General features: G+C 41.5%; 2 protein-coding genes across 5 annotated transcripts; both read left to right on the top strand.

Annotated features, from left to right (window-relative positions):
- Nucleotides 1–35,541: 35,541 nt before the first annotated feature.
- Nucleotides 35,542–242,304, top strand: fndc3a (fibronectin type III domain containing 3A). 4 transcript variants are annotated; one of them, XM_078559450.1, is made up of 25 exons: nt 35,542–35,674; nt 86,320–86,395; nt 128,502–128,578; nt 135,030–135,246; nt 142,010–142,186; nt 147,085–147,143; nt 153,713–153,861; nt 156,588–156,647; nt 160,993–161,131; nt 161,924–161,977; nt 171,923–172,047; nt 176,433–176,607; nt 177,476–177,562; nt 186,528–186,666; nt 197,435–197,503; nt 198,326–198,450; nt 206,725–206,830; nt 210,820–210,995; nt 213,668–213,781; nt 214,417–214,566; nt 216,552–216,835; nt 218,453–218,665; nt 221,829–221,995; nt 222,799–222,926; nt 239,503–242,304. In XM_078559450.1, the coding sequence occupies exons 1-25, from the start codon at nt 35,582–35,584 to the stop codon at nt 239,815–239,817; spliced, it is 3,474 nt and encodes a 1,157-aa protein (XP_078415576.1). In that variant the 5' UTR covers nt 35,542–35,581; the 3' UTR covers nt 239,818–242,304. The 4 variants fall into 4 exon arrangements, with proteins under 4 accessions (XP_078415576.1, XP_078415575.1, XP_078415578.1 ...); XM_078559449.1 differs by having other exon boundaries at nt 142,010–142,273; XM_078559452.1 differs by lacking the exons at nt 35,542–35,674; nt 86,320–86,395 and adding an exon at nt 121,806–121,882 and having other exon boundaries at nt 142,010–142,273.
- A 25,226-nt stretch (nt 242,305–267,530) lies between these two features.
- Nucleotides 267,531–272,761, top strand: LOC144692044 (motilin receptor-like). The gene is made up of 2 exons (XM_078560602.1): nt 267,531–268,275; nt 271,080–272,761. Exons 1-2 carry the CDS (start codon nt 267,531–267,533, stop codon nt 271,388–271,390), a joined length of 1,056 nt encoding a protein of 351 aa, XP_078416728.1. The 3' UTR covers nt 271,391–272,761.
- Nucleotides 272,762–276,391: the final 3,630 nt, after the last annotated feature.

Below are 276,391 nucleotides of genomic sequence, written 5' to 3'. Positions count from 1 at the left end.
CTGAATCTAGGCTCTTGGGGGCGGCGGGGGGGGGCTTTAACTGGGTGGAACATATATGGAGGCTTAGACACACTTGAAACAGCAAATCGGGAAGTGAGCTAAAGACAATACCAAGCCAGATGTACTTGATGTACTGCGGTATTAGTGAAACTACCGTATACCTGTATTTTTACTTTTACACAGCGAGTTACTTGGAATGCACTGCCTGGGAAGGTGGTGAAAGCGGATTCAATAGTAACTTTCAAAAGGGAATTAGATAAATAGTTGAAGGGGAAACATGTCAGGCCTGTGGGGAAGGAGCAAGGGATTGGCACTAGAGAACCAGCATAGGCACGATGCACCACATCCATCATAGGATTCTATGTGAACTGTGTGTTTAGTGTTATAATGCTCATTTTGTATGCGTGACTTATGTAAACACCATGAATCAAGTTCAGCACTTCCGTTTCATTTTAAGAGTGAAAAGCATAGAACAGAGGTTTTCGTTTGTATGAGCAGTGTAATTATTATTCAGGTTACGCAACTCACTAGTTTGTAAACACTGAGTTAGTGCCACGTAGAAACTCTCAAATGCTTTGATCTCTGCCAGTGTGGACTTCGGTTTCGCTTTCCTCTGCTTTCAAACTGAATACAAAACCACACAGTAAAGCAATTTAATTTGCCAATTTTTGGAATATGTTTTTTTGATTTGTCAACATGTGGTCCATATTTCAGTTGTTTGACATTGTTCCCTTTTCCATCGAACACTTAAATCAAGCAAATTGTGTCGAAACTTACCATTGTTAAGAATTTTGCTAGGATCCAGGGGTTTGGTAAATGGCCAACCACAGAATTATAAGCGCACTCCAGTTAAAGCAGGTAATATTTACCCAGTCATGGTTGGCTTCCCTTGAATGCTACACATAAAGATTTGGAAAATACTGTAATTCTCCACCTGTCCTTTCATCGATGTCACTGAAGAGCTTAAATTGTCAGCTTGGCTCAGTTGATTAATTCTCACCTCAAAGTCACAGAGCTGTAGGTTGAAGTTCTGCTGATGGACTTGAGCAGATAATTCAGGCTAACGCTTTTGTGCAGTATCATTGACCAAGTTTCTTCCTTTTGGGTGCAAGGGTAACCAAAACTGCATCTGCCCATTCAGGTAGATGGAAATTGTTCATTAATTTGCTGTTGTAGCACCTTGCTGTATTATGTAATGTACTTGCATATAAAAGCATCGCAACTACATAAAAAATAATTCATTAATTGTGAATCTCTTTTGGATGTCCTGAGGACAAAATGAAGTGCTATATAAACACTAATTTGTTTCTTTACATATTGGCTCCTCGGCTCATCCTCCCCGTCTTTCATCATTTTGAAATTTATCCTCTCAATCTATTTAATTGTTATTGAAATATGCTACTTGTGATGTAGCCTGGTGTGCATTCGATGAAGGATGCATATTTTTCCTGTTCTTTTGTTATTTCTCTTAGGGGCTCAATTGCCACACACCATAAGTTAATTTTCACTCTTGGGGAGCAGTATGTTTATATGTTCAATTCTCAGTGGTGGAAACAAATTCAGTTGTCGCTCTCACCTCTGAGGCGGGAGGTTGTGAGTTCAAGCAACTCATAGACTTGAGCACATAATCTAGGTTGATACTTCAGTGCAGTGCAGAAGGAGTGCTGCACTGGTAGAGCTGCCATTTTTCAGGTGAGATATTATACCAAGGCCTTGTTTGCGCTCTCGGGACGTAAAAGATCCCATGGCACTATTTGACGAAGAATAGGAGCATTCTCCCAATGTCCTCGCCAATATTCACCCTTCAACCAACATTGCTAGAACAGAACTAGCCATATATTTCATTGCTGTTGTGGAACCTTGGGATGCCCAAATTGACTACTGCTTTTCCCACATTATAACAGTGCCTACACTTTGAAGAATTTCATTGGCTGTGAAGCATTTTGGGATATCTTAAGGTCATGAAAGGTATAATATAAACGCAAGTTTTTTAACTTGTTGCCTCACATTGATAGGAAATCTAATAGCTTGGTAATTCTTGCTGTGTTCTGTACCTATGTATTTCCAGCCATTTATTGTTTATTGTAAAACTTTAAAATAAAGATTTTAAAAACTTATCATGATGAAAATTGATGTGATACTGTCATAGCTTCTCTCTTCTGATTAAAAATGTTTTTTTTCAAGAAAGGAAATTTACACAAGCTATTAATGAAATATCTCTTGGTGACAGTGTTCTCACATCCTCTTTTGTTTTATAAGAAGCTGTGATATATATGTGGTTTTCGAAATAGTTATTTTTCAATATTTCTAAAATTGTGTTTTTCCCTAAGGTTCTCAGCCTGCAGATAAAACTTTTTTAAATTGTTGGTTTACATTCTTGCTGGCTATGTTTCACAGTACTTTTTAAGACCCCATTTACCTTATTCTTAACCTAATTTAAATTTAAACATTGTTTGTGTGTATATGCAGTGCTTCACTCTATTTTGCATCACAAGACTTTTCCAGATCAAAGTTGTTAATACTCCTGTGAAATGCCTTGTGGTGATTTACTTATTTTAAATGGCGCTATATAAATGCAAGTTGTTGTTTTTACTTAATGTCTCAAAGAAGCTGGAAGTGATGAAAATATGTGATCAAATTTGAGATTTTACACAGGATCTGTACTGCAAATCTCAAGGTCTATGTAAGAGTTGAGGAAGGGCTCAGGAACTCGCTCTGTTGAAAGGGAATTGAGACGATGTTGAACCTTGTCTCCCATTTTATTCAATATGGTTATCAATTATGTGTTGTGTGGTATTGAGAAAAGCAGATTTGGATCTTCTTTCAAAACATGATATTTAGTTGTTGTCAGACTTATTTGGTGCTCATCTTGATTGGTGGTTAACCTGTGGGAAATAGAGTTGGATGCTGCTAAATGTGGTGTCGAGGCTTTACGTTGGGTGGGTTGAGGGGATGTCATTAGGGTCAGTTTTAAAACTTAGATGGCTGAAAAAGTTTGGAATCAAGTCAACTATCTGTAAATTAATTTGTTTCATTATTTAATAAATTCACCCAGGAGTTTGCAACTTAAGGGTCTGATGTGTTGCTCTTCTGCTCAAAGGTAGGAGAGCATCCCTGCGGCAGCAGAGGATAAATTTCAGTAGCTAAGAATATTTGGTACACTGGGTTTGCTGTACCTCATGCCAAGCTCATTACCAAAAGGTCACCCAAGTCTCTGCTTCAGCACATCGCTGCAGATATTTCTCAGCAGCATTCTAGGTCCAAGTATCTCCAGCTACTTCATCCCTAACTGACCCTGACCTTTCCTCCATCTTAAAATCAGAAGCGGGGATATTTGCTGATGATTTTAGTGTTCAGTTCCATTTGCTGTTTCCCAGATAATGAAGTAGACAATGCCCATATACAGCAAGATCAGGACATCATCCAGGCTTCAGCTGGTAAATGAAACATTTAATGCTGTACAAGCTCAAGGTAATGACCATCAACAAGTGAGATCCAAATCACCTCCCAGTGGCATTCATTGCCATTGCCATTGCTGAGTTTGCACCATCAACATCCTGGAGGTCAGCATCGACAGACATTCAGCTGGAGCAATCACATAAATGTTTTGGCAGCTGGATCAGGTCAGATACTGTTTGTTCTCTGGCTTACTTACTAGTGCTCCAAAGCCCCCCAACCACCTACAAGGCATAAGTCAGAATTATGGTAGGATTAAGAACCAGAGAGCACAGATTTAAGGTAATTGGCAAAATAAGCAATGGCAACATGAGGAAAAACTTTTATATGAAGTGAGTGGCTTAGATCTTGAATGCACTGCCTGAAGGTGGTGGAAGCAGGGTCAGTTGAGGCTTTCGAAAGGGAATTGGATCATTATCTGAAAAGGAAAAATTGGCACTGCCACGAGGCAAAGGCAGGGGAGTGACACCAGGTGAATTTCCCCTTCAGAGGGCAGCACAGACACATGGGCAAAATGGCCTCCTGTGCTTTAACCGTTCTATGATGGAATGCTGTCCTCTTGCCTGCATGTGTGCAGTTGTAATTACACTCTTAAGCTCAACATTACTCATAACAAATAACCTGCTTGATTGCCACCTCATCCACTACCTTAAACTTCCACCATGAGGGAATCATGATTGCAGTGTGTACTACAGAATGCGCCGCAGCAGGTTACCAAGGCTTTGGCAGCACCTGCTAAACTTGCAACCTCCAACATCTAGAAGGTCAAGGGCAGCAGATGCATAGGAACATGTCGCACACCGTCCCTGTGATGCAAGTCGCCAGCAGTATCGTCACTGGGAGATGCAATCCATTTACAAATCCGCTTAACTGTGATCGAAAAGAAGTGACATGAAGGTAGAAAGTCATATATTTCAAAAAAGAAACATGTAATTAGCATCTGATTGAATTGTGAAGCATTCATTGAACTAAGGTTGAAGCTAAATGAGAAGAGCTTGATTGTCATGTTTATACATCTTCTGATTGAATTATTGAATCACTTAATTGAATTATCACCTTTTGTCCAATGAATTTTAATCAATGTCCTCTGTGTTATTCTCCTGTGACTATATTGTGTAAATTATTGTACCCCAATGTAGAATGAACGAGGATTTAAATAAAATAGCCTAAGAGAAACTTAAAAGCAGTTCTAGTGTGTGAGAGATCTTGCAGCCTTTGTGGTTTGATTCCAGTAATCTGTAGAATATTTTTAGCTGTGAAGATAATAGCCCTCATATTTACAAGGAGTGTGTGGATGAGGCTGAAAATGACCAAAAGAGCTGGCAAGGCCGGATTCACTGAGAGACCCTACTGAACTTAACTGAATTTAAATAGGTAATATGTGTCCTGCTTCTCCATGGCGGGCCACTCTGATTCCTCGCTATAAAATATAAGTATTAAAGTTAGACTTCTATGATAGGGTAATTTTCTTTTTTGTTTTATTGTCATTCACTTATTGTAATTTTTTAAAATGAAAACAATGTACTGAAATAAGTTTCAGTAAGGACAATGAATTGAAATTGGAAATGGCAGGTTGGGATCGGGTTAACACGTTTCCCTTTTTAATCGAGGGGGGTGGTGGTGGTAAATGGTGATGTTTATCATCAAGGTTAATGTTTTACAGAAAAATAGTTTTTCTAAAATCACTCCGAGTTGATCTATTTCCCATTTAAAATCCATTGTACTATTTTACATACGGTGCTAATTTACAGCATGATTATCCACACATACTATTTGTTTTAAGAATATTCTGCATCCAGTTCTGAGAACAGTGATTCTGGGTAGAAAGTTTCTTTCTTTCTCCTGCATAGGCCTTTAAGTACCTTGCAAGCATGCAATTCTGACTGAATTTGCAGACTTTTGTTCTTCCCTTTGCTGAACTCATGACTGATATTGAATTACATTTTCATGACTTAATGGCAGCTCCTGCTCCTATTCAATACCTCACCCAAGCAGCTATTTCTAGCCTAAAAGTTGAATGTCAACATGACACTTGATTGTTGTAGCAATGTCTGATCCAGTTTCTATCTACCATGCACAGGGATAACAAGAAATCTGGTACTGCTTCTCTTTCTCTCCGTCCCTCTCCCCCTACACCACCCCCCCACTGCCCAGCCCCCGCCTCACGTAATGTCCACATGTGCATGGATATATATTCAATTTCCCTTTTCTGGAAAAAAGAAAAACCTTCCCCTCTTTTGCTTCACATCCCATATATTACACACACTTCTTTTCAGAATGAGCAAACACTTGACCTATTCCCAGTGTGCCTCTTTCAGATGCAAAAAAGAAGTGCGAGAGACTTGGACAGACTTTGCCTTTCATTGGTTTTCATTTTTCTTTCTTCATATTGATAATCAGCACATAGAGCTGAAAGCTTGTTCTACCACTCAGCACCCCAATGCAGAATCATAGAAACTTACAGCACAGAAGGTCATTCACCCTTTCATGTCCATGCTGGCTCTTTGAAAGAGTGGTGTTGCTTAGCCTCTCATCCCTGCTTTTTGTCTATAACCCTTGTAAGTTCCTTGTCCTCAAGTACCTGGCCAGCTGCCTTTTACTTTTCAAAAGTATGTCATTTGCAGTATACTATTCCATATTAGCCCTTCCAAAGTTTATCACTTCAAACATCTTTGCAAGAACTCCATCTGCCAACTTTCGGTCCATTTCGCCACCTTGCTTATAACCCTGAAGCCTATAACTATCCTTATCACTATCTACTTTTTAAAAATTCATTTACGGGATGTGGTGTTGCTGCCTAGGCCAACATTTATTGCCCATCCCTAATCGCCCTTGAGAAGGTAGTGGTGAGCTGCTGCCTTGAGTGGCTGCAGCCCCTGTGGTGTAGGTACACCCACTGTGCTGTTAGGGAGGGAGTGCCAGGATTTTGACCCAGCAACAGTGAAGGAATGGCGACATATTCCCAAATCAAGATGGTGAGTGGTTTGGAGGGGCACTTCCAGGTGGTGGTGTTCCCATGTATCTGCTGCCCTTGTCCTTCTAGATGGTAGCGGTCATAGGTTTGGAAGGTGCTGTTGAAGGAGCGTTGGTGAGTTTCTGCAGTACATCTTGCAGATGGTATACACTGCTGCCACTGTTCGTTGGTGGTGGAGGGAGTGAATGTTTGTGGATGGGGTGGCAAACAAATGGGCTGCTTTGTCCTGGATGGTGTCAAGTTTCTTGAGTGTTGTTGGAGCTACATTCGTCCAGGCAAGTGGAGAGCATTCCATCACACTCCTGATCTGTGCTTTGTAGATGGTAGACAGACTTTGGGGAGTCAGGAGGTGAGTTACTCACTGTAGGATTCCTAGCCTCTGACCTGCTGTTGTAGTCACACTATATGGCTCGTCCAGTTCAGTTTCTGGTCAATGGAACCCCATCAGGATGTTGATAGTGGGGAATTCGTCAGTGGTAATGCCATTGAATGTCAAGGGGTGATGGTTAGACTCTCTCTTGTTGGAGATGGTCATTGCCTGGCACTAATATGGCGCAAATGTTACTTGCTACTTGTCAGCCCAAGCCTGTCCAGGTTTTGGTGCATTTGGAGATGGACTGCTTCAGTACATGAGGAGTCGTGAATGGTGCTGAACATTGTGCAATCATCAGTAAACATCCCCACTTCTGGCCCTATGATGGAAAGGTCATTGAAGCAGCTGAATATGTTGGGCCTAGTACGCTACCCTGAGGAGCTCCTGCAGTGATGTTCTGGAGCTAAGATGATTGACCTCCAACAACCACAACCATCTTCCTTTGTGCTAGGTATCACTCCAACCTGCAGACAGTTTTTCCCTGATTCCCATTGACTCCAATTTTGCTAGGGCTCCTTGATGCTCAGTCAAATGCTGCCTTGATGTTAAGTGCAGTCACTTACCTCACCTCTGGAGTTCAGCTCTTTTGTCCCTGTTTGAACCAAGGCTGTAATGAGGTCAGAAGCTGAGTGACCCTGGCAGAACCCAAACTGAGAGAAAGTGAACATCTTAGTGCTGAGTAAGTACTGCTTGTTAGCACTGTTAATGGCCTCTTCCATCACTTTATTGATGATGGAGAGTAGACTGATGGGGTGGTAATTGACCAGGTTGGATTTAACCTGCTTTTTGTATGCAGGACATACCGGGGCAATTTTCCACATTGCTGGGTAGATGCTAGTGTTGTAGCTGTACTGGAACAGCTTGGCTAGGGGTGCGGCAAGTTCTGGATCATAAGTCTTCAGTACTATTGCTAGAATATTGTCAGGACCCATAGCCTTTGCAGTATCTGGTGCCTTCAGCCTTTTCCTAATATCACGTGGAGTGAAGACTGGCATCTGTGATGCTGGGGACCTCCGGAGGAGGCTGAGATGGATTATCCACTCGGCACTTCAGGCTGAAGATTGTTGTGAATGCTTCAGTCTTCGCTTTTACACTGATGTGCTGGGTTCCTCCATCATTGAGGATGGGGATATTTGTGGAGCTGCCGCCTCCAGTGAGTTGTTTAATTGTCCACCACCATTCATGACTCGACCATAGAGCTTAGATCTGATCCGTTGGTTGTGGAATCCCTTAGCTTTGTCTTATCACTTGCTGCTTATGCTGTTTGGCACGCAAGTAGTCCTGTGTTGTCATTTCACCAGGTTGACACCTCATTTTTAGGTATGCCTGGTGCTGCTTCTGGCAAATTGCTTCCAATTTTGGCACAAGTCCTCAAATTTTAGTAAGGAGGACTTCGCAGTGTTGACAGGGCTGGGTTTGCTATTATCGTTTCCGGTGCCTAGGTCAACGGCAGGTGGTTCATCCGGTTTAATTCCTCTTTTTTGACTTTTTAGCGGTTTGATACAACTGAGTCAACCGCATCACTGCAGATCTGGAGTCACACGTAGGCTAGACCAGGCGAGGACAGCAAATTTCCCTTCCTAAGGGACACTAATGAACCAGATGTGTGTTTACGACAATCAACAATGGTTTCGTGGTCATCATTAGACTTTTATTAGATTTTAATTGAATTCAAATTCCACCATCTGCCGTGGTGGGATTCAAACCCCGGTCCCCAGCATATTACCCTAGGTCTCTGGATTACTAGTCCAGTGACAATGCCACATGCTACTGCCTTCCCCCCTACTTTGCGAAGTTTTGTATCTTCTGCAAACTTTATTATACTGCTCCCTACTTCTGATGAGTCATTCGTAAAAATTGAAAAGAGAAATGGACCTAAAACTGACCTTGGGGAACACTACTGCATTCTGAAAAAACATAGGAACAGAAGTAAGCCTTCTGGAAGTAAGCTCCTTGAGCCTGCTTCGGCATTCAATGCGATCATGGTTGATCATCACTTCAATGTCTTTTTCCCCACACTATCCCCATATCCCTTTATGTCATTGGCATTTGGAAAGCTGTCAATCTCTGCTTTTAAATATACTCGACTGGGGTAGAGAATTCCAAAGATTCACAACCCTCTGATTAAAAAAAAAATTCTCGTCATCTCGGTCGTAAGTGGTTTCCCCTCCTTATTTTGAAATTCTGTCCCCTGGCTCTGGACTCCTGAACTAGGGGAAACATCTTACCTGCATCCCTGTCAATTCCTTTAAGTATTTTGTAGGTCTTAATGAGATCGACTCTCATTCTTTGAAACTCTAAGAGATTACAGGCCCGGTTTCCACAATCTCTCTTCATTGGTCAGTTCCGCCATCCCAGGAACAAGTCTGGTGAACCTTGGTTGCTCCCTCTTTGGCAATACATTTGAGGCAGGACTTTGCTACTCCTGTACTCAAAACCTCTTGCGATAAAGGCTAACAAACCATTAGCCTTCCTAATTGCTTGCTGCACCTGCATGTTAGCCTTCAGTGACTTGTTGACAACACCCAGGTCTCTTTGTACAGCTACATTTTCTAATCTCCTGTCATTTAAATACTCTGCACATCTGTTCCTCCTACCAAAGTGGATAACCTTACATTTTCCCACATTCCATCTGTCATGATCTTGCCTACTCACCAAGTTTGTCTAAATCCTCTTGAAGCCATTTTGCATCTTTCTTACAACACACATTCCTGCCACCTTTGCATCATCCGCAAACTTGGAAATATTACATTTGGTCCCCACATCCAAATCATGATATATATTGTGAACAGCTGGGGCCCAAGCACTGATCCTTGTGGTACCCCAATGGTCATAATGCGAGAAAGACCCGTTTATTCCTACTGTTTCCTGCCTGCTAACTAATCCTTAATCAATGCCAGTATGTTACCTGCTATCCAATGTGCTTTAATTTTGCTAACCAACTGCCAGTGAAGGACTTTATCAAAAGCCTTCTGAAAATCCAAGTACACTACATCCATCGACTCTCTTATCAATTCTGTTAGTAACCTCCATATCCTTACTGCCACTTTCCCCTTAATTCAATGGGCTTCCACCTTCTTAAGCTTTACTGCATTACCTTGATTAACCTTCTCCGTTACCTCAACGAAGAATTTAACTAAGTTGGTCAGACGTAATTGTTTCAATAAATCTACACTGGTTCTCCTTAATTAACCCATGTCTTTCCAAATAAAAGTTTTTGTCCCTAATGATGGTTCCCAATAATTTCCCTGCCACAGATGCTAAGCTGACTGGCCTATAATTTACTAGTTTATCTCCCTCCTTTCTTGAATAGTGAATTAGCAACTCTTCAGTCCTCTAGCACTATTCCTGTATATAATGAAGATTTTAAAAATGTGAACAATGCCTCTGATATTTCTATTTCTAATATATGTCACTATGCAGTTTTGCCTTAAGTTCTATGAAATTAGTGTTAAATTTCCAATTTACTAAAAGATGTTTGCAGTACAGTAGGGCTATAATGCATGCAATACAGTTATGTGAAAGCAGAAATCAAATGATGGGCTCTGCTTTGATGCAACTGATTGAAGCTGGAGTTTGTAGATTGCACTGAAGATGGTTCCAAGTTGAATGAGGTACTTGGTGAATTGAATAAATTATATATTTTGCTGCTTATGCCAGATTGAGTTTTATTTTAATTTTACATCGAATATCCTATTTGTAACATTTCAGTACATGTGGGGTTAGTGCTGTGGGCTGCTTAAAATAAAAACACGTCTTTCAATTTTAAACTTGCATTGAGGATAACAATATTTTTATTGTTAATTTAACAATTAATTCTTAATGTACAAATAGATATAAAGTGAGTACAGAATATTATGCAGCTGTTACTTTATCCAGTAAAGCTGTAATGATGCTCCAGCTGCTTCTGACTAATATAATCACATCCTTGGTTTAGCTAACAACCTGACTTGTTTCACTTGTCCACAAACGTTCCAGCTTCAAGTCTGTTCTACAGTCCTGTCCATAGTAAGTATGGGAATCATTTTCAACGGTGATAGAGATTGTCAGACTTTAACCTAGTTGTTATGACTTGATTCAGAGCTTTAATTCCTAAACCTTGAATCTAACTTTAAGCCAACTAAATTAGAAAGCGAGGTTTAGGCACTTGAGTTATGAGACTGGCAAACAAGAGTTCATTCAGCAGCTAGACAAGTAACCTTTGTGCAAGCCTTCAGCCATTGCAAGTTGAAGAGGTTGCCACCTAAATCGAATGTGTACTCCTGTGTCAAGATTTTTGAATGTGTACTGGAGCATGGCTGCAAAGTATATGGCAAACTGCTGGAGCCAATGCAAAAGCTTGCTTGGTGCCACTGGTGACTGGAAAGGCATCCAATGACGTACCACTTTGCATCACTCTAGCCATCATGAAATGAGCGAATTACACTGATTATCTTTTCAGGACAGATATACTTGTATAGAGTCTTCCACAGGTCTTCACAGTTTGCTGTATCAAAAGCCTTGGTCAGGCCAATGAACACCATTTTATTCTTTATTCTATTCACGGGACTATTCTTGAATTTGACGTGCTACAAAAATCATCCACTGTTCCCCCTCCTGCACGGAAGCCACACTGATTCTGGGTACACAGAGCCAATGAGGTGGGTAATAATCTGATTAAGAGTAACCATTGCAAGAATAGCAGTAATATCTCACGATTATTGTCATGAATGGACTTTTTCCCTTTCCATTCATAGAGATGAGTTATGGAGGCATCCTTGTAGTCTTAGGGCACAATGCCCTGATTTCAGATTAGGCAGAAGAAACTAGTGACTAGTGAATCATGTGAGTCCCTCCATTCTTGAGGCAGGATGCCATCAGCTCCCTGCAACTTGTCCATAGAATATGGCTTTATGGCCTCTCTGACTTGCGTTTGCGAAGAATCGACAGCAAGCTCTTCCAGAGTGTGGTGCTGTGGAAGTCACTCAATGGTATTGTACACTAGGGATTGATGGTTTGGGAGATTACCAAAATGCTCTGCCCAACAAGAGCAACAACAACATGCCTATTTGTTAGGAGCTGATTGCCACCTGCTGAGAGGATGGGTGTTAACCATTGCTTTTGGGGTCATAGGCTGATCACAGACCTTCATGTAGAGCCTTCAGGTAATTTTTTTATCAGCAGCTGCTTTAATCTCGTCAGCTTTGTTATTCCACCATCGGTTCTTCATCTCTTAGTTTGGCCTGCGGCATGTGTTTTGCACGGTGGTATCTGGCATCCATTGCTGGGTATTTCTTGTCAGATATATAAGGTCTATGAATGTTGTGCACTTCATCTAGAAGCTTGCCTGAGTTTTGGTGGTTGTTGTCATCAAACCAGTCTTGGTGCTGATGTTTAACAAATCCTAGAACCTCGGATGCCGTGCTGTAAGTAACATCCTTTAACTTTTCAAAGAATCTCCATTGACAACATTGTCCTCCGGGATATCAACAATTCCTGTGGCTAGTTTGTGTACGCAAGCATAAATCAGCCTTTCGCATCAGTTTAGTATTAAAGAACATATAATCCAGTCTGAGAGACAGTAGAAGTTATCGTATGTTTCTGTGAAGCCCTGGTTAGACTGCATTTGGAGTACTGCATTCACTTGCTAATTCTCACCAGCTATTTCTCCTAGGTTTTAAAATCTGTTTATGTTTTATGTTTCCCTGACAGTTTGTGCAGAGTTCAGTTCTGGGCACTGCATCTCAGGAAGGAAATGTCCTTGGGAGTGCAGCACAGATTCACTAGAATGATACTGGGGGTAAAAGGGATAAACAGGTTGTTTAGACTAGGCTTGTGTTCCCCTTGCGTATGGAAATTAAGGACTGATGAAATTGAGCTGTATGAGATGGTTAAAGGATTTTACAGGATAGAGAGGGAAAATTCGAGCTAGGCCATTCAGGTGTGATGTTAGGAAGGACGACTTCACACAGTAGGCAGTGGAAACCTGGAAGACCCTCCTGCAAAACTTTGAGGCTAGATCAATTGAAAATTTCAAACTGAGATCAATAGATTTTTTTTATCTAAGGGTATTAATGGTTACAGAACCAAGGTGGGAAAATGGGGTTATAATATATTATTAGCCATGATTGATTGAATGTTGGGACAGGCTCTCGAGGCTGAATGCTTTACCGTCATACTCCAGAAAGCTGGTTGGTGATGGATGAAACTGGGGCCAATCTCTATACACTTTTGTAAGCATTTATTTAGAGTTACATATTACAAGCGTGCATCTTCTAACCCAGCAGCCATAGTTTTGTTCTGTGTTTACTTATAGGCATACAAGTGAATTCCCAGTTAATGCCCACTACCTAAACACAATTAACGTAAAACTAACATCTACTCCTGTTCCTATGTTTCTGGTAGCACTTGCTTTTCACTTCCTTTTTCTATGCATCTCTGTAGGAGCAAAGGCTAACAAAAGACTCTATGGGTCTCACATATCATGGAAAAAGCTTTTCATAAAGTTTTTGTTACCTCTAGACTTGATTACTACAACACACTCCTGACTAGCCTCCCCCACTCTCCATAAACTTGAGGTCATCCAAAACTCTGCAAGTTTCCTAACTGGCACCAAACCCCATTCATCCAAGCTGACCTATGTTGGCTCCCAATTAAGCAACACCTTGATTTCACAACCCTCATGTCTCCTGTTTTCAAATTCCTCCATAGCCTTCCTCCCTATCTCTTTAATCTTCCCAGCTCCACAACCCTCGAATCTTCTTAGCCCCACAACCCTCTAAGATACTGGTGCTGCTCTAATCCTAACCTTTTGAGCATCCCCAATTTTAATTACTTCACCATTGGTGGCTGTGCCTTCTGCTTCCCAGGTCCTACACTCCAGATTTCCCTCCCTAAACCTCTTTGTCTCTCTACCTCAGTTTTCCTCATTTAAGATGCTCCTTAAAATTTACCTTGTTGATTTTTGTCATCTAGTCTAATATCTCTGTAGTTTGTATCAAATTTTGTTTTAGAATGCTGCTGTGAAGCACCTTGAATGTTTTATGTGCCATATAAATACAAGTTGTTGTTGCAAAGGATACATAGTTCAAGTTATTTAAAGTACTGCAGGGAGTACAATGCTTTTCAATTTATTATTTTGAAAAGGATGGTGAATAACCTCATTTTATAATTTAGCTAAATCTGTTTATTTTGATTTTTCTTCTGTTGATCTTGCTTCATAAAATTTATATTGCGTCTTATCAGAGTGGAATTATGTGGGAGAATGAGCTACTATTTCCAACGATTGATGATGGAAAAAGAGTGCATTATTCATCCTGCAATCTCCTGTCTGTGAATATTTGGTGCATAAGACCATACTTCAGTTGCTAGGAAGTCTGGGCTTGCCTATGGAAGCAGATTTTTGCAATGAGACATGAAGAAAAAATATCTGGAGCAGGCAATAATTTTAACAAGTTGGATAAGGAAAATACTTTCTCTGTTACCCTTTCTGCCAGGTTTATTTAGAGGTTAACCATAACTCAGGATGCATTGGGAGTTTCACCAATCCAACTTTGTCATTTAACAAGATTGCTTTATTATTTGGGAGTATCTTCTCAAAGGATTAATCTGAGAAACCATTCAGAATTTACTGAATTGAGAGGTGTTTGTTTAGGTGAATTTGTTCCATGCCATGAGGACATTCCACTTTTCAAAACTTTTTAACTAACTGAATTCCACGTCTCATACAATTTTGTGTGGAGAATTAGCCAGGTGTTACAGCCAAAGGTGATGTAAATTTCCAATGCTCTAAAGGAGAGCAGTGGTATTTAGTTTGTTCATTTTGTTACAAACAGGAGAGAAACAAATTGAAGTTCTTTATCCTCTCCCCATCTGTCCATAAGCAGAGGTGTTTTTGAATTATTTTTAAAGTAGGCTGTGGTGTGTTTCTGCAAACCCTCAGTTCGTGTGGTCTAATTTTCTAGGTAACATGCAGCAAACTCTCTTTATGATTAACTCAGGTTCACATTGAAGCCCAGGGTGTGGGTGGATGGGATGGGGGGATCGTTCGCATGCGCGCACTACACACCGCACACATATACAGTAAGGGGAGATAGAAGGGGAGGTAAAAGAACCACGGAAATTAATATTAGTTCACGTGATTTCCAGAGTCTGAGAAGTCAAAGTCCAGAGGGTGTTTCCTTTGTGACAGAGTTCAGTCCAGATGAGTTCCTGGTTGGACACAGCAACATGAAACCCTTGAAACAAATGACAATGCAACACAATGGGATTTCTGTGCTTAGACTGCTTGGCAGGTCAGAGACTTTTTAAATCAAACAGGCTTTGAGGAGCTGAGACATGGTGACCAGCTGCTTGGTCAGCTGGGGGTCCTGCTGTATGTCTGTTCGATTAGTTGGTAATTCAGCAGATGAGGGTTTCTTAGTTCTCAAAGGAATGCAGAGATTTCAAAGTGGTCACTTGTCATACAACCTTCTTCACAATGATTTCAGAAGGGATGTTTATCTAGTATCTGGGACTAGCTTTGTTTTCAGGACTGTTAATGTCTCAACCATTAGCTTTTGAAAGAGTTACCATCCATGTTGAGGATCTTGTGTCGGAAAGCCATTATCTGAGCAGACCCTCTGATTCCGCTAGAGGGGTAAGCTTATAGACATTTACAGCAGAGGGGGAGGCCATTTGGCCCATCGTGTCTGTGCTGGTCAACAAAGATCTGACTACACTAATCCCAATATCCAGCACTTGGCCCATAGCCCTGGAGGCTATGGCAACACAAGTGAATATCTAAATACTTCTTAAATGTTATGAGAGTTTCTGACTCAACCACTCATTCAGGCAGTGAGTTCCAGACTCCCACGATCCTCTGGGTGAAAAAAATTCTCCTCCACTCCTCTCCTAGCCTTCTACCTCTTACCTTAAATATATGTCCCCTGTTTATTGACCCCTCCACTAATTGAAAAAGTGCCTCTCTATCTGCCCTATTTATGCCCCTCATAATCTTATACATCTCTATCAGGTCCTCTCTCAGCCTTCGCTGCTTCAAGGCAAACAACCCCAGCCTATCCAATCTTTCCTCATAGCTCAGACCCTCTAGCCCAGGCAGCATCCTGGTAAAATTCCTATGCGCCCTCTCCAGTGCACTCACATCCTTCCTATAATGTGGTGACCAGAATTGCATATAGTACTCCAGTTGTGGCCTAACCAACATTTCATACAGTTCCAGCATAATTTTCCTGCTCTTATATTCTATGCCACGTCTAATAAGGGCAAGGATCCTACATGCCTTCTTAACCACCTTATCTACCTGCCCTGCTACCTTCAGGGATCTATGGATATGCACACCAAGGTCCCTCTGATCTTCAGTACTTTCCAGGGTCTTACCATTAATAATGTAACTCCTTGCCTTGTTAGCCCTCCCCAAGTGCATTACCTCTCACTTTTTTCCAGGTTGAATTCCATTTGCCACTGCTCTGTCCACCTGACCAGTCCATTGAAATCCTCCTGCAGTTTATGGCTATCCTCCTCACTGTTTACCACCCTACCAATTTTCGTGTCATCCGCAAGCTTCTTGATCATACCCCCACGTTTATAAGTCCAAATCATTTATTTACACTACACACAGTAAGGGTCCCAGCACCGAGCCCTGCGGAACCCCACTGGAACAGACTTCCAGTCACAGAAACATCCCTCTACCATCACCCTCTGCTTCCTGCCTCTCAGCCAATTTTGGATCCAACGTGACACTTTGCCCTGGATCCCATGGGCTCTTACTTTCTTGACCAGTCTGCCATGAGGGACCTTATCAAAAGCCTTGCTAAAGTCCATGTAGACCTCAACAACACTCCTGGTTACCTCCTCAAAAAAAATTGATCAAATTTATCAAACACAACCTTCCCTTAAAAAATCCATGCTGACTAACCCTGATTAATCCATGTCTCTCCCAAGTGCAGATATATTCTGATCCTCAGAATTCTTTCTAGTAACTTCCCCACCACTGACGTTAGACTGACTGGCCTGTAATTTCCTGGTCTATCCCTTCCTCCCTTTTTTAATAATGTTAGCAGTCCTCTAGCACCTCACCTGTGGCCAGAGAGGATTTGAAAATTACTGCCAGGGCCCTGATATCTCTTCCCTTGCCTCCCTTAACAGCCTGGGATACATCTCATCCAGGCCTGCAGATTTATCCACTTTTAAGACTGCTAAGCCCGCTAATATCTTCTCTGTCTCTGTTGCTGTGGGAGGGGGCTGAGGCGTAGGGGGTGATGGAGGAGTGGACCAGGGTGTCCTCAACCTCCTTCCATGGCCTTCCCATGCAACCGCAGAAGGTGCAACACTTGCCCCTTTACTTCCCCCCTCCTAACCAACCAAGGGCCCAAACACTCCTTTCAAGTGAAACAGCACTTCACTTGCACTTCCCTCAATTTAGTCTACTGCATTCGCTGCTCCCAATGCGGTCTCCTCTACATTGGAGAGACCAAATGCAGACTGGGTGACCACTTTGCGGAACACCTTCGGTCTGTCCGCAAGCATGACCCAGACCTCCCTGTCGCTTGCCATTTCAACACACTGCCCTGCTCTCATGCCCACTTGTCCGTCCTTGGCCTGCTGCAATGTTCCAGTGAAGCTCAACACAAACTGGAGGAACAGCACCTCATCTTCCGACTAGGCACCTTACAGCCTTCTGGACTTAATATTGAGTTCAACAATTTCAGATCATGAACTCTCTCCTCCATCCCCACCCCCTTTCCGATCCCCCTTTTTCCAATAATTTATATATTTTTTTTATACAACTATATTTTTTCTCTTCCCTCCTATTTTTAAATTTATTTCGATCTATTGTTTCATCTCCACCTTTTAGCCCATTTCGATCCCTTCCCCCCACCCCACCTGCACTAGGGCCATCTGCCACTAGCTTGCTTCCCTTAATGTCCCTATTAGCACATCCTTTCGATAATATCACCACCATCAACACCCTTTTGTCTATGACATCTTTGGCAGTCTCTTCTTGGCCTCCACCTATCACTGGCCGCCAATCGAGCTCTCCTGTACCACCCCCCTTCTACCAGCTTATATTTCATCTCATTTCTATGTCTTAGTTCTGATGAAGGGTCATACGGACTCGAAACGTCAACTGTATCCCTCTCTGCAGATGCTGTCAGACCTGCTGAGTTTTTCCAGGTATTTTTGTTTTTGTTTAAGATAATTGAGGTTACTGTGCTTTGAAAACTAAGTTTATGAAAAACTGTGGATAATGAAGGCCAGCCTGATGACTAAGAGAGGTAAAGCTTTTAGGAATAAAGTAGCCTCTGCTTAAAGTTGCCTGCTGCTGAAGATACTAAGAGCCAGTTTATAAAACAAAAACTTAGAAGGCAAAAGATTCCAATCGAAAAGCTGAATATTGTTGATGCTGGAAATCTGAAATAAAAACACAAAAAGCTGCTGGCATGGATAATTTTAAGGTGTTACCTTTTGCTGCCTGTGATCATTTATATGTGTGTGTGTATTTCTTATCCTTGGAGTGAATGAGTCAATTTTAAATAATGCAGCAGCAAACCTTTCGTATTTTTTAGAAATAAAAGATTAGTTTGTTTTTCGCACCTTTGCCCTGGAGGTTCTAAAGGAAACTATGTCTCACTCACACTCTCTCTCTCTGACTCACTCGCACAAAAAAAAACTAGGTACAGATGAAGATAAAACAATACTTATAAAAATGGAAGAGATCTCGATCTCTGTTTCAATACAGGCCTGTTAGTTTGTAGTTGTGTGTTATGTTGTCTGGAGCGAAGGCTTTGAAATTGTAGAGATGTCTCAGCAGTTGCGATGTTGCTGTAGTTGATCTGCAGGAGGTTGTTTTTCTCAGGTAAGCTTGAAGATGGAACCGGGTAGGGAGGAGAGAGGAAGTTCTTTATTTCTCTTCGAGGGAACTGCGATGTGGCCCTTTTTTAGCTTCGTTGATAATGACAGTTCAATGGCTGTGCTTTTTGGCCTCTCACTCCGTGTGTGATGAAGTTCAATAATGGAGTTCTGACTGCTTGTAATAGTTCGCTATGTTTTAACAGGAGTAAAGATGGCCACAGTATCAAGTGATGCTAACAAATGCAAAGTCATCTTCCAAATAAGGTATTATAATCATTTTAATTACAGTCTGAATCCTCCTCCCACATGGTGTGGTTGGTTTTCACACCTTAAAGTTTTTTTTTTCCAGTCAGTATCTTTGTGTGGAAAGGGAAATCATCAAAGTCAAAGGCGTCTAGTTACATTTGTTGAGCACTCATTGAATTCCAAATGTCTTTCCTGTCTGAGAATGCATCCTTTTGTCTCCTCGTGCGATAAAAGCGAATGACTCAAATCCACAAGAGATCATGTGACCTCAGAGTCCATTTTGAATTGGTCCATTTTAAAAAATGTAACCTTTAAAAAACAGTTTTCATGATTTATAATACAGTCATGACACACTGCCATGACACTGGAAATATTCAGGTCAGGCAGCAACCTGTGGAGAGGGAAACAGAGTTAATGTTTCAGGTTGATGACCTTTCATCAGAACTGGGAAAAGTTAGAGATGTAATAGGTTTTGAGCAAATGGTGGGTGTGACAAGGACAAGGAAGGTCTTTGACAGGGTGGAGGAGAGGAGAGATTGAATGACAGAAGAGTTAATCTTATAGGGCCAAAGGGAACGGTGACGGGGCAAGAAAAGAAACAAAATATGTGCCTTGTGCAGGTATAAGACCATAGGACCTAGGAGCAGAAGTAGGCCATTCGGCCCATTGAATCCACTCCGCCATTCAATGAGATCATGGCTGATCTGATAATCCTCAACTCCACTTTCCTGTCTTTTTCCCATAACCCTTGATTCCCTTACTGATTAAAAATCTGTCTATCTCAGCCTTGAATATACTTAATGACCCAGCCTCTACAGCCCTCTGCGGTAAAGAATTCCACAGATTGACTACCCCCTGAGAGAAGAAATTTCTCCTCATCTCTGTTTTAAATGGGCAACCCCTTACTCAGATTATGCCCTCAGGTCCTAAACTCTCCCACAAGAGGAAACAACCTCTCAGCATCTACCCTGTCAAGCCCCCCTAGAATCTTATATGTTTCAATAAGGTCGCCTCTCATTCTTCTAAACTCTAATAAGTACAGGCCCACCCTACTCAACCTATCTTCATAGGAAAATCCCTCCATACCCAGGATCAACCGAGTGAACCTTCTCTGGACTGCATCTAATGCCAGTATATTTCCCCTTAGATAGGGGGACCAAAATTGTTCACAGTATTCTAGGTGTGGTCTAACTAGTGCCTTGTATAGTTTTAGCAAAACTTCCCTATTTTTATACTCCATTCCCTTGAAATAAAGGCCAACATTCCATTTGCCTTCCCTATTAGCTGTTGAACTTGTATGTTAGCTTTTTGGGATTCATGCACAAGGACTCCCAAATACCTCTGTCCGCAGCCTTCTGCAGTCTTTCTCCATTTAAATAATATTCAGCTCCTCTATTCTTCCTGCCAAAGTGCATATCCTCACATTTTCCCACACTATATTTCATCTGCCAAGTTTTTTCCCACTCACTTAACCTGTCTGTATCTCTCTGTAGATTCCTTGTGTCATCCTCATCACTTGCCTTCCCACCTATTTTTGTGTCATCTGCAAACTTGGCGATTGTACATTCACTTCCTTCATCTAAGTCATTAATATATATTGTAAATAATTGAGGCCCCAGCACTGATCCCTGTGGCACTCCACCAGTTTCAGGTTGCCATCCTGAAAATGCCCCCCTTATCCCAACTCTCTGTCTTCTATTAGTTAGCCAATCCTCTATCCATATTAATATGCTACCCTCAACACCATGGGCTCTTATCTTATTAAGTAGCCTTATGTGCAGTACTTTATCGAACCCCTTTTGGAAATCCAAATATATTACATCTACCGGTTCCCCTTTATCCATCCTGCTTGTTACCTCCTCAAAGAATTCTAATAAATTTGTTAGGTATGATTTTCCCTTCATGAAGACATGCTGACTTTGCTTGATTAGATTATGTATTTCTAAATGCTCTGCTATTACATGCTTTATAATAGACTCCAACATTTTCCCAATGACAGACGTTAAGCTAACTGGCCTATAGTTACCTGTTTTTTGTCTCCCTCCCTTTTTGAATAAGGGTGTTATGTTGGCCATGGTCGTTCTCCATTACTCTGGGATTTTTCCAAAATCTAAGGATTCTTGGAAGATTACTACCAGTGCATCCACTATCTCTGTAGCTATTCCTTGTAATATCCTAGGATGAAACCCATCACGTCCAGGGAACTTATCGGCCTTTAGCCCCATTAGTTTCCCTAGTACTTTTTCCTCTAGTGATAGCTAATTTCTTTATTTCCTCTCCCACCCCTCGATTATTTAGTATTTTTGGAATGCAATTACTATCTTCTACTGTGAAGACTGAAGCAAAGTATTTATTCAACTCCTCTGCCATTTCCTGATTCCCCATTATTATTTCCCCAGCCTCATTCTCTATGGGGCCTATATTCACTTTGGCCTCTCTTTCCTTTTTATATATTTAAAGAAGCTCTTACTGTCTGTTTTTATATTACTTGCCAGTTTATCATCAAAGTTTATTTTCTCCCTCTATTATTTTTTAGTCATCTTTTGTTGGTTTTTAAAACTTTCCCAATCACCTGGTTTACCACTAATCTTTGCCACATTGTATGTTTTTTCTTTCAATTTGATACTGTCCTTAACTTCCTTGGTTAACCATGGTTGGTTTATCCCCTTACTTGAATCCTTCTTCCTCACTGTGATATATCTTTGTTGAGAGTCATGAACTATTTTCTTAAACGTCTGCCATTGTTCATCAACCATATTTTCTGCTAAACTGCTTGCCCAGTCCGCTCTAGCCAACTCTGCCCTCATTCCATTGTAATTACCCTTATTTAAGTTTAGCAGAGTTGCTTCTGATCCAAATTTCTCACTCTCAAACTGAATGCTAAATTCTACCATATTATGGTCACTGTTTCTTAGGGCATCCTTTAATCTGAGATCATTTATTAAACCTGCCTCATTACACATTACCAGGTCCAAAATATCCTGATCCCTGGTTAGATTCACAAGATATTGTTCTAAGAAACTGCTCCGAATACATTCTATGAATTCTTGCTCATGTCTACCTCTGTCAATTTGATCTTCCCAATCTACATGAAAATTAAAGTAATCCATGATTAATGTACTGCCTTTTTTACATGCCCTCATTATCTCCTGATTTATTCTCTGTCCTACAGTATAGCTACTATAAGGGGCCCTATAGACTACTCCCACCAGTGTCGTGTTCCCCTTGTTATTTCTTACCTCCACCCGTATGGATTCTACATCTTCCGATCTAAGATTCTTTCTTGTTATCATGCTTTTTCCATCTCGTACTAACGGAGCTACCCTAACACCCTTTCCTTCCTGCCTGTCCTTTTGAAAAGTCACATGAATATTTAGTTCCCAGCTTTGATCTCTTTGTAACCACGTATCTGTAATGGCTATAAGGTCATACCCGTTAACCTCTATTTGTGCTGTTAATTAATTTATTTTGTTCCAAATACTACGTGCATTTAAGTAAAGAGCCATTAATTTTGCCTTTTTACCATTTTTTTCCCCCTTTTGACCCTATTTGCTGCTTTTTTTTTAATGTTTGTACACTGTCCTTTCCTGTCACACTCTGGGTATCATGACCGAGATAGCTGCCCTGCAAGGCTGCCATGTACTTTTGCTTTATAAGCCTGCATATCCTCTTGCCAGAAACCCCCATCCCATTAGTTTAAAACGCTCTCTATAGTCCTAGCTATTCGATTCACCAGGACACTAGTCCCAGCACGGTTCAAGTGAAGCCCATCCCACCAGAATAGCTCCCTTCTACCCCAGTACTGGTGCCCGTGCCCCATGAACTGAAACCCATTCCTCCCACACCAATCTCTGAGCCACACATTTAACTCCTTGACTTTATTTACCCTATGCCAGTTTGCCATTGGCTCAGGTAGCAATCCTGAGATTATTACCTTGGAAGTTCTCCTTTTTAATTTAGCTCCTAACTGTTCAAATTCTTTCAGCAGAACCTCCTTTCTGTCCAATCGATGTCATTGGTACCAACATGGATGACAACAACAGGATCCCTCCCCTCCCACTCCAAGTTCCTCTTCAGCCCTGAGGGGATGTCCTTAACTCTGGCACCAGACAGGCAACACAGCCTTCGGGACTTATACTTAGGGTTGCAGAGAACAGTATCTATCCCCGTAATTATACTGTCCCCTACCAGTACTACGTTCCCATTTCCTCCCCCCATTTGAATGACTCCCTGTACCATGGTGCCATGGTCAGTTCGCTCATCCTCCCTGCAGTCCCCGCTCTCATCTACACAGCTTGCAAGAACCTTGTAACTGTTGGACAGTTGCAGGGGCTGAGGCTCCTTGAATGATGCCCCCTGGGTCCCCAAACCTACTTCACCTGCAGTCACACCCCCCGCTGTCCCTGATCACAGACTAAATCTGAATGACCTAATCTGAGGGGTGCAACCGCGTCCTGGAGCAAAGTGTCTAAGTAACTTTCCCCCTCCCTGATGTGGCGCAATGTCTGCAGCTTGGACTCCAGCCCGTTAACTCAGATCTGAAGTTCCTCGAGCTGCAAACACTTGATGCAGATTTTTTTTTTTGGCAAAAATATACTTTATTCACAAAATATCTTCAAAATACATTTCAAACCATTTCAAAATTACCATCACAAAAATACAATCAGGTTCAACTTTTACAACATGTATCACGAAATGCAATAATACAATAAATGAATGTTACAATCATTTGCAGACATTCATTTTGAGCTGTACAGCCCAAGGGGATTTAAACAGTTCCCAGTCCCTCGGTACACTGTGGCAAAAAGGTCTTAGGCAGCAACCCTTCCACATTGCGCCTTTGCGGCAGCTGCCCCAAGCTTTAGTGCGTCCCTCAGCACGTAGTCCTGGACTTTGGAATGTGCCAGTCTGCAACACTCGGTCGGGGTTTTTGCGCGTTCACTGTGGATCACCTTGGTGTCCAGCAGAACCCACATGCTGCAGCAGTAACACATCACCCATCCTGCCATCGCTATCATATTTTATTCAATTTATTAATTAATTACTCTAGCATCCCCACTCTTTACACTTTATTATAATTATATTTTATACACACCAGTATCAATCTTATACTTAAGCTATTTTTAAGAAAAAGAGAAAAAAAACTAGAGATCTAAACACAAACTAAAGACCTTACTTTACTTTAAAGACTAGAAATACTCACCAATCAGCTGCTCTCCGCGCCCTTTTCCCTTTCACGCTCTTTAGTAGTCTCACACTCTTCTCTCACTCGCTCACTGTTAAAGGCCCCACTCCTCTCGCACTATCTCCCTGTAAATGGCCCCACTGTTTCTCTCACACTCTCTCACTGTAAGTGGCCCCGCTGTTTCTCTCTCACTCTCTCACTGTAAATGGCCCCACTGTTTCTCTCACACTCTCTCACTGTAAGTGGCCCCGCTGTTTCTCTCTCACTCTCTCACTGTAAATGGCCTCGCTGTTTCTCTCTCACTGTAAGTGACCTTGCTGTCCGAAAGCAAAAATAAGAGAAAGACCAAAACATGTAAAGTAAAGATGATAAAATGGAGGGAGGGTGGGGGGAGGGGGGTGTTGGTGGCGGTGTATGGGGGGTGGGGATCGCAGTTCATGGTCTGAAATTATTCAACTCTAGAGTAAGGAAAGCTGTAAAGTGCCTAATCAAAGGGTGGGGTGCTGTTCTCAAGCTTGCATTGATCTTTTCTATAGAACAGTGCAGCAGGCCAAGGACAGATGTCAGCATAAGAGTTAAGTGGAGAATTAAAATGACAGACCACCTGAAGTTCAGAGTCATGCTTGCGGACTGAATGAAGGTGTTCTGCAATGCGGTCACCCAATTTGCGTTTGGTCTCCCCAATGACTCGATGGGCCGAAGGGCCTCTTCTGCACTGTGAGATTCTGTGAATGTAGAGGAGACCACATTGTGAGCAGCAAATACAGTAGGCTGAATTAAAAGAAGTACGCATAAATAGCTTCACCCAGGAGTGTTTGGGACAGTGAGTAGAGAGGAGGTAAAAGGGTTGGTGTTAGATCTCCTGCGTTTGCATGAAAAGGTGCCATGGGAAGGGGATGGGTGTTGGGAGCGATTGAGAAGTGGACCAGGATATCAAAGTGGAACAGTCCCCTGGAATGCTGAAAGGGGAGGGGAAGATATGTTCAGTAGCATCACAGTGGAGGTGGCACAAACGGCAGGAAATGATCTGTTAAATATGGAGTCTGGTGGGGTGGAGAGTGAAGACAAGGGGAAACCCTATCGTGGTTCTGGGAGTTAGGGGAAGGGATGAGAGCAGAAGTGCAAGAAATGTGGCGGACACTGTCGAGAGCCCTGTCAACCACAGTGGGAGGAATCCTTGGTCGAGAAGTTTATCCCTAACTTTTCCCAGTTCTGATGAAAGGTCATCCACCTGAAATGTTAACTTTCTTCACAGGTGCTGCCTGATCTGCTGAGTATTTCCAGCATTTTTTGTTTTTATTACAAAAGACACCAAGTTAGATGGGGCAAAGGATCTGAAGAGGACAGCTTAGAAATTGGACAAAATGTTTGTGCGTACTACAGTGGTAACACACACACACACACACACACATTCGTGCATGAATAGTATTGAAATAGCTAAGGATCAAGTTGAGTCCTGTGAATCTTAGTAGACCCAATGGTAAAAACTGCAAAGCAGCAACCAGCAAAGACAATACAGTATTTAACTACATAGCCAAAACAGTATTTTCTAAGTCGGAGGAAGTTTTGTTTGAGCTGTAAAGTGATTATTTTTAAAATAAGTTATATGTCTTGTTTTTTAGATCTGTAGGAAGTTCCAGAAGGAAGACTGAGAAAGACTTGGGTCACTAAATTATGATGGTTATAGGATAGATGTAGAGATGATGTTTCCACTTGGGCTGGCTAAAATTATGACCATAAAATAGTCATTAATAAATCCTACGAAGAATTAAGAAGAAATTTCTTGACTAACAATGATAAGAACATGGAACTCGCAATTGGAGTATGTAGCATGGAATGATTGAGACAGATAGCATAGATGCATTTAAGCAGAAGCGAGAAGTACATGAGGGAGAAAACAGAAGGATATATATTTGAGGTGTGAAGATGTAAGATGGGAGGAAGCTCATGGAGTTTAAAAACTGGCATAGCCTTGTAGAACTGAATGGTCTGTTTTGAGGAGGAAACTAGGGTAGATAAAGGAGTGTCTATGGAGGTTTATATGTATTTATATAAGGGTACAGAGGTATGGAAGGCATTCATCTTTTAACAAAAATGAGAGCACGTGCAGTTAGAGGCAACTTACTGACTTGGATCGGGAATTGGCTCGGAGGTAGCGATTGGAGAACAGGAACAATAAGTGTACTCAAATTTGCAGGATTTGCTTTGTGGTATTCCCCCCAGGGATCTGTGCGAGGGCCACAACTTTTCATTCTGTTTATGAATGACTTGGAAGAAGGAAGAGAGAGCTGTATATCTAAGCTTGCTGGCACAGAAAGTATTGTGGGTGGGAGCAAAAGATTGAAATAGATTAAATGAGAAGGCAAAAACTGTGGTAGAAGGGCTTCACTGTGGGCGAATGTAGGATTATCCACTTTGGACCTAAGAAAGATAAATCAAAATATTTTCCTAATGGCAAGAACCTAGGAGCTATAGCTGAGAAGAGATTTAGAGGTCAAAGTACAGGAATTGCCAATAGTTGATATAAGTTACAAAAAAGTAATTTAAAATACTATTAGAATATTTTATATCTTACGTTATAGCCAAACAGAGCTCTGGTTAGACTGACTGGACTTAATGCCTCCCATTGCAGCAGGAACCATGGCGGTCGGGCCCACTTTGATGGGGGCATCTCTGTACTCTGACTGGTGGGCGAGACCCTGTCGGCCAGACAGAATCCTGGCCCTCATCTGGACTGTTGCATTCAGTTCTTAGCACTATACCTCAGGAGGGCTTTATTCACTTTGGAGAGGGTGCAGCTCAAATACACCAGAATGTTACTGGGGCTAAAAGGGTTAAGGACTAGTTGCATATACTAGGCTTGTATTTCCTTGAAATAAAAAGATTAAGGATTTAATTGAGATGCTTAAGATGATCAAAGGAGTTGATGGGGTAGATGGAGGGAAACTTTTTCCTATGGTGGAAGAATCCCAAGCAACATCAGATGTGATGCCAGAAAGTACTACTTCACACAATGCACCTGGAACACTCTTCACCCAAAAAGCTGTTGAGGCTAGGTTAATTAAAAATTTCAGAACTGAGGTTAATAGATTTTGATGGTATTAAGTTAATGGTATTAAGCAGAACCAAGACAGGTAGATGGAGTTGAGATACAGACGAACCAAGATATACTTGAATGGTGTTACAGGCTTGAGGGGCTGAATGATCTGTCCTTGTTCCTGTACTGTAAATTATATGTAATTCACTCCCCACTTTACAGCAAACTGCATGTAAGAGAGTAGTGGGTGACTAACCCACTCCCATGTCCCTATCAATGTTGCTGTGTAACTGTCCTCTTGCAAATGTGTTAAGCAGCAAGAAATTACTTGACGTTGTATTTTGAGAGAGGAAGCACCTGCTGCTCAAATTAGTTTTTAAATAATGTCTTCTGTACTTACAAGAAGGTTTTTTTAAATTATATTGAAAGGTTACTCCTCATAGGGATTAAAGATCAACTGAGCAAAATTGAGCTTGGGTTCTTTGTGTAAATTTTTTTTAAATCCTGGACTCTAATGGAAGCTTTAATTTGTCTTCCAAAATAATATTGCATTAGTTTTATATTGTTTTTCATATTTAAATATATTACTGTGTGTCATTGAATCTGTTTAACTGGGGGGTTGTACTGTTTTTAGAATAGTTTAATACACCTGATAATTAATCTGGTTCTTGAAAGGTTGCAAAATGATTGGAAAGCTGTTCTTGCATGTACAAAATTATACCTTTGAATTTTGGAAGCATCAAAAAATTTTCCTGTGCTTTTTATTTGACTAACCAGTGAACCTAAAAAAGCATTGCTCAAAGCTTGTGAAATTTAAGCTTAAAAGTTCTAAGCTTTGGGGGAAAAATGGAATACTTTGGATGTTTCAGGGCCACATTTAAGATTAATTTAATTTAAAACTAAATAGAAGCAATTGACTGGTTTTGGGAAGTTGGTGGTGGAGGTTAAGGAGGGCAGTGTGAATGAAGGAAGAAGCTCAGCAAGTCAGTCAGTAAGTTAGCAAGTATGCAGCTACCCAAAATGTAAAACTTTGTTTACACACACTTTCATTTTCATCTATTTTTTGTTAAATAGGAATGTAATTGATGCATGATTTTTATGAATTTTGAGGGAAGGATTAACCTTTATTTGCGTTATTCAAAGGTCTAGTTATCAACCCTTAAAACATTTTGATATAGGTAGGGTCACTTTTACTTTGTAAAGAAAAGATTTAAATATAAATACAAAGTACTGGAAGCGTCTTGTGTGATAAAATGCACTCTGCAGTTGTCACTTGGGAATTTACTCTCGGAAACATGGCAGATAATTTTCTGCTGGACCATTGATGTCAGTTGGAAATGTAACGAAAGAACTTCGAAACCTACAGAAACCCAGCATTCACTGGACTCTTGATCCATTGCTAATACTTTTTCAGCTTGTGTTGTACTGTAATTTAATTGTGTATTTCTTAGCTTGCTTCAGTATGACATTTATTAATCTTTTACAAACGCTCATAGTGTTGTTTAAGTTACTAAATTTATCCTGAAGTAATAATGGGTTTGAATTCTAGTGTGGTTGATATTTCAACTACATGTTTGAGTTATGGTTGTCAGCCGCACTTGAAAGGCATCTGTGGTTTAGTCTTCAGAAATCAGAGAGTGAGAGAAATAGATATTGGTACATTTCCTTTTGAGGTATAGGCTGAAGTCATGGAAGAATTTATTTCCTAATTTGGAGACTGTTATTGGTTTTAAGACATTCAAGGCCAGCAGATACATGGGAACACCACCACCTGGGAGTTTCCCTCCAAGCCACTCACCACCCTGACTTGGAAATACATCACCGTTCCTTCACTGTTGCTGGGTCAAAATCCTGGAACTCCCTCCCTAACAGCACTGTGGGTGTACCTACACCACAGGGACTGCAGCCATTCAAGAAGGCAGCTCATCACCACCTTCTCAAGGGCAATTAGGGATGGGCAATAAATGCTGGCCTAGGCAGTGACACCCACATCCCTTAAATGAATTTTGAAAAACCTTCAATTATTGGAGGGTTGGCATTTGTACTAATTAAATAATCTATCTGTACGATTTGACAGAATAATTTGACTCCCTGCAAAGTTTTGGGGTATTTTCAGATATTTCCCAGAGAAATGAGATCCTGAGCATTGCTAGAAACAGGAGCCAATGTATGGTAAATCACACGGGGATTTGGGGATTTTTTGGCTGCTGGTAGTAACAATAATGCGTCCATCAATTGTGTTGCCAACTAAATGCATGATAAAATATCTCAGGTTTTATATTGCTAAGATATGCTGATCAATCTGGCCAAATTTTTAATGAAGGCTGCACACAAGTAGAATACTAGCTTTTGCAAATTAATAATGTGCATGGTGGGGGGTGGAAAGCTGAACGCTGTGTTTTGCGCTCACGGTACTGGGAGAGCAGAAGGCTGTTACTGATAAAGAATTCCACCACCACCTCCCCATTCCCTCACCCCAGCCATATTTTTTGGTGTAGTTACACTGCTTGTAACCTACAAGAACAACAAAAATGTTTCAATGCCTATTTTTTTAACATTGGCTGCATTACTTTGAAGTGTGGCATCATAAGGCAAAAAAGTAACCTTGATGGTTCTCAAATTTGCGGCTCACATGGCATACCAACGAAGCTAATATTTTAACTGCAAAACATTACATCCACAATTCAACCACTGGGCACTAGTATGGTTTATGCTATGAAACTGCACTGAGAAATGTTTGATGAGGACAAACATTGCTGAACTTTGCATTGGCATACAATTCTCGCTGGATAACCCATTCTTCATAGAAGAAGCTAAAAGCAAAATCAGTTTCAAACTGCTTCCAACACTATACATCAGTCCTGCAATCGAAGGAAGCAACTGCATTTGACACAGTCGAGAATCTGACACAGACACAGTTGGCCATCTCTAAATTGGTGATAGTTCTGTTGGTACAAATTTTGAATTCATTGATAGTGTTGGTAAGGAAGTCCTGATGCGTCAATTGCGGACTGACGGTAATAGTTGATATAGCTGTGAAAGTGGATTTTTTTCTGTGAGGAAGAGGCTCAAGCAAATAGATTTAGTATGCAGACAAAGGTAGAGGAATCAGTCCCTACCATGGCCATGATATGACTGCTGACAGAATAGCTGAGAACTAATGGGGCTTTTCTTTGTGCTAAATAGCATTGACAGTTATGTTGTTGAGTGCACTGTTGAGCAAGCAAACTCCATCACAGAATATTTTGTAAAATAACTTAAGTTCAACTGCACAGCTTGGCAGTGTTCAAGCTTCAATCATGTGCATTTCAAAAACCACTTGATATTTTTTGCTGTTGATTAATGTCCCTGTAATGTTTTGGTGTGCTGTGTCCTTAAAATTGGCTCATTCAAAATATTCTGGGTGAAATATGACTGAATTAAGAGTAGATTGTACATGCATTAGAAAAGACTTAGAAAAGAGTGACCAGGTTAATCCCAAGTCATCAGTGCTATCTGTTTCAACCACTCCCATGTGACAACAAAATGTGCAAAGAAATTGCTCCTAAATTCTTTATTTGATCAGGCAAGTGATGCAATTTGACTCATTTAGCTAATTGTTTCATAGAAGTTTACAATCCCCATCTTAGAATCAAGCTGCCTCTTAAATTGCTTCAGAATTATGTCTCCATTAACTCAAAGAGCATTTCAAGTGAAAAGTCATCAAATGGATTCTCATGAGGAAAGGTTGGATAGACTGGGCTTGTTTCCACTGGTGTTTAGAAAACTGAGGAGTGATTTGATTGAAGTATACAAGATCCTGAATGGCCTTGACAAGGTGGACATCAAAAGGATGTTTCCTCTTGTGGGTGAGTCCAGAACTAGGGGGCACTGAATTAAAATTAGGAGTCAGCCTTTTAGGACAGAGATGGGAATGTGGAAATTGAAACACAAGATCAGCCATGATCGAGGGGCCGAATGGTCTACTCCTGTTCCTATTTCTTATGTTTCAATGATCTGAAACGTTAACTCTGTTTTTCTCACCACACATGCTGCTTGACCTATTTCCAGCATTTTCTGTTTTCATTTCAGGTTTCCAGCATCCTCAGTATTTTGCGTTTTTAAAATTTATTCTTTCAATGGGATGTGGGTATTGCTGGCTAGGTCACCATTTATTGTCCATCATTATTTGCCCTTGAGAAAGTGGTGGTGAGCTGCCTTCTTGAACCACTGCAGTCCATGTGGTGTAGATACACCCAACAGTGCTGTTAGGAAGGGAGTTCCAGGATGTCATATGTAAAATTGGTCAACTTGCATTGCCCTTCTGAATCAAGACCATTTATGTAGAATTTAAGTTTAAGGGGGGGACATATTAACATTAGAAAAGTGTGACATAGATAATATATGCATACATAGGTGAGTGTAAGCATCAGTGGTATAACTTAATCTCATTCAAGTGTTAAATGCATCGGAGGAATTAAGGAACTGTGTAAATAGCTAAAGAAATGCCTGAGTAAAAGGAGAGAGTTGAGAGAAAGAGAGAGAAAACTCTGGAAATCAGATACAAAATGAAATAACTTTAAAAATGAGGATACAGCTGAAGTTACTGTACTCATTATTTAGATAGCTGCAGGATGCTGAGAAAAAAGGCAATACATTGTTCACAAAACTTACATAAGTGACAGAACCCAGGGCATTCGCATGGTTGTAAAGAGAGGGCCAAAACAGAAGTATGGTAAGTGGAGTGGACTTGGTCATGGACCATTTTGACAATTGCTGAAGGGACTTTAAGGAAACCACCTACAGAAGATATATCAGGCAGAGAAAAGGCTGGAATCTTTGCAGGAAACGGGATGGGAAGAAGCATCTCCTGGTAGTGTGGGAATCAGTGGGCTTGCACTGGATATCTATGGGAGGAGATGGTGACAAATCCAGGAAGCGATGGGTGGAGCTAGAAACGTACACAAGTTGTCCATCCAGTGGCTGGGCTCCAATAGGAACACATTTTATCTGGTCAAGAAAAGCTGTTCAAGATAAAAAACAAATGTAAGCACATTTAGGAGGTTGGTGGTAAAAGGGGACTGATTGGCCCTTTGTTCAAAAGCATCAAGATGAGAAGTTAACTTCTGGAACAGGAACTGAAGCAATAGGTGAATGTCCAGCACATGGAATATATGTAGCAGACTTATTGTTCTCTAGAAGTTTTTGCTGCATGCTGTTATGCCTTCCTGCCATGTTGGCTGCATTGCCGTATGACTGTCCTCTGTACTTGCTGCACTTGCTCTCAATCATCAGTAAAGTAATGGAAGGGGTCATCAACAGTGCTATCAAGGGCTCTTGCTTAGCAATAACCTGCTCACTGATGCCCAGTTCGGGTTCCGCTAGGGCCACTTAGCTCCTGACCTCATTACAGCCTTGGTTTAAACATGGACAAAAAACTGAACTCCCGAGGTGAGAGTGAATGCCCTTGACATCAAGGCTGCATTTGACCGAGAATGGCATCAAGGAGCCCTAGCAAAACTGGAATCATTGGGAATCAGGGGGAAAACTCTCCGCTGGTTGGAGTTATACCTAGCACAAAGGAAGATGGTTTTGGTTGTTGGAGGTCAATCACCTCAGCTCCAGGACATCACTGCAGGAATTCCTCGGGGAAGTGTCCTCGGCCCAACCATCTTCAGCTGCTTCATCAATGACCTTCCTTCCATCATAAGTTCAAAAGTGGGGATGTTCGCTGATGTTTGCACAATGTTCAGCACCATTCGCGACTCCTCAGATACTGAAGCAGTCCATGTCCAAATGCAGCAAGACCTGGACAATATCCAGGCTTGGACTGAACAAGTGTAAAGTAACATTTGCACCACACAAGTGCCAGGCAATGATCATCTCCAACAAGAGAGAATCTAACCATTGCCCCTTGACATTCAATTGTATTACCATCACTGAATCCCCACTATCAACATCCTGGGGGTTATCATTGACCAGAAGCTGAACTGGACTAGCGATATAAATACTGTGGCTTCAGGAACAGGTCAGAGGCTAGAAATCCTGCGATGAGTAACTCACCACCTGACTCCCCAAAGCCTGTCCACCATCTACAAGGCACAAGCCAGGAGTGTGATGGAATACTCCCAACTTGCCAAGAAGCTGGACACCATCCAGAACAAAGCAGCCTACTTGATTGGCACCCCATCCACAAACATTCACTCCCTCCACCACCGAAGCACTGTAGCAGCAGTGTGTACCATCTACAAGATGCACTGCAGGAATTCACCAAGGCTCCTACCCAACCACTGCCATCTAAAAGGACAAGGACAGCAGATAGATGGAAACACCACCACCTGGAAGTTCCCCTCCAAGTCACTCAGCATCCTGACTTGGAAATATATCGTCGCTCCTTCGCTGTTGCTGGGTCAAAACCCTGGAACTCTCTTCCTAACAGCACTGTGGGTATACCTACACCACATGGACTGTAGCAGTCCAAAAAGGCAGCTCACCACCACCTTCTCAAGGGCAGCCAGGGATGGATAATAAATGCTGGCCCAGTGAGCAAAGCCCACATCCTGTGAATGAATTAAAAAAAATCAACTTTGCAGTTATTGCTAAAATAATCCAGCACCATATTGGCCATACTTTCACCACTATGGTTTCTAATTCAAGGAAAGTTAGAAAGCGCTCAATGGGAAAACCATCATCCGGTGACACATAACATACAATAACAGTTAGTTGATCAGCATGTGAAAGATCTGGTGTAGAGCCAACAGACAAACTGAAGTATCCTGCATTTATCAAGTCACCCAAAATAGATCCTCTTAGCTTTTCAGCCATAAGCTGGGTGAGTTCATCACATATTGTTTTAGACAAGTATGAAGGCTTCCCAGATCCACTGCTTCCATAATGTTTTATATGTTTGGCAGGAAATGGATTAAACTTAGCAAAGAGTTCAAGCCAAGAAAGTTCTCATTATATGGCGAGCCAAACTTTTCATTGCCTCCCCTTAAAGCTAACCCACGTCCTGCTAATGTACACACAACTGCAATGACACGTTCATGTACATGTACCCAGTACGGTTGCTCCTTTTTTTAACTGTTCCTTCAGATGTGAATCCAAGGTTAACCCACATTGCCTTGTCAGATATGTAGACAAAGCATTTCTATGATCCCCCAAGTTCTCATGATTTTGAATTCCAACAGGGTTTCGCCAGTCATTAAACCCACCAGTGCTGTCAATGATGTTGAGAAGAGTTTGCAGACAAGACAGTAAACAAAACCAGTTGTTGGGAGAGTATACTAGCCACTCTTGATTGTATTTTTCACCATTAACTTTTGTTGAATAAACTAGACCTCTGAACAATAATTAATCTGGTTTTTGAATGCCTGCTTCAATTTCTCAAATGGGCCGTTCCAATGTTGACACTCTGAGGATCCCTTCTGTGTCTAGGATGAAATATCATCCTCAGTCAAGGCACCCCAGAGACCAAGATCATTGGACTTTGTGTATCTATTTCCTTTAGCTGGAATTTCAGGCTCAGTGACATTCTCAGGTGTAGTAGTCACATTCACATCTGTATCATTTAACTTAGTAGAAGTGGATGCTTGTGGTTGTTGTGGGCCTGGCTAACTCTCTTGAGTATGAGGTCCCTCCTTTTTTACAGTTAAATAACTGTCAACTTTCGGCAATTGTTTTACTCGCCTTTCAAGCTGCTGCTTTTTTCTCTTCTGATGTCCACTTTCAAAAGTTTTTTTCATTTATAGGTCTCTCTATAATAATGAGGTAATTAAATCTTAGTCAAATTATTTGAACTCAATCCCTTATGTTCACAAGTAAAGAAGAAGTAAAAAATACAATACATATATTTCAATAATATACATATTTACCTGGTGTCAAGGAAAGAAGGGAGATCCTTGTGCCACTTGGACCAGGTACAACTGATGCCACTGCCCAAATTTTTCTGATGATAACTGTATCATGGATTATGACTGCAGCACATGTGTTTTTCACACTTTATTAGCTTTTAAAATCTTTTAAAGGGAGACATTTTAAAATAAAAAACACTTTTACATTGTTGGCTTGAAAAGCCATATAAGGCACTTTTATTTAGTGATCGAAGCATCTAAATGGATCATGTGATTGTCGAAGGTCAGGGGAAAGGGCAGCACCACGGTTATGAATTATAGTTATTTCTGCACAGATTTATAACTCAATATGACAAATAATTGTGTAGCCATATAAGTATATTTTTTATCATATATATAACCAAATGCCCATTTTAGAGAATCGTTTTTCCCAAAACACTGAACGAGGTGGGTGTGGGATAATGTCTTAGGACATTTTAATGAATTAAATGTAAAACAGCCAACAGGAACCACTTTTGTTGTATGAACATATGGGTTTAAATACTGAAATATTGTATTCAAATTACAGTTGCATATTCACTTAAACTGCTTTTTTTTCAAATCAGGAGTTGGAAAAGGAAGCCATTGTGCGTGTGTACTTCTGATAATGGCAGATAAACCACCATCACTTGATGCACCCTCACTTCTCAATGTGGATTTGTCTCTTCTGCCTCCCCTGGTGAATGGGGATGGAACACAGGTAAGCAATGCAAACAATCATTCTAAAGTAGTTTGAGACCCTTTAACTATGTAATAATTTTGCAGTAAGCATTGGACTTCTTCATCTCTGCATTCATTTTTTTAGTCCTACTGATAAAGTTTTGAATTTGGTTTCTGAGGACTTTTTAAAGTAATTTACGTTGCAATACTGAAGAGCAGAAACTAATTCAAAATCACTTACCTGACACTTTTGCTATATTTGCATATGGAGAAGCTGCCAATTTCAGAATCACAGTGTTGTGACTAATTCAAAAGCAAAATACTGCAGATGTTGGAAATAGGAAACGAAAGCAAAGAATGCTGGAAATATTGCACGCTTGACAGCTTTCCATCTTGTGCGACAATGGTTTGTGCCATGATGGTCAACTGTGTTAAATATCTCCTGATGTGGCTCAGGAGCCCCACTCTGGCATGGCAGACTCTGCTGCATTTGCTGCAGAGGAAGACAGTGGACTGAGAAGGTGCGTGATTTACTGGCCTCTGTTTTCTCCGAGCTCTCTTCTTGGCCAACTGAGCTTTTCATTTCTGGTCGCCTCTTCCAATGCCCCTCCAAACAGTCAAACACTGTGTCCCTGTTGTCAGTGTTAGTGTCTCCCCTCTTCTTATCTCTCTTCAGGTCCTTTTAGCAGAGATATAGACACCTAGCAAGTTGTGACCCAATGGCCAGTTCACCATACAGTAGGCCTTTGGGTATATGGCTGTCATCCACCTGATGAACGTGGCTGAGCCAGTGTAGGTATCATTGGCTCAGCATTGAGTGTATTCTGAATTAGTTTGCTCCAGGACCTCTGGTGACCTTGTCCTGCCGAGAGATGCCAAGGATATATCTGAAACAGCAAAGGTGGAAATGGTTCAGCCTTTTCTCCTGCATAGTATTTATTGTCCAGGTCTCACTACTGTGGAGGAATGCACTGAAGATGTAGGCTTGGTAGGCCTGCAATTTGCTGTTTTCAGTCAAGTTACTGTTGTTCCACATTCTCTTACTCAGCTTGGACATAATTGTAGCTTTTGGTAATGCATGTGTTGATTTCAGCATCAAGTGACAGATTGCTGGTGATTGTGGAGCCTAGATATGTAAAGCTATCAACAACCTCCAGCATCACATTGTCAATGCTGATACATGGTGGTACGGCAATGTTCTGGACCGTGACATTTGCCTTCCTGATGCTGATGGTCAAACCAAACTCTTTACAGGCATGAGTCCATTTGCCGTTGAAGGTGTTCCTTGGTATGGAATGCTAGTGCGGCATTGTCAGCATAGAGCAACTCTATGATGAGGACTTGGCACACTTTTATCTTGGATCTCACGTAGGCTAAACAGGTTTCCATCAGTTCTTGTATGTAAGTAGACATCCTCAAATACTCAGCAGGTCAAGCAGTATCTGTGGAGATGGAATCAGAGTTAATGTTTCAGGTCAATTAGCTTTCACCTGATGGATTCCCACCATTCTCTGTTTATTATTTCTTTGATCTAAATTGATTTATCACATCTATTCATCCATAAAATTAAAGTTGTGCATCTAATGCACAATGGCTGCTTGGAAAATGTGCCCCTAGCACTGGACTAAGAATTATATCACACTTACATTTGATTGGATGAAATAATCATTATTTGTTAACTTTAAGCTAACTTAAGTTAGCTATAGATAGGAAAACCCATCAAACATGAGCTGGTAGACAACTAGGGAAATTAAAATCAAACAGCTCATTTTATTTTGTGTTGTCAATCAGGAAGAAACCACAGCAACAAAACCGCTCTCAATTTTTTCTAATTTCATTCAGCTGCCATATTTCTTTGACTACCCAACAACTAATAAACTATCTATCTTGTCTGTTTGTCATCTTTGTGTTCCTGTTTCTCTCAATATTTCTCAGATTCTATCATATTCATTGCCTTTCATTTTTCTGCTTTTCTATTCATTTTCTCGCCTGTATATCATGTTCAATTATCTTCATGTACTTTGTTTTTTTCGTTTTGGATGGTGACTGACATGGCATAATGGGAATAGAGATGATGAGTGGTGGAATCCACAATTTTTAGTGGTGGTTAATATATGGGTTGCAATGATTAATCACACCTTCACGTCCCTTGGGGAGGTCAATAGCTATTGCTTTACTCTTACGTTCTTCTTTACTGAAGTCTTTGATGCACAGTTACTGTTGTCCTCAACCTCAATCCCTGTCTGTTGTCATCTTTCTTTGTTCTTGTGCCCTGCACTGTGCTAGATTCTTTCATTTACACCTTAGCAGCCATGTCTGCTGCAATGGAGGAATGGTTGCTTAAGGAGAATTTTACAGCGCTGAACAGAGAAGATATCCTGAAGTGGTCAAGGACAATCTATTTGGTTAGAGTTATGACACAATAGAGATATCATTATACTGCTGGGCCACCAATTAATGGGAAATATATAAAGGAGCGAATTTGCAGGAAAATTACAGAAATGTATAAGATCCAGAGTAGTGATAATGGGGGGGACTTCAATTTTCCTAACATAGACAGATGCCAGTATAAAATTTTCTTGACCATGATGCTTCTAGTCCAATGAGGAAGGAGACATTGCTTGTTATGTTTGGGGAATGAGGTAGATCAAAACTCAATATGGGAACATATAGTGAGCAGTGATCATAGTATCATAAGGTTTAGATAAGCTATGGAAAAGGACAAGGAGCAATGTTGAGTAAAAATACTTAATTGGCGGAGAGCCAATTTTATTGGGGTGAAAACGAGCTGCCCCTGGTAAGTTAGAATGAAAGATTAGCTGAAAAAACTATAATGGAACAATGGATTGTTTTTAAGGAGAAGTTGGTTCGGGTACAGTCTAGGTGCGTTCCTATGAGAGGGAAAGGTAAGGCAAACTAGGTCTAAGTTTCCTGAATGATGAAAGAGATAAAGAACAAAATGAAGCAGAAAAAAAAGATGAGTATGACGGATGTCGGGTTGATGATGCAAGTTAGAATCAGGCCGAACATGGAAAGTTCAGTGGGCAAGTGAAAAGAAGGAAATAAGAGAGGCAAGGAAAGAATACAAGAAGAGACTGGTAGCTAACATAAAAGGGAATCTAAAAGTCCTCTATAGGCATAGAAATAGTAAAACAGTTGTAAGAGGAGGGGTGAGGCCAATTAGGGACCAAAAAGGAAACCTACACATGAAAGCCAAGGGCATGGCTGAGATATTAAATGAGTACTTTGCATCTGTCTTTGAAGATGCTGCTGGAGTCATAGTGGAAGAAGATGTGGCTGAGACATTGGATGAGCTAAAAATTGATAAAGGAGAGATAACGGAAAGGCTGGTTTAACGTAAAATTAATATGTCATTAGAACCAGAATAGGTTGAATTCAGGATGCTGAGGGAAGTTAGGCTGCATAATTTCCCAATCCCCCTTAGATACAAGGTTGGTACCAAAAGACGGGAGATTTATAATTGTTAGAGTCTTGTTCTAAAAAGGGTGCAGGGATTAACCCAGAAACCGTTTAATCCTTAGAGATGGGAAAGCTTTTAGAAATGATAATCTGGGACAGAATTAACAGTCACTTGGACAAGTATGGATTAATTAAGGAAAGTCAACATGGACTTGTTAAAGGCAAATTGTGCTTAACTTGATTGAATTGTTTTGATGAGGTAACAAATAGGGTTGATGAGGATATTGCCACTGATGTAGTCTATATGAATTTCCAAAAGGCGTTTAGTGAAGTGCCTCATAATAGGCTTGCCAGCAAAGCTGAGGCTCATGTAGTAAGTGGGATGGTGGTAACATGAATGCAAAGTTAGCTGAGTGACAGGAAACGCTGTTGTTTTCTGGATTGGAGGAAGATGTACAGTGGGATTTTCCAGGGGTCGACACTAGGACCTCAGGGTCATGCAGGCAACAATTTGCGGATGACACAAAACTAGGAAGTTTTGTGAACTGTGAGGAGGATAGTACTAGATGTCAAGAGGGCATAGACAGGCTGGTGGAATGGGTGGAAACGTGGCAGATGAAATTTAATACAGAGCAGTGAAGTGAAATATTTTGGGAGGAAAAACAAGGGGAGGCAATACAAAATAATAGGTACAATTCTAAAGGGGTTCAGGATGGCGAGATAGAAGTATATGTACACAAATTGTTGAAGGTGGCAGGAAGGTTGAGAAAGCGGTTAAAAAGGCATACGAGATCCTGGGCTTTATAAATAGAGGCATACATTACAAAAACAAAGAAGTTATGATGAACATTTTATAAAACACTGGTTTGGTCTCAACTGGAGTATTGTGTCCAGTTCTGGATGCAGCACTTTGGGAATGATGTGAAAACTGTAGAGTGGGTGCAGTGAAAAGTTATGAGAGTGGTTCCAGGGATGAGGGACTTCAGTTACATGGGTAGATTGGAGTAGCTTGGGCAGTAGTTCTCTTTAGTGAAGAGATTTGATAGGGGTACTCAAAATCATGAGGGGGTAGACAGGAAATAAATTGCTCCCATTGACAGAAGGTCAAGGCTACAACAACCTATTGCGCCTTTAACATATTGAAACCTTCCAAGCCTCTGCTCGGATATTTCAAAACAAAGCATGACACCAAGCTACATAAGGAAATATTAGGTCAGATGACCAAAAACTTGGCCAAACAAGTAGGTTTTAAGGAGTGTTCTAAAGGAGGAAAATGAGTTAGAGAGGCGAAGAGGTGTAGGGAGGGAACTCCATAGCTTGGTGCCTAGGCAAGTGAAGGCACGGCCACCAATGGAGGACCAATTATAATTAGGAATGCACAAGAGGTCAGAATTAGAGGAGCACAGATATCTCGGAGCGCTGTGGGGCTGGACATGATTCCAGAGATAGGGAGGGGCAAGGTGATGGAGTGAATTGGAAATGACGATAAGAACTTTAAAGTCAAGACATTACTTGACTGGGAGCTAATGTAAGTCAGCAGGCACAGGGGTGATAGGAGAATGGAACTTGTTGCATTGAAGCAGGCAGCTGAGTTTTGGATGACCGCCAGTTTACGGAGAATAGAATGTGGGTTACCAGCCAGGAGTGCATTGGAATAGTCGAATCTAGACATGACAAAGCTAAGAATCAGGGTTTCAGCAGCAGATGAACTGAGACAGGTACAAAACAAAAACAGAATTACCTGGAAAAACTCAGCAGGTCTGGCAGCATCGGTGGAGAAGAAATCAGTTGATGTTTCGAGTCCTCACGACCCTTTGTTGGGCGATGTTATTGAGGTGGAAATAGGCAGTCTTAGTCATGGCACGAATATGAGGTTGGAAGTTCATCTCAGGATCAAACATGACACCAAGGTTGCAAACAAACTGGCTTAATCTCAGACTGTTGCCAGGGAGAGGGATGGAGCCGGTAGCTAGGGAACGGAGTTTGAAGTGGAGACCAAAAACAATGGCTTCAGTCTTCCCAACATTTAATTGGAGGAAATTTCTCCTCATCCAGTACTGATTGTCAGATAAGCAGTCTGATAATTTAGCAACAGTGGAGGAGTCGAGAGAAGTAGTGGTGAGGTAGAGCTGGGTATTGCCATAAATGTGAAAACTAACGCTGTGCCTTCACATGATGTCGCCAAGGGCAGCATGTTGATGAGAAATAGGAGGGGGCTATTCTTTGGTAGACACCAGAGTTAATGGTATGGGAGCAGGAAAAGAAACCATTGCAATTGATTCTCTGGCTACAATAAGGTATATGAGAATAGAGTAACGTGAGAGCAGTCCGACCTAGCTGGAAGAATGTGAAAGATGTTGGAGGAGGATGCTGTGGTCAACCATCTCAAAGGCTACAGGTAGGCAAAGAGAGAAGGTTCACATTAGTGACACCATGTTCAAGGACTTTGAAGAGGAAAGGGAGATTGGAGATGGTATGATAGCTTGCAAGGATGGCGGGGTCAAGGATTTTTTTTTTTGAAGAGAAGGATGATGATGGCAGATTGAAAGGAGAGAGAGGTAACACCTAAAGAGAGAGAATTGTTTACAATATTGGCTAATGTGGGTATCAGGAGGGGACATTGGGTGATCAGTTTAGTGGGAATAGAACCAAGAGAGCAAGAGATAGGTCTCAAATACAAGATGAGTTCAAAGAGGGCATGAGGGGTGATAGGAAAGAAACTAGAGAAAGATGAGAGTTCAGGGCGGGGGGAGTAGTAAAGGAAGTTTAGCCAGGTGGGCTAGTGAAAGAGAAGGACATGGCAGAGGCAGCTGATCAGATTGTCTCAATCTTAGTGACAAAGAAGTCCATGAGCTCCTTGCACTTGTTAATGCAGGCATAGGCTGAGGGAGCAGGAAAGAGAGGGGCTTAAGAAGATGGTTTGCAATAGAGAGAAGTAGCCAGGGTTATCTTTGGATTAATGAGCAGTTTTAGCAGACGAGAGCAGGACTCAACAGTGTTTCAAGCGGTCAAGGCAGTTCTCATGGTGGATGGCTTAACCAGTTGTCTGTCATATCCTTTAAAGTCTTGAGTGCCTTGGACTTAAGGGAGCAGAGATGAGGCCCATACCTGGGGAATGGCTAGGGCGAAAGAAAGTAATAATTTTATTGGGGATTGGGGCATCAAATTTGGGAGGCTTCTTTAAGGGGAGAAGGTTTCATCACCCTTGAGTCAGGTTTCCATTAAGGCTGTGATGTTGATGCAATCATCCACAATAAGTTCATGGATGCCAAGAGCCTTTAAGGTGATTAGCAAAAGCAACATTAGGAAAACATTTTTTACGCAGCAACTAGTTAAGATCTGGAATAAGAGAGCAGTGGATGCAGATTCAATCCTGGATTTCAAAGGAGAATCAATCACTTGAAGAGAAAAAAAATTGCAAGGCTATAGGGGAAGGGTCAGGGAAGTGGAACTAACTAAATTGTTCCTGCAGAGAACCAACACTGACTTGATGGGCTGAATAGCCTTCTCTACTGTAATCATTATTTGACTATGTGCTCAAAATCCTGCCAATAGTTTTGATACACATAAGTTTCTGCTCAATTCAAACAAGCGTCTCAGGTATTTTGTTCAAATGTGATTGATTAGCATTTCTCTTTTGAGTTTAAGGGGCACAAGCTAAATTTGTTTAGTCTTAGTCATGTTGTTGTGAAGTATTTCTTAGTATGTCTTGTATCATCTGATCAGTTAAAAAAAAATTGGACTGTTAGTATTAACTCTACATGGAAGCTAATGCTATGTTTAGTGTAACAGACAAGTTTTTTTCTGAGGGGGGACAGCTGGTCCTGTAACTGTTGTATATCTAAATGAATCATTACTTACCGTTTAATAAACCTGACAAGCAGTTTGTCAGCGAGGATATGATCAGTAAGTTGAATTACCAGTGATTCTTCGGTCACTGGTCTCATTACAAATTACCTCAGCATTGGGCTGGTGATGGGCACAAAGGCTTGCCTATGGGAAGGGTTTGAGACACTGAACCAGGGAAAATCATCCGGAGTAAAACCCATCCCGGGTAACAATGTCAGCAAGCAAAAGGAGGGATCGAATAGCACTTACATAGCAGACAATTCAACTTTAAATGTAAAAAATTTGAATAGTAAGAAAGAACAGTAGTTAATCATATCTACAAGGAAAGCAAGCTAGAATTAGCTCATCTAGTAACTGAGGTGAAAGCAAAAGAACTTGCGTATCAGCTAGAAGTGCTGAAACTGGAGGCAGAAAAGGACCACCACATAATCAAAGTTGATAAGCAATTCTTGAAAAGATTTGAGGAACTGCACTGATATGCTCTTAAACTGGCAGAGAAAAGTTGTATCAACAGCAATTCCAGTAAGTAAAATTCTACGAAAACAGGTTGATCTAGCCCATAAAGCTGCATGGAGTAATTTTACTAAATTCAATTGATAAATTTTAAATGGGACTGCATGGATGGGTTCACAAGAGCTTTTGACTACCAAACTGCCAAAAGTGAAGCAAGAAGTTTGGGCTGAAAGATTTCTACACTCATTTAATAGCAAAGCTCTCACTTTGTTTTCTCATGGATCCAATGAAATGATAAAAACTGCTTGCCTTCGGTTTTTGCCTGCATGTTTCAGGTGTTAAGTTGTGGAAATTTCTGTATAGTACCTGCATATGAATCCTAGAGCTTGAACGTTTTTGGAAATTGTGGCTAGACAGAAGAATGTAATTCTGTTATTAAATAAATAGATCCATTTCTGGTAACCAAACCAAATATTTGAAGGCTATGCCTGCTTAATTGGGAGTACAAGATCCTGATGGAATTAGGCAAAAAAAGCTGATTATTTTCTGATCTTAAGGAGTGTCAGATTCAGGAATATTTTGTATCAGTTGGACCTGAACCACTATGCCGGCTTCTGGTTTTGTTCTTTTTGCCCAAGTCTATGGAAGAGCTTGCTGCAATCCATGATGGGCTCCTGCAACCCTGTATTGAGTTGTCACAAGACTTTTGATTGAGCTCTGCTCAATTATCCATTGAGACACTTGCTGGTCTTTATATCCTTGCTCAGACAAGTTATGACAAGTCCCTTCTTCAGGGTGCTGAAGTCAAAGCTGGGGGCAGGAAACCTTCCGATGCACAATATCTTTCAAATGGCCATAAGTGTTTTGTTTTAATCAGCCTTTGTCAGATTAAGTTTGTGCGCACAATACTATTATGGCACATCATGCTGATTGAGAGGCAATGTAAAGAACATTGTTCAGGGAACTTGTCTTCCACAGTCAATTATGAACAATTTGGAAACAGTTGTCAGGGCAGCCTTCCTAAAAGGGTTATATTCCATGGTTCACTTGGATGAGGGTTTCCCAGAATCTGTAATGCCTAGGCTGTTCAAACTTCTCTCTGGGAAGAATTCAAGGCCATACTGGAGAGCATATAAAAAGCACTAGCAAAGTATTAGCTGCTCATGCCCAGCTTGTATCTGACTAAGATTCATGAGGTCTTAAACCAGAAGAGACATAAAAACAGAATTTAAAAAAAGCTAGCTTCGATATGTTGGAAATTCCACTCTGACTCCTGAGCCAGAATCATAAAATCATCCAGCTTCCTTTTGAACGATTGCAGAGAATTCCTGCTGACTGGACAATCCAGCAACTTGTTCCAACAGCCAGTGCCCTTGCATTAATAGCATTTCTTCACACACTTAACCAGTGTTACTGTGTCGACATCAGTTCAAAATTTGACTATGTGGAGATTTTCCTTCCTTTATTGGTGGGCTTGCCTTCAATTGTCTAAGTCTTAAGCTTGGAATTCTTTTCATAAATCAATCTCCCTCCTCCACATGGGGGATGGGGTTAATGTTAAGTTGCTGGTTAGTTTGAGTATGGTTGGTGCAATGACTCAGGCCCTAGGGCTGATTTGATATGTGCGTAGGAGACTGTGATCACTATTTTTAAAGCCATGGTTTCCCCAGAGCCAATCAACTATGGCTATACCACTATTCTTCTTGGATGATGTATATCATTCAAGGAACGAAAAGAACACCATCAGGCAGGTAATTTGTTACTCTTCCCTGATGTATTTTGGGTCCTAAGCAGACATGCTGTACAAAAATAAATTGAGCTGTTATTTTTAAGATTGTATGAACCTATAAATACGTTCTTGAATTTGCATTTTGCATGTGAACAACACATAAGATCCTGATTTGTATCTTGTGATGCTGTAGAAAATAAATGATGAGCAGCAGTCAATTATTACACACACTTATTTTAAAAGCTGAGATTTCTTGGGATTAAACTGTAGGTAGCAAAAGATTTTGCTTAAATTCTAGTTAAATATTTTGACCAGATTAGGCAGATTCTTGTTTGCAAAAACCCAAATATCACGATTCCTGCTGGTCATGGAAAACCTGGAAAAGTCATGGAAATTTCAAAAAAAAGGCCCAAGTTACTGAAAAGTCGTAGAAATTTATAAATACGGGGGTGAGGTTTTTCTGACTTTGGGTGGAATTCCAACCTTTTCCAATGTTTTTCCGACATCTCCTTCCCGCCTCTAAAATAATTTGCTTTGCTTCGCATGTCAGGAATCCAGTACAAGCTTTGTTTTCCTCCTGACCATTGCCACAGCTAATTGGCTGTTCTGGAGACTGCCAGAACAACAGCGGCCATTGGCCGAGTAGTACACACCAGTTTCCCCAGTCCCTCCTTTCTTGCTTACGTCATGCGAGGAGGGGTGTGTTTGTTGGTGTCAGTTGCAGATTTTTGTTGTTGTAGAGGTGGGGGACTTTGCGGGCACTTTCTTCAGAGCTAGTAAACAAGGTAGGACTACAGGAACAAGCACTGGGTGGAGGAGACGACATCTAAAATGATGCTGTATTTCTGTGGTTGAGATCTATTTGCTCTGATCTTTCACATGAGACCCATTGAAAATTTCTTCTTCAACTTGGTTAAGACGTGGAATTTTATTTTACTACAGTTGCAGGAACCCTGAAAGATGGTAACCCTTCTTTAAGCTCCTTTCTCCCTTCATTTCCAGAAGCAATACTTGTACTATAAGTGAAGAAAGCCCATCAATGCCTCCCTCAATTGACTCGTCTTCATGGATGAGCTCAAACTGTGCATGTTGTCCAACCAGTGTATGGAGACATTATAGCTGAGCCGAATATTGTCCTGCCTGATAGCTCCATGTTTGCACTTTCCAGCATGTCAGCTGATCAGAAGTAGCCACCACAGAGGACACAAACCAGTTATAAGGTTCCCTCTATTATCCAGATTAAGATCAAGTAAGCCAGCGTGTCAGTTTCTGAGCTGGAACTTTTTGCTTTGTACAGATCAGTAGCATCATATGGTGTATTCGATACATAGATAGAAGATTGGCTAGCTAACAAGAAACAGAGTATGCATAAATAGATTATTTTCTGGTTGGCAAAATATAACGAGTGGTGTGTCACAGGGATTGGTGCTGGGGCCTCAACTTTTTACCATTGTGAATAAATTACTTGGATGAAGGGATCGAAGGTATGGTTGCTAAATTTGCTGATGACACAAAGTTAGGTAGGAAAGAAAGTTGTGATGAAGACATAGGAAGCCCCAAAGGGATATATGTAGGTTAAGTGAGTGGGAAAGGTCTTACATTTTCCCACATTATGCTCCATTTGAAAGATTGTCCATTTTGGCAAGAAGAATAAAAAAAGCATATCATCTAAGTGATGAGAGATTGCAGAGGGATCTAGGTTTCCTAGTACATGAATCCTAAAAGATTAGTATGTAGGTACAGCAAGTAATTAGGAAACATACATACCAATTAGGAAAGCTGATAGAATGTTATAATTTATTGTATGGGGAATTGAATATAAAAGTAGGCAGGCTATGCTTCAATTATAAAGGGCATCGGTGAGACCACATCGGAGTACTTTGTACAGTCTCCTTATTTAAGGAAGGATGTAACTGCTATTATGACATAGCAGTTGGTAAAGGCTGAGTTGTTTAAATCTCAGAGGGAAACTTGATAACTGTCATAACCTATATTTTCAATTGGTATGTTTGAGATGCAGCTCTGAATTCAGGAATAAAACCACCAAGCCTCAAGAGGTTTTTTATATAAAACTAAATTATACATTTATTAATTTAACAATTAATTAAACACATACACATGTCTACAAATTACTACCATAATAACTTTTAAACAAATCCCCAAATTAATCACTCCCAGGTAAATCTTCACCAAGGCAACGATAACTCATAGACTTTAAACAGACACCAGGCAAAGCATATTTGACCTTACGAATTCAAAACGTGGCCCCTTGCAATTTGGTTCTTTTGCAGACAGTTGTAGGCTAACAGGCTGGTTAGATCTTAAATGCCTCTGACCTGCGTGCACACAGCTTTCTGTTTATACCTGGTTTCCTCTTTGAATGTAAATTTTCCATTGTATTATTAGTTTTTTAAATGTTATCCCTCCTAACAATACTCCTTTCATTCCACCAATTTTATTAGTAATATAAACACATTGCTTGGCATCTCCCAGCTAGGTGCAAGATTTTACTCCCACTCTTGAATGCTTTATTCAACAAATGCAAATGTACACTATACCTTTTCCTCCTTACTGTTTACCCAATTAACATCTCAAACTACTATACATCAAAGCACCCAGACTAGCTGGTTTTAATCCAATTAAGGCACAGACATAGACACAGATCCTACTACAAGTCCAATTTAAAAAGAATTTCTAATAGCATTATAGACATTAATATCTCTTCATCCACATCCCCCTTCATATCGAAAAATGAACCATCATCACACACACAAGCCCTTGGTATCAACATAAATCATTCCAGTTCAGTGCCCAGGTTTTTAAAATGTCCAACTTCCCCTTTAAGCTTCAAACTCTTGTTAACACATCTGCGAACAGATTTTCTCTACCAGCAACATGTATAATCCGTAGATTAAATGGTTGTATTAATAGACTCCGCCTGAAAAGTCTTCCACTTTTATCTCAAAATTTGTCCAAAAACTTCAAAGGATTGTGGTCTGCATAAACAATTGTTTCTAATGAATTGTTGGCAACATAAATTTCAAAACGCTGCAACGCTAACACCAAACCGAAGGTCTCCTTTTTGATCGTTGAATGTATTCTCTGTTGTACATTCAGCTTCTGTGAAAAATACCCTATCGGTTTTTCAATTCCAGTGTCGTCATCTTATAACAGTATGGCCCCAATGCCTATATTGCTCACATCAATGGCCAACTTAAATTGCTTGGCATATATTGGGTACTGCCAAAATTGGTGTCGTAGTTAATATAGTTTTCAAACTATCAAATGATTTCTGACACTCCAGTGCCCATTGAAACTTCTTGTTCTTTTTTAATAGTTCAGTCAGTGGAGCAACTATTATTTGGTACAAATTTCTGGGAAAACCCACTCATGCCCAGAAATCTCAAAATTTCTCGTTTTGTTGTAGGCACTGGGAAATCCATGATAACCTTGACTTTCACATCTCTTGGAGCCACCTTACCATGCCCAATGGTATGGCCTAGATATGTAACTTATGTTTTTGCAAATTTGCTTTTAGCCAAGTTCATCACCAAATTAGCTTCTTGTAGTTGAGGAAATAATTTTTCCAGATGCTGTAAATGCTCCTCCTATGCCTGACTAAAAAGTATCAGATCATCAATATAAACAGCACAATTGCTTAGACCTGCAATTGCTTTGTCAGTCTTTGAAATGTCACAGGTGCATTCTTATACCAAATGGCATGATTTTAAACTGACACAGTCCATTTGGCATCACAAAAGCCATTATCTTCTTTGCTCTTTTCGATAACGGTACCTGCCAATATCCTTCTACAAGTCAATCTTTGCAATAAATTTTGATTGTCCCACTATCAATGCAATCTTCCAACCATGGTATAGGATAGGAATCTGCTTTTGTCACCACATTCACCTTTTGATAGTTCACACACAGTCTTTGTATTCCATCCGGTCTCAGTACCAGTGTAATAAGCAAACTCCAGTTACTGCAACTAGACTCAATGATACCATTTTTAAGCATGAAACCAATTTCTTTTTGTACTTGTGGTAACTTTGCCAGATTTAATCTATAAGGATGTTGCCTTATTGAAGATGAAACCTGCACAGAGACACATCATGTATAGCTAAATCTGTCTTTCCCCACTTATTCCCACAAATAGGTTTGTGTGACTACAATAGCTTTTCTAAATCACTTTGACACTTGTTTGGAAGGTAACTCAATATTTTATTTAAATTTTCAAGTACCCCCTCATTATCCAATTTGATTAGAGGAAAATAAATGTCAGAGTCCTGCACTTCTACCTCTTTCTCATCATCCACCATCACTAATACCTCTTTTTATTCCTCTTCCATGTCAAAGTACTTTTTAAGTATATTTACATGATACACCCTCTGCTTCTTTCTTCTATGTGGAGTATTTATTAAATAATTTACTTCACTCAATTTCTTTTCAACCCTGTAAGGTCCACTGAACCATGCATTTAATGAATCACCTAGTACTGGTAACAAAACTAGCACTTTTTCTCCAGAAATAAAACTGCGAGCTTTAGCTTTCTTATCTGCCTTCACTTTATCACTTGCTGTCACATCTTTAAATGTTCCCTAGCCAACTTACATGCTCTGTTTAATCTTTCCCTGAAATTTGATATGTAACCAGGAGAATCGTTTCTGAATTTTGACCCACCAATTTCTCATGAATCAATTTCAGTGGTCCCCTTACCTCACAACTATACACTCGTTCAAAGGGCTAAAACCAGTCGATGCATTAGGAGCATCTCGAATAGCAAATAACAAGAATGGAATGCCACAGCCCAATCCTTTGGATAATCCTGGAAATACGCTCTCATCATAGTTTTTAAAGTTTGATGCCATCTTTCCAAAGCCCCTTGTGACTCTGGATGATAAGCTGTTGACTTAAACTGTTTTATCCCAAAATTGTTCATTACTTCCTTAAACAGCTGTGACATGAAATTTGAACCCTGATCTGATTGTATTTCCTTAGGTAAACCATATCTTATTAAAAAAATTTAGTTAACTCCTCCACAATCTTCTTAGTTGTAATATTTCTTAAAGGTATCGCTTCAGGAAACCTGGTAGACACATCCATTATTGTCAGTAAGTACTGATTTCCACTTTTAGTCTTAGTCTTAGGGAGGGGTCCTATACAATCAATCATGACCCTGGTAAAAGGTTCCTCAAATGCTGGTATTGGGATTAAAGGCACCAGATTAATAACTGCTTGTGGTTTCCCTGTTACCTGACATGTGTGACATGTTCTAAGAATTTGAGTACATCCCTATGCAATCCTGGCCAAAAAAAAACCTCTATCTTTTCCTGTTTTCCTAATTCCTAAATGTCCCCCCATAGGAATTTCATGCGCTATCCCCAGAATTTCATTTCTAAACCCTAATGGGATAACAATCTGATGCACCTCGCTCCAACTTTCATTTGCTGAAACATGATCCGGCCTCCATTTTCTCATTAAAATATCTCCCTTAAGATAATAACATACTGGAATACATTTTGCTTCTGTTTTTGAGTAAGCTTTCTGATATGTGTTTTAATTGCAAATCATTTTTCTGTAGCTCCAATAACCTCCTTAAGTTAAACATTTCAGCTGAATTGTCCTGTAGTCTTTCCTCCTGAACAATGTTATCAAACACAGTGCCAGTTAATTGGATTTCGACACCACCTTCTTGCCTTTGAATTATCTGCCCTTCTTGTTTCAATCTGTGTGCCTGTGACCTTATTACCACACAATCTGGGAACAATCCAGGATGCTCTCCCTGTAACACCTCTGTTGAAAACACTTCTCCAGGCTGCTCAACTACCATAGGCATCACCCAAATCTGTGACCCAGCTATATCATTGCCCAAAATATATTGAACCCCTGCAATGGACAATTTTTCCACCACCTGAACAATAACTTCACCTGGTTTCCATTTGCTCTTTAAAATTATCTTCCATCTGGGGATAAGTTTAGCATCTCCATGAACCCCACTAGGATTGATTAACATCTTTACCTACTCCACCCTGTACACATGGAAAGACTTTCCCTTCACACACAAAGTCTTTAAGCATTTCTGCAACTTGCTCCTTAGAATTCTCTTAGGTAAACTGTGAACACATTCCCACTTCTTTACCTATCACTGATTTTTCCTGTTTTATCTGTTTTATCTATGCACTGCTTTTTCTTGTGCCTGAACCTCAGAACCCACAGTACTTTTACTTCCAGAACTTTTCTGCACCCCAATAGTTTCAACAGATTTTCCCAGTAAATTTCAACACACTGACTTCGTATGCCCCACTTTATTACAATGAAAACACCTCAATTTTCAAATGTCACTTTTACCCTCAGCACCTTCCTTTTTATTCTGAGAAAAAACTTTCTGGGAATTTCCAGCCACACCTCCTCTTCCCTGACTACTTACCTTCCTTCCACCTTCCCACTTTCTATCCTTTTCCGATTTTAAAGGGTGATGAGAAAAAGGTTTAACTCTATTAACTAACTCATAATCATCAGCTATCTCTGTTGCTTGTCTTACCATTTGAACCCTCTTCCTCCACATGAGTTCTCACTGCCGGAGGAATTGAATCATTAAATTCTTCCAAAAGAATTACCTCTCTAAGATATGTTGTCTCCATTTTTAATGCCCGTATCCATCAGTCAAAATTACTTTGTTTTAGTCTCTAAAATTCAATATAAGTTTGCCCAGGCTGTTTTCTCATATTCCTAAATTTCTGCTTGCTTCAGGAATCAACTCATATGCACTCAAAATAGCCTTTTTCACCGCATCTTAATTCACTGATACCTCTTCAGATAGTGAAGCCCATTCTCTTTCCTTTGCTTCGAATTCAAGTTTTTTCAGTTCCTTTGCTTGTTCAAGTTCAAGCATCTTCATTTGTAACTGAAGCCTCACTAGCTCATTTAAAAGGGAGCAAGCAGAAAGGGAGAAGAAAGAACGGAAACTGGAACTGGAATTTCAGGCAAGGGAGAGAAAGAGAACATCTTTAAAGGCTGGAAGTTAAAAAAGAGATCTCAGCTCTCAGCCTCACTACCTCCTGCTGTGATTCACTAGTGTCAGGTATCACTTCCAACTGTAGCTGCTGTGCTATATCTTTAATTATATCTGATTTCCTAGCCCCTGCAGGTAACCCCAGTTGTAATTTATCCGCCAACTCTGTTAACTTACTCTTGGTTATTTTTTGTAATCCAATCAGAGTTATATCTTCCATTCCCAGACAAGTCTTAGCAATTGCCAAAACCATCTTGCAGTCTCACCACAAAAAAATCTCACCAACTCCTGAATCCAAAGTGCTTCTCGTACTTGTAACCTTAAGGTTTACCTATTCCAAACCAATCCAGGAATTAAAAATATTATCCCAGACGAGCCCCCAATTGTTATGGCACAGTTGGTAAAGGCTGAGTTGTTTAAATCCCAGAGGGAAACTTGAACAACTGTCTTAACCTATATTGTCAATTGGTATGTTTGAGATGCAGCTCTGAATTCAGGAATAAAACCACCAAGTCTCAAAAGGCTTTTTATATAAAACTAAATTAAACATGTATTAATTTAACAATTAATTAAACACACACACATGTCTACAAATTACTTTTAAACAAATCCCCAAATTATTCACTCCCAGCTAAATCTTCACCAAGGCAACAATAACCCATAGATTTTAAGTAGACACCAGGCAAAGCACATTTGACCGTGCAAATTCAAAATGAGGTCCCTTGCAATTTGGTTTCGTTGCAGACAGTTGTAGGCTTACAGGCTGGTTAGATCTTCAATGCCTCTGATCCGCACACACAAAACTCCTTTCTGTTTATACCTAGCTTCCCCTTTGAATGTAAATTTTCCATTGTATTACTAGTTTTTTTTTAATTTTACCTCTCCTAACAATCCTTTCACCCCACCAATTTTATTATTAATATAAACACATTGCTTGTTGTCTCCCAACTAGGTGCAAGATTTTACTCCCACTCTTGAATACTTTATTCAACAAATGCAAATTGACACTTTACCTTTTCCTCCTTACTGTTTACCCAATTAACATCTTAAACTACAATACATCAAAGCACCCAGACTAGTTGTCTTTAATAAAAACAAAAAGCTAAAAGCTACTGCGGATGCTGGAAATCCAAAACAAAAACAGAATTACCTGGAAAAACTCAGCAGGTCTGGCAGCATCGGTGGAGAAGAAATCAGTTAACGTTTCGAGCCTTCACGGCCCTTCGGCAGAACTGAAGCATAGTTAGGAGAAAGGAGAAATATAAGCTGGTTTAAGGTGGGGGGGGTGCGTGGGGGGGGAAGAGAGAAGTTGAGGGTGTGGTGATTGTGGAGATAAGCAAGCAGTGATAGGAGCAGATAATCAAAAGATGTCACAGACAAAAGGATCAAAGAGGTGTTGAAGGTGGTGATATTTGCCTAAGAAAAGTGCTAATTAAGAATGGAAGACAGGATACTCAAAGTACAGCTCTAGTGGGGGTGGGGTGGAAAAGACTAACAAGGTTTTAGTTTTAGATTTAAAAATAATGGAAATAGGTGGGGAAAGAAGAATCTATATAAATTATTGAAAAAAAAAAGGGGGGGGGAGAAACGGGGTGGGGATGGGGGGAGGGGGAGTTTAAGATCTAAAGTTGTTGAATTCAATATTCAGCCCGGAAGGCTGTAAAGTGCCTAGTCGGAAGATGAGGTGCTGTTCCTCCAGTTTGCGTTAGGCTTCACTGGAACAATGCAGCAAGCCAAGGACAGACATGCGGGCAAGAGAACAGGGTGGAGTGTTAAAATGGCAAGCGACAGGGAGGTTTGGGTCTTTCTTGCGGACAGACCGCAGGTGTTCTGCAAAACGGTCGCCCAGTTTACGTTTGGTCTCTCCAATGTAGAGGAGACCGCATTGGGAGCAACAAATGCAGTAGACTAAGTTAGGGGAAATGCAAGTGAAATGCTGCTTCACTTGAAAGGAGTGTTTGGGCCCTTGGACGGTGAGGAGAGAGGAAGTGAAGGGGCAGGTGTTGCATCTTCTGCGTGGGCATGGGGAGGTTGAGGAGTAGGGGGTGATGGAGGAGTGGACCAGGGTGTCCCGGTGTCTTTAATCCAGTTAAGACACACACACACACACACACAGACACAAACCCTACTACAAGTCCAATTTAAAAAGAATTTCCAATAATATTATAGACATTACAATAACATTATATCTTCATGACAATGCATTGGCAGTAATTCAGAGAAGGTTTACTAGACTAATACCTGGAATGGGCGGGTTATCTTATGAGGAAAGCTTGGACAGGCTAGGCTTGTATCTGCTGGAGTTTAGAAGAGTAAGAGGCGACTTGATTGAAACATATAAGATCCTGAGGGGTCTTGACAGGGCGGATGTGGAAAGGATGTTTCTTCTTGTGGGAGAATTTAGAACTAGGGGTCACAGTTTAAAAATAAGGGGTCACCTATTTAAGACAAAAGATAAGGAGAAATTTTTCTCTGACGGTTGAGAGTCTTTGGAACTCTCTTCCTCAAAAGGCGGTGGAAGCAGAGTCTTTGAATATTTTTAAGACAGAGGTAGATAGATTCTTGATGAGCAAGGAAGGGAAAGGTTTTCGGAGGTAGGTGGGAATGTGGAGTTTGATGCTGAGAAGCCATCAAATAAATCAAACATGCTGGGAATTCTGAAGTTGGAGTAGAACAAAATCAGCATCAGAGATCACAAAAACAGATTGAACATAATTTATTTTTTATCAGCTCATCAAGCCTAGAGGGATGGACGCCATCCACCTGTGTAAGCAGTATCTGAAGTGACGTTAGGAAGCTTCTCAGAACTGTAAGATTGTCAAAGGTCGATAACAAATGCTCACTAATTATGGAAAAAATCTGCCTTTAAAAAAACTCAAAGCTTCCAGAATTAAGAAGGGTAACATTTGTGTGCACGTATTGGAAGGGCATGGGGTGTGTTGAAAGGGGAGGGAGAAATTAAAAACAAAAATGGGAGTGGGGGTGGGGGGGGGGGGGAGGCAAAAGTCTTTTCTTAAAATAGGGAAACAACATGGGAGAGCAGGTCACAAGAGAGTTGCCTAGAGAGGTGCGATGCAGATCCCAACCCTCTATTCGCAACTCATCTTGCAAAGACTAGCCCATAAAAGTTGTTTACTAAAATAAGAATGTAGTCAGGGTCATTGACCAGCCTGGGTACTGTGTTGTAGAAACAAACTCATACTCAGAGACATTTAATTTCACAGAGCTGGAGGAAGTATGAATTTTCTTTTCTGCTGGGCTATGCTTCAAAGTCATTTGATCCAGACCTAGTTAAAATATCTGGTGCCCCAGATCTGGAATATGGCATCAAATTGAAAGCAGAAGGAAAGCAATAAAATTACAAAAATTAATTGAGAGTTTTAGCCTGAAAAGCATGGAAATGTTCACCTTCTACGCTTACACATCAGGAATAGTCACTTATGGAAGACACTAGTAGACTGTTGCCAACTGTAATACTGCACATTGTAATGCTGTCAGGAAGGAAGGAGAAGAAAACCCCAACACATAATGGTAATGAAATAGGATTAGCACGTGCCTTAACCTTCTCCAGGATCAATGTCCAAAATCTCAGATACAGGAAAGACTGACCACACCTTAGCCCCTCTGAATAATGATGAAAATCCTGGGCAGATAAGGATTAATAATCAAACTTTCTTGTATCTTGGAACAATAGGCTTTTCAATATAAGAAAGATGAGCTTCGGGATGCCAGCAGATAAAGCACAACGTGTCATCACCTTTTGATGTCTGCGTATTACCCAAAAGAAATGCTTGTGCACTTAAATAAGGAACTGGGAAGATATCAACCATGGGTGATTAAAATATAACTTTAGTGGCTAGTGTAATAAATGTAGGCAGAGGAATCTATTAACTATAGAAAGATAATAAGATTAATAAAGCCTACTCTTCAAAGGATTTGAGAACAGTTAAGTCAGGAAAATATGTTTGAGTAGCATTGAGGTAAGCTACTACAGCTGTTTATGCAGATAGACTGTCTTCAAAGGATTCAGAAACAGACCTGTCAAAAGATCATATGTGACATGTACCTTTTGATGTAGGCAAAAATTTGGTGTATAAAGGAGCATGGCTTTTATCAGTTCTTTAGAGGACTCCAATTATAAGAATTGGAAACCGAGAAACCACTCTAAGTATAGTTAAGCGAAACACCTGTGCTATAAATCAATAAAATCTTTTCCATATAGTCCACCATCAAGTGTCTTGAGAAACTTGTTGAAAACCATAGAAGGTAGGAGCTTGACTAATTCTTGAATGTTAACAAATAACACTGTGGATCTTAAGGTAACATCAGTGAGGGTGAAATAGAATATAATAGGTACTGTATAAAATTAAACACTCTTGGAAAATGCTGAGTGGTTTCCATTCCTCATCAGAAATTTGAACTGTGTGGGCGTTATCCCACCTCTCAAGGAGATCAGATCACCTGCCCTTTCTGTCTCAAAAAGTATGTGAGAAAATCACCCAAGGTCAACACCTAGGACCTGATGAGCTTAGGTAAGGGTATCAATAGATATGGAGGTAAATAGATTGATGTGATAAAATTGGTCAGCTGTGATCTAATCGAGTAGTGGAGCATGCTCGAGGGACTGAATGGCCTAATTCTGTTAAGATTCTAGAAAATGGCAGATCTGAAGATCTTTTAGAACAACAATTACCCTATTTGAAAGTGTACTTATGGCACCACTAAAAGTTGTATAAGTCCAATGTCTTGGCAGCTACCTATGCCTTTGTTGAAAACGAGGTTCAATTAATAGCAGACTGAACATGAGTTTTAAAATGTTGTTGGCATAAACTGTAACATTGTTTTTTGTTTAACATTTGCCGATAAGTAAATAATGTATGCACTTAATTCATTCAATGCTGTTGGCATCTGTCACAGCAATGTTTTTATCATATATTTTCTGTTAATTTGCCATGATTTAATAATTGGGAAATAAAGATCTACCTGCAATGACTCGGTACAGACAACTTCTCTTTAGCAGTATCTTGGTGCTACTAATAAAGTAGGGCCTTTGTCAGTAGGAGTCAGAATTTAAACTAGAATACAGCTGTCTCCCACTCTTATTGCTGTCCATAGGCCTGGGAGCACGCCTTCACTAATTTGCCCTTTAGTGTAATCCAAACAGAATTGAAACTTCCCATGCACCTACATCCTCATACCAGCATTCATTTTAGAGATCATAACTTCATTTTCCATCCAACTTGACTCCCGCCTCCATAATTGAAATTTGGGGTCTGAATATTTTGCTGTATGAAATATGTTCTCTCTCAGAAGTCCTCGTTTCACGTTAGATTACGTCTATGACATGAGAAGACTTGCTTATTTTTCTTTCAGTCAAGAAAGCTGATGATTAGACAAGATTGACCATTAAATAACTTGCATTTGATATAAAAGCAAAAATTCCTGGAAAAACTCAGCAGGCCTGACAGCATCTGTGGAGAGAAAGACAGAGCTAACGTTTCGAGTCTTCAGGTCATATAGACTCGAAACATTAACCCTGTCTTTCTCACCAGAGATGCTGCCAGGCCTGCTGAGTTTTTCCAGCAATTTTTGTTTTTGTTTCAGATTTCCAGCATCCAGCACAAAAGCAAAGTATTTTGCTTTAATCTTTGTATTTGATATAGCTATAGTGACCAAGTTCTATGTAGGGATAAAAAGAAAAATTAAGTAATGGAAAATATGGAGTAAAAACAGAAAATGTTGGAATTACATCAGTTTCGCCAGCAGATAAAAAGATAGACTAATCTTTCAGGTTGTATCCCTAAACCAGAGGGGAGGGTAAAAACAGGTAAAAGTCAAGAGTTCTGAGTTGCTTTTTACAATACGGCAGCTAATTAGTTTAACAGCTAGTAACCTGAGTTAAAAATAAACTGGAAAGCAGTTTAAAAATGGTGAATGAAATGTCTTCTGATATCAGAAAGAATAAAGGCAGGTTAGTGTTTTAGGTAGAAACTCTGCATCAGGACAAGTATGGACATGTGGAAGTTTATTTGTACAACCAACCAAAACGGAAAAGTGAGAACGATCAAGGAGGTCAAAAGTAACTAAACAGTTGGAAAGAAGCAGAAAGTGTTACATCGTATGTTATCTTCACCAGGCTGTAAAAATGCACTTGAAAGACAAGAGAGAAGTAAAACAATTTGTTTACTTTTATTTGTTGCTACACCTGTTAGCGATTGAATGCTGGTTATGTGGATGTCGAAAGAGGGGGGCATTCTTCTACCAAGGTGGCTGGCTGACTCTTAACTCCTGCCCTGATGTGGTCTTGCAAGTCACTCGTTATCCGGGGTGGGCAATAAGTTCCAGCCTTGCCAGCCACATCCCAGGAATGAATAAACAGGTTGGTGGGAAAGCTGCAGCTGAAAACAAATATCATACCACATGTGGCAACGAGCGCAGCAGGGAAAGCATGTCTTAAACTGCAAAGGAGATGAGTGAGAGGAAGGTTCCATGTTTTTCTACTAGAAACGCTGGCATCCATGAAGGAAGGCTAAACTGATTCCCCCATCTCTGTGATGTCTAATTTCTGTAGGCCTGGGGTAACAGATCAGGAAAGTAAGAGCATGAGGAGAAGTGTGTAAAGTTTCTATCTCACACTAGAATTTGAAAACTGGAATACTTTACTGGGTTCCAGATTGGGCTCTTAAAATCAGAATAATTTTTTAAAAACCCTCTATAGCAAATGACTCATGGGGAGAACATTGATGTTTTCCGTCTGATTTGTAGGACTGGTGTGTAACAGGGCAGTGGCCATCACTGAGGCACCAATATAGGACCAATTTTCTGTCTTAATCTGTAAGGAAGATTCAACAGTGAGAATTGTAGAAAGGACAGGCAGCTCTTAGGTACACAAAAGAGTCTGTTGAATTTTGTATATACAATAGAAGATAATGTACTGAACATAATGTACTATCCAAAACCTGCTTGTGATTGAATCTAACAATGAGCTCTACTGGTGAGTTACAAACTTAAGGTATTTTGTAGACATGACTGTAACTGAGTTGAGTGCAATTTCATAACTTGAACATATAATGCTGACTGACCTGAGAGATTTTTCAGCTATTCAAAAGTCCAGCCAGCAGACAATATTAAATCACCAGGTCCAATTTTACAGTAAACCCTGCCGTTGCCTGTTAAATTTGAACAATTCAGTCAGTCTTCCTCTGTTTTAATATTTTTTAGGAAAATACATATTGTGATGAACAATGTATAATTTTTAAGTCGAATTTTTATACATATGTATTTTTGTATTAAGGAAGATAGAGTGGTTCCTGTTTCACTTAAGGTTTTAATGAGCCTTGGTACCTAGAAGCCTGGGTGGACTTGTGACTGAAAGGTCAGTTTTTTGGGTTTGTGTATATATGTATATTTATATACACATTTTTAATGAGGTTTTACAACCCCTGAAGTTAGAGAGCGGTTAAAAATGGGTTAGAAGTTTAAGTGACACTCAGGTGACACTGAGGCAAAAAGACAGGAGCTGAGAGGCAATTCAGTCAGAGAGGGAAGACAGGAATTTTAAGCTCTCTGATAAGAAATACTACAAGGCTTCTGGGAGACTGAGTTCAGGGAACTCATGTTTGCTCTGCAGTTGAAGCAAAAGTGAATTTAGAGTATGGTTTTTGGGTGTCTCGGGGAGAGATGTCAGTTGGGTGAAAAGCATCAAGTGAATGCTCAGAAATTCACCAGAAAAATACTGTTGCAACTGTGCCAGCCCAAGCAAGAAGCCTTAGTGTCAAGATAGTGGTAAATCTTCATGGGTTTTGTGCCTATGGGGATACTGCTGTGGTAAAGGAATATTGGGAAATTGAATCATCGTCTTGTGTTTGTATTGAGATCTTTCCAACTTTTTTGTCTGGTGTAATATTGTTCATTTTTTTTGTTTTAAAAGGTATTTTATTCTTTGTGTTGAAACTTCATTAGCAGGCTCCTGTGAATTTGTTCAGTAGCTTCCTCCATGGTTTCTAAAAAGAAAGTTAGGATCTATCAAGCCAGGTTTCACTCTGGGATCAGACTTGTCTAGTATTAATATCAGCTAGGATCGTAACAATATGGTGTCAATATGGTGTGAGAACAATACCAAGCATAATTGAAATGAAATAGGGCCTGTGAATTGTGGAATTCAGTCTTCAGTCAAGTGCAAATGTAGTATCAGAGCATAAACTGCTGTCCAGCAGTCAATAAAAACTGATTGATTACCATGATTTTGTAAGATGAAGCTAACTGATTAAATAAGCCATTGGGACCTTCTTGTTACGATGGTCTACGTATGCACAGTGGCTATTGTAATCTGGACCAGGAGATCCTTTCTATAAATTGTTGGTCTACAACCATCAGCTAACTGTTATCAAAAGATAACACTTTGATCAATTTGTGTGCTTGATGCATTTCATCCTAGTTAAGTCTGGAAAGTTTACACAATTTCAAGCAAAATAGAGTTTAGTAATTCAGCTAATCAAAATTTGTGTAGCAGTGGTCCAAACTAGATTTTTAATGTAATGTGTTAGTTTGAGATCACTGGAGTTAATCTAATTCATTAATTAATTAACTGATTTGATAAAATCAGATTTATAGAAGTAATATTTCTGCACCATCTAAAAAAATTGTGAATTGTGAAAAGGCAATTATAACAGTTTGTATGGCACAGAAATTCAACAGCTAATTTGGTTTTGGTACTGCCGTTTCAAATTTAACCACCAGCATTAAGAATATGTTGATTGCCACTCATTACACAACGTCAGTCACAAAGAACAGAAGTAATCTAGCAGCAGATGCTACATGCATTTGTTGATTTGGTTGCTATGGTGATGTGATATATTCATGTGCAACAGGAAGCTGTTTGTACATGGACTAATTTTGATAGGAAGTGAGGCTTGTGGTAAGTATTGATGAACGTAGTGATAATTGGTTCTACCTTTAGCATCCTGCCTCGACATATCATATAATGTGAAAACATAGCTGTGGCACTGATGAAAGGAATTAGATGCAGCCAAGTACTGGATTTTAGGTTAGGACTTTCTGATCGTGGAATACAGGCCTGATACTATAATGTCAGTGAAATTGCTTAATGTTTAGTGAGTGGAACAGATTGGAGCATCTGGCGGACTGATTGTTGAACCTTCTAGCAGCCTGAGGGACTGTAGTAACGCTAGTTGAATGAAAAAGATGCGGGCAACAGTAAGTGAGGCTTATAATGTTTAATCAAATTTGCCACAATAGTAATTTAGACCTTACTTTGAACTGCAGACCAATGTCCTGTCAATGAATGCTTTGTTTTAATCATACATTGGTGCTCCTCAATATTTTGCATTCACGCCATCCATGTTCTATGTTGGTGAAGTTTGCATTATGAACCAGCCTAGACACGTGCTTATGGCTTTAATTGTTTCCTGATCAATGTTGTAGCTGACATTTCTAGTGCAACTTTACTTGTGACAAATGCAATAAGCTTTTTTGTCCTGTTAACTCAGGTAATCTCATTCTCGTGAAGCTATAAACTCTGATTAACATTAATACCAGAGACCATGTCTTTTAAATAATTTAGCCTTTGAAAACCTGTGTTTCAAAAGTAACTGCTTTATTTCCATTTAGTGCTCAGAGAATTGGACTTGGATAATTGTAATTTTTCTGTCATGCTCCTCTTTTAAATCTTTGGTTATACGCAGAAACATAGTGTAGTACAGTTGGCACATTTAACACAACTATTTAATAGGATTGTGTTTAATTTTCAATATTTTGAATACGATTTAGTCTGCAGATTATTGTTCAAAATCCTTATTAAGCTGTATATAAAATTGATTAGTGTAGAATGTGAAAATTAAAAAGGACATAACTTTTTGCAATCAGAGGAAAGTTGTATTGTTTCCTTCATTCTATCTTTTTTTAATTGTAATCTCTTATTCAAAATTTTCATTGTATCATTTCCAGGCATTAAAGTATGTAATAGAAAACATTTGCCTTTTCGAAATCCAAAGTATATAAAGAATTAATAGGACACGAAAAGTTGGTTGATGTTCAGGTTTGCTGCAGTGTAATTTAGCTTTAAAATTTGTTTTGTTGAATATATGGAAAATTATTTCGGTTTGCCATATATATTGTCCTAATTGAGACCTAAACGATCAGCAAAGGCGCACTATAACTTCAAAATGTATATTACAGCCCACAACTTCCAATTTCTGGGGCGCCATACCCGGGGGGGGGGGAGGGTGGGGAGGGGGGACAGTGGTAGCCCAAAGATGCGTTGTAGGACCCCCCCGCCACCCCCTTCCCAAAAGTCCCTACATAAGGACTGCACGGCAGTTGTCCAGGAAGTTCAAGCTTCCATTGGGCAATTACGCTGCACTGGGAACTACCCAATACTCCAATTTAAATCGCAGTCCTCAGATGGTTCTGAATGTCTTGCAGGAGTAGTTACCCAGGAAAAGTTGGAATTAAAACCACTTCTAATGCCTGGGTAACTAGTACTGACCCCTTCTCCCTACCCCCCGACTAACCCCCCCCTGACCCCACCCCCGTTGCCAACCACCACCATCACCCACTGATAATCCCCCCCACTGGCCACTCGACATCCCTGCACTGACCACCCAATTTCCCTCCATTGACCACCCAACCACCTCCCCCCCACCCCCAACCCCACCAGACTACAGTGCCAACCATCCCAACTGCCCTCACCAACCATCCCCACCTACAGATCACCGCCCCCTACCCCCACTGACCACCTGATTTCAAACCCCTCCGCCACTGACCAGCTGGTAACCCCCCCCCCACTGACTGCCCAAACACCCCCTCTGACCACCCAACCCGCCCCCTCCAACCAGCCCTCCAATCCATCTTCTCCCCTCCGCCCACCCACCCTTCCACATGCCCCGTCCTCCCCACATTCTGCCTACTTACCCTACATACTTCTCTATGTGGCTGGACTTCAAACCTACCTGCTTTACGGCAGCTGGTGCCATAAAAAAGGGCGTGTGTCTTCCTTTCTCCCAACTCTCCTGCATTCGACTGAAGGTCTCAGGAACTCGCTGCACTTCATATTTCTCACCTGGTGCAAACTATTTGTGCATAGTGGTATCAGAAAGCTTAGGATTGTCCACACAATTTAACTCTTCTGTCCCTTGCTGTAAAGCTAATGTCGCAACTTCTCAGAGCATACATTGAGTGTGGCTTCTCAGAGCATACATTGAGTGTGGCTTCTCAGAGCATATATTGAGTGTGAATTTGATTTGCAAGTCCAAAACTTTCAACATACTTGAACAAAAATAAAATGCCCTTGGCAACCCCACATTCTTCAATAGACCATAAACAGTTTACCCTAGTGTAGGTCCACTTATTTAATCTCCTGAGGGACAGATCTGCAAAATTATTTTTGTCTCCAAAGAGTAATCAACAAACTAAATAATAACTATCCAATTGGCAGTATTCCAAATGCATTCATAGGATCCGAGCGTCGATGGCAAGGCCAGCATTTATTGTCCATTCTTAATTGCCCTTTAGAAAATAGTGGTGAGCTGATTTCTCGAACTGCTGCAGTCCATGTGGTGTAGATACGCTGAGAATGCTGTAAGGGAGGGCGTTCCAGGATTTTGACCCAGTGACATTGCAGGAATGGCAATACAATTCCAAGTCAGGATGGTGTGTGGTTTTCCCAGACATCATCTACCCTTGTTCTTCTAGGTGGTAGCAGTCACAGGTTTGGAAGGAGCAGGGCCAGAGAGAGAAATCATGGGCCTGGTGCTTCTTCTGTTTCCAGGCACCTTGTCCTCCTCCCCACCCCACCCCTTGACCTTCGACAGATTCCATCAAGCACCCTCGTGATGCAGTTTGGATCCTATAGAATAGCACAACACAGAAAGAGGCCATTCAGCCTATTGAGTCTGTGCCAGTTCTTTCAAAGAGAAATCCAGTCAGCCTTACCATAGCCCCTCCACACTCCCGATAATTTTTTTCTCCAAGTATTTATCTAATTTCCTTTTGCACACTAATTTAAATCTGTAACCACCACAATGTTAGGGAGGAAGTGCATTCTAAATCCTAACCATTCTTTGTGTAAAAGTTTTTCCTCATGTCACCTCTGGTTCTTTTTTCAGTTAACTTAAATGAAGTTAAATCTGGGTCATCTGATTATTGATCCTTTAGCCATTGGAAACTGTTTTTATTTAATCTATCTAAACCCTTCATAATTTTATACACCTCCAACAAAACCCCTCAGGCTTCTTGACTTTAAAGGAGAACAATCCTGGAACCATTCTAGTGAATACCTTCTGGAACTTCTACAAAGCCTTCACATCCTTCTGATGCCCAGAATTAGGAACCTTAGTCACAGTGAGGTCAAACTGTTTTATAGAAGTTCAGCAAAACTTGTTGGCTCTTGCTTTTTTTACTCCATAGCTATATTTATAAAGCCCATCAAAAGTGCAGGTTTCAGCATGATACACTTTACAACCACAGCTTTGTCAGAACATAACACACAATTTGGTCATTCATATTATGCAATCAGCTCTGCTTGTTTAAACCTGGCTCTATGCAATGTCCGGACAGCAACATCCAACAGACCCAAACCTTACAAGCACCACAAGCAACAATCGCATATACAAGTGAGAATACCTTGAACTAACAATGATATATTTGATTGACACATGACTCCGGGTTTTACTTCCAAGTTTAAAAATGGCAAAACCTTCCAATGAATTAGCAGCAACCAATTCACCTGCAATGATGTGCTATTTACAAATGCCCAGCATGGAACATATAATAGGAGAGTGAAGTATACCAGGGGTGCTGAAAATCTGGAAATACTCAACAAGCCAGGTAGCATCTGTTGAAAGAGAAACAGTCAACACTTCAGGTCCATGATCTGCACTATTTCTGACAAAAGGTCACTGACTTCTATTTCTCTCAGCACAGCTGCTGCTGGACATTCTGAACATTTCCAATACTTTGTTTCTACTGGAGCAAAAATAATCAAACTAACCCTTTTGCCATCCCTCCAAAAAGCAATTAGCCTTCTTGTGAGTCTCTCGTTCACCTTCAGCAAGAAACCCAGCAGTAGCTACCTGAGACCTGGTTTGACACAGCATTAAACATGAAATCTTTTTTTAAAAATTAAGGTAGAAGAAAAGATAAACAATTTGCTGAGCAAAAGGAATAAATTGGTAATTTAAAAAAATAGTGACAATAAAAATGACCATTTAAAAAGTGCCAAGCAGCAGGGCTAACTCATAAAACATGTTTTGTCTTTTCACTTAAGAAGCAGAGCTGGGGAGAGACAGAGACAGAATGCTCTGAAGAGTCATATGAACTCGAAACATTCACTCTGTCTTTCTCGCCACAGATGCTGTCAGACCTCCTGAGTTTTTCCAGCATTTTTTGTTTTTGTTTCAGATTTCCAGCATCTGCAATATTTTGCCTTTGGGGAGAGACAGACTAGATCCCAAGTCCTGGCCACCAGCGAAGGTGGAGGGGACTGGGACAGTGCGAAGGAGTTGGGTTTAAAACTGACCTTCTGTTATCCCCTGGTGCCGCACCCTCCGAGCTGGCCTTGGTAGAATTAATACGAAGGTGGGTCAGAAGTGGGTTGCCTTTCAACTTGGGTTTTCCTCCTCCCATGGGCTTAGTAAGTAATTGCCAGCCAAGGCCATTTCCGGGTCCTGACTCCGCTCAAGTCACTGGTGACTTGGAAATTTTATTCTACCTGAACTGCAACGTTAAGTTACAAGCTTTGAGAAAAATGTGGCTGATCTTCCTACTCTCTCCTGTGGTTTTTTGTTTCCCAATCTCAAGACATCTGCTTTCCCACTTTTTCCAGTTTTTTGTCAACATGTCAGCCATCAGCATTTTACAGCCTTAGTGTTATTATTATAATACAATATAATAAAAAAACCTTGCACTTCCAGAACTAAGCTAAATCTTTATAAATAACTTTTAATTGATGAAGCAATCCTTTCATTTCAATTTCTTCCTATTGGAGCCTAATTAATCGACACTTTTTGGAAATTGAAGCTAATTTTTCTCCCTTACAGCAGTTTTAAACTGATCCATTCTTTTTAACTGTGCTCCCCCAACAAATTGGACTAAAATGGGGTCTTGTGCTTTTCTTAGGTAGCGGAGGGATGGCAAGAGAAGGGGTGGGGTGGTCACTATTTGTGATCTACCTACACCCATGCAGATTGAGATGGAGGCCATGCAATTTTAATGTACCCCCTTTATCTGCATCATTATAGACTTGATCCAAGGCAGTTCCAGCACTGCATCCTCCTCATTTGAGCTGTGGGCTCTGCACACAGCAGGGGGGCTGGCCAAGGCCCAAGAGAGGGGTGTGCATTGGCACTGGTGTACCTGTTGGGTAAATCTCCCTAGAGTCAACCATTTCGGATGCTGTGTCCAGGAGCTCTGTCCAATTAGGGATAGTGACTGGGTTTCAGAGTCTGGATGCGTATCCAATGTGGCCTGTGGATATGGCCACCTGTGCAGAGTGACCTTGCTGCTGGTAAAGCTAAGCTGCAAGTTGAGCCTGGGGCCCCAAGTGGCACGGCCCCTGGTGTTTTGCACCTTGTGCACTCGACTTCTCCTGAAGGAGCTGTGGTGAGTTGCTGAATTGCATCTTGTAGATGGTACATACTGCTGTCACTATGTGCCAGTGTGGAGGGAGTGAATGTTTACCCACCTTAAACAAGCAAGCAGACTGGATGGTGTTGGATTTCGAGTGTTGTTGGAGCTGCATTCATCCAGGCAAGGGGAGAGTATGCCATCAAACTCCTGACCTGTGCCTTGCAGATGCTGGAATAGGGAGTCAGAAAGCGAGTTACTCACCATGTAATTCTCAGCCACTGAGTTGCTCTTGTCACCACAGTATTTGTATGGTTGGTTTAGTTAAGTTTCTGGTTAGTGGTAACTCCCAGAATATTGATGTGTTCAATATTTGTTTTGAACAAATCGTTCCATGAACTCAGCAGTACAAGAATCATTGTGTTAGTGCATAAAGTCTGGAACAGAAAATGCCATTTGTCCCTCAAACTTGCTCCTGAGTCATACAAAGTCAATATATAATTAATTACTCTGTCATGGATTTCACTTGCACACCACCCATTGAACCTAAACTTTAAGGGATGCTACTTCCTTTATGTACCTCCCCTGAAAAAGTCCCCTTTGAAGGTATTAGTTGATGTCAGATCATTACCTGTTCTAGGAATGTACTTTATATGTCTATTATTCTGCAGGCAAAAGCTTTTTCTAATCTCAAACTGAGTTTTATACTTGTATCTTCTACTGGCAAGTTAAGAAAGGTGATTACTTAAATCTTCTATATTTCTTCTACTATTTTAGCGACCACTGTGATCTGCTTTCAGTCTTTTCTTCCCATCAGCAAAATTTATTTTAGTTGTTTGAGTCGTTCGTCATAACTTAGTTCCCTCACATACGAAACCATTCTGCCCCCTCTTCTCCAAGCTCTCTCCCTAACGCCAATAGAAATTCAGAATAAGACCATTAATACATATTACCATTACTATACATATTACCATTTCTTTATCCTCAATTAAGTCCATCTGCTGTATTTCGCTAATTTATTTAATTGGCCCAGCGTGCGCTCTCTCCTTTCTACTTGTTAGCATGTTTAATAATACAGTGAACACTCTGTTGCATATTGTTCTCAAATATTGTGAACAACAGTGATCTGAGACATGGTCCATCTGGAACATCACTGGATACATTTTCTATTGATGAGCGCCATTTTCCTACCATCACTAGACCATTGTTCAATCCATGTGGGCAGTTTATCCACAAGCCTTAATCTTTCCATTTGTTTCAAGTAAAGAACTTTGTTGAATGCCTTATGAAAATTCAGAACACTACATTTACTTTTATGAAACCCACTCAATAGCTTGGTGATATTCTCAAAGGTTTCTAGCAGGTATTACATACGAACATATGAACTAGGAACAGGAGTAGGCTACTCGGCCCCTCGAGTCTGCTCCACCATTCAAAAAGATCATGGCTGATCTGATTGTAACCTTCTACCTACCCCTGATAAACCACTTGTTTATCAAGAATCTATCTACCTCTGCCTTAAAAACATTCAAAGACTCTGCTTCTACTGCCTTTTGAGGAAGGGAGTTCCAAAGACTTACTGCTCTCTGAGAAAAAACATTTCCTCTGTCTTAAATGGGCCACTGCTTATTTTTAAACAGTAGCCCCTAGTTCTAGATCCTCCCACAAGAGGAAACATCCTCTGCATATCCACCTGTCAAGACCCTTCAGGATTTTATATGTTTAAATCAAGTTGCCTCTTATTCTTAGAAGAATAAGTTTAGAAACTCCAGCAGGTACAAGCCTAGCCTGTCCAACCTTTCCTCATTAGATAAACCGCCCATTCCTGGTATTAATCTAGTAAACCTTCTCTGAACCGATTCTAATGCATTAACATCCTTCCTTAAATAAGGAGACCAATACTGTACACAGTATTCCAGATGTGGTCTCACCTGTGTCCTGAAGCATAACCTCCTTACTTTTATTTCCAATTCCCCTCACAATAAACAATAACATTCTATTAGCTTCCCAATTACTTGCTGCACCCGCATACTAACCTTTTGTGATTCATGCACGAAGACGCCCAGATCCCTCTGAATCTCTGCAACCTCTCACCATTTAGATAATAAGCTTTTTTATTCTTCCTGCCGAAATGGACAACTTCACAGTTGCCCACATTATGCTATATTTGCCAGATCTTTTACTTAACCTATCTATGTCCGCTTGTGGGCCTCCTTATGCCCTCTTCACAACTTAGGTGTTTCAAAGCGTGGCCTAATCAGCAACCATACTTGCTCTTTAAATGTTACTTTTAGGATCCTGTATGGTGTCCTTTTTCTACGTGGATGTTTGATGAGTTGACCATAATTATCAGGTTTATATGTCATCCTTTTTTTGAACATTGAACTGCAATTGCTTTCTTCCGGTCTTCATGTGTTACACCAGGATTTATGGAGCACTGGAAAATGACAGTCAAAGCAGTGTTTACCATGAAAGGCATTTTTGTTTGCCTTTTATGTGACTCATTGTTGTCGGTTTCCCCTCGTCATCGAAGATGGCTGTTTTTTGCGTGCACAGAGCCATCTGTTGTGTGTTCTAAAGTGGCTGTGGAGCCCAATTGCAGACTTGCTTGGCTTTCCACAGTGAGGGCAAGGATAAATTATCTGACTTTTGTTGGGACTTCCAGTCTTTCTAGCTTGCCTTTTGTCCTTAGCTGTTTGCTTTGCTGTTGAAGGAAACACCACTAGTTGAGATTGTTCCCCAGGTATTTCTTGTGCATTTTTCTTCCAGTCCATGGTGGAAATGCCACATTTCCTGACGTTCACCTTCAAGGAGTCCTTGAACCTTAATCTCTGGCTATCACGCAGGCTTGTCTGAGTTTAAGTTGTGAATACGTGACCACTGTTATGACTAATGCAATTGGTAAAACTGAGTTATTTAAAAGTTCCAGAGGGAAACTTTAAACAACCATCATAACCTATAATTTTAAGTGGTATGTTTGAGATACGACTCTAAATTCAGGAATCAGACCACCAGTTCTCGAGGTTGTTTACATTAAACTAAATGAAACATTTTATTAATTTACACAGGTTAAAATATATATACACATGGCTACAAATTACTACTATCATAACTTGTAGCAAACTCCCAAACTAATCTGCATTAAGGCAACAGCAACCCATAGACTTAACCAAACACCAGGCAAAGCATTTTCACCTCATGAATTCAAAATGAGGTTCTTTTCACTTTGGTTCCTGTGGAGACAGTTGGAAGCTTACAGCTACCTTTGATCTCATAATGCTTCTGACCTACAAGCATTGCTGAAGTTATACCTAGCAGCGCTCATTGAATGTAAATTTTCATTGTATCACCAGCCTCTTCTAACAATAAAACCCCTTTCATAGTACCAATTTTATTAGTAATATAAACATATTGCTTGGTATCTGCTAGATAGGTGTCAGTTTTCACCCCGCTTCTTGAATGTTCTATTCAAAAAATGCAAATACACTCTATCTCTCTTACATATCAAAACTAGTACACAACAAAACACCCAGACTGATGATCAAATTAAGACACACCCACAGACTAAACCTCTAATTTAAAAGTAAAATATTTTTCAATAATATATACATTAATAGCTTCATGACAACTGCCTTTGGGATTTTATCGTCAGTCATACATACTACATGTCCACTCCATGTGAGCTGGCCCTGATGCTGAGTGCTTCAACTCCAGACATTTTCTGCTTTTTGAAGTACCTTTGGGCATATTGCACTGTCATTTGATGCCAATGATGTTCCAAATGCATCTCGTGGAATCTGCCCAACTGCTTAATATGTCTGAATAGGTAGTCCAGGCTCACAGGTATATAAGGAGAGTAGGTATTGCCACACCTTTGTGCACAGCAAGTTTTGTTGTAAGTTTGATAATTCGTTTCTTCTCTTGCATAAACGGGCAAGTGCCAAGCTTGCTCTGGCAATTCTATTTTCCAGCTCGCTGTAAATCGAGGCATTTCTAGAGATTGAACTTTTGAGATAAGTGATGTTATCTACAGCCTTTCGGGTTGTGTCATTGATAGTTATAGTAGGTGGGGCGTAGTTAGAATTTGGTGGTGGTTGGTGGAGTATCTCTGTCTTCCTTAAGCTGATGGTTATCCCATAGTTGTCAACTGCTTTTGAGAAACAGTCCATGATCCTTTGAAGGCCATGCTTATGGTGTGACATAAGGGCACAGCCATCAGCAGACAGCAATTCCTGTATCGTCATCTCTGATGCCTTAGTTGAGGATTTCAATCAGCTGAGGTTGAAGAGAGTGCCATCTGTTCTGAATTGGATGTATATTCCATCAATCTTTCCATCAAATGTCCCAGAAAGCATGGCAACAAAGAGTATACTGAAGAGCGCAACCCTGCTTTAAACCACTTGTTATGTTAAATGGGTCAGTGCATTTACCACAGTCAGTGAGGGAGGTGTCAGCTGTGGCTCAGTTCATAGCACCCTCGCCTTTGAATCAGAGGGTTGTGGGTTCATGTCCCACTCCTGGAAACCAAGAACTGTGATTGTACTCAAAAAGAGTCACAATCTGTGACTGTTGATAACTCGAAAGAGTATCAAACCTGCGCTGACTCGAAAAGAGTTACCACAGTCAGTGACTCTGACCATTATGCCACCATAAAACTGCTGTATCGGATTTGCAGCTTTATCAGGGCATCCAAGACTAGCTAAGACTTTCTACAAGGCATCTCTATTTACTGTGTCAAAGGCCAATTATGTTACTAATATAAGGTTAAATTCACTTCACCAATAGTTGATTCTTAGAGTTGTAACAAACTTTGAGACTATTTTAAACTATTTTTTTACATACTGAGATATGGATGTCTGGAAATTTTAATCTGGCAGCCTAAATAGAATAAAGGGAAATGTGATTGCTGTCATATAACACATTAGTCTTGAGACAATGGGAAGCCATTTTTCTGTTCTGGAAAACCAGTTGAGAAAAGTAGTATTGAAGCCAATCTTTGCTCAGTCTTACATTTATTTACAGAGTGAGACATGACAAGCTTTCACCTCCTAACTCAGTTTCAGTAGGTGTCTTTTTAAATGTGCTCACGTAAAACTCCAATTAATGCCTCCACCAGCATATTATTAAATGCAATTGATATACAATTAACAGTCATTTATCACATTATAGAGTAACTATGGGTTATAATAATTATGAAGCTCATGAAAGCTCAAGGAATAGAGTCTCATCTTTCAATTTGGCACTGCTTAGCCTTCTGGACTTGACATTGAATTCAACAAATTCAGATCATAACTACCACTCCCTTTGATTTTGGGTGGCTGCTATTGGGAATGATTCTGAAACTGTAATTTACACCCCCTCTCAAGCCATCTTTTATTTCCTTATTTGTCTCCTTTTGCATTGCACCATGAACCTTTTTTGTCACTGATTCCTCTTGCCTTCCACCTTTATCACAGACCTTCTCTTTTGTTGTTTCTTTTCCTCCTGTTTTTACATGTCTCTGTACTCAAAACCTTTTAAATCTCTAACTTTTTCCAGTTCTGATGAAAGGCCATAAACCTGAAAAGTTGACTCTGTTCCTTTTTCTACAGATGCTGCCTGACCTGCTGAGTTTGTTCTGTTTTTATTTCACAGTTTCAACATCTATTGTATTTTGGTTTTTATGAGTTATAATGGTTTTCATTCAGTGCAGCAAGGGAGTTGAGGCAGGGGGTGGTGTTTGGTGATGGTCTTAACGAAACAAGGAATGTTGTTGCATATATTCCCACACCATTATTTTTTTCTCTTGCAGCTTATAGGCATCTTTGCTTCTTCCTGTGCCATATAGCCTCTCACCTCCTGGACTATTCCATGCTCAGACTACTCTAGACTGACTTCTCCATAGATAGAGAAAAAGGTTGAGCTTTTTTAAAGGGCGGGACTTCCTCATTCAAAGCTGCCTCTGCAAGCTGCTCCTTGACACTAATAGATGAGGAAGGGGATGGATCTCAGTCTTTCTAGTCAGCCAGAAGAGGGACGCTGTACAACACAGGCTGAGGCGTAAATAAATGCACATTGCCTGCAAGAGAGACAGGTAAAGATCAGGTATTTTAGGAACTCCTAACTTAAGTAAGTTTAACCCATAATAGAAGGTCAAGGTTGCAAATTTTTATTTTATGATGTGGGGTGCAATTGATTGAATCTCATTGTGAAGATTATTCCAATCATTCATATGTCATGGAAATTAAACCAGTTTGTCGGTTTATAATTGATTCAAAGTGATGATCAGAACATTAAAACAGATGGCAATGCATGCAAGGTTGCACTGTCAAGTACGCACAATGGAGAGTCTTGGTGTTATTGTCCCAGGTCACGTTATTATTTTACTAGATTTTGGTCAGTTGAGGTATTCTCCATATTATAGGAATCGCAAAGATCACTTATGGAAGTGATTGGTGATGCTGAATCCAGAAGAATGTCTGTTGTAGTTCCATAAATTTATACCCCTTGATAATTGGGCAAAGCTCTGACCAATTTCCTTTTGTTATTCAAACAGCCGGATAACAGTTTCTGAAAATAAATTGTGCCTTTTACCAACTGAAACTTTGCTTATTGCCATCTGTTCTGAAGTAGAATAGTTAGGCCTACCAGTTACTGAAGAGAGCATAGAAAGCACTATGCCTTTTGCCAATCTGGAAGACAGAAAATATTACAATGGTTGATGATTTTGTATTGGTTAAAAAATATTGACCAATTTATTTATAACTAAAATGATTGACGCAACCATAAAAAAGTTACAGTGCCACACAATTAATAACTTACAAATGTATAAAGCTGGGATAATTGTAGGAATCCTTTCTTTTTTTTATGGTGCCCCAGTAAATTCTTGAAAAGACAGTCTCTAGTGTAAGAGTGCAAGAAACTTGCATGTAGGATTCAATACATTTTCAGAAGTGTTCTTTGCAAAGTTGTTCGGAACTGCTGAGCACAAGATGATCCTTGACCATAAGGGCACTTTCCCTTTTGAAATCTCAAGCAGTTTCCTTTGAAGAGGATAATGCAATCAGAACCTTAATAGGCTGCTGTGCAATGGGATGAAGAGAATGTACATGTGGCCAATGTTATAATGCTAGTGGCTGAACAAGCAAAACTCTACATCCATACTATATTGCAATTAGTGGACATCGGCGATCATTAATGGTGTGTTTTAAAGCATTTCACAGATGGGATAAATTGACAACATTTGCAAAATGCAGCTTGGTTCACTGGCTGTTACAGAAGCTCAATAGGCATTTTGAGTTATCTAGATCCCTGTCTGCTAAAGGGATCTCCATAGCAGGAAAGATGGGGAGAGTGATAAATTAGAACCGTCCTTTCAGAATCTAAGATTTTAGTTTACAACAAGAAGTGGAGCAACTAAAAGTAAATCAGAAGGCAGCAAGCCAGGTTGTTATTTAAATAAGTATCAGGTTAGAAATAAAATAACAAACATTTCAAACTAGTGAGGCCCAAACTGGCTATGATTGTAGAGGGATCTATCCATAAGCTGCAAAGAACTAGAGAGATGAAAGATCTGTTTTGACATTCCAACAAGAAACTTTTACAGGATATATATTCTGCCTTGTGCCTACCTTTCTTTGAACACCAGCTTTGCCTCTTTCCTGTCTGTGCTTCTTGCCTCACCTTGTTGTTCTTCCCCATGTCATTTTCACCTACAGGGAACATATTTTTGGGATTGTGGTTGCTCCAGCTGGAGCTACAAAGTGGTGTTATACCACTTCTGAATGTAAAGGTTTGGGCCTTTAGCATGAAGGATTGGTTCCCTTATGTGACTGACCAGTGTCTTGATGTGAGAGTTTGACTTCCTTTTCCATGGGTTCTCAGTCCTCCCTCAACAGAAGAGGTGGCACATGTCATGCATGGTTACCGGTAACTGTGATGTTACTGCTCTTCTGTATATATTAGGCAACTCAATCAATGTGCATAACCAGATCATTACCATTACCAATATTCTTTAATACTGAGGCAACATATTGACATAAGTCTGCAAACCAGCTGGGTGTCACCCTCTGGCTTCACCTACTTCGTCCTTTATAGCCTCAAAATAGATAAAGGCTTGGAATTGTGAATAATACTGTGATTATTAAATGTCATATTCTCCTGCAACAATCACACAAATATTCAAATTTGGATTGTGTAATGACATTACAAACATAGTGAACAAACTCTCTGGCATCATATATGATGCAATATTACATTGCAGATTTGCCTGTCCTTTGCTTATATTTTGGATTCCTGGTCTATCCCTGGCCTAGATTCTCTCACTATATCTGCCCCAGAGTCCCACTTCCCAACTTATCTGAGAGCCCCAACTCATGCGTGGCCTTCCCATTACCATGGTCCTTGGCTTACGTCACATTCTGCTTCTTGCTGCAGCATTGATTCCTCCACTGAAATTCTGCACCGCTTCTGAGCTTTGTAAGTGCACAAGTGTTGGCTCCTGGCATTGACCTGATTCTGAGCTAAAGATTATTTTCGCTCCAGGCCTGTGACTCTCAATTAAATGATGCTGAATGGATCTGATTTATCATTTCAACATTTGTGCCTTTAAAGAGGGTGTTGAAAATATTTGATTGTACTTTTGTAGTTTGTTTTATTCTTTCACCATATGTGGGCATCATTAGCTAGGTTGGCATTTATTGCCCATCCCCAATTGCCCTAGAGAAGATGGTGGAGAGCTGCTGCCTTGAACTACTGCAGTCCAAGTAGTGTAGTTATGCCCAAAGTGCTGTTAGGAAAGGGGTTCCAAGGTTTTAACTCAACAACGGTGAAGGAACAGCGATTATAGTTGCAAGTCAGGATGGTGTGTGTGGCTTGGAGGGGAACTTGAAGGTGGTGGTGTTCCCATGCATCTGTTGCCCTTGTCCTCCTAGGTGGTAGAGGTCATGGATTTGGAAAGTGCTGTCAAAGGAGCTTTATTTGTGCTAGGTATGACAACAGCAAGTGGAGAATTCTTCCTACCTCCCCCACCCCCCCAACTCCCATTAATTTCAGTTTACTAGGGCTCCTTGACACTCACTCAAATGCTGCCTTGATGTGAAGGACATTCACTCTCAACCTCACCTCTTGGGTTCAGCTCTTTTGTCCAATTTGGATCAAGGCTGGAATGAGGTCAGGAGCTGAGTGGCCCTGGCAGAACCCTAACTAAGTATCAGCGAGCAAGTTATTGTTGTGTAAGTACTGCTTGATGGCACTGTCAACCCCTTCCATCACTTTGCTTATGATTGAGAGTAGACTGATGGGGCGGTAATTGATAGGGTTGGATTTGTCCTGCTCTTTGTGGACAGGACATACTTGGGCCCATAGCCTTTGTTATCACGTGGAGTGAACTGAGTTGGCTGAAGACGGTATTTGTGATGCTGGAAACCTTAGGAGGTGGCTGATATAGATCATCCTCCTCCAGTTAGTTGTTTAAATGTCCACAACCATTCACGACATGATCTGCCAGCACTGCAGAGCATAGATTTGATTTGTTGATTGTGGGATCATCTAACTCTGTCTATCACTTGCTACTTCCGCTGTTTGGTACACTAGTGGCCCTGTGTTGTAGCTTCATCAGGTTGATACCCAATTTTTAGGTATGCCTGGTGCTGCTCCTGGCATGCCCCCCTGCACTCTTCATTGAACCAGGGTTGATCCCCTGTCCTGCTGATGGTAACAGTAGATTGGGGGATATGATGGGTCATATTACAGGTTATGGTTGAATACATTTCTGTTGCTGCTGATGGCCCACAGTGCCTCATGGATGCCCATTTTTTAATTGCTAGATCTGTTCAAAATCTATCCCAGTTAGCACAGTGGTAGTGCCACGCAACATGTTTCATGTTGAATGATCGTAAACACCAGCCATCCAAATCCCTGTATATTTTCACAATGTTTGCAATAACATACCAACTTCATATTCAATTCTAAATATATTTTCAAACTGAGAAACTGATTCGATACATTTGCAATATTGTAATCATTTGATTTAAGATACGGTGCTCTGCAAGAATCCAAACTATTTAGATATTTGAACATAATGGGAATGATTTTTCTGCTCTACAGTTTCACTGCATTGATTAGACCCATACTCCATTGACAGAAAATGAGATAGCCAACCCTTGTAATAGGGAGAAAGGAAAGCTGAACAAAGAAAGTGTAAAAGTTGTCTGGAGAAAAATATGTAGAGGGGAAGTGTGTCAAGACGTAGAGACAGAGTAGACGATGTACAGCAAAAAGAACAAGCAGAAGAGAGACTTTCAAAAACAGGAATAAGTCAGAAGCAAGCATTCATATAACTCAGGAGGAAAGATGTGAAACAGAGAGTGGAAGACAACATAAAAATAAAGAAATAAATAATTAATGTTAAACACTGTGAAAGAGCCAGTTTAATTTGGAGTGAGGAAAGAGGCGTGTGCATTTTTTTAAAAAAGAGGATTTAGATAATTTTAAAATGTCTTATTTTACTGCAGATGTATTATTTTATCTCTCTCTCTCTCCTGAAACCTCAGTAGATAATAAACCATCGTTTATAGATCAAAACTAGTATGATTCTTTATCAGTGAGATAACTATTTGCTTAAATGTAAGGCATGACCAAGAGAGATGTTATGTTGACTGGCAGCTCTGTCTGCATCATCCTGGAAACTATGACCAACTCAGTTGTCAGACTGGTGCTCTAATATTATAAGACCATTGGAACCTCTCCAGCCCATCTCTTGATTCAATTATATGTGGCTGATCTATTTCTTCACTCCATTTCCCTTGATACCTCTATCCAACAAAATCTAGTGATCCCCATCTTCCAACTTTTGATTGACACAGTATCCACACCTTTTTTCGGGATAACATACAAACATACGCATTAGGAGCCAGAGTAGGCCGCCATTCAAAATAAGATCGCGGCTGATCTGATTGTAACCCCAACTCCACATTCCCGCCTATCCCTGATAACCTTTCACCCCCTTCCTTATCAAGAATCTATCTACCACTGCCTTAAAAATATTCAAAGACTGCTTCTGCTGCCTTTTGAGGAAGATTGCTCCAAAGACTCACGGTCCTCAAAACTTTTCCCTTCATCTCTGTCTGAAATGGTTGACCTCTTATTTTTAAACTGTGACTCCCAAGTTCTAGATTCTTTCCACATCCACCCTGTCGAGACCCTTCAAGATCTTATATGTTTGAATCAAGTCGCCTCTTATTCTTCTATCTCCAGTGGATAAAGCTTGGCCTATGCAACCTTTCCTCATAAGACAAGGCCGCCTATTCCAGGTATTAGTCTAAACCTTCACTGAACTGCTTCCAACCGTTGGGTTCGATGTAATATGAAAAGAAATCCAGAACTTTATTCTTTTGCCATTTTTAAAAAAAATTGACTTTCTGTTGAACCAAAAAAAGCTATTACAAGTCACATGACCACAGGGTTGGCCCTTTTGTCTTGGAGCTCCCACCAGGACTTCCAAGAACAAAAGAATTCTTCACTCAGTTTATGGAATCTCACAGCTCATTGTACAGACCCCTTGTAATCAACGAAAGCAGAGGAAGTGCAGATGAACTGGCTTCCCCAACTGAACAATCATAAAAGAGAGAGGTCAAAACCCAATTTACTGGAAGAGATGCTAATAACCATTTTGCCCTCTCTCCTAAGAAGGAACAATGGAATTCTGGCCAGAAGCACACAAACTTATTGTTAAGCTGCAAATGAACCATTAATGTGACATGTCACATGACCCAAGCCTCTGGCCTTTTTGGACAGTTTTAACATTACATCTTTAGCCTCACAGTCTACTATTTAACAGCCAGCTAGTGAATCACCAAGAAGCAGCCCTCCAGACAGAACAGCAGCCTGCGCCTCGAGTCTCTCTCTGCTGGAAGGTTTCCAACCATCACCTGCAGAACCGACCCAGTCTCTGTGTACCAACTTCATCTTGCGATATTAGCACCAACTGTAAAGCGAAGTCTACAACTCTGGTCTTCAGCCAGCTGAACTCTGGAAATCACATGAACTAATATTTATTTCTGTGGTTCTTGTACTGTTACTATCCATTGTTGTAAAACTCCATTTTCTATCTCCCTTTTACTGTGTGCTTGTACTTGTGTGAGTGCGTGTGGTGGAGTGGGAAGTTGCGAATACTCCTCCGGTTTTTGAATGTGGAATAAACTAACCTTCAGAGTTAATTATAATGTGGGTTTTCTGCAGGTTATTAGTAAATTGGATCTCACAAACCGAGTGTTTGGGAAAACACGCCACTTTAAAAATAATTCAAAAAACCTTCTGCTTACGGACAGGCGGTGAGTAGAATTAAGTACAGTTTGTCTGTCTCTCTCCTGTCCGTAACACAATGCATTTATATCCTTTCTTAAATAAGGAGACAAATACTGTACATAGTACTCCAGGTGTGGTTTCAGCAATGCCCTGTATAACTGAAGCATAACCTCTCTACTTTTGTATTCAGTTTCCCTCACAATAAATGTTAACATTCTATTAGCTTTCCTAATTAGTTGCTGTACCTGCAAACTAACCTTTCGCGATTCATACGCTAGGATACCCAGATCCCTCTGCATCTCAGAGCTCTGCAATCTCTCACCAATTTAGATAATATGCTGCTTTTTCATTTTTCCTGCCAAAATGGACAATTTTCACATTTTCCCACATTATACTGCATTTGCCAAATCTTTGCCCACTCGTATCCAATTTTTATCCTTTCGTAGCCTCCTTATGTCCTCTTCACAACTTACTTTCCTACCTACCTTTGTGGCATCAATAAATTTAGCAACTATACCTTTGGTCCATTCATCCAAGTAATTTATATAAATTGTGAAAAGCTGAGACTCCAGCACTGATCCCTGTGGCGGACTGCTCGTTACATCTTGCCAACCAGAAAAATCCAATTATGCCTACTCTGTTTCTTGTTAGCTAGCCAATCTTCTATCCATGCCAATATGTTACCCCCTACACCATGAGCCTTTATTTTCCACAACAACCTTTGATGTGGCACCTTATCAAATGCTTTCTGGAACTCTAAGTACAGTACATCCACCGGTTCCCCTTTGTCCACAGCATGTTACTTCTTCAAAGGATCCCATTAAATTGGTTAAAATAGTCATTTGTACAGGTAGTAGAGAACTTGAGTATTGCTGAAATAAGACATTTTGTCAAAGCTTTTCACCTTGTACTCGTCAGGACAGTCGCAAGAATACCAATGTTAGAGGAAGCAACAACTTCATACTGTATGAGAAGTGAGTGCTGACTGGTTGGCAAGCGGACTCTGATTGGTAGAGGCATTGCCATGGAGAATGCACGAGTTAATGGTGACTGACAGTTAACTGCCAAGGTAGATCTACATCCGAAATTTAACCATCAGTATTTTTTTATTGGCCAGGATTTTCCCTGGCAGGGGGGCAAGGCCCGCTCGCTGACACGTAAAATAACGCGCGGTGACGTCAGGCGGAACTCCCGACGTCACCGCGCCCCATTTAAATTTTCAGGTAGGCGGGGGCTCAGCAAAATCAGCTGTGTGCCCGCCAACCTGTCAATGACCAATTGAGGCCATTGACGGAGTCATTTAAGTAATTAACGGACCTACCCATCCAACCTTAAGGTTGACGGGCAGGCCAGGAGCCCTGGTGGGCATTAGAAAAAGCATGAAACCTCATCCACGGGCAAGATGAGGTTTCATGTAGGTTTTAAAAGATTTAATTAAAAGTTTTTAAAAGTTATGGGCATGTCCCAACTCGTGACAGTGTCAGGGAATTTTTTTTTCTATTTTTAATATTTTTTAATGTACAACCGATCTCTGAGGCAGCACTTTGCCTCAGGGAGATGAGTGCGCTCTTTCGTGCGCATGCTCTCGGCTGAAGAACTCCCCCCCCCGCCCGCACAGGGAATGCACAGCGCTTCTGAGCAGACATCACGCTGGGCGGGCCTTAATTGGCCTGCCCACGTAAAATGGCAGCGCGCCCCCAATCGGGGGCGCTGATCAGAGGCGCGCCTCTGCTCGCCCACTCTTCAACTTTGAACCCGACGGGGGGAAAATTCTGCCCATTGTTTCATGGGATGTGGACATCGCTGGAAAGACCAGGGTTTGTTGCCTATTCCCAACTACCCTTGATAAGGTGTTGTTGAGCAGCCTTCGAGAACCGGTAAAGACCATCTAGCGCTGGTACATTCCAGTCCTGCTGGAAAAGAAGTTCCACGCTTTTGATCCTGTGACAAAGAAGGAACAGCAATATAGTTCCAAGTCAGGATGGCGTTTGGCTTGGAGAGGAACTTGAAGGTGGTTGTATTCCTATGCACCTTCATCCCTTGTCTTTCTAGGCGATAGAGGTCACAGGTTGGAGGGTGCTGTCAAAGGAGCATTGGTGAGTTGCTGCAGTGTATCTTGTATATAGTACACACTGCTGCCTCTGTCCATTAGTGGTGGAGGGAGTGAATGTCTAATTTGGTGGCTGGGGTGCCAGTCAAGCGGGCTGCTTTGCCCTGGATGGTGTCAAGCTTCTTCGGTGTTGTTGGAGCTGCTCTTGTCCAGCTAAGTGGGGAGTATTCCATCCCACTCCTGACTTGTGCCTTGTAGATAGTGGACCGGCTTTGAGGGGTTGGATGAATTATTCAACACACTATTTCCAGCTTGTGGAGCCCAACAGGGCTCTGTGCTGGGGTCTCAACTTTTTACAAGGTATATCAATGACTTAGATGAGGGGAGTGAAGTTATCATAGCTAAATTTGCTGGTGACACAAAGATAGGTAGGAAAGTATGTTGTGAAGAGGACATAACGTTGCAGACAGACATAGACAGATTGAGTGAGTGGGCAAAAATCTGGCAGATGGAGTATAATGTAGGCAAATGTGAAGTTGTTCATTTTGGCAGGAAGAATCAAAAAAGCAGAGTATTACTAGAACGGCTGCAGAATTCTGAGGTGCAGAGAGATCTAGGTGTTCTAGTGCATGTAATTAAGAAGGCTAATGGAATGCTATCCTTTATTACAAGAGGAATTTAACATAAAAGAAAGGATGTTATGCTTCAGGTATGTGGTGAGACCACATCTTGAATATTGTTTGCCGTTTTGGTTGTCTTATTTAAGGAAGGATGTAAATGTGTTGGAGACGGTTCAGCGGGGATTTACTAGATTGATACCTGGAGTGAGCGGGTTCTCTTATGAGGAAAGGTTAGACAGACTGGGCTTGTTTCCACTGGAGTTTAGAAGAGTGAGGGGTGATTTGATCGAAGTGTATAAGATTCTAAATGGCATTGACAAGGTGGACCTGGAAAGAATGTTTGCTGTTGTGGGTGAGTCCAGAACTAGGGGGCACTGTTTTAAAATTAGGGGTTGTCCTTTTAGGACAGGGATGAGGAGAAGTTTTTTCTGAGGGTTGTGCGACTTTGGAACCCTCTACCTCTGAAGGTGGTGGAGGCGGGGTAATTGAATATTTTTAAGACAGAGGTCGATAGATCCTTATTAGGCAAGAGAATCAAAGGTTATCGGAGGTAGATGAGAATGTAGAATTGGCAACACAAATTATTGAATGGTGGAGTAGGCTCAAAGGGCCAAATGGCCTACTTCTGCTCCTAATTCATATGTTCGTGTCTCTCTGACCTTCATCTTCCAGTTCACAAGAGCCAACCCCTCTCCAAATTCACAGAGACACTATAGCTCTCCTTGATTATATCTGTTGATATGAAGAAATTACTGAGCTACTTTCCTCACTACTCATAGCAATTTTAAGTAAAGAAAAAGCTCAATAAGCTGAAAAAATAACAGTTGCCTCTTTCATTTTTCTATCGATTCAAAATTCCTTAGCTCTTTCTATTTTGAGCTTGTCAACGTGAAAGAAATTATCCTTGTCTTATCTTGAACCTTCTCCGCCAATTCAACTTTTCTCCAATCAAGTGACTAAAATACAAGCTACAGTATAAAAACTAACAGATGCCTTTCTCACGTATGATAGTGTGTAGTAGTTATGGTACCTAACCTGGAGGATGAGAGTTCAAATATCACAGTAGTAAATTTCAAATTGAGTTCAGTAATTCTGGTAATTTGTGGACTAGCATGTTACCTTGACAATGGCTGGGGTGATTTTTTTTTCTTCTTCCATATTTATGGTAACTTTTTAAAAATATATACTATATATAGATTTTTTTTCTACTGGCACACATCTGCCCATTACCTTGATATTGGTCCACATAGAAAAATTTGTTTCGCACATGGATGGAAAAAATTAGAGGAGACAATGCCTTTGACAGAGCAGCACTCTCTCAGTACTGCACTGGAGTGTCAATCTCGAGTTCTGTGTGCAAGCCCTGGATTGGGACTTTGAGCCATAGTTGTCTTTAGTTCTCCTGTGCTGACGGCCTTATTTTATAACAGAGCTGGGTCAACCTCATAAGCACCATGATACCATCTGTATTTCCTGGATGTCTTATCATTGTTGTGGCTGAGGTGAAAATAGAACCTCGGTCTGGGTTGGCATAATGAAATGTCAAATATATTTTGTTTCCATTTCTGAGCTGAGTTTGAACTACAGTTATTGTTGTGATAATTTAGATTAAATTAAAGGCACAAATATGAGACAACAAATGAACAGCAGTAGGCCATTCTGCCCCTCAGGCCTATTCCACTATTCAATCCTTACCTAATCAAAATTTGTTGATTTTAGTCTTGGAAATTTCAATTGTCTCAGCAACCCATAGGCTTTAGAAAGATGGGTGGTGGGGAGGGAGGAAAAGATATTTCCACTACTTTTGTGTGAAAAGTGCTTCCTGCTTTCAGTTCCAAATAGCTTAGCTCTAATTTTAAGATTGTGATCCATTATTCTGTCCCACCAGAGAAAATAGTTTCCTGTATCTATCCTACTGAAACCTATAATCATTTCAAATACTGTGTTTAGAACACTTCTCAACTGTTTAAACTTGAGAGAGACTTTGCTTATATTTCCCTCAAGTGCTGGAAATACTCAGGTCTGGCAGCAATTGTGGAGAAAGCAACAGAGTTTTGAGTTGAATATGACTCCCCTTCAGAACTGATAAAGTTCTAAGGTTCTGAAGAAGAGTCAAAGAACAAAGAAAAGTACAGCACAGGAACAGGCCCTTCGGCCCTCCAAGCCTGCGCCAATCATATTGCCCGTCAGCTAAAACATTTTGCACTTCCGGGGTCCGTGTCCCTCTATTCCCATCCTATTCATGTATTTGTCAAGCTGCCTCTTAAACACCACTATCGTACCTGCTTCCACCACCTCCTCTGGCAGCGAATTCCAGACACTCACTACCCTCTGCATAAAAAATTTGCCCCGCACATCTCCTCTATAGTTTTCTCCTCTCACCTTAAATCTATGTCCCCTAGTAATTGACTCTTCCACCCTGGGAAAAAGCTTCTGACTATCTACTCTGTCCATGCCACTCATAATTTTGTAAACTTATATCAAGTCGCCCCTCAATCTCCGTCGCTCTAGTGAGAACAATCCGAGTTTCTCCAACCTCTCTTCATAGCAAATAACCTCCAGACCAGGCAGCATCCTGGTAAACCTCCTCTGCACCCTCTCCAACGCCTCCATATCCTTCTGGTAATGTGGCGACCAGAATTGCACACAATATTCCAAGTGTGGCCTAACCAAGGTTCTATACAGCTGCAGCATGACTTCCCAGCTTTTATACTCAATACCCCTGCCAATGAAGGCAAGCATGCCATATGCCTTCCTGACTACCTTATCCACCTGCGTTGCCACTTTCAGTGACCTGTGGACCTGTACACCCAGATCCCTCTGCCTGTCAATGCACTTAAGGGTTCTGCCATTTACTGTATAATTCCTGCCTGTATTAGACCTTCCAAAATGCATTACCTCGCATTTGTCCGGATTAAACTCCATCTGCCATTTCTCTGCCCAAGTCTCCAACTGATCTATATCCCGTTGTATCCTTTGACAATCCTCTTCACTATCTGCAACTCCTCCAACCTTAGTGTTGTCTGCAAACTTACTAATTAACCCAGTTACATTTTCCTCCAAATCATTTATGTATACTACAAACAGCAAAGGTCCCAACACTGATCCCTGCAGAACTCCACTGGTCATAGCTCTCCATTCAGAAAAGCACCCTTCCACTGCTACCCTCTGTCTTCTATGACCAAGCCAATTCTGTATCCATCTTGCCAGCTCACCTCTGATCCCGTGCGACTTCACCTTCTGTACCAGTCTGCCATGAGGGACCTTGTCAAAGGCCTTACTGAAATCCATGTATATAACATCCACTGCCCTTCCATCATCGATCATCTTTGTCACTTCCTCAAAAAACTCGATCAAGTTAGTGAGACATGACCTCCCCTTCACAAAACCATTTGACTCAAAACATTAACTCTGTCTTTCTCTCCACGGTTGCTGCCAGACCTGCTGAGTATCCCCAGCAAAACTTCTTGTTTTCATTTCAGATTTCCAATATCTGCAGTATTTTGCTTTTATTATCTTGAAATCCTTTATTGTGCATGTATCTTGTTTGCTAAACAAGTCTACTCCTCACCCACAAAACATTAAACTGCTGGACATTGTACTAAATAGGATTGGTGAGCTGCAGGCACAAGTTGCTACATGGGACAATGTATAGTTGCAATAGCGGAGACATGGCTCAGAAGGGGCAGATTGGAACATAACATTCCCAGTTACAAGAAATTCAGTAAAGATAGGAAAAGATAAAGATGAGGGTGAAAGTATAGATCAAATATACTATTATAGTACTGGAGAGGGATGATGTGGAAGAGGGGCCAAAGACAAAATCTAGTTAGAATTAAAGAATAGTAGAGGATCTAATTGCTGCTGGATGAATACTATGGGCTGTCAAATAATGGAAAGGAGACAGAGGAGCAGATTTTGCAAGCAACTTACAGAAGGATGCAAGAGCTATAGATCAGTCATAATGGGGGTGGGGGGTCTTCAATTATCTCGATCGAGACTAGGATAGTAATCATTTAAAGGACAAAGAGGGAAAGGAATTTCTGAAATGTGTATGAGAGAACTTTCTTGATAAGTGTGTTTCCAGCCCACTGAGAAAGGAAGTAGTGCTGGATCTAGTTCTGGGGAATGTAGAGAGGGTAAGTGGAACATGTTTCAGTGGGAGAGCATTTGAGGAACAGTGACGATATCATCAGATTTAAGTAATTATGGAAAAGGGCAACAGTCCAATCAAGTGTAAAAATATTTAACTGTGTTAACGTCAGAGAGTTGAAAATGGATCTGGCTCAGGCGGATTGCAATCAAAAGTTGGTGACAAAACAGTCATTCAACAATAACGAGCCTTCCAAGAGAAGATGGACTCGGGTACAAAGTGAACATGTTCCCATGAAGGGAGAAAGGAATGGCATTCAAAGCTTAGAGCTCTTTGGATTACCTAATGATTCGAGATTAAAATGAAACAGAAAAGGACACATAATAATTGTAATGCTCGTAATATAATACAAAACCCAGCTTAACATAGAAGTACTTTGAGAAATGTTGCTGTGTTAAGGAACTAAATAAATGTGAGGTGCTTTTCTTGTATTTCATCTCAATAATTCAAAGTTTAAAAAATGTAAAGTTAAAACATTTTAGTTGACAAAATTGAATGCATATTTTAATATCTTAATGTATATAATTATAGGTTATTTTGGTTCAAGTCAACCCAGGTGAGACATTTACTATAAGAAGAGAGGATGGGCAGCTTCAGTGCATTACAGGTAAGCTACTGCCAATAAATTGTCAATATTTAGTAGTCCAGAATGAATCTGAAGCTTCTAATAGAATGTGGCGGCTTAGTCTCTCTCGCTCTCTCTCAAAATGTATTTGGTAAAGGGGTGACCTATATGTGTAAATTGCTCAGAGAATGCACTGAGTCATGGTAAATGAATGATTGAGAGAGTTTTGCGGCACCTACATAGACTTCTGTGAGGCAAGTCCACTCTTCCCTTGGCATAAATTATTGCTTTGAGTTTTCTTAAAGACTCTTGTAGTTGTCTAACTTTGTACCGGTGTCTGAAAGGTGTATATTCATTCAATTGTGGATTTCCTCTGCAGCTTGCCAAGCTGGCCTTTCAAGCTACTGCTTTTTAACACAGTATAGTCCAAAATCATAGAGACCAATTAACTTAATTTAATAAGGAGTCAACATAGAGTCTCTCATAATTATGGAAAAATGTGGGTTGGCAGCCAGTTTCCTATAAGGTTATGTCAGAAGAGCATCGGAAGAATTGCTGGGACTTAAATAGACCTCCATGATTTTGCAGAGACTGCAAGATCTGTTACAGTTCCAGATCGGCATTCTGTATTGTTTCAAAAAGTCTGTATAGATTACCAGTAGCAAGACTTTTCCCAGAAATTGATCTTTCTTTTAGACAATGCCATAGCCTGATAGCCTGTTCCCTTTTAGTTGACCAGGTGTGGATCAAATAAATAATAAAACAAATTAAACATTTGGGATTTGCATCAGTCTATAGACCATTATTGTAAGGAACTCAAGTTGAATAAAGTTAATCCTTTTAAAGTAGAGAATGAAAGGTCATAAAATGATCAAATGGAAAACTGAAATAGTTAATAGGTTAGGCGAACAGGAAAAGGCAAACCACAGGTAGCAGCTGTAGGGATCCAAATAATGGGCCCGAATCTTCCGTGGTGTGGCATTCAGAGTTGGATTGCCGCTCCACTCCTATTTACTTACCTGGAAATGCAGCTGCTCCTTTCTTGCCCAATCTTCCGATTCAGGCAAGGTGAGAGCAGTGTAGTGCAATGGGTTCCAAGGCCTTCCCTCGAGGGCAGCTGAGTCGGAGGTAAGGAAGACATGCCACCTTTTATGGCACTGGCTGCTGTAAAGCAGGTAGGTTTAAAGGTCCAGCCACTTTGAGAAGCCAGGGAGTAAAGGTAAGTGGGCTGGATTGGGGCTGGACGTTAGGGTGGGTCAGTTGATTGGCCAGGGTGAGAGCGGAGAGGGCCCAAGATGGTTATTTAGGGTTGGAGAAGGTAGTTGCGGGGAGGGTTGTAGTCAGGGGGTGGGGAGGGCAGCCAGAGTGTCCCTGGGTGGGTGGGCACATTAGTGTAGCGTTTTGGGGGTTGTCACAGGGAGTGGGGGGTTGGTGGGGATGGGTGTCAGCACTATAGTTACCCAGAAGTTAGAAGTGCTTTTAATTCTTTTAGCTTTTTCTTGGTAACTGTAAGACAGCCAGAGCCATACAAAGTTTGCTATTTGTCTCGTAGTTCCGGATGGTTCCCATTGCAGGGCAATTGCCCAACAGAAGTTTGAGCTTCCCAGGCAATTGTATGCAATCCTTACCTGAGCACTTTTCAGGGGGCGGGGGGCACGTCCCCTAGTATATCTGTGGGGTTAGCCCCCAGGCATGATGCCCCAGAACTTGGAAGTTATGAGCCATGGTTTTTCCAGATTTTTTTCCAGTAAACGAGAATATTAAAAATTGCATTGGTCCTCTTAGGAGAAAGTTGGTTTAAATATTATTGAGTTCGAGAAATAAAACAATGTTGAATTAATTCCTTCCATCAACCTTAACTAAAAGATAGCTGTGGGTTAAGTCCATTTCCTAATTTTTCCCAAAATATTTGACCGATATAGGGGTTACTGATATGAAAGAACAGAAGCAATTAAATGTTCACAGGGCTTCTGGGCCACATAACATAAACAATCAAATCGTCAATGAAGTGAAGGTATTCAGATGATTAACATTTATAGAAGCTCCATAAATAACGGGATTATACTTGAGGATAGTGTCACAAGACTATGCACCTTTACTTTTGAAAATATGATTTTTCAACTTTCAACTGACTGGAAATTTTGCAATTTGAACTGAGGCAGAGCAAACTACTTAAAAATGCAAAGCCACATTCCAAGGTGAGAAACAAACAAATCAGCCTCAGGGGAGCATGAAGAGACATTTCCTATAATCCAGACACCCACCGAAACTTGTAACTGTCTAAGGAAGAGACATTAAAAATTCAAAGTACTGGATATTGAAACAATTGCTGCCACAGATAGACACAACCAAAACCTCTTGGAAATACACAATAAGTGAAGTATTTCAAGGCAAGGCTGCCCAGCCACTGGAGCAAGATTGCAAGTGATACAGACAGTGTCAAGAAAGTCTTCAGCATAGGAAATGGGCTAAAGGCTGCTCTCTCCCCCTCTTTCTCTTTTGGAACAAGTGCATTGCCTGGTTCAAGAAGCCAACTCTACCAGAAACCTACCAGCGAACCAAGATCTCATAATAATTACATCACCAGCTACATCTGACCGTATCCAAAAAACCAGCTAACCCAAATCAGCCACAGTGTTTAAAATCTCAAGAACCTCAAGAACCTACAAAGGACACTTAACCGTATATTCTTTTACTTTTTTTATTATTGGACTCTTACTCCCCTTATTTCTGGTGTGTGTGTGAGTGTGTGGTTTATAAATTTGCTCTCCCTTTGACTCAAGAAAGCCTCATTTGATTGGCTGCCTATTACTCCCAGCTTAAATAGTTAAAAACATTCTGATTCGGAAAAGGCATATCCTTGTGAAAAAAGAAACTTATAACTCTGTTGTGACCAACTAAGGAGGTTAAATAGAGGGGAACCAGTTCACCCCTTCTCACTTAGTCGTAACAGTAGAAAGGTATGAAATGCTATCCTGATATTCAAAAAAGCAGTGAAGCATGAATCCGGAAATAAAGATCAAACTGACATCTGTAGTGTGAAAAATTTGAGCACATCTTGTAGAATGTTATTGGTGTTCATTTAAAAACAGAGGTCATAGAGTGGTCAGCATTGTTTTAAAAGCAGTGGGATATGGGAATTTTTTGAAAAAGTTAGCAGATATAATGATTTTTTGAAGGCTTTGGATCAATTCTCCACATTTTAGAGAAGGCTAAAGCTCATAGAATAAATGAGAAATAAATAACAAGGGTAGTTTGATTGAAACTCAGTTGTCAGTAGAATGTGCTGGGTGAAGTTTAAAATGTTGACGATGAATGGTAGCATAATATGAAATTTGTGGCTGATATTAGAAGTTTTTTTGAGATATTGGCAATATTCATAAGGATTTGAACCATTTAAGCTGATAGCTAAGGGATGTTAGATGGATTTCAATGCAGTGACATGCGAACAGACTATATGAAACAGTATTCAATCACTCATGGTATTTCCCAAGGGGAGTTGAGATCAAGTATAGTATTCAAGTAAAGCTGGATTTTAGAGGGTGTGGAATTAATAGACCAAGGTGGTGGAACTGGGAGGTGAGAGGAGAAAGAGGTGGAAAGGGGGATTGCGAGAGACAGACTGGAGAGGGCAAAAAAGAACATAGGAGTGGGACCAAAGCAGTTAAGGGAGGATGGGGACTTGCAAATTTTTAGTAGGGAAATGAAGAAAACTGTAAACAGCTAGTAGTTCCAGTGCAGATATTCGATACGAGCTGTTTGTATTGCTGTCTAACCACTGTGCTTAATTGCTGCTGCTGCTGCAGCTGTACTGAGTCACTAGGTAGTTTAAAGTTACTGAAAGGAGCAAGACACCTTCACCAGCTGCCCAAAGCCATTTCACTGTGAGAAGACAGAAAATAATTTCTTGCCATCTGTTTGGGCTATTTTAAACCCAGATTCCAGAAGTAAGGGCAATCCCTAATCCACTGCACCACACAGGCCCCCCTCAATTTAGAGATTTTTAATGTAAGTTCCCATGTTCCAACAGGGCATCTCTAAGTTCCTACCAACTGAGAAGAGCAATAATCCTATTTATATTCACCTTGTCTGTACTCTGGCTTATCCTCTTGTGTAGATTTTCTCATTTTCTCTCACTCGCACACACTTTTAAGTTATTTCTGGAAAGAAATCAAGAACATTTTAAGATTACATCAGCCTCCACTTCAAAAATACTCAGTGGGATATAATCAATGTTTGATGTCTTCGCCAATTTCTCAATGTCTTGAAAGAAATTAAAACCATTTTAGCAATACAGTTCAGTTCTGTCTCAGCAAGTCAGTGATGCCTAGATCAAAAAAAAACTGCATGTGGTTTACATGACTTGCAGATGATTACTCAGCCTCAAAGACTTCCACAGACATAAAGAGTAGCGTGTGACTACTTGTATTCGAAGCAGACTTGGTGAACTAGTGAGGTGCAGCTCAAACAACTGTGATATTGGTATATATGGATAAGTAATAGCATCTCCTGTTGATTCGGGTGCTGTCTTTTAGGACCTTGGGAATAACTGGATTCCTCCAGCGTTGTTAAGGTTTGATTTGCATGCTATAAGCCTTGCATAATCAGCCTTTAGTTTTGGGTGAAAGATATGTTTTTCTTTATAGCCTGCTGATTAAAATGATGCATCAATTATACATCAAAGAAAAAATGACAAGGCTCTGATCAGCCTGAAAAGTAGTTGAATACTGACTATGTTTGCTTAATAGAAATAAACCATGTGACCTTAATAGGATGCAGATTCACTTTAGCAGTAGAATAATACATTATTAGTGAACCTCCCATGGCTTTCACATTGGGAAGTAAGGACAAAGCAAAATGTCCCTGTTTGTGAAGCTCCATCTAGTGGTAGAAGTGTATGTGAGAGAGACAATATCACAAATTTAATTCATTATTGAAAATTTAAGTCCGTGGTCTTCTTGGGTTGTATTTGTGCATATTAAGAGAAATTAGGGGAAAGATAACAGGCACTATAAGATGTGTATAAAAGCTCATTACAAAAGGGAATAGTGCCAGAGGACTGGCAGACAGATAATGTTAGTCCTGTTTTTAAAAAGGGAGATAGAATAAGTCCAGGGAACTGTGTCAGTGGTAGGAAATATTATGGATCTGTCTACAAATATAATACAAAAACATCTAGAAAATGAAAATATGAGAGCAGACAGCACAGCTTTCAAAAGAGGTTATGCTTGACCATCCTTATTGAATTATTTGAAAAAGTAATAGGAAGATAAGGGTAATGCAGTAAATGTGTAATATATTTGGATTTTCGAAACAGTCGACTCCTGGTTAATGTGAAAAGCAGAAGATGGTATGTGGAATCGGGACAAGTAGCAGAAAGGATAACAAGCTGGATATAAAACACAAAACAGGGGAAGGGTTAAGGGTAGTTACTCAGGCTGACAAAAAGTGGGAAGTGGTGTTCCACAAGGATTGATACTGGGACCACTGTTCACTATTTACATAAATGATTTGGGCTCTGGGATCAAAAGAACAATTTCAAGATATGCTGATGACATCAAGTTGATGGGTACAGTCCAACACACTTATTAAGTTGGTCTTTTCAAAGCTGGAGATAACGTTCTTCCTATTTCTATTTCACAGACTCTAGATCTTTTAGATAGTAAGCTAACCATTTATTAGATGGTACCATTGTTAAAAGGGGCATCATTTTTGATCTTGCTTTCCGAAGAGACCCTTCCAAAATATTGTGATTAGATGAGTATGTTTTATCCTGACCTTATTGTTATATTCTCAGGAAGTTACTTTCCTACATTGTTTAGGGGTACATTGTGCCAAAAGATGTATTTTAGTCTAAGATGCTCAAACACCAACAACTATCAGCAATTTATGATGTATTTTGACATCTATTAATGAGTCCCTGCTGGCAGCCTTCTGTTTCGTAAGATGATGGTCTTTACCTTGCTCCTCCACTCTGTGCTAAATATCACCTGGTGTTGTTCAGTTGGCCCACTCTAGCATTGCAGTCTCTGTCACACTTGCCACAGGTGAAGGCAGTGGGCTGAGAAGGTGCAGGATTCGCTAGCCTTTGTTTCCTTAGGGCCCTCTTCTCAGCCAGCTGACCTTTCCCTTTGTCCTTGCCTCTCCTGATACCATTATAATAACCTAGACTTTGGTATACAGGGCATAATTTCAAAGTGTGCAGATGACACAAAGCTTGGAAATGTAGTAAATGATGAAGATAGTAACAGACTTCAAGAGGATATAGATAAAATGGTAACATGGACATATACATGGAGATGAATGCAGAAGTATTTTGATAGGAAGAAAGAGGAGAGCCGATAATATCTAAATGTTATAATTTTAAAGGGGGTGCATGCGTATATTTGAAGGTGGCAGGGCAAATTGTAATGGCTGTTTCTAAGAGAAAAGCATATGGGGTCATTGGCTTTATTGATAGGAGAATAGAGTACAAAAGCAAGGAAGTTATACTGAACCTTTGTAAAACATTGGCTAGGCCTCAACTGGAGTATTATGTTTAGTTCTGGGCACCACACTTTAGGAAGGATGTCAGGTGCTTAGAGAGGTGCAAAAGAGATTCACTAGAATGGTACCGGAGGTAAGGGACTTTAGTTATGTGAAAGGACTAGAGAAACTAGGGTTGTTCTCAGAGCAGAGAAGGTTAAAAGATGTTTTGATAGAGGTGTTCAAAATCATGAATGGTTTTGATAGAATAGTTAAGGAGAAACCATTAGCAGTGGTAGAAGGGTCACTAACCAGAAAATGTAGGTTTGAGATGATTGACAAAAGAACCAGAGGTGACATGAAACTCTTTTTTTTATGCAATGAGTTACGATGATCTAGAATGCACAACTGAAAGAGTGCAGAAGAAGACTCAATGGTAACATTCAAGAGAGAATTTGGATAAATACTTGAAGGGAAGAAATTTACAGAGCTATTAGGAAAGTGCAGGAGGGTGGGATTAATTGAATAGCTTCACCAAAGAGACGCCAACACAATGAGCCAAATTGCTGCCTTCTGTGCTGTATGAATCTATAATGAGAAATAAGATTTCTTTGTCTCCTATATTACGATATTTGTCTAAAACGCGCACACTCATATTTAATGTTGAATAATGCGTTTAAAACTTTGCTGCCAGTGGGTGTGGTGAAAGTGAAGCTAAGTGACTTAGAAATTTTGTGATTAAACTCCCAGCTCAGAAGATTTTCCCAAATTAGGAAGATTTTATAACTTGTATTTTTTTAAAGTTGTTTTCTTAATTTATGAGCTGCATAATGAAGGTGTTCAAGAATCAAGAATGCTCTGCTTTATTTGGAATCTTCCTTTTTAGGGAGTTGAAATTTTCAGATTAAAATTTCTACAAAACATGAGTAAAAAGCAACACAATATAGTTTTATTAACAAGGTTTCATGTAAAATTGAATTTTTGAATTGGTTTTTATTGGTATTGTAGATAGTGAAAAATGCTGATTATTAGAATCTATTAGAGCTAGGTGGAGGGACTTTAGAATTGGTTACCAGACAGGAAACAGAGAGTAGGAATAAATGGGCCTTTTGGGAGTGGCAGGCGATGACTAGTGGGGTACAGCAGGGATCAGTGCTTGGGCCCCAGCTATTCACAATAAATATCAATGATTTGGATGAGGGAACCAAATGTAATATTTCCCTGATGACACTTGGTGGGAATGTGGGTGATAAAGAGGGTGTTAAGAGGCTTCAAGGCGACTTAGGCAGGTTGAGTGAGTGGGAAAATACATGGCAGATACAGTATAACGTGGATAAGTGTGAAGTTATCCACTTCGGTAGGAAAAACAGAATAGCAGAATATTATTTAAATGGTGATAAATTGGGAAATGTTGATGTACAAAGGGACCTGGATGTCCTTGTACAGCTCACTGAAAGCAAGCATGCAGATGTAGCAAGCAGTTGAAAAGGCAAATGGTATGCTGGCCTTCACTGCAAGAGGATTGAGTACATGAGCAAGGATGTCTTACTGCAGCTATACATGACCTTGGTGAGACCACGCCTAGAGCATTGTGTGCAGTTTTGGTCTCCTTACCTAAGAAAGGATATACTTGCTATAGAGAGAGTGCATAGAAGGTTCACCAGACTTATTCCTGGGGTGGCAGGACTGTCGTATGAGGAGAGATTGGGCTGTCTAAGTCTGTATTCACTGGAGTTTAGAAGAATGAGAGGGGATCTCATTGAAATATAGAAAATTCTGACAGTGATGGACAGTTTGGATGCAAGGATGATATTTCCTCTGGCTGGGAGGGCGGTCTAGAACAAGGGGTCACAGTTTCAGGATATGGGGTAGGCCATTTAGGACTGAGATGAGGAGAAACTTCTTCACTCAAGGGTGGTGAACTTGTGGAATTCTCTACCACAGAGGGCTGTGGAGGCCAAGTCACTGAATATATTTAAGAAGGAAATAGATTTCTGTACTCTAACGGTGTCAAGGGATATGGGGAGAGCACGGGAGCATTGCATTGAGATAGAGGATCAGCCATGATCATAATGAACGGTAGAGCAAGCTCGAAGAACCAAATGACCTACCCCTGCTCCTGTTTCCTATGTTTCTATGTTTATTAGAGGTCTATCACTCCTAGCTTATTTCACACGGAGCAAGGATGAGTCACCGAAAGTATTGTTATAGTCCCAGATCATTCAGCATGTGTACCTTTGAGCATTACTTGATTTAGGAAGATAGGATATTTCCTGAGAGAACAACCTTTATCAAATAAATTTGTGAATGAATGAATCACAAGTATGCCAAAAAAATTTTGAGTTTAGAATATTTGTATTTTTTAGAAACAGTAGTATTCTCTACAGAGAAATGAAAAGGAAAAACTGATTTGCAAATCAAACCAACCAAGCATTTCTACTTTGTTGACTTGGACTTTTATTGATAGTTAAATCACAAATGGTAATTAGTTAACGGCTAACTTAATTATTTTTTCCGCCTCCCCCAATCTCGTTTGAGATCACTTATTGACTAATATTCTTGCAGCTGTGTGTATCTATATATTCATTATAAATATTTCGAAGATCTCTAGTTCTTTGTTTATGGTAAATTTGACGCATTTTTGTGGAACTGTATAAATTCCCTTACCTTTTGGACTGAATGTGTATGACCTTTGAGATACAAGAGAAAAGTTCAAATCTGTTGTAGACTCTTTTGTCAAAATGAATTTCATGTACTGATAGAAATTAGGTGAAAATGCCTGTTACTAATAAATGATAAACTGAAGTAATTATTGCTCACCTAATAGTGCCTTCATAATCTAGAGTCCAGTGAAATTATGGCCTCTAAATTCGGTTGCTTAACACCCATATTTTCTGCGTTATGTGTGCCATTTTGAGTAGACCGTTAGTCTGGCGCTGGGAGCATGTACTGGAAGAATGCAAAGTAGGCAGATCGTGACATCAGCCAGTGTGACACTGATTTGACTCTAGCAGTGCCATGTTCAAGCTGAATGCTCCAGCTGATGCCCTTTCTTAACCTAGCACAGCTGAACATACATTCAGCAACAGGACGGATTCTCCTCCAGCGCTATTTAAAGGGATCATCAAGTACTTTCAGGTTAGGTGCTGATTGATTTCTACTGGCTGCTGCTAAGTAAGTAGAAGTGTTTGGTGGCTTGTACTGCTGCTTAAAGTTGAAGTCCACAGGGCATGGTGTGGCATGTGAAGATGACCTTGGTTCTCACTTCAAGGGTTCTGCTCAGTTACCCCCAGCCATGGGTGTTGTAGTTTCAATCCTTGGCTTGCAGCATGACAGAGAATAAAGAAAGGCAATACAGAGGAGGACAAACTGTTTGAAGAGGAGGGAAGGGAGAGGGCTTTCAGTAGGAGGCCGTGTCCACACAAGGTTTTAAAGAGCAATTCTCGTATCTCGACCTCAGCGTGGAACAGTGTGGGTGTCTCACAAAGGAGGTGCTCACTGAAATTTCCACCTGTTGCAGGCAGACCTGCAGCCTCAGAGCAGAGTGAGAATGACAATGTCAATACTTGTAAAGGTGATCATAGCTGCCAACTTCTTCAAATAGGATTCCTCCCAGAATGGAGCAAGTGACATCTCCAGCATCTATTTGCCATCCACTATTGTATAAGATAGGTCACTGGCACTCTATATGCAAAGAGAGAGGAATATATTGCATTCTTTTGGCAGAGAAGCAGGGGGAGTGAGCAGCAGCTTCACCAGGATAGTACGTTTGCCCACACTCAAGGTGCCATTGACAGTGCACACATTACTTTGTGGGCACATGAAATTCTAGGTATACCACAGGCCTTGTCAGCCTGAACATCATCAGTCCACTGTGGATGAAGCATCTCACTCTTCCTGCACCAAGGTCTCCAGTGCTGGGTTGGAGAACTTTGGAGCATGCTCTCTGCCCTGTTGTGCCATTTTCAGCGTCCTTTCTGCTCAGACACTCTTCTCCAAATATTTCCAGCACCTACTGCGGCTAGTATTGCAGGCTACCTTTAAGTGATGCTAGCTTTTCATGATTCTGCTCGCTTTGCTCATTCATTAAACCGCTCAGTGGCCTGCTTAGTGCTAGCTGCATGCAACACTTGCAATGAGTAAGCAGCATGAAGTTTGTGGGCTACCTGCATTGGAATCAACGGAAACCAGTTAACCACGCATTGGGAGGCCCGTGCCTGCTTTCGGGCCTTATTAAATTTTACGGCCTAAAACTCTTTGGAAAATAAGTACTGTGCATCCAGGAATGAAAAATTGAGTGATCACTTTGGGCTGTTTAGTAGACACTTACTGCAGTGAGGCTCTGGGTGAGATCCTTCTCTGGTTAATGATGGCTCCCACTTTTAAAATTAGTATCAAATCCAAATGAACAGTAGCCATATTTGCCTACTTGAGCCATTCTCAATGTTGTTGGACTTTCAGGAGTATTCAGGATATTCTTCAAACATGGTAAAAGTCATATTCAGTGGAAGGCTTCACTCTCTATAATGATGTCTAAGATTAGTTCCAGGTGCAAAGACATTGCAGGCCTATCAGGAAGGATACCTTCAGCTTCAGGTTAAATTGAGAATTGTGTATAGACAGAGCATTCTTTGGTGTTTTCCATCTGTCCTCCTATCTATTCTATCACTCTGGTACCATAGTACCTGATACCATAGTATCCTATCATCTATTCTACTATCCCCATGTCGCCTCCTTCAGTGCTGGTCACAAACTTAATCTCATTAGGACTAATGATGACCCAACACTAGTTTTGAGTGAGTTATTGACCCAGCAAAACTTATGTTAACACTTGGATGGTTTCTCATCCAAACTGTTTGAAGTAGGCACCTTGGGTTTGGCTCAATCTTTAACAGTAGTTACCTTGAATAGAAAGCAAGATAAAAGGCTCTTGACATCAAATTCCTCCAGCAAAACTGCTCTTGGCAAGAGAGAAAATCCCACCCCCCCCCCCCCCTCTCCTTTTGAGTGTTTCCAAGACTTAGTGTTAAACTATCACTGAATATGTTTGAAAGCATGTAGCTGCTGTAGTATCCACCCTGTGGCTTAGAACATTGATCAGTCTCTAGCTCTGACAGAAACCAGAGGTGCTTCAATGTTTTCAGAAGCAGTTGCCATGGTAGTGTTGGCTGACTCATCTAGGCCAATGGACTTTACCCCTAAGCTAAGATGAAGCTGAAGTCATGCTATTAAAATAGACAAAGGACCTGATCCAAATAAGTTTCATAATGAGTCTTAAAGTGTATAACAAAATTAAAGAAGCTTTAACTAACATATTTGTAAGTTCACTAAATTCAGGAGAAATTCTTGCAGATTGAAAAATGACTAACAATTAACATATTTTAAAAAGGGCCCAGGAGACATGTCTGAAAACTATAGACCTGTATTTAAGTTTCACAACTGCTGTAGGAAAATCCTTCAATTTTGAAATCTAGTAGCTGAAAATGTGAAAGAACATGCACTTAAATAGTACTTTTCATCCCAAAGTTTTTCACAGCCAGTCAATCACTTCTGAAGTATAGTCTCTTTCACATAACAAGTGTGGCAACCAAAATGCACATAGCAAGATCCCAACAACTGCAATAAAATAAACAACTATCTGTTTTTAATGGTGTTGGTTGAGGGCTAAATATTGACTAGAACATGAGGGAATTCCCCTGCTCTTTTTTGAATAGTCATATGGGGTTGTTACATCCACTTCAAAAGACACATGGAAGCTTGGTTTAGTGTTTCATGCAGAAGATGGTGCCTCCAACAGTCCAGCACTCCCTCAATACTGCAGTGTAATGTCAGCCTAAATTATGTACTGTTGCCCAGGAGTGAGGCTGAAACGCCCACAGCCTTGTAACTCAGATGAGAGTATTACTATTGAGCCAAGCTGACACTTAGAAAAGCATTATTTGCTAAAGGGCCAATGACCTTAAAGTAAAATTAACATGGCTTTGGGAGAGGGAAGTTCTGTTTAACTTATCTGGACATTTCAAAGACATTGCTGATGTGAAGGATATCATTAGTTTTGAGAAGGTATGGGGTGGACAAAGATATGATCCCAGATGTCAATTTTTTTGTGAGGCAGGGCTAAAGAAGCTAGCTTTGTTTTCTTGGAAAAGAAGTGATCTTGAAGAGCACTAATTGAACTTTTCAAATTTAAGTAAATTGACAAACGTAAAGATAAATTGTGCACTGAAGTGAAGAATTGGAGTATCAGAACACACGTTAAAAATTGAAAGTTGTAAGATAGCCTTGGGACTGGCTAGGGTGGGGAGATGGTGGTGGAGTGGTAACGTCATTGGACATCATTAGTAATCCAGATGCCTAGGCTAGTCCTCTGGGGGCAGAGGTTCAAATTCCACTATGGCAGCTGGTAGAATTTGAATTCAATTAATAAATCTGGAATTGAAAAGCTAGCCTCAATAATGGTAACCATGAAATTATCATCAATTGTTGTAAAAACCCATCTGGTTCACTAATGTCCTTAAGGGATGGAAACCTGCCATCCTTACCTGGTCTGGCCTACTTGCAACTCCAGACCCACAGCAATGTGGTTAACTCTTAACTGCCCTCTGAAAAGACATGCAAGTCACTCAGTTCAAGAGCAATTAGGGATGGGCAACAAATACTGGCCTTGCCAGTGACACCCAAATTCTATGAAAGAATAAATTTAAACAAGTACAATGTCATTCTCTTATTTTTAAACTGTCATATTTTTACATAGAAGATGGAAGAGGAATGGGGAGTTATACACCCTCCAGCTGCTCCCTACAGGATTGGGAAATTGGATTCCTTATAACTTTGAGCGAAAGAAAAGCATTTTGTGCTCAGGGCATTTTGTGAATATAGACAGCCTTACAAGTGTGCTCGCGAAGTCTTAAAAACAAAACGCATTAATGTTGCAAAAGCCGATACTTGCCCTACACTCTGGGGTAAGGTTTAGGCCTTGAACTAGAACAATGACTTGAAACTAAAGATGTGTTTACACACAGAACTCGAAGAGATTTTTCATTGCTTCAGGAGAGAAGGGACTCTCTGTAAACCAAGCTAAAGCTACACTAGAAGTTTTCAAGAAGCACAAACAAGCTTGAGAAACTTTACTGGGATGGAACTTTAGGCAGATTAAGCTTCCAAATTTAAAGCAATCTTTTTTTTGGATTAAGGGAAATGTCCCAGGAACCACGTATTCCAGCCATAATGGAAGTCAAAGGACAAGAAAGACAATGGCCCTATTCCTTTCAGGTTTTTCTACCCCAGCAATGGCCTACCTCACTGCTGCTGCAGTGCTACTAGAAACTCCAATAGCTTTTCTACTCGAAACTCCTTCTAGGTATGACATCTCAGTTTTTGTACAAATGAAATATTACGTTGTTGGCTGCTTTTTTAAAGGACTTCTTTAAAGAGATGGTGTGAAAAAATTGGCAGATAAAGAAAGCCTTGGGCACGATCTGCAAGCAAACTGTCGAGAGACAAAGATAATGGGGTGCTAAGTTTAGTATGAGTGGTCATTGATACTGTTCAGGTTTTTGTTCAGATGCTGCAGATACAAACCAGCTGCAACTGGTTTCAACCTCTGAGAGAAATCAATTCCAGTGTGCTTACTAACCACTGACCGGTTTATGATTTAATGTACTTTACCCCTCCCTGGATGTAGAGTTCATCATTGACTCCACCTCTCTCAGCCCCTGCAGAGTTGACTGTAGTTGGTTGCCTCATCAAAATCTACTTATTTCACCTTCCATAAGCAATCATGTGGTGAAGCCTTGCCATTGCCCAAGGCACAGTTCTTTAATTTTGCTTAAAGGCTATCCATTGCTTCAAACTTTGGTATTCGCTACCAATAAGCCCACCAGTAACTTTCTCTGGGTAGTCATGTTTGCTATTCAGCATTATCCCAGCCGCTGTGCTCCTGTGTTCTCCACTTTCTTCCAGTCTGTCACTCCATTTTTGTTTCCACTCTGATCCCCTAGGTGGGTCTCACGTTATCTGCTCTCTTTGCAGAATGTCCATTCTCAGTTAAGGCTCTCATCATCCATGAAATCATTAATGAGTGCACCGATATCTTGAATCTAACCAAAAATTGGCTCTTCAGTGGTAATTCCACCTCCCTCACCGAAGCTGATCTATAACAGCCACTTGCATTTATGTAGCACCTTTAATGTAACTAAATATCCCAAGGTGCTTTACAGGAGCATTATAGAACAAAATTTGACACAGAACTTCATAAGATGACCAAGTTTGCAGGAGTGTTTTGGAATAGACAAGTCTGGAGGTAACAAAGGTATCGATGAGGGTTTTCACAGCAAGATAAGCTGTGGCTGTGACAGAATCAGGTGATGTCATGGAGCTGGAAACAGGCATTCTTAGTGATAGCATAGATATGTGCTCAGAAGCTCATCTCTGAATCAAATATAACACCAAGATTCAGCCAGGTGGAGGGATGGAGTTTGTAATGTATGTATTATATTACACAAGGAATATCTCACCGTGGCCTGTCACCTAACGCATACAGGGCCTTCACCATTGTTGAGCATCCATTGCTGACTTTGCAGTCATGCTGAGCCCCATATTCCAGTGCTTATTTTCTCCTTTTCTCCTACTTCACTACTGATAACATGCCTTTCTGCCAGCATTTCCTTGTGCTTCTAAATCTCTCACTTTGTTACTTCTATCCCATCTTCATAAGCCATTAAAACATAACCTCTTCAACCACACCTTTGATTTCCTCGAATTTCTCTTCTATTTCTGGTTCACAGTCCTGGTAAAGAGCCTTGGTTCATCCAAATATGTTGACCTGCAGGTTGGCACAAATTTTAAATCTCTGTCCTCTGGAGAACTCTTTGAAAAGAAAGAACTTGCATTTATTTAGCACCATTCACATCCTCAGGATGTCCCAAAGTGCTTTACAGTTAATAAAGTACTTTAGATATGTAGTCAATTGTTGTAATGTAGGAAACATGACAGCCAGTTTGCACACAGCAAGCTTCCGCAAATAGGACTGTCATAATGACCAGATAATCTGTTTTTAGAGGTATTGGCTGAGGAATAAATATTGGCCAGGACACCATGGAGAACTCCCCTGCTCATTTTTAAAATAATGTCATAGGATTTTTTTACGTTTACCTGAAAGGCAAGTGTGGCTCAATGCTCAACCAAAAGCTGCATCTCTAATAGTGCAGCACTCCCTCAGTGCTGCACTGAAGTGTCATTCTAGATTTTGTGCTCGAGCCTCGAATAGAGCTTGAAGGTCCAACTTTCTGACTCAGAGTCAAGAGTGCTACTGCTAAAACCTTAAATCAAATCTCCTATGACAGAGCTTGACCCGGTTAGATATGCTAGAAAACCACATGTTGACTTTTGAAGGTTTCTTGATGTTGACATCCTTATGAACAACAAACCAAGGATTCACTTTGTAAAGTAAAGCTCAGTAGAACCCTTTGAGCAAAAATGGAGGTTCTTTTCTTGCCAGAAGACTTGTCTGCAGTGCATTCTCATGCTTCTATATCTGCGAGCTCTCAGTACAGCAAAATGCCCTGTTCTTCATTTCCTCAATCCCCAACCCTGCCCCAAATTGATACTAGTCTGTTGTCATGTTAATTAGACACTAGAATGTTTTCATAAAATTAAATTGGTTATCAAATCTAATTTTCACAATGTTTTAGGAATATATTTAAGGAAACTACATGCCAGTTGGTTGTAGCAATAAATATTTCCTCCAGCATTGATGAAAACATGAATAAAGTGGCATTTCAGATAGATGCGAACAAGTGTTTAGCAATAACAGAAGTGCGATGAAATAACCTGCCTATTAATATGCCAACATAGCATTATAAATTAGAGATTTTAACATTTATTCCTCTGTCAAAGCTTTTGGAAGACGTCATCACAACAGCTTCTGAATACAAGAAATGTTTACACTTGTCCAGGCATTCAACATATTTTTGAAACCTTAGTCTGAATAAAGCAATGTTGAATTTTTGTTCTTTGTCCTATAAAGGGATATTTTTGTGCAAAACCTTTCAATAACCTGGATCCCATTTGAATGAAAAATATACTTAATCTATATTCTTATGCTTAGGGCCACTTGCCCCTACCATCACAGGGTTTGACATTTTAACTCCTTTAATGCCCAAGCGTTATGCAAAATATATAAATTATAATTCACATATATAACTTAAACAATGCCTTAATAGTAATACTCACCATTAATGTGATGGAAGAGGTCGTTTGTTCGAGCATAGGTGCACAATATTCAGAGTGATGTGTGATAGTTTGAGTCGTAAGTTGTTGTCTACACAAACTTACTGATACTTTGATTTCATCTCACTTATTGATGAAAATTCACTTTCACACTAGTAAGCTGTAGCAAACATTGCCAAAACCTTGACAGTCCTGCCTGACAATTTGGACCCCAAACTCAAGCAATTGCTTTTGTTGGAATCCAATCTTGAGTCTGCCATCGGTTGAGAAGTCAGGGTAGTTTTCTTGTTATCTTGATCTTTTATTGACAAGGGTTGTGATATGGTCAAACCACACCTGGAGTACTTGTTCAGTTCTGGGCACTACACCCTAGCAAGGATATATTTATCTTTGGAGATAAATTACAAGGATAGATTACACAAACTAAGATTGTATTCCCTGAAATTTAGAAGGTTATGGGGTGATTTAATCGAAATTCTCAAAATATTAAGGGCAATAGATTGCTCTCCCTGTCTCTCTGATTATGCTTGGCAAGGTTCTGCAGATGGCTGACCAGGAAACTGTCCTGCTCTTACTGCCTGTCATAGGCGTATCTACCAGAAGAATTTACAGATTGATAATCACCCTGTTTGGCCGTGTTATGAAATGCCTTCCATATAGCCATCAAGTCCTGAAGTGGGACTTGAAATAGTAACTTTTGGCCCAGAAGTAGGAATGCTATTCCTGTGCCATAAGACCTCCTACAGTCTATGACTAAGATGAGCATGGTCGAAAAATTGGAGTAGAACCTTTCTGGAACGAAATTAGGTAACAGTTCTACATACAAAGGGTGATAGGTTTCTCTATTTACAGCCATTACCACAGCCTTTGCCTTTTGTTCCATGATATCTTTGTCATTTAACTCCGCTGCTCCCTACCTAGCCCAGACCTTTCCTTTTGTTCTTCCTGCCCCTCCTCCTTTCAATGGCATAAAACCCATCATATTTCTATCTTTGGTATGAGGAAACCATATTCAATTTGAAACCTTAACTGTTTCTCACTCCACAGCTGTTGCCAAACCTGTTAAGTGTTTCCAGCACTTTCTTGTTTTTATTTCAAATTTTCAGCATCCACAGTATTTTGCTTTTATATAAGGGTGGTGGAAGTTTGGAACTGTTTTCTGTAAGCAACAATTGATGCTAGATTAATTGTTAATTCAAGGAGCATAGGGACAGGAGTCGGCCATTTAGCCCCTTGAAACTGTCCCACCAATCAGAGATGAATATTGAAACTGAAATTGACTTTCCTTAACCAAAGGTATTAAGGGCAAGGTATGGGGCGAAGGCAGGTATGTGAAGTTAGGTCACAGATCAATCACAATCTCATTGAATAGCAGAACATGCTTGATGGACTAAGAAACTTGTGTTCCTATGTTTCTGAAGGCATTGTAGAAAAAATTGTAAAGGATTAGTAGGACATAATTTGTGGCTCAGTGGGTACAGAATGATCTCTCCCACCAGTTTCATTTAAATCTAGGATGACAGACCCATTAGTTTAACCTGAAGTAATTAACCAATGCTGCATCCATTGTGGAGATACTCAAACTCAATACTGGGTACACAGGGAAAAGGTGCAATTAAGAAGTATTATCCAATTTCACCCAGAATAGTGCAAACCCACAATTATTCTGCTGAATCCTAATTCAACTCTCATAGTCTTGATCATATTCTGAATAATTTATGTCCTGAAAGAATTGTTTTGAATTGTTATGATTTGAACAACCAAAAGAACATTCAAATTTCCAGTATTCTAAAAGATATAGTGCAAACTTCCATAAATGACAGCCATTTTTGAATGGAAATAGTGAATAATGTTATCTTAGTGTGTACTTGGTTGGTAAGCCTTTCATCCTTGTTCCTAACTTTTTTTTAAGTCTGGAATGTACAGTCATACTCTATTGATGCTTTGTGCCTATTTAGGAAACCAATATCAACCAATTTGAGTAATTGCTTTATTTCCCAACTCGGAGCATGAACCTGGCTATGTTTAATATTCTCTGCAATTAGTGCCACATAAACTTGGTAGTTGAGTCCAAAGACTGTGGGCCCAAGCCCCACTTCTGGATTTAGCATGTAATCTAGTTCTGAGGGAGTGCTACATTGTTGGACTTTCCATTCTGCAAATGAGATTAAACTGTGTTCCTGTCTACCTGTTTATATGAAAATAAAAACAAATCACATGGCTCTATTTGGAGATGACCAGGGAGTTCTCCTCATCTCCTGATCAACATTTCTCGCTCAGCTAACATACCAAAAAAAATTAGATGGTTAATCGTTATTTGTGGCGTTCACCAGAGGTTGGTATTGGGATCCTTGTTTTTTTCTGATATATTTTAATGATCTATACCTTGGTGTACAAAGAACAATTTCAAAATTTGCGGACGATACAAAACTTGGAAGCATTTTACACTGTCTTCCTCACAGTTTGCAAACTTCAGAAGGACGTAGATAAGTTGGTGGAATGGGCAAATAAGTGGCAGATGAAGTTGAATGCAGAGAAATGAGGTGATACGTTTTGGAAGGAAGAACATGAAGAGACAGTATAAATAGAGGGTACAACTCATAACAGGGTGCAGGAGCAGAGGGACCTGGGTGTATATGTGCAAAGATCATTGAAGGTGGCAGGACAGGTTGAGAGAGCAGTTAATAAAGCATACAATATCCTAGGCTTTATTAATAGGGGCCTAGAGTACAAGAGCAAGGAGGTTATGGTGAACTTATATAAGACACTAGTTAGACATCAGCTGGAGTATTGCGTCCAGTTCTGGGCGCCATGTTTTAGGAAGGATCTCAAGGCATTGGAAAGAGAGCAGAAATGGTTTGCGAGAATGGTACTGGGGATGAGGATCTTCAGTTATGAAGTAAGAGTGGAGAAGTTGGAACTCTTTTCCCTGGAGAAAAGGTTGAGAGGAGATTTGATAGAGGTATTCAGAATCATGATGGGTCTGGACAGAGTAAATAGAGAGAAATTGTTCCCAACCATGAAAGGATCGAGGACCAGAAGGCACAAATTTAAAGTAATTGGCAGAAGAAGCAAAAGCGAAATAAGAAAAAACTTTTTCACGCAGCAAGTGGTTAGGGTCTGGAATACATTGCCTGAGTGTGGTGGAGGCAGCTTCAATCGAGGCATTCAAGAAGAAATTAGATGATTATTTGAAAAGAAATAATCTGCAAGGCTACGGGGAGAACGCAGGAGAATGGTACTAGGTGAAATGCTCATTCGGAGAGCCAGTGCAGACGTGATGGGTCAAATGGCCTCCTTTTACGCTGTAACAATTCTATGATTCTGTGAAATCCTGAGTTTATTCCCCCGTTTTGTTCCTTCGTCATGTCATTATGTAACTTTGTTATTTTAATACCAAGCTGTAGACTTAGTGGTAGCAATCTTCCCTCTGAATCAGAAAGTTCTGGTTCTAGTCAAAGCCCAAGACCTGAGTACATATTCTAGTCTGACACTTCTGAGGTAGTGCCACTATGCCAAGAGGTGCTGTCTTTTGGATGAGACATTAAACAGGTCTTTTGTCTGCCCTCTCAGGTGGGTATAAGAGATTCCACAGCACTGTCCAAAATAACAGGCAAGATCTCCTGGTGTTTTGGCAACCACTTATTCCTGTGTAAGACTTAACCTTCAGACAACTTTTAAAATTACATTTGGTCATTTATTTCATTGCTGTTTGTGAAAGCATGCTGTGCTGTCCTACATTACAATAGTGACTACACTTCAAAAGTGCTTTGTTTGTTGTAAAGTGCTTTGGGGTGTTCTGAGGTTGTGAAAGGTGCTATATTAATGCAAGACTGGTTTTCAATGAAGAAATTACTGCTTGTGATGTTATGTGTACACTTGAGTTCCTCCTTCCGTTGTAACCCCTATAATATAAAAGCAGTGCAGTGCTTTAGGAAATAGGATTATGATTTATGACATTTACTGAGCAGCTTAGGTGATGAGAAATAAATAACAGTATAATCAGAGTGTAAGCTTCATTGGAGGTGATCAAATTCTGTGTAATTACTAGTTTAGCATAGATATCTTTAGGAAGCCTGGAGAAAGCTAAAACTTAGTACATCTTCATTAGACATAGATGTAATTTATGTTACTGAAGATTCAAATTATAATGTAAACCTTTTCAACCTTTGCACATTGTAACTATGAATTGCATGTGTTTCAAATATCTTTGTGTAATAATATTTTCGTTGATACAAGAATGGTTTGGTTTAATTAAGAGACTGATTAAACCTGTTCACTGAGTGCTATTTAGAAAACGTCTTTGTTTTCTGAAGGAAGTGCTTGATATCCAGTTGGTTTTTATATATCTTTTTTAAAGATGATAAAATGTCACAAATTCAACTTGAGAAGATCTTTATATGTATGAGAATGCTAGATGGAAGCAAGTGTTTTACTACTGAAGATAAAATAAGTTCTGAATAAGCGTATTGCAAAATGACCCCATATGCTTATGTTCTGAAGAAGAGTCAGATTGGACTCAAAACGTTAACTCTGTTTCTCTCCCCACAGACGCTGGCAGACCTTCTGAGTTTTTCCAGCATCTTCTGTTTTTATTGCTTATATGGGCCTACCACTTAACTGTTCACTGCAATAATAGGGTTCGAAGAACTCTCGCTAAGGTTATTTTGCAAAAATATTCTGAATGCTTTCCATTTTTCAATTAACCTTAAATTGAGATTTGGGAAGAGATTTGAAAAAAGCTTGTAAGGACTAGGCTGAACAAGATAATTGGAGCATAATGACAATGACCCAAGAGCTCTGTATAGTATACCACACCATTGCTTTGTGTTCTCCGCATACTTCTCAACAGCTCCATTGTCTAATGAGGATAATCACATGAGCTTTGTCATCAAAGGGGACAGGTGTATTAACTATAAATATGTGGGGCAAAAACGACAAAAATTTCCCTCCCTGGCATGGCCAGGTGCATCGTGATGCCAAAGAGGTGCCACCTGAGTTGGTAACATTTAGTACTAACCCAGTAAACATCAGTATATAGGACAATTTGAATGCCATTCTCTGGGAATTATAATGGAGCTACTTAGTTCACTGCCAATTGTGTGTAGAAAAGAAAGATGTGCATTTAAATAACATCTTACCCTGCAGTACTTTGCATACAGTCTTTCACTTTGAAATGCAATAATTGTTTAAAAATTTGAAAATGTGACAACCACTTTGTGCACAGCAAAACCCCATCAATATCTGTGAGGTGAATGAGTAATTTAGTTTTTTTCCTGTCATCGTTGGTTGAGGGAGTAATGTTGACCAGGACATTGAAAAGATCTCACAGTTCCTCTACCTATGGTATCATGGAATCTTTAATACCTGCAATAATCAATAAAAATGGCAAACGGGACTTGGCTTAATATTTCAAACAAAGGATAGCATCTCTGACAACAACAACAACTTGTATTTGTGTAGTACATGTAACAAAGTAAAATGTCCCAAGGTGACAGGAAGATTTTAATGCAAAATTTTACACCAAGCTACAGATGACAAAAAGCTTGAGGTAGATTTTGAGCATCTTAAAGGCGGAGAGAGAGGGAGAGGTTTAGGGCAAGAATACCAAGGCTTTTTGGCAATACCAAATTACAGAGAGGTGTAAACATCATACAGTAGTTATAATGGGGGATTTTAATTACCCATATATAGACTGGGATAGTGGTAGTGTAAGGGGCAGTGAGGGACAAGCGTTCCTAGATTGTGTTCAGGAGAATTTTCTACAGCAGTACGTGTCCAGTCCAACAAGAAAGGATGCACTGCTAGACCTGGTTCTTGGGAATGAGGTGGGCCATGTAGATCAAGTGACAGCAGGGAACATTTAGGGGACAGTGATCATTGTATCTTAAGGTTTAGGAAGATGGTGGAAAATGACATTGGTCAACCCAGAGTAAGAATAATCAACAAGCAGAGAGCAGACTTCAATGGGGCAAGAACAGAGCTGGACTGGTTAGACTGGAGCCAGAGGTTGGCGGGAAAAACAGCTGAACAATGGACTACCTTCAAAGAGGAGATGGTTTGGGCAGTCAAGGTATGTTCCCTGAAAAGGGAAGAGCAGGACAAACAAATCCAGAGCTCCCTAGATGACAAAGGAGATAGAAATGAAGTTAAAGAAGAAAATGTGCTTACGACAGGTGTCAGGTAGCAAATACAGTTGAGAACCAAGCTGAATGCAGAAGGCTCAGAAGGGATGTGAGAGAGCAAATACGAGAAGCAAAGAGAGGTTATGAAAAAGACTGGCAGCTAACAGAAAAGGAAATCCCAAAGTAATCTATAAGCACAACAATAGTAAAAGGGTGATAAAAGGAGGATAGGGCCTATTAGGGACCAAAAAGGGCATTTACACATAGAGGCAAGAGGCATGACTGAGGTGTTAAATAAATACTTTGCATCTGTCTTTACCTATAAGGCAGATGCTACCCAGGCCATGATGACAGAGGAGGAAACTCAGTCACTAGAAGGGTTTAAAATTGATGAGGTGGTATTGGTTAAGCAGTCGGCACTTAAAGTTGATATGGCACTGGCACCAAATGAGATGCATCCAAGAATATTGAAAGAAGTGAGAGTGGAAATTGCAGAGGCACTGGCAATAATCTTTTGAGGTTCCCTGGATTTGGAGGAGGTGCCGGAGGAGTGGAGAATTGCAATCATTACGTCCTTGTTCAAAAAAGATTGTAAAGATCTGCCTTGCAATTACAGACCAGTCAGTTTAACTTAAGTGGTGGGGAAATTTCTAGAAACAATTATTCGGGATGGAATTAATTATCACATGGAAAAATGTGGATTGATTCGGAAGAGTCAGCTTGGATTTGTTAAAGGAAAATCATGTGTAGCTAACTTGCTGGAGTTTTTTGAAGTGTTAGCAGAGATGGTCGATGAGGGCAAGGCCAATGATGTGGTGTATATGGACTTCCAAAAGGCGTTCGATACAGTGCCATACAACAGACTTGTGAGAAAAGTTATAGGTCATGAAATAAAAGGGACATTAGCAACAAAATTGGCTGAGGAATAGGAAATAGAGTAATGGGTATTTTTCAAGCTGGAAGAAAGTTTCTAGTGGAGTTCCCAGGGGTCAGTACTGGGGACCCTTGCTTTTCCTGATATGTATAAATGATCTAGATCTTGGTGTGCAGGGGACAATTTCAAAGTTTGTGGACGACACAAAACTTGGGAGAATTGTAAACTGTGAGGAGGACAGTGTAGAACTTCAGAAGGACATTGACACATTGGTGGAGTGGGCAGATAGGTGGCAGATGAAGTTCAATGCAGAGAAGTGTGAGGCGATACACTTCGGTACAAAGAGCATGGAGAGACAGTATAAAATAAAGGATACTATTCTAAAGGGTTTGCAGGAGCAGAGGGACCTGGGTGTATATGTATGCAAGTCATTAAAGATGGCAGGACAGGTAGAGAGAGCTGTTACTAAAGCATACAGTATTCTAGGCTTCATTAATAGGGGCATAGAGTAAAAGAGCAGGGAAGTTATGATGAACTTATATAAGACACTGGTTAGACCTCAGCTGGAGTATTGTGCACAGTTCTGGGTGCCACACTATAGGAAGGATGTGAACGCATTGGAGAGAGTGCGGAAGAGGTTTACGAGAATGGTTCCAGGGATGAGACACTTCAGTTATGAGGAAAGATTGGAGAAGTTGGGACTGTTTTCCTTGGAGAGGAGAAGGCTAAGAGGAGACTTGATAGAAGTTTTCAAAATCATGAAGGGTCTCGACAGAGTAGATAGGGAGAAACTGTTCCCGCTCATAAACGGATCAAAAACCAGAAGGCATAATTTTAAAGTGTTTTGCAAAAGAAGCAAATGTGAGGTGAGAAAACAGAGAGAAGTTAGGGCTTGGAATGCACTGCCTGGAAGTGTGGTGGAGACAGGTTCAGTTGAGGCATTCAAGAGGGCATTGGATGATTATTTAAATAGAAACAATGTGCAGGGTTACGGGGAAAAGGGAGGAGATTGGCACTAAGTTAAAATGCTCTGAGAGCCAGTGCAGACATGATGGGCCGAACGGCCTCCTAAACCATAAAGATTCTGTGATTTTGTGCTTAGGGCCTAGCCAGCTGAAGGCAGAGCCAACAATGGTGATGCAATTAAAATCGGGGATGCTCAAGGGACCAATATTAGGTGAGTGCAGATATGTGGGGTGGAGGAGATTACAGAAATATGGAGGGGTGTGGCCATTCAAGGATGAGAATGTTGAAAAAGTTGCTTGACTGAGAGCCAATGTCGGTCAGCAAGAACAGGGGGTATGAGTGGCCAAGACTTGGTGCAAGTAAGGACATTGGAAACAAAGTTTTCAATAAGCTCAAGTTTATGGAGATAGGGTGTGGGATGCCAGCCAGGAGTGCATTGGAATAGTCAAGTCTAGAGGTAACAAAGATGTGGGTGAGGGTTTCAGTAGCAAATGAACTGAGGCAGGAGTGGATCTTTTCTGATCTCGCCCCTTCAGGCGTAAACCTTGCTGGGTTGGCCGGTTTTCTTGGGCAGCAGCACAGCCTGGATATTGGGCAGGACCCCACCCTGGGCTATAGTGACTCCTCTCAGCAGCTTGTTGAGCTCCTCGTTGTTGCAGATGGCGAGCTGCAGGTGGCAGGGAATGATGCAGGTTATCTTGTTGTCCCGAGCTCGAGGATCTCAGCTGTCAAGTACTCGAGGATGGCAGCCAGGTAGACGGGGGCTCCAGCCCCAACACGCTTGGCATAGTGACCCTTGCGCAACAGCCAGTGGATACAGCCAATGGGGAACTGGAGACTGGCTCTGGAGGAGCGAGTCTTGGCCTTGGTGAGCCCTATGCCTCCAGTTTTACCACAACAAGATATCTCTTCCCTAGAACAACCTTCTCCGACCGACATCCAGAGCAGAGGCGGACAATGTTACGGAGGTGGAAATAGGCAGTCTTAATGATGGCGCAGAAAAGTAGACGGAAACTCATCCCGGAGCCATATATAGTAGCTAGGTTATTAAAAGTTATTTGAGGGGACCGAAGAAAATAATTTCGGTCTTACAAGGATTTAATTGGAGGAAATTACTGCTCATCCAGTACTGGATGTCAGATAAGCAAGTTGATAATTTAGCGATAGTAAGTCAGTCAAGAGAAGTGTTGGCAAGTTAGAGTTGGATGATGTCAGCACATCTGTGAAAACTGACAATGCAGCACTCTGAGCACTGCACTGGGATTGTCAGTTTATGTTTCCAAACCTTAAAGCTCGGGTTTACAGCCTCTTAGATGCCATCAACTGAGGCAAGTGACACTAATTGATCAGCAACTAATTTCTTTTTACACATTATGCTTCCAATTACTTGTTTCTTTTAAAGCCTGAACAAGGCCAAAAATGTAATATTTCTAACTTGATTATTTCTGAGAGTGTTGATCCTTGGCACTCAAGTTCATGGCTGGAAATGCTCCTGCGATGCTTGCAGTAAACTTATGCTTTTGAGTAGAAATTCACACTAATGCATTGTGATTAATTCACTTGTCGTGTTTTTCCCAACCCTTTAAGGTAAGTGGTTGATGAAAGGTAAAGTAGATTGTACCAAAATAAAGGGTGCAACGTTTTTAAAGGCCTGGAGTGACTCTGGAGCCCCACTCTGGCATGGCAATCTCTGCCGCATTTGCTGCAGAGGAATACAATGGGCTGATAAGATGCATGATTCGCTGACCCCTAATTTCTCTGAGCCCTCTTCTCAGTTAACTGAGCTTTTCGTTTCTGCTCGCCTCTTCCAACGTCCTTCCAAACAGTGTCCAGAGGTCACAGCTGTCAGCAACTGTCTCCCAGTTGTCAGCATCAATGGCCATCATCTTCATAGCTCACTTGCAGATGTTCTTGTAACAGAGGTATGGACTCCCAGAAGGTCATGACCCAGTGGCCATCATCCATCCAACGAATGTGGTCAAAGCTACGCTGACATCATTGGCTTAGCAATGAATGTATGCTGATGGAATTAGCACACTCCAGGACCTCTAAGTTGGTGACCTTGTCCTGCCAAGAGATGCCGAGGATACGTCTTGAGACAGAGAAGGAGGAAACTGATTATCTTTTTCTCCTGCTTAGAATATGTTGTCCAGGTCTCACCAATGTAGAGGAGTACACTGAGGATGCAGGTTCAGTAGACTCATATTTTGGTGTTCTCTGTCAGGTTGCTGTTGTTCCACACTCTCTAACTCAGCTTTGATGTAACGGCTGCAGCTTTTGCTGTGTTGATTTCAACATCAATTTTCTCCAGCAGCTTAAATAGACCGCCTCTGCTCACATCGTCGAACGCCTGTGTGGGATTGATTAAGACAATATATGTAGTGGTCGCCATTATTCACAGCACTTCTCTTACAGCTGACAGACTAAGAACTTCATGTCAGTCGTAGATTTTTGAGTTCTGAACCACACTTGGATTAGGGGCATATGCGTTCAGCCACGATCTGCATTCTGACAAGGACAATACGGGCAAATACTTTTCCCACTATTCTCAGCAGGGAGATGTCTTGATAGTTGTTGCAATGGCTGCAGTTACCCTTGTTCTTGTGCAGGGTCATAATCTTTGCGACATATCCTGGGCACTGCCCCCTCCCTCCAGCAGCGACATAGAAATTCATGCAGATGTTGCTGGAGTGTGCCGTTTATATTGACGATCTAATCGTTTTCAGTCAGACGTGGGAGGAGCATTTACAGCATCTGGAAGAATGATTTACTCAACTACAAGAATCTAATTTGGTGATGAAGTTGGCTAAAAGTGAATTTGCAAAAGCGCAAGATATGTATCTAGGCTATGCCATTGGACGTGGTAAGGTGGCTCCAAGAGATGCGAAAGTCAAGGCTATTGTGGATTTCCCAGTGCCTACAACAAAACGAGAGTTTTGAGATTTCTGTGCATGATTAGGTTTTACTGGAAATTTGTACCAAATTGTAGCCAAGTGCTTGCTCCACTGACTGAACTATTAAAAAAGAACTAGAAGTTTCAATGGACACTGGAGTGTCAGAAGTTACTCAATAGTTTGAAAACTGTATTAACTACCTCACCAGTGTTGGCAGTACCCAATTATGCTAAACAATTCAAATTGGCCATTGACACAAGCGACATAGGCATTGGGGCTGTACTGTTACAAGATGACGACACTGGAATTGAATAACTGATCGGATATTTTTCACGGAAGCTGAATGTACAACAGAGAAGATATTCAACAATTGAAAAAGAGACTTTGAGTTTGGTGTTAGCATTGCAGCATTTTGAAATTTATGTTGCAAACAATCAGAAATAATTGTTTATATAGACAATAATCCTTTGAAGTTTTTTGAACACATTTTGAGACAAAAGTGCAAGCCTTTTCAGATGGAGTCTATTATTACAACCATTTAATCTACAGATTACACATATTTCTGGAAGAGAAAATCTGTTCACGGATACATTATCAAGAGTTTGAAGCTTAAAGGAAAATTGGACATTTTTAAAACCCTGGATACTGAACTGGGGTGATTTCTGTTGATACCAAGGGCTTGTGTATACATATTGCTGTGTTAATGCATTCATCTGGTAATGTAATAATTATTGCAGATAGTGTGAGATGGGTTATTAAAATGAAGCCGTCTTTTAGAATTATGACGGTTCATTTTTCGATAGGGAGGGGGATGTCATGAAGCTGTTAATGTATATAATATTATTGGAAAATATTTTTCTTTTAAAATAGAGGTTTAGCCTGTGAGTGTGTCGTAATTGGATTAAAGCCAGCTTGTCTGGGTGCTTTGATGTGTAGTAGTTTTGAGATGTAAGAGAGGTGGAGTGCATTTGCATTTTTTGAATAGAGCATTCAGGAAGTGGGGCAAAATCTGGTATCTAACTAGCAGAGACCAAGCAATGTTTATGTTACTAATAAAATTGGTACTATGAAAGGAGTTTTATTATTAGAAGAGGTGAAGTTCAAAGAGGCTAGTGATACAATGAGAATTTACATTCAATGAGGATTTACATTCAATGAGCTGTGCTAGGTATAACTTCAGTTTTCATGTGTGCAGAGCAGAGGCAATGTAAGATCAAAGTAGCAGTAAGCCTACAAAATATAATATCCCCATTTCTATTTACCTATGGTTATATTAACCTATGGAACTGCTGCAAAATGCAAACATGTCTCTTGTCGCCTCTGACTCCCCTTTGATATTCAAACAAACTCACCACATCCAAAAATGCAAATGCTAGATTTAACCTATTCACTTCTACCTCAAACCTAACACCCCTATTCTTTTCATGTTTTACACCCTCCAGACAACCTGTCTCCTATTACTTTCTTCCCAGCTTAATTAAATCATACACAGACGCACATAGCCTTTTCACAGAATAATACAATATTCCCCAAAAATATTTTAAATCAATTTCTCAAGAATAGACAGGGTAAATGGTGAGAAACTTTTCCCACTCAAGAAAGCATCAAGAACTAGAGGGCACAGGTTCAAAATAATTGGCAAAAGGAGTAAAACTGATATGAGGAAAAGTTTTTTTCACCCGAAAGGTGGTTAGAGTCTGGAACGAACTTCTTGAGAAGGTGGTGGAGGCAGTTTCGATCGAGGTATTCAAAAAGGAATCAGATTGCTATCTGAAAAGAGAGAATGCACAATGTTACAGGAATAAGGCAGGGGCGTGAGACAAGGTAAAATGCCCTTTCAGAGAGTCAGTGCAGACTCGATGGTCCGATTGGCCTCCTTCTGCACTGTAATGATTCTATGATCGATTTTTCTTAGGTATCAAGGATTATGGAGTTGAGGTCTGGCTCTGCAAGTGATTGACGGGCAGGCTTATGGCACTGAATGATTTCTGATCTTTTTTTCCTGAAATCTGATGTTAGATCTTGGTTCTTTGATAGGAACTGGTCTCCTGGGATGGATGATTGTGCAATTTGTTTTGCATATTTGTTAGACCTTTAACTCGGGTAGGAAGATTAACATGTCTCTAAAGCCGAAGGTGTTACAATCCACACTAATTTGCTAAGCAAATTTATACCAGATTGATTTGAAGTTCATTACTGTGTTAGGTCAGAATATTCAAATCACAGCTCGCTACAAAAAAGGCTTCTGTTTGTAATACTTAGCAGAAAGTGAATGGAATCATGGAATTCAGAATTGTCCCTAGCTATTTCCTATCTGGAATTGATTTCTAAAAATAGAAATAGCGTTGACAATATTTTGTGAAAGACAAGACTCGAATGGAACTATGTATAGCATCTGTAGCTATTGATTTAGTGTAGAACCTGTCCTTTTTGAATGGGTAAGCTATATACGTCAGTGGTTGTGTACTCTTTTACTTAGATGTCTATGGCTTTGTTTTTTGATCTTGTTGCTGCTTGCGTCAATGATGTGTATCATTGCTTATGTGATGTCAAGGGTGAGTGTTCAGTTCCAGAAACATGCAGTTAACCTAATTTACTGCAGTAAATTCTAAACAACATTTCCTCCTGGGGATAACAAGGAAAAAGTAAATCATAGCTTTTCACATTAGGCTAATGCTAGTCATAGAGGCGTGCTTGATCTGTCCTATCTGCAGGGATCATGAGGACAGTTCCAGACAATAAATAGAAGTACTTCGCAGTTTATTGTTTGTATTGGATTAAGAATTGATTTTTTAAGTGTTTCATAGAAGTGTTTATAGGTATTCTTTAAGAAATAGCTTGTATTTCATAAGATCATAAGAAATAAGAGCAGGAGTAGGCCATTCAGCCCCTCCCACCAGCTCTGCCATTTAATAAGATTATGCTGATCTGATTGTGACCTGAGCTCCACTTTCCTGCCTGCCCCCCATAATCCTAGATTCCCTTGCCGATTAAAAATCTAGCTCTGCCTTGAATGTATTTAATAACCCAGCCTCCACTGCTCTCTGTGAAAGAGAATTCCAAAGACTTAAGACACTCTTGAGAGGGGAAAAAAATTCTCCTCATCTTGGTCTTAAATGGGAAACCGCTTATTTTTAAAACATACCCTAGTTCTAGACTTCCCCACAAGGGGAAACATCTTCCCAGCATCCACCCTGTCAAGTCCCTTCAAAATCTTTTATGTTTCGCTTAGATCATCTTTCATTCTTCTAAACTCCAATGAGTATAAGTCTAACCTGCTCAACCTTTCCTCATAAGACAACTTCTTCATCCCAGAAATCAGCCACTAATTACAGCTTTCCAACCCAAAAATTATCCACTTATTCCAACTCTCCACTTCCTGTTAGCTAACTCCATTGATTCTAACATGTTACCCCTAATATCATAAGCTCTTATTTTGTAAAGTTTTCTGAGGCACCTTATTGAATCTCTTTTGGAAATCCAACATCTACTGGCTCACCATTGTCCACCTTGCTTGTTACTTCCTGAGAAAACTCTTTGTTATAAAATAAATCAGTCAAACCTTTTCACAAAACCATGTTGACTCTGCTCGATTGTAATACGATTTTATAAATGACCTGCTATTACCACCTTAATAATGAATTCAAGCATTTTCCCCACAACTGGCCTATAATTTCCTGCTTTCTGTCTCCTTTCTTGAAAAGAAGTGCTACATTTGCAGTTTTCCAATTGCTGGAACCTTTCCAGAATTCAGGGAATTTTGGAAGATTACAGCCAATGCATCAACTGTCCCTGTAGCCACCTTCAACAACATAAGATGCAAGCCATCAGGTTTAGGGAACTTGTCAGCCTTTAGTCCCAGTAGTTTTATCAGTATCTTCTCCCCAGTGAATATGATTGTTTTAAATTCCCCCCTCTGTATACCCTCTTGATTTCCAACTACTCTTGGGATATTTCTTATGTCTTCTACAGTGAAAACTGATATAAAATACCTGTTCAATGCTCCTGCCATTTCCTTTTTCCCATTATTAATTCCCTCATCTCACCCCCTAAGAGACCAATGTTCACTTTGGCTACTCTTTTCCTTTTTATATACTTATAGACAATCTTAATATCTGTTTAATTATTACTAGTCAGCTTTCTTTCTCTCATTCTTCCTCATTATTTTTAATCATTCTTTGCTGATTTCTAAATTTTCTCAACCTTCTGACCAACGCTAATCTTCGCAGTATTGTGTGCAATTTCTTCAATTTGATACTACCCTTAACTTCCTTACTTAGCAATGGATGGTGCTTCCTACTCAGTCTTTCTTTCTCTGTCCTTCGTTAGTTCTGTGTTATGCTTTTTGTTTTAGAAAAAAACATATTTCTGCAAACACTGATTCTCAAAAATGAAAACTTATTGCTCAATATTGTTAATTATCCCAGGAAGTGAAAAAAATTCTAAATAAATGTGAAGTGTAAATCTGGCAATTCATAAGTTAGACAGTTTTTAAGAAAGTGAATTATTTGATAGTCTAAGAAAGATAACCAATTTCTAAAAACTTGATCCAGTGCAAAAACAAAATGCTAAATTATCTGTAAGTATATTAGATGTTTTGCTGATTTGGCCTCTTCCGCAATTGAAATATTAAATGTACATCACAGTGTTACAGCTTCTTTATTGAAGCAAAGATTTTTAAAAAAGGAAAACATACGAACATAAGAAATAAGAACTGAGGCAAGTTTGGCCCTTTGTGCCTACCCTGCTTTTCAGTAAAATCATTGCTGATCATCTGCCTCAATGCCACCTTCCTGTACTATCCCTGTATCCCTTAATACCCTTAGTATCCAACATCTGTCGACCTCTGTCTTGAATATACTCAACAACTGAATAAGCGGAGTTCTCAGGGTAGAAAGTTCAAAGATTAATAACCCTTTGAGTGAAGAAATTTCTTCTCATCTTAATTCTAGATGACCAACCCCTTATTCTGAGACTGTGTCCCTGTGTTCTAGATTCCCTAGACAGGGGAAATATTTTCTCAGCGTCTATCCTGTAAAGCCCCTTAAAAATTTTGTTTCAATTAGAGCACTTCTCATTCTTCCAAACTCCAAGAAACATGTCTCCTCAGAGGACAATCTCCTCATCCCAGAATCCAGTGAACCTTAAGTGTTTTCCCTCCAGAGCAAGAATGTCCTTCCTTCATCAATGTCCTGCACAATTGTAGTAAGACTCCTTTACATCACTTTGTAACAAAACCTTTGACTTTCTAATTGCCTGCTGTACCTGCATATTAACTTTGTGATTCATGTACAAGGACACCTAAGACCCCTGAATGCACACCTTTTCCAGTCTCTCACCATTCAAAAAATATTCTGCTTTTTTTGTTTTTCCAACCAAAGATGATAACATCACATTTCATCACATCTGTCATGTTCTTGCCCACTCAGCCAACTGTCTTTATTCCTCAGCAGCCTCTTTGTGTCCTCCTCACCACTTATTTTCCCATCTAACTTTGTATTGGATACGTTACACTCATTTCTCTTATTTAAGTAATTAATATACTTTTAAAAAAGCTGATGCCAAGTACTGATCCTTGCAGTGTACCCCTCTAGTTACGGCCTGCCAACTGGAAAATGTCCTGTTTATTCCTACGCCATTTTCTGTTCATTAAACAATCCTCAATCGATGTTAATATATTACATCAATCCCACGAGTCATCATTTTATGTATTGACTTTGTGTGACACCTTATTGAGTGCTTTTTGAAAACCCAACTGCACTACAACCACTGGTTTCCCCTTATGTCCTAAATTACATCCTCAAAAAGCTCTTAACAGATTTGATAAAGTTGCTCAGTTCACCTCACTGTTCTTCTTGGCAATTGGAGAAAGACCTGTTGCAACATCTGACTGATTCAAAAAGAGGTAATTCGAGTCATGGAAATGTTACTGTACAGGAGGCAGCCATTCAGCCCATTAAGCCCATGCCAGCTTTCTGCAAGAGCAATTCAGTTAGTCCCATTCTCCTGCCCTTTCTAAGTAGCCCTGTAATTTAGGAAGCCTCAGTTGAATCTGCATCCACTACCCTTTCTGGCAGTGCATTCCAGGTTATTATAACTCAGTGAGTCAACCTCTTTGTTACCACTTTGTACGCTTCTAGTAAAACAAAAATATCCTGCTCCCTTCTGTTACTTTACCAATAGAAAACACAAGGTAATAAATTGAGAAAGCTTGTTCTTTCAGACAATAGTTGATGGGACATCACAATGTTATGTTTCAGGTCCTTGGTTGTCTTATTTATATACTGAAGAGAATACTCATTGCTAACAAAAAAGTTGATGGCACTAAGCTAAGATAGCAAGGAGGATCAATGCAATAGTGTCCAGAATGATCAGGATAAAGTAACTCGATGAGTTACGAAATGCAAAATGGATTTTCGGGAAAAAAACATAGTATTGCCTTTTCTGCAGCAGTTTGGTACAACTGAGCGGCTTGCTAGGCCATTTCAGAGAGCAGTTAAGAGTCATTCGCATTGCTGTGGGTCTGGAGCCATATGTAGGGGGAGGGGGGGGTCGATGGCGTGTGGGGTGTTGTATCATGGGATGGGAAGGTGAAGGATGGAGAGGCCGTCACCTTCCTGACTCCTCAACCCCCCGCACTCCCCCCCCACCCACACCCGCCAACCCCTCCCAACCCCCCAAATTATGCCTGGTGATGCTGCCGGCCTCCGATTGGCCAATGGCTCTGAGGGGGGAAATTCCCCCTGAAGGCACACCCTGTTGCCAACCAGATAAATGCCTGATTACCATTAAATCAGGAGGCTGGAATGGCCATGCTGGGCTGCCATCAGCTCTTTATGGGCAGACATGCCCTCTGCCACAACAATTAAATTCCACCCAAAATCTCTCTTTAAGATACCGCTGATAAGCTGCCAGTGTGTCATCAACATCTTGTGTGTTTGTTTATAATACCCTTCATGACTGTTCATTAGTTCTGTGCCCCAATGCTCAAATGCAGTTCTACATTCAAAAGGAAATGGAAAAATAATCTAATTTTTGACAAAATGCCACATTGCTATTTTATCCATGTATTTGTTGGCCTTTTACTGATAATCTCCTTTTAATTAATTTTTCGATGAATTGTCTTAAAACTGTCAAGTGTTATAGTGAGTAGCAACTTCTTTTCTTACCTGACTTGTAATTTTCTTACCTACCTAAATTTTTTCCTAACGTTCAGTGACAGATTCTTCAAATCAAAGACAATCTTCTGGCATAGGATATCAGATATAGATGCAAGGGAATCTGAATCTATGCATTCTAACCATGCTGTGGTTTGCTTTTCAAGCTGTCTCTCAATCCCAAGATCTGCATTCTACCACCGTAATACTGCCTAATTCTGTAAATAGGCCTTTACCTTCTATATCAAAGGTTGTTGACTGGTATCAAACATCAGTCTCTTGTTTTCCGTAAGACTTAACAGAAACTTCCAAGCGCTGACAGATATTCTGCACCAACGTTCATTGTAAAAACAGCTGATTTGAGCATGAAATTTCAGACATCTTGAGGTCTCTGCTATTACTTTGCTGCCTTCAAGCTTCTATTTAAAATGTGTTCTTATATGGCTTAGTAATTTTAATTTTGAAAAAAAGCTCATTCATGTAATTTACAAATAGCTATACTCTAGTTGCACACAGAGGATTTTGTATTGTAAGCATAGAATCTGTACTGTAACACCAATATATTGGCTGCCTTGTTTATTTGGTTTTACTTTCTACAAACTATGCATAGCAGCAATGTACCTGAAATTCTTTGGCAATTGGGTGCAGCAGTAATCATGTGACATGGCAGATTGATTGCTGGCTGTAATTGAACAAGCTTTTGGTCCAATAAACTGCTGCCAAGTCACCACAATGGAGAGCTGCTCACGTACATAATCACCATTCGATAGTGCCACATTTCCTGCATTTTATTTACAGTGGAATTACAAAAATGGATGGTAAGACCCTTATAAAAACCTGTTCTTTTCATTTATAGGGTAGAATATTTAAACATAAAGCAGCAATAGCTTGCAGTGTAGTGTAGAAATTAGATTGTCGTGGTTTATCAAGTTGTGCAGCAGAATCTAGTAGGCCAGTTTTTCTAGATCAAACAAATAACTAATGTACCCCAAGGGCTTTCTCTCTCTCTTGAGCTGGTGTATCAGAACATTGATTTAACAACATTGGCAGGTGAGACAGAAAAAAAAACACATTTGTGCAGCACAGTAAGGTATGGTATCAGACAGTTACAAATTGTGGATGTTAGTCAGAAAATTTAATTCTGTGATGTATCAATTACTTTTTAAAGCCACTGGCGAGTTTCAAACTTTTGGCAAAGCAGATGAGCACACAAAGCTGAGCCAGTTGATTAAAAGCAAAGTGCTCACATAATTAAATCAGAGCAGTTACATCTCACTCCTTTCAAGTGAGACATGCATTTTAAATAAAATTGTAGTCTGTTTGATATATTTCATTCTGTAAAAGAAATACAACTCCATGTGGTTTAACAGACTTGCAATTTTTCTCACTTTGAATTTAAATCTTACTCTGAGTTTAAACCTTACTCTGAGTTTAAACCTTACTACTTGAGGCTAGAACATTTAACCTAGGCCTGCCACTTTCAGTGTAGCACTGAGAGGGTGCTAACGGGTTAGGAATGGTGCCTTTTGGATGATGTAAAACATTCCAAAATTCCAAGTTTATTGGACTAAAAGCTTGTTCAGCAATCAATCTGCCCTGTCACATGATTACTGCTGCACCCAATTGCAAAAGAAGTTCAGGTACATTACTGCTGTGCATAGTTTATAGAAAGTAAAACCAAATAAACAAGGCAGCCAATATATTGGTGTTACTGTACAAATTCTATGTTTACAATACAAAACCCTTTTGGAAAAGACCACTTTTTGGAAAAGAACATGGTGTATTGGCCAAGATCCCTCCTTCAGTATTGTTAAAACAGATTAATTGGCCATTTCTCTAATTTGCAGTTTGTGCAATTTTGCTAAGGCATTTTGGCTGCTATGTCTGCCAGCAAACAAGTGACTACATTTCAAAAGTAATCTGAGAAGTCCTAAGAACATGAAAGGTGCTCTACAGATGCAAGTTTGATCATTCTAGCTTTTTCTCAATTCTGACAACTGAGTTATATCTGTTGGTCACCTGTATGAATTGTTCACAGCAACATAAAATACTGTATATTCGAAGTGTCTGCAGTTTTATTTCTGTGGACCACATAGTGTACCATGGAGGCTTCTAGGGATTTCATATAACTTTTTGAAACTCGTTAAAATCAATTTGGCAATTTGAAGGTGGCAAGATGAGTTGGGAAGGCATTTTAAAAGGGTATACAGGATTCTTGAATTTATACACAGGGGTAAAGAGTACAAAAACAAGTAAGCTATGCTAAACCTTTACAAAACAGCATTAGACCCCAGCAAGAGAATTATGGCCACTTCTGGGCACCACACTTTGGGAAGGATGACAAAATGCCTGAGAGGGGCGCTACTGAGGAAATTTACTGGAATGGCACCAGGGCAAAACCTTAGTTACATAGAGAGACTCAAGAAACTGGGATTGTTTTGTTTAGAGCAGAGGAGATTAAGGGGAGATCTGATAGAGGTGCTCAAAATCATAAAACGTTTTGATCAAATAAATAAGGAGAAACGTTATGGTGGCAAAAGAGTCAGTAACCAGAAGGTAATTTAAGGTGATTGGCAAAAGAACCAGAGACAACATGAAGAAACCATTTTTTACACAATGAGTTGCTAAGATCTGGAATACACAGCCTGACAGGGTGGTGGAATCAGGTTCGATAATAGCTTTCTAAAGGAAATTGGAAAAATACTTGGAAGTGGAATAAAAATGCAGGGACAGAAAAGAGCAGGGGAGTGGGTCTAATTGGATAGCTCTTTCACAGAGGCAGCACAGAACGATTGACTGAATCACCTTCTGTGCTGTTTCATTTGATGATTCGATAACTCAAGCAGCTGATACTATTAGATCTTGACATTCTGATATAGGATTTGTTGACCAGTGAAGCAGCAGCAAATAAATCACCTGTTGCACTTTTGGGTTTCACCTTTCATAGATACTTTTTTTTGCTTCTGTGTTTCAGATTAATCTCATTGCTAAATCCAAGATCCCTATATCCCAAAATGGATTAGCACTTGCCCTGATATCTTGGTACAGCTTTAATATGTCTCAATTATGAACAGTGGAACTTTTTAGACAGTTTCAGCTATTTATTCTGTGCCTTGGTTGCATTTGCTTTGTCTGTAGAAGGCAGTGGAAAAGCACTAGACTGGACTTTGTCTTGGATGTTGACTGCAGAATATTTTTTCTATATAATGGTACAACAAACAAATAGGAGCACAAAACAGTAGTTAGAAAAGCCAACTCCTTGTATATATTTTTTTAAAGTTCTCAACTCCTGTGCTAAAATAAGATTCAAGTAGTTCCAACTTAGCGGTCCTTTTCTTTTTCCAACCATCTGTTGAAGCCTCTGACTTGTCTAACTCCCTTGAATGCTCCAGGTAGATTATCTGACTTGAAAAAGAATGACTGACAAATGACTTCAAAACGGTGACCAAACTGAAGCAGAATTGAATTGTATCTTAGATTCAAAATAGCTGTAATTTATTTAAAAATTTAAAACGCAAACATTTAGGTAATTCTTAATGGCTTGGCTCTCCACTTAGACACCTGACTTCAGATAAACCAATTAACGGTTGCAGTTATGTATCAGCTCAAGTGGTACATGATTTCTGAGTGTGAAACAGGCTTATACAGGTACTGAACCCCTTATCCCATGTCCCAAAATCCAAGAGGACCTGAAAACTTTCTACATACGGGGTAGCAGTTTGAATAAAACCCTTTATTCTTTATTTTTCATACTTATTTTATGTATTATAAGTACATACTTGGCCTAGGACCCAAATTCCGTAAAATCCCCAAATCCAGCACACATCCAGTCCTGAGCTTCCTGAACACGGGGTCCGGTACCCGTAACCCTTAAATTAGCATGCCAGAATTGATGCTAAGCTAAATATTGGACACATTGCTTCATTGTTATTACACAGCCCATCACAAAACTAAATGCCCCAAAAAATGCAAACAGGGTAAACTTGCTTTAAGAAATAGGAACTTATGTTTTGAGGGCTGGATTATCAGGGTTCTGCAACCACCACAGCTTGGACATCTCTGCTGTGCACTGCCAGTGCAGGAAATAAAAACAAGACTCTAAAGTTTTACCACATTAGGAATGATGAATTGGTATTGGAATGTATTTCACTTCAGCTTTCTGCGCTGCAGAAAAGTAACATATGGTGGTAAACAATTCACCACAGATATACCTGTTAGAACAATGAGACTGGGCATTTCCTTACAGTAGTGAAAGTGAAATCAATGGTTATTCAACTAGCTACCATCGTTAACCTGCTAGAGTCTAGCTCACAAATAACACAGATCTGTGGTTACAAGTTGCCCCCATCTGCCTTCGTTGGGAAAGCTATTTCCACAATTCGACCAAGGGATGAAAAAGAAAATTGACTCGAATGAAGAGAAAACACCACTGGCAGAAAAGGATAAGACTACTCCTGATATTAAGTAGCCTACCGAGTCTCATTATCAAGGCCTGCTTGTAAATAATGACTGGTTAGGAAAGGTAAGAAAGAGAGAACACCAATAGGAATATACCTGGGAGAAGTCAATGACTTCAGAGGAGAAAGGAAAGGAAAAAAAATTGGCTAAAGTCAATTTTGGCCAGTGAGCACAAAGCAAGAGTGAATGAGCCTTGGTGTGGGATAGGATACCTCCAGGTTAGAGGTAACAAAAGTGTGAGTAAGAGCTTTGGCAATAGCAGGGCTGAAGCAAAGACCATGATGTACAATGTTATGGAAGCCAAATAGGATGCCAAGGTTGCAAACAATCTATAAGTAAATTTATGTTCATAAATATTCACTAGTAAATCCAACACAGTATTTAGGAGAAACTACACAAGTGTTGAAAATATGGAACTTGTTACCACATGGAGCGATTGAGACAAGCAAGGTATGCATCTAAGGGGAAAATTGATAAGTGCATGATGGAGAAAGGAATAGAAGATACATTGGTAGGTTGAAATGAAGTATGTGTTACGACCGGTCCCTGGGCAAGGTTCCCCCAAATTGTTATGCTCCTGGGTGAGGAGGGATGAACTGGCTCCCCTTCTTTATGAAACCCCCTCAGTTGGTTGCAACAAAATTAATTTAAAAAGGATCCCTTCCCTTGTGGATACCTTTTCCCAGTCCAAATGTATTTATGTTTTAAAAGGAGCCAATTTAACCAGGCTTTCTTGAGTTAAAGAAAGAGTGAGTTTATTAGAACAAAGAACAAAGAAAAATACAGCACAGGAACAGGCCCTTTGGCCCTCCAAGCCTGCGCCGATCATATTGCCCGTCAACTAAAACATTTTGCACTTCCGGGGTCCGTATCCCTCTATTCCCATCCTATTCATGTACTTGTCAAGCTGCCTCTTAAACACCACTATTGTACCTGCTTCCACCACCTCCTCTGGCAGTGAATTCCAGACACTCACTACCCTCTGCATAAAAAACCTGCCCCGCACATCTCCTCTATAGTTTTCTCCTCTCACCTTAAATTTATGTCCCCTAGTAATTGACTCTTCCACCCGGGGAAAAAGCTTCTGACTATCTACTCTGTCCATGCCACTCATAATTTTGTAGACTTCTATCAAGTCGCCCCTCAATCTCCGTCGCTCTAGTGAGAACAATTAGTTACTAAAATGTGAGAAAAATAATAAAAGCACGACACACATACACACAGATCACAAATGAGAAGCGAGTCCAGAAATAAAAATGAAGAAGATATACAAATCAGTCTTTGGTTGGTCCGTGAGGTGTAGATGATGAAATGTTGAGGCCGTTAAGTTGGATGACTCTGGTAGAGGTGACTTTGGACAGTTAAGCATTTGGTTTGGAGATTCTTGGTTCAGCAAGTTAGCAGAAAGGAGTTGCCTTTTTCCTTTTCGACTGTGGCTTTGCTGACTTGTGACTTGCTTCCAACAATCTGAGAGAGATTTTCTTACCTGCAACATGTTCTTTAGAGCATATCCTTGCACACCAGGCCTGGAACACCAAAGCTAGCACAACAACCTAGGGTTGCAGTTGGCTTTTTAACCCCTTTTCTTGTGTATTCCTGGAAGGGAAGAAAGAAACATGTCTTGCGCCAAGATCTGCTTTCTTTTTGACTCACATCATGTCCACAGCCTAGGATATAACTCAGGAAATGGTAATCAGCCTTCGTTATTTCTGCAACAACATGAGATTACAGTTCAGTTTTTGCATTGCATCTTTTCCTTTGAAGGGTCTCTGTCTGAACTAGGCCTTGACATATTTTAGGTGTGACATTCCTTTCTCTGGACTAGTTGGTCAAGTGTAATCCACATAGGAATTTTCCAACAAGTGGTTACTTTACAGCCTCAGCCAGCTTTTGCTTATAGGCCCTTTTAAAAAAAAAGCTTGCCTTACTTAAAAGTTCGCAATGTCTGTAAGTAATTCTGGGCTATGATCAGTAATCATGACAGGTGGAAGGAAGTTTGTGTGGAATATAATCCCTTTTTCTGAGGAGCTGAGGGTGGTGATAGAGCAGTAAAACTGGATGTTGTCAGGTACATGTGGACCCAAACCCCATGCCTTTGGATGATGTCACCAAGGGTAATATGTCGATGAAGCTAAGGACACCTCCTTAGGGAACTTCAGAGGTAATGATGTGCTGTTCCTCCAGTTCCAGTTGTTCCTCCTCTCATCTTCTGACTAGGCACTTTACAGCCTCCCGGGCTGAATATTGAATTCAACAACTTTAGATCTTAAACTCCCCCTCCCCCCATCCCCACCCCGTTTCTCCCCCTCCCTTTTTTTTTCCAATAATTTATATAGATTCTTCTTTTCCCACCTATTTCCATTATTTTTAAATCTAAAACTAAAACTTTGTTAGTCTTTCCACCCCACCCCCACTAGAGTTGTACCTTGTGTGTCCTGCCTTCCATTCTTAATTAGCACTTTTCTTAGATAATATCACCACCTTCAACACCTCTTTGATCCTTTTGTCTGTGACATCTTTTGATTATCTGCTCCTATCACTGCTTGCTTATCCCCACAATCACCACACCCTCAACTTCTCTCTTCCCCCCCGCCCCCCCCACCTTAAACCAGCTTATATTTCACCTCTCTCCTAACTATACTCAGTTCTGCCGAAGGGTCATGAGGACTCGAAACGTTAACTGATTTCTTCTCCACTGATGCTGCCAGACCTGCTGAGTTTTTCCAGGTAATTCTGTTTTTGTTTTAGATTCAAAATTGAGTTGCGGAAAGGTGGACATGGATTTTGTATGATACCATTTGCTAGCAGTGCTGTTCACGAGTGATTTCTCACATTACATAACCAGCAGGTTTATAGTAATTACCAAGTTTATATACTTTCCAGAAGGTTCTAAAACAGCTGTAAGGTGCACTTTGAAACTACATTTCATTCTATTGAAATATTTGACAGAGTTCTGAAATTAATGTGTTCCCTTTACAGGCCCTGCTCAGGTTCCAATGGTGTCTCCAAATGGTTCAGTGCCTCCTATTTATGTGCCTCCAGGATATGTGTCACAGGTAAACAAACGCATTTCGAATTTCAATAAAAATAACAATTGTTTTGAAAAAAAATGTGTATTACAATATTCCAAATACTTAATTTAATTGAAATTGCACTATAGCTGAATAGGATATTTAGCTGGCAAAACTTGTTGGTATTTTCTGGTATAGAAAATAAAATGTATTTATGCCATCACATTGTACTGCAGAAGTATAGCAAATGAAAAGTGCTTGTTTAAAGCTATGTAATTTGTAAAATTTCCATCCACGGCTACATGTAAAAATTTCCTTACACGTCTTAATGGGCTCCATCCTGTGCTCAAATTCACCTTTGAAATGGAGCATTCAAGTGAGCTCCCTTTCCTCGACGTGCTAGTTGAGACATCTGCCAATGGGTTCTCTACTACTATCTACTGCAAGCCTACCTCCTCTGGTTAACATACATTTTGGGATTTTTACAGTTCCACATGATATACGATTGGCCTTATTGGCAACCTCATAAATAGGGCCCCAGCCATTTGCTCATGGTGCAATCTTGATGCTGAAATAGGGTAATCAAAGCCATCCTGCGGGATAATGGCTACCCTGATCAGGTCATTCCTCGCTGTATATTGCGCAAACACATGAATGGGCCCAGGGCTGTCACCTTTGGTCCTGAAAAATGCCCAGTCTATCTCAGATTACCCCGGAAGGGTTATGTGTATCAAAAATTTGAGCAACAGGTGAAGCTAGCCATTTCATATGGAGCCTATGCAATAGCAACACAAGTGGTATTCTCCACTAACAGGACGCTGCCATCAAGCCAAAAAGACATTCTGCCTATTGCACAAATGAGTAATGTGGTTTATGAATTTCAGAGCTGGTGTGAGGCCAGGTATGTAGGCCGTACATCCAACGACTGGTGGATCATACCAAACAGCACGTCCCTTTGGCTGTCCGCACCAGGCAAATTACTGAGCGTAGCCAACCAGCCCATGCTTGCGAAATTCAGAAGTGTTCAACATTATATGTTAAACAATCCTGATTGTGTTAAGAATTTCACTGACAACTAATTTAAGATTTTTCAGTTGGGCTCACAATGAGGCTCGTAGCAACATATATTCATACACAGGGCTCTGTCCTTTGCAGACAGAAGGAGCATGTCCATGCATTACACCTTTTTAACTAAGCAAAAGAATGGGGGACACCCATTCCCTAGGGCAATGCCTTGACCAATCAGAGTTGACCTGCCTGGTTTGAATTTACACAAAAGCTTGGCAGTTAACGGGTCCCTGGTGCATTCTCCACGGCATTGCCTCAATCAATCAACATCCACTTGCCAACCAATCAGCACTCTCTTCTAATGCATTATATGTTAGTGTTCTTGTGAATTTGTCTTGAGTGCAAGATGAAAAGTTTCGTCAGCAATTTTTCAGCAATACTCAAGCCCTGTACTACAAATCTATTATAACAATATAAATACTTTAATAGCACAAGTGGTATGCAGCCTTAGCTCTAAAGATATTAGAAGCCTCCTGGCATCATTTCTTATTCAGATAATATTAAGTACATTTGTATTTATAATGATACTGTAATGCCAAGATGGGAATTTAGACAAGCATTGGAACACATTAAAGTGTTTTGTTTTCAGAACAATTTCTGGGCATGAGAGAAGTGAGGTAGAAAATAGACTATGTGCTTCAGCTGAATTAAGAAATGGGACATGTTGCAAACAAAAATATTTAATTGCTTGTCTCCTACACAAGTGGCATAAATAGCAGATACCCAATAAACTGCTGAATATACAGTTTATCACAAAGATGAGGGTGCAGCAGCATTTGCAACTCCTCAGATACTGAAGCAGTCCATGCAGCAAGACCTGGATAATATCCAGGCTTGGGCTGGCAATTGGCAAGTAACATTTGTGCCACACAAGTGCCAGGCAATGACCATCTCCAACTAGAGAGACCCTAACAATCACTCCTTGACATTCAATGGCATTGCCATTGCTGAATTCCCCACTCTCAACGTCCTGGGAGTTACCATTGACCAGAAACTGAACTAGACTAGCCATATAAATACTGTGGCTACAGAGCTAGGAATCCTGCAGCAAGTAACTCACCTCCTGACTCCTCAAAGCCTGTCCACCATCTACAAGACACAGGTCAGAAATGTGATGGAATACTCTCCATGTACATGGATGAGTGCAGCTCCAGCAACACTCGAGAAGCTTGACACCATCCAGGACAAAGCAGCCCGCTTGATTTACACCCCATCCACAAACATTCACTCTCTGAACCAACGACAAACATTGGCAGCAGTGTGTGTCATCTACAAGATGCACTACAGGAACTCACTTAAGCAGTACCTTCCAAACCCAAGACTGTTACCATCTAGAAGGACAAAGTTGGCAGACACATGGGAACACCACCACCACCTGGAAGTTCCAAGTTACCAAGCCACTCACCATCCTGACTTGGAAATATATTGCTGTTAATTCACTGTCGCTGGGTCAAAACCCTGGAACTCCTTCCCTAACAGCACTATGGGTGTACCTACACAACGTGGACTGCAGCAGTTCAAGGAGGCAGCTCACCACCGCCTTCTCGAGAGCAATTTACCAAACAAATTCAGGAGGCAATAGATTGGCTGATAAACACAATGAGAGTACGACAGTGTTACTTTCGTAAATAACTGGGAATCCTTCCAGAATTAAAATGACTGGTACAACAGAGACAAGTTACACTTACACCAAGCAGGAATAAAAAGACTTGCAAAGAAGATTGTGACAGCAATAGAAAATATTTAAACTAAGCAAGTGGGGGTGAGAGCAAGTTCAAACCAAGATCTGGGGAGACAAGTCGAGTAAACAGTCAGGAATAGACTCAGAACAATGCACATTGCGGACACTGGAGAACATAAGAGGAGGCAGTTCTATAATGAGATGTATATGAATACTAGCAACAGCGGAAATAAGATGCCAGACCTGGAGGCTGTAGTGGCATGAGGGAACTACAGTATATCAGACACATGGCTGAAATCGGAGGACAGAAATGAATACAGTGCTCAGACGTATAGTGTGTTTACAAAAGAAAGTAGATGCACAAAGAAAGTGTTGTAACACTATATATCAGAGAGACCGGAACAGTAGAAGGAATTAATCCTCTGGGAGATAGCTTCAAAATGAATTACTCTGATTAGACACCTTTAACGTCGAAATAATGGAAACAAACACTGGATATGTGTGTAAACCCCTAGTCAGCATAGGAAAAGAACAATTTACGAAAAGATGACAAGTCTGCGTGAAAACAGGAAAACTATTTTATTGGGAGACTTTGAACCAAGAAAACTCAAGTGGTTTGGAGGTCATAGCGTTCAATATAATATATGACTGCATCTTGACCCAATGTGTCAAGAAAGTCTCGAGGCAGTGCTCATCTTGATTTGCTATTCATTAATGACCGAAACATGTACACGAAATTCAAGTTGCAGCATCCCATGTTGCAACAACCACAGAGTGATAATGTTTAACATGATTTGGGAGTAAGAAAGATCCGAGATCAGAGCCAGATAAATCACTTTGGTATAACACGCAGGATGAATAAAAAGCAAACAGCTCTGGCTGAGAAAATATGAGCCAAATGGATTAATGAGCAAATTGAAGAGAGCTAATGAAAGATGCCCTGAACAAATCCTGGGAGGAGAAAAGAAAACAGCCCACTGGAAAATATAAGAAAATGCAGAAATATGTTAAAAGGATGGTAAAAATATAGCCGCTGGAGTTAAGCTAACAAAATATTTTTCAGTGCTGCAACAGGTTAGAGGATAGTCACAGAAGAGATGAAAATCTTAAAATATACTAATGAATAAAATATACTTGAAACTGAGGGTGAGCACAAAATAATGATTAATATGAATAAACACTCCAAATATTCATGAACATAGATTTGAGCAAATAAAGTCCTGGGAATAGATGATCTTCCAGAGTGTTGAGAGAAGCTAGGGAGAGATTTGTGAGGCATTAACAATCGTTATTCCAAAATCAATGGATAGAGGGAATGTACCAGTAGATTTGAAACAAGCTAATGTGATGCCTATATCCATAAAGTGACAAAACAGATGTATGCAACTACAGTCGCATTAGTATCGTTTCAATTCTATGTAAAATAATGGAACTAATTATTAGGACTAAGCTTGAGGATCAATTGTATAATAATAACCTAGTTAACAGCAGCCAGCACAGATTCAAAAGGGGAATATCCTGCCTAACCAATCTTGAACTTGTCTGAGCAAATGACAATCCAAATGGACTCTGTGAAGTAGTGTACTTCAACTTTCAAAAGGCTTTAGATAAAGCTCCAGACAGGGTAAGCCCTGGAAGTCTTAGTACACTTGTCACTAAATATCTAACTAATCCAGATCAGCAATCAATAAAGCTGATAGGATGTTGAATTACATAATCAAAACAGTAGAATAAGACAGAAGGAGACAGTGATCAGTGTTTTCTTTTCTCCGTGCAGGATTTGTTCAAGGCATTTTTCGTTAGCTTTCTTTCAATTTGCTCATTAATCCATTTGTACAATGCTCTGGTCAGACTGCACATGAATACTGTGTCTTGGTTCTGCCAAGAAACCAGAAAGACATTCAAGCATTGGGTATAGTGCAGAGAAGAGTTGCAAGGTTGAATCTCAATTTTCAGGAGTCTTGGTTATGAGAAAAGAACACAGGAATTAGGAGCAGAAGTAGGCCCCTTGAGCCTGCTCCATTTAATAAGATCACGGCTGATCTGATTGTTGCCTCAACTCCACTTTCCTGTCTGCACTCCCCCACTGCCGCCCCCCCCCCCCCCAATAATCCCTCATTCCTTGTTGATCAAAAATCTATCTAATTCAGCTTTGAATATGTTCAATGACTCATCCTCCACTCCTTTCTGGGGAAGAGAATTCCACAGACTAACAAACCTCTGAGAGAAAAATTCTCCTTATCTCAGTCTTAAATGGGCGACCTCTAATTTTTAAACTGCATCCCCTAGTTCTAGATTCCCCGACAAGGGGAGACATCCTCCCTGCATCCACCCTGTCAAGTGCTCTCCAAATTTTATGTTTCAATAAGATCATCCCTCATTCTTTTAAACTCCAAGGAGTATAAGCCAAACCTGTTCAACCTTTCCTCATAAGATAACCCCTTCATCCCAGGAATCAGTCAAATGAGCCTTCTCTGAACTGCTTCTAGTGCAATTATTTTCTTTCTTAAATAAGGAGAGCAAAACTGTACACAGCACTCCAGATGAGGTCTAACTAAGGCCCTGTACAGCTGCAGCAACATTTTCCTATTATACTTATCCCCTTTGCAGTAAGCACCAACATTCCATTTGCCTTTCTAATCACTTGCCATATCTGCATACAACTCTTTGTGATTCATGTACCAGGACACCCAGATTTCTCTGCACTGTAGAGTCCTGCACACACTTTCCACTCAAATGGTATACTGCTTTTCTATTCTTCCTGCCAAAGTGAATAAGTTCTCATTTTCCCACATTATACTTTATCTGCCAATTTTTTGCCCATTCACTTAACCTATCTAGATCTCTCTGTAGCCTTTTTACCTCCTCTTGCTAACTTACTTTCCAACCTATCTTTATGCCACTAGCAAAATTAGCTACTGTACATTCTGTCCTTTCATCCAAGTCATTGATATAAATTGTAAATAGTTGAGGCTCCAGCACTGATCCCTGACACTCCTTTAGCAACAGCCTGCGAATCCAAAAATGACTCATTTATCCCTACCCTCTGCTTTCTGTTAACTAAGCAAACTTCTATCCATGCTAATATGTTACCACCTTGAGTTCTTACTTTTGTGTAGTAACCTTTGTTGAAAGACTGGATTGACTGGGCTTTTTTCACTTGGGGAAAAAAGTATCCGATTGGTGATCTTGTTGTGGAATGTAAGGCTAAGGAGAGGAGATATTAAAAAACAGAATATTGCTTGAAATAAACTGAGTGTAGAACTGGGGATACAGGTTCTAATTAATAAAAGATCATTTTCGAGCTGATAGAAATTTTCTTCACAAAGAATCATGAACATATGGAATAAATTACTGGATAGAATAGTGGAGGCAGAAACTGCAATCATTTAAGAAACTATTGAATGCCACAATGGCAAGATGTTAAGATCTCTCCAGGTGGATGAATTAAGGTAGTTATCTTAGTTGACATTGACCTTGTGAATGAGAGGGTTAGCTCCAGGTGCTTTGCAGTCTTTCTGCAGTACTTCAACAAATTCAGCATTGAGAATTTAAATCTGACTGAACTGCAGTAAAAATCATAAATTAGATGTTTTATTTTCTTGGCAGCATCTTGGATAATTAATTCCTTATTAAGTAGGAACCCGTGGGGGAAACTTGAATGAAACAAAAAAAATTGGCATTACTGATTCTATGAGCTTTAAACATGGCTATTCTACTCATTATAATTCTGTCTGAGTTGTTCAGGTCATTGAAGAAAATGGTGTTCGAAGGGTGCTGGTGTTACCTCAGCAGCCAGAGTTTCACCCTGGCAGTCACCCACCAATACATCCTCATCCTTACATGCCTGCGTTTCTTCCTCCACCTGTCCTGCCACATCATCAAATGTACTCTACAGGACCAGGAGATGTTGCAACAACATATGTTCCACAGCATCATCCTCAGCATTCGTATGCAGATCAAGGTAAGCATGTTGAATTTTAAACATCTTCATATCTTCCCATTCACTAGTTAAGCAGAAACTCTGTTGCTAACACCCTACCAATGCCAATCCTGAATTACTAGTGAGCCAACAAGAGCAAGCTTAGCTGGGCTGACATTTGACTTTCCCACCATTATTACTAGGGAAGATAAAATGAGTTTAAGTAATCAAATTTATTTTGACACAAAAATGATTTTATAGCCTCTATCAGCATTTTATAGATTGAAAAAAACACATCATCTTACTGAAGAAGGTGCTCAGTCCGACTAGTTAAGCGGTAGGTAAATGTTGAACTGTCCTAACAATGCAAATATTTGTCATTGATTTACAATGTCACAATATCCGGTTCAACACCTGGTGATACTGTGCACTGAAATTTTTGCTGCCACTCAGAACTTCCGTGGTGAGACCACTGAAGTAGCAATTTGTATTTGGCATTGCTGATTCAGGTTCTATAGTAAAAGCAAAAATGGAATTAACAAAAGAAACTTTAAAAATTCAATCAAATGGGAATTGGCATTGGATTACAAAGGAAATGGAGTAAGACTTAAAGAAACCTTGTTGATATAACTATTTATGGGCTGAGTATTTAAGAACCACAGTGAAATGTTTTGAGTTGTGTCATAAAGACAGTGTATATAATGTTATTGGAAGTTATTTTAAATTGGACTTGTAGTAGGGTCTGTGTCTGTGGGTGTGAGTATCTTAATTGGATTAAAGCCAGCTATTCAGGGTGCTTTGATGTATAGTAGTTTTGAGATGTTAAATAGTAAGGTGAAGAGTACATTTGCATTTTGTTGAATAAACCATTGAAAGATTTTGGGGGGGGGGTGAATTCTTGCACCTAGCTAGGAGAGACCAAGCAATATGTTTATATTTCTAATAAAATTGGTACTATGAAAGGGTTTTACTGTTAGAAGAGGTGGAGTTCAAAGGGCCTGGTGATGCAATGAGAATTTACATTCAAAGGGAAGGCTAGGTATAGACAGAAGAGTTTTGTGTGAGTAAGTCAGAGGCATGGCGCCTGTAAGCCCTATCACTGAAAGGAACCTCATTTTGAATTTGTAAGATCAAATGTGCTTTGCCTGGTGTCTAAGTCTATGGGTTATTATTGTCTTGGTGAAGATTTTAAGAGTGATGCATTTGGGGATTTGTTTACAAGTTATTATGGCAGTAATTTGTAGATATCTGTATGTGTTTAAATGTGTTAAATTAATAAATGTTTAATTTAATTTATATTTAAAAAAAACCTCTCGAGGCCTGGTGGTTTTATTCCTGAATTCAGAGCTGCATCTCAAACATGCCAATTGGAAATATAGGCTATGACAGTTGTTTAGAGTTTCCCTCTCAGATTTTAAATAACTCAACCTTTACCAACTGCTGTATCATAATAGTTTGTGTTGGCAACCTGAAGTCCACAAAACATGAAGAGCTACACAGAAACCTGTAGAGTGTGTTGGTATAAAGGAAGTCCTCCTGAGTGGACGATGCTTACAAGAGGTAGAGCCAGGTGCTTAAAGTGATCGGCCTGAAGAGTAAACAAAGGGGCCATTTATTTTATGTTTCTGTTAACTGCTAATGATTCTTATTTACTTGTAATTTTAATGTATAGCTTCATTCTGACTCCATAACATGCACTCACACCTAATTCATTTTCTAGAATCAAAGGATTGTATAGAATGGATCGAGACCATTCAGCCCATCATGCCTATGCTGGCTCAGTTTAAAGAGTTATCCAATTGGTCCCACTATCCTTCCTCCATACCTTTGTAATTTTTTCCCCCTTTTCAAGTAGCTAGCAGATTCTCTTCTGAATACTTGGCCCTTTCTCCCCAGTCACCCCATTCCACTGTTTTAAGTTCCCTCGGCTCTAAAATGGGTACGTTTTAGCCCTAATTTCAAGTTAGCTGCTAGTTGCCCTAATTTCAAGTTAGCTGCTAGTTTCAACTGCCAAGGCCTAAACCTGGCCCTTTCTGCTCTCTGCCTTCCTTCATGAGCACTAGATCTTTTCTCAATTTTTGATTTAAAATTCCTGAATTATGTGGACTTCAAGATTTGCAGTGGACAACACCGATTGCACTGCAAGATGCAGCTGCTGTCTCTAATCTGCTCAGTTGCTTGTATTTTAAAATAACTTTTATCAGTTTCAGCCCTTCCCCCACTGCTGCTGTGATGCAGGGTCTGAGGGACTTGCAGTTCCCCACTGAGTCTGATTGCACTGGTTCTTCTAGTTTGTCAGCTTCAGTTACAGTCTGATTCCTAGCCAGAGCCACCCTGTCCTGAACCAAAGCACACTTCCCACCACTTCCAGATCATAGGATGTCCTCCAACTTTACCATCATCTTTCTGTTCTGCAATCGATTCTGCAGGCCTCCTGGATCTTCCTTCCAACGGGCATTCCTCTGTCAGTGCACACTTTAATACTCTACCCTTCAAATAACTTCACTTGCCCACCACATTTGTCTCTGAACTTGAACAATGGTTGGTTGGTGCTTCACACTGACCCCAACTACCAAAGTCATTTTTAATCCAGTACAGGACTTAGGACTTTAACTCTAGGCTGTCTGCTATTTTCTTCTGTCTCTTCCCCATTCACTACGCAGATATATGAATCCTCATTAATGGTATGTAACCAGTTAATGTAAATTAAGTTATCCCCCTGTCCATTTGTAGCACACTGTTTTCTGCTTCAGACCTGAGCCTGTTACTTCCATTTCCACTTTATTAGTTTCCTCTCCCCTTTTACTTCTTTTCTGTCCATCTCTCCTTGACCCTTCTCTCTTGTTTTTACGCTTCTTTTCATTCCTCCTCTCTCAAGTACTCTGCCTTTCCAAGTTTAACCCAATTCTTCTGTACTCCTCGATCTACCAACTCTCCTGCCGCTGTCCAAAGCTTGACTTTCTCTTGGATAAGCCTACAGCTTCCCTCTGTGTGTCTCTCTTGAGATTATCCTAATGGCCCATTGAGATGCCCACCACTTTCTTCTCATGAACAGCAACCCCAACTGCCCTATCCTGTTTCCTTATCAACCTTCCCGCCCAATGTGCTGGTTGGGAGCTGATCTTGCAAATCTCCCTATTTCCCTCCTGTCAGGGGAGGTGGTGGCGTAGTGGTATTGTCACTGGATGAGTAATCCAGAGACCCACGGTAATGCTCTGGGAACATGGGTTCAAATCTCACCACGACAGATGGTGAAATTTGAATTCAAAGAAAAATCTGAAACCATTGTCGGTTGTCTTTAAAAACCCATCTGGTTCACTAATGTCGTACGTGTGACTCCAGACCCACAGCAATGTGGTTGACTCTTAAATGCCCTCTGAAATGGCCTAGCAAGCCACTCAGTTCTCAAGGGCAATTAAGGCAATAAATGCTGGCCTAGCCAGTGACGCCCCCATCCCATGAACAAATATTTTTTAAAAATCCAATCATCTTTCCCAGAGCTGATTCTGCGAACTCTGCCTGAAAAGGGTATTCCCTCCCATCCTGCAACTACCACTTAGGCCAGTTGAAGAGGAGAAACTACAATCCCCAACCACATAGCGACCAGAGAGACTCGGGCTTCCTTTACCAGTTTTATTCAAGCATATGCAAGGGAGCCGAATGAAGACCCAGCTCCCAAACTGATTACATTTCATTACTTTTGCACTTTTTCTTATCACAAAACATTTGAGTACATTTGAATACATCCAATCGGTAACCTACACATAGGTACCATGTTAAAACTATCCTATTGAGTACATAAACATGTGATTTTGCCGTCCAATTATTCTAAAGGGTGTATACATAATTATATTATGCAATCAAAATTAAAACACGTACGCAAAGACCTTGGTTCTCACAACTCAAGACTGCTTGTGTTTCATCAAAAGACCTCTCTTGTCTTTGTATGTCCTCCCATGTCTAAGCTAAACCATCTGCCCTGTCCCGATCTGAGAGAGGAGTATACCTAAATTAACTTTGTTATTTTTTATCTCCAGTCCAGCTCTCAAGGCTTCACCATATCGTTGCACCACTTGAATGCAGAATGCCTGTGACTGGACATTAGCTCACCTCTTGAAACTGTGTAATCACACAAACTCAAAGCTCCTTTGTGTGCAATGTCCACCTGCTTACCCTCAGCTGTCAATATGTTTAACATCCATGGCTGCTTGGAGATTTGAAGTGTTCTTCAGTAAATTCTTACAGTGTTCTCTTTTAGCATTTTTAAGTTTCCCCCTAACACTGCCAATGGATCAATTCTCACTGCCCCTCTCCACATTCCCATCCAGAATGCCCTTTAACTCGTGAACAAGCCATTACAACCCATGAGCTTATTGTGGATGATTGCATTGATGACATGGCCTTGATGGAAACCTGGCTGAGAGGAGATGACACCTTCCCCCTAACTCAAGTCTCCCAGCCTGGCTATACTTTTCACTATATGCCTCGCCCAGACCATTGCAGTGGTTTCATTCTTGGAATGTAAGCATCACTGGCAAGGCCGGCATTTATTGCCCATCCTAATTTCCCTTGAGAATAAGGTGGTCAGCTACCCTCTTGAACCGCTGGAGTCCATGTGGTTTAGGTGCACCCACAGTACTGCTGGGAAGGGAGTTCTAGGATTTTGTGAAAGTACAGGAGTATGTTCCAAGTCAGGATGGTCTGTGACTTGGAGGGGAACATGCTACCATTATCGCCCTAGGTGGAAGAGATTGAGAGTTTCAAAGATGTTGTCAAAGGAGCCTTGGTAAGCGCTACAATGCATCTTGTAGATGGTATGTACTGCTGCAACTTGTGCGTCAGTGGTGGAAGGACTAAATGTTTAAGGTGGTTGATGGGGTGCCGATCAAATGGACTGCTTTGAATTAGATGATGTCAAGCCTCAAATGTTGTTGGAGCTGCACTCATCCAGGCAATAGGGGAGTATTCATCACACTCCTGACTTGTGCATTGAAGATAGTAGTCAGGCTTTGGCGAGTTAATGAATTACTTACCTCAGAATTCCCAGCTTTTGTCTTGCTCTTGTAGTCACAGTATTTATATGGCTGATCCAGTTAAGTTTCTGGTCAGTAGTTGCTCCCAGGAAGTTTATGATGGGTAATTCAGCGATGATAATGCTACTTAATGTCAAGGAGAGATGGTTAGATTTTCTCTTGTTGGAGATGGTCATTGGCTGGCACTTGTGTGGCGTAGATGTTACTTGTCCCTCATTAGCCCAAATCTGAATGGTGTCCAGGTCTTGCTGCATGCAGTCACGGGCTGCTTCGTTTTCAGAGGAGTTGTGAATGATACAGAAGACTGGATTAATCAGCGAACACATTACTTTATGTTGGAGGGAAGGTCTTTGATGAAGCAGCTAAAGATAGTTGGACCTAGGACATGACCCCGAGGAACTCCTGCAGCGGTATCCTGGGACTGAGAAGATTGACCTCCAGCAACCACACTATCTTCCTTTGTGCCAGGTATGAATTAAAACCGTGAAGAGTTGCCCCTGATTGCCATTGACATCAGCCTTGCTAGGGCTCTTTGTTGCCACACTCGGTCAAATGCTGCCATGATGTCAAGGGCAGTCACTCTCACCTCATCTCTTGAATTCCGCTGTTTTCTCCATGTTTGAACCAAGGCTGTAATGAGGTTTGTAGCTGAATGGCCCTGGCAGAATCCAAATTGTCAACAATACCTTCCATCATTTTGCTGATAATTGAGAGTAGGCTGATGGGACAATATTTGGCTGGATTAAATTTGTCCTGTCTTTCTTGGGCCAGGTCGTATTTGAGTAGTTTTGCACATTGTTGCATAAATGCCAATGTTGTAACTGTACTGGAACAGCTTGGTTAGGGGTGCAGCTACTTCTGGAGTCCAAGTCTTCAGCACTACAACGTGATGTTGTTTGGCCCATTGCTTTTGCTGAATCCAATGCTTTCTGCCATTTCTTGCTATCATATGGAGTTAATCGAATTGGCTGCAGACTGGCATTTGTGACGGTGGTAACCTCAGGAGGAGGCTGAGATGAATCAGCCACTCAGCTCTTCTGGCTAAAAATGGTTGCAATTGCTTTAGACTTGTCTTTTGCATTGACATGCTCGACTCCACCATTGAGGATGGGGTTGCTTTTAGAGGAACCTGCATTGGTTAATTGTTTAATTGTCCACCACCATTCATTACAGGATGTGGCAGAACTGCAGAGCTTTTGTTCTGATCCATGGGGTTGTTGGATTACTTAGATCTGTCTTTATAATTCTGCTTCTGTTGTTTAGCATGCAGGGTTGCACTGCTTTGGAGTTTCACCAAGTTGACGCCTCATTTTTAAATATGCCTGATGCTGCTCCTGGCATGTTCCTCCACAATTTTCATTGAACTAGGGTTGGTCCCTTGTTTTGATAGTTATGGTAGAATGAGGGATATTGTGGACCATACGATTACGGATTGTGATTGGATATAATTCTGCTGCTGATGGCTCAAAGCACCTCTTGAATGCCCAGTTTTCAACTGTTGGATCTGTTCTGAATCTATCCCATTTAACATGGTGGCAGTACCACTTAACACAATAGATGACACCCTCAGTGTGAGAATGGAACTTCATTTCCACAAGGTCCGTGCGATGATCACTCTTAGCAATACTGCCATGGACAGATATCACACAAGTGGAGGGTAATACTGTGGGAGACCTGTTAGTACATGTTTGAATAAATATTTTCCCCTAAATTTTTGTATGAAATTTCCTTTAAAATTTAATCTAAATATACTTTATATTATTGCATTACAGAATCTCATCCTTCTCATGGGAGATCCAACTTTATCCACAGAGATGAAAGGACTAGCAAAGCTTATGAACGCCTACAAAAGAAGCTGAAAGATCGACAAACTAATGGATCAAAAGATAAGATCAGCAGCCCACCATCCTCTCCCCACAAACCTCCCACCAGTGACCAAAATGAACAAGGTAGTCTAAGAACACCCACAGGAATGGTTAAGAATAAACCAGATAGGAACATGCAAGGCACACCTGAAATAAGTACAGAAATTTTTGGTATGTTGAATGTTCTTGGTAGTTCTTTCCAATTGATATACAGTGTTCAAAGGGCTGAATGGCCTACTTCTGTTCCTACGCACAGTGAAGCTAACCTTCCATTTAATAGCTGAGCACTTGGAAAACAGTGACAGAGTCAGCATGGATTTATGAAAGGGAAATCAGGCAAATCTACTGGAATTTTTTGAGAATGTAACTAGTAGAGTTGATGAGGGGAAGCCAGTGGATGTGGTTTATTTGGACTTTCAGAAGGCTTTCAACAAAGTCCCACATAAGAGATTAGCGTGTAATATTAAAGCGCATGGGATTGGGGGTAGTGTATTGAGATAGATAGAAAACTGGTTGGCAGACAGGGAACAAAGAGTAGGAATAGACGGGTCTTTTTCCGAATGGCAGGCAGTGACTAGTGGGGTACCGCAGGGATCGGTGCTGGGACCCCAGCTATTCACAATATATATTACTGAGTTAGATGAGGGAACTAAATGTAATATCTCCAAATTTGCAGATGACACAAAGCTGGGTGGGAGGGTGAGCTGTGAGGAGGATGCAGAGATGCCTCAGTGTGATTTGGACAAGCTGAGTAAGTGGGAAAATGCATGGCAGATACAGTATAATGTGGATAAATGTGAGGTTATTCGCTTTGGTAGCAAAAACAGGAAGGCAGATTATTATCTGGCTATAAATTGAGAGAGGGGAATGTACAACGGGTCGCTGAAGGTAAGCATGCAGGTGCAGCAGGCGGTAAAGAAGGCAAATGGTTTGTTGGCCTTCATAGCGAGAGGATTCAAGTACAGGAGCATGGAAGTGCAATTATACAGGGCCTTGGTGAGACCACACCTGGAATACTGTGTGCAGTTTTGGCCTCCTTATCTGAGGAAGGATGTTCTTGCTATAGAGGGAGTGCAGCGAAGGTTTACCAGACTGATTCCTGGGATGGCGGGACTGACATATGATGAGAGATTGAGTCGGTTAGGATTATATTCGCTGAAATTCAGAACAATGAGAGGGGACCTCATAGAAACCTATAAAATTCTAACAGGACTAGACAGGGTAGATGCAGGAAGGATGTTCCCGATGGTGGGGGAGTCCAGAACCAGGGGTCACAGCCTGAGGATATGGGGTAGACCATTTAGGACTGAGATGTCAAATTTTTTCACCCAGTGAGTGCTGAGCCTGTGTAATTCGCTACCACAGAAAGTAGTTGAGGCCAAAACATTCTATGTTTTCAAGAAGGAGTTAGATATAGCTCTTGGGGCGAAAGGGATCAAAGGATATGGGGAGAAAGCGGGAGCAGGCTATTGAGTTGGATGATCAGCCATGATCATAATGAATAGCGGAGCAGGCTCGAAGGGCCGAATGGCCTACTCCTGCTCCTATTTTCTATGTTTCCAAGTTTCAAGCAATAATAAAGCGATCCTCCTGAGAGTGTTCGTAGAATATTAGTAAAATGCTGGTAATAAAAACATGAGTATGTTTGTGTAAAATGTATACACTGGAGTCTGTAGAGGAGTGTTGTTGGACTGTTAAACTGAACTGGGCTGAACTTAATAGGCTGTATCACCAGAATTACCTAGCATCTTCTGTAAAGCACCTTGGATCATTTTCCTGCATTAAAGATGCTATATAAAGTTTTGTTGAACATCTCCTAATCTTGTCTGAAATGTTTAAACTTTCTCTTTAAAAGAAAGCAGCAACGCCCTCAAGTGGTGGTCAGAAATGTTTCGCCTGAGATGTGTTGTAAATGTCTACAGAACAATCTCACCAGTACAGTTTTTTTGAATAGTTCTAATCTCCAGATTTGTGGGAATCACAAAATTGGGTTTTAGCAGACCTCCACGGCACAGTAACAGCAGTTTAATGCCAGCAGAGGGAAGGGCGGGAGAGCTGCAGCAAATTCTATGATGAGACCCTTTCTCAGTTGTGCCCCTTCCCCCTAATTTGAATAGGCTATTTTGCATCCAAAAGATTTTGCATAGATTTGGGCCTTTAGCGCAATTGGTTGGAGAATGCACAGCTGGCAATGTAGCAGGTCTTAGGAAGATTCAACTTGGCATTCAAGGGGGAGTTGTGACCAAAAGGCAGACAACTTGTTCACAATGAAGTGATGTGGGCAATGTTGCCTCCTTTTGATGCTGAAGACTTGGAGGTCCTGCTGCAAAGAAAGGTACATGTTTCATGGTAATAGGTTGCTGACCAAGTCAGTGCAGTCACTTAGGACCCTCAATCATGGCTGCAAATGAAGAAGTTTGCTATTATCAGGAGCTTTGTAGAACCTGTCAGGCTTTTCCTAAAATTAAGTTGAGAATTGCAACGTCCTCCTGGCATTTGAAACACTGCCCGAAACTATTGCTCACAGCTATGTCATGCCTAACAAATTTGATTGAATTTTTTGAGGAGGTGACTAGGTGTGTAGATGAGGGTAGTGCAGTTGATGTAGTTTATATGGATTTCAGCAAAGCCTTTGACGAGGTCCCACATGGGAGACTTATAAAGAAGGCAAATGCACATGGGATACAGGATAATTTAATAAGGCGGATTCAAAATTGGCTTAGTTGTAGGAGACAGAGGGTGATGACAGAAGGATGCTGTAGTGACTGGAAGCCCGTGTCCAGTGGTGTACCACAGGGATCTGTGCTGGGTCCCTTATTGTTCGTCATTTATATAAACGACATAGATTACTATGTGGGGGGTAGGAGTAGTAAGTTTGCGGATGACACAAAGATTGGCCGGGTGGATAACAGCGAGGTTGAGTGTCTTGGGCTACAGTAAGATATAGACGGATGGTCAAATGGGCAGAGAAGTGACAGATGGAATTTAACCCTGAAAAGTGTGAGGTGATACACTTTGGAAGGAGTAATTTGCCAAGGAAGTATTCAATGAACGGCATGACACTAGGAAGTTCTGAGGAACAAAGGGACCTTGGCGTGTGTGTCCATAGATCTCTGAAGGCGGAGGGGCATGTTAGTGGGGTGGTGAAAAAGGCATTTGGGACACTTGCCTTTATCAATCGAGGCATAGATTACAAAAGTAGGGAGGTCATGTTGGAGTTGTATAGAACCTTGGTGTGGCCACAGCTGGAGTACTGTGTGCAGTTCTGGTCGCCACATTATAGGAAGGATGTGATTGCACTGGAGGGGTTGCAGAGGAGATTCACCAGGATGTTGCCTGGGATGAAACATTTAAGTTATTTAAGAGAGGTTGGATAGACTTGGGTTGTTTTTGTTGGAGCAGAGAAGACTGAGGGGCGACCTGATTGAGGTGTTCAAGATTATGAGGGGCATGGACAGGGTGGATAGGGAGCAGCTGTTCCCCTTAGTTGAAGGGTCAGTCATAAGGGGACATAAGTTCAAGGTGAGGGGCAGGAGGTTTAGGGGGGATGTGAGGAAAAACTTTTTTACCCAGAGGGTGGTGACGGTCTGGATTGCGCTACCTGGGAGGTTGGTTGAGGCGGGTTGCCTCACATCCTTTAAAAAGTACCTGGATGAGCATTTGGCACGTCATAACATTCAAGACTATGGGCCAAGTGCTGGTAAATGGGATTAGGTAGGTAGGTCATGTGTTTCTCACGTGTCGGTGCAGATTCGATGGGCCGAAGGGCCTTTTCTGCACTGTGATTCTGTGATTATTCTTTTGCATACATACTTTTCATTGTGTCAAAGCAGCACAGCACGTTTTTTACAGGTAGCAGCTGAGGAATAGTAAAGAGGTGTTGAGGTCAAAGTGTTCTGCTGATGCCAGAGCATTTCCCCTTCAGTGTTCTCCTGTGAACCATCCAGCCAGTGACTCCATAATGACCACTGACCTGAATAATAATGTTTCTGTGACCAAATATCATCTGAAGCATAAGCTTTTTCCTGTGTGAAGGCCATGAGGTTTATATGCAGATCTCTTTTAATACCCTTTTTAGATATATATGATGCTTTGCACTCATGGAACAGGATTAGACCATTCAGCCTCTTGAGACTGTTTAGTCAGACATGGATAATCTGTATGTACCTCAACTTCATTTTCCCACCTTTGCTGCACATTCCTCGATATCCTTATCCAATGAAAGTCTATCAACCTCTATCTTAAAATCTCCAACTGACCCAGCATCCATGGCCTTCTGGGGGAGAGATCACTATATTTCTCTACCTTTTGTGTGGAAAAGGTGCTTCCTGAGCTTTGCCCTAGAATGGCCTAGCTCTAATTTTAAGGCTGCATCGCCGACCAGATGAAATAATATCTCTGTATCTACCTTATTAAATTCCTTTCTCATTTTAAGTACCTCCAATTATATTAGCTTTGAACTTTCTAAACTCATGAACCAACTTAATGCCCTAATAATTCAAACCTGATATTATCCTGGTGAATTTGTGCTGTATTCCCTCCATGCCATGAATAGCCAGTTGGGTGAACTACTAGAGGAAGTCTAGAAGCTTTCTTCAGTAAGGCTCAGGGTCTAAAGGTCCGGAGGGAAGAAAACATTGAAATCTGACCTTTAGTCAAAAACTAATTAATTAATCCATTGTGTAAATAGAATACCATATAGGCCCAGGTGTGATACTGTCATTACATAACTCAGAAGCTCAACCATTTGCAATATATTGATGACTTCATTGCTTACATATTTTATCTTCAGATCTATTCTTTAGTTTAAATATGATTCACCAGGTCCTATTATTCTCTGTGACCATTCATTTTTTACTGTATCAGTTTGAACTCATTCTTTGGTGTTATCTCAATAATTACTACCATACTGGAAGAAATTAAAGTGGTATCAAGCTCTATATTACTCAGTGATAGCACTATTTTTTGCTTTTGCTTTGTAGATGAAGATACAGACACAAAAGCTCTTGAAGCATTTCTATCAGGTGTTGGCAAACCTGTGGTAAGTGACCATGGCATATACCCTCTTGCTGAAACACTGATTGGTCTAATGTTGCTCAGTTTATGGTTTTGGACATTAGAATTGCATTATGTCTTGATTACAGCCTCTGTGTTTTGTAGTTCTGGAAAAAAACAAAATCACTTCCTTCAGCAGCGTAGAGATTTTCTGTCAAGCCGTGGTGCTCTGTGTATATTTAATAGTTTAAGTTTCTTCACAATATTTACTTTATTGAGTGCAGTATTGATTATAAATTACTGAGTAGATTGACCAGATCTGCAACTGCTCCCAACCTTTATTTGTGAATAAACAAATGTGAAACTTTATCATGTGTGTATCGATTTCCGCTCTAGTACTTCAATCCAGTTTATCGCTGTCATTTTTAGTACTCCTTTACTTCAGACAACATCTTCAAAACACACCTTAGGACCCTTCTCACGATATTCCATAATCCCCTTTCTGATCCTTATCCTTTTAGTACCTTATTATCCGCAACCAACAGTTACACATTTCCTGATAATGAATTATTCATCTGTCTTCTCCTGAGTTTTTGTTTTCATGTAATTTGTAAGACAGTTTTTAATGCAATTTAAGCTTGTTTTAACCTCTGTTACACCGCAGTAATTTTGGGCCTGCTTTCCCCTTCGTTTCATTAGAGAAATATTCTTTTCCCTTTGCTTTTACCTTAATCCACCATGAAGCTATTTTAAGTTGCCAAGTTTACATTTGGATCTTTGTTGAGATTTGCCATGCTGGTGTGCCTTTATTGAAGCATGAAATTTCTATTGCATACAAAGAACATTGTTCATGTTGCACATCCCGGGAACACAGCTTTTGCTGCTGCCAGGGCAATAAGAACTGAGCCTTTAGACCTCTTCAAATACATTTCTGCAAACCCCTCCAGCTACAAGCAAACCCTAGTTTAAGAGAACAGGTTTAAGACACTTATTCTAGCACAGGAAATTGTGTGGACAACTGCAGGTACAGTGTCACAAAACCAGCAACCTCATGACCAAGTCCATGCTGGATTTCAGATCTGGTCAGTTTTCGGGTTGGGCAGTTCGGGCTGGGTCGGTTCGGGTCAAGGGTCGCATGAACAACTCAGAACACAGGAAAAGACAGTCAGTGCTCCACTGCGCCAATGCAGCACCTAGCCCAACAAGCTGATAAATTAGTGGCAGATGGAATACAACGTGGGGAAGTGTGAGGTCATGCACTTTGGTAGAAAGAATAGAGGCATAGACTATTTTCTAAATGGGGAGAGAATTCAGAAATCTGGAGTGCAAAGGGACTTGGGAGTCCTAGTCCAGGATTCTCTTAAGGTTAACTTGCAGGTTGAGTCGGTAGTTAGGAAGGCAAATGCAATGTTGGCATTTATTTCAAGAGGACTAGAATATAAAAGCAGGGATGTGCTGCTGAGGCTTCATAAGGCTCTGGTCAGACCACATGTAGAATATTGTGAGCAATTTTGGACCCCGTATCTCAGGAAGGATGTTCTGGCCCTGGAGAGGGTCCAGATGAGGTTCACGAGAATGATCCCAGGAACGAAAGGCTTAACGTATGAGGAACGTTTGAGGTCTATACTCGAAGGAGTTTAGAAGGATGAGGGGGGATCTGATTGAAACTTACAGAATACGGAAAGACCTGGATAGAGTGGACGTGGGGAAGATGTTTCCATTAGTAGGAGAGACTAGGACCTGAGGGCACATCCTCAGAGTAATGGGAAGACCTTTTAGAACAGAGATGAGGAGAAAGTTCTTTAGCCAGAGAGCGTTGAATCTATGGAATTCATTGCCACGGAAGGCTGTGGAGGCCAGGTCATTGGGTGTATTTAAGACCGAGATAGGTAGGTTCTTGATTGGTAAGGGGATCAAAGTTTACAGGGAGAAGGCGGGAGAATGGGGTTGAGAAACTTATCAGCCATGATTGAATGGCGGAGCAGACTCGATGGGCCGAATGGCCTAATTTCTGCTCCTATGTCTTATGGTCTTATTTTACTCATCTAATAATAATGAAAATTCATGTATGGCAGCTTAAAAAAATGTCCAGTTTTTGGAAAGCTGGATTTGACACAATGCACCTGTAACTGGTATGATTGGGATAGCATTCACATGTTGGATACTGACAGGCATTTCTGGTGCCATTGGGAACCCAACTGGAAAATTAAATGGACTGCTACCGATTCAATGTAGATGAGCTCCAATTGATTGCATCCAGTTATTGGACATAACTGGTCTGAAAACCTAGCCTAATATCTTCAGTAGTTTCTGTCATTTAATGTTAATCAACCACATACACAAATAGTCCTCAATTTATTTCAGTCCAGGGTAGTTAAAAAATAAATGGAAGAACAAACAGCATGTTGAACTTCACATTTGTGTTTAATAATTATACCCCAGGGTTGTTGTTCCCATCACCTGGAGATCACAAATTTCCTAGGTATCACAATATCTTTACAATGCAGAAGGAGGCCTATTGGCCTGTCGAGTCTGCACTGGCTCTCTGAAAGAGCATTCCACCTAGTCCCACACCCCTGATTTATCCCTGTAACCTTGTAGATTCTCTCTTTTCAGATTGCAATCCAATTCACTTTTGAATACCTTGATCGAACCTGCCTCCACCACCCTTTCAGGAAGTTTGTTCCAGACTCCAACCAACCTCTGGGTGAAAAATTTCTTCCTCACATCACATTTACTCCTTTTGCCAGATATTTTGAACCTGTGCCCTCTAGTTCTTGATGTTTTCTTGAGCGGGAACTGTTTCTCACTATTTATCCTGTCCATGCCCCTCAGGATCTTGAATACCTCTACCAAATCTCTTCTCAGCCTTCTTTCCTCGAAGGAAGAGTGTCCCAACTTCGCCATTCTATCCGCATAGCTGCAGTTCTTTATCCCTGGAATCATTCTTGTGACTCTCCCCTGTATTTTCTCCAATGCCTTCACATCCTTCCTCAAGTATGGCACCCAGAACTGGACACAGCACTCCAGATGAGACCTAACTAGTGTCTTATACAAATTTACCATGACTTCCTTACTCTTGTACTCAATGCCCCTATTAATAAAGCCTAAGATACTATATGCCTTATTAACTGCTCTCTCAACATGCCCTGCCATCCTCAATGACCTATGTACGTATACACCGAGGTCCGTCTGTTCCTGCACCTCCTTTAGAAGCTCTCCCTTTATTTTATGCTGTCTCACCATATTTTTCCTGCCAAAATGAATCACCTCACACTTTTTCTGCATTGAACTTCATCTGCCACTTGTCTGCCCAATCACCAACATGTTTATGTCCTTTTGTAGTTCAAGACTATCCCCATCACAGTTGACAACATTTCCAATCTTCGTACCATCTGCAAATTTTGAAATCATGCCCTGAACACTGCAGTCTAAGTCATTAATATATATCAGGAAGAGCAAGGGTTCCAACACTGACCCCTGGGGAAACCTACTTCAAACTGTCCTCCACTCTGAAAAACAACCATTTATCACAACTCTGTTTCCTGTCACTCAGCCAATTTCTTATCCAAGAGCCTTCTTTCCTTTTTATTTCATGACATGGAATTTTGCTTACAAGTCTGTTGTGTGGCACTGTATCAGATGCTTTTTGAAAATCCGCATACACCACATCAACAGCATTTCCCTTGTCAACCTTCTCTGTTACCTCCTCAAAACATTCCAGCGAGCTAGTTAAACATGATTTTTCCTTAATGAATCCATGCTACTTTTCCTTAATTAAACTGCACTTGTCTAAGTGACTATTGATTTTATCCCATACAATAGTTTCCAAAAGTTTCCCTACCACTGAGGTCAAACTGACTAGTCTGTAGTTGCCAGCTTTATCCTTGCACCCTTTTTTGAACAAGGGTATAACATTTGCAATTCTCCAGTCCTGTGGCACCTCCCCTGTGTCTAGGAAAGATTGAAAGATTATCACTAATGCCTCTGCAATTTCCACACTCACTTCCCTTAGTACCCTTGGATACATGTTATCCGGTCCTGGTACCTTATCTATTTTAGGTAAAGATAGCTTTTCCAACACCTCCTTCCTCTCAATTGTAAGTTTTTCTAGTGTACCAGTTACCTCCTCTCTCAACCCAGCCTGCGTAGGACCCTTTTTCCTTGTAAAGACAGATGCAAAGTACGTGTTCAACACCTCATAGAAGACCTTGGGATTTCCTCTTACTTTCGCTGCCAGCCTCTTTTCATGTTCTCTCCTTGCTTTCCTTATTAGTTTCTTCACTTCCCCTCTGGTCCTTCTATGTTGACTTCTGTGCCTGATTCTCCATTGTGTTTTCTACCTGACATCTGTCATACGCACATTTCTTCCTTTTCATCTTTACCTCTATCTCTCTCGCCTTCCAGGGCCCTTTGGATTTTTGTCCTGCCTTTCCCCTTCAAGGGAATATACCTTGACATTGACTGCAATACTTTTTCTTCAAAGATGGCCCATTGTTCAGGCACTGTCTTTTCTGCCAACATTTGATTCCAATATATTCGACTCAGATGCATTTCCATCCCATCGAAGTTGGCTTTCCCCCAATTAATTGTCCCTGCTCTGGATTGTTCCCTGTCCTTTTCCATGATTAACCTAAACTTTATGATACAATGGCCACTGTCCCCTAGAGGCTCTCCCACTGATATTTGATCCATTTGGGGCAACTCATTCCCTAGAACCAGGTCCAAAAGTGCATGTTCTCTCATTGGACTGGAAACATACTGCTGCAGAAAATTATCTTGAAAGCATTCCAGGGACTCTAGGCCCTCTTGTCCCTTGTACTATATTTGAATAACTGAAGTCCCATGTTATGATTACTCTATACTTGCACCTCTTCATAATTTCGTTGCAAATTTACTTCTCCACATCTCTTCCATTAGTTGGTGGTCTATATACTACACCAATCAATGTTATTATACATTTTTATTCCTTACCTCTAGCCAGGAAAATTCTGTCCCTGACCCCTCTGGCACATCCTCTCTCTCCAGTACTGTAATGCCGTCTTTAATCAATATTGCCACCACCATCCCCCCCCCCCTCCACCTTTTCTTTCATTCCTGTCTCTCCTAAACACCTTGTACCCAGGAATATTTAATGCCCAGTTCTGCCCTTCTTTGAGCCAGGTCTCTATTACAGCAATAATATCATAATCACATTTGTCAACCTGTGCCTGCAGTTCACCAATCTTATTAACCACACTCCGTGCATTCACATACATGTACACTAGCCCTGATTTAGGCTTTTTCACTTTCCCCCTTATTCTGGGCCCATCTAATGACTTTCTATTGCCTACTCTAATTCTATCAAAATCTCCATGTATTCTATCTACCTTGATACTACTCTCTAAAACTCCTCATTATCAGTTGATACTTCACTACTTCCCACTGCCAATTTTTCTCCTCTGCACTCTGAATTTCCCCTCAGGGTCCCGTCCCCCTGCCGACCTAGTTTAAACCCTCCCCAATAGCACTAGCAAATCTTCCCCCGAGGACATTTGTTTCAGTCTTGTTAAGGTGTAACCCGTCCTCCTTGTACAGGTCCCACCTGCCCCAGAACCGATCCCAATGCCTCAGAAATCAAAAGCCCTCTTCTACTCCATTTCTCCAGCCACATGTTGAACTGCTCAATCTTCATATTCCTTACTAGCATGTGGCACTGGGAGTAATCATGAGATTACTGCTGTTGAGGCCCTGCTTTTTAATACCCTTCCTAACTCCCTAAAATCTGCTTTCAGGACCTCATCCCTTTTCATACCTACGTCATTGATCCCAATGTGGATCATGACCTCTGGCTGTTCACCCGCCCCCAAAATAATTCTCCGTTGGTGCTTGGGAAAGGAAAAAGGGATGGAAGCAAGTTACTTTAATGCTTTTATGCGGTTTGAGAGTTTTGGCGATTCACCAAACTGGTGAAATGGGGCCTGTATCTAAAACAGATGTAGCCCCAGCAGTGAGATGAAAATGAGCTGGAGTGAGTGCTCCCTACCCTTGCATCAATTTGTAGGCAATGAGCATTGTGTCAGGACTCCCTTCATGCCTGAGGGGGCCTGGTAACAAGGTGAAGAGGATTCAAAAGGTAAGTTTGAACTTTTTTTCTCAGAACACACTGCATCTTTAGGCTTTGGAGCTTTCAGCTTATCACCAGTGGCAGCAATAAGACCCCAGAGCTGGTGACCAGGCTCATATCTTCAGGCCTGCAGCGTTGCCTGTGTTCCCAACTCCGATTCATGGCACGGGGCCCTTCCTGGGGGTGGGAATACAAATTGCCCCAACCCACCACTGGTCTAGACAGATGGAGACATGTCCACTACACTCTGCCCATTCTGCACCTAGAAGAGGAAAATCCCTGAAACAAATTATGCAACATCTGCACTTCCCAAACCTTACATTAGCCTCTTTTCCTCCCCTCATGCCATTTTTCAGAGATTTTAACAGGTTAAGGCACGGCTCTTTAAGTATTGGGTCTGCAACGTGCCTTAAGCTATTAGACTTGCATTTCTTGAATTATAAGCCAATTTCTTCTGAGCACTTGCCCTGTGCCCTATTTACTTCATTCTAATGCTTAATTTTTCGTAGGTATCTGACATCCAGGCAAGGACAGCTGTGCTCACGTGGGCTCCTCCTTCAACCACAATAAGTGATGACACTGATAGCGACGTTGTACCTAAACCGTGCAGCTATGAAGTTGCTATTTCAAGTAGTGGGATGTTCAAAATTATCTATACGTAAGTACAATATTTTCACAGTATATTTGATACCTTGTTTTTAAATATGTATTGCATATTCAGTGAAGTACATCAAAATTTATTATAAACTTTTTCTGTCATTAAATGAGTTTTACCTGGATTAGATGATTTTGTAAATTTTCAAAAGTTTATTGCCTGATGATTAAAAATAACTGACACTTTCTAAGCAAGTTCTTTCTCAATGTAGGTGAATGTTCCCCACTAATTAGACTTAACAAAACTCTTGCTTTTCTGTAACTAATGGTACAGAAAATCTAACTGGAAGTTCCAGGCTAGTAGTTGTGGAGAAGCTTGTTGCAAACAAAATTACTTTTTTTTTGTTAGGGAAATAGGATTTGATTTTGATTACTGTCTTAAATTATCGCTAAATTAATAGGTAGTTATGTATTATGATACTTGATGCTAATCTATTAAATAATCTAATTTACACAAATTGAGATTGAATTGAGGTTAAATGCTCCATGACATTTTACATTGGCAAAGGCCAGCTTATTCAAAATATTAATAAAGTATATATAATATCATCAAATTGTAATACTTCTTGTAAAACATAAATTCAAATGCTTTTGATGCCTGAATCAGATGGCAAAATGCCGATTTGATCATGGGAGCTCTGAGTATACAATTCACTGTGACAACAGTACCTGTTTAAAATGAACAATAGTTATATACCATTCAAAGTCCCATGGCTTATCAAGGCATAGACTGAAACAGGGTTAGAGGGCAGGTTTTCTGAGGTATAGGCAGAGGAGTTGGGAGATGCAAAAGTGAGGTGCTGCAACACCACTACTGGCACTAGATAATTTTTTATGTAAAAGTAAACCTAGAGAAGAAATTGTGTACAGATATGATATTTTTAATACATTACTGGTCAATCTGCCAATGCATTATTCAAGGTTAATTAAAGGATATGGTCACTCTCTTAACTGTCTCTGTTGTCTTCCTCTCTCTCTCTCTTTGCTTTCATATTTTTCTTTGCTTCAGGCACTGTCACTTACCTTATCCTTAACCTTCCATCCATTCTTAGCTGCATTATCCCTTAGGTCAACGTAGAAGAAGCAGGAAGCCCCCTCACCTTCAACCAGTTTTCCATCTTCCCACACGCCCCTCCCCAGCCCCCCCACAATCTTATCCTTCTTTTCTGTCTACTTCCATTAAAGTTTTGTTTCCAAAATTGAACATGTTTAATGAGGCAAGAAACTATTCATTCTCTCATTCTCTCTGTCTCTTTTAAATGTTGGTGCTCAAGAATTATTTTTTTATTTAACGTTTCCTATGTGCCTCTAGCTAACAAGTTTTGCACTGCTGCTGGTGTTCAGATTTTTTTTGAACCTTCAGCTATGAAGCACAGGGCACAATGGCTTTCCATTAGGGGGAATCCTGTAGTATAAAGAGAAAGAGACTTCCACTTTGGGAAAAGGTTTCCAGGAGAACCCATGGACAGCCATCTGTATATACAGTTCATAAGGGGCACCTTAACCCTTAGTAAGACCTCTGGTAGCTGCAAAGTCAGTCTTGTCATCATGGTCCACCTGTACCATCTACATCAGTTCATTCATTTACTGGTGTGGCTCTCCTCCATAACTGCCAAAATTCCCTTTTCAAGGTTATTCCTGTTCTCTTACTTACAGGTATCTCAGCAGCACCCCCCCCACCCCCAACCCCACCACCACCACACGCTGATTAAAACATCAGCCACCCCCAACTTGCTCTAATTTAGACCATACACATTCTGGCAAGGTGCTCAATAAAATAATATAAGGTGGCTGCAAGTAGGAACAATACTTCATGAAATGCATTGTTGCTAGATATTATTTTCTGCTGTCCCTTTGGTAAGTTCTGTTAACTTCTTATTACATTAATTCATTTTGTAGGTATTGCTGGGGTTGACACTTAAACAAACAACCTCTTTGCACTGTATCTGGATTGCACCTTTTGTGGGCCCCCTTCCCACAAGACTAAAATCTGGATACTCCTTTACTGGTTGTCATCCAATAATCCCTCAGTTGAAGAATCGGTATATCTGTACTTTAGGTACTACAAAGAGCCACAGGCCTTTAGCTAGCTATCACTAAGGGCTGAACGTAAAATAATGCTTTGTCCCTTAAAGACTGCTGCACCAGTTTAATGCTGCAACAGCACCAGATTTTCTTCTTCCACATTTCCCCCTACCCCCACCCCAAAAAAGACTAGCTCCAAGTACAGTGTGCAGATGGTACTCGGGGTCTTCAGCAGGCAGCAGTGTAATCTGTGTGTAGTCCTGCCAGTAAACCTGACAAAGGAAAATGCAACATACAATGCTAACCTGAACAAAGTAGCTTTGATAAACATCACAATAAAGTTTACAATTGTCACTTAAATGAAGTGCTGAATTAAGAAATGATACAAAACCAAAATTAACAAGTTTCATTCCTAGCTGGTGCAATTGCAGGAGAATAAGACTTGCCTGTGATTGTGTTGGAAAGTAGCAGTGAAATTTGTATAAGGCATATGTGCAAATAATGCCCAAACAAAAAGTGTCTCAAAATCATTTTCTATTTCTTCAATCACTTTCAATAATGTTTATTTTACTTTAGATTTTAAGTCCTGCTAAATAATGTTTAAATTGATTATTTTTACTTCACATAGTAAATGCTTATATTTATTTGCAGAATTTGATAGCCATCATTTAATTGATGAAACCTATATGCATTTGTTTTTTGTAGAGGACAAGACATGAGCGTCACATTGCAGGACTTAAAGCCAGCTACAGACTATCAAACCAGGTTGGTAATTAATAAGAACAGATTTTCAGTAGTCAGTTGATAAAATATGTCATAAGTATAGTTTCATCCCTGATTTTCAGTCTCTACACCAATAGTTTGAACCTTCAGGAGAGAAGGTAAGCATCAACCCCTTAACTGGGGTATGGTTCCATGGACACCAAATGTCCTTGATTTTTCACAGCTTTTCGTTCCTTATGTGTGTATCTTTGGAGTGAATGTTGGCAGAATATTTGACTGAGGGCATCAGAAATTGACCCTGTCCTTAGTCAATGCTTATGTGCCAATTTTGCCCTCCCCCAATCTAAGGCTACTGGTTGCATGTAATGCTGCTAGTGCTGATGTAGTTAAGATTAACTCAACATAGACTGATAAAACCTGGAATCTTACGACTGAACATCTCCACCACGTACTAGTTAATTGAGCTCAGCCATTGGGAAGAGCCGAAAATTGTATTTTTAAAATAAAATAATCGTTCTGAATAAAGCATCTTAACATTTTCAGTGAATTTATCGTGGTGAGTGTAGTCATTTATGTTCCAAACTATTTGCAACAATTGATTTTGACTTTTCTGTATTAGTTTGTTACAATTGAGTGGCTTTCTAGGCCATTTAAGAGAGCAGATAAGAGTCAACCACATTGTTGTGTGTCTGGAGTCCCATGTAGGCTCAATCAGGTAAGGATGGCAAATTTCCTTCCCTGCAGGGCATTAGTGAACCAAATGGGTTTTTACAGCAGTAGTTTCATGATCATTCCTGAGATTGGTTTTCCATTCAAGATTTATTAATTAATTGAATGTAAATTCCTCCAAGTGCCATTGTGGGATTTGAACTCATAATTCCGGAGTATTAATATCCACGTCTCTGGATTACTAGTTTAGTAACATTATCACAATGCTATCGTCCCCGTTATACCATTATTTCTAGTTGCCCTTAAGAAGGTAATAGTGAGCCACCTTGAACTGCTTCAGTCCATCTGATGAAGATGCTCCCAAGGTCTGGTTAGATAGGAAATTTCAGCATTTTAGCCCATTGATAATAATGGAACAGTGATGCAAGTCCAGGTCAGGATGGTGTGTGACCTGGAGGTATTGGTGTTCCCTGTTGCCCTTATCCTCCTAAATGATAGAGGTTGCAGGTTTGGGAGATCAAAGAAACCATGGCAGTTTGCTACAGTGCATCCTGTGGCTAGTGCATCCTGTAGCTAGTGCATACTGCAACCATGATACACCAATGGTAGAAGGAGAGGATGGTATGCCAGTCAAGCTCCTGCATTATCCTGGATGGTGTCAAGCTTCTTGCACCTGCAAGCATCTGGACAAATGGAGAATATTCCATCAATTCCTAACTTGTGCCTTGTAGGTGGTGGAGAGGCAATGTGGGAGCCAGGAGGTGAGCCACTCACTGCAGAGTACCCAGCTTTCATCCTGATCTTGTAGCCATAGCATTTCTGGTCAGTGATGATCCCAGGATCCCCAGCAATAGTAATGCCATTAAATATCATGAGAAGCTGGTGAGACTCTCTTTTGAGAGATAGTCATTGCCTGGCAATTGGGTGGCACTAATTTTACTAGATGTTGTCCAGGCCTTGCTGCATGTGGCATGGTCTATTTCATTTACTGAAGAATTGCAAATAGAACTGAACACTGTGCAACCATCAACAAACAACTCCACTTCTGACCTTATGATGGAGGAAAGGGCATGGATGAAGCAGCTGAAGGCACTTGGGCCTAGGATGCTGCCTTGAGGAACTCCTGCAGCAATGTCCTTTGGCTGCGATGATTGGTCTCCAACAAGCCCAACTATCTTCCTTTGTGCTAGATATGATTCTAGCCACTGGAGAGTTTCCGTTTTGAACCCCATTTACATCAGTTTTGCTGGGGCACTTTAGTGATGCATTCGGTCAAATGCTTCCTTCATGTTCTGGGAAGTCACTATCATCTTGCTTCCAGGATTTAGTTCTTTTGCTGATAAAAGATTTTTTATATGGTTTTGGTTGAGAGTAGTTGTATATAATGATCATAACACTTGTGCCAAAATCTAACTGCTAGAACAAGTATTTTCAAAAGGGTTCTTGCTAGGACAAAGACAAATTAGCTTTCTTTTGCCTCTTACAACAATTAGTCCATTTGATGAGTAGGTCGGATGTAAAGAAACTTCACTAGAATAAGGACACTTGCAAGAGTTCTACAGTTTGTGAAATACTTAAACCAACTGTGAGACCTGTGTTTTGATCCTGGACCAGGCCCCATGCTTTTGGTAAAATACAGTTAGGGACCAATAACGTTTTGTTTAAAGTGGACAAAGTTTGAGATTCAAGACACTTGCTAAGAGAATGAAGCCACAAGATTCTACGGGTTTTGAACAAAAAAAAACGTTTTTTTCATTCATTCATTCATGGGATGTGGGCGTCACTGGCTAGGCCAGCATTTATTACCCATCCCTAATTGCCCTTCAGAAGGTGGTGGGGACCCATCTTCATGAACTGCCGCAGTCCATGTAGTGTAGGTACACCCACAGTGCTGTTAGGGAGGGAGTTCCAGGAGTTTAACCCAGCGACAGTGAAGGAACGGCGATATAGCTCCAAATCAGGATGGTGAGTGGCTTGGAGGGGAACTTCACTATACAAGCTCAGAAAGATAAAACGATTTACAATATCTAACTTATACTCTAACATTCAGGATTAATATGAGGTACATGTGAATTAACAGGCAAACTGTGGTCGGACGCATTACAACTTCGCAACAAATGCCAAATGTGCCCAATCCACGGATTTCTCAGTAACCTATCCAGATGTCAATAGCACTGTGAGTCAACTCACAGTCATTGGAACTCTGTCTTATGAAGGAATCCATTCTTCACCTTTGAATATCTCGCCTTAGAATTCTCTTCAAAAGTTGCTCCAAATCAGTTGGCCTCAATGACAGCTTACCTCTCATCTCCCGAGTCTCTGTTCTCCTGGCTTCCTGAAGCTGCACCCCAACACTAACTCACAAGCATAACTTCAGTTCTTCAACCATGCATAGCAGAATACTACTGCTGTAAAGTGGTACCTTTGCCCCAACTGCCCACAGCATGGAGTCACCAACTTTCTGCTACCTCCTCAGAGCTTCAGGACTTCCCCTGAGCCCCCATTACTTAAAAGTTTGCCAACAACAGCCCTTTTTCTACTTGGAGCCTGTTTCTCTGCTCCTCTCTCTTTCCCTTCTTAACTAGAACCTCTCCCTGTCCCCTGCCTGGGACTCTTCACCAATTATGGTGCCATGCTTCTGGGTCACATGATCTGGGTTTTTGCCATTTTCTTTGCATGCAGCACACTGGGCTGCTCCTCTGCCCAAAGAACTACAAAACACCAGATTGCGCATGCGCCGCCTGCTTCTGGTCTGCACATATGCGGATGCTCCCAAGGCATGCTGGGATTTGTAGTTACCAGCCCCCACTCTCTAATAAGGTAAGTTTTGATCTTGTAATACGTATTATTGGGCTTATTGGTATTTTAATTTCAATAGGAGTACCTGGCGGGTTAGCAAGAATGGCTGAGCTCAGGGACAGCCTGAAGTTTCAGAATCTCATGTGATTCTCTCTGGGGTTGTCAAACCAAAATCATTCTTGCTAACCCACTGGATGGTGAAAGGTTGTGGCTGTTTTGTGACTTAGCTGCTGCAGCATCTCGTCCCCCCCTCTGTAACTTGTGCTTTGGGAGGTCTAGTCTATACATGTATATGCTCATATCTTGTTCCATATTAACTCCTGCTCATCCATAACCACCATCTGTGCTGTGCTTTACTGGGTTCCTATCCCCTTTGTTATTTACATTTAATTCCAGGGCCTTGCTGTACTCTACCTCTGGAACCTCATCAAACTTTTCACCCAGCCTGCACTCCTCAGTCTTCCTTCGAGTGTTCCTTCTCTCCCCCACCCAACCCAACCATCGTGGCACAATCTTCGACTATCACTGCCCTGCTCTCTCCTAAAACATCGCTGCCTTACTCTGTGTCTCAACTTGTTTCATCAAGAGTACACTTTTAATCTTTCCTTCAATTTTCTTCCCATCTCTTCTATTCCCTGTTTGATGTTTGAATTCCCCCAGGCTCCCCACCCCCAACCCACGAAGTACCTTGAAAGATTTCACTACATTAAAGGCAGTGTATAAGTGTAAATTGTTGCATGTTTGTGGAGAATAGAAGACCACCTGCTACAGTGAAAAGTTACAAATGTAACGCTAGTTGATAGAATGTTATTTTAAAAATAGGAATATTCAACTTTATGCAACAAGCCACTAGCTTTTGTTGGGTATAGTTAACCTTTTTAATTACTGTAGCTTAATGATACCATTTTGTCTGCTAAAGGGTGCAAGCAGTGTGTAACCTAATAAGAGGGACCCCATCGGAATCGGAGAGTTTTACAACGTTGTGCAGTGAACCAGACACACCGATGCCACCTAGAATAATAAACAGGACCAAACACACTTTAAGTCTACAGTGGAAGGTGAGACAAATACTTGAATCCAGACCACTGTTATTTAGTTTCCCCAAAACTATTTGTTATAAGTATGTTGGTATCTACTTAGTTTTTCAAATTTATGTTTGTCAACTTGTGTTTTACAAGACTGCAATGCAATCATCAGGCTACTCCCTTTTCTTGCCTTCCTTTATTCTGCAGCTCTGCAATGTTCACTGCATCTTCAATCTATAGCCCATTTGCCCAGCTGAATAAATCTATCATGTGTAACCACCTACTCTTACATTTACCATTCTTAGCATCTTCAATGTTCACCATCAGCTGCACCGTTACTTATTTCCTTTTTTGGTCAGACCTTTGCTATTGTGAGAGACTTCGAACAACTCATCAGTTAGAACCCTGGATTATCTTATTTATTTGATTTCTGTAAGTTTGCCACACATTAAATCTTAACTCTTGCACAGTATTTATCTCATTGTTGAGCTGTTCTGTCCAGTATCTCCTATCCTCCTCTTGTAGAATACCCTGAAAATATCAGTCTCTGTGAAGCAGTTCCATCTTTATACTTAGCAGCACAAAATCACTGAAGATTTATTTTAGAGTGAAGATTTACTGCACTTATTGTGAAATCAAACTAATTGTTGTTACCATTAATTAATGTGTTGTACCTTCCTCTTAGAAGTGTTCATTTGTACTATAAGCTAAATGCATAGCTATGTGTTTAGTTGCAGCTGCGGCCAGCTATTGAGAATTGTTTTATGAACGTAACCCGCTGATGAAGAAAACTTTGACCCTGTAATATTGCTTTAACTCTTGTAGGCTACATGTGACAATGGTTCTAAAGTCACCAACTATAATCTGGAATGGGATGAGGTAAGTGAACTTTGCTCAAAATGGACCCAACAACATTACAATATTATTATCTGTATTCAGATATACAGCTGAGCTCCATAGTGTTTTGAATACTTGTATTTCCTCCCAATTTCATTTCTCCTCCTTTCTGTTCCTGAAAGAAATTATTCATATTGCAGTATAGAGGAGGAACAACCCCCATTGCTTTGCCCAGATTTCTGTGTCCTCATCTAACATTCAGTCTTGCAGTGGTGGTCACTGGATACTGATTTCAGGCGGATGCTCTATCTAAATTTCCTTGCCCTAGCCTTGGAATTCATAGCATTACTACTGTTAGTCCAGGTAACTTAGTAACAATCAGGAATTGAATGTAGGGCTGTGCTGGTCTGTAGAGTTCATCATCATGGGTAATGAGTCACTGGGAGTACTTGATTCAAACCAGATAATTATCATTAATTAAGTTTTTTTAATTCATTCACAGGCTGTGGGCTTCGCTGGCTGGGCCAGCATTTATTGCCCATCCCTAATTGCCCTAGAGAAGATGGCGGTGAGTTGCCTTCTTGAACTGCTGCACTCAATGTGGTGTAGGTACACCCACAGTGCTGTTAGGAAGTGAGTTCCAGGATTTTGACCTAGTGACAGTGAAGGAACGGTGATATATTTCCAAGTCAGGATGGTGAGTGACTTGGAGGGGAACTTCCAGGTGGTGGTAGGAAGATAGGAGCAGGAGTAGGCCATTCGGCCCTTCGAGCCTGCTCCAACATTTATTATGATCATGGCTGATCATCCAACTCAATAGCCTGCTCCCACTTTCTCCCCATATCCTTTGATCCCTTTCGCCCCAAGAGCTATGTCTAACTCCTTCTTGAAAACATGCAATGTTTTGGCCTCAACTACTTTCTGTGGTAGTGAACTCCACAGGCTCACCCGTCACTGGGTGAAGAAATTTCTCCTCATCTCAGTCCTAAACAGTCTACCCTGAATCCTCAGACTGCGACCCCTGGTTCTGGACTCCCCCACCATCGGGCACACCCTTCCTGCATCTACCCTGTCTAGTCCTGTTAAAATTTTATAGGTTTCTATGAGATTCCCCCCATATTCTTCTGAACTCCAGCGATTATAACCTAACCGACTCAATCTCTCCTCATATGTCAGTCCCGCCATCCCAGGAATCAGTCTGGTAAACCTTCGCTGCACTCCCTCCATAGCAAGAACAATCTTCCTCAGATAAGGAGACCAAAACTGCACACAATATTCCAGGTGTGATCTCACCAAGGCCCTATGTAATTGCAGGAAGACATCCCTGTTCCTGTGCTCGAATCCTCTCACTATGAAGGCCAACAAACCATTTGCCTTCTTTACCGCCTGCTGCACCTGCATGCTTACCTTCAGCGACTGGTGTACGAGAACACCCAGGTCTCATTGCACATTCCTCTCTCTCAATTTATAGCCATTCAGATAATCTGCCTTCCTGCTTTTGCTACCAAAGTGGATAACCTCACATTTATCCACATTATACTGTATCTGCCATGCATTTGCCCACTCACTCAGCTTGTCCAAATCACACTGAAGCATCTCTGCATCCTCCCCACAGCTCACCCTCCCACCCAGCTTTGTGTCATCTGCAAATTTGGAGATATTACATTTAGTTCCCTCATCTAAATCGTCAATATATATTGTGAATAGCTGGAGTCCCAGCACTAATCCCTGCAGTACCCCACTAGTTACTGTCTGCCATTTGGAAAAAGACCCGTTTATTCCTACTCTTTGTTTCCTGTCTGCCAACTAGTTTTCTATCCATCTCAATACACTATCCCCAATCCTATGCGCTTTAATTTTACATGTTAATCTCTTATGTGGGACTTTGTCGAAAGCCTCCTGAAAGTCCAAATAAACCACAACCACTGGCTCCCCCTCATCAACTCTACTAGTTACATCCTCGAAAACATCCAGTAGATTTGTCAAGCATGATTTCCCTTTCATAAATCCATGCTGACTCTGTCCGATTCTGCCACTGTTTTCCAAGTGCTCAGCTATTAAATCTTTTATAATGGACTCTAGAATTTTCCCCACTACCAATGTCAGACTGACTGGTCTATAATTCCCTGTTTTCTCTCTACCTCCTTTTTTAAATAGTGGGGTTACATTAGTTACCCTCCAATCTGTAGGAACTGTTCCAGAGTCTATAGAATCTCGGAAGATGACCACCAATGCATCCACTATTTCTAGGGCCACTTCCTTCAGGACCCTGGGATGTAGATTATCAGGTCCTGGGGATTTATTGGCCTTCAATTCCATCAATTTCCCCAACACCATTTCCCAACTAATACTGATTTCTTTCTGTTCCTCCCTCTCACTAAACCCTGTGTTCCCCAACATTTCTGGTATGTTATTTGTGCCCTCCTTTGTGAAGACAGGACTAAAGTATGTATTTAGCCATTTCTTTGTTCCCCGTTATAAATTCCCCTGTTTCTGACTGTAAGGGACCTACATTTGTCTTCACCAATCTTTTTCTCTTCACATACCTATAGAAACTTTTAGTCAGTTTTTATGTTCCCTGCAAGCTTACTCTTGTACTCTATTTTCCCCTTCTTAATCAATCCCTTGGTCCTCCTGTGCTGAATCCTAAACTGTTCCCAACCCTCAGGTCTGTTGTTTTTTCTGGCCAATTTGTATGCCTCTTCCTTGGATCTAAAACTACCTCTAATTTCCCTTGTAAGCCATGGTTTGGCCACCTTTCCTATTTTACTTTTGCGCCAGACAGGAATAAACAGTTGTTGCAGTTCACTCATGCGCTCTTTGAATGTTTGCCATTGTCTATCCACTGTTATCCCTTTAAGTAACATTTCCCAATCATAGTCAACTCGCGCCTCATACCATCGTAGTTTCCTTTATTAAGATTCAGGACCCTAGTCTCAGAATCAACTACTTCATTCTCCATCTTGATGAAGAATTCTATCATATTATGGTCGCTCATCCCCAAGGGGCCTCGCACAACTAGATTGCCAATTATTCCTTTCTCATTACACATTACCCAGTCTAGGATGGCCTGTTCTCTAGTTGGTTCCTCAACGTATTGGTCCAGAAAACTATCCCGTACACACCCCAGGAATTTCTCCTCTGCGGTATTGTTACTAATTTGATTTGCCTAATCTATATGCAGATTCAAGTCACCCATAATTACAGATGTTCCTTTATTGCATGCGTCTTTAATTTCCTGTTTAATGCCATTCCCAACATCACTACAGTTTGGGGGTCCATATACAACCCTCACTAACGTTTTTTGCCCCTTAGTGTTTCTCAGCTCTACCAATACAGATTCCACATTGTCGGAGCTAATATCTTTCCTCACTATTGCGTTAATTTCCTCTTTAACCAGCAATGCAACTCCACCGCCTTTTCCTTTTTGACTGTCCTTCCTAAATACTGAATACCCCTGGATGTTCAGTTCCCATCCCTGGTCACCCTGCACACATGTCTCCACAATCCCGACTATATCATACCTGTTTACATCTATTTGCGTGGTTAATTCATCCACTTCATTGCGAATGCTCCTCGCGTTAAGGCACAAAGCCTTGATGCTTGTCTTTTTAACATTATTTTTCCCGTTCCCACTATTTTTCATTGAGGCCCTGTTTGATACTTGTCCTTGATTTCTCTGCCTATCACTTTTCTTATTTCCCTTTCTGTCTTTTGTTCTTGTCCTTGATTTCCCCTCCTCTGACTCCTTGTATAGGTTCCCATCCCCCTGCCATTTTAGTTTAAACCTTTCCAACCACTCTAGCAAATGTTCCCCCTAGGACATCAGTCCCGGTCCTGCCCAGGTGTAACCCATCCAGTTTGTACTCCCCCAGAACTGGTCCCAGGAATCTGAAACCCTCCCCCTCACATCATCTCTTAAGCCACGTATTCATCCGATATATCCTGCTATTTCTACCCTGACTAGCACGTGGCACTGGTAATAATCCTGAGATCACTACCTTTGAGGTCCTACTTTTCAACTTACTTCCTAATTCCCTAAATTCTGCTTTTAGGACCTCATCCCTTTTTTTACCTATGTCATTTGTACCAATGTGTACCACAACCACTGGCTGTTCACCCTCCCCCTTCAGAATTGACTCCAGTTTTGCTAAGGCTCCTTGATGCCACACTCTGTCAAATGCAGCCTTGATGTGAAGAGCAGTCGCTCGCACCTCACCTCAGGAGTTCAGCTCTTTTGTCCATGTTTGAACCGAGGCTGTAATGAGGTCAGGAGCTGAGTGGCCCTGGCAGAACCCAAACTGGGCACCAGTGAGCAGGTTATTGCTAAGTAAGTGTCGCTTGATAGCGCTGTTGATGACCCCTTCTATTACTTTACTGATGATGGAGAGTATACTGATGGGGCGGTAATTGGCCCGGTTGGATTTGTCCTGCTTTTTGTGGACAGGACATACCTGGGCAATTTTCCACATAGCCGGGTACATGCCAATGTTGTAGCTGTACTGCAACAGCTTGGCTAGGGGCGCGGCAAGTTCTGGAACACAAGTCTACAGTGCTATTGCCAGAATGTTGTCAGGGCCCGTGGCCTTCGCAGTATCCAGTGCCTTCAGCCGTTTCTTGACATGACGTGGAGTGAATCAAATTGGCTGAAGACCTGCATCTGTGATGCTGGGGACCTCTGAGGAGGCAGAGGTGGATCATCCACTCGGCACTTCTGGCTGAAGATTGTAGCAGATGCTTCAGCCTTATCTTTTGCACTGATGTGCTGGGCTCCTCCATCGTTGAGGATGGGTATATTTGTGGAGCCGCCTCCTCCAGTTATTTGTTTAATTGTCCACCACCATTCACGACTGGATGTGACAGGACTGCAGAGCTTAGATCTGATCCATTGGTTATGGGATCACTTAGCCCTGTCTGTCACTTGCTGCTTATGCTGTTTGGCACACAAGTAGTCCTGTGTTATAGCTTCACCAGATTGACACCTCATTTTTAGGTATGCCTGGTGCTGCTCCTGGCATATCCTCCTGCACCCTTCATTGAACCAGGGTTGATCCCCTGGCTTGATGGTAATGGTAGATTGGGGCATATGCTGGGCTATGAGGTTACAGATTGTGGTTGAGTACAATTCTGCTGCTGCTGATGGCCCACATCACCTCATGTCTTTAGCTGCTAGATATGATTGAAATCTGTCCCATTTAGCATGGTGGTAGTGCCACACAACACGATGGAGGGTATCCTCAATGTGAAGGAAGACTTTGTCTCCACAATGACTGTGTGGTGGTCACTCCAACCGATACTGTCATGGACAGATGCATCTGCGGCAGGCAGGTTGGTGAGGAAGAGGTCAAGTATGTTTTTCCCTCTTGTTGGTTCCCGCACCACCTGCCACAGACCCAGTCTAGCAGCTATGTCATTTAGTGGTGCTGCCAGGCCACTCTTGGTGATGGACATTGAAGTCCCCCACCCAGAGTACATTCTGCACCCTTGCCACCCTCAGTGCTTCCTCCAAGTGGTGTTCAACATAGAGGAGCACTGATTCATCAGCTGAGGGAGGGCGCTACGTTATAATCAGCAGGAGGTTTCCTTGCCCATGTTTGACCTGATGCCATGAAACTCCATGGGGCCCGGAGTCGAAGTTGAGGACTCCCAGGCAACTCCCTCCCGACTGTATACCACTGATGGTGGGATAGGACATACTTGGCGGTGTCCAGGACATTATCTGTCAGATATGATTCCATGAGTATTACTATGTCAGGCTGTTGCTTGACTAGCCTGTGAGACAGCTCTCCCAATTTTGGCAGTATCCCCCAGATGTTAGGAAGGAGGACTTTGCAGGGTTGTCAGGGCTGAGATTGCCTAGGTTGATGCTGGGTGGTCCATCCGGTTTCATTCCTGTTTTGTGTCTTTGTAGCGATTTGTTACAACTGAGTAGCTTGCCAGGCCATTTCAAAGGGCAGTTAAGAGTCAACCACATTGCTGTGGATCTGGAGTCACGTATAGGCCAGACCAGGTAAGGGCGACAGGAATTAGGACAACAGAGTCCCTTCCCTAAAGGGCATTTGTGAACCAGATGGGTTTTTACAACAATGGTTTCGTAGTCATCATCAGACTTCCGCCATCTGCCATGGATTCGAACTCGGGTCCACTGAGCATTACCCTTGGTCCCTGGATTACTAGTCCAGCGGCAATACCACTGCACCGTTGCCTCCCCTATGATGGTCATATCATTAAGGTTGTACTATAGGAGACAAATTTGTATATAATTGGTATTTGCAAATCATTCATTTTGATAGTTAATGTCACAGTCATCCATGGTATTGGTATAGATTAAATTTTTTCATTCATTTTATTTGTCCTATACGTAATGATGGAGCTGCCTGCTCCCTGAAAATCTGTCATGTCATTGTTTCAGCTATCTCATGAATTATTTTCCTTCTCGTAATGGTTTCACAACAATGGACCTTGTATCCAATAATCTCAAAATTGAAGGTTTTGATGATCTGCCCTTGCAGAGTTACAATCCCTAGGTTTATCAATTTACCCTACCTACAGTCACTGTTTTAATGGATTAAATGTAATCTTCCATCAATAGTTAGATGGTACATATGGTCAGTTTGTCTCCCTAAAATCACTGATGTATTTAATTACAAATGCTAGAAGTATGAAGCACGAAGAATTTATCTTTGTACAGTACATAAGAGGTAATAAACTAAGTCTACAATAAGTTAATTAATCTTTCAAAATGTGTTTAAGTATGAACATATTTTGCTTGCCTTCAACCTGTCATGCCCTTTGCTTATGGTGCCAATTGGAATTGAACCATAATGTGAGTCCTCCATCTGACTAAATCCCAGAATTTAGAGTGAATAACAAGTTCTTTTTTGTCATCTGCTTAATTCTTTTAAAGCCATGTCCCCAACAACATGTTCATGTGGCAATACAGTGCTACAGAATATGTCAGCTAAGTGTAGAAAGATATTCTCAAAGGGCAACAAATCTCTTTCAACACAGGAACATTTGTTGACATCTAATGTAATTAATAATTTAAACCAGGAACTTAAAGTACTTGAAAATCAAAGTCTGGTTTTGCTTATTCAATCATGGGATCAAAAACACCTGATTTGTTTTCTCCTTCAGTATGAGTATTGCAATGCATTAAAGTTCGAATTAAGGATAATAGTTACAGAGAGCAATTACATTTATTTCTTTATAACTTTTGTTAACCTTTGGGCTGCAGTTTCGGAAGTTCAATTTTTTGAAGATCTGGTTTCAAGTCTCCAGAAGCATTCTCTTTCAATGCATAGCATCAGGATTCAATGTACTGCGGCATATTACTGGTTGTGCCCTTTTGAGGCAAAACTTTAACAATAGAAACAAGAGAAGGCCATTTAGTTCCTCGAACCTGTCCCAGCATTCAATGAGATCATGACTTATCTGCAATCTAACTCCATGTATCCACCATTGTCCCATATCCCTTAGTACCTTTGAGTAACTAAAATCGGTTGAACTCACATTTAAAATGAACAATTGATCTAGCATCGACTGTTGTTTGTGGAAAAGAGTTTCATCTTCCACGCGTATTCTTTCCTATTTCCTTCCCAAAGGTTGTGGTTCTGACTTTTGGGCTATGTCCTCTAGTCCTAGAATTGCCAGCCAGCGGAAATAGTTTCCCTCTATTCCCCCTATCTACTCTATCCATCCCCTTGATATTTTAAAAACTTGGATCAAATCATCCCTTAAATTTCTAAATTTCAGGGAATACAACCTTAATTTATCTAGTAGCTCCTCATAATTTAATCCTTGGAGTCCAGAGTATGCTACTTCCTGAAAGATAGTGTATTCCATTTATTATACAAACAGGAATGACCACTTCTTTCTCTCCTCCTCGCAGCCTGTGAACTGTTTTAGATACAACCTCACTTCCGATCAGTTAAAATGTATGCATATTTCTGACCAGTATTTGCTACCAACAAATGTAAATTCATGTTGATAAAACCAATGATAATATGCATTTTAACATTTAATCACCTAAATATGAATATAGCACAAGCCATACCTGTATCATAGTCACTTCAGCTGGACATTATGTAATGCTTGAGTGTTCGTTACAGCTCGTTATAATATAGTTCATTGATGTAATGAGTAACAGGTGGCATTGTACTTCTCTTTCTCTTCCACCCACCCCTAGCCCCTCATTACTATACCATCATGTTGTGCATTGTCTCAAATGCCCCAGTTGTCAATTAACCCTCCCATGCAACACTCAAGAAGTTTGACACCGTTCAGGACAAAGGAACCCACTTGATTGGCACCACATCCACAAACACTCACTCCCTCCACCACTGACGCACAGTAGCAGCAGTGTGTATTATCTACAAGATGCACTGCAGGAATTCACCAAGGCTCCCTAGACAGCATCTTCCAAACCCACGACCACTACCATCTAGAAGGACAAGGGCAGCAGATAGGTGGGAACACCACCAACTGGAAGTTCCCCTCCAAGTCACTCACCATCCTGACTTAGAAATATATCACTGTTCCTTCACTGTCGCTGGGTCAAAATCCTGGAACTCCCTTTCTAACAGCACTGTGGGTGTACCTACACCACCTGGACTGCAGCGGTTTAAGAAGGCAGCTCAGCACCACCTCAAGGGCAACTAGGGATGGGCAATAAATGCTGGCCCAGCCAGTGAAGCCTACATCCCATTAATGAATAAAAGAAAGGTAAAACCTTTGGATTATCGCATTGAGATCTGTGGCTGAATCACATAGGGGTTAAATTGGATAATCCTCAAAAATAGGCATGGAGATTGTGGTATATGATTAACCGACACCCATTGTGATGCAGGTAGTGTGTTAAATTTTGGCTGTTTTAAACAATTACCTCATGCAGTTCAATATTATCTGTGCTGTTCATTGGCTGCATGCATCAGCAGGGGGCCCAATCTCGTGAGTGTCTAATGTTACTATTTGACTTGCTCCTTGTTTTTTTTCCATAGTTAACCTAAATCTTAATACTGTGATTATTGTTCCCGAAGTGTTCCATACTGACATTTGATCCACTTGACCCACCTCATTCCCCAAAAGCAAATCCAGCAATATCCCTTCCTCATTGGGTCAGAAATGCATTGATCAAGAAAATTCTTCTGAACACACTTCAGAAACTCGTCTCCCTCTAAAATAATGCCATGCCAGCCTATATTAAGATAGTAAAGTATCACATTATGTATATTACCCATTATCTATATTTTTACACCTCTATAATTTCCCAGTAAAATTTGTTCCTCTATATCGTTCCTGCTAGTTGGTGGTCTATGGAATACACCCAGAAGTGTATTGGCAAAATGTCATCTTTTTAAAGTATATAAATTGTGTGTGGTAAAGGAAAAAGTGGGTACATTAAAAACAGGGCTGTGTATGATGATAGTAAAGGATAATTACATGGAAGAATACTAAATGAGTTTTATGTTTCTAACTTCCTGGGGAAAAGGAGCATTTGATCTTAGGGATGCAGGGAAGTCTGGACATTCACTAGAAACCAAAACATTGTACTGGATAAAATTATGGGATTAAAACCAGACTAGTGTCCAGTCTTTGATGCATTTCACTTTGGGTATTAATAGAAATAGATGAGGAAATTGAGGATGTCTTACTTATAATCTTGCACAGCTTCTTTTCTTCCAAAGGTTATTACCAGCAGGTTAGAAGGTAATAAATGTTACACTGTTAATTAAAAAGGAAGAAAAGACAAAGTATCTTTCTATATGTCAGTGAATCTAATGTCCAATTGAAAATTGCTAGAGTCCAACATCATTGATAAAGTGAGCACTATAAAAATACATGCTAATTAGTGAGAGTCGATATGCATTGTGAAAGGAAGGTTATGTCAAATTATTTATTGGCGAAATGGATTTGATGGGACAAATGGCCTTTCCTTTTTGCTCCATACTTTCTTATCTTCCTAACTAGATGTGATCCATTTCACAGGGGAAAGGAAGCAATGAATTTTCCCAATGTTATTTGGGGCCACAAAAGCAATTCAAAGTTACCAAATTATCACCAGCCATGGGATACAGATTTAAGTTAGCAGCCAGAAATGAACTTGGAATGAGGTGAGTGCACTTCAAAAGATGAGGTGAGATTTTCATATACTACTATGAGTCTGTCCTAAATTGTTAAGTAGTGGTTCAAATCTACCCTGAATGGTAATGTACTAATAAGACTCAATGTTCCAGGGTCAACTACTTGGATGATTATTCACAGCTGAAAGTGCAGAATAGAATCAATGCTTGGAGATGACCTAATGGTGGGACTGGGAAATTGCGTGGTGAAATTTAAGGAGATGTGAACAATTAACAGGAATTGGCAGAATAAGAGGATTAACTTCAGATAGGTTCAAATAAGAGAGGGCCCAGAACTGATAGACAGAAATGAAGAGGAAGGAAATCCAAGGCGTGGTCATCTGGAAATTTGTCACCATCCCCCACCCCACTCCTCTCCAACTTGGGACCAGGAATCTCCACATGCATTAACCCTCTACCAGGTATATACATCTTTGTAGCTATAGTAAGAGGATAGTGGCTGGTGAGTTTTGATGAATTCTAGTGCAGGCAGTCATAACTGCCATCCCATACATCAGTCCATCTCATTCTCCAAATAGAATTTTTAAAAATTAATTCACGGGATGTAGGCTTCACTAGCTGGACCAGCATTTATTGCCCCATCTCCAGTTGCCCTTGAGAAGTTGGTGCTGAGCTGCCTTCTTGAATCGCTGCGGTCCATGTGGCGTAGGCACACCCACAGTGCTGTTAGGAAGGAAGTTCCAAGATTTTGACCCAGCGACAGTGAAGGAACGACGATATATTTCCAAGTCAAGATGGTGAGTGACTTGGAGGAGAACTTCCAGGTGGTGGTGTTCCCATCCATCTGCTGCCCTTGCCCTTCTAGATGGTAGTGGTTGTGGGTTTGGAAGGTCCTGTTGAAGAAGCCTTGGTGAATTTCTGCGGTGCATCTTGTAGATGGTACACACCACTGCTACTGTTCATTGGTGGTGGAGGGAGTGAATGTTTGTGGATGAGGTGCCAATCAAGCGGGCTGTTTTGTCCTAGGTGGTGTGAAGCTTCTTGAGTGTTGTGGGAGCTGCACTCATCCAGGCAAGTGGGGAGTATTCCTGCACACTCCTGACCTGGCCTCGTAGATGGTAGACAGGCTTTGGCGAGTCAGGAGGTGAGTTACACATCACACGATTCCTAGCCTCTGACCTGCTCTTGTAGCCACAGTATTTATATGGCTAGCCCAGTTCAGTTTCAGGTCAGTGGTAACCCCAGAATGTTGGTAGTGAGGGATTCGGTGATGGTAATGCCATTGAACGTCAAGGGGTGATAGTTAGATTCTCTCTCTCTCTCTTGTTGGAGATGGTCATTGCCTGACACTTGTGTGGCGCAAATGTTACTTGCCACTTGTCAGCCCAAGCCTGGATATTGTCCAGGCCTTGCTGCATTTGGACATAGACTGCTTCAATATCTGAGGAGTCGCCAATGGTGCTGAACATTGTGCAATCATCAGCAAACATCCCCACTTCTGACCTTATGATGGAAGGAAGGTTTTGTTGAAGCAGCTGAAGATGGTTGGGCCTAGGATACTACCCTAGGGAACTCCTGGAGCTGAGACGACTGACCTCCAACAACCACAACCATTTTTCTTTGTGCTACGTATGACTCCAACCAGTGGAGAGTTTCCCCCCATGTTTGCCATTGACTCCAGTTTTGCTAGGGCTCCTTGAAGCTACACTCGATCAAATGCGGCCTTGATGTCAAGGGCAGTCACTCTCACCTCACCTCGGGAGTTCAGCTCTTTTGTCCATGTTTGAACCAAGGCTGTAATGAGGTCAAGAACTGAGTGGCCCTGATGGAACCCAAACTGGGCGTCAGTGAGCAGGTTATTGCTAAGCAATTGCCACTTGATTCCACTGTTGATGACCCCTTCCATTACTTTACTGATGATTGAGAGTAGACTGATGAGGCGATAATTAGCCGGGCTGGATTTATACTGCTTTTTGTGTACAGGACGTGCCTGGGCAGTTTTCCACATAACTGGGTAGATGCCGGTGTTGTAGCTGTACTGCAACAGCTTGGCTAGGGGGCGCGGCAAGTTCTGGAGCGCAAGCCTTCAGTACTATTGCCGGAATATTGTCAGGCCCCATAGCCTTTACAGTATCTAGTACCTTCAGCCATTTCTCGATATCATATGGAGTGAATCAAATTGGCTGGAGACCTGCATCTGTGATGCTGGGCACCTCTGGAGGGGGTCGAGATGGACCATCCACTCGGCACTTCTGGCTGAAGACTGTAGTAAATGCTTCAGCCTTACCTTTTGGACTGATGTGCTGGGTTCCCCCATCATTGAGGATGGGGATATTTGTGGAGCTGCTTCCTCCTCCAGTAAGTTGTTTAATTGCCCACCACCATTCACGACTGAATGTGGCTGGACTGCAGAGCTGATCCATTGGTTGTGGGATTGCTTAACTCTGTCTATCTCTTGCTGTTTGGCACACACATAGCCCTGTATTATAGATTCACCAGGTTGACACCTCATTTTTAGGTATGCCTGGTGCTGCTCCTGGCATACCCTTCTGCACTTTTCATTGAACCAGGGTTGATCCCCTGGCCTGGTGACAATGATAGAGCGGGGAACATGCCAGGCCATGAGGTTACAGATTATGTTCAAGTACAATTCTGCTACTGCTGATGGCCCACAGCGTCTCATGGATGCCCAGTCTTGAGTTGGTACAGCTTTTCGAAACCTGGTCGTTGTGCCACACGACAACACGATGGAGGGTATCCTCAGTGTGAAGGCGGGACCTCATCTCCTCAATGACTGTGTGATGGTCACTCCTACTGACACTGTCATGGACAGATACATCTGCAGCAGGCAGGTTGGTGAGGATGAGGTCAAGTATGTTTTTCCCTCTTGGCTCCCTCACCACCTGCCGCAGTCCCAGTCTAGCAGCTATGTTATTTCGGCCAGCTCGGTCAGTAGTGGTGCTCTTGTTGATGGACATTGAAGCCTCCCACCCAGAGTATATTCTGCACCTCTTGCCACCCTCAGTGCTTTCTCCAAGTGGATCAAGTCCAACATGAGGAGCACTGATTCATCAGCTGAGGGAGGGGGGTAAGTGGTAATCAGGAGGTTTCCTTGCCCATGTTTGACCTAAAGCCATGAGACTTCATGGGATCAGATTGGAAGAGGTGATTCCCATTGGCACTAATTGTGGTTTGAGGCCACGGGATGGAGAATTTGCAGAACAATTGCCATGAAAGCCCGAAAGAATCCATGAGGCAGCTGGAAAAAAAATGAAGTGGTGTAGAATCTTATTACTGCTTTCTGTAAATTTGCCTCTATGTAGCTCAGTATCTAGAAACGCTTAAAACCCCTTATACGTAGGCGTTATTGTGATCTATGGAAATGGACATCGGGCTCAAAAGGAATGGAGCTCTGCTAATGTTAATCTTTCCCATTTCTCTATTAGATTACACCCATGAACTGGTGTACATAAGGTACAGCTAACAGAAAAAAAAGGCCCAAGTTGTACTAAAAGGTTGTCATTCAAAAACTATCTGAAATGGATCAGTCCATATCCTAAGTGCAGAACACAGATTGATTTACAAAACTTTCCGGGTTAACTGCCTTTGTTAACTTAGAAATAGATTTTGTGTGTGACATTTAGTTCTGATTTACAATTTTCCTCATTGAAGCAATCTAGCAGCCCAACATTTACAGGTCTGACTTTATAACCAGATGTGGCCATGTTCAAGTCCCAAGGCCATCTGCCATTTATATTTGCATGAAGCACCCTTTTATTGGTAAAACTCATACTTCCAAGTGAGGAGGAAAAAAATGCTTGACCTTTCAATCGCATGGTTTTTCTTGCTCCTTCATGCGTCATCACCATATTATTGAGCAAATGTCATCAACAGTATTATAGATTGAAAAAAGTCATAATGTACATGGCTTCATTGAGAGCACAAATGAAAACTGGGCAGCTTTGAATAAATATAAAAGCAAAATTATCCTGTTGCTGACCAAGTATGGCCCACTATAAACATTTACTACAAAGAACTTTTAATTTTACTTCTCCCAACATTCCTGAGTCTCTTTCTTCACATGTGGATGTGCTCAGGCAAGTGTCAACAGCATCAAGTCTTATTTAAGTTGATATGATTGAATATTTTGAAAGCGCCTTTTCAAGTTAAAAACTGATGACGGATCCATCATGAGTCAGCTTATCTATTGGTAACCAGACAGGATTCTTACCATGGAGCAAGATGCTTAAAAATGTTTTGACGCTTTAAGTCCTGTTCCACTGTGTGACATGCTTAAAATAATTACACAACGAGGTAAGGAGAACTTTCAAAAAGGCCTGTATTTTAGAAAGTGATGTCAAAGGCCAAATATCTACAATGCATACTCTTAAAAACTAAATGTTTCCCCCAAACAGTGGTTTCAGTGAAGAGGTGCTTTTCTACACAACTGGCAGCGCCCCTCCAACACCAGCGAGTCCTCAGCTTGTTAAAGCTGGAGTCACATGGCTGTCCTTGCATTGGAGCAAGCCTTCAGGATCCTTATCTGATGAGGGCAATTGTTATATTTTAGAAATGGAAGATGAAACCTCAGTAAGTTGATTATTTATCTTACTTATAAAACGATATCTTTAAAATAAATGAATGAAGGTAGGCTGGCATGAGACTCTTTCATCACTTGAAATTGGCTTCAGATATCAAACTTATAGAAAAGTTTCCCCTCTCTGGCTATGAGTCTAAATACGGCAGTGATTGGAACAGGGAAATTTCTAGTGTGAGAAGAAAAAATTTCACACTGGTGCAGAAGAGATTGGAACTGATACTCCACCTACATTTTAGCACAGCCTTCAGAGTTGTATCAGAAGGAAGTGGTTACCTCTGGCATTACTTGAGGTCAGGGCTCCTGTTTTATTGTAGCACTGTGGGTTGAGCTCTCAGCCTGTCTGTCTGTTCCCATAAGCGATTGTAGCTTTTGTCTCTTGAGTACAGATAGGAAAGTAAACCGAACAGATCAGACATAACAAGAACTGGATTGTATTGTATTGTGAAACTAGTCCCATTGGAAAAGATTCTGCCAAAGTAAATGGAAGCTGTGCAGTATTTGTCTTGGGAGTGCATGAAGATGACACTGGGTGGTAAAAGTGGTTAATTACCAGTTGCTGCTGCTTGTGCACAAAATTCACCCCATTCCTCCCACATCAAATCCAAAGAATAATCCCACTTGGGATAGAGAGCAATGATATATTCACCTTTGTTTTATAGTATCCTGCTAAAAAACTACCTGGTATTTCATGAACTGTTTCCTAACCAGAAGTACATTTAGAAAACAATCTTCAAACTAATGCTGATGATGTTGCCAAAATACAGCATAAATTTTTAGAATAGAGATTTGAAAATTTTAAAGGAACTGGCTTTTGTTTCTCTCAAACTATCATAATTCTATGTAAACTTTTACCTTTAGGGATATGGGTTTAAGCCAAAATATGATGGCGAGGATCTTGCGTGTACAGTAAAAAACCTTAGAAGAAGCAGTACGTATAAATTTAGGGTAAGTATGTTGGGAAAGTTTGTCATGTTAGTTGATTATAAGAGGCTTATGATACTAACTGATGAGGGTAGCTGAAAACCATACCAGTAAGCAGTGTATAGTTATGATGAAATACTAAATGATGCCATTGAATGTAGGGCATCCTTGCTGACTGTTTAAAAAATATTTATAATGGAAACAGCTGAAACCAATTTGTTGTTTAACAAATTGAATGAAGTAAATGAAGTTCATAAAAATAATAATTATATGAACTAAGACCTGAACAGCTGTCTTAGAACATCCATTTTGTGAAGAACTTAACACATTTGACACGTTAAGTCAAACACATGTGACAACACATCTCGTTCAACTCTTCTACCATCAGAACTGTAGTCATCTTATGGGGCCTCAATTCTACTTTCCTGTTTACTCCCTATACCCTTTCACTCCCTCAACCATCAAAAATCTATCTAACTCAGCCTTAAAAATATTCAGTGACTCTGTCTTCACTGCCCTCTGGGGAAGAGAATTCCACAGACTAATGACCCTCAGAGAAAAAATATCTCCTAATTTCTTTCTTAAATGGGAGACCCCTTATTTTTAACTGTGTCCCCTAGTTTTAGTCTCTCCAATTCATCCCAGGAATTAGTCGAGTGAATTTTCTCTAAGCTGCTTCTAATGCAAGTAAGGAGACCAAAACTATACAACACTCCAGATGTGGTCTCTCCATAGTCCTGTACAACCGTAGCGAAACTTCCCTATTTTTATATTCCATTTTATATTCCAGTAAACAACAACATACCATTTGCTTTCCTAATCGTTTGCTGTATCTGATTCATGTACAGGACCCCCAGATCCCTCTACCACCAAGTTCTGCAAGCGCTCTCCTTTTAAATGGTATTTAGCTTTTCTATTCTTCCTGCCAAAGTGGACGAGTTCACATTTCCCCACATTATACTGCAGCTGCCAAATTTTTGCCTTCACCTATCTATATCCCTTTGCAAACTCCTTATGTCTTCACAACTTACTCTCCTACCTGTCTTTGTGTCATCAGCAAGTTTAACTTCCATACATTTGGTCCCTTCATCCAAGTCACTGATGTAGATTGTAAATAGTCTCAGGCCCAGCACTGATCCCTGTGGCACTTCATTAGTTTACCAAACCGAAAAAGACCTTTTTATCTCTACAATCTGCTTCCTGTTAGCTAACCAAACCTTTACCCATGCTCATATGTTATCCCCAACATCATAAGCTCCTATTTTGTGTAGTAACCTTTGATGTGGCACCTTATCAAAAGCCTTTTGGAAATCCAAGTACACCGCATGTTCCCCTTTATCCACATTGCTTGTTACTTCCTCAAAGAACTCTAATAAATTAATCAAACATGATTTCCCTTTCACAAAAACATGTTGACTCTACCTGATTGAATTTAGATTTTCTAAGTACCCTGTTTTAACCTCCTCAATAATATATTCTAGCATTTTCCCTACGACAGATGTTAGCTAACAGGACTGTAGTCTCCTGCTTTCTGTCTCCCTCCTTTTTTGAATAGAGGAGTCACATTCGCTATTTTACAATCTGATGGGACCTTTCCAGAATCAAGGGAATTTTGGAAAATTACAACCAGTGCTACTATCTCAGCAGCCACTTCTTTTAAGACCCAAGGATACAGGCCATCAGATGCTGGGGACTTGTCAGCCTTTAGTTCTAATAGTTGTCTCAGTACCCATTCCTTGGTGATTGTAATTGTTTTAAGTTCCTCCCTCCCTTTCACCTCTTGATTTACAAATATTTCAGGGATGTTATTTTTGTCTTCTACAGGAGAAGACAGGCACAAAATATCTGTTCACTGTTTCCATTATTTCCCATTATCCTCCAGACTCTATCTCTAGAGGACCAATGCTCACTTTGGTTACTCCCTTTCCTTTTTCAATATTTGTAGAAACTCTTACTATCTGTTTATCTAATTCTAGTTAGCTTTCTGTCATACTCTAATTTATCTCTTTTTTTTTAGTCATTCTTTGCTCGTTTTTAAATTCTATCCAATCTTCAGACCTACCACTAATCTTTGTAGAATTATACACTTTTTCTTTTGCTTTTATATCATCTTTTACTTACTTAGTTATCCATAGATGGTGCAGCCTTCTCTTAGAGTCATTCTTTCTCACTGGAATGCACCTTCGCTGAGTGTTATGACGAAATGTCTCCTTAAATGTCTGCCATTACACCTCTTAATGTCCTTTACTTTAACCTAATTTCCCAGTTTATTTTAGCCAGCTCTGTCCTTATACCCTTGTAATTGCCTTTATTTAAGTTTAAAATACTAGTTTTAGACCAACACTTCTCACTCTCAAACTGAATGCAAAATTCAATCATGTTATGATCACTGCTACCAAGAGGCTCCTTTTGCTATGGGAACATAGGAACAGGAGAAAGCCATTCAGCCCATCAAGCCTGCTCCGCAATTCAATACGATCATGGCTGATCGAACATTTCAATGCCTTTTACCCACACTATTTCCATAATCCTTTACATTGTTCTTAATCAGAAATCTATCAATCTCTACCTTAAACATACGCGATGACTGAGCTTCCACGGCCCTCTGGGATAAAGAATTCCAAAGGTTCACAACCCTCTGAGTAAAGAAATTTCTCTTCATCTCGGTCCTAAGCGGCTTCCCCCTTATTTTGAAACTGTGTTCCCTGGTTCTAGCCTCCTCAACCAGGGGAAACATCTTACCTGCATCTACCCTATCTATTCCTTTAAGTATTTTGTAGGTTTCAATGAGATCACCTCTCATTCTTCGAAACTGTAGAGAATACGGGCCCAGTTTCCCCAATCTATCTTCATAAGTCAGTTCAGCCATCCCTGGAACGAGTCTGGTGAGCCTTCGTTGCATTCCCTCTGTGGCAATAATATCCTTCCTGAGGTAAGGGGATCAACACTGCACACAGTACTCCAGGCACGGTCTAACCAAGCTTCTATACAATTGAAGCAAGACTTCACTACTCTTGTACTCAAATTCTTTTGCAATAAAGGCTAACATTCCATTAGCCTGCTGCACCTGCATATTAGCTTTCAGTGACTTATGGACAAGGACACCCAGGTCCCTTTGTACATCTGCACTTTCTAATCTCTTCCCATTTAGGAAATACTCTTCACATCTGTTCCTTCTGCCAAAGTGGGTAAGTGAGTCTGTCCAAATCCTCCTGTAGCTGCTTTGCATCTTCCTCACGACATACATTCCCACCTAGCTTTGTATCATCCGCGAACTTGAAAGTATCCCCACATCTAAATCATTGATATATATTGTGAACAGCTGGGGCCCAAGTACTGATCCTTGCAGTACCCCACTAGTCACAGCCTGCCAACCCGAGAATGACCCATTTATTCCTACTCTCTGTTTTCTGCATGTTCAGTATATTGCCTTCTATCCCATGTGCTTTTATTTTGCTAATCAACCTGTGGATGATTTTATCAAAAGCCTTCTGAAAATCCATCAACTCTCCTTTATCAATTTTGTTAGTAATATCCTCAAACTCCAACAAGTTCGTCAAACATGATTTCCCATTCGCAAATCCATGCTGACTATGCCCAATCAGACCATGATTATCCAAGTGTCCATTTATCACATCCTTTATAATAGATTCTAGCATTTTCCCTACTACTGATGTAAGGCTAACAGGTCTGTAGTTCCCTGTTTTCTCTCTCCCTCCCTTCTTAAATAGTGGGGTGACATTTGCAACCTTCCAATCTTCAGGAACCATTCCAGAATCTGTAGAATTTTGGAAAATGATCACCAGTGCATCCACTATCGCTATAGCAACCTCTTTCAACACTCAGGGATGCAGAATATCAGGTCCCAGGGACTTATCAACTTGCAGTCCCATTAATTTCTCCAATACAACAATCTTACTTACACTAATTTCTTTCAACCCCTCATTCTCCCTAGCCCCTTGGATCTCTAAATCTGGGGCGTTTCCTGTATCTTCCTCAGTGAAAACAGACACAAAGTCTCGTTGCACGTTACCAGTTCTAGAATAGCCTGCTCTTTGGTTGGCTCTAGGACATGCTGGCCTAAGAAATTGTCCTGAAAACGCTCTATGAGCTCATCTTCCAGGCTACCTTTGACAATCTGATTAGTCCAATATATATGTAGCTTAAAATCACCCATGATTATTGCAGTACCTTTCTTACAAACCTCAGTTTTTCTTCCTGAGTACTTCATCCTATGGTGTAGTTACTGATATGGGACCTATAATCTATGCCCACAAATAACTTCTTACCTTTGCTATTTCTTATCTCCACCCAAACTGATTCTACATCTTGATCTTTAAAACTAAGGTCATCACTTACTATTGTACTAATGTCATCCTTAATTAACAGAGCTACCCCACCACCTTTTCCTAGCTTCCTATTCTTCAGAAATGTCAAGTATCTTTGACTATTCAAGTCCCAGCCTTGGTCACCTCGCAACTGTGTTTCTGTAATGGCTATCAGATAATACATATTTATTTCTATTTAACTTGCACTTCATCTGTTTTGTTACAAATGCCCCACACACTCAGGTACAGAGTCTTTATTTCTGTGTTTTTACTACTTTTGCAAACCCTAGCCTTATCTGCTAGTGCACTTTTAAAGTTTGTACTCTCTGACTCTTCTTACCACACTCTGGTTATCATTGCCCATGTCGCTAGCCTTGTCCTTTGTCTTTTATTTACCACATCTCCCCTCACTTGATATCCCACTATTTAGTTTAAAACCATCTCTACAGCCCTAGTTATGTGACTCACCAGAACACCGGTCCTACCATGGTCAGTTACCATCAGTACAGCCCCACTTTACCCAGTACTGGTGCCAGTCACCCCGAATCAAAATCCATTTCTCCACAGTGCCACGGTCAGTTCGTTCACCCAGCCCCTGCTCTCATACATACGAGTTGCAAGAACCTTGAACCTATTGGACAAGTGCAAGGGCTGAGGCTCCTCCACTTCTCCCTCCTTGATTCCCTTACCTACCTCATTTGCAGTCAATCCTCACTGTCCTTGACCACTGACCAAATCCACAGAAGCTGGTCTAAGGATTGTGGCTGCCTTCTGGAACAAAGATTCCAGATAACTTCCCCCTACCTGATGCATCACAGTGTCTGTAGCTCGGCCTCCAGATGATCAACTTTGAGCCAAAATTCCTCGATCTATAGACACTTGCTGCAGATGTGGTTGCTTTGAATCATACTGGTGTCCGCCAGGTCCCACGTGCTACAATTTCGCTGTTTACTTGCTTATTAAAGACTTTTGATTTTCCTCTTATGCTGCAGGCTAAACTTCTGTCATGCTCTCTCTTGCCGTTCTTATTCTGTTTGTAAGCCCTCTCAAATACTTTGTATTCAGCTTGGTTCTCTACTGTACTGTGAACCCGACGTTTGTTATGAGCCTTTTCTTTCCTGTTTCATTTTAATCTCTATATCTTTAGTCATCTAGAGAGCTCTAGCTTTGGATGTCCATCTTTTCCCTTTTGTGGGAATGTGTTTATTCTGTACACAAACCTTCTCCTCTTTGAAGACTTCACATTGTTTAATTACTGTTTTGCCTAACAATTTTTGATTCCAATTCACCTGGCCCAGTTCCCTTTTCAACTCGCTGAATTTAACCTCCCTCCAGTTAAGTATTTTTGCGCTTGATTGTTACCAGAGATGATTACCTTTGAGGTTCTGCTTTGGTACCCAGCTCCTCATACTGACTATACAGAACTTCTTTCCTTGTCCAGCATATATCATTGGTACCTATATGGACCACAATAGCTGAATCCTCCTCCTCCCACTGTAAGTTCCTCTCCAGCCCTGAGCACTTTGTCCCAAACCCTGGCACCAGTAAGGCAACACAGCCTCCTGGACTCTTGCTCTCTGCTGCAGAGTACAGTATCAATCCTCCTCACTATACTGTCCACTACTATGACTAAATTCCTGTTTGCTTACCCTACTTGAACAGTTTCCTGTACTATGGTGCCATGGCCTGCCTGCTCATCCACCTTTCAGACCTCACTTTCGTCCAAACAGGTTGTGAGCACTTCAAACCTGTTTGGCGATTGCAAAGTCTGAGGCTCCTGCACTGCTTGGTCCCTTTACCTGCTTCACGCGTGATCACCTCCTTCTGTCCCTCACTGCTGACCAAAATAGATGACCCCATTCTAAGAAGTGTGACTGTCTTCTGGGACAAGATGTTCAGGTATTTCTCCCTCTCCCTTATGTTGCGCAGTGTCTGCTGTTCAGCTTCCAGATCAATAATCCTGATCCGGAATTCCTCTAGCTGCTTACACTTTCTGAAGAGCTTTTTGTCCTGGATCACCTTGGCATCCAAAAGCTCCCACATTTCACAGCTGCAACATAACACCTGTCACGCCATTGTTACTTGCGTTGTTTAGTTAATTTAATTTAATTACTTTCTTAATTAACTTAAGAGTAATTCCTATGTATGCTACAATTTACTGTGCTTCCTAAATGTACCACTGACAACTAGAAGTTATGTTTCTTAACGACACAGGTATGTGTTTTAGGTGTTGATTTTAATTTTTCTAATTTACTTTTAAAGTGTTAGCTCTTTTCTATTTATAGATCTACCTTAACTCCCATGTCCTAAACTGGCTATTAACACACTGTCCCTAGCACTAAGCACTTACTGGCCAATCAACTTACTATCAACCTAAAAAGGTACAGCTCCTATACGATTTTAAACCTTCGGAAAAGAATAAACTTAACCACTTACTAGATACTCACCAGATACTCACCAAACAGCTAGCTTCTTCTCCAACTAATCAAATTGCTTCTTTATTGTGATGTCACCATTTGCTTTCTCACACTGTTTACAATCTTCCGACTGCCTCTCCACTCGTGCTATCTTCAATCTCCCGTCTGTCTCTCCACTCGTGCTATCCTCAATCTCCCGGCTGTGTCTCCACTCACTTTCTTCAATCTCCTGACTCTCCACTAGCGCTATCTCCAATCTCCCGACTGCCTTGCCACTCGCGCTGTTTTCAATCTCCCGACTGCCTCGCCACTCTCGCTATCTTCAAACTCCCGACTGCCTCTCCACTCTCGCTATCTTCAATCTCCCAACTGCCTCGCCACTCTTGCTATCTTCAATCTCCCGACTGCCTTGCCACTCGCGTTATCTTCAATCTCCCGACTGCCTCTCCACTCGCACTGTTTTCAATCTCCCGACTGCCTCTCCACTCGCACTGTTTTCAATCTCCCGACTGCCTCTCCACTTGCGCTATCTTCAATCTCCCGACTGCCTCTCCACTCTCGCTATCTTCAATCTCCCGACTGCCTCTCCACTCTTGCTATTTTCAATCTCCCGACTGCCTCGCCACTCTTGCTATCTTCAATCTCCTGACTGCCTTTCCACTCGCGTTATCTTCAATCTCCCGACTGCCTCTCCACTCGCGCTGTTTTCAATCTCCCGACTGCCTCGCCACTCTCGCTATCTTCAATCTCCCGACTGCCTCTCCACTCTCGCTATCTTCAATCTCCCGACTGCCTCTCCACTCGCGCTGTTTTCAATCTCCCGACTGCCTCGCCACTCTTGCTATCTTCAATCTCCCGACTGCCTCGCCACTCTTGCTATCTTCAATCTCCCGACTGCCTCTCCACTCGCGTTATCTTCAATCTCCCGACTGCCTCTCCACTCGCACTGTCTTCAATCTCCCAACTGCCTCGCCACTCTCGCTATCTTCAATCTCCCGACTGCCTCTCCACTCTCGCTGTTTTCAATCTCCCGACTGCCTCGCCACTCTCACTATCTTCAATCTCCTGACTGCCTCTCCACTCGCGCTGTTTTCAATCTCCCAACTGCCTCGCCACTCTCACTATCTTCAATCTCCCGACTGCCTCTCCACTCGCGCTGTTTTCAATCTCCCGACTGCCTCTCCACTCGCGCTGTTTTCAATCTCCCGACTGCCTCGCCACTCTTGCTATCTTCAATCTCCCAACTGCCTCTCCACTCTCGCTATCTTCAATCTCCCGACTGCCTCTCCACTAGCGCTATCCTCAATCTCCCGACTGCCTCTCCACTCTCGCTATCTTCAATCTCCCGACTGCCTCTCCACTAGCGCTATCTTCAATCTCCCGACTGCCTCTCCACTCTCGCTATCTTCAATCTCCCGACTGCCTCGCCACTCTCGCTATCTTCAATCTCCCGACTGCCTCTCCACTCTCGCTATCTTCAATCTCCCGACTGCCTCGCCACTCTCGCTATCTTCAAACTCCCGACTGCCTCTCCACTCGCGCTGTTTTCAATCTTCCGACTGCCTCGCCACTCTTGCTATCTTCAATCTCCAGACTGCCTCTCCACTCTCGCTATCTTCAATCTCCCGACTGCCTCTCCACTAGCGCTATCTTCAATCTCCCGACTGCCTCTCCACTAGCGCTATCTTCAATCTCCCGACTGCCTCTCCACTAGCGCTATCTTCAATCTCCCGACTGCCTCGCCACTCTCGCTATCTTCAATCTCCCGACTGCCTCGCCCCTCTCGCTATCTTCAATCTCCCGACTGCCTCGCCACTCTCGCTATCTTCAATCTCCCGACTGCCTCTCCACTCGCACTGTTTTCAATCTCCCAACTGCCTCTCCACTCGCGTTGTTTTCAATCTCCCAATTGCCTCTCCACTCGCGTTGTTTTCAATCTCCCAACCGCCTCTCCTTTCATGCTGTTTTCAATCTCCTGATTAATTTTAAAGATGCGCTGAGGGACATTTACTAATTTGGTTGCTTCCTGCACATTCACATTTCAACATACAGGTGACCTATTGTGTACCTAGAGTGAAAATCCTAGAGAAAATTTAATCCAGTGTTTAAAAAAAACAAAGACCAAAATGATCTGTGTGAGATAACATAAATGAGAACAATCTCAAATGAAATGTCCCTTCTTGTGGCTAATTAAATATCAGGCTTTGTGTCCATGGTCACTTTATGGACTGTTTTATATTACAGGTAATTGCATATAATTCTGAAGGGAAGAGCAACCCTGGGGATGTAATGGAGTTTACCACCTATCCAGACAAGCCTGGATCACCAGCTAAACCTTCAGTGAAGGGGAAAGTTCATGCTCACAATTTTAAAATAACATGGGGTATGATGCTTACTCAGATTAACTGTAAGTCCATAACTGATTTCATGAGATACAGTGGAACCTTGAATGTCCACCATAACGGAATGGACCCTCGTGATGGGTAATGGACTCTCCAAATTGGACTGATCTGTACCATTAATGCAATGTTTCTCCATCTCCACCAGCCTTAGTCCTTTGCTGTCACACTACCTTATCATGCTTTGCTTCTACCAGCAAGTCAAAGCACTGTAACAATTGATCTGTTGGCTGTCTCAACACTTTCCCCTTACACCAGCCTGCAACTCTATCATTGGCCTGTTATGGGTCGAAGCAAGCTGGCCAAAATGCTCTGCTGAACCCCTCTGCAACTTCACAAATGAATGCTGATCACTGTAGATGCATGCAATAGTCTCATCATAAGCCAACACTGGAATCACTCTGGAGAACTGTAGGCTTTAAAGTGAATGTGGAGCTTGCCCATTTAAATGTACTAACAAACAGCAAAAATTTTTACAATGTAACACCAGATAGTGTCGCCCTCAATAAACACTGACACTGTTGTGAAGTGTTAGTTACACCTCATTAGGTTTAATGAAGCCTTTGTAGTCTTTAGCAGGTTAACAGTGCCTTAATAATTACTAGAATTGTTTGGAATCACAGCAAAAAGGGTACAAGCTAGGAGCTGTCTCCATGCTTAGGCCCGCATGCTACTTTGTCTAACACCACACTGACCGCTAGGTGCGGATCATGTGATGTCCTCTGTGTTCCTGTGACTAGCATAAGGCTTAGTGGTATGTTGACCTCTACTCTTCATTGTCGGCCATGGATGGCTGCTGCCAGATTCCAGCATCTCTAGTGGCTTTGGCGTGCTGGGAGTTACAGCGTATGTGCAGTGGTTGCAGTGTTGACCTGCTGTACCGTCACCTGGACCAGAGGTAGAGGCTCCTCGGACTGCTGATCACTCTTTGTCACCTCTTCCACCAGAGGTGTCATGGTTACCTCCTGGGTTGTTGGCTGGTCTGAGCATTGAGGGTTTTCCGGGATCTGTAACAAGAATGGGCAAACCTGCTCCGCGAAGAGAGAAGACAGTTCAGAGCTTTTTTTTATTCATTTACGGAAGCGAACATTGCTGGCTAGGCCAGCATTTACTGCCTGACCCTAAATGCCCTTGAGAAGGTGGTGGTGAGCTGCATTCTTGAACCATTTCAGTCCATGTGGTGTAGGTACACCCACAGTGCTGTTAGGGAGGGAGTTCCAGGATTTTGACCCAGCGACAGTGAAGAAATGGCGATATAGTTCCAAATCAGGATGGTGAGTGGCTTGGAGGGGAACATCAGGTGGTGATGTTCCCATTTGTCTGCTGCCCTCGTCCTTCTCGGTAGTGGTCATGGGTTTGGAAGGTGCTGCCTAAGGAGCCTTGGTGAGTTTCTGCAGTGCATCTCGTAGATGGTACACACTGCTGCCACTGTGCATCGGTGGTGGAGGGAGTGAATGTTTGTGGATGTGGTGCCAGTCAAGCAGGCTGCTTTGTCCTGGATGGTGTCAAGCTTCTTGAGTGTTGTTGGAGCTGCACTCACCCAGGCAAGTGGAGAGTATTCCATCACACTCCTGACTTGTGCCTTGTAGATAGTGGACAGGCTTTGGGGAGTCAAGAGGTGAGTTACTCACTGCAGGATTCCTAGCCTCTGACCTGCTCTTGTAGCCACAGTATTTATATGGCTCGTCCAGTTCAGTTTCTGGTCAGTGGTAACCCCCCAGGATGTTGATAGTGGGGAATTCAGCGATGGTAATGCCATTGAAAGTCAAAGGGCAATGGTTAGATTCTCTCTCGTTGGAGATGGTCATTGCTTGACACTTGTGTGGCTTGAATGTTACTTGCCACTTGTCAGCCCAAGACTGAATGCATCTCCACTCCTGACCTTATGATGGAGGGAAGGTTGTTGATGAAACGGCCGAAGATGGTTAGGCCTAGGACACTAGCCTGAGGAATTCCTGCAGTGGTGTCCCAGAGTTGAGATGATTGACCTTCAACAACCACAACCATCTTCCTTTGTGCTAGTTATGACTCCAACCAGTGGAGAGTTTTCCCCCTGATTTCCATTGACTCCAGTTTTGCTAGGGTTCTTTGATGCCACACTTGGTCAAATGCTGCCTTGATTTCAAGGGCAGTCTCTCTCACTTCACCCCTGGAGTTCAGTTCTTTTGACCTCTTTGGACCAAAGCTGTAATGAGGTCGGGAGCTGAGTGACCCTGGCGGAACCCAAACTGAACATCAGTGAGCAGGCTATTGCTAAGTAAGTACCACTTGATAGCACTGTTGATGACAGCTTCCATAACTTTACTGATGATGGAGAGTAGACTGATGGGGCGGTAATTGGCTGGGTTGGATTTGTCCTGCTTTTTGTGTACAGGACATACCTGGGCAATTTGCCGCATTGACAGGTAGATGCCAGTGTTGTAGCTGTACTGGAACAGCTTGGTTAGGGGCGCAGCAAGACCTGGAGCACAATTGTACAATTGCCGGAATATTGCCAGGACCCATATCCGTTGTACTATCCAGTGCCTTCAGCCGTTTCTTGATATCATGTGGAGTGAATCGAATTGGCTGAAGACTGGCACCTTTGATGCTGAGGACCTCTGGAGGAGGCTGAGATGGATCAACCACTCCACTTCTAGCTGAAGATTATTGCAAATGCGTCAGCCTTATCTTTTGCACTGATGTTTTGGGCGCCCCATTATTGAGGGTGGGGACATTTGAGGAGCCTCCTCATCCAGTGAGTTGTTTAATTGTCCACCATCATTCAGGACTGGATGTGGCAGAACTACAGAGCTTAGATCTGATCGGTTGGTTGTAGATTCGCTTAGCTCTGTCTATCACTTGCTCCTTATGCTGTTTGGCACGCAAGTAGTCCTGTGCTTCACCAGGTTGACACCTCATTCTTAGGTATGCCTGGTGCTGCTTCTGTCATGCCCTGCTTCACTCTTCATTGAGCCAGAGTTGATGCCCTGGCTTGGTGGTAATGGTAGAGTGGGGGATATGCTGGGCCATGAGATGACAGATTGTGGTTGAGTACAATTCCGTTTCTGCTGATGGCCCACAGTGCCTCATGTTTGCTTAATTTTGAGTTGCTCGATCTGTTCGAAATCTATCCCATTTAGCACGGTGGTAGTGCCACACAACACAATGGAGGCCATGCTCAATTTGAAGACGGTACTTCGTCTCCACAATGACTGTGTGGTGATCACCCCTACCAATACTGTCATGGACAGATGCATCTGTGGCAGGCAGGTTGGTGAGGATGAGGTCAAGTATGTTTTTCCTTCTTGTTGGTTCCCTCGCCTTCTGCCACAGATCCAGTCTTGATATCCTCTACCATTTTGAGGAGATCCCAAGCTATGCAGGCATCTCTGCTCAGGAAAGAGTGAGAGGCTGGTTACAGATGATATATATCAACTTGAAAATGTTTGCCACTATGCCTTAGTGGTTCCAGGATTATGCCCATGACTGGGAGTCAAATTCCTCAAGTCCGTAAAGTGGTGTGTTCGTTGTTCAAAGCCAGAGGTCTTTCAGCCACAACCCTTTGTCCATAACAGGACTGTTATGCTGGCTCCTGAATCTAATTTAAAATTTGTTAAATGGCCATTGGCAAAAATGCCTACATTCCAAAATGAGTAACCAAGATGTTTGACCTCACCCAAGAAGAATGGTTGTGAGCCTTCTGGGTTTGCAGTCTTGACCTTGTGAATCATCATTAGGCCTTCTATGCATTTCGGAGTTTTTCCCTTACACGGCTTGCTTTAGCGCCCAGTCCTGTTGCTTAACTAGAGTCTCTGTGGCTTAACTAGCTGGACTGAGGTTTGGCCTCTGTACCACATTTTATTCTCTCCCCTTAAATTGATTGTGTCCTGCTCTCAGATTGTGGCTGTGTAACTCTCTGGATTGCCTTTTCCAGTGTTAGATCTTCCTTTATCTGCAGAAGGTCAGAAAGTGCATCACCTGCTACACCTACCACTATTCTGTCTCTGATGAGTTCAGATTTTAAATCTCCATATTCACAACCTTCTGCCATCATGTAGAGGTCAATGATGAATGAATCTACTGGTTGCCTTGGCTGTTGGATCCTCTTTTGGATTTAGCTCTTTCAAGTATTTTATTGCTTCTTAGATTGAAGTAAATGTTAAATGATTTTAGTGCATCTTCGAATTTTGCAGATGATTCATCAGTTGTCTGTTGTACAATAATGTCGTCTGTAATCGGGCCTACCGAGTAAAGCAGCATGTTTTCTTGCTCTTCTGATTTATTTAAACCTGAAGCAATGCTGTATCTTAAGAATCTTTTCATCCTTGTGATTGATCTGAGCCTTGGATTAGTCAGATTTAATGTGGACGTGTGGAATTCTGATCCATGAATAAATTTTTAAAAGTGTATGTTCTTCAGTAAGAACTTTCTGGATTCCAAGATGGTGTTGCCGTTTATTTGGAGACAAAGGGATTTCTCACGCTTGCCGATTTTTACAGGCTCCGCTACAATGGCGATGACGCATAGCTTGAAAACCTTTTAACAATGGCTGCTTGCAGATTTGTTCAGCTTTTTAGTTTCCTTGACTCAAGAGTCTGCCGAATTCGAGCTGCTGCTGATTGCTTTTTAACGAGCTGAACAGTTGTAATGTTCCCAAAGTAATTCTCTTTTTACATGATCGCGTGATCAGGCTCCGACTCAGGGATTTGGTTTTCACGCTGGGTTTCTTTCAGACTGCACTTCTGACACTGAATTACTTTAAAGATTTCTCAGGACTTGTTGCAACCTGAAACTTTAAAACATTTAGCACACCCTGTAAGTTCTACTGACTCTGCACTCTGAAGCTGGACTTTTAAAGGAGATTCAATGGAGTCTTCTCTTCTGCTGCAGTAAGGAATTTTAAAGCTCTGCCTTCAGCTTCCAAGCCTTTGGACCTTTTTCCTGGCAATTTTTCCTCTGCACCCCTGCTTCTGCAGCTTCTTTTCAGAGCAGACTGCTTTATTGAATTTTTCCCAGCCTTCCAGCATTTCGGTCCCTCTCTGCATTTTAGAGAGGTTGTGGGTTTTCATCCCTTTTCTGCCACCATGTTCACAGAATCACAGAAGTTTTGCAGTGCGGAAGGAAGCCATTCGGCTGGTCGAGTTTTCACTGGCTCTCTGAAAGAGCATTCCACCTTTTCCCACTCCCCTGCCTTATCCCCGTAACCATGCAAATTCTTTCTTTTCAGATAGTCATCCAATTTCTTTTTGGATATCTCGATTGAACCAGCTTCCACCACTCTCCCAGGAAGTTCATTCCAGGCTCCAACTATCCTCTGGGTGAAAAAAAAATTCCTCACATCACTTATACTCCATTTGTCAATTATTTTGAATCCATGTCTTGAGCTACTTGAGTTCCAAGTTTCGGAGCTTGAGCGGCAGCTGGAGGCACTGAGGTGCATCCGCGAGGCTGAGAGTTTCGTGGCTAGCACGTTTTTAGATCTGGTCACCCCATTGCTTACGGAAGTGCAGACAGAGGGAATGGGTGACCATCAATCAGAAGAAAGGTGTCAGGCAGGTAGTCAGGAAACCCCAGGATGCATCTTGCTCGAGAACCATTTCTCTGTGTTGGAAAACGGTGAGAGTGACGGTTCCTCTGGGGAGTGCAGCCAAGCTCTTGGCACTGTGAGTGGCTCAGCTGCGGCGGGGGGCGAGGAAAAAGTGGGGAAGAGCAATAGTGGTAGGAGACTTGATAGTAAAGGGAACAGACAGGCATTTCTGCAGCCGTAGACATGCCTTCAGGTGGTATGTTGCCTCCCTGGTGCCAGGGTCAAGGATGTAACTGAACGGCTGCAGGGTATTCTAAAAGAGGAGGGCAAACAGACAGATTGTGGTACATATTGGTACCAAGAACATAGGTAGAAAGAGAGATGAGGTCCTGCAAGCAGAATTTAGGGAGCTAGGAAGCAGATTAAAAAACAGAACCTCGAAGGTAGTTATCTGTGGATTACTTCCGGTGCCACACGCTAGTGAGTATAGAAATAGGAGGTTAGTCCATATGAATGCGTGGCTGGAGAGATAGTGCAGGAGGGAGGGCTTTAGATTTCTGGGACATTAGGACCGTTTCTGGGGGGCAGTGGGTCCTGTACAAGGCGAACGGGTTGCACCTGAACCGGAATGGAACTAACATCTTTGCGGGTAGGTTTGCTAGTGCTGTTGGGGAGGGTTTAAACTAACTTGGCAGGGGGATGGGATCCTGAGAGGAGGTTCAGCAGGGGTAGATGCACAACCAAAATTAGAAGAGAGAGCAAGTGAGTCTTGAAGGCATAGAAATTATGGGCCAGTTAAGGCACAAGGGAGTTTGGTAAGGTTGGATGGTATTTATTTTAATGCAAGGAGTCTGACAATTAAGGCAGATGAGTTGAGGGCACAAATTAACACATGGAAGTATGATGTCATTGCTGTCACAGAGACATGGTTGAGAGAGAGGCAGGCTTGGCAGCTCAATATTCCAGGAAAAAGGGTCTTCAGGCGAGACAGGGAAGGAGGTAGAAGAGGGGGTATCGCAATATTGATCAAGGAATCAATTACAGCAGGAAGGAAGGATGACATCTTAGAAGGCTCCTCAAATGAAGTCATATCGGTAGAACTTAAAGACAAACAAGAAGCAATCACATTGCTGGGAATGTACTATAGGCCCCCAAATAGTCAGAGAGAAATAAAAAAGGAGATATGTAGGCAAATGTCAAAGAAGTATAAAAAAATAGGGTAGTAATAGGGGGTTTCAGCTTCCCCAACATTAACTGGGTTAGTCATAGTGTGATAGGTTTAGAGGGGGCAGAGTTCCTAAATCCAGGAGAGCTTTTTAAGCCATTATGTAGAAGGTCCTACAAGCCCTAAACTTAATTTTAGGGAATGAAGCCGGGTAAGTGGTAGAGGTATCAGTGGGGGAGCATTTTGCAGATAGTGATCATAACGCCGTCAGATTCAAGGTTGTTATGGAAAAGGACGAGGATGGGCCAGAAATCAGAGTTCTAAATAGGGGGAAGACTGATTTTAATAAGATCAAATATGATTTGGCCAGAATGGACTGGGAGCAGCTACTTTTAGGTAAATCTACGTCAGAGCAGTGGGACTCATTCAAGAAGGAAATAGGGAGAGCACAGGGCCAACATATTCCAGTAAAGACAAAGGGTGGGACCAACAAATCCAAGGAACCCTGGGTGTCAAGGGATATACAGGATTGGATAAAGAGAAAAAGGGAGGCTTATGGCAGATACCGAGGGCTCAAAACAGCGGAAGCCCTAGAGGAGTATAGAATGTGTAGGGGGGAACTAAAAGGAAATTAGGAGAGCAAAAAGGGGGCATGAAGAAACATTGGCAGGTAAAATAAAGGAAAATCCAAAGTTATTTTACAAGTACATTAAGAGTAAGAGGATAACTAGGGAAAGAGTAGGGCCCATTAAGGACCATAGTGGTAATTTGTGTGTGGAGCCGGAAGACGTAGGTAGGGTTCTAAATGAATACTTTGTGTCAGTGTTCACAAGTGAGAGGGATGACATGGGTATGGAAATCAGGCAGAAGGACTGTGATATAATTAAATAAATTAGCATAGAAAGGGAGGAGGTTCTTAGTGGTCTGGCAGGCTTAAAAGTAGATAAATCTCCAGGCCGGGATGAAATGTATCCCAGGCTGTTGAGTGAGGCAAGGGAGGAGATGGCAGGGGCGCTGGCAATAATTTTCAATACCTCTCTGGTCACAGGAGAGGTGCCAGAGGACTGGAGGACAGCCAAAGTGGTACCATTATTCAAGAAGGGAGGAAGGGATAAACCAGAGAACTACAGGCCAGTCAGTCTAACTTCAGTGGTGGGGAAACTATTGGAAGCAATTATGAGGGACAGAATTAATCTGCTCTTGGAGAGGCGGGGATTAATCAAGGACAGCCAGCATGGTTTTGTTAAGGAGACAATTTGATTGAATTTTTCGAAGAGGTGACCAGGTGTGTAGATGAGGGCAATGCATTTGACGTAGTCTACTTGGACTTCAGCAAGGCTTTTGATAAGGTCCCGCAGGGGAGACTGATAACAAGGTAAGAGCCCATGGGATCCAAGGCAATTTGGCAAATTGGATCTAGAATTGGCTGAGTGGCAGGAAGCAGAGGGTGATGGTCGAGGGGTGTTTTTATAACTGGATGCCTGTGTCCAATGGGGTGGACAGGGCCCACTGTTTGTGGTATATATAAAGGATTTAGACTTGAATGTAGGAGGGTTGATTAGTAAGTTTGCAGATGACACAAAATTGGTGGGGTGGTAAATAGTGAGGAGGATAGCCTTAGATTACAGAAGGATATAGACGGGTTGGTCAGATGGGCTGATCAGTAGCAAATGGGATTTAATCCAGAGAAGTGTGAGGTGATGCACTTGGGCAGGGCAAACAAGGCAAGAGAATACACGATGAATGGTTGGACCCTGGGAAGTACCGAGGATCAGATGGATCTTGGTGTGCATGTCCACGGGTCCCTTAAGGTAGCGGGACAGGTAGGTAAGGTGGTTAAGAAGGCATATGGGATATTTGCCTTTATTAGCCGAGGTAAAGAATATAAGAGCAGGGAGGTTATGCTGGAACTGTATAAAATACTGGTTAGGCCACAGCTAGAGTATTGCATACAGTTCTGGAATCCGCATTATAGGAAGGATGTGTTTGCACCAGAGAGAATGCAGAGGAGATTTACCAGGATGTTGCCTGGGCTGGAGAATTTTAGTTATGAGGAGAGATTGGATAGGGGTTATTTTCCCTGGAGCTTGAGGAGATTGAGGGGGAACATGATTGAGATGTATAAAATTATGAGGGGCATTGATAGGGTAGGAAAGAACTTTTCCCCTTGGTGGAGGGATCAGTAACCAGGGGGCAAAGATTTAAGGTAAGGGGCAGGAGGTTTAGAAGGGATGTGAGGAAGAATTTTTTCACCCAGAGGGTGGTGGGAATCTGGAACTCACTGCCTGAAAGGGTGGTAGAGGCAGAAACTCCCATAACATTTAAGAAGTATTTGGATGTGCACTTGCGATGCCATGGCATACAAGGCTATGGGCTTAGTGCTGGAAAATGGGATTAGAATAGTTAGGTGCTTGTTTGACAGGTGCAGACTCGATGGGCCGTAGGGCCTTTTTCTGTGCTGTAGACCCTCTTTGACTCTATGCCCTCTAGTTCTTGATGCTCCCTTGAGTGGGAACAGTTTCTCACTATTTACCCTGTCCATACCCTTCAGGACCTTGAATACCTCTATCAAGTCTGCTCTCTTAGTAGCCTTTTCTCCAAGGAAAGCAGTTCCAACCTCTCCAACTATCCTCATTGCTACAGTTCTTCATCCCTGGAATCTTTCTTGTGAATCCCCTCTGTACTCTGTCCAATGCCTTCACAACCTTCCTCAAGTATGGTGCCCACAGTGTTGGCTACAGCTCGGTAGGTTTGATGAAGCCTTCATCGTCTTTAGCAGGTTAACTCTAAATCTTCAACCACAAAACTATTTACAAATCTACAGTAAAGTGTACAAGCTAGGTCCTCATGCTTAGGTCTGCATGCAGTTCTGTCCCATACCGCACTGGCCTCTAAGTGTAGGCCATGTACTCTCATACATCACTTTGTGGGCGGAACTGTACACAGTCCCGACTTAACCCAATATGTGCCAGATCCTTATACTACAGTCACCTTATACAGATCCTTACACTACAGTCACCACCAAGGCAGGAACTCTTTTAAATAGGCAGGATCTGTATTGATTCATTGCTTCAGGAGCTGACAGCATTGATGGAAGTGTGGACATTATGCCACAAGTGCTCACCCGTGTAGGAGGATGCCATAGAAAGAGCATATATAGCTGGCCTCCTTGGGTTTGTGAGCAGTCCCAACAACTGGATTTGCAGAGAAGTGCATGGGGATCTTTAATACAACCGACAGATGAACTATTCCAGATCTCATTGGCCCTTCTGGTAGGAGCGGAACACTGGAGGTGAATGAAGAACAGATATGGTTGTAGCCCCTGGTCATAGAATTCAGCACATCTTGCCTCTGCCACTCTTTTTTTGAAAGAGCTATCTATTAGTCCCACTCCTCTGTTCTTTTCCCACAGCCCTGCAAAGTTTTCAACTTTTAAGTATTTATCCTATTCCCTTTTGAAACTTATTATTGAATCTGCTTCCAACACCCTTTTGGGTAGTGCGTTCCAGATCTTAACTTGCTACGTTAAAGAAATATGCGAGCTCACCTCTAGTTCTAAATACTCATTAAAAGTCTTTCTACGAATTACAGCATTATTTTCTTTAGGGTGCCAGACACCTTTTGGGCATGAGAGCAAGGGGATCCTTAAAACTGTGTGTCAAGATTTGTTTTGGAGGGGGGAAGGGGACGTCTTCCCCAGGAATGAATCAGTATTTGTGGGAGAGTTCTCATGAGTAAATCAATATTTGTAAAGGAGGAATGGTCTCAGTAGTGGGTCAGTATTTATAGAGGAATCCAAAGTTGTGGGTCAGTACTTGTAGAAAGGACCCCCCAGAAGTGACAACTTTTGCTAGCCATTCATTGGGTGCCAAAACTCTGATTAATGAACCAGAATTTAAATGATGAGACTGCAGATAATTGAGGTTCCACTGTATATGAAATCGACTACATGAAAACCACTTAAAATATGCTTAATGACATATAAGTTCTTTTAACAGATCCGTGTTTATCAGTACATCTGTGTTTACAAAATTCAGTGTCTGACCTTCCAATCATTAGTTCAGTTCTTCTCTTCCAGATCCACCCAAGGACAATGGAGGGTCCGCAATTACGAAGTATGTGGTTGAGATGTCAGTAGGTGCAAATGGTAAGACATAGTCAAATTCAATGTAGGTTTTGCTCTGAATTAGTCCTTTGGAATAAATATTTGACTTGGCTCAGAAATATCAAGCACCTCAAGTAAAAATATAAATGGTGGTGCAGGTTCCTGTCTGAGGAAGGGACTGTATTTCCAGTATATAGTATTCAGTGAAGGCAGCATGTAACCTTGCCTCAAAACTGTGATAAGGAATGTAAATTAAACATCAAAATGGAAATTTGCTGCCTATATAGTTCTAAAGTTCTTACCTTAGACAGATAATCCTTTTCATAACATTTTAGACCTATTTACTTTTAATAAGGAGCATGAGTAAACATTTCAACTTGCATTTAAAAATGCAGCCAGGCTACTACAGCACTAAGAGCTTTATCTGCTAAATAATGTGATAACTTGCCTTATGGATTTACCTTAAGGCAAGTTAGAAGAAAAAACAAGCAACATTTTTTCCACACAAAGATTAGAGAAAATGTGAAACTCTTTCTCTTTTCTGCGCATTCTCTTTCTCAACCCCACCATATGAAGGTGCTCCCACAATGCTGTTAGGTAGTGAGTTCCAGGATTTTGACTCAGCGATGATGACGGAATGGTGATACATGTCCAGGCCTGGATTATGTGTGACAGACTGAAGTGACTGTATTATTTCATACTAGTAAATGTATACAAACACACTTTTGATTTTCGAGAGAGAATGGGACCATTTCCAACCAATTACATTGTGACAAAATATGCAGCTGCTTGTTTTAAGAAACTTGCCAATCAATTTGTGGTTTTGCTGTTGAAAGAACTACTGATCATCTATTCCTAATTTAGTTTCAGGGAACAAGTGGGACATGGTTTACAGTGGATCGACCAGAGAATATGTGTGTGACCATCTTAATCCTGGATGTACTTACCAGTTGCGAGTTTACTGCATCAGTGAAGGAGGACAGAGTTCGGTAATGTTGAGATTTATCATACTGATCACATAAAATGCTCCCTTTGTAATAAAATAAATATGAATCTGGTAACATTAGAAATTGGATACATTGTTTAAATGAGTTCATTCTTTGCAAAAGAAATTGAGGGAGCTTACTTCAAAAAGTTAAAAGAAATCTATAAAGGCTTGTACTTCTGTAAAACATGAACACCGGTTTCTTGCATTGCGATTTCTATTCACTGTTTAAATAGAGGAAACATTTCCCCTTGATCTTTAAACTTTAAAAATGAGCTTTAATTCCATTTGCTTTCCTTTAAACAGCTAATATAATTTAAATATGAATCAAAAATTATGCTGAAGGTAGCTATAAGGTAATTTCAGTAGATAGAATTTAACATCATTTAGCACATCCAACTAAATTTATTCTGTGAAAATTGTATATTTCTTTTAACAATAATGGGCGGACCCAACATGTCCTTCAGAAGCTTGTCTAATCTACAGAGATTTAAACCAGGAAAAATTGCATATCTGCAAACATTAAGCTGAGTCTAATTTGAAACCATTTCTTCTTGCAGTACTGTGCCTGCTGTTAATTAGAAAAATGTGCATTTTATTTTTTATTTCCTAGAACAAAGCTAGTGACTCAGTGTGCTTACCACTAAAGAGAGACGAAAATCCGTTGGCATTATTTAACAGGAGTAAACATGCAATACCCATTACAATTTATTTTCAGGTTTTAAAATGTGTATTGCTCTATAAATGGGCTAAATATGAAAAGAAAGAATTGTTAAATTTATATGCAGTCACCACCATTTAACACATCCACGTTTAAAATGGACTGTAACTTATAAGAAATAGGAGCGGAAGTAAGCTTTTTGGCCCATCAAGCCTGCTTTGCCAATCAATAAGAACATGGCTGATCTTATTGTGGCCTTAACTCCACCTTCCTGCCTGTCCCCCATAACCCTTGACTCTCTTGTCAATCAAAATTCTGTCTAACACAGCCTTGAATATATTCAATGGCCCAGCATTCATTGCTCTCTGTGGAAGAGAATTTCAAAGACTATCGACCCTCTGAGAGAAGAAATACCTCCTTATCTCTATCTTAAATGAGAGACCCCTTATTTCTAAACTGTGGTGTTAGTTCTAACGTCCCCCACGAGAAAAGACATCCTCTAAGTATATGCCCTGTCAAGCCCCCTCAGAATCATATATGTTTCAGATCATCTCTCATTCTTCTAAACTCCAGTGAGTATAGGCCAGGCTTGTCCAACCTTTTTGCTGGAGTGGGTGGGGGGCACATTTCCATTTTTTTCTCCCTCAAGCGGCTGATGAGCACATTTCAGAAAGATTAGGTTGTGCAATGGGCAAGGTACAGACTGTACCCAACAGCCCGTGTTTGCAAAGCTCAAAACACACTGTCCAACAATAGATGTGATTCCACGATTGGACAATATTTACTAAATAATCCTCAGTGTGCTAAAAATTACGCTGACAACCAATTTAAGGTTGTCAGTCGGGCTTGCAGTGATGTGCATTTGCGTGTACTGGAAGCTACATTTATTAACACACAGGGCCCTGTTCTTTGCAGACAGAAAGAACATGTACACACATTGCACCTGTTTCAGCTAAACAAAATAAGTGCCAGCCATTTGCTGGTTCATTCCTCGGGGCAATTCTTTGACCAATCGGAGTCAAGTTGCCTGGTTTAAAATTTCAAACAATGCTTGGCAGTTAACTGTCAGTCACCATTAACTGGTGCATTCTCCATGGCAATGCCTCTGCCCATCAGAGTCCACTTGGCATCCAATCAGCACTCATCATACAGTATAAAGTTGTTGCTTCCCCTGACATTGGTATTCTTGCGATTGTCCTGATGAGTGCAAGACAAAAAGCTTCGACAAAATGTCTTTTTTCAGCAAAGAAACAATTGCTGAGCATAAGTTGTTAAGTTTTTTTAAAAAAAATAATTAATAAAAATGACCAGAGTGTGAGATAGTCAGTGTGCGTGCGTCAGGCTCACTCCCAATCTCGGGGTGCTCACTCCCTCACACTCACCCACTGTGTGGGTGTGTGTATGTGTTGGTGTGTGGTGGTGAGAGTGAGTGAGAAGCCTGAGACTGGGAATAAGTCAGACAGACAATCACACTCTCACTATCTCACATTCACCTGCGCGCGTGCACACACACACACTCTCTCTCTCACGCTCACTCCCAATCTCAGGCCACTCACTCACCCAGCCTCTCACTCACCTATTGGCTTGTAGATGTGTGTATACGTTGGTGTGTGGTCGAGAGAATAAGCGAGAAACCCGAGACTGGGAGTAAGGCAGGCACGCAATCACACCACACTCCCGCACTTACACAGTCACACTCATTCTCACTCGTGCACATACAAACACACACACTCTTACTGACACACACAGATACACACTTACTCTCACTCTCACGCATGGCAGTCAGCCTCCTCCGCCCACCCCCCACCACCTCACCCCCTTTCCGGGCCTCTCAGCTTACCTTTCCAACCCGGAGCTGGCACCGAACTCATCACTGCTGATGTTTGCTGCTCCTTCAATCACAGATGTTTCTCTCCAACATCTGTTGTGAGTCTATCAGCAGCAAACACAGGAGAGAAACGGCCTACGATTGAAAGAGCAGCTCCTTGCAGAATCTTCCATTCCAACTTACCTGTTTGACCGGCATTTTGAAAACTGGCTCCAGAGGCCACATAGAAGGGCTTCGCAGGTCGCACGTTAGACAAACCTGTTCTAGGCCCAACCTGCTTAGCCTTTACTCATAAGACAATCTTTTCACCTCAGGAATCACTCTAGTGAACCTTCTCTGAGCTGCTTCCAATGCAATCATATCCTTAAGTGAGGAAACCAAAACTGTACACAGTACTCTGGATATGGTTGCACCAATATCTTGTACGGTTGTAGCAAGACTTCCCTACTTTTATACTCCACCCTGCTTGCAATAAAGGCTAACATTCCACTTGCCTTCCTAATTATTTGCTGTACCTACATTGTAACATTTCGTAATTCATGTACAAGAATACCCAGATCCCTCTGTACTGCAGCATTCTAACCAAAACCTTATAATCATATCCATTTGCATAATCATCAATTTCCAAGTTGACAGTTATCACCTCTTAAGTTTCCATTTATTTTGGGCAGAAATAGCCATGCTGACCCAGGTGATATTGTATGCGTGTAGTACGCATGGAAAAAAAGTACACTTTTAAAAAATTATATACATTATATTATGTTTAAACAATTCGATGGAAGAAGCCAAACAATGCACCCAAACTGAAGGACAAATAAGGCAGTATGTTGTCTTAGAGAAATCCTGTAGTTCTCTTCTATTCTACTAATGGTGTTCAGAACTGAGGTCTCTGCCAGTGTCCAAAGCTGTCTGTTCAAACTTCAGGAATGAGGAAAAGATTCAGTGCAATAGGTTCTACATACACCACACAATTGAATGGTGTTGGTGGGACAGGGTTGTACTGCAGGTGAATGAAGGAGAAAAGCAGGTTCATGTTATTGAATCGGGTATCAGCAATGAGCCCAAAGCTTCTGGCACTAAATCCCTACATGAAACCTCATCCTGCTGGTTGATGAGGTTTCATGTTTTCTCTATTTGCCGCCGGGGCTCCTGGCCTGCCCACCAACCTTAAGGTTGGACGAGCAGGTCCTTTAATTGTTTAAATGATCCTGTCAATGGTCTCAATTGGCCATTGACAGGTCGGCGGGCGCACAGCTGATTTGGCTGTGTCCCCGCCTTCCTGAAAATTTAAATGGGGCGGGATGACGTCGGGGGTTCCGCCCGGGGAGGCAACTTCACCGTCTCCGAGGTCAAGGAGGTGGTGGGCGGGCGACTCCTGGTAGCAGACGTAATGTACAAGAACGCTCCACTCCGGTTAATTAACGTGTACGGCCCGGCACAAGGGGCTGAGCGGCTGGAGGTTTTTCAGCAGCTCCCACTGCTGCTGGCGACCTCCAGGCCGGTCATTCTGGGCGGGGACTTCAACTGCATCATCGATGCGGCTGGACGATCCGGCAGGGCCGGAAGCAGATTGGACGCTACGTCCAGATCCCTGATGGAAACAGTTAAGGATGCCAAGCTGCACGACGTCTTCAGCAACCCTGCAGACGGAGCGCAGCGTAGATACACCTGGTCGCGGCCAGACGGGTCCATTCGTTCCAGGATAGACTTCCTGTTTGTGTCCCGTGCATTCACAGTCAGATCCACCGAGGTCAAGCCGGTGTTCTTCTCTGACCACTGCCTCCTACTGGCGGACTGCCACTTGGAGGAAGACCTGAGGGTGGGCAGGGGGGCATGGAAGCTAAATGTGCAACTGCTGACCCCAGAGAACATTGAGGAGCTCAAGAGGGATTACAAAGGTTGGAGAACCGTGAAACCCCTCTTTGAGTCCCTGACACACTGGTGGGAAGTGATCAAGGGAAGCATCAAGAGGTTTTTCATCCTCAAAGGCACCCAGAAAGCTAGAAAGGAACAGAGGGAAATGTCCCGACTCCAGGAAAAGATGCAGAATCTGCTCCGGCTGCAGTCGATGGGGGTCGATGTCAAGGAGGAGCTCCAAGAGGTGAAGGGCCAGCAAGCCTCGCACTTTGCCTCGGAGGCCTCCAAGATCATCTTCCGTTCCAGAGTCCGCTCCGTGGAGCAGGATGAGACGTGCTCACGTTTCTTCTTCCAAAAGGTACACAGAGAGCGCTCTGTGATCAGCAGCCTGAAGGAAGAAGACGGCTCAGTAAAGTCATCACGGTCCGACATTCTGAGGATCAGCAAATCCTTTTATGCCGGACTGTATGACGTGAAGCCCACGGACAGCACGGCCTCCCAGTCCTTCCTGTCCTCTATCACGGAGGTCCTAGACCACAGTACGCGGGAGAGCCTAGACAAACCGCTAACTCCTGACGAACTGACTAAGGCCCTCGAGTCCTTCGAGAAGAGTAAAACCCCCGGAAGCGACGGCCTGCCGGCGGAGTTGTATTCGGCTCTGTGGGACTTGATCGGCCCAGACCTGCTAGAAGTGTACGAGAGTATGCTCCTGGCCGGCAGCATGTCAGAATCCATGAGGAAAGGCATCATCACCCTCATCTACAAGCACAAGGGGGAAAGGGAGGAAATTAGAAATTGGCGACCCATTTCACTGTTGAATATGGACTATAAGATTCTGTCCAAGGTCATCGCCAACCGGGTCAAATCCGCTCTGGAATTGGTGATTCACCCTGACCAGACCTGCTCTGTGCCAGGCAGGAAGATCTCTGACAGCCTGGCGCTGCTCAGGGATACGATTGCCTATGTACAGGACAGGGGTGTGGATACCTGCCTCATCAGCTTGGATCAGGAGAAGGCCTTTGACAGAATATCGCACACCTACATGGGGGATGTGCTCTCCAAAATGGGCTTTGGGGAGGGAATTCGAAATTGGATCCAACTGCTCTACACTAACATCAGTAGCGCAGTCTCAATCAATGGGTGGGAAACAGATAGCTTTCCGATTAAATCTGGAGTCAGGCAGGGCTGCCCTCTCTCGCCTGTCCTTTTCGTGTGCTGCATAGAACCCTTTGCCGAGTCCATCAGGAAGGATCCGGGCATAAGAGGAGTGACGATCCCAGGCAGTGGAGGCACTCAGGTAAAAGCCTCCCTGTACATGGACGACGTCGCCGTCTTCTGCTCGGATCCGCTGTCGGTGCGCAGACTGATGCACGTCTGCGACCAGTTCGAACTGGCCTCGGGAGCCAAGGTAAATCGTGGGAAGAGCGAGGCCATGTTCTTTGGGAACTGGGCTGACCGATCCTTTGTCCCCTTCACTGTCAGGGCTGACGGCCTGAAGGTGCTGGGGATATGGTTCGGAGGGACCGGGGCATGCGTTAGAAACTGGAAGGAGCGAGTGGCTATGGTGAAAAGGAAACTGGGCATGTGGGAGCGACGCTCCCTCTCCATTGCGGGTAAGAACCTGGTCATCAGGTGTGAGGTACTCTCGCTGTTGCTGTACGTGGCGCAGGTCTGGCCCATTCCACACTCCTGCGCGATGGCGATCACTCGAGCCATCTTCCGCTTTATCTGGAGGTCGAAAATGGATCGTGTCTGCAGGGACGCGATGTACAAGCCTCTAGATAAAGGGGGAAAAAACGTGCCCAACATCGCCCTCATACTGATGGCCACCTTTGTGTGTGGCTGCATCAAGCGGTGCGTAGACCCTCAGTACGCAAACACCAAGTGTCACTACGTGCTGAGGTTCTACCTGTCCCCGGTGTTGCGAAGGATGGGTCTGGCCACGCTGCCGCGGAACGCTCCAAGTAGTTGGACCGTGCCGTACCACCTGTCCCTGGTGGAAAAATTTATGCAGAAAAACACCTTTGACCACAAGTCCATCAGGCAGTGGTCAGCACGTAACGTCCTAGAGGCCCTAAGGGATAAGGAGAGGGTGGACCCTGTGGGATGGTTCCCCGAGCAGACTGTCAAAGTCATTTGGCAGAATGCCTCATCGCCAGAACTTTCCAACAAGCACCAAGACGTAGCTTGGCTGGTGGTGAGAAAGGCCCTCCCCGTCAGATCCTTCCTACACGCCAGGAGTCTCACCCCCTCTGCACGATGCCCTCGAGGTGGCTGTGGTGGGGAAGAGACCGTTGTTCACCTCCTTGTGGATTGTGCCTTTGCAAAGAAAGTCTGGAGAGAGATGCAGTGGTTGCTGTCGAGGTTCATCCCGAGCAGTTCTGTGACACAGGACTCTGTGCTCTACGGGCTGTTCCCAGGGACACACACCGAGACAAACATCGACTGCAGCTGGAGGATCATCAACTCGGTGAAAGACGCGCTTTGGTCTGCCCGAAACTTGTTGGTCTTCCAGCACAAAGAGTTGTCCCCGACCGATTGTTGCGGACTGGCACAATCCAAAGTCCAGGACTACGTGCTGAGGGACGCACTAAAGCTTGGGGCAGCTGCCGCAAAGGCGCAATGGGGAAGGGTCGCTGTCTAAGACCTTTCTACCACAGCGCACCGAGAGACTGGGAACTGTTTAGAGCCCCTCGGGCTGTACAGATCAAAATGAAAGGCTGTAAATGATTGTAATATTGTTTGTACTGATGCACCTGGTGATACATTTTGTAAAAGTTTAACCTGGATTGTACCCTTGTAATGTTGTTTTTGAAATGGTTTTGAATGTGATTGAAGATTTTTATGAATAAAGTATATTTTTACAAAAAAAAAAAAAAAAATTTAAAAAGTTTAATAAACTTATAATGTAAATTATGAACATGTCTCATCTCATGTGACATTGTCACATGAGGGGGACATGTTAGGGATTGTTTTCTTCTAATTTTCATATTTTTAGAAGTGTAAGTGATCTCCCTGAGGCAGCACTTAGCCTGCACAGGAAGCACATAACGCTCCCCACCAGACATCACGCTGGGCGGGCCTTAATTGGCCCACCCACCTAAAATGGCGGCGGGGCCCGCTTCTCCGGCAGGGATTGGCTCCCCGCCCGCCAGGGATTGGGTCAGACCCGCCCACCCGACAGGCAGAAAACTCTGCCCTGTATGTTTTCAAGAAGGAGTTAGATATAGCTCTTGGGGAGAAAGGGATCAAAGGACATGGGGAGAAAGCGAGAGCAGGCAATTGAGTTGGATGGCCAGCCATGATCATAGTGAATGCAGGCTTGAAGGGCCGAATGGCCCACTCCTCCTATTTTCTATGTTTCTCTGTAGCGAGTCACGTTACAAATTGACCTCGTAAATAGAGGGTTTGGGGAAACACGCCACAGCCTATAAGTAAAATGCACCTGCTTACAGACAGATGGCCAAAAAAGATTTCAGTTTTGCCTCCCTCCCCTGTCCATAACAGTAGGTATGTGCCAAATTGTATACCAAAAGGTCCTGGAAGCAGCAATGAGAATAAACAGCCAGCCACGTTACCAGTAGTGACGGTTGAGGGACAAATGTTGGCCAGGATACAGAATGCTTCCTAAAGTCTGAATATTGCTTGGGATCTTTAACATTCATTTGAATAGCCAGGGCCTCAAATCAACATCTTACGGAAAAGACAGCACCTCTGAAAATGACCTTCTTCCTGATGAGTAGTACCACTGAGCCAAACTGGCACTTGCATAATTGTTGTGTTGAGTAGGGAAAGGTTTTGATATTTCTGGTCCTAAGTAACATGCCACCCTCAGTGTTAGACATATATTCTGTAGGTCAATGCATTTTTTAAATCAATGTTCCTTTAACATGAGCATGATAACTCATTATTGTAATGTACATCTTTTACAGGTCTCAGAAACATTACTAGTGCAGACACCAGCAGTTCCTCCTGGTCCTTGCCAACCACCAAGACTTGTAGGTAAAGCACGGGCAAGAGAAATACAGTTACGATGGGGTAAGAACCACTTGTCTCTAGAACAAGTGTAAGTTCTTTTGTTCTATATGGTATGTGAAGTTGAGAGCAGAGAATGATTTCAGCACAGTGATTATAAATTATTTTTTATGTTGAGGCAGCATGCTTTAAGAGATTGCCACTATCTATCCTTGTTCCACTCTGACCCATGTACCTGATAGAAAATTTGATTTTTTTCTTGGAGGAGCATCATTTGTTGAACCATAACATGTCATACTTAGCTTAACAATTTTACATCTTTAAAAATTTGTTCAATGATTTATTTTCTGGGAATTCGTTATTGGAATGAATGGTTCAAAACTTGCAATCAAAACTGGAGGTGTGTAGTTTATAAAGAATGATCTAATTGCCCCATATTAAACTCCTATAGTTCTCTGTTGGCATATTTAAAAAATGTCTACCTGTGTCAGATAAGTGCTTTGGAATTTAAGCACTCAAACTAAATTTTTGTAAGCCTTGTGGCTCCCTGCAAGTTAAAGAATCTTGAGCTGTTTTTGTTTGTATGTTAATCTGGAGACTGAAACGACACCATGTTTGAGTTATGAAGCCCAGAAATAAAACATTGAACTTGAAACCTCCATTCCTCTTCCAAAGCTGCAACTTGGTATGTAAGGACATTTCAACCTAGACCTAGACTTTTTACACAAATATTGCTTAAATTATACAAATGTTTTAATTAGTATCAAAGTTGGTAGCAAGTACAACTAGTTTTATGCAACTAAGAATAATCCTTCCTCATGTTTAAAAAAAAGTCTAAAATTAAGGTGCATTTATCTTTATTTTCTTTCTCTGCCTTAGATTTGGATAGTTTGCCATGTAAATACTGTTTAATAAAGTGTAACAATTGCTGCTGAATAGTTAATTTCACTCAAAACTGATAACCTATAAGAAATGGGAGCAGGAGTAGGCCGTAATAGCCCCTCAAGCCTACTCCGCTGTTCAATAAGATCATGCCTGAACTTCTGCATTAATTCCACTTGCCTGCCTAAGCCCATATCAGTTGGTTCCCTTAATGTCCAAAACTATTTGGAAATTACATCTTGTATTATATATTTCATATTATGTACTTTTCATATTTACTTTTTACCTTGATTAAGTACTTTGGTAGAACATATGAGACTTTAGCAGCCTAGTGACATGATAGTAATTGTATAACAACATGTCAAATGCCTAAACCAGTATCTGTGCCCAATATAATTAACCTGAGCACTATTTAACTTCCCTCAGGAATTTGATCACAATAAATAATTGTGCAAATGGAGCCTATTGTGGGTTTCATTATGTCTGAGTTGTTCAAGCTTTACATTTTTTTATTCATTCAAGGGATGTGGGCTTCACTGGCTAGGCCAGCATTTATTGTCCATCCCTAGTTGCCCTTGAGAAGGTGGTGGTGAGCTGCCTTCTTGAACCGCTGCAGTCCATGTGGTGTAGGTACACCCACAGTGCTGTTAGGAATGGAGTTCCAAAATTTTGACCCAGCGACAGTGAAGGAACAGCAATTATATTTACAAGTCAGGATGGTGAGTGGCTTGTAAATATAATCGCCATTCATTCACTGTCGCTTGGTCAAAATTGCTTTTCACAAGTGTCTGCTGCCCTTTTCCTTCTAGATGGTAGTGGTCGTGGGTTTGGAACGTGCTGTCTAAGGAGCCTTGGTGAGTTTCTGCAGTGCATCTTATAAATGGTACACACTGCTGCTACTGTGAGTTGGTGGTGGAGGGAGTGAGTGTTTATGGATGGGGTGTTAATCAAGTGGGCTGCTTTGTCCTGGATGGTGTCAAGCTTCTTGAGTGATGTTGGCGCTGCATTCATCCAGGCAGAGGAAAAGTCTTCCATCACACACCTGACTTGTGCCTTGTGGATTGTGGACAGGCTTTTGGAAGTCAGGAGGTGAGTTACTCGCTGCAGGATTCCTAGCCCCTTGTAGCCACAGTATTTATATGGCTAGTCCAGTTCAGTTTCTGGTCAATGGTAACCCCTAGGATTCTTGATAGTGGGGGATTCAACGATGGTAATGCCATTGAAAGTCAAGGGGCGATGGTTAGATTCACTCTTGTTGGAGATGGTCATTGCCTGGCACTTGTGCGGCGCGAATGTTACTAGCCACTTGTCAGCCCAAGCCTCGATGTTGTCCAGGTCTTGCTGCATTTGGACATAGTCTGCTTCAGTATCTAAGGAGTTGCGAATGATGCTGAACATCGTGCAATCATCAGCTGAAGATGTTTGGGACTAGGACACTCCTCTAAGGAACTTCTGCAGTGATGTCCTGGAACTAATATAACTGACCTCCCACAACCACAACTATCTTCCTTTGTGCTAGGTATGACTCCAGCCAGCTGAGAGTTTTCCCCCTGATTTCCATTGACTTCAGTTTTGCTAGGGCTCCTTGATACCACACTCAGTCAAATGCGGCCTTGATGTCAAGGGCAGTCACTCTCACCTCACCTCTGGAGTTCAGCTCTTTTGTCCATATTTCAACCAAAGCTGTAATGAGCTCAGGAGCTGAGTGACCTGGGCAGAACCTAAACTGAGCATCAGTGAGCAGGTTATTGCTAAGCAAGTACAGCTTGATAGCACTGTTGATGACCCCTTTCATCACTTTACTGATGATGAAGAGCAGACTGATGGGGCAGTAATTGGCCAGGTTGCATTTGTCCTGCTTTTTGTGTGCAGGACATACCTGCCACATGGCTGGGTAGATGCCAGTGTTGTAGGGGCGCGGCAAGTTCTGGAGCAAGTCTTCATGAATATTGTCAGGACTCAGCCTTTGCAGTATCCAGCGCCTGCAGCTGTTTCTTGATATCATGTGGAGTGAATCGAATTGTCTGAAGACTGACATCTTTGATGCTGGGGACCCCTGGAGGAAGCCGAGGTGGATCATCCACTCGACATTTCTGGCTGAAGATTGTAGCAAGTGCTTCAGCCTTACCTTTTGCACAGACGTGCTGGGCTCCTCAATGATAGGGATATTTGTGGAGCCTCCTCCTCCAGTGAGTTTTTTTATTCGTTCATGGGATGTGGGCATCTCTGGCTAGGCCAGCATTTATTGCCCATCCCTAATTGCCGTTGTTCAGAGGGCATTTTAAGAGTCAACCACATTACTGTAGGCCTAGAGTCACATCTAGGCCAGACCAGGTAAGGATGGCAGATTTCCTCGCCTAAAAGAAATTAGTGAACAAGATGGGTTTTTACAACAATGGTTTTGTGGTCATCATCAGACTTTTAATTCCAAATTTTTATTGAATTCAAATTTCACCATCTGCTGTGACAATACCACTACGCCACCACCTCACCAAGTTGTTTAATTATCCACCGCCATTCACAACTGGATGTGGGAGGACTACAGAGCTTAGATCTGATCCGTTGGTTGTAGAATCGCTTAGCTCTGTCCATCACTTGCTGCATATGCTGTTTGGCATTCAAGTAGTCTCGTGTTGTAGTTTCACCAGGTTGATACCTCATTCTTAGGTATGCATGGTGCTGCTTCTGGCATGCCCTCCTGCATGCTTCATTGAACCAGGATTGATTCCCTGGCTAGGTGGTAATGGTAGAGTGGGGGATAGCTGGCCCATGAAGTTACAGATTGTAGTTGAGTACAATTCTGCTGCTGTTGATGGCCCACAGAGCCTCATGATTGCCCAGTCTTGAGTTGCTAGATCTGTTATTAGTCCAACCCGTTTCGCACGGTTGTAGTGCCACACAACACAATCTCAGCGGGGGACTTAGTTACATGAAGCTGCAGACAGCATCTTAAAATTCCAGCATTCATTATCAATATGCAAAATTTTGACAGACTAGCTTTTTGACCAAGCTTTTGGGTAACTGCCCTTGTACCTCCTTATGTGGGTCTGCATCCTGTTTTATTTGATAATGCTCTTGTAAAGCCTTGGGATGTTTTACTATGCTAAAGACATTATATGAATGCAAGTTTTTTAAAGTAGGAAATGTAGAAGTGTGATTTGTCTCACCAGGCCATCCTCCAATGATTGGCGGTTCCCAAGTAATGAGTTATAGGCTGGAAATGTCTACGTCAGACCTGACTGATCCCAAGGAAGTATACCACGGGCCCGACATGGAATGTACAGTCAGCAGCCTGCTTCCAGGAAAGCTGTACAGTTTTCGACTTCGGGCTGCAAACAAAGCAGGGGTAAGAATTAAAAGTGTTCCCTAAGGCTCACTATAACAGCAAATTGATCAGCGTTCAGGTAATATATGGGTAAAGACACACACAGAGGCCCGCCATGAGTTTGTTTTGAGTTGTTCAAATGGGAAAGAATTTGTTCCTTATTATGAAGTGTAGGTTTAGCAGTCCATACTACAGTTCTGTATCCTGTATGCCAATAGGATTTTCTAATCTTTCAATTTAGGCTTGAATTTTTGTTAATGTTACAGACAGGAGTGGGTTTTAATTTGAACAACCCTGATTTCTCCTCTTGCCACTTGTCCGTAAACAGAAACAGGATTTCCCCCTTTATAAGCAGTGGCATATTTCCCAATCCCTCAATTTTTGATGTGATACAATTCTCTATTAGTTACCCCACAGCAAATTCGGATAGGATGAGCTAAAAGGGTTATTTTATTTGCACAAATTCAAACGCGAGAAGAGGTTAGCAATGTGGCCTCCTTTGCATTCATACAATAAAGGCGGGATAGAGAAAAGAAAGAGTTACAGGGCAAAGACCACAGACAAAATAAGAGTTATTATTTTGTGAGAGTCCAGAATCAAAGCCCAATAGTGTATTCTTTCACAGAGTCATGTTATGACCCCCAGCTGAGGTTACCACTGGACAAGCCTGTTCCCAGGGTGGAACCCAGGCTGATAGATCCTAACTTTCATTTGTTTGTTTAAATACATGGAGAGGGGCTACTGAACAGAGTCACCGGAGTCAGTTAATGAACTTTTAACAAAAGCATAAAACATTTATTAAACAAGAAAAGATTAACTATAACACACCTTTACCCACAACTATATCTTTACAGATATATACAGCTTTTAAGGATAACACAAGTTGCAAAAGCTATCTTATACTCTAATTTCCACAGTAAGTACATAGTCCATGTACCAGTAGGCACCCTGTGGTCAGGTGCACCAAACTCTGAAGCCAAGTGACAGATGCCACCTCAACCAGATGCTATGGATCTCTCCTCAACTCCATCCAGATGCTTGTCACACTATGAGCCAACCGATCTCACTGCACTCCATCTTTCACACAAGGGTTTCCAATCTCCACTCTCCAAGACTTTGCCTTAGAACTTAGAATCTTCTCCCAAACCAATGCTTTCTCTCAGACACCTTCCGCAAGGGTTCACCTCCAGAGTTTTCGATGTTCCTCTTCCCTGGATCGCCACATGCATTCAAGCTGCCTACCACCCACACACTCTCACCAACCCAGCCATCAGCAGTACCACTACTTCACATGCCCATAGCAAAGAGTTACAGACCTTCAGCCATCTATTTTGGACCGTCTTGCCTCTTGTAAGCTATTCTTGCTTTAAATCTGCTTCCTGCAGCTTTTGTCTCTTTAAATCTGAAGCTAGGAGCCTTTCTTTCTGCCCCTCACTCTTAACTTCATTAACAGGACCTTTTCCAGGACCTGTCCTGTCCTTTGACTAGAAGGTCTGCTTTAGACTTTCCCCTGTTTCCATCTCACTCTTTTAGCCTTGGGACCTTTTAGTTCTTTTGGGAAATCTGCAGCTCCCTCTCCGAATGTCCAGTCTCTCTGGGGTCTTAGCTTCAAACTGAACTTAAAACTGCTGTTTCTTTAGTTTTTCTGTGTGTGTGTCTGTGGAATGGACCTGCGTCTCTGGACCCCTGTTGCTAGGTAACAGCCTAATCCTTCTACTCTTGTTCATTTAACCTAGCTGCAACAGTCATAAAAAACCTCATTAGAAATGCAGGCACCTTTTTAAAGTGAAACTAAAACCCAATTTGACCTTTCTTAACAAACAGATACAGAAATACAAATCAAACTTAAACTCCAAAGCTAAAATTCATTCCTAACACCTACAAATACCAATATAACTTACTTAAACTATCTCTGTTTCCTAACAGTTGGCAAGCTGAAGACTGATGCTGGATAATTCACTTTTCCTATAGAGATGACTTCCACGATGGGATAGGCATGTAACAATGAATTAGTCTTGTAGGTGCTGGTATAGAAGTTCCAGTAGAAACAGTGTAGAGTGGGGCACCAGGTATTCAAATCTTCTCAGAGCCCTTTTACTGCTGCTGCCTGCTTGATGGAAAAATGGCAGTCTGAGCCGTGCAGCTCCACAAGGCAATATTACAGGTTCCAGCAGCTTTGGGGGCGGGGGTGAGTCAGGTTGGATCCCACCTCTCCACTGTGGCTAGGACAAAGGATCTATATTCCTTAATCTGGATTCTTGAGATTGGTAATGTTTCAACCATAATTCAGCAACTCACTAATTTCATCAGAGGTTTCAGGGGCCCTTTATCCTTGCAGACTAATCATCTTCGTTGGCCGGGCCTGGCCTTAGAAATGTAAATGGCCTTTGTGCAATTTCCTTGGATTTGATCTCTACATTCACAGGGCTCATTAGTGCCTCTTCAGAGATAGTGAGGTGTTAGCTTCTCGAAGCCAGAACTTTCCTTTTGTTTGAGTCATGGCCAGCCTTGGCTTCAGTCATTTTAAAACCTTTGTCCAGTATGATTTTAAGATTTTATAAACTAGCCATTCTGATATATATATATATATATAAAATATACAGTGTGGTCTTTGACCCCTGACATTACTAAACATATCGCACATTTTAACACCAATTGCACTTTGCTAATGAAGTATTTTCTTCTTTGCCCAGTATGGACCTTATTCAGAAAAATGTGAAATTTGTACAGCAGCGGGATGTCCTGATCAATGCAAAGCTCCACATGTTGTGTGTAAAACAGCCACCTGTGTGCAAGTCAGTTGGACAGTATGTATAATACCTCTTATCTTTTTAATTCCATGGCAAAAATTAAGTATTTCTTATTTCATCATAAATTGGATTCTTTAAGTGTTCACATATGCAGAGTAAAGATTGGTTACTGTTAACTACTTCTGCATGTTGTAGGGAATATAGGTTCGAGCTGCTAGTCACACCTGAGGACAAAGCACCTCAAAACTCCTTAGCATAGAAATTAGTTCAAATCAGTTTTGAAGCACCAGATAGAATGATCCCAGCACCTAAGGATTGAGACAAATTACTGCTTGAACTTCATTACATGATCGTAGCAAGCAGCCAATGCCCATCAGTAATGCACTGAAGAATCCAGTTTTGGGCTAGTAAGGTAATGTCCTGGAAGGAACGGGGAGAGTGTGGCAAGGGAGCTGATGGTGGCTGCCACAGCTGTCAGGATGCTTGTGGAACTAGGTGGAATTTTTTTTTCAAGGCAACACTTTTCAGTGGTGGCCGCTGGCTAGACTGTATCACATCCAGAAAACCTGAGTGGAGTAGGCTCGAGGGCTGCTTTGCTCAGGGATACCAAATTTGCTTGCTATGTTTTGCATGTGCAGTGTGACATTCAGAAATACTTTAACATGTTTATATACTTAATTTTATTTCTGCAGACCCCAGCTGGTAATGGTGCTGACGTGACAGAGTACAGGCTGGAATGGGGAGTAGTGGAAGGTGTCATGCAAATCTGTTATTGTGGACCTGGTCTAAATTATGAAGTTAAGGGGCTCTTGCCAGCCACTACCTACTTCTGTAGAGTGCAGGTAATTGAAAAACTTTAACTATTTCAGTGTCAATGTATAGAACCTATGAACATGGCAAGGACAAGGTGGCAATATGTCCATGTAATATATACCACTGATGTGGTTATAAGGTGTTAATTGATAAAACAGGGAATAAGCATCTCCAGCCATTTCAAGATGAGATCCACCATCAGTCAATCTATTTTTTTATTTTAAAAAACTTTAATTGGATTAAATTAATTTTTTATGTTTTAATGTATTTTTTTATATTCACTAACTCTGTTGAAACAATGAATGCTGATGATATTAGGGAGTCGCTGCATAACAATGTAATTACAGATGAGGATAGTCATTCTCACCATTGCTCATTCCTTCAATTCTTGAAAGATTACTGGGTTTTCAATTAAACTCCAGAAGTCTATTTCAAATATTGATTGCTATTTGTATGAAGCAGAATTTCCTGTTGTGTACTAAATTTGCTTTTTACTACTTTAAACTTGTTCCACATTACAAATTAATTCAAACTAAATGGACAGATTTACTTTTTCCTACACCAGTTACTATCTTATATAGGCTGAAATGCCCAATTTTCTGCATCAAAATAAAAATAAGGTGCTATAAATTCTCAGCAGGTCTGGCAGCATCTGTGGAGAGGGAAACAGAGTTAATGTTTCATGTCGAATATGACTCTTCAGAACAAGTTTCTGCGTCGTTGCTCATATCTGTACAGCCTCATCACAACTTCCTCTGACCTATTGTTTGGGCTGTATGCTCCTAACATTCTGTTGACTTTGTGTAATACTGCTCTGCATCAGTTGGGTATGTTTACCATCAAGTCCATGTCCCCAAATCTCTTACAGCTTAGAATCATAAAATGGTTACAGCACAGAGGAGGTCATTCAGACCATTATGTCCATGTTGTCTCTCTGCAAGAACACCTCACTTAGTCCCACTCCCCAGCCTTTTCCTAGTCTAGTTCTGGAGTTGGTTATTTAAACACCATTTATGGAGGGTTTTTTTCCTTTTCTGTGTTGTTGCCTGCATTAAATTGCATCTGTCATTGATCTACCAACTCGATTATTTTGTTCAACTCCTTCTGTAAGTTCTAAGCTGCCTCCTCCAATTTCACTGCAACATCTACTCATTTGACCACGTTTGAGTTTCTGAATCAGTCTGTTATATAAATTAGAAACGGTAGTGTTCCCTGCACTGAACCCAAATGCGTCCCATTCAATTCTTACTCCCACCCTGACATACTCTACCAACTAGCATTCCTAATCTTCACGACCCTTCGGCAGAACTGAGTATAGTTAGGAGAAAGATGAAATATAAGCTGGTCTAAGGTGCCTCCTCCAATTAGCACTTTTCTTAGACAATATCACCACCTTCAACACCTCTTTGATCCTTTTGTCTGTGACATCTTTTGATTATCTGCTCCTATCACTGCTTGCTTATCTCCACAATCACCACACCCTCAACTTCTCACTCCCCCCGCCCCCCACCTTAGACCAGCTTATATTTCACCTTTCTCCTAACTATACTCAGTTCTGCCGAAGGGTCGTGAAGACTCGAAACGTTAACTGATTTCTTCTCCACCGATGCTGCCAGACCTGCTGAGTTTTTCCAGGTAATTCTGTTTTTGTTTTGGATTTCCAGCATCCGCAGTAGCTTTTAGCTTTTTGTTTTTAGCATTCCTAATGTTTACTTTGAATCCCTGCAGTTTTGAATGCAATTCAAAGCCTTTTATAGCACTTAAATAAATAAGAGTCATTCTTAATGAAGCTAATTGAGTTTGCAACCATTAACTGGACTAAACTCTGTTAATTGCTGCCAGTTAAAGACCAATTCAAAGTGCATTATTAAGAACTGAATATGTGCCAAAATACAATAGTGGATGTTATCAGGGGAAATGGAAAGTTACAGTTTCTGTATGTGACTTGAAAGCCAGATAACCTTAAAAAGTATAATGTATTGTCTGTTATTAACTTTCAAATCTCTCTTTTCAGGCATTGAATGTTGCTGGTGCAGGTCCTTTCAGTGATGTGGTTTTGTGTATGACTCCAGCATCTGTTCCAGCTGCTGTAAGTTTTCTACAAATAATGGATGAGGACCAGCTTGATATACCACTCGATTCCCCATCAACTTGTCTTGCCATACAATGGGAAGAGCCTCGTGATCATGGTTCTGAAATCACAAGCTACAGTATAGACTTTGGTGACAGACAGCCAATAATGGTGGACAGATCCACTAGCCATATCATTCAAAATCTACAGCCAGATACAACATACAGGTATGGTGAACTCCAAGGATTCAAGTGGTGGCTAGTTACTCTAAGTTGTTTGGTTATATGCCAAACTGAAGTTAATGTCCCACTCCAGGTTAGGTCTACAACTGCAGAAACCAAACAAACTTTTGGTGACCAGTGTGTCTTTTTTATATAACCAGATATGAGCCACTATTGTGCTCACTGTTCTCGTTATAAAAATGAATGAGATTAATTTAAATAGGATACTTCCAGATGAAGCATAATCGACTTTGCATTTAAGGCAGGATTGCCTTGAGTACTCCTTTCAGCCATCTGAAATCGGCCAGAGGGAAGCTGTATGTATATTGGAGCTCTAAACTAGATACAATCTTTTTAGCCATTTTTAAAAATAATTGCAGTTTTAGGGCATATTTGTAATACTGTTTTAGCTTCAAAACAATTAGTCTTTATTGAAGAATTTTTTGCTTCTTGTATCTAAACAAATAATGGATGAATATTTCTTGCTTGTTAATTCACTGGAAAGCAAACTATAACAGAAGCACGTAGAACATAAAGACTTTAAAATGAGGACATGCAGAAAAAGTGCTTTACAATACAAATTTTCACCAGAGCTCAGGGAGCGATATTGAGTTTATATTGCAAGCCACAGAATCTCATGGCAACCAGCAGGTCAAGTTTAAATTAATAAATAAAAGCAAAAAATGCCAGAAATTGACACCAGGTCAGCCAGCATCTGCAAGGTGAGAAACAGAATTAATGTTTCAGTTGGATCATCAGTGATGGAAGTTGGTTACGAAGCACTAAAATACAGGATTTCCTCAATGATGTGGTACAAGATTGAAGTGAGATCAGTAACCTCCAAAGCTGGGCTGCTAGCACCTGCAACAAACCACATCTGCGATTATATAAGGTCTAGGTAGCAACAACTGAGGAGAACTGGCAATGTAAGCACCAGCTCAGAAGGGACTAACTGCAGATCTGTGCCTGTTGCTGAAAGGACATTTAAAACCAACCCTGCACCAGATTTTCAGTACAGTCACTGGTAGACACAGAACAGTTAATTGGCACACAGTAAGGTCCCACAAATAGAGTGAAATAAATGACCAGATATCTTTTAGGTGTTGTTTGTAGGCTAAATGTTGACTATGACACCAGGACTCCCCTTTGAATGCTGCTATGAGACCCTGTATGTCTCATCTAATGACATTTGATAGTGCAGCACAGCTCACCTTAGAAAATCTCTCAATACTTGCTCTAATCTTGCCGTTGCGGTACCAAGATCAGAAATTGGCTATGATGTTCCTGTGTGGGATTTTGAATGTGAATGCAAATTGACCATATAAGCAATGTTCCCCCTAAGCTGCACAGCAACTTGAAAGACCCAATAGGCCACAAGTTACCATGCATGTGCAGCTGTGCAAAACTGTTAAAGAAATCACCTGTGCAGTCACAAAAACAATTACAGGCTACATTACTTACAAGTAGTAGTTGGTTTACCTTGCTATGTAAGATGTTGTACAGCTGACATCGAATCTGCATGTGGACATTGTTGCCTGTTCTAATCTAAAGTTGAAGCAATTATTAATGTAAAACAGTGTTACAGTACTTTATCATCAAAACCATTCTTCTTTGTACTTTCAGAATACGAGTACAGGCTGTAAACAGCATTGGACCTGGTCCTTTTAGCCACACCATTAAGGCAAAAACAAAACCACTGCCTCCAGAGCCACCTCGACTCGAATGTGTCGCCTTTAGTTATCAAACCCTGAAGCTCAAATGGGGAGAGGGAACTGCAAAAGTTTTAGCATCGGATGCCATTCAGTATGTCTTGCAAATGGAGGACAAGAATGGGAGGTAAGTTAGACAAAACCTGTTTCCAGTGGGTTCCACCAAAATAGTCAAATGGGATGTGTAAAAGTTGTACAAGGTGACTAATCTTTTTCTCCCTTCATGTGGAGAAATGCCTGGCCCCCAAAGGCTTCTCTTCCTGGTGCCGCTGTCATGATTAAGAATGCACTGTGTGAAAGACGCCGTGTGAAATGTTTATATGTGCCCCACTGGTCCATGTCATAGCTTGGTCTTATTACCCAAATTAAGACTTTGAGAGCTGCATGCAAGCATCGCATGATGTTGGATGCATGCCACGGTGCATACCATAAGGAGCAATTAAACACTTCCAGAAGCATTGTATATCAGCCAGGTGCAGAAAGGGTTGCAGACTCATTTAATCAATGTCACTGCTCATGGAGGCATGACTTCTCTCTATGAGCATGTTGTAAATGAAAGTATAGATTTATATAAGTGTTCTCTTTGTTATGTTCTCATGACCAAATAATAATTGACTCAGAATTCACATAATTTATAGGAATTCAGTTGTCAAACCCTCTCCTCACAAACTGACCCTTGGCTATGGAGAGCCATGATAGCTGTGCCTCAAAACCTTTCTTGTTGGTAAAATGCAATTGGGGAAGAATGATTTTGCTTAACATTGGTGAATAATAAAAGTAGGGGAAAAGTCACCCTAACTAATTAGAAAGAAAAAGTGCGTTAAAACAACCAGAAAGAAGAAAATTGGCTCAAATTTAATGGTCAGTGATGCATGTGACATAAATTTTATTAGAAAAATGTTAGAACCAATTGCAAGCCATAAAGAGCCCCATAAAAATAATAGGTTACAGCAGGAAGCACAGGTACATTACAGCTATAACCTGCAGCCTCAAAATAGCCCTCTTCAATAGAAGGAGGAAAACCCCATGTTTATTACTTGGTAGAGGTTGGAAATTGAAGTAGCCCAATCCGAAACTATGGTCCTAAATCTAAACACAGGAAACTATGGAGGTATGAGGCATAAGTTGGCTAAGGTAGATTGGAGAACTTCGTTAAAAAGCATGATGGTGGATAAGCAATGCATAATTTTTGAGGAATGGATATATGCATTGCAACAGTTATATGTTCGGTTCTGGTGCAAAAACACAAAAGGAAAAGCTGCCCAACCATGGCTAACAAAAGAAATTAAGGATAGTATTAGATCCAAAGAGGAGACATATAAAGTTGCTAGAAAAAGTAGCAAGCTTGAGGATTGGGAGCAGTTTAGAATTCAGCAAAGGAGGACAAAGAGATTGATTAAGAGGGGAAAAATAGAATCTGAGAGTAAGCTTGCAAGAAACATCAAAGTGGACTGTAAAAGTTTCTTTAAGTATTTAAAGAGAAAAAGATTAGTGAAGACAAATGTAGGTCCCTTACAGTCTGAGACGAGAGAATTTATAATAGAGAACAAGGAAATGGCAGAGCAATTGAACAACTACTTTAGTCCTGTCTTCACGCAAGAAGATACAAATAATTTCCCAGAAATGCTAGGGAACCAAGGGTCTAGTAAGGAGGAGGAATTGAAGGAAATTACTATTACTAAAATAATATTGCTGGAGAAATTAATGGGACTGAAAACTGATAAATCCCCAGGGCCTGATAATTGACATCCCAGGGTAGTAAAAGAGGTGGCCATCGAAATAGTGGATACGTTGGTTGTCATAGCCCAAAACTCTGTAGATTCTGGAACAGTATGGAAGATTGGAGGGTGGCAAATGTAACCCCATTATTTAGAAAAGGAGGGATGGCAAAAATAGCTAATTACAGACTGGTTAGCCTAACATCAGTAGTAAGGAAAATGCTAGTGTCTGTTATAAAGAATGTGTTATCAGGGCACTTAGAAAATATCAGTGGGATTAGACAAAGTCAGCATGGATTTATGAAAGGGAAAGCATGTTTGACAAACCTGTTGGAGTTTTTTAAGGACGTAACTAGTGTATTTGGATTTTCATAAAGCTTTTGATAAAGTCCCATGTAAGAGGTTAGTGTGCAAAATAAAAGCACATGGATTGAGAATTGGTTAACAGACAAGAAACAGAGAGCAGGAATAAATGGGTCTTTTTCAAACTGGCAGGCAGTGACTAGTGCGGTACCGCAAGGATCAGTGCATGGGACCCAGCTATTCACAATATATATCAATGATTTAGATGAGGGAACCAAATGTAATATTTTCAAGTTTGCTGATGGCATGAAAATTGGTGGGAATGTGAGTGGTGAGGAGGATGTTAAGAGGCTTCAAGGCGATTTAGACAAATTGAGTGAGTGGACAAATACATGGCAGATGCAGTATAACGTGGATAAGTGTGAAGTTATCTACTTCGGTAGGAAAAACAAAATGGTAGAGTATTATTTAAATGGAGATATATTGGGAAATGTTGACGTACAAAGGGACCTGGGTGTCCTTGTACACCAGTCACTGAAAGCAAGCATGCAGGTGCAGCAAACCGTTAAGAAGGAAAATGGTATGTTGACCTTCATTGAGAGAGGACTTGAGAACATGAGCATGGATGTCTTACTACAGCTGTACAGGCCCTTGGTGAGACCACACCTGGAGTAATGTGTGCAGTTTTGGTTTCCTTACCTAAGAAAGGATATACTTGCCATAGAGGGAGTGTAGCGAAGGTTCACCAGACTAATTCCTGGGATGTCAGGATTGTCATATGAAGAGGGATTGGGTCAACCAGGCCTGTATTCACTAGATTTTAGAAGAATGAGAGTGGATCTCATTGAAACATAAGATTCTGACAGGGCTGGACAGATTGGATGCAAGGATGATGTTCCCTCTAGCTAGGGGAGTCTAGAGCAAGGGGTCACAGTCTCAGGATATGAGGTAGGCCATTTTGGACTGAGATGAGAACTTCTTCACTTGGAGGGTGGTGAACCTGTGGGATTCTCTACCACTGAAGGCTGTGGAGGCCAAGTCACTGAATATATTTAAGAAGGATATAGATTTCCAGACTCTAAAGGCATCAAGGGGTATGGAGAGAGAGTGGGAGTATGGCTTTGAGATGGAGGATCAGCCATGATATTGAATGGGGGAGCAGGCTCGAAGGGCCGAATGACCTACTCCTCCTATCTTCTATGTTTCTGTGTCTATGTTTCTATGAGAACAAGTCTGAAGATGCCTTTAAAAACCTGGGTTACCTTTCAGGTATTCAACATTATACAGGGGACCATGCCACACACACAAAGTTCAAAGGCTCAGCGAATCAACATGCTACAGATTTAAAATTCAGGCGTGTAATGAAGCAGGTGAAGGACCCTTTTCTGAAGTTTACACTTTCACAACTACCAAATCTCCCCCATCTCCTCTTAAAGGTAAGTGTTTATTGGTATCAATTTTACTTTGTCGTTAAATGATATTAGATGGTTAGAACCATTGGTTAACTTTACATGGCAAGGTAAGCAATAATTAGAAGTACCAATTTCAGGTTTTGAAGCTGCCATGGTTAGCCTTTCGGTAACCTCAAAGAAAGTTTCCAGATGCTCCATTTTAAAGGCATTAAAAGACCATAATCTAAACAGCTGTTTCATTTTCTAAAATTATGTCTGCTTTTCAAGTGTAACATTTACTTCCCTTTCATTCCACCTCTCCATGCTCCCCCATTCCAAAATTAGCCCTGCTCACCTCTTGCTTCCAGAATACGCCCCTTCACATAAAAGGACACACCCATCTAATTTGGTAACTTCGCCATAATCACTATCAATGTCATTCAGTAAAATGTTAACAGAAAATACATTTGCAGTTGAATGAAACTGGAAAAGGAGGTTTTTTATTTCCTGGTAAATTGCCATCCTATAAAGGAAGGGAAGATCAGAGGGGCCATCATCCTTAATCTGATGATGTAAACCTTCTCCTGACTGGTTCTGAGCAGCACTACTAAAAAATCTGCAAGTGGCAATTCAGTCACAGGTGGTGCCTTGCCTGAGGAGAAAAGAGTTGGATTTTATATCCATGTGAAACACACAGCAATAATTGTAAAGAACAACATACAGCTGATATGCACCCTCCTGATATTAGATTTGTGTTTTCCTTATAAAGACAACTATATTAATTTCATAACCTGCCTGTTTTGTCATTTGCATCCCTAAATTAATCTGCCTAATCCCCTTCTGACTAGCTCCAAGATTAGAGCAACTGAAGGAGAATGTGTGTGATCTCACATGGGAAGCTTTGCCAGCAATGAAGGGGGATCCAATTGTTTACAACGTTCAGGCCATGGTTGGCAAAGACTCTGAATTCAAACAGGTAAAGTCTCATTTAGATACACTTGGACATTGCAAATTTAAGTGTTGCTACAGAATTAGCCTGAACTGCTATGATACTTAGTGTTCTCTGCTCACCTTGTTTAGTACCTGTTAACTTGCGAATTTTTCTCGGACCCTGGTTTTACTTTCCTGTTATTATCTCTTGATGCTGTGTTCTCTTCTCAAACCAAAAAAGGTGGTGATCTTAACAGCTCTACCATCCCACTCGAGCAAATAAAAGGCAGGGTTGTGTAACCTGTTACCTGGTGATTACTTTTTTGCTGCTGATGCATATGATAGCACAACCCACCCTACTGTTGACACACCAGAGAATAGGTGAATTAAATTTTCCAAGGCAGAGATTTAAACTCAAAAGCTTCTGAATGAGTTTGTTGCTTTACTACTGTGGGTACCGGTCTGTTAGTGAGAGCATTCCACTAAGATTTGAGCACCCAATGGTGCTCCAGTGTTCTTAACTTCAAGGATGGGATATCTTGGTGCCTCAGTTTCAGGGATTGGATGTTAATCATAGTTTGCGATATTATTAAGGAAAAGTAAATTCTTTTCTTAAACATAGGCGTCTCTATGCTTCAACAGTATTCTGATACAAATTGTAATTTGAATCTACAAACAAATCCACTGCTTTCTCATTGCACAGCTTGAATGCAACGCAGGTCAGACAAGTGATCCTACAATGTTGTGGCCTCTGGGAGCATGGTATTGGTAAATATACCCAAGTACATAAAGGAGAATCTGGCAGTACAACATTGCAGCATTAATTGATGCATTTACCTTATTGAGTTAATTCATTCTCAAGTTCAAGCATCAATCAAATAAATAGGACTCTTGTATTTTTGTCTTTTTTTTATTACCAAGGAGCTAAATTAATCTAGTCAACAATAGTTTTCAGCAGTTTTTATTAGTTCTGTAATACAAGCTGTTTTTTTGGTCTGTTTCAGGAAATGATCAAACAGGACATATATTTCTACAGAATGATATGGAGTTGGTTTAATAACCAATATTTTGCACAATTAAAGATTTCCTTCCTGAAAGTAACATTGTTAGTATGAATAGTAATGGTAATTAACTACAATCTCATCATTGATTAGTAATGAATTGTTGAAATTTATGCTTCTATACTTGCATTCGTCATCAGTTCAAATGTGTGGCAACTCAGTATAATTGGATTTAAATAACATATGATTTTCTTGAAGTTTTTCTCCTGGACAATAGTATGGTCATTCCCTTTTCTTTAAGAAGCAGTCATAAAAAGAGGAGGGGGAGAAGTTACTGGGTATTTCAGTGGTCTTATCCTATGCTGCTTTATAATACTGTCACTTCTTCCAGGAATGCAAATACTGGTTATGTTACTGGATTAATAATCCAGAGAGCATGCATTCAAATCCCACCACAGTATTTTGAATTAAATTGCATAAGAAGCATCTATCAATAAAAGTGACCATGAAGCTATCAGATTATCATTAAAACCCCAACTGATCCACGAATGTCCTTTAGGGAAGGAAACCTCTTGTTCTTGACCCATCCAGCCTATACATGATTCCAGTTCCATACCAAGATGTTTGACTCTTAACTGCCCTCCAAAGTGACTTTGCAACTCACTTGGTTGTATTAAACAATGGAATAACCTTCACCACACAGACTGCAATGGTTCAATTAGAAGACCCATAACCAGAGATGGACAATAAATGCCAGCTTTTCCAGCAATACTCACATGCCTAGGGAGTAATCTAAAGATCCTCTTTATCCATATTCCCTGCACATGCTGACCTAGATTGGCTGCTAGTCTGGCAATATATCAAAGTTAAAATTCTCAACCTTGTGTTCCAACCTTTCCATGGCCTTGGACCTCCCAATCTTCTCTTGTCCCACAATCTTCTGAGAGCTCTGCATTCCTCCAGTCCTGCATCATCTACTTCCATCATCCCATCATTGGTGGCAGTGTGTTCAACCCTAAGTTCTGCAATTCCCTCCCGAAAAATCTCTATCTTCCTCTGTTACTTTAAGACGCTTCTTAAAACCTGGCCTTATGACCTGATCTAATATGTGACTAGATGTCAATTTTTGTTTGATAATACTCTTCTGAAGTGCCTCAAGCAGTGTGCAATGTTAAAGGTGCTATTTAAATCCAAGTTGTTTAATATAAACAAAGCTAACAAAGCATTCATACCATTTTTAGTCATAGTGCTATCCAACTCTAAACTGGTTTGACATGTTGAGAGTTTTAATTCAAGCAAAAGAACAAATATAAATATAGCATCCAAGCTCTATACTTTACATTCTCCATTTATTTTGCCAGTTTAAGTAGAGATATTTATTATATTTTCCCTTTAGATTCAGGCTCCAGAGGGATAGAATCATAAAAATTTACAGTATGGAAGGAGGCAATTTGACCCATCGTGTCCAAACTGGTTGACAAGTGGCTGTCCAGCCTAATTCCACTTTCTAGCTTTTGGTACTTAGTCTTGTAGGTTACAACGCCTCAAGTGAATATCCAAGTATCTATTAAATGTTGAGGGTTTCTGCCACTACCACCCTTTCAGGCTGAGAATTTCACATCTCTAACAGGCTCAGGGTTCAAACATTTCCCTTTGAATCCCCTCTGAACATCCTGCCTCTTACCCTAAATCAATGACCCTCTGGTAATGGACCCTAACAAAGGGGAAAAAGACCTTCCTTATCTAGACCCCTCATGATTTTGTACATCAGTTATGTCTCTGCTCAACCCCCTCTGTTCCAAAGAGAACAATCCCAGCCTGTCCAATCTCTCCACATAACAAAAATTCTCTGGTCCAGGCAACATCCTTGTAAATCTCCTCTGCATCCTTTCTAGTGCAGTAATATCTTTCCTGTAATGCAGTGACCAGAACTGTACTCCAGCTGTAGCCTTACTAGTGTTTTATGCTGTTCTTGAATATAAGAACTGGAAAATTATTCTATGCCTCAATTAAGAAAGGCAAGTACCCCGCATGCCTTCTCAATCACCTTATCTACCTGTCCAGCCACCTTCAGGGATCTGTGGACATGCACTTCAAGGTCCCTCTGTTCTTCTACACTTCTGTTTCTTCGCTTCTGCTTTAGTTGTGTTGGTATCACAGACTAATATCCATAATCTGCCAACATTTATATGGATAGCGCTAGCTAAACCGGGCATGACCTGCTGAGATGGTAGTCCTGATAATGAAAACTTTTAAATAGTAATCTAAATATGGGTCTTGGAAGATTTCAAGTGATGGGGCTGTGACTATTTCCTATGGCGACTTGTTCCATTGTGGGATTGTCATTGGGAAGAAAGATTCAGACATTTGTTTCTGTCAATTCCCAGTTCTCAGTATCCTTCCATTTATTGTGTTATTTCTTGCCTTGCTAGACTTTCCAGATGCATTACCTCATACATCTCTGAATTGAATTCCATTTCCCACTATTCCACCACCAGTCCATTGATATCCTCCTGTCGTCTACAGATTTCTTCCTCGCTATCAATCACATGGCCAATTTTTGTATCATCTGAAAACTTTATAATCATACATTCAAGTCCAAATCATTGATTTTTTTAAAAATCATTCATGGGATGTGGATTTTACAGTTATGCTGGTTAAGCCAGCATTTATTGCCCATCCCTAGTTGCCCTTCTTCAGAGGGCATTTTAAGAGTCAACCACATTGCTGTGGGTCTGGAGTCACATGTAGGCCAGACCAGGTAAGGACGGCAGATTTCCTTCCCTAAAGGACATTTGTAAACCAAGTGGGTTTTTACAATAATCGGCAATGGTTTCATGGTCATCATCAGACTTTTAATTCCAGATTTTTATTAAATTCAAATTTCACCATCTGCCATGGTGGGATTTGAACCCGGCCCCCAGAACATTACCCTAGGTTTATGGAATACCACTATGCCTATGCCATTAAGAACAAGGCCCCTGGTACTGAGCCCTATGGAACCCCAGTGGAAACAGTGTCCCAAACACAAATACACCCATTAACTATTTGTTGACGTTTGTTTCCCGCCACTGAGCAGATTTTTGGATCCAATTTGCCACTTTTCCTTGAATCCCATGGGCTTTTAATTTACTGACCAGTCTGCCATGTGGGAGCTTATCAATAGCCTTGCTAAAATCCATGTAGACTACATCAAATTCGCTACCCTCATTGAGCCCCCTTGTTACCTCCTCAAAAAAGTTCTATTATGTTAGTTAGAGACGACATTCCCTTAACTTCATGCTGACTGATTAATTTGTGCCTTTCTAAATGAAGGTTTCAGGCTCCATAGGGATACCTGTCCCTCATTCAGAGATTCACATCTCAACTGGACCTTCAGCATATTACAGTGTGAACTGGACTTTTGAGGCATTCCAAGGACTGTAAAAGGAAGAACTTGTGTTTATATAGTGATTTTGTGCCAAAGAGCTTTACAACTAATGGTAACAATAGGAAATAAAATCACACATGGGGTGATTTTGAAGTGCAGTCATTGTTGTAATGTAGGAAACAAGGCAGCTAATTTGCCCAGGGCAAGGTTCCACAAACAGCTTATTGATGTTGATTGAGAGACAAATATTGGCCAGAACACCCAGGGGAGAACTTCCCTCTAATTCTTCAAAATATTGCCACATCCACTTGAAAGAGCAGTTGGGGCCTTGGATGAACGCCTCATCCAAAAGGCTACACCTCCGGCAGTGCAGGGCTTCCTCAGTACTGCAATTGAGTGTCAACCTGGATTCTGTGCTGATGTCTCTGAAGTGAGATTTGAACCTGCAACCTTCTGATACAAGGGGGGGAAAGTGCTACTATTGAACCACAGCTAACAGTTCCACACCTATCCACATGCTAAAACTCAGCTACATACCCGTACTTGGTTGATCCTGTAAGGAATGTTGTTAATGGAATGACAAGTTGCTACGTCTGTAGTGGTTCTTTCGAAATGGGATTGGCTGATTGCAAACAGATTCAGCAAGTTAGCTGAATTTGAATCTCTCATTTTGGCCAACAGCTGCTTTATCTGTCCGTGCTGTATCACTTCTCCCTGCTTCTCCATGTGTGATTTTATTTCCCAGCACAACTAATGATTGCAACATTCAGATATATAAAGAGATGATGCAACAAAACATTGCTCATAATGTGCATTTGCTTAAAATTAGTGTTTGTTTAATATTTGTACAATTCTTGGAAAGGTGACTAAACCATAAAACCATTGTAAAAGCAATTCAAATGTAAAAGGATAATCTGATTTCCTGCAGGAGAAAACACCGGGACCATGGCTGCTACTGTTTCTAATATGTTCACACTGTGTTTGATATGTTCCTTTTGTATCTATTCAAATGCATAATCTTAAATAAGCATTTCGCTGTGCCGCTTTGAAAACCTCTTGCTGTAATTTGTTTTAGTACTGTGAGTTGTAAATTTGTATATGTGATTTTGAATTCATGAAGGCTCACACCTTTTAAAATGTATTAGAATTTTTCAAAGGAATACTAGGAGTATTTTTGAAGTTTGAGTCATGATACAGCCTATTGAAACACTGCCATGCTGTGCCATAGAGTTATAGGCTGCAACTTCTGCCCATAGTGTTCCAAGCTTTCAGTTCTTAATTGAAACTATTGCAGGTACCAAGAAGAGAGAACAGTAAAAGGCACCATTGAAACCTAGTTTCAACCATGGTGACAGGATATAAAGTAGATGGGCAGAGTCACCTACCAGCAGTTACAAATGATGTATAGCATGGTCAGTGCAAGCAAATGGTGTACAAAGTTGTGCATGAATGTGTGGTTGATTATGTTCAGTAATTGACATTACATTGCTCAGAAAGTTAAAAAAACTAAAGCCCAAGCAAAAGATATGTCAGATAATCTTGTCACTTTATTTGGTTTGAAGAGTTATGAATGACAATTGTCTTTCAAGGCATAAAGGAAAGATGTGAAAGCTTGCTTCCAGTGGCGACAAGTTGTGAATATCGTGCTGCTCCGCATCTGTGAAAAAACCATCACTAGTTTGTTTTAATTTTTAATTCATTCATACAATTTGGGCAGCACAAACGCCTTGAATCATGGCACTTGGTGTGCTTTAGGTTCTGCCACAGTGCTGTTAGGCAGAGAGTTCCAAGATTTTGACCCAGTGACAAGAATGAACGACAGTGTATTTCAAAGTCAGGATAGTGTGTAAATTGGGCGAAAACCTGAGGTATTGGTGTTCCCATGCATGTGTAGCCCTTGAGCTTCTACAAGGTAGAGGCCATGAGTTTGGAAGGTGGAAGCCTTGGTGAGTTTCTGCAGTGCATCTTGTAGATGATACACATTGCTGCCACTGTGCATCGGTGGTGGAGGGATTGTCAAAGAAACTGGCTGCTTTGTCCTGTATGATATTGAGCTACTTGAGTGTTGTTAGAGCTGCCACCATCCAGACAAGTGGAGAGTATTTCATCACACTGCTGACTTGTGTCTTATAGGTGCAGGTTTTGGAGAGTAAGAAGGTGAGTTACTCACTGCAAAATGCCCAATCTTTGACCTGCTCTTGTAGTCACAGTATTTATATGGCTAGTCCAGGTCAATGGTGAACCCGCAGGAGTTGATCGTGAGGAATTCAGCAATGATAATGACCTTTGATGTCAGAAGGGCATGGTGGTAGACTCTCTCTTTTGGAGATGGTTATTGCCTGGCACTTGTGTGGCTGCCAAGCTTGAATTTTGTTGCGGGCATGATCTGCTTCATTATCTGAAGAAGTGTGAATGGAATTGAACACTGCACAATCGTCAACGAACATCTCTACTTCTGATCTTATAGTGGAGGGTAGGTTATTGTTGAAGCGGCAGATGATGTTAGGGCCTTGGATGCTATCCTTAGGAGCACTTGTCACAATGTCTTGGGGTTGAGATGTTTGGCCTCCATCAACCACAGCCGTCTTCCTTTGTGCTAGGTATGACTTCAACCAATGGAGAGTTTTCCTTCTGATTCTCATTAACTTCAATTTTGCTAGGGCCCCTTGCTGCCACACTCAGTTAAAGGCTGCCTTGATGTCAATGGCAGCCACTCTTAACTCACCTCTGGAGTTCAGCTCTTTTGTCCATGTTTGGACTATGGTAGTAATGAGGTCTGGAGCTGAATAATCCTGGCAGATTATTGGTGAGTAAGTTTATTAACACTAATGAAACTTTCTATGGTTTTGCTGATGAAGCAGTAATTGTCTGGATTGGATTTATCCTGCTTTTTGTGGACAGGACCTACCTGGGCCATTTTCCATTTTGTCAGGTAGATGCTTGTGTTGTAGCTGTGCTAGAGGAACAGAACTTCACAGCCGGGATGTTGTCAGGGTCCATAACCGTTGATGTATCCAGTGTGTTCAGCAGTTTCTTCTTACCACTTGAAGTGAATTGAATTGGCTGAAGACTTGCATCTATGATGGTGGGGACCTCAGGAGGAGGCCAAAATGGATCACCCACTTGGAACCTCTGTCTAAAGATGGCTACAAAGGTTACAAACTTTTTTTTTTGCTCTGATTTGCCGGGATCTGCCAGCATTGATGATGGGGATTTTCATGAAGCCATCTCCTCTTATTAGTTGTTTAATTATTCATCAATCATCACTGGATTCAGCAGGACTGCAGAGGTTTATCTGATCGATTGATTGAGAGATCACTTAGCTCTGTCTACAGCTAACCCGCATCTGTTCAGTTTGTATGTATGTTCGAGCTTCACCAGGCTGGCACCCCATATTTAGGTATGCCTGGTGCTGCCTCTGACATGCTCTTCACTCATTGAACTAGGATTGGTCCGTTGGCTTGATGGTGAAATCGTAGAGCAAGGGATATGCAGGGCAATGAGGTTACAGATTGTGGTTGCATGCAGCTCTGCTGCTGCCGATGGCCAGCAGCACCTCAATGATGCCCAGTTTTGAGCTACTGGGTCTGTTCTGAATCTATTCCAATTAGCACCATGGTAGCGTCATAGAACACAATAGAAGGTATCCTTGGTTTGAGGATCAATGGTGTAGTGCTGCCAGAGTGCCGTTCCGGCACCTTCTATCTAAAGCAGGCTTGTCTAATTCAATCTAGCCTGCCAAACTTGTTGGACATTCAAATGAATTATATTTGAAAAATACTGTAATGCTGCTCATCCAATCACAGGCGGCTCCTCACTAGTGAGCCTACCAGCAGCAAATGCAGGGAGAAGAGTGGGAGGTAAGATTTGAAGATAAGTTCCAGGTTCCGGGCGAGGCACCTGGAGGAGAGGGGCCCAGGCGAGGCAACCAGAGGAGCGGGTTTTTTTTTGTTCATTCATGGGATGTGGGCTTCTCTGGCTGGGCCAGCATTTATTGCTCACCCCTAGTTGCCCTTGAGAAGGTGGTGGTAAGCTGCCTTCTTGAACCGCTGCAGTCTTTGTGGTGTAGGTACATCCACGGTGCTGTTAGGAAGGTAGTTCCAGGATTTTGACCCAGCGACAGAGAAGGAACAGCGATATATTTCCAAGTCAGGATGGTGAGTGACTTGTTCAGGAACTTCCAGGTGGTAGTGTTCCAATCTATCTGCTGTCCTTTGTCCTTCTAGATGATAGTGGTCGTGGGTTTGGAAGGTGCTGTCTAAGGAGCCTTGGTGAGTTCCTGCAGTGCATCTTGTAGATGGTACACACTGCTGCTTCTGTGCGTCGGTGGTGCAGGGAGTGAATGTTTGTGGATGTGGTGCCAATCAAGCGGGCTGTTTTGTCCTGGATGGTGTCAAGCTTCTTGAGTGTTGTGGGAGCTGCAGGCAAGTGGGGAATATTCCATCATGCTCCTGACTTGTGCTTTGTAGATGGTGGACAGGCTTCGGGGAGTCATGAGGTGGGTTACTCATCGCACGATTTAGAGGCTCCGAGCTTCTGACCTGCTCTTGTAGCCACAGTATTTTTATGATTAGTCCAGTTCAGTTTCTGGTCAATGGTAACCCTCAGGATGTTGATAGTGGGGGATTCAGTGATGGTAACGCCATTGAACATCAAGGGGCAATGTTTGGATTCTCTGATGTTGGAGATGGTCATTGCCTGACACTTATGTGGTGCGAATGTTACTTGTCAGCCCAAGCCTGGATATTGTCCAGGTCTTGCTGCATTTGGACACAGACTGCTTCAGTATATGAGGAGTCACGAATGGTGCTGAACATCATGCAGTGATCAGCGAACATCCCCATTTCTGACCTTATGATGGAAGGAAGGTCATTGATGAAGCAGCTGAAGATGGTTGGGCCGAGGACACTACCGTGCAGTGGTGTCCTGGAGCTGAGATGACTGACCTCCAGCAACCACAAACACCTTCCTTTGTGCTAGGTATGACTCCAACCAGTGAAAGGTTTTCCCCTGATTCCCATTGACTCTAGTTTTGCTAGGGCTCCTTGATACCACACTCGGTCAAATGCTGCCTTGATGTCAAGGGCAGTCACTCTCAACTCACCTTGGGAGTTTTACCTCTTTTGTCCATGTTTGAACCAAGGCTGTAATGAGTTCAGGAGCTGAGTGGCCCTGGCGGAACCCAAACTGGGTGCCAGTGAGCAGGTTATTGCTAAGCAAGTGCCACTTGACAGCACTGTTGATGACCCCTTCTGTTACTTTACAGATGATGGAGAGTAGGCTGATGGGGCAGTAATTGGCTGGGTTGGATTTGTCCTGCTTTTTGTGGACAGGACATACCTGGGCAATTTTCCACATAGCCGGGTACATGCCAATGTTGTAGCTGTACTGGAACAGCTTGGCTATGGGTGCAGCAAGTTCTGGAGCACAAGTCTTCAGTACTATTGCCAGAATGTTGTCAGGGCCCGTGGCCTTTGCAGTATCCAGTGCCTTCAGCCGTTTCTTGATATGACGTGGAGTGAATCGAATTGGCTGAAGACCTGCATCTGTGATGCTGGGGACCTCCGGAGGAGGCCAAGATGGATCATCCACTCGGTACTTCTGGCTAAAGATTGTAGCAAATGCTTCAGCCTTATGTTTTGCACTGATGTGCTGGGTTCCTCCACCACTAAGGATGGGGATATTTGTCGAGCCGCCTCCTCCAGTTATTTGTTTAATTGTCCACCACCATTCACGACTGGATGTGGCAGGACTGCAGAGCTTAGATCTGATCCGTTGGTTGTGGGATCGCTTAGCTCTGTCTATCACTTGCTGCTTATGCTGTTTGGCACACAAGTAGTCCTGTGTTATAGCTTTACTAGGTTGACAGCTCATTTTTAGGTATGCCTGGTGCTGCTCCTGGCATGCCCTCCTGCACTCTTCTTTGAACCAGGGTTGATCCCCTGGCTTGATGGTAATGTAGATTACAGGATATGCCGGGCCATGAGGTTATAGATTGTGTTCAAGTACAATTCTGCTCCTGCTGATGGCCCACAGTGCCTCATGGATGCCCAGTCTTGAGTTGTTAGATCTGTTCGAAATCTGTCCCATTTAGCACAGTGGTAATGTCACACAACACGATGGAGAGTATTCTTAATGTCAAGGCAGGACTTTGTCTCCACAATAACTGTGCGGTGGTCACTCCTACTGATACTGTCATGCATCTGCAGCAGGCAGTTTGGTGAGGATGAGGTCAAGTATGTTTTTCCTTCTTGTTGGTGTCCTCACCACCTGCCGCAGACCCAGTCTAGCAGCTATGTCATTTAGGATTGGCCAGCTTGGTCAGTAGTGGCGCGACCGAGCCACTCTTGGTAATGGACATTGAAGTCCCCCACCCAGAGTACATTCTGCGCCCTTGCCACCCTCAGTGCTTCATCCAAGTGGCGTTCAACATGGAGGAGCACTGATTCATCAGCTGAGGGAGGGCAGTATGCGGTAATCAGCAGGAGGCTTCCTTGCCCATGTTTGAGGACAACTCCCTCCGGACTGTATACCACTGTGCCGCCACCTCTGCTGGGCCTGTCCTGCCGGTGGGACAGGACATACCCAGGGATGGGGATGGTGATGGTGTCTGGGACACTATCTGTAAGGTATGATTCTGTGAGGATGACTATGTCAGGCTGTTGCTTGACCAGTCTGTGAGACAGCTCTCCCAATTTTGGCATCAGCACCCAGTGAGTGAGTGACTGGAGTGCAGGGTTGGGGCGGGGGGGAGAGTGAGTGCGAGGGGGCGGGGCAAGAGTGAGTGCGAGGGGGCGGGGCAAGAGTGAGTGCGAGGGGGCGGGGGGAGAGTGAGTGCGAGGGGGCGGGGGAAGAGTGAGTGCAAGGGGGCGGGGGAAGAGTGAGTGCGAGGGGGCGGGGGGAGAGTGAGTGCGAGGGGGCGGGGGGAGAGTGAGTGCGAGGGGGCGGGGGGAGAGTGAGTGCGAGGGGGCGGGGGAGAGTGAGTGCGAGGGGGCGGGGGGAGAGTGAGTGCGAGGGGGCGGGGGGAGAGTGAGTGCGAGGGGGCGGGGGGAGAGTGAGTGCGAGGGGGCGGGGGGGGAGAGTGAGTGCGAGGGGGCGGGGGGAGAGTGAGTGCGAGGTTTTGTATTCCCAGCTGACAGCTTTACATGGAATTTACAGCACAGAAACAGGCCATTTGGCTCACTTCATCTATGTTGGTGTTTATGTCCCACCCAAGCCTCCTCCCACCCTTATTGATCACACTATCAGGGTAACTTTTAGCTTCTTTATGTTTATCAAGTTCCTTGTATGTGTCCATACTAGAATCATAGAATTGTTCCAGCACAGAAGGAGGCCATTCAGCACATTGTCTTTATGTCAGTTCACTGCAACAGCAACTCAGCTAGTTCCACTCCTCAACCTTTTCCCTGTAGCCCTGTAAAATCTTTTCTCTTCAGATAATTATCCATTTCCCTTTTGCAAACCACAATTGAATTTGTCTCCACCACACACTCAGGCAGTGTATTTCTATCCAATCCACACACTCAGGCAGTGTATTTCTATCCAATCCACACACTCAGGCAGTGTATTTCTATCCAATCCACACACTCAGGCAGTGTATTTCTATCCAATCCACACACTCAGGCAGTGTATTTCTATCCAATCCACACACTCAGGCAGTGTATTTCTATCCAATCCACACACTCAGGCAGTGTATTTCTATCCAATCCACTTGTTGCATAAGGGACGTTTTTCCTATGTCACCTCAGTATTTTTTGTTAATCACCTTAGGTTTCTCAACCTTCCACCGATGGGAACAGCTCCTCGCTATTTATACTATCCAGATCCCTCAAGATTTTGAACACATCTAATAAATCTCCTCTCAACCTTCTCTTCTCCGAGGAGAACAGCCCCAGCGTTGCCAATATATCCACATAACTGAAGTCTGTCATCCTCTGAACCATTCTTGTAAACTCTTTCTGCACCCTTTCTTAAACTAGTCGTTTGGTGGTACAGAACTTGAGTATTACTCAAAAAAGAGACATGTCAAAGCTTTTCATCTTGCACCCATCAGGACACTTCACAAAAATACCAAAAAAGTAGAAACCAATAATTTATACTCTGAGAAGAGGATGCTGATTGGTTGACAAATGGACTCTGATTGGTAGAGTGCCCAGTGTACCTTAGATTACCCTGGAAGGGCAAGGTATCTCAAACATTTGAGCAACAGGTGAACCAAGCTGTTTTATGCTTTACTATGCAGTAGTAACACGAATGGCATTCGCCATTAACAGGATGCTGCCGTCAAGGCAAAAAGACATTCTGCCTATCACACAAATGAGTAATGTGGTATCTGAACTTCAATGCCAGTGTGAAGCTAGGTATGTAGCCCGTACATCCCAAAGACTGGCGGATTGTATCAGACAGCATGTCCCAGCCTCTGTTCACAACGGGCAAGGTACAGACTGTAGCCAACCAGCCTGTGCTCGCAAAACACAGTGTTCAACATTAGATGTGATTCCGCGATTGGACAATATTTGCTAAATAATCTTCAGTCTGCTAAGAACTACGCTGATAACCAATTTAAGATTGTCAGTCAGGCTCGCAGTTTGGTGAATTTGCGTGTACTGGAAGCTACATATATTAACACACAGGGTCCTGTTTTGTGCAGACAGAAAAGAGTGTGTACACACACTTCATATGTTTCAGATAAACAATGTAAGTGACAGCCATTCGCTGACTCATTCCTCGGCAATGCCTTGACCAATCGGGGTCAAGCTGCCTGGTTTAAATTTCAGTGGTGTTTGGCAGTTAACTGTCATTCACCATCACTGATGCATTCTCCATGGCAACGCCTCTATGAATCCATTTGCCAACCAATTAGCATTCTTTTCTCATACAGTATAAATTGTTATTTTCCCCTTATATTGGTATTCTTAGTGTCCCAATGAGTGCAAGACGAAAAGCTTCTACATGTCTCCTTTCTAAAACTTTCACATACCTCCCATTGATGGTGACTGACAGTTAACTGCCAAGCATTGTTGAAATTTAAACCAGGCAGCTTTACCCTGATTGGTCAAGGCATTACGCTGAGAAGTGAGCCAGTGAATGGCTGTCACTTATTTTGTTTAGCTAAAAGAGGCGCAATTTGTGTACATGTTCTTTCTTTCTGCACAAAACAGGGCCCTGTGTGGTGATAAATTTAGCTTCCAGTACACAATAATGGGCCATACAGTGAGCCCGACTGACAATCTTAAATTGTTTGTCAGTGTAACTCTTAGCACGCTGAGGATTATTTAGCAAATGTTGTCCAATTGTGGAATCACATCTAATGTTGGACATTGTTTTGAGTTTTGCAAGCACAGGCTGGTTGGGTAATCAGTGTTTTATTAAGGTTCATAACTTACTTGCTTTTGTTCTCTGTGCCCCTATTATAAAACCCAAGATTCAGTATAATTTATTAACTGTTTTCTCAACCTGCCCTGCCACCTCCAATGATTTATGCACAACTACACCCAGGTCCCTTTGCTCCTGCATTTCCTTTAGAATTGTACCCTTCATTTTATGTTACCTCCTCATTCTTCTGACCAAAATGTATCACTTCACACTTCTCTACATTAAATTTCATCTGCCATGTGTCTGTGTATTCCACCAACCTGTCTATATCCTCTTGAAGCCTATCACTCTCCTCCTCACAATACTTTCAAGTCTTGCGTCATCATCAAATTTTGAAATTGTGCCCTGTACACCCAGGTCTAGGCTATAAATATAAATCAAGAAAATCAGTGTCCGCTCTATATACCATCCCCCAGTCAGAAGTAAGTTTTCTGTAATTCATGCTTTTAATAGGTTTGAATTAAATCACTAAACTGTTGCGTAATTTAACTCTAGCTATGCTAAAAACTATTGATTCAAAATACCACGTAGTTCAAAATAAATTGCCTACCAGCACTAATATTTTTCACTTAAAAAGCATAGTTTATTGACGTTTGGGGACTCAGAGGATTAATACATAGGAGAACAATGTAATAGTAGATTTAGAAATGAAATGGCTAACACATTTTCCTAGAGCTCCTGCACCTCAAAAATTTCCCATTACACCACTGGTGAGGATGGGACTTCACCTCCAAAAGGATTGTGTGGTGATCACTCTTGCTAATAATATAGTGGATATAGATGCATCTGCGACAGGTAGAGTGGTGAGAATTAGGTCATGTAGGTTATATCTTCATGTTGGTTTCCTCACCACCTGCTGTAGGCCCAGTCTGGCAGAGATGCCCTTCAGTAATCACCCAGTTTGGTCAGTAGTTGTGTTACTAAAGCCATTCATCGTGATTGACATTGAGGTCCCCCACCCAGAGTACATATTTATTCATCTGCTGAGGGAGGCTGGTATCAGCAGCAGCTTTCCACACTCTTGATGCTATGAGACATCATGGGATCCAGAGTCATTGTTGAGGACTTTCAGGGCTACTTCCTCTTGCCTATACCACTATACTGCCACCTCTGGTGGTCCTAGTCTGCCTGCTGATGAAAGATTTGGGACCAGTAGCTGAAAGATGATAGTTCTGTAAGTATGATTATGTCAGGCTGCTGAGAGATTTCTCAATTCTCCTAGGTATCCCAATTTTGGCACAGGTCCCCAGAAGCTAGTGAAGAGGACTTTGTAGGGTTGACTGGGCTGAACTTTGTTGTGCCCGGTGCCTGAGTCAATGTCAGGTAGTCTATCCAGTTTTATTATTGTTTTTTGTAGCTGTTTGATGTGACTGAGTAACTTGCTAGTTTGCTAAATTCAATAATGTTATTGTAGGTCTGGAGTCACATGATGGCAGGTTTCTTTCCCTAAAGGGAACTAGTGAACCAGATGGATTTTTTCAATAATGCAGTAGTTTCATGATCACTATTATTGACATTAGCTTTTTATTCTAGGTTTATTTAATGAACTGAATTTAAAATTCCCCAGCTACCATGGCAAAAATTAAACTAATGTCTCCGGATCATTAGTCCAGGCTTCTAGATTATGAATGCAGTAACACGGCCACTGAGCTACCATACCCAATAGATACCCAAAAGATAGTTAAAATCCTGCCACACCTGGAAGCCTCAGCTTTTCAGCGCATAGAATTACATAGAAATACAGTACAGAAACAGGTCACTTAACCCCACTAGTCAATGCTAATGTTTATCCCCCCACCCCACCAACTCTATTTTTAATCCTACATGCCCACCTTGTTTATCAAACCCTTCATTCCCCTTTTCTTCAAACACCTATCTGACCCATTCTTAAATGTTGACAAAATCTCTGCTTCTAACTCTGTGCACCCTTCATTCTGATTCCACATAAGCAACCTGTTTCTATCTATTCTATACCATTCTATTCATAATTTCAACCACCTTGATCAAATCATCCTGTAATCCCCTCTTTTCTAATGAAATTAGCCTCATGATTTGGATTTTTTATATTAGCTTTCTAAAATCTTCGCAAAATAATGCAATACTCTAACTACTACAAACCTGCTCCTCTGTAATTATTTGCATTATGAGAAATTAGGTTTGTACAATGGTATGTTTTACATGCAGTAACTCCATAGAGAAGAATTAAAATCATCGAATTACCTGAAGGATTCTATTAATTTAAGTTGCTACTGCTCAGATTGCAACTTTGGAAGTCAGAAAATGAATTTCTTTTTTTAATAAAAGTGTAGCTGACATTATGAAATATTCCAATGATTCAAATTGTGTCAGGTTTCAGATTATCACAGAGCACTGTGAACATTTTCACAGCATTACTTTCAAACAAATCCATAGCACAGACGGCAGGATTCCTGTCTCCCAGCTTTATAGTTCTAAGCTTGAATGCCAGGTCATCCCATCACCCCAGAGTGCCTGACAGCAAATGTGAGTTCTATCAATTCTCAGCCACCGTATGTAGCACCTTATGATGAATTGACATTCCAATTTTGCGTGGCAGAACAGAATGACATGGCTGACCAGGATAAACAAATCAATTTATACAGGTAACATCAAAGATTCTTCCTGTTTCCTGCTGCTGAGTGAAGGAAGATTTCATGGAGAAAACTGGGAACAATAAACATCATTTGTTTTTCCCAGCAGAATATATAGCTCAGGTGGATAGGGAGTGTAATTAAATGCAACAGGCTAGATAGACCAATGAGCCTTTTCCTTTCTGCAGTTTTTGTATATTTGTATGTTTTGAAATTCCTTAATTCTACTGATCATTGTGTTTAAGTGTGTTTGTGTGTTCTTTTCAGATTTATAAAGGCCCAGAAACAACATTCCAAGTTTCAAACCTCCAGATAAACTGTGAATATCGATTTCGAGTGTGTGCCATTCGCCAGTGCCAAGGCACTCAAGGGCTTCACGAAATGATGGGCCCTTATAGTGCTACTGTAATATTATACTCTCAGAGGAATGAAACACCAGCCAGCAGCAGCAAAGACACTACCGAAGTCACAAAGACAGCTCAGACATTAAGTGATGAGCAATGTGCTGCCCTCATCCTTGCATTGTTTGCTATAGTCTCCATTTTGATTGCTTTCATTGTTCAATACTTTGTCATCAAGTAAGAAAAGTTTAGTATTTTTGTGTGTCTCTGCCATGTATTACTTGTGTTGTAATATCAAATTATTGTGGTTAATTATGCTTTTAAACTGATTGTGATACCCAATCGTGCATAGAAGCTCTTTGCCAACATCTCGGTTATTGTTGCTTCCCCTAATTCATGTTTGTTACTGAAAGGCTGACCATGTAGAGAAAGTGTTCCATCAGAGACGTGTTGACGTACCAACAATCTTGTACAAGAAGTGACATCTGGATAAGTCCAGTGGCACTTTGCAAAAGACCCCTTTAAGCAGCTTTTTTTGAGTGTTGACATGGCATGTGTAAAGTTAAAGCATTGTACCAGAGCTTTGTTTTTTTTTAAAAAGAAGCTTTACAATGAGGGATCATGTGAAAATGCAGATGCAAGGAAGAGAAAATTGGTGCACTTTAGTGCAGTCTATTAAATATACTGCAATAACAGAAATTGGGGGTATTGAATTCTGTGTAGCAAGTCAGGTAAAATGCATAACAGTTGCAAGTAGTGAACCCAAACTGTGAAACTTTGAATTTTAGTAGTTGTGCAATTCCTACCTCTTCTAAAATGTAGCCTAAAAATTGAAGAGGGCCACTTTGTACTAAATTGCCAGTAAGCATGACAGAATATGATTGTGTGGATAAAAATGTGATAGAGTTAATATTCCAGTGCCAAGGTTTTTGCAGCACTGAAACAAACTAAAATTATCGCATTTTTCAAACTTCCATAATTAATGCAATGCTGTCCTGCACACGAGTTATTATGGATCTTTTTATTCACTGCTTCGCAGATTATATCTCAGGCACTTTAATTTTAGCAGCTTTTATATAAGCGAAGAAGTGCTTCACATTTGAAAATCACGATTAAGAATTCAGCTTAAGTGCATATCAAATTTAACAATTACTTCACAGGTCTACATGAGGTAAAGCCTAATCCATAAGTGTGCAATACTGATGCATTTAAAAAAGAACACTAATAGCACTGCATTTCTCAAGAACAGAAAAGCTTTGTTTTGCAAGTGGAAAGAAAGAAAATAGTGGCTGTACTGCATTGTTGATTTATTTTTTAAAGAATTCCACGACAACAGTTGCAAAGGTTGCATTTGAGCATCTTGGAGTTGTTGTGAGCCACAATTATCATCTGGAGCTGTATACCATTGGACGGGGGCCTGCTGTTGATCCTACAATTATGCTTTTTAGTATCTTAAAAACTTTCTCCTAAGTTGCACATTATCTCTGAATGGATTCTGTTGAAGAAGACCTGGATTTGTTAGAATATCACTTGTCCATCAATTATTGTTTTACTCATATACTTAGTGCAATTCATTCTAATTTTTTTGTTGAAGTTGGTCTCTTATTTATTACAATTAAAGTCATAAAATGCTAGTTTACTAACACTTTTAGTAGTTTATGTTGTCAATTACATTGTGCTGCAAATCACTTTTTTTTATGTGCCACTTTATTTGAAGGAGGGAATGGGTAATGTGAAAGTTTGATAATTACACACAAACCCTGTTCAAAGGGACCTTATTTGCATTGTGAAGTATGTTTACATTTCCCTTACAATTTTTAAGTTGAGCAATGTATTGCACTTCAGTGTTGTTGAGTATCACCCAAAGAAAGTGTACTGTGCATCTCAGTTTGGATGATTGAAAACAGTGTTTTCTGACAGATCCTTTGCCCTGACCCCAGGCTGCTGAAATATTTATGGATTTTGTTTTTTAAAAAAGCAGATCTGTTTGGCAACCAGAGAAAAAACTTAAGCAAATTGGGAGAGGCACCATTTGTCTTTCTAAACTTCCCTTGGCTATATTTTAGTCAGAAATCAAATGTCCTTAACATATAATCCCTTTAAAGCTACAGCCTTAATTACATTTATGTACTTTGCTGAAATTATTTGCTTCGGTGGGATTTTTTTCCATAGACCCACAGACGAATATGATAAGTGATTTCTATCGTACCACTATCTTTTTTAAATATGTGAAGCATTTTGGCCAGCTGGATTCTGTAACAGGATGTATGTATGTTTGATTTTTGATGGCTCTATTTCATTGCCAGTGTGGGCTCAATTTTAAAACGGTCTCCTGAATTTGTTGTTGAAAAGCTGGAAGAATTTATTTTGACAGTCAAAATTCAAATCCATTCCTATTTTTGATAGTTACATATGATCAGTCATTTATAAATGTAATTGTATTTTCCATAATCTCTCATTGCAGTTTTCTGTATTGAGGATCAGTGGTTTTTAAATGTAACTAAGCTTCACAGTTACCTCATTGATTGTACATTCCAAAAACTATTGAAACTTTTGGAACCATTCCAAATATACAACATATCACTTGTATTATGTCAGACTTAGTACTGATGATGTAAAGTTGACATAACATGTTTAAACTCTTAAATATGTATCTAAATCCAAACTGTAATTCAATAGGTAATACATAAAACAAAATCCATGCACAATAAACAATGTATGATTCTTTGCACTGCCTGTTTCCTTGATAACCTGGCCATTGACCAAGGAATTTAAAGCCTATATATTAGCTTCAACCTGATTTCATTAAAATGCTCATGCTTAATTTTAAGCTGCTTGTTTGCAGGAATTGAGCTGGATGTTTACTGTTGGTCACACCTCTCTCTGAAGAAGGGATGAGGCTTTCAAAATTTTTTACAAATACTCGCAAGGATAGTCAGATAATAAGTGTAAAAACTTGAGATAAAAACAGCAAATTCTGGAAAAACTCAGCAGGTCTGGCAGCATCTGTGGAGAGAGAAACAGTTAACATTTCAAGCCCATATGACTCTTCAGAGCTGAAGAGAGGTAGAAATGTGATGGATTTTATACTGTTGAGAGGGGATGGGTAGAGAAGCTGGGGCAAAATAGAAGGTCAGGGATAGGTGGGGGCTCAGGAGATATTTGGCAAAGATGTCATGGACACAACACAAAGAGTGTTAATGGTAGTGTTAAAGACTCAAGAAGGTGCGAATAGCGGCATAAAGGTAAGAAAGCAGAATGTGTTAATAGCAGAACAAGGGTCAGCGCCCTGTGAAAGCAAAACATAAGAACAAGTTACATTTGGCCCTGTGGGGAAAAGGTTTGGGGAAGAAAATTAAAAAGATCAAAATGAAGGACAAAGTTCCTGGTCTGAAGTTGTTGAACTCAATGTTAAGTCCAGAAGGCTGTAAAGTGCCTAATCGGAAGATGAGGTGCTTTTCCTCCAGTTTGCGTTGTCTTCACTGGGACATTGCAGCAGGCCAAGGATGGAAATGGCCATCTGTATATTGTTAAGTTTTGCTTTCACAACCTCCTTTCGTCTTTAACATTCCCTTTATCCGTGACATCTTTGTCAAATCGCTCCTGAGCTCCCACCTATCCCTGACGTTCTATTTTGCTCCACCTACTCCACCCACAATCCCCCTCCCACCTTCAACACTATAAAATCCATCACATTTCTAAATCTCTTCAGCTCTGAAGAAGTCATATGGACTCAAACCGTTAACTCTGTTTCTCTCTCCACAGATGCTCTCAGACCTGCTGAGTTTTTCCAGCATTTTCTGTTTTTATTTCAGATTTCCAGCATCTGCAGTATTTTGCTTTTATTTTAGTTCCATTTTTCTAGATGACATAAGGCCTTTCAGATCAAGCTAGTCGCGTTGTTTGATCCCAAAATTTGATAAGCTAAAATGTGATTAGGCAATTACCCAGGGTAAATGAAGGAACGGTGATATAGTCCAAGTCAGGATGGTTTTAGAGTGGCACTTGCAAGTGGAGGTTGTGTTATTATAATATAATACCTTGGACTTATTTATTCCACGAGACAGAAAACACCAATCACTCATAAAGGATTGTGTAAACACATTGCAGGTTCATTTAAAGAACAGGCACATGAGAACAGTTATAGGTATGAAGCATGAAGACATCAGCTGTGTGTGTGCTCTACTCAAAGCAAAGGTGAAACTAAGACTGGATCACATGACACATTTCACGACTAGTGATGTCATGCTGATGTCCCTTAAAGGCATATTACAACATTCAAACACACACATGCATACAGCTCTGATGTCTTCAAGCTTTTCTTCGCAATCACAACACTGCGTTTTCAATACTCTCCAACTTTGTTGCGATCTGACCAAAATGTTGAGTGTCTTCTCATGCCATGTAGCACCTGTACTTGACCTCCACTGATCACCATGTGTTATAATAATATAATGCATTGGTCTTATTTACTGTACAAGACACAGGGCACCAATCACTCAAGGGATTGGGTAAGCATGCTGTGGGTTCATTTATTAAGATTAGGCACATGGCAACAGTTATAAATGGGTATGAAGCTTGAAGATATCAGAGCTTTGTGTGTGCTCTACTCAAAGCAAAAGTGAAATGAAGACTGATCACATGACACATTTTCCATCCAGTAGTATGCTGGAATCCCTTAAAGGCATATTACAACTGTGAAGAAAGTAGGAGCAGGAATAGGTTATTCAGCCCTTCGAGCCTGCTCCACCATTCAATATGATCATGGCTGATTCTCTATCTCAACGACATACTCTTGCTCTCTCCCTATATCCCTTGATGGCTTTAGAGTAATGAAATCTATCTATTTCCTCCTTAAATGTATTCAGTTACTTGGCCTCCACAGCCTTCTGTGGTAGAGAATTCCACAGGTTCACCACCCTCTGAGTGAAGAGGTTTCTCCTCATCTCAGTCCTAAATGGCCCACCCCGTATCCTGAGACTGTGACCCCTTGTTCTAGACCCCCCCCCCCCCCAACTGGATGAAATCATCCCTGCATCCAGTCTGTCCGTCCCTGTCAGAGTTTTATACATTTCAATGAGATCTGCTCTCTCCTTCTAAACTCCGGTGAATGCAGCCTTAGTCGAACTAATCTCTCCTCATACAACAATCCTGCTATCACAGAAATCAGACTGGTGAACCTTCACTGCACTTCCTCTATGGCAAGTATATCCTTCCTTAGGTAAGGAGACCAAAATTGCACACAATGCTCCAGATGTGGTCTCACCAAGGTCATGTATAGCTGTAGTAAGGCATCCTTGCTCATGTACTTAAATCCTCTCACAATGAATGTCAACATATTTGCCGCCTTAACTGTTTGCTGCACCTGCATGCTTGCTTTCAGTGACTGGTGTACAAGGACACCCAGGTCCCTTTGTACATGAACATTTCCCAATATATCACCATTAAAAAATGCTCTACCATTCTGTTTTTCCTACCGAAGTGAAAAACTTCACACTTATCCACGTTATACAGTATCTGCCATGTATTTGCTCGTTCACTCAACCTGTCAAAATCACCTTGAAGCCTCTTAACACCCTCCTCACCACTCACATTCCCACCAAGTTTCATGTCATGAGTAAATTTGGAAATATTACATTTGGTTCCCTTATCCAAATCATTGATATATATTGTGAATAGCTGGGGCCCAAGCACTGATCCCTGCGGCACCCCACAAGTCACCCACCACCTGCCAGTCTGAAAAAGACCCACTTATTCCTACTCTATTTCCTGTCTGCTAACCAATTCTCAATCCATGCCAATATATTACCCCTAATCCCATGTGCTTTAATTTTGCACACTAACCTCTATGTGGGACTTTACAATAGCTTTCTGAAAATCCAAATACACCACATCCATTGGTTCTCCCTTATCTATTCTGCTAGTTACATCCTCAAAAAACTCCAGTAGGTTTGTCAAACATACCTTTTCATAAATCCATGTTGATTTTGTCTAATCCCATTGATACTTTCTAAGTGCCCTGTTATCACATCCTTTATAATAGACTCTAGCATTTTCCCTGCTACTGATGTTAGGCTAACCAGTCTGTAATTCACTGTTTTTTTTCCCTACCTCCATTTTTAAATAGTGGGGTTACACTTGCCACCCTCCAATCTGTCAAGAGTGTTCCAGAGCCTGCAGAATTTTGGAAGATGGCAACCAACATATCCATTATTTCCATGGTCCGTCCTTTAGTACCCTGGGATGTAGATTATCAGGCCCTGGGGACTTATTGGCTTTCAATACCATTAATTTCTCCACTATTTTTTTAGCAGTACTAATTTTCTTCAATTCCTCCTTCACACTTGGTTCCCTAGTATTTCTGGGAAGTTATCTGTGTCTTCCTCCGAGAAGGCAGAACTAAAGTAGTTGCTTAATTGCTCTGCAATTTCCTTGCTCTCTATTATAAATTTTCCCATTTCTGACTGTAAGGGATCTACAATTGTCTTTATTAATCTTTTCCCTTTAAATAAATGCATCTGCTACCCTTATCCTTCTAGCTAGAGATCGCAGGTTCGGAAGGTGCTGTCGGCTGAGCCTTGGTGAGTTGCTGCAGAGCATCTTGTAAATGGTGCGCACTTCTGCCGCTCTGTCAGTGATGTAGGGGGTGAATGTTTAAGTTGGTAGATGGAATGCCAATCAGGCAGGTGCTTTGTCTTGGTGGGTGTTAACTGCTTGACTGTTGTTGGAGCTGTGTTCATCCAGGCAAGTGGAGAGTATTCCAACACACTCCTGACTAGTGCCTTGAGGATGGTGGACAGGCTTTAAGAAGTCAGGAGTTGAGTTACTCACCACAGGATTCCAAGCCTCTGACCTGCTCTTGTAGCCATAATAGGCTAGCCCAATTCAGTTTCTGGTCAATGGTAACCCCAGGATGTTGAAAGTGGGGGATTCAGTGATGGTAATGCCATTGAATGTAAAGGGGAGATTGTTGGATTCTCTCTTGTTGGAGATGGTCGTTACCTGGCACTTGTGAGGTGCGAATGTTACTTACCACTTATCAGCTCAAGCCTGAATGTTGTCCAGGTCTTGCTGCATATGGACACTGAGCACTTCAGTATCTGAGGAGTTGCGTAAGGTGCTGAATGTTTGCAATCATCAGCGAACATCCTCACTTCTGACCTTATGATGGAAGGAGGGTCATTGATGAAGCAGCTGAAGATGGTTGGGCCGAGGACACTACCCTGAGGAACTCCTGCAGCGATGTCCTGGAGCTGAAATGATTGACCTCCAACAACAACAACCATCTTCTTTTGTGCTAAGTATGACTCCAACCAGAGGAAAGTTTTCCCCCTGATTCCCATTTAATTCAGTTTTGCTAGGGCTCCTTGATGTCACAGACAGTCCAATGCTGCCTTGATGTCAAGGGCAGTCATTCTCACCTCACCTCACCTCTGGAGTTCAGCTCTTTTGTCCATGTTTGAACCAAGGCTCTAATGAGGTCAGGAGCTGAGTGACCCTGGCAGAACCCAAACTGAACATCAGTGAGCAGGTTATTGCTGAGTAATATTGAGACCTTCACAATTGAATCTTGTGCACTAGTGTTTTCCAATACCCAAAAGTTTCACAATCAACCACAACCAGTCGAGAATGATGGTGGACAACAGGCAAAGGACAGGAGGAGGAGGAGGAGGAGGGGGCTTCATGAGTATTCCCACTTTCAACCACAGTGGAGTCCATCTTGTGAATGCAAGAGACTGTCTGAAGTGTTTGCAAGTATCTTCAGCTGAAAGTGTTGAATGAAAGATCCTACATGGCTTCCTCCAGAAATCTTCACTATCATTAATGCCAATGTCCAGCCAGTTTGGTTCACTCCACGTGTTGTTAAGAAGCAGATCCATGCATAAATTACAGAAAAAACTACAGGCCTCAACATTTGTACCATATCAGCCATATTCTAGATGGTATCCTGGAGGCTGGCATTGGTTGCTTCATTATTGGAAGATTTGTGAATGGTGCTGAATCACCCCATAATAAAGGGAATCTTATTACACAACCAGTTGAAGATGGATGGGCTAAGGGCTGAAGATCTTTGCACCAGAACTGGCTGTTCCCTTGGCCAAGCTGTTCCAGTACAGCTTTGACTGCGATGTCTTATCTCACCAAAAAAGCAAGGTAAATCTAACATAGCCAACTATTAGTACCAGCCTCATAATCATCAGTGATGGAAAAAGTCATCAGTAGTGCCAGCCAGTGTTATCTATACATCACCAACTTGCTCACTACAGTTTGCATCGCCCAGACCACTTGGTTCCAGACTTAGCACAGCCTCAATCTTGATATGGTCATGAGTAGAATGCCACTGGAGAGTATCTACCTAGAAGATATCACCAATGACACCTGACAAAACTGAGGTCAATGAGGGTAGGGGGTTGTTGGACATCATGGGGAGTTGTATGTAGACTATCTTGGAGAGTTCAGGGTTAATCATAAAATTTTTTTGTATCTCAGAGCATCAGACTTTTGAATGTGGGTAGGTGTGATTTTGAAGTGTTATGCAATGGAAGCATAGCTTGTCATCTGCTTTTAGAAATGAAGTGTTATATAGAAACACTCCTTGTGAAAGGAAATAAATAACAGTAATGACATCAGCCATGAGTGATTAAGATGTAACTTTAGTGACAATGGGTACATAGGTAGAGGGTTCCATTAACATAGTATAAAAAGGTAATGGCTAATAAAACCTGTTCTTCAAACATTGCTAAAACAGTTCAGGAGGTCTTGTTTAAAGGATGTAGCTTTGGGGTTTTAAAAAAAAGATCTTCAAAGGATTTAGGAACAGATATGTCATGAGGTCTTATCTGTGACGTGTGGGCAAAGTGTCGCAGATAAAAAGTATGGTTTTCAACAGTTCTTCAGAGGTGTTGGCTTTTGGAATACTGTAAAAAATCCCATGGCACTATTTGAAGAAGAGCAGAAGAATTCTCCCTCGTGTTCTGACCAAAATATACCCCTCAATGAATATCATTTAAAAATGGATGATCTGGTCATCTTCTCATTGTGGTTTATGGGACTGTGTGCAAATTGGCTGCCACATTTCCTACCTTACAAAAGCAACTACACAGTATTTCATTGACTGCGTAGTACCCTGGACATCCTGAGGTCACTATTAATGCAAGTCCTTTCTTTCATGGTTTCAGGTTTCATGAACAGAATTATTCACTCAATACCAAGCAGAAATTTTCAGTGTGTGTTACCAGACCAGTTGAGTTGTAAGAGCACAAAAATATACCAGTAATTCCTCTTCATGTATAGCTTTCTAATGGTGACCTCTTGGCATGTATCAGCATAGATCCAATAGGGAACCAAGGATATCTGATGATGCAAAATTTGGAGAGTACTTGTTTACCCTCAAACCCCCATTTGATTAGCATTACAGCCACAGTATATCTGAGATAAATGGCCGTTTTTAACACATAACAATGGATATTGAAAGAAGGCTTCGTTCCAAGAACATAGTAGTTTCTGTCTTCATTGATAGATTTTGTAGCATTTTGAACAAAAACATTTTGTACCAGTAGGCAGAGATTTGCATTAGGATGACACGATTGGCAGATTTATCTAATTTCTCAATCATTTACAAAGTCTGTAATCTGGTTCAGTTAGGGTATGTTGAGCGGTTGCTGTTTGCACACCTCCCTATTGAGAATGTGTTTAATTAGGGGAACATCCCCTAGTGTCCAGATTTATTAGAAAAGCTAGTTAAACAAGACCTCTCATTAAAAACAAAAGCAGTAAAAGCTGGAAATACACATAGCAAATCAGTCAGCATCTGTAAAGAGAACTGTTAGGTTAAAGTTTCAGATAGGGTTGTACCAAACATGTCTTTTTTTTTACAATGTTAGCTATGTACATTTAATCTATGCGATTCCAATATTCATAATTCTCCTTTTTTACTTTTATTTGTGCCATTCATTGTACATGCAATCTTTACTTGATGTTGTATAATTTTGGGTCTGTAATTTTTGCAGTACAAGATTTTTAATATGGAAAATAACTACTTGAGTCTTTGGTTCCAGTGTGAAATAATGACTTTTGATCATTAATCAACCCTGTTACATTTAGCATGGTAACAGAGCAAGGCTGTTCTTTAATTCAATGTATTTATTTGGGGCTGATTCCAGTGCAGTAACAATTTGCGAATGAGCTTAATCCCAATGATTGAATACAGGTTTGTGTTCTAGAATGGAAAAGTGTACAATTTTCTCCTTAAAATCACGTTTATTGTATATAATAAACGCTAATAATTTGAAGAATCGTCTACAGCAATTCTAAAATCCCAAAACACAATGCTATTTGTAGAACAGTGTTTACTATTCCCCAGGTTAAACATCCCTCACCTGGATGAACACTGACTTAAGAGAATGGTTCTGAAAATTAGAATATAAACTTTTTTAAGAATAGCAAATGACTATTGTACCCAAGTAGCCTGTTCTTAGGTCTATCTCATCATTGGCTTCTCATCATAGCCCTCAATCATTTCTCTCTAAAAGATTCCTGTCAAGTTGCTCCTTGAATCCCTTCATACTTTTCCCTTTGGTATTTTACAACTCTATTATTTTTTGGGTGAAGAAGTCCCCCTCTTTGCTCCTAACTTCCTATTTTTAATTGGATTGGAATTCGCTTGAAGATCTTAAATATCCCAGTAGAGTCACCCTTTGCTATCTTGTTTTTAATGTAGTCATCACGAGAACCCTTAATCTTTCCTCATAGTTCAGGTGTATAATCACAACCCTTTTGTCTAGGACTTCACGCTGTAGTACAATGCCCAGGACGGTACATAGATGGGGCAACCATTGCTTTATACAAACTAATTATCTTTATTGAGCTCTGTTTCTCAAGCTGTACATTATCTTTGCTCTTTTCATCACTTCTGCTCATGGTACTGAGAGTTTGAGGGTTTCCCATTAAAAGAAAAACACATTTAATATTCTTGTATTAGCATTTGTTTTTGGAAATGGTTCAAACATTGTGTGCAAATACATTTTTTTTCTTAAAATTATCATTTTATTGATTTTCTTTTGCTTGCTGCCAGCCTCATTCAAAAAGCAAGAGTACGGAGTAATGCCAGTTCCCTCCACTTGGCCCCGACCTCGGAAGGTGCACTTGTTCTAGCTTTGATGCCTGTCTGATTAAGATTGCTGATTAGTTTTGCACTAGAGATCTGTGCCCCATGCCTACCAGGGATTGGATTGAGATTGTCCAAATTCATTTAATGTAAGACCCTCACAAGCAGCCGACAGAGACTTTCTCACCATCACTCTTGGTTGGATTTGAACCTGGGCCACAGAGATGAAAGGACAGTGTTTGACCCACTATACAATCCAGTTCACACACTGTTGTTTTAACAATTTTGCTTTCAAAATAACGTGTGTGTAATGAACCTGTGCATGACCATTGTTTGAATTGGGCACTCTGAGTGATGAAAATATTACTGCCAATTTTTTGTATTGACTGATCTGACTTTAGTTTAGTTGTGTGTTCATTCTAGAACACACAATTCACTTTAAGATCCATAAATATCACAAATGTAAAAAAAAATGGCTTTGAACTTTTCAAGATTATGAAGGCGGATTGCCAAGGCTGATCCAGATAAATAAACTGGACCCAGGAACAATCAGTATTAACCAAGCTCTGAGCCACGTGGATACAAGTTAAGATAAGAAAAGATTATAAAATAATTTCCTTTTGTGCTGAGAATCCCAACGCTGGGAGACAATGAATGTGAAGATATTATAATATTTCAGAGATAATGGACATTTTTTTGGTAGAGAGAATTGTTGAGTGTCACAAGAGATCATGTGAAGTATAAAATCCACGACCTTTGGTATTGGCTCAACGGATAACGGTGGTCATTTCTGATTCTGTCAAGTCTTCTGTTCATAAGGAAGCTGTTTGGAGGTCCATTGTGGTTCCCAAGAACGTGGCTGAAATTCTGAGAATTTTCCCTGAAATTGGCCACAATTTCTTTACCTCTTTATTTTGTCTACACCACGTATTAGCATCACCAGCGATTGGGGCTGGTGGGCCATCTAATAGATCGAGTGAACATTGATGAGTCTGTTCACACACTTTTTAATTTAATATTAGTAGCAATGACTGTGTATAAAACATCCTTAATATAAAACCTGCAGAGAACTAGCTACAGTAGCCAAATTGAAGTAAGACACATTATGAACTGTCTTTTGTTCGTGATAAAAGTGAATCTGATTTCAATTGAGGAACTATAATTGTATCATAGCAATGTGAAATCAATACTTTGATATTAAAAATGGGAAGAGGCATTTATTGGAACATACATATAACTTCATAACTATCTTCCAAAGTAAAATATTTAGGCTGTAAATTGAATAAAACAATATTTATTTTAGCTCATTGGATTCAACCTTCATTTACAAATCAATTTAAAACAGTGGAATTGATGACCAGATTTCTCTGCAGTACGTTAGTGAGATTTGCAGATGTTATGATCTCAGTGGAGACCAGTAACTTTTCTAAAAAAAGAACCAAAATCGCAGTAATTTACCAAAAGAATGAAGCCACAAGATTCCACGGTTTAAAACAGAAAAAAATGACTATGCAAGAGCCAAATAAAGCAAAACATTAAATACTGTACTATCTTACATCACCTCCTCCAGAATGAACATAAGTTAAACTCAAAGAAACAGGCAAGTTGTGGTTGATTATAAACTATAAATTGCACATTAAATGACAGATACAAGTAAGACAGATCTTATGAATTGATTAGGCAGTTGACATAGCATACGGGTCTTCAAATTCAGTCACACACAGTCCTTCAAAACTCTGTCCTCCTCATGAAGAATTTCAGCTCCTCACCTCCTAGGATGTATTCTGACCCCCAGCTGAAGAGTAGCGCCCAACCAACCCAAGTTCCATGAGCATGGTCTTCACCATGAATGGCACACGTCTGCAGACCTCCTAAACTCAGTCTGGATGGCATAGATCTACCATTGTTATCTTGAAGTATCAGAAACAACTGCAGCAACTTATTCTCAGTTTCTGAATCTGGACACCGTCTTCTTCAGCTTGCCTATGCTACACCAGTGGACACATCAACTGCTACTACCCAGCTTGGATGGCTCTGCATCCCTTTATAGTTTCAGTGTGCCCAGAAGTTTTGGTTTCCCAAATTTCAGTTTCAGTTTTGGTTTCCTCAGAAACTGGGAGGGTCAGTTCCTTTTCTCTCTTTCCTTTTTCGGTTTCCCTTTTCACTTTCTGTTCTTGGTTTCCATTTTCAGTTAGGGCCTAGCCTCAAAAAAACACACACAAGCTTTGGCAACCAAGGATTCCATGACACAGATCAGTTACCATCAGAATTCTCCTGTTACATCTGTCCCATTATTAATGTTTGACTGGGAAGATTGAAATTTGCCTGAGATGTTTCTGTCCGACATATTGAGATAAATCCAGGCAAACAAACATAAATTAGCTGTTAACTCAGTCTCATCAATTTTTGCAATGTACACCTGGAGTGTGATATTAGTTGGCATTTTTATCCAACAAAGTTACAAAGCAGCTGTAGCCACTCATAAACCCCATGACAGAACAGGCCCCCAATTTGCTGTAAATGCACTTTAACATGTCCTTCCCTTCCTTTCTCACCTAGTCAGCATAGCTGTTTTCTAAATAAAATATGGGACAGAATTTTGCTGTCGGCAAGCAGGGGGCGGGGCCCGCTCACCGATGCGTAAAATGATGAGGGATGACATTGGGCAGAACCCCCGACGTCACCCCGCCCCATTTAAATTTTCAGGAAGGCGGGGGCACAGCAAAATCAGCTGTGGGCCCGCCGACCTGTCAATGGCCAATTAAGGCCATTGACAACATAATTTAAACAATTAAAGGACCTGCCCGTCCAACCTTAAGGTTGTCGGGCAGGCCAGGAGCCCCAGCGGCAAATAGAGAAAACATGAAACCTCATCCAGCGGCAGGATGAGGTTTCATGCAGGGTTCTAAAAAGTTTAATAATGTTTTACTGTAATTTATGAACATGTCCCATCTCATGTGACATTGCCACATGAGGGGGACATGTTAGGGAATTTTTTTTTCTATTTCAATCTTTTTAAAAGTTTCAGCAATCTCCCTGAAGCAGCACTTAGCCTCAGGGAGATGTGCGCTCTTTCATGTGCATGCGCAAAAGAGCACACTCTCGCTTTTGGGGAATCCCTTCCGCCCGCACAGGGAGCGCATAGCGCTTCCCGCCGGACGTCACGCTGGGCGGGCCTTAATTGGCCCGCCCACGTAAAATGGCGGCGGGGCCTGCTTTGCTGGCGGGGATCAGCTCCCCGCCCGCCGGAGATTGGGTCGGGCCCGCCCACCCGACAGGCAGAAAATTCTGCCCATGAAATCCGTTTGTCCATTTGTGGAATTATGTACAGCTTTACATATATTCAGATCCACTACAGGGTCCCCACTGTAATGAAGACTGCACCAGAATAACAGAGGTGAGCACAACATCCTGTGGAGCCCGTTAGCAGATGTGGGGACTATGTAACATGCCAAATATTAATTAATTTGGAGGAGTACTTTGGATAAAATTCTTTACCAAAGTAATCACAAATTAAGATATCATATGCAGCAATGATCCCAATGAAACAATTGTGCAGTGATATTTACCATAAATTTGCCGGGATTTGGTACCACATGACAGTTGTCCAGACACTGCTGCAGTTATGCCTAGTAGAGATGACATCTCCCAGGCTGTTGTAGTGTATATCGTAATGATAATTGAAAGTTATTGCATGCTCCTTATCACTGCATCCATCATATTAAACCTTTTTGCATTGCTTTTGAATCAGCAAATTTCCATAAACCTCAAAACCTTTTTTTGATTATGGTGTATCACATTTAATATTCTTCTAAAGTAATTTATGGATTGTAATGAGATACTTCCTGGCATGAGGTAAATACATTATTATGAGGAAAGAATAAAGAAAAATACAATTCGTGCTGAAATTGGCAAACCAGACCTTATTTAGATTGATCCCATCAAGCCGCTATTGACTTGAAACAGCTGCATAAAAATAGAAAGCACACTTTGTACCTTAGCCATATGTTTTTTTTCATTCATAGGATGTGACCATCACTGGCAAGGCCGGCGTTTGTTGCTCATCCCTAACTGCCCTTGAGAAGGGGATTTAGGATACTAATAGATTGAGTCATGCCTGAATGTTCCTATGAATTAGAGTACATTTTTTTAAGAAATGGTCAAAATAACACCATCCATTTTTTCAACAATCAAGCAGATCTATTAGCCTTTTCACCTAATAGTTCAATAACTTCTGCCCAGAAAAGTATCTAGTTGCCTTGGAATCCAGTTCTACTCTCTGATTTAATGACTTTTCTCAGGGAAAACTTTGGATTCCCTTCCTATTCCTAAGTGCCTCATTTTTAACCTGTGCTCCCTGGTATGTGACTCTGTGCAAAGGTAAGCTATTTGTCCTTGTGTTACGACCACATGAGGAGGGGTGAATGATTCCCCTATTCGCTCACTCCAGGTCTCACCATAACAGGGGGAAAAGTTTTCCCCCCATCAGGATTTTTTTCGTCAATTTAGAGGGGATATGCTTTGCCAATGCTGCAGGTGTCCCATTATTTACGCTTTCAGGTTGTAAAGAATTAGCCAGACAGGTTTTCTTAGGTTAAACAAAGAACAGGATAAGTTTATTGAAACTATTTCCTGAATTAAAAACAAACACCATTCATATGACACACACACACACGAGGATAGATTTAAAGGTTTTTTTACAGTTTGAGAAGAAGATTAACAAACAAAGGAATATACGGTTAACCGTCCTTTGGCTGGTCTCAATGAAGTGATTCCACATTGTGGCCGTTTTAGTTCAGTTGTCTTCCTGGGTGTAGTTGTATGGAGCAGATTTCCACATTTTATTCCCAAAGGATCTCAGTTTGCACTAGATTACTTTTCTCAGGATGGTTCCTTTGCAAACCCAAGCACAATACTTCCAAGAGAGAGGGAGAAAGAGACAGAGATCAAACAGCTTCAGCTGCCTGTTTCAGTGCAGCACAGTCTTGATCTCTCTCCAGCTTGATAATCAATCCCTTAAAGTAGCCTGCTGGCTGTATATTCCAGAGAAATTCTATTCGTCCATGTCTGCTGTAGTCATTATTTTAGAACATGTTGATGTCTCATCTCAGAAACATTTGAAAAGTTTCAGGATCTTGTACAGCCAACAGGAGATGGGGTCTTTTACACTCCCCAGGGGGTTAAGCGTCTTTATTTTTTCCATCCCACTCAGTGGAATGCAAGATGTATTGTCGCCATCTGGACAGTCTCCATTGTCTTTACAGGGTTTCAGTTTTTTACAAAACATCCAGTCAGAAAAAGAAAAATTAGAAATTGTACCTTTAAAAAAAAACACATCCTTGTATCGCTTGTCCTCCTTGATTTATCTGTAGCCTTTGACACAGTTGTTAACCACAGCATCCTCCTCCAATGCTTCTCCACCATCATCCAACTGCGTGGGACTGGTTCCATTCTTAGATGTCTAATCGCAGCCAGAGAATCACCTGCAATGGTCTATCTTCCCGCTCCTGCACAGTTAACTCTGGTGTTCCCTAAGGATTTACCCTTGGCCCCTTCTGTTTCTCATCTACAAGCTACCCATTGGCATCATCATCTGAAACCATGTCAGATTTCACATGTCAAAGAGGCACAGAGTGTGGCCATTCAGCCCATCAAGTCCATGCCGGCTTTCTGTAGAGCAATCCAGTCAGTCCCATTCCCCCGCTCTATGCCCGCAGCTTTGTAAGTTTATTTCCCTTAAGTAGCTATTTAATTTCCTTTTGCAATAATTGATCATCTCTGCTTTCAACACCCTCGGTAGGCAACAAGTTCCAGGCCACTCAATGTATAAAATGTTCTCCCTCACATCCCACCTGCCTATATTGCCCAAAACCTTAAATGTCTGTCCCTTAGTTCTCATAGCATCAGCTAATGGGACACCTTATCTAAATCTGTCATAATCTTGAATACCTCTGCCAAATCTGCCCTGAGTCTGTTTTGTTTGAAGGAGACAACCCCAGCTTCTCCAATCTAACATGGTAGCTAAAATCCTTCTCCCTGAAACCGGAAATCTCCTCTGCACCTTCTCAAGGATCCTCACATTGTTTCTAAAGTGTAGTGCCCAGAATTGGATGCAAAACTCTGCTTGAGTCCTAACCAGAAATATAGAAAATAGGAGCAAGAGTCATCCATTCAGCCCTTTGAGCCTGCTCTGCCATTCAATATGATCAAGGCTGATCCTCTATCTCAACACCATACTCCCGCGCTCTCCCCATGCCCATTGACGCCTTTAGTTCTAGAAATCTATCTATTTCCTTCTTAGATATATTCAGTGACTTGGCCTCCACAGCCCCCTGTGGTGGAGAATTCTACAGGTTCACCACCCTCTGAGTGAAGAAGTTTCTCCTCATCTCAATCCTAAATGGTCTACCCCGTATCCTGAGACTGTGGCATCCAGTTTGATCAGCTCTATCAGAATTTTATGGGCAGCATCTTCGGCTCGGCGAGCGGAGGTGGAGCCTGCTCGCCGATGCTTAAAATGACGCGCGGTGACATCGGTCATGCATCCTGACTTCACCACGCGTCATTCAGACTTTCAGTGTGGCAGGCGTGCACCCGACTTGGGTGCGCTTCCGCCGAACTGGCAAAGGCCTATTAAGGCCAGTTAACTCTCAATTAAATCAATAAGCTGAGCTGCCCGTCCAACCTTAAGGTTGGCGGGGGGCAGGCTAGGAGCCCAAGCGGCTTTCGCATTTTTCATGCAACCTCATCCACGGGCGGAATGAGGTTTCATGAAGGGTTTTAAAGTGTTGTCTATGAATTTTATTAAAAATTTTTACATGTCCCAGCTCATGTGACAGTTTCACATGAGGGGAACTGTCTTAATTTTTTTTTTTCTTTATTAAAGTATTTTGCACTTAAGCTAATCTCCCTGAGGTAGCTCTTTGCCTTAATTGGCCCACCCATGTAAAATGGCGGCGTGCAGATGATCCTGGGCGGCAATCGGCTGCGCGCTCGCTCCCACCCAACCCTCCCCCCCCCCCCCCCACCCCTGACGGGGAGAAGATTCTCCCCTATATGATTCAATGAGACCCCCTCTCATTCTTCTATACTCCATTGAATACAGGCCTGGTCAACCCAACCTCTCCCCATACCACAATCCTGCCATCCCAGGAATCATCTAGTGAACCTTTGCTGCACTCTGTCTATGGCAAGTATATCCTTTCTTAGGTAAGGAGACCAAAACTGCACAACTGTACAACTGCAGTAAGACATCCTTGCTCCTGTACTCAAATCCTCTTGCAATGAAGGCCAACATACCATTTGCCTTCTTAACAGCTTGCTGCACCTGCATGCTTGCTTTCAGTGACTGGTGTACAAGGTCACCCAGGTCTCTTTGTACATCAACATTTCCCAATATATCACCATTTAAATACAAAGAGAACAAAGAGAACAAAGAAAAGTACAGCACAGGAACAGGCCCTTCGGCCCTCCAAGCCTGAGCCGATCATATTGCCTGCCAAACTAAAACATTTTGCACTTCTGGGGTCCGTATCCCTCTATTCCCATCCTATTCATGTATTTGTCAAGCTGCCCTTAAACACCACTATCGTACCTGCTTCCACCACCTCCTCTGACAGCGAATTCCAGACACTCACTACCCTCTGCGTAAAAAACTTGCCCCGCACATCTCCTCTATAGTTTTCTCCTCTCACCTTAAATCTATGTCCCCTAGTAATTGACTCTTCCACTCTGGGAAAAAGCTTCTGACTATCTACTCTGTCCAAGCCACTCATAATTTTGTAAACTTCTATCAAGTCGCCCCTCAATCTCCGTCGCTCTAGTGAGAACAATCCGAGTTTCTCCAACCTCTCCTCATAGCTAATAACCTCCAGACCAGGCAGCATCCTGGTAAACCTCCTCTGCACCCTCTCCAATGCCTCCATATCCTTCTGGTAATGTGGCGACCAGAATTACACGCAATATTCCAAGTGTGGCCTAACCAAGGTTCTATACAGCTGCAGCATGACTTCCCAGCTTTTATACTCAATACCCCTGCCGATGAAGTCAAGCATGCCATATGCCTTCCTGACTACCTTATCCACCTGCGTTGCCACTTTCAGTGACCTGTGGACCTGTACACCTAGATCCCTCTGCCTGTCAATGCACTTAAGGGTTCTGCCATTTACTGTATAATTCCTGCCTGTATTAGACCTTCCAAAATGCATTATCTCGCATTTGTCCGGATTAAATTCCATCTGCCATTTCTCCACCCAAGTCTCCAACCGATCTATATCCCGTTGTATCCTTTGACAATCTTCTTCACTATCTGCAACTCCTCCAACCTTAGTGTTGTCTGCAAACTTACTAATTAGCCCAGTTACATTTTCCTCCAAATCATTTATGTATACTACAAACAGCAAAGGTCCCAGCACTAATCCCTGCGGAACTCCACTAATCACAGCTCTCCATTCACACCCTTCCACTGTTACCCTCTGTCTTCTATGACCAAGCCAATTCTGTATCCATCTTGCCAGCTCACCTCTGATCCCATGCGATTTTACCTTCTGTACCAGTCTGCCATGAGGGACCTTGTCAGAGGCCTTACTGAAATCCATGTATATAACATCCACTGCCCTTACATCGTTGATCATCTTTGTCACTTCCTCAAAAAACTCGATCAAGTTAGTGAGACACGACCTCCCCTTCACAAAACCATGCTGCCTCTCACTAATACGCCCATTTGCTTCCAAATGGTAGTAAATCCTGTCACGAAGAATCTTCTCCAATAATTTCCCTACCACTGACGTAAGGCTCACCGGCCTGTAATTTCCTGGATTATCCCTGCTTCCTTCTTAAACAATGGAACAACATTGGCCATTCTTCAGTCCTCTGGGACCTCACCCGTAGCCAATGAGGACACAAAGATTTCTGTCAAGGCCCCAGCAATCTCCTCCCTTGCCTCCCTCAGTACTCAGGGGTAGATCCCATCTGGCCCTGGGGACTTATCCACCTTAATATTCTTCAAGACACCTAACACCTCCTCTTTTTTGATCTCAACATGATCCAGGCTATCTACACACTCTTCCCTAGACAAATCAACCGCTAAGTCCTTCTCTTTGGTGAATACTGATGAGAAGTATTCATTTAGTACTACTCCCATTTCTTCTGGCTCCACACACAGATTCCCACCTCTGTCCCTGAGTGAGCCTACCCTTTCCCTGGCTACCCTCTTGCTTTTCACATATGTATAAAAGGCCTTGGGATTTTCCTTAATCCTGCTTGCCAGTGACTTTTCATGACCCCTTTTAGCCCTCCTGACTCCTTGTTTAAGTTTCTTCCTACTTTTTTTATATTCTCCACGGGCTTCATCTGTTCCCAGCCTTCTAGCCCTTACGAATGCTTCCCTTTTCTTTTTGACTAATCTCACAATATCCTTCGTTATCCAAGGTTCCTGAAACTTGCCATGCTTATCCTTCATCCTAGCAGGAACATACCGGTCCTGAATTCTTATCAACTGACGTTTGAAAGCCCCCCACATGTCAGTTGTTGATTTGCACTCAAACATCCGCCTCCAGTCTAGATTCCTTAGTTCCTGCCTAATATTGTTATAATTTGCCTTCCCCCAATTAAGCACCTTAACCCGAGGACTCCTGTTATCCTTATCCACCAGTACTTGAAACTTACTGAATTATGGTCACTTTTCCCGAAATGCTCCCCTACTGAAACTTCGACCACCTGGCCGGGTTCATTCCCTAATACCAGGTCCAGTACTGCCCCTTCCCTCGTTGGACTATCTACATATTGTCTCAGGAAGCCCTCCTGGATGCACCTTACAAATTCTGCACCATCCAGACCCTTAGCACTAAGTGATTCCCAGTCAATATAGGAAATGTTAAAATCACCCACCACAACAACCCTATTGCTTTTACATCTTTCCAAAATCTGCCTACATAACTGTTCCTCAATCTCCCGCCAGCAATTGGGAGGCCTATAGTAAACCCCCAACATTGTGACTGCACCCTTCCTATTCCAGAGCTCTACCTATATTGCCTTGCTGCATGAGCCCACCGAGGTGTCCTCCTGTCGTACAGCTGTGATATTCCCCTTAACTAGCAGTGCAACTCCCCCACCTCTTCTACATCCCTCTCTATCCTGCCTGAAACAGCTAAATCCTGGAACGTTTATCTGCCAATCCTGTCCATCCTTCAACCAAGTCTCTGTAATAGCAATAACATCATAGTCCCAAGTACTAATCCAAGCTCTAAGCTCATCTGCCTTGCCTGTTATACTTCTCGTATTGAAACAAATGCATTTCAGACCCCCAGTAGCACTGTGTTCAGTAATTTCTCCCTGCCTGCCCTTCCTCTTAGTCCTACTGGCCATATTCACTGGTTCCCAGTCATTTTTTTCACCTGCTGACCTATTGCTCTGGTTCCCACCCCCTGCCATACTAGTTTAAACGCTCCCGAGTGACACTAGCAAACCTCGCAGCCAGGATATTGGTGCCCCTCCAGTTTATATGCAACCCGTCCTCCTTGTACAGGTCCCACCTGCCCCGGAAGAGATCCCACTGATTCAGATATCAGAAACCCTCCCTCCTACACCATCTGTTCAGCCACGTGTTCAGCTGCACTATCTTCCTATTTCTAGCCTCACTGGCACGTGGCACAGGGAGTAATCCTGAGATTACAACCCTAGAGGACCTGTCTTTTAACTTTCTGCCTAACTCCCTGGACTCCTGCTGCAGGACCTCGTCACTCTTCCTGCCTTTGTCGTTAGTACCAATGTGCACCATGACCTCTGGCTGTTCTCCCTCCCACTTCAGAATGTCCCGTACCCAATCAGAGACATCCTGGACCGTGGCACCAGGGAGGCAACATACCATCCTGATGTCTCTTTCACGACCACAGAAGTGCCTATCTGAGCCCCTGACTATAGAGTCCCCTATGACAATTGCTCTTCTGTGCTTTGACCTCCCCTGCTGAACAATAGAGACAGCCGTGGTGCCACTGCTCTGGCTACTGCTGTTGTTTTCCCCTGATAGGCCATCCCCCCAACAGTATCCAAAACGGTATACCTGTTAGAGAGGGGGACAGCAACAGGGGATTTCTGCACTGACTGCCTGCCCCTTCTAACGGTCACCCATCCATCTGTCTGTACCTTGGGTGTGACCACGTCTCCAAAATTCCTGTCAATGACGCTTTCCGCCACCTGAATGCTCTTAATTGCATCCAACTGCTCCAACCGATCCATGCGTGTCTGTGAGGAGCTGCAATTGGGTACACTTCCCGCAGATGTAGTTGTCCAGGACACTTGAAGCATCACAGATTTTCCACATTCCACAGGTGAAGCACTTCACCCCAGCAACTGCCATTTCTAGAACTATTTAATAAATTAATTTAAATCTAATAACTGCTTATTGATTCCTGATTAACTATACATTCCCTAGGGCTAGATTTCTACTATAAATGCTAAATTCTAAGAACAGTAATCCCCTGATTCTGATCTAGATACCCTCTACTTGTTAATTAAGTGATTAATTTATTTGGTTTAATTAGTTTAACAATGTTTTAGTTTAAAATTCAGTGTAGATTCTCTACCAGCTAATCAGGTCACAGATTTACCGTGACGCCACTAATAACTTCCCAGAAATACTAGGGAACCAAAGGTTGAGTGAGAAGGAGGAATTGAAGGGAATTAGTATTACTAAAACATTTTACACAAAAGATGTGTAAAAATATTAAAAAGACAAGTCTAAAGGCACTGTATCTGAATGCATGGAGCATTCGCAATAAGGTTGATGAATTAACAGTGCAAATAGATGTAAACGGGTATGATATGATTGCAATTATGGAGACATGGCTGCAGGGTGACCAAGACTGGGAACTGAATATCCAAGGGTACTTGATATTTAGGACTGACAGGCAAAAAAGAAAAGGAGGTGGGGTGGCACTGTTAATTATAAATGAAATCAGTGCAATAGTGAGAGAAAATATTGGCTCAGAAAATCTAGATGTAGAATCATTCTGGGTGAAGTGAAGAAGCAAGAAGAGATGGAACACATTAGCGGGAGTTGTCTATAGTTCTCCAATAGTAGTGATAATGTAGGGGACGGCATTAAACAGGAAATTAGAGATGCACATAACAAGGATGCTGCAGTGACTTTAATCTACATGTAGACTGGGCAAACCAAATTAGCAAGAACACTGTGGTGGATGAATTCCTGGAGTGTGTAGAGACAATTTTTAGACCAGTACGTAGAGGAACTGATTAAGGAACAGACTATCCTAGATTTGGTATTGTGCAATGAGAAAGAGTTAATTAATAATTTTGTTGTGTGGTGCCCTTTAGGGAAGAGTGACCATAATGAGATGGAATTCTTCATTAGGATGGAAAGTGAAGTAGTCCAATCCAAAACCAGGGTCCTAAATCTAAACAAAGGAAACTACGAAGGTATGAGAGGTGAGTTGCTACGATAGGTTGGGGAGCTTCATTAAAAGGCGGTGGATAGGCAATGGCTAATATTTAAGGAACAAATGTATGCATTGCAAAAGTTATATATTCCTTTCTGGTGCAAAAATACAAAAGGAAAAGCAACCCAACCATGGCTAACAAAAGAAATTAAGGACAGTATTAGATTCAAAGAGGAGTCATATAAAGTTGCTAGAAAAAGTAGCAAGCCTGAGGATTGGGAGCAGTTTAGAATTCAGCAAAGGAGGATCATGAGATTGATTAAGAGGGGAAAAATAGAGTATGAGAGTAAACTTGGAAGGAACATAAAAGCGGAATGTAAAAGCTTCTATAAGTATTTAAAAAGAAAAGGATTAGTGAAGACAAATGTAGGTTCCTTACAGAAGAAACGGGAGAATTTATAATAGAGAACAAGGAAATGGCAGAGCAATTAAACAAACACTTTAGTTCTGTCTTCACAGAGGAAAACACTAATAACTTCCCAGAAATACTAGGGAACCAAAGGTTGAGTGAGAAGGAGGAATTGAAGGGAATTAGTATTACTAAAACAACAGTGCTAGAGAAATTAATGGGACTGAAAGCCAATAAATTCCAAGGACCTAATAATTTACAAACCAGGGCAGTATAATATGGATAAGTGTGAAGTTATCCACTTCGGTAGGAAAAACAGAATGGTACAGTATTTAAAAAAAATTAAAAGTGGCGTCACGGTAAATCTGTGACCTGATTAGCTGGTAGAGAATCTACACTGAATTATAAACTAAAACATTGTTAAACTAATTAAACCAAATAAATTAATCACTTAATTAACAAGTAGAGGGTATCTAGATCAGATACCTTCATTTCCTCTGTCATTGCTTTTTACTTTTCTATCTTTCATTTCTATCTTTCTTTCCCTCTATTGTGTCTCCCCGCTAAGGTCCCCCCCCCCCCTCCCCCCTGACACTCTAGCTCCCACATAACTAGCGAATACCCTTGTGAGGATATTGGTCTCTGTCCAGCTTGTACAGGTCCCATCTTCCTCAGAATCAGCACAATGCCTCAGGAATCTAAATTCCTCCCTCCTACACCATCTCTCCAGCCATGCATTCATCTGGTCTATTCTCCTATTCCTGATCTCACTAGCACGTGGCACTGGGAGTAATCCTGAGATTACGATCTTTGAGTCCTGCTTTTTAAATGTATTTCCTAGCTCCCTTGGCAATACTTGGCAATTCCAATGCCCTCCTGGCCTGCCTCCCATGTTCTACCCTCTGTATATGTGAGGTCATCCAAAACTCTGCTTGCAGAACGTCATCCCTCTTTTTACCTATGTTGTTGGTACTGATTACCTATGTCGTTATAAAGGTTCAGCAAAACTTCCTTATTTTTGTGCTCAATACCTCTATTTTTGAAGCCAAGGATGCTTTGCCAACTACTCTCTCAGAATGTTCTACCACCTTCAGGGATCTCTGTGCATGTACTCCCAGGACCTTTTGATCCTACACACCCTTTAGAACTGTGCCATTAAGTCTGTCTTGCCTCTCTGTATCCTTTCTGCCAAAATGCATCACCTCACAATTCTCTATATTAAATTCCATCCTCTAATTGTCTGCCCATTCTGCTGATCTATCCAATGCCTGTTGCAGTTCATTGGTATTATCTTCACTGGCTGCCACACCTCCAAGTTTGATATCATCGATAAATCTACCATCCTCCAAGTCTGACTTGCTGATGACACCAGCTCTACTTCACCACCACCTCTCCTGACCCTCCACTGTTTCTGAATTATCAGATGGCTTGTCCGGCATCCAGCATTGGATAAGAAGAAATTCCTTCCGGTTCAATATTGAACAGACTGAAACCATTGTTTTTGGTTCCCTATCCACCAACTACTCCCAGACAACTGTTCACAACTTTGGTATGATATTTGACCCTGAGATGAACTTATGATCACATATCCGCACCATCACTAGATTCACCGATTTCCAAATCCACAGTATCATTCGACTTTGCTCCTCAGCTCATCTGCTGTTGAAAACCTCATCTATGGCATTGTTACCTCAATACTTGGCAATTCCAATGCCCTCCTGGCCTGCCTCCCATGTTCTACCCTCTGTATATGTGAGGTCATCCAAAACTCTGCTGCCCTTATCCTAACTCATACCAAGTTTCATTCAATGGTCACCCACAGCCATCACCCAGTATCACTACTGATAGAAATTATCTGATTATTTGTTGTACATAATTTGCTGCTACATTTTCCTGTATTACTTTGTTGGCTGTGAGTCACTTTGGAACATCCTGAATATGTAAAAGGTGCTGCTTAAATGCAAATTAGTTATTCCAACAATCATAATCCCTGATATTTGGAATGGGTCTAATGAAAGGTCTTTGATCTGAAACATTAAGCCTGTTTCTGTCCACAGGTGCTGTCTGACCTGCTGAGTATTTTCAGTATTTTCTGTTTTTATTTCGAGGTGATCCTTGTTGTTTGTTTCTGAGCCACCTTGAAGGGGATCATTATTCCTGTCACTAGTTTACTAGGACTCCACACATTACTGCAGATAGAGCCTGACTGGTATCCTGTACCTTATTCTTCAACTATACAACCCCTTTGGTTTTGTACTAATGTAATCCAGTTCTGTTTATTTGCCTTTGCTCTGCACACCTGAAAACTACTGAAGTTATACATACCAGCCCCATTGAATGTTAATTCTCATTGAATCAACAACCTCTAAACTAACAAAAACAAGAACAGAATTACCTGGAAAAACTCAGCAGGTCTGGCAGCATCGGTGGAGAAGAAAAGAGTTGACGTTTCGAGTCCAATGACCCTTCAACAGAACTGTTGAAGGGTCATTGGACTCGAAACGTCAACTCTTTTCTTCTCCACCGATGCTGCCAGACCTGCTGAGTTTTTCCAGGTAATTCTGTTTTTGTTTTTGTTCTGGATTTCCAGCATCCGCAGTAGTTTTTTGTTTTTAACCTCTCTAACAATAAAACCCATTTCATAGCACCAACTTTATTAGTAATATTTAAACATATTGCTTGGCAGCTGCTAGAAAGGCGTCAGTTTTCACCCCACTTCTTGAATGCTCTATTCAAAAAATGCAAATACACACCATCTCTCTTACATGTCAAAACTAGTACACATCAAAGCACCTGGACTAGCTGGCTTTAATCCAGCTAAGATACGCCTGCAGACTAAACCTCTATTTTAAAAGAAAAATATTTTCCAAAATATTACATACATTAATAGCTTCATGGCAGTAACAACCACCTTAGTGATCAGCACATTGTCACTTTTAACAGATTCTTTCCCCCCCACCACCCCCCCGCCCCCATCCCACCCCCAGATTCCCAGCATCTGCAGTTTTTTTTTTGCCTTTGTGTCAGTTTAAAGTACTTTTAATTTTATTTCTATCTTTTTTCAATTGAGCTGGACCCATAGCCAACCTTTAAATCGTGGCTTTCGAAAAGAGTTGTCTGGGAGTTTCAGGACAACTGCTAAGTTTGCAACTGTGTGTCAACATAAAATGGCACTCGGTCAACTCTGCATGGAGGGAAGAACATCCTTCCAGTTTTTGTTTAATGCCTGAGGATCCCTGAGTTCAAACTCTGGACTTTGTTACACCGAAATTCCACTATTTTATTTCTAAGCCTTTCAAAGTCTCGACTCCTGTCAGAATCCTTGTCCTTTGCCTTCAATCCGACATCAGTAGCACAAAGTAACGCTCCAATTGTCTTTTTATCATTCATTCAGTTTGATCCAGAGCCGGTGATGGATAAATCTGATACTTTGAAGGATGCTATTTCCGTTTGCGTGGAGAGAGCTGAGAGACTGAGTCAGTTGCTGGTTTGTTCCTCTGTGGAATTGCAGCCAAATAACTGTTGAGTTCCACCTTCCCTTTCATTGTGTGTCTTAACACCGGGGCTCTGGTGTATTTAGTAAATTATCAGGGGGAAGATGCTCATTTTGAATTGTGCCGACGCTATGATCCCTCCCTCTCCACCAGCCACGCCAGGAAACCTGTACGACGATCTCTGGAGGTGCAGTATCATTTTGCTCTGGCTTCAGCTCCGAGCCAGATGGGAACGGGGCGAAACTTTACTTTAGGTTCAATGCAGTGCAAGTCAGGCACGGAAAAGGAATTAGGTCGCGTCCTTTCCGTCTGGGGACTAGATACCTCACTAGTGAGCTCAAAGCACCGTCGGAGCAAGAGTAACTCCCAATGAAAGGTTGGTAAAGTTTAACTTCAATACCAGCAACTCCTCAGTGTGACCCCAGGGACTCCGGAAGTAGCTGCAACCATCGTCAATCTGAGGAGCTGGGGCAGTGCTGCAAGACATCTGAATTGTCCAGGCAGGTCCATACGGTCTGCACATCTGAATGGACCGATATCCCCAGCTGGATGGAGAATTTAACCAATGATGATATATATGATAATAATGATACTTTGCCACCGCCCTTTCGTTGTGACAACGAGTCCTGTCCTCTCTTCCCCATCTCCACCTTGATCCCAGTGACAATCGTCTCTATCGTCCTGTTCATCACTGGGGTCACTGGCAACACCTTAACTGTCCTGATTATCAGAAGGTACAAGGACATGAAGACCACCACCAACCTTTACCTGTCCAGCATGGCGGTGTCGGACCTGCTGATCTTCCTCTGCTTGCCTTTTGACCTGTATCGCCTGTGGAAGTACAAGCCCTGGCTCTTGGGGGACTTCTTGTGCAAGTTTTACCAGTACATCAACGAAGGCTGCACCTACGCTACCATCCTGCACATCACAGCCCTGAGCATCGAGAGGTACCTGGCCATCTGCTTCCCTCTCAAAGCCAAGGTCTTCATCACCAAGCAAAGAGTAAGATCTGTCATTGCTTTGCTGTGGACTCTAGCCTTGTTATCTGCTGCACCCTTCTTTTTCTTGCTTGGAGTGGAACATGACATGTGCAAACACACCGAATACGCCGTCAGCTCGGGGATCCTGCACATCATGATCTGGGTTTCCACCGTCTATTTCTTCTTCCCCATGTTCTGTCTCACTTTCCTCTATGGGTTCATAGGAAGGAAACTGTGGAACAGCAAGGATGAGATCAAGGGTCCGAATGCAGCAAACAGGGAGAAATATCACAAGCAGACAGTCAAAATCTTGGGTAAGTCCAGTTATGCCCAATGGTCGGGTAAGAAGTAATAGCATGTTTAAAGTTTACCCACAATGTGGATTCAGATGAGAAGAATGGTTATTATTCCATCTCCCCTTCAAATCAGGCATCACCCTGTTCAGTATAGTCTGGTTTCCAGTACTTTCACTCCATGGCCCAGGAGTGCAAAATTAAAACATTCACAGGAGATTTAAACTGTCCAAGTTTCAAATTAAGTCAAGGCACCTCCACATACAAATCATAGTATTTTGTGTGTAATAAATAATAATGGAGTGTCCGCTGTGGCTCAGTTGGTGGCAATCTCACAGCTGAGTCACAAGGTTCCAGGTACAAGTACCTGGTACTCCAAGGCTTTAGCACAAAAAGGCCGACAATAGTGCCGTACTGAGGTCATGCAGCATTGTCTGAGACAGGGTCTGTCCAATGAGACATTAAATGGAGGCTCCTTCCCGCTGCTGGGGTGAATGTAAAAGCTCACATGGCACTATTTCGAAGAAGAGCAGAGAATTTATCTCTGGTGGCCTGGCCAATATTTACCACTTAATCAACAACATAAAACAGATTACCTGGCCACTATCACATTGCTGTTAGTGGGTGTTTGAAAATTGGCTGTCCTGTTTCCTACATCACAAGTGACAACACTTCAAAATTAATTGGCTGCAAAGCTTCTCAAAAGCACTGATAAATACAGTGCAACTCAGCTCCTGATCTCATTACGCCCTTGGTTCAAACATGGACAAAAGAGTTGAACTCCCGAGGTGAGGTGAGAGTGACTGTCCTTGACATCAAGGCTGCATTTGACTGAGTGTGGCATCAGGGAGCCCTAGCAAAACTGGAGTCAATGGGAATCGGGGGGAAACACTCCACTGGTTGGAGTCATACCTAGCACAAAGGAAGATGGTTGTGGTTGTTGGAGGTCAGTCATCTCAGCTCCAGAACATTTGCAAGAGTTCCTGAGGGTAGTGTCCTCAGCCTAATCATCTTCAGCTGCTTCATCAATGACCTCCCTTCCATCATAAGGTCAGAGGTGGGGATGTTCGCTAAGGATTGCACAATGTTCAACACCATTCGTGACTCCTCAGATACTGAAGCAGCCCATGTCCAAATGCAGCAACACCTGGACAATATCCAGGCTTGGGCTGACAAATGACAAGTAACATTCAAGCCACACAAGTGCCAGGCAATGACCATCTCCAACAAGAGAGAATCTAACTGTCTCCCCTTGACATTCAATGGCATTACCATCACTGAATCCCCCACTATCAACATCCTGGGGTTAGCATTGACCAGAAAATGAACTGGACTAGCCATATAAATACTATGGTTACAAGAGCAGGTCAGAGGTTAGGAATAGTGTGACGAGTATCCCACCTCCTGACTCCCCAAAGCCTGTCCACCATCTACAAGGCGCAAGTCAGGAGTGTGATGGAATACTCCCCAATTGCCTGGATGAGTGCAGCTCCAACAACACTCAAGAAGCTTGACACCATCCAGGACAAAGCAGCCCACTTGATTGGCACCACATCCACAAACATTCACTCCCTCCACCACCGATGCACAGTAACAGAAGTGTATATCATCTACAAGATGCACTGCAGGAATTCACCCAGGCTTCTTTGACAGTACCTTCCAAACCCATGACTGCTACTATCTAGAAGGACAAGGGCAGCTGATAGATGGGAACACCACCACCTGGAAGTTCCTGTGCAAGTCACTCACCATCCTGACTTGGGAATATATCACTGTTCCTTCACTGTCGCTGGGTCAAAATCCTGGAACTGCCTCTCTAACAGCGCTGTGGGTGTACCTACACCACATAGACTGTAGCGGTTCAAGAAGACAGCTCATCACCACCTTCTCAAGGGCAATAAATGCTGGCCTAGCCAGCGAAGCCCACATCCCATGAATGAATTTTTAAAAATCACGTTTCACATCGACCTGACAACCAAATTAAGATGTGAAGCTGGTTATTTTCTGGATTCGATTTTTTTCTCATCCTTTAACAGACGCTCCCAGCAGATGAAATAGTCCAGCCCCTGCTGAACCCTGTTAATTTATTTCAAAATCCTTGGACTTGGTTGCAAGAAAATAACCTGTTGGAAACAGGACAGGAAACACAAAGCTGTGCGTTAAACAGAAAATGCTGGAAATACTCAACAGGCCTGGCAGCATCTGTGCAGAGAGAAATGGAGTTAGCGTTTCAGGCCAAGGACCTTTCTCCAGAACAAGGCTGTGAGGTTGCATTGTAACTGGGCTAGGAACAGAAAAAAATCTGTGTGAAAATCCTGTTTGTAATGAACAGAATTCCAGCGACTGTTAACGATGCACTGTGGATGTGTCACTTTTGTTCCGATAGTAAGCGAATTATTCATTATGATCTTTTTTCCTCATGAGAAACATTTTTCACCTAATCGCTTAGCTTTCTGTGTATTAGGAACAGAACTATTGAAAAGTTTAATTTGCACCTATTATCAGAAATGTGTTCAGGTTTTATTTCCTACGAGTATTTGTTTTGTTCCCTGGCCTGCATTGTATTGCAACAGATGTTTCTAAAAAAAAAACACATTTAGATTGTCGAGCTATTGAATAAACCAAAACATGCGTGCATTGGACATAATAGGGCTGGTGTTGAAACTCTTATATACACATTATGAGCTACTGCAGCTTTGTTTGTCGTCAATAATCCCCACGTCCCTCTGTAGATGTGGTGTCATATTTCTGGACCGATTTTAAAATAGAGATTCCACAATAAATAACGTTGTGTTGGGATAATGACCATGTTTCTGTCCTTTCAGCTGTGGTTGTCCTGGCGTTTGCTCTCTGCTGGCTGCCTTTCCACATTGGCCGAAATCTCTTTTCCAACAACTCGACGAGCGGGAGCGTCGATATGTACCTTTTCAGCCAGTATTTCAATGTCGTCTGCATGCTGCTCTTCTACCTCAGCGCCTCCATCAACCCCGTCCTCTACAATGTCATGTCCAAAAAATATAGAACGGCAGCCCGTAAGCTGCTGTTCGCTCGCCAGGCCCGTCCGTGGTTCTTCTCCAGCACCAGGGATACCAGGGATGACACTTTAGGCTGTACGGATACAAGCACTAGCGTCTGAAACAGCCCAAGGAGACAATGGATAAACCTGCTGGATAAATGGAATAAAAGAGAGAAACAGAAAGTCTACAAAGGTTACATCTCTAAGAAAAAACAGGCAATGTGCTTTTCTGAGTTCTCCTGTGTAAATGTTTATATTGTGTCTTGTTTGATGAAATAGTTCGTTCTATCAGCATCGTGCAAATTTGCTCTGTACCTACTGAGCTGTGGATTTTCCAACTTTTGAACAATTGCTAATTGGCATAAATTGGGTTGTGTTAGTCAATAGAAATGTCAGAAGGGACGTTAACTGGTTATAAAATCAAAATAGAAAACAAAGTAGTTAAAAAAACCCCATTGTGTGCAGTAGTTTGCAACCAGTTCTATGTAAAGATGTATATAAAGTAACTCCGGTTAAATATTCACTGGAAGACAAGTGTCAGGCGATGATCATCTCCAACAAAACAGAGCCTTATCACCTCCCCTTGACATTCAATCAATTTGAATCGTCAAATTCCACACAATCAACATTCTAAGGGAGGAGCCTTTACCAGAAACTACCATGGACCAGCCACATAAATGCAGTGGCTACGAGAACAGGTCAGATGCTGGATACTCTTACTTCCCAAAGCCTCTCTACTACCTCCAAGCTAGGAGTGTGAATAATACTCTCCACTTGCCTGGATGGATGCAGCTCCAACAACAATCATGAAACTCAACATCATCCAAGATAGAGCAACCCCCTTGAACAGCACCTCATCCATTGGCTTAAACTTTTTGCACCACCAGAACACAGTGGTTACAGTGTGTACCATCTACAAGATGCGCTACAGCAACTCACCAAGGCTTCTTTGGCAGCACCTCCCAAATCCATGATCACCACCACCTAGAAGGACAAAAGTAGCAGCTGCATGGGAACACCTCCATGGCCCCAGCCAAGATACATACCATCTTAGACATTTTTTGCTGTTCCTTCATTGTTGCCTAGTCAAAATTCTGGAATTACCTACCCAACAGCACTGCGATGACCTTCACCACGTGGACTGCAGTTGTTCAAGAAAAAGACCTACCACCACCTTCTCAGAGACGCCCACATCCTGTGTATGAATTTTTAAAAAGGATCTCTTTGTTGTCTAGAGATGATGTAACATAACACTTTCCTGGGGATATGCTGTCAATTGAATAATGCATCAAGGAAGATGTCTGTCACACATCAGCCAGGAGTATGTGATTTAGAAGCTGATTCAAAGTAAGAAGTAAAATGTGAGGAAACTGTAACCATCCTCCAAAAAAGTTGCCATCTGGCTGTACCCATTTTCTGCTCTGTAATGATGTGTATTCAATGACACTTATTGTAATAATTGCAGCCGTGTAATAATTAAAACTGGTAACACGCACATCATTTAAATTTGATCTCAATAGCTACTCAAAAGTTAAAATAACTTCTAAACGGTGACAAAAATAAAAACATAATATAGAACATAACATATGTTCGTCAGGTTATCACTTAAAGATACCAGTGCACTTAAAGGAAGATCAAGCAAATTAAAGATAGTTATTATGTCTCATGCAGCATTCCAGGCTGATCAGGAATGCCATTCAATAAATATTATCACTCACTACCTTCACACTACTGTTGTCAAGTCATCCCATACAGTTCGTGTTCACAGTTGAAATAGGCAGAAGGAAATAGTGTAGCAAATGCTCATCTACTAGTCTGTTGCAATTATATGTGAGGATGCGGTTGATCTCGTGGTGATTGGTTGTCGCTGAGCTGCTGTGTTCCAGCCATTAGTGGCAGCCACCAGCTACTTATCTTAGGTTTTGACATGCATTAGCTGGCTAAATATTAAATGAAATCCACTGTGACTTTCTGTCAATCTCACTTCACACTACTGTATGCAACTGTAGGGGAGTCCTTGGGTTAACTCACTCTCTTTATGTTAATCTATACAGTAGATATGAAAGGAAAGGGCCAAAATGGAGAGTGTTCTGAATACTTTGTACAGTATTCAATGTGTCAGTTTGGCTCTGTGCCACCAGAATAACAAGAATGTGGAATTCTCATCCCAAAGTGCTCTGGATGCTGAGTCCATTTGCATTTGCAATATTGACATCAAAAGATTTTTATTAGAATCAAGGGATATGGATCAAAGGCAAGCAAATGAAGATTAAATACAGATCATGATCTAACTGAATGGCAGAAGAGGCTCAAGAGACTGACTGCTCTCCTCTTGTTTATTTGTTCCTTTATTTCTTTCAGCAAGAGTGTTTAAAATCTGTTACTAAAGAATATAAATGCAAATTTGAGTTAGTGGATAACAGAGAGACAAGAGATTGGTTCCCATGGAATTTGAATAGAGTCCATCTGTATTTGGTGTCTTGATTTATTTTGGATGACCATTTCTCAGTGGTGCAGTAATTAAATATAAGTAACTTATTAAATAAATGTCAATTAAGTCCTTGCTAATCATGATGATGGGAAAGAGGTGATTTCATCTCTTAAGAGTCAGTGGACATATCTGATCTCTAAGGAAGCAAAATGAGAGTTGCTGAACTGTGCATTCTCTAGTCATCTGGTATTGTGTATATATCAGATCTCTGGAAGCCTCTAGGCAGTTCTATAACAGTCAATAAAAATTGGTGCCCATGGTGGCAGCATTCATCTAGCTTCATATTTCCAAGGCCCAATCTTTAGCCCTCCAAAGATCTGGGGGTCAAAGAAATCAAATCCCTCACCCCTACACTAAGATATTACCTCAAATTTATTTCTCATCTGTTGTTTCATGACCCACTGCATTATTGTGTCATTCTGGAATCCAGCTAAATAATGACCCTTGTGCTTTTCTTGCATTGTATTATTCATCAGTTGTTAGCTGTGGCTCAGTTAATTGCACTCCCACCTGAGAGTCAGATGGGGTAGAGGAAGAAAGGGATCTACAGGTACAGATTAACTAATCATTAAAAGTAGCAACACAAGTTAACAAGGTGGTGAAAAATGGCAAAAACAGCCCTGGGATTCATATCTAGAGTGATAAAACTGATAAGTTCATGTTGAACTTGTACAGAACCTTGGTTAGACCCACACTTAGGGCAGAATTTTCTGCACCCGCCAGTGGAGGGAATCATGGCGGGCGAGGGCATTAAATTTGGCATGATGGAAAAAGTTAGTTTGCTGCCAGCAGGAAATTAGTTTGAATTTGGTTTTCCTGACTTCGATGGCAGGTTAAAGGCGAGTCTACTTTCCCGCTGATCTATATCATTCATTTGCATCTCATGAATACTCATTAAAAGGCCAACTCGCCAAAATTACATTCCCCTCCAAATTAAGTGAGAATTTACAATGGTCTGTTTCCAAACTAAGTGGCATGCACCTGGTGAGCTTCACTTCATCAATGACTTCGAGGTCCATAGATGTTGCTTTCACCTCAGGGACCTCACATTACTTCACCTGAATGATGTTAGCAAACACTGCACCAAGGGAGGCAGGTGAAGGCTAGGGGCGGGGGGTGGGGGGAGTAGGGTGGAAGGGTGGATCAAATGCTGGACAAGGGAGGCAGGCTTACGGGAGGAGGGTGTGGTCTGTACTGTCAACGGTGAGGTCCTGGGGGAATGAGAACTCAGGGTACTGGTGATAGAAGGGAACAGTCACAGTCAGAGGGGCAAGTGGGATGCAGTAGAGTGGCATACCCAGCGAGAGAGTCCGACAGGTGAAGTTATCATTGGGTGGTATCACAGAGGGAGACAAGACAGGTGGCTCGGATAACGGGAGGGGGCAGGGGAGTGGTAACGGGCGTCGACTCTGAGGGGAGAAAAGGCATGTGGAGAGGGATAGATTCTAGGGTAATGGGGGGGGGGTTGAGGGTGACAGAGGGGTGAGGAATGGTGATATTGGGTGGGTCTATGCTGATGGGGGAAGTTGGTGGGTGACAGGTAGATGGTGATGGAGCAAGTTTGTGAGGTGACGCACACCATTTTTCCAAACTGATCTTGACCACACAGTTAGTCAGTGAGATGGCTCAAGGTGAGAGGAGGGTCTTTTCGGGTGGGTGGAATTCAGGGTCTGCGGATTAAAGGGACACCCTAATAATTATTCGGCAACTGGATGTCAAACATGCTTAGTGTGTTCTCCTCCCCATGGTGAAGCCTGTATTGCAGCAGGTTTGTTCCCGAATCATCAATCTCACAACATGGAGATCCCAGCAAGGTCTGGAGCTGCCGTTTATTCTGGGACATTTACCATCAGCTGCAGTTAGAGGGAGGGAGGGAAGTGGATGCCTCCAAGGGGCACGGCTGGTGCAGGGCAGCCAACTCGCAACTCCAAACCTCCATCCTCCCGGCTGAACGGTCATGGCTGACAAGTGACCATGTGGTTAGTCTTTCTACGCTGTCTCGATGTGCATTCATATATGTATGAGCACCCATCTCTGGTCCTTCAGGATGTCCTTTACCAGGAAGGGGTGGGGTGGGGATGCCTTGTCTAGACTGAGGGCAGGTGAAGGGCTTAGCACTTGTCTGCTGGCTTGAGGTAGAGGAAACTTGTAAAGGACCTGCTAACTTAATGTATCACTTAATTTTGTTCACACATCCACTGAGGCATCGATGATGCAGACTGCAGGCAACCCTGCCTTGATAATGGTTCTCATCCAAATGAGGAGGAGGGCCCGTCACTGTTTGGCACAGGGCTCTGAGGAGCAAGGGGCAGCAGGGTCTCTATAAGTTCAGGAGGCTGGCCAACATGGAAACTGCAACAGTAAGCATTGGCCTAACCTTGGATATATTGCTGGCGATGCTCTTATCTAGAGATGAGCAAAAGGCAATGCCAGCAGCATCCCCACATGTCCTGGAATGTGACTGCTCACATGTGCAAGCTTCTCTAGTCTGAGCTGCAGCCTCAAGGTCTCTGGAGGAGTTGTGCAGAGCTCCTGGCCTGCAGTGAGTGAATGGCTGTCCGGCTGCTCCTTAATTGGTGCCAGGACCTTTGACCCCATTAGTTGATGATGGGCCAGGCAACTTCCTGCCT

This window comes from Cetorhinus maximus, chromosome 16, assembly GCF_964194155.1.
Source record: "Cetorhinus maximus chromosome 16, sCetMax3.hap1.1, whole genome shotgun sequence".
Classification (NCBI taxonomy): Eukaryota; Metazoa; Chordata; class Chondrichthyes; order Lamniformes; family Cetorhinidae; genus Cetorhinus; species Cetorhinus maximus.
The sequence above is the reverse complement of the archived record's forward strand: the minus strand, read 5'-3'. Positions and strand labels throughout refer to the sequence as shown.

Excerpts from the sequence above, each read along its gene's own strand:
- fndc3a (XM_078559449.1), top strand. The coding sequence starts at position 35,582 with ATGGCAGATAAACCACCATCACTTGATGCACCCTCACTTCTCAATGTG. Across the intron at positions 147,144-153,712 it reads CAGGTGTTGGCAAACCTGTG|GTATCTGACATCCAGGCAAG; the intron begins GTAAGTGACCAT and ends AATTTTTCGTAG. Across the intron at positions 186,667-197,434 it reads CAATTTTAAAATAACATGGG|ATCCACCCAAGGACAATGGA; the intron begins GTATGATGCTTA and ends CTTCTCTTCCAG.
- LOC144692044 (XM_078560602.1), top strand. The coding sequence starts at position 267,531 with ATGGAGAATTTAACCAATGATGATATATATGATAATAATGATACTTTG. Across the intron at positions 268,276-271,079 it reads GCAGACAGTCAAAATCTTGG|CTGTGGTTGTCCTGGCGTTT; the intron begins GTAAGTCCAGTT and ends CTGTCCTTTCAG.